At 37.2% G+C, this 288,358-nt stretch overlaps 3 protein-coding genes across 16 annotated transcripts; all 3 read left to right on the top strand.

Annotated features, from left to right (window-relative positions):
- The first annotated feature begins 144,094 nt into the window (after nucleotides 1-144,094).
- Nucleotides 144,095-240,123, top strand: RGS17 (regulator of G protein signaling 17). 7 transcript variants are annotated; one of them, XR_005353690.1, is made up of 7 exons: nucleotides 144,095-144,262; nucleotides 205,149-205,292; nucleotides 209,375-209,474; nucleotides 223,431-223,520; nucleotides 225,611-225,845; nucleotides 231,145-231,279; nucleotides 234,292-240,123. XR_005353690.1 is itself a non-coding variant. In XM_038526369.1 (7 exons), exons 2-6 carry the CDS (start codon nucleotides 205,199-205,201, stop codon nucleotides 231,276-231,278), a joined length of 543 nt encoding a protein of 180 aa, XP_038382297.1. In that variant the 5' UTR covers nucleotides 144,095-144,262; nucleotides 205,149-205,198; the 3' UTR covers nucleotide 231,279; nucleotides 234,292-240,123. The 7 variants fall into 7 exon arrangements, 5 of the variants coding, with proteins under 5 accessions (XP_038382297.1, XP_038382296.1, XP_038382293.1 ...); XR_005353689.1 differs by lacking the exon at nucleotides 234,292-240,123 and adding an exon at nucleotides 233,436-233,570; XM_038526369.1 differs by having other exon boundaries at nucleotides 231,255-231,279.
- A 1,693-nt stretch (nucleotides 240,124-241,816) lies between these two features.
- Nucleotides 241,817-258,693, top strand: MTRF1L (mitochondrial translational release factor 1 like). 7 transcript variants are annotated; one of them, XM_038526362.1, is made up of 9 exons: nucleotides 241,820-242,137; nucleotides 245,726-245,805; nucleotides 248,015-248,198; nucleotides 248,681-248,844; nucleotides 250,577-250,694; nucleotides 252,063-252,199; nucleotides 252,964-253,075; nucleotides 255,584-255,628; nucleotides 258,228-258,693. In XM_038526362.1, exons 1-8 carry the CDS (start codon nucleotides 241,879-241,881, stop codon nucleotides 255,613-255,615), a joined length of 1,086 nt encoding a protein of 361 aa, XP_038382290.1. In that variant the 5' UTR covers nucleotides 241,820-241,878; the 3' UTR covers nucleotides 255,616-255,628; nucleotides 258,228-258,693. The 7 variants fall into 7 exon arrangements, 5 of the variants coding, with proteins under 5 accessions (XP_038382291.1, XP_038382292.1, XP_038382290.1 ...); XM_038526361.1 differs by lacking the exon at nucleotides 258,228-258,693 and having other exon boundaries at nucleotides 255,584-255,919; XR_005353688.1 differs by lacking the exons at nucleotides 252,964-253,075; nucleotides 255,584-255,628; nucleotides 258,228-258,693 and adding an exon at nucleotides 250,832-250,938 and having other exon boundaries at nucleotides 241,817-242,137.
- A 324-nt stretch (nucleotides 258,694-259,017) lies between these two features.
- On the top strand, nucleotides 259,018-270,381 carry FBXO5 (F-box protein 5). Of its 2 annotated transcripts, none has more exons than XM_038526359.1 (5): nucleotides 259,018-259,302; nucleotides 265,168-265,885; nucleotides 267,065-267,155; nucleotides 268,077-268,256; nucleotides 269,520-270,381. In XM_038526359.1, exons 1-5 carry the CDS (start codon nucleotides 259,296-259,298, stop codon nucleotides 269,769-269,771), a joined length of 1,248 nt encoding a protein of 415 aa, XP_038382287.1. In that variant the 5' UTR covers nucleotides 259,018-259,295; the 3' UTR covers nucleotides 269,772-270,381. The 2 variants fall into 2 exon arrangements, with proteins under 2 accessions (XP_038382287.1, XP_038382286.1); XM_038526358.1 differs by lacking the exon at nucleotides 259,018-259,302 and adding an exon at nucleotides 259,453-259,835.
- The last annotated feature ends 17,977 nt before the right edge of the window (nucleotides 270,382-288,358 follow it).

Raw genomic sequence — 288,358 nt, 5'->3', positions numbered from 1 at the left:
TGATTTGTAAATGTCATGGATAGCCTTTGGATTCTTTTATACAATCCTTTAAAATTAATAAAATAAATCCATACATTGGGACTGTTTGATAAGTTATTAATATCTCTTTTAATCTATAGCTTTCCTTTCCATCTATTTTTCCTTGCAATTTATTTCTTCAAAGTAAAAAATATTTGTCCCATACAGTTTCTTACACTTTAGATTGTCTTCATTGTCCCTTAAATTTATCTTATTTTCCTATTTCTTGTTAAGTAGTGGTCGATATAAAGATTTGATCAGATCCAGTTTCATCCTCTTTTTAAAAAAAAAAACAATATATACATAAGTATATGTTATGCGATCAGGATGCAAAGAATAATTCATTGTCCCCTTTTCTGCTAGCAGTCCTTAACGTAGCATTAGTTCAATAGGGTGAAATTCTAATGTCATCCTCTCTTCTCCATTTACTCTCTTCAACAATTCTTTAAAAAGAAACTTTCCCTTTTCTACTATTTTTTGGCCAATTGTAAAAACTTATTTAAAAAATCAAAGTAAATGTTTTATCTTTCTCTTGATTTACCACTGTCCACAACTATGAAATGGTTTTTCTGAATCCCCCAGTGATGACCAGTCCTTTTTTCAAAGAATAATTATAAAATTATTAATGTAAGCATAATGTATGTTTTTGTTATTTGTGTATTCTTTCTCTTGATTTTTTTGTTTATTTTTTATTGGAGTTCGATTTGCCAACATATAGTGTAACACCCAGTGCTCATCCCATCAAGTGCCCCCCTCAGTGCCCATCACCCAGTCACCCCAACCCCCCACCCACCTCCCTTTCCACTACCCCTTGTCCGTTTCCCAGAGTTAGGTGTCTCTCATGTTCTGTCCCCCTCACTGATATTTCCCACTCATTTTCTCTCCTTTCCCCTTTATTCCCTTTCACTATTTTTTATATTCCCTGAGTGAATGAAACCATATAATGTTTGTCCTTCTCCGATGGACTTACTTCACTCAGCATAATACCCTCCAGTTCTATCCACATTGAAACAAATAATGGGTATTTGTCGTTTCTAATGGCTGAGGAATATTCCATTTCATATACAGACCACATCTTCTTTACCCATTCATCTGTCAATGGACACCGAGGCTCCTTCCACAGTTTGGCTATTGTGGACATTGTTGCTATAAACATTGGGGTGCAGGTGCTTCACTGGATCTATATCTTTGGGGTAAATCCCCAGCAGTGCAAAGGCCTGGGTCATAGAGCAGATCTATTTTTAACTCTTTGAGGAATCTCCACACAGTTTTCCAGAGTGGTTGTACCAGTTCACATTCCCATCAACAGTGCAAGAGGGTTCCCTTTTCTCCACATCCTCTCCAACATTTGTGGTTTCCTGTCTTGTTAATTTTCACCATTGTCACAGGTGTGAGGTGGTATCTCATTGTGGTTTCGATTTGTATTTCTCTGATGGCAAGTGATGCGGAACATTTTCTCATATGTTTGTTGGCCATGTCTGTGTCTTCTTTGGTGAAATTTCTGTTCATGTCTTTTGCCCATTTCATGATTGGATTGTTTGTTTCTTTGCTGTTGAGTTTAATAAGTTCTTTATAGATCTTGGATACTAGCCCTTTATCTGATAGGTCATTTGCAAATATCTTCTCCCATTCTGTAGGTTGTCTTTTAGTTTTGTTGACTGTTTCTTTTGCTGTGCAGAAGCTTTTTATCTTGATGAAGTCCCAATAGTTCATTTTTGCTTTTTTTTCCCTTGCCTTCATAGATGTATCTTGGAAGAAGTTGCTATGGCCAAGGTCAAAAAGGCTGTTGCCTATGCTCTCCTCTAGGATGAGATGGATTCTTGTCTCACATTTAGATCTTTCATCCATTTTGAGTTTATCTTTGTGTATGGCATAAGAGAATGGTCTAGTTTCATTCTTCTGTACGTGGCTGTCCAGTTTTCCCAGCACCATTTATTGAAGAGACTGTTCTTTTTCCAGTGGATAGTCTTTCCTGCTTTGTCGAATTTTAGTTGACCATAAAGTTGAGGGCCCATTTCTGGCTTCTCTATTCTGTTCCATTGGTCTCTGTGTCTGTTTTTGTGCCAGTACCACACTGTCTTGGTGATCACAGCTTTGTAGTACAACTTGAAATCTGGCATTGTGATTCCCCCAGCTCTTTTTTTTTTTTCAATATTCCCCTGGCTATTCGGGGTCTTTTCTGATTCCATACAAATCTTAAGATGATTTGTTCCAACTCTCTGAAGAAAGCCCAGAGATTTTGAAATGGATTTTGAAATGGATTGCATTAAACGTGTAAATTGTCCTGGGTAGCATTGACATTTTCACAATATTAATCCTTCCAATCCCTGAGCATGAATTTTTTTTCCATCTCTTTGTGTCTTCCTCAATTGCTTTCAGAAGTGTTCTGTAGTTTTTAGGGTATAGATCCTTTACCTCTTTGGTTAGGCTTATTCCTAGGTATCTTATGCTTTTGAGATTGACTCCTTAATTTCTCTTTCTTCAGTCTCATTGTTAGTGTATAGAAATGCCACTGACTTTTGGGCATTGATTTTGTATCCTGCCACATTGCCAAATTGCTGTATGAGTTCTAGCAATCTTGGGGTGGAGGCTTTTGGGTTTTCTATGTACAGTGTCATGTCATCTGTGAAGAGGGAGAGTTTGACTTCTTCTTTGCCAATTTGAATACCTTTTATTTCTTTTTGTTGTCTGGTTGGTGAGGCTAAGACTTCTAGTACTATGTTGAATAGGAGTGGTGAGAGTGGGCATCCCTGTTCCTAATCTTAGGGGAAAGGCTCCCAGTGTTTCCCCATTGAGAATGATATTTGCTGTGGGCTTTTTGTAGATGGCTTTTAAGATGCTGAGGAATGTTCATCCCATCCCTACACTCTGAAGAGTTTTGATCAGGAAAGGATGCTGTATTTTGTCAAATGCTTTCTCTGCATCTATTGAGAGCATCATATTGTTCTTGTTTGTTTGCTTGTTGACATGATCTATCATGTTGATTGCTTTACAAGTGTTGAACCAGCCTTGCATCCCAGGGATAAATCCCACTTGGCCATGGTGAATAATCTTCTTAATGTACTGTTGGATCGTATTGGCTAGTATCTTGTTAAGAATTTTTGCATCTGTGTTCATCAGGGATATTGGTCTATAATTCTCCTTTTTGGTGGGGTGAGTTTGGAAGTATTCCATCCCTTTCCGTCTTTCAGAACAGCTTTAGTAGTAGGTATTGTTTCTTCTTTAAACGTTTGATAGAATTCCCCTGGGAAGCATCTGGCCCTGGACTTTTGTGTCTTGGGAGGTTTTTGATGACTGCTTCAATTTCCTCCCTGATTATCGGCCTGGTCAGGTTTTCTATTTCTTCCTGTTCCAGGTTTGGTAGTTTGTAGTTTTCCAGAAATGAGTCCATTTATTCTAGATTGCCTAATTTATTGGCATATAGCTGCTAATAATATGTTTTTAAAATTGTTTATATTTCCTTGGTTTTGGTTGATCTCTCCTTTTTCATTCGTGATTTTATTAATTTGAGTCTTTTCTCTTTTGTTTTTAATAAGGCTGGCTAATGGTTTATCTATCTTATTAATTCTTTCAAAGAACCAATTCCTGGTTTTGTTGGTCTGTTCTACAGTTCTTCTGGTCTCTATTTCATTGAGTTCTGCTTGAATCTGTATTAACTCTCTTCTTCTGCTTGGTGTAGATTTTATTTGCTGTTCTTTCTCCTCCAGTTCCTTTAGGTGCGAGGTTAGCTTGTGTATGTGTTGTTGTTTTTTTTTCCAATTTTTTGAGGGATGCTTGTATTGCAATGTATTTCCCTTTTAGGACTGCTTTTGCTGTCTCCCAAGGATTTTGAATGGTTGTATCTTCAAATTAACCCATGTTGGACTAGGATAGGCCTCTTCAAGTTTGCATCCAAGATTTTCTGACCTTTTCTAAGAGGTCTTTGATAGTTTTCTTAGTGTCAGATGTGATAATATGTTCTAGGTTCATCTTATTTATTTCCTGCCTTAAATATTAAGTCAGCCATTTATCAAAAAAGAACTTTCTATTTTATAAAAAATGAAGGCCAAATTCTGGACACTATGGGTATGCACATCTTCTTGGCAAGTTATAATTTCTAGGCCTTTTCAGTGAACAGTGCCGATAAATAGGATTCTTTTGTTTTTTCCAAAAGATAAAACATCTCATATATTCAGCAACGCATCATAGACAACAGAGTACAACTAATTCTCTGATCTAGAAAATCTCAAAAAATAGTAAGCTGCTATAATTAATAAATGACTTTTTAAAAAGTCTTCAGAATACAAATAAATGTTGGAAAATTAATTGCATTTTTTAAAACAATGATAAATTAAATATTGAAATTAATAAAACATAGCCATATGTAATAGCATAAAAATATGACATACTTTTGGATAAATTTAACAATGTTTATGTGAGACTTCTTACTGAAAACCATGAAATATTGATGAGAGAAATAAAGAAGGTATAAATGAATGGAAATATGCACCATGTTCATGGATTGGAAGACTCAATAGTTTTAAAATATCAATTCTCTCCTAACTGATTCATAAATGTAATATAATCCCAATCAAAACCTCAGCTTTTTTTTCATAGAAATTGAAAAATCAATACTCTAATTTGCATAAAAGCATAAACAAATTTGATTAATCAAAACAATTTTGGGAAAAAAGAAGAATCTTAGAAAACTCACACTACTGCATTTGAGGATTTTCTATAAAGCTGAAAAATCAAGAGAGTGTGGTTTCTCTGTAAGCGTAGACAAAATAGAATATCTGATAGGGACATCATCTTAAGGATACCAGAAGAGCTAAAAGAGCACATGGCAGGTCATCTACCATAGAAAATGATCAGGTTTAAGTACGCACAAGTGTCTGTTAAGACTTCCTGGAAGAACCCAAATTTAAGCTGAGATCAGAATACAGCAATTCAAGAGAAGAAGTGGGAGAATGAGGGCATTCCAGGTGGAGGAAACCATATAGGTCACACCCAGCAGTGAAAGAGCACACCTGATTAAACAACAGAACTAAGATCATAAAAACTAGAAGACAGAAGAATGATTTGGTTCAAGGGAAACAATTGGTATGTTGTCACAGAAACAGTAAGAGAAGGGAATCCCTGGGTAGCTCAGCGGTTTAGCACCTGCCTTCGGTGCCGGCTTGATCCTGGAGTCCCGGGATCGAGTCCAACGTGGGGCTCCCTGCGTGGAGCTTGCTTCTCCCTCTGCCTGTGTCTCTGCCTCTCTCTCTCTCTCTCTGTGTGTGTGTGTGTGTGTGTGTGTGTGTCTCATGAATGGATGAATGAAGTCTTAAAAAAAAAGGAAAAGAAAAAAAAATAGAGAAGATGGTGACTTAGATCCCATTGTGATGGTAGGGATGTACCTTGAAATGATAACTTGCTGGATCAACTGGCAGAGAGTTAGAAAAGGGAGAGACTCTCTGTGGAATTCAAAATGACAGTGTCTAATCATCAGTTGGATAAGAGTGTCTATCAGAAAAGAGATTTTGAAGTATAGATTTGAGAATAAGTGTGAGTATAAATGGTCATTGAAGCCACGAGAATGGATGCAATGGCTCCAAAGAAGGAAGAGAATAGAAGGCACACAACAGCAAATCCATTCAGCAAAGCAGAGTTTAAGTTGATATACTCTTCAAAGCAATTTGGCACATACATATTACAATTTAAAATGTACATATCACATAACCTGAAACACCGCTATCCACTTCCACCCCGGTGCAAAAACCTCCTACCTATATAAAGGAGGCACACTGACCTTTTTGTTATAGAGTAATAATAAATCACTATAAGTGTTTCAACAGGGAAATGGAAAAATTGAATAAACAAACTGATTTACACACTATGGAATACCAAACAGCAGTATAAAAAGTGAAGTAGACCTATATGTACAGCCATGGAGAGCTTCCTCAAGACATCTTTAAAAAAAAAAGTTTTATTTATTTGAGAAAGAGAGGGAGCACAAGCAAGGGGAGAGGAAGAGGGAGAAGCAGACACTCCATCAAGTGGGGAGCCTGACAAGGGGATTGGACACCTAATTCACAAGTCATATCCCAAAATCTTTAACTTAATCCCACCTGCAGAGACCCTTTTTCCAACTAAGGTCATATTTACAGGTTCTGGGGGTTAAGATGTGGGGACATATTTTTCTTGGGGGCCACAATTCAAACCTTTACACACTTACTTTTTTTCTTTTGATAAAGACCTACTTTTTCTTATTTTTTATGTCTTAAGATGATATAACTTTAGACATTAAGGGAAACACACGTAGAAATAAAATAGAAAATGCACCAAATGGTGCAGAATTGCTAGGAACGTGCAGTGTTTGAAAAACTCAGTGTCCGAGGATGAGTAAGAAAATGGAAGAAGAGGAAGAATTCTTGAAGAAACAAACTCTTGTCATACATTTTTTATATAGGAAGAGGCTGGTTATGGTGATTGGAAAAGGAAGCCAATTAGAAGGGCCTCATTTATAAAAAATCTTTACATAGTTTATGTTTGCCGTGTATAAACAGAGTCTGTTGGATCTGATCTGATAACCATCTTAAAAATTCAAAAAGCAATGTTGCAATCTTGTGACTTAAAATATCCTTTGTCTTCTAGGCATAAGATAGGGAGTCAAAGAGAAAACTGTGACCAAGTCCTGCTTTTGGTAACGCTACATGGAGCATTATTTCCTTACCACACACTGATTAACCCATGCCAAACGCATTGCAGCAAATAACCCCAAATGACCTTGGAAGCAAGTGTGTACAAGAACGATTGGATTTCAGGAACAAGTTTATTAGTTACATGAAGCAGTCAAGTCTCTGATGGATTCCATCCTGCAGTTTTGGTTTGTTTCATTTTTTCATTTTAAAATAAACTGTGAGACCCTCCTTGGCTAAATTCAGGTATCAGAAGGGCAAGTGGAAAAAGGAGTACAAATCTGTTACCCTGACAGCTGTTTCAAAGGAATTATAGATCAAAACTGCTGTTCCATCAGGTCAATAACAAAATGCTCTCCTTAGGGGTCTGAAAAGGCAAAGGGAAGAAGAAAATCTGTTCTGTTCGGTCTATCTCTAGAAACAAGACACTGAGGGAGGAGAGAATCCAATACACCCCTTCACTCAACCTTTTTTCTGTCCTTAAGGATCTGCTCACTAATCCCACAAGGTGTTCTATGGCACAAAACAACACAATAGGGAAGACACTTTCACAAGTCATCTGCTGAATTTCCTCCAAGAAATTGCAGAAGTCAATGAAAGCTTTTCTCCTTTAACACCTCCTCCTATGTAGTGAATATATATATATTAGAGAGAGAGAGAGAGAGAGAAATATATGTATATTCGAATTATTAGCGCCACCTTCAGCCCAGGGGTGGTCCTGGAGTCCTGGGATCGAGCCCCACATCGGGCTCCCTGCAGGGAGCCTGCTTCTCCCTATGCCTGTGTCTCTGCCTCTCTTTGTGTCTCTCATGAATAAATAAATAAAATCTTTAAAAAAATTTTTTTCCCCTTATTGTTGACATTAACTTTGATCAGTTCATTAAGGTGGTGTCTTTCAAATTTCTCCCTTGTAAAGCCACTATTTTTCTGTTGTAATTAATACGTTTCTTGTGGGAACACACTTTAAGACTGTGCAAATTTCCATTTTCCATGATACCATTGACTTCTCACTTATTATCTACTGATTATTCTTCCTAAAAAATATTACTAGAATTCTTGGCAAATAGTGATTTCCTAATACCGTCATTTCTTGTAGAGTTTTAGTTGGGATCCTTCTGTAGAAAAGAACTTGCCCCTTAAATTATTCCAGTCATTTGTTTGTGTTGGTATAAATGTACTATTTTCTTATATTCAGTGGGTTGTAGTTTTTTGCTATAATTAATTTTTTGGTTGAAGTATAAATTGTCCTGTATTCAAAATGGTCCTCGTGTCTTTTGACATACCCTCATTTTTTGAGATTTCCTTATTTTTTTTAAACAAGCTATTCCAGGTCCATCTTATACTTTTCCTCAGTATATTAAGTTCCTAGAGCTGCTGTAACAAAGTACCATAGGTTCTGTGGCTTAAACGACAGAAATGTATTGTCTCATGCTTCTAGAGGTTAAAACTCCAAAATCAAGGTGTCAGCATGGCAGTTCCTTCTGGGACTTTAAGGGAGAATCTGGTTCCAGGCCTTGATCCTTGGCTGGTAGAGGTCCATCTCCCACTCCTAGCCCATGTCTCTTCACTTCATTTTGCCTCTACACGTCTCTGTATTTTCACATAATATTCTCCCTTTTTATAATGACACCAGTCATATTGCATTATGGCCCACCCTAATGACCTCATTTTAACTAATTACACTGCAATGGCCTTATTTCCAAATAGGGTGACTTTCTGAGGTGGTGGGGGTTGGGACTTCAACATACAAAATTTGAAATGACATAATTCAATTAATTGCACTGTGTGGGCCCTAGAATCAGCGATTTCTCCAAGGACTTCTGGCTCCTTTTATAGGAAATTAGTTTTTAGAAACCAGTATGTATTGCTGGATGGTCCCTCTAATTTGGGGACATTATAGGTACTTGGCTTTCCCTCCACCCCGTGATATGGACATAGCTAAGAAATACATATGCCAACACATCTGCTTCTACTTTCATAGCTACATCTGGACCTAGATATAGATATTAGTGCAATCATATACAAATTGAGTTTACACTGAAACCTATGATTCTAATCCAATGTCACAGAATTTATTATAACCTTCTTTCTTTCCTTAATGTAAAACTCTCTCTAATAGCTAGAAATCCGGGTCTCCTTTTCCATAGAATATTTATTTATTTGCTCAGGCCATAAATATCTGCTTTAGAATTGATAAACTAAGCCACTGTGGAAAACAAGCATTGTGAGTTTTTAGTCCAGCCTGTAAGGAACTCGGAAGCGCTAACACTGAATTGAGAGGATATGGAGTAACTCTCATGTTGGTGAAAGTGAAAAATGGTACAGCACTTTGGAAGACAGTTTGATGATTTCTTACAAAACTAAACATTCTCTATCCATGTGATACAGCTCCAGTAAAGCTTGTGGTATTTACACAAAGGAGTTAAAAATGTTCATACAAGAACCTCACAGAAATGGTCATGGCAATTTTATTCATAACTGTCAAAACATGAAAGTAACCAAAATGACCATCAGCAGGTGAATGGGTAAAAACAAAACAAAACAACAAAAAACTGCAGTACATGCAGAATATGGAATATTATTCAGCACCAAAGAGAAATGAGCTGTGAAACCATGAGAAGACACAGAGGAAACCTAAATGCTTATTACCAAATGGAAAGAGCCAATCTGAAAAGGCTGCATATTGTATGATTCCAACTATGTGATATTTTAGAAAAGAAAAAAAATGGAGATAGTGAAAAAAAGTCAGCAGTGGCCAGGGGTTGGTGGGAAGGGAGTGATGAATAGACAGAGGACCTTTAGGGCATAAAAATCTTCTGTATTCTGCTCAAAGGGGAGTCTGCTTGTGCCACTCCAAAACAAAACCCTCCAGCTTCCCCTGGCCAGGGAAGATGGTCTTTGAGACATTATTCCTCCATCTTCCCAAGTTGATAGCTTCCTAAGTGAAACAACCTTTCCTGCTCCATTCTCACATGGCTCTCAAGTATTGCTTTTTGAGCAGTGAGCAACCAAACCTAAGTTAAGAAATGGTTCTCTGTTCAGTTTCACCTGTTGTCAGCATTTCATCTGCTCTCAACTACTCTAGCATGCACTTCACACCCTAGGAAATGGTGCTCTCCATTGCTGAATACTTTTTCTCTATCCCTACCACAACAAATTCTTATTCATCCTTCAGTGATAAGCTCTGCTCCGAAATCCTGCCAGATTTCCTGAAGTAGACCTAGCACTTTCTTGTAGCATGCTCCTCAAATATATGCCGTGGTCTTCTGGACAAAGATTCACACTATATTATCTCACTAGCTATGAATTTTCCCAGGGCAGAGATCGAGGACTGTTCTCATAATAGGATATCGGTAAGGGTGTTTTGAATCGATCAAAGAACTACATTTTTCAGTAAAGCTTTGCAAAACTTCTTTTATTTTGCTGGGAGCAAGATTAAGGCACTAGCACAGGTCATATAATTGATGTTAAAATCTTGAGGTGTTTTTGAAAATGACAAATGATTCATGCTTTTATCTTAGAAAGTATTCAATTTTGAGAAAGCCACATACTTATATATTTTGAAGTAGCTCTTGATTTTTATAATTTTGCAGGGATTTAGAAGGGGAGATATGTACTCTACATAATTTCAATGGGAACAGATTATCTACAGGTAATTGAGGGGTCTTTGTTCCACAGAAAGGATAAATTGTCACCAAGATCCACAGAATTTGAAGTTATCTTTGTAAAGGCAACAAATCTATGTATATACTTTAGAAATCAGTGATTTCTAGGGCAGCTTAGATTAATGGTAAATGACACAAAAAGAAAAAAAAAAAACTTTCAGGAGAGAAGGAAGCAGGTTTCTGAGTGACAGGGTCGCCTGTGTGAAGGAGTTTTGTGTTTAATGTTTTTGCACCTGTAATATCTTGGTTTTATGAAGGAAAAATAGCATGATTAATCGCTTCTGGTAAGTTCCAAAGTCATACGTTCAAGGGAGGGGATAATGAGGGTCAGGAATATTCCAAAAATAGAAGAGTTCATTTTCCTTATTGCAAGGAAACAGAAAATATTGTTTTTACTAGTGTAAAATATTTAGAGTGTCTGTAGATAAGATTTTAGCTTCTTAATATATAACCGCATGTATATGCCTGATTATGGTACTAGCAAAGGTAATGTAAAGGCTTGTCTTTAAATCACTCCTAGTGACTTCCTTGCATAATAACCATGGTTGCACGGTATTTAAAAAACAAAATTGCTACTAATATAATATTAATAATATATATATTTTTTCTATTGCTACTGTAACAAATTACCACAAGCCTAGAACAGCACAAATTCATTATCTTCCAGTGCTGGAGGTCAAAAGTATGGAATGTTTCCTCACTGAGCCTAAATCAAAACATTGACAGCCACATTCTTTCTAGAAGAAAGAATGCCTCCATGCCTTTCCCACCTCTCAAGGTCACCTGCATTCATTCCTTGGCTCTGGGCCATTGCCTCCCTCTTCAGAGCCTGGACTGCACCATCCTGACCTGTTTCTGGCAACACATCTGGCTTCTCTCCCTCCTCTGCCTCCCTTTACCCATCTTTTAAGTACTGCTTTGACAACATTGGGCCCACAGAGATAATCCAAAATAATCTCTACCTTTCAAGTTCAGCTGCACTCCATCTTCATATTTTATTCTTCTTGCCATATAACATGAACATGTTCATAGGTGATGGGGATTGGGATGTAGACATCTTTGCCAGGGACAGCATTCTGCCTACCATATATTTACACATAGACGTAGCTATTTTTAGGTTTTTTAGAGAAAATTGAGGTAGGAACTATGGTTTTAGGACAAGAAAATAAGAAAGCAAGCAAATATGAGACTCCAATATTAAACATAGGAGGTCATTTGCTCTATAAGTTCATTAATAATAGCAGATCTGCAGTTTTTGCAGTTAGAAAGCATGTAGCTACTATGGCAATAAATAAAATGCAAATCCATTTAACAGCATAACTGAATTCCCTAGTGGCTTTTTTCCTTCACATATTTTATTCAATCATTATTTTAAAATATTATCATGATCCTTTTGGAGAGTCTATAAAGTTGATGACAAAAAGGAGTTACTTGTATTTAAAGTATTGGGAAGTAATACCTTCATTTTTTAAATTGCCACTAATTGCTAAGGCAGAAAATACTAGAAAGCCAACCTTCTAAGGGTGGCCAGTGAATCGAGAATACAATAGACATCATTTAATCCACTGTTTTGATATACTTCAGATAAATGGATGATGTAGCAAGCATGCAGCTTATGTACAGAGATGCCAAAGACCACCTCCATGAGTTCAAATCCCTGCCTCTTTTCTTGCTATTGATCTAGGTCAAGTTACTCAAATTAATTCCATCTTCCTTACTATAAAATACATAAAATATTACTACTACCATAAAGTTAGTGTGAAAATTTAATTAGGGAAAGTTTATAACATATTAGCACATTATCTGGCATTTGACAAGTCCTCAATAAATGGTAGCTATTACTCTTATTACAAAAGCATCCAGAATGGTACTCAGATGTAAACAGCCAATGAGAGAAATCCATGATTTTCAGAGATAAGGTTCCTTTGTCTGGGCAAAGTTTTGAATATCAGTGAGGACATCAAGCCTCTATTATATGCAGAATAAAGGAGTACTGAATCAAACAAATAACTATTTACTGGGAAAAATGAATTCTGGATATAAATGAAAGAAGTATACCAGAAATATACTTTTAGTATCATACTGAAAACCTATGGAATGACAACACAAAATTAAGTCTAATTTTTCTGGCAGGGAAAAAAAAAGACTTAAAAAAAAACTGAATCCCTCTATTATTAAAATAAAAAGAAAAAATATAAGTACACCAGAAAGAGATGTTAGGATATGCATGTTCAAATGAATAATTTTCAAGAAAAAGGATGGTTTTTTAAAACTACATATGTAAATGTAAAATTTTACATTATGTGCCTCATCAGAAAGCTCATAAACTCAATCAAAACTCAGCAAACTGGCCAAGGCAAAGTAGTCTCTGAATGAAAAAGAAATACTTGCTTTATGACACTTTTAGAGAATAACCATGAAAGGCCCATGCAATTTCATCAGAAGTAAAGAAGAGGAATGCCTGGGTGGCTCAGCGGTTGAGCGTCTGCCTTTGGCTCAGGGCATGATCCCAGGGTCCTGGGATTGAGTCCCACATAGAGCTCCTCACAGGGAGCCTGCTTCTCCCTCTGCTTATGTCTCTGCCTCTATCTCTCTCTCTCTCTCTCTCTCTCTCTCTGTGTGTCTCTCATGAGTAAATAAATAAAATCTTAAAAAAAAAAAAGTAAAGAAGAAATTGCAGAGGACATTGCATGCTATGGAAGCTCCAAAGGCCGGTTGGGGGGCGGGGGGAGGATTGTTTTTCTTTCTGTATGAGGCTGGAAATCAGGCCATCAATAAAGGACCTGATTAACATGGCACAAAAGGAAATGACACAAAAACAACCATAATCTAATTATTTGCTTTGGATTTTACTGAGGAAGCTTGTAAGAAAATTCCCATTATGAAATTTTCTCTGAAGGAATGTCACGTTTGAAACAGAATAATTGCTCAGAATGTTGTCAAAGGGGGTTATCTGAAAAACTAAATGCAAATAATTATGAAGATTGCATGGCATATGTGAAAAAGTTTTTAAAGGCAGACAGCAGTGAAATTATGAAATTGAAAAATCAGTACTGTGGCTGTAACTCTTCTACAAGAATTCCAAAAATACCCTAGATATAACGCCTGAGTCCTCTAAATATGGCAAGACTTTAGAACTAAAATGTCATAAGCAGTAAATTCTTAGCCAAGGGACCACTGTAGAAAAAAAAAAAAAAGTATAGAAGAAAATGTTAACAGAGTTTTGCAATGGACCTGAGGCATTTGACAAAGTTCCGGACCACTGGTTTCTTTATCATGAAAGGCAGTTAAAGTCCATTATTCTCCAGCTTTATTTGCTAAGTTAACTTTTACCTGTGAAAAAAGAAACACTTTGGGACAGAAGAGGATGACTTAGAAAGCAGGGATCAGAGCACTCATAATCATATTTAATGTTTTCATAAGCTATATGGAATAAAAGAATAGTTCAACAAACTATGGAGCCAGTTTTATTTTTCAAACAGTTGAGTGCTTATGAAATCCCAGACACAGCAAAAAGTGCTGAGGTCAGAGAAGTGGGTGAGTCATGGTGTTTTCCTTAAGTAATTCACCCTGCCCTGGGAGATATGACCTCAAATTGATGATTGGTGTAAGTGCAAACAATAGGAATGTACAGAAGGAGTTACAGGTGTTCACATCCTCAGGATTTGTGGATCTCACTAGCTCTTTCCAACGGAAACATCCCAAACCTATGAGGACAAGCAGAAAGCCAGAACCCTAGAGACTGTTTAACTTAGCACTGAGTGGCAAATAACATCAACTTTAAAGTAAACAGATGCATGAAAAGCTGGTCTCCAGCCTCCTTAGATGGCATGATTTATACTCGGTCATGGCCTCTAAGAGTCCAAGAATACCACGTCTCCATCTGTACCAAATATACTTAATGTGATGCTTGTCTCTGGAACTTGCGAGAAGTGGAATGATGCATAAAGACCATCGAAGCACTATTTAGAGACTCCACACAGAAAGACTGTTGTAGTGACTTTTACCAGAACATAACAGCATTCCTTCAGACTTCGGAGAGAGAAAGGTTGCTTGTTTCTGCCTTCTTCACAACAACTGCTATACTGCAACTGTAACAGATGGTTTGCAGATTAAACATGATGTTTTGTGTTGAAGCACCAAAGTTTTGGTGAACAAATTCATTAAAGACATCCTAAAGCATTACATAATTCAGTCTGAGACTCACCACTGTCTTCTAAATTCTTCTCCTTCTAGATATATTTAAAATATTTCAAATGTATTATCTCTTTTTCTAGTTACTATAGTCTTTAGTGATTCCTTAAAATTTTTATCCCATACTCATTTCTTGGATAGCAACTGTTTTCTAAGGACAATTTTTAAAATGATATCAAATATGTTTCTGGTAATTTTGTTCCATCCAATCTTTCTTCAAATTCTTTTGATGTATCCCATGAATCACCCTCTACTTGAATAAATTCTACCCCTAATACAGTGACAAATATATTAAAATGTGTTATCATTCCCTTTCACCATTACCATCAATAAAATGAGTTTATTTTATGAACAAATTGAGAAATGACTTAATTATGGTGTCAGTGGGATGCTTTCTTTGCTTTCCCTATAAATGGATCAGTCTCATCAATAGTCACTGAAGGCCCATGACCTGCTTAGAATCTTGCTAGATTCTGGGATAAGATGCCAGTAGCTACCCCAAAACACACCTCTAGCTGAATGTAGGCATCAAAAAAAGCATAGCCGTAAGTTTTATTCTTTAGTTACTTTAAAATAGACAGTAAGTTTTAAGACATTTTGTAGCTTATTTTGCCCCACTGAGTATTTAGTAGTTCCCAATCGTGGTGGCATTTTGTTTACTCTCCTTGCTTCTGGGAAATAGATTTTATACTATTTTATTTTATTTTGCAAAATGGGTTATTTACCATAATAAGCACAAATATACCAATTGGCAGCTAATTTTGAAAGGACAGATAGTAATGGATCCAAAATTAAGTTTGTAGGATAATAATGCATTTTGCAAGCAAAGAAACAAAAAGCAGTTCTTTCTGTAAAGCATTTGTTCTTAATTGCTACAGGTCTCAATACTACTAAAAAAGCTATCAAAGGAAAATCTGCTTATTTCAGGTACTAATTTTTTTAAAGGGTATTCACACTATCAATTAGCAGTTACATTATTTCTCAAATGTTTTTATAATATCTCAAATATTCTGGAATCTGTCCAAATAATATAAACAGACTGACGATTAGTCTATGAGCCCAATGAAGAAATTAAACAAACCTTATTTTTTCTGGCATGGAAAGAACAGTTTTCACTAAAAAGTTTCATTTGGTAAAGCAGCATTCTCTGTTTATGAAAACCACAGGCTCTACATTTTTTGTTGCTTTCTTTGCATTCTGTAAATATATCTACAGCCTGCTACCCTTAGGTAGGATATGAATAGGAAAGTCTATTTATTCAGTCAACTCATATTTTTATCCCATCCTATGCCTATCAGATAATTACCAAGACAATAAAACAAATGACCAAAATTTCCGCATGCATATGGTTTACATTTAGTAGAAGGAAAATATAGGTCTGTCAAAAATGTCAACATCCAAGATGTCAAGTGGGTTGTGAAATACTCCAGTCCAAAACTTCAAAGAGTGGGTCAGGATGGAAATGTGAACTTGGGAATCAACTGCACAAGTATTTAAAGGTTTTAAGATTTAAAGTATTTAAAGCCATGAGGCTGGGTATCATCTTGGGGATTCATGTCATCAGTAAAGCTGTAAGAACCAAAACTGAGCCCAAGGAAGTTCAGATATGTAAAGACTAGGGAATGATGAAGAGTCTAAGAGAAGTAATCAGTGAGATCAGTAGGAAAATACCACTGTAGTGTTCCGAAGGCAGAGAAAACACTCTTTCAAAGAGGTATCCATGATCAGCAGTGTCAAAGTGAGGTGTTGACCAAGAATTAACCATTGAATTTAGGAATACAAAGGTCATTTTGACCCTGACAAGAGAAATTCCAGGGAAGCGATGGTAGAATGAGTAAGAGGAGAATTAGAATGCAGGAACTATAGCAAACCATCTATGTTTACAGTCTAGATATAAAAAGAGCAAAGAAATGGAATACTGGCAGAAGGGAGATGTGGGGTAGGATAGGTGGGTTGTTTGGTTTTGTTTCTTTGTTTTTAAGAGGGAGATAAATTTCATGTGTTCCTATGCCAATGCTGATGATCCAAATGAGAGAGAAAACCTGGTGATATAAGACAAAGAGGTAAATTTTCTTTTCTGATGTCACTGATAAGCCAGGGAGGATGGGATCTTGTTTACATGTAGAGTGTTTACCTTTAGTTAGGAACAAAGCATAATTCATCTAGAATAATAGAAATGAAGACATTGCATGAGCTCAAATGGGTGTCTGTGTGGTTGGAATTGTGTGCTCCCCCCAAAATATGTTGAATCCTTAAGTCACCAGAACCTGTCAATGTAAATTCATTTGGAAATAGGACCTTGGCAGATGTAATTAAGTTCAAATTAATTCATACTGGATTAGAGTGGCCCTCATCCAGTGTCTAGCGGCCTTATAAGAAGATAGAAATTGGAACACAAAGCCATAGCCACACAGGAAAACCACAAGAGACAACAGAGGCAGAAATTGGTGCTAGGGATGCTAGCAACACCAGAAGCTAGAAAGAGGCAAGGACTCTCCTGCAGGAACTTCAGGGACCACATCATCTTACTGACACCTTGATTTTGAACTTTCAGCCTTCAGAATAGTGAGAGAATAAATTCTGGTTGTTTGAAGGCACCGAGTTTGGAGCATTTCCATATGGCAGCCACAGGAAAGTAAAACAGTGGTATACACAATGGTAGTTCTCCTTTGATTGCTTCCTCTCTGAGTCACAAGGCATGATGAACTATTTTTACATTTATCAAAGCTTCTGATATGTTTGTTTTTTACAAATGTCTATAATGTCGAAGTTTTTTTTTAGTTCATTAATAATGGAAACAATAGGAAAGACAAAAGATTTGGGTAAAAGAATGTTTCAGAAACATCATCAAACAGGAAAGAAATGCTTGAATGAGATACTAAATTATATTTTCAAAAATTGGCTACATTTCTACAGAGTAATAAAGCCATAATACCTTTCGAAGTTTTCTCTACCATGCTATAAAACCATAACAATGTTCACATTTCTCTGCCTTAATCTCTACCCCTAATGATGGCAAATCACCAACATCTCTATCCATTGCGTGTTATTCAAAAATTCTGTGCTACACATTTCATTTCCAAAGATCCTCTGAGGAGGTATGATGTCTGAGTTGGAAAATCTGTTTTTACAGGTTAATTTAGAAAATGTCCTAGAATGATATCAAAATTACAAGCAATTGGCCTTCTTGCTTCTTTCAAATCTGGATAATTTGGGATAATTTTTCCTAATTGTGCTGTAACTGAGATTTATATCCAGACTCTATGACATCAGAGTAGATACTATTATTTTATTGACTACTTCAAACACTGATAAGTGTAAACTATAAAACAAACATTCAACAGATTATAAATGAGCTTACTTTCAGGCAGCCTGGGTGGCTCAGCGGTTTAGCACTGCCTTCAGCCCAGGGCATGATCCTGGAGACCTGGGATCAAGCCCCGTGTCAGGCTCCCTGCATGGAGCCTGCTTCTCCCTCTGCCTGTGTCTCTGCCTCTCTTTTTCTCTGTGTCTCTCATGAATAAATAAATAAAATCTTAAAAAAAAATGAGTTCACTTTCATCTGATAATGAACTATAACATACCAATTAAAGGAAACAAAATTATTTTTTAAAGACCAATTAGTTTTCTATGTCTAGAAAAATTTTCTTTTGATTTGGTTACAATATCAGATTTTTACATTTATAGTAGGCTAATCCATTGACCCTGCTACTTAAATTGTCATACATCTTGAATTTTCATAAATTCTCCTTCTGTTTTCTTCTTCCCAATAAGCCTATAATTAGCTTGATGTAAAAATTTCCTCAGAAAGGACTGTGTAGTGACCACATTCCAGAAGAGATCAGTTAATTTACTAGTCACTGACCTCACTGACTTTATATATTGTAACATTTTAAGATATTCTATCATTTCTAGTGCTTCTAATTAATCCCTCTCTTGATGAGAATGATACCCCAACTTGACTATTTAAGTAGGCCAATTATTATACTATTTGAGCAGTTTAAGACTTGATTTATTTAATATACTAATAACTCATAGATATAATAACACCCATATAATAAGCATTTTAGTCCTAGGAATAGAAATGGCTGTATTTATGTTCTACAATTAAGCATGTGTTAATGCTTAATTTTTTATCTTAGATGGGCACCAACTGCCAGTAAGCTGAAAACATCACCTCTTCTAAGTAAGCGCCTGAGACATTCACTATATTGAGTCAAGAAAAACAGTAATTTAAAAGCAACTAGGTCAATAAAAAGTGTCAAAATCTCTTGAACTGCACTGTCATCATGTCTTGGGGGTCTTTTTAAACTCAGTGAAATCAATGAAGAGTATCATAATTTGGGTTTTTTTTAAGATTTTATTTATTTATTTATTTTTGAGAGACAGAGAGAGAAAGAGAGGCAGAGACACAGATAGAGGGAGAAGCAGACTCCACGCAGGGAGTCCGATGTGGGATTCTATCCCTGGTCTCCAGGGTCACGTCCCGGGTCAAAGGTGGCACCAAACCACTGAGCCACCAGGCTGCCCAGTTTGGTTATTTTAAATTTACTTTTTACAATTCAGCATGAGTAGTTTTTAAAATGGATTTCACTTATTTTAATTTTTGGAACAAGCTTTACATTCTACGGTCTTGGCTTGCTGGCTAATCATTTAAAGAATGATTGACTCATCCTAGGTGGACCAGTTTATACATTTGGCAATAAAATATTATTGTTGCTTTTTTGGGTGCTTAAAAACTTATTATTAGACTGTTTATATGCTCTTTATAGACATTAATCAATCATATGAAAAATTTACTTATTCAGACCCTAGAGCTTTGAGGCAGTTCATAATTTGGACTATCATGGAGAAAAATTCATAATAGAATTTTAAACTATAATACTCATCATAATACCTCCTTCAACCCCTGACTAATTCTTACTATGATAGTTATTTGCAGCCATGATTATCTAGATGGCAAAAACAAAAGGATTTTGCTAGTTTAACATATTTTCCATCTAAAGTTAAAAGCAGCTAAAGAATATCACCCAAATATATTGCAAATTATTGGATACAGTTCAACTGTGGGTATTGTGCATCTCTATATTTCAGTTAATAAAACATGGACAAAATACATGTCTTATACACCTATAGAGATTAAGTAATAAAAGTCATTTAATATTTAAATAAATACATTTATTTCTCTGAATAACAAATTCTGAACACTCAATTACTTTTTCTAGCATGGAGAGTCAAACTTATGGGGGTTAGCATTCAACCAGTGGCTTCGTTAGAAAGAAATCCTTCATGGAATATTCCTAGATTCAGAATATTTTAGGTTGCATAGAGCTTTCTCAACACCTCTGAACAAGAACCAGGCAAAATTATGACAACATCGTAGAGGTGAAATTAAGATTTTAGATGAGGATCATCACCATGATGCCATTTTGAAAACTTCTTCACTAATATTAATAAATATATTTTTCTTTCAATATACTCTCTAGTCATCATTAACCTAGATTAAGCATCAAATGCTGCTTTTAAATAATTTGGCAAAATCCTTACTTTTTTCACATTAAATCCTTAATTTTGCTCTACCTGATATAAAGTAATAATTTTTTAGATCAAAGAAAAAACTTTTTGTGGAATAAATATGAGGAAATGTCAATTTTAACACTTCTCATGTTTATAGAACAACTTGGATTTTTATATTACCTTAAATATAAACAAAATAAAATTATAAAAGTGATATATTTGAGATTTCAGTAGAAAGAAAAACAGTGAACATCAAAGGAATATCATTAAATAAATGATAAGTAAATTAGAAAAAGCAAGAAACAAAGTGGAAAATAAAACACTGGATAACAGTAATACATGAATTAATTTAAAAAGATGTAGACAAAAGTTAAAGCACTTATAGAGAAGGTCATAGATATTCAGTTAGATCAACATAAAAAAGTAGGGTTGATTATAAAATTTTATAAGTATATCTTATAAAATATGCAATCCTAAAGAACTCAAAATACGGAACAGAAAATACATTACAAAATATAACAATAAAAATATTTTGCAACAAAAAAGAACTATATCTGCAGACCAAAAGAGGCTTCAAGTTTGAGAAAATGACACAGAAGGATTGACACCCAGGTATCTCCTGATCATTATTAAATTTAAAAGAAAAGGAAAAAAACTCTTCAAGCATCTTTGGAGATGGAAGATGTTTTTACAAGAGAGAGAAAATCAGACAAACTTATGATTTCTTCATAGCAGCATCCAGAATTAAGAGAAAATGAAACAATATCCACTAAGTGTTGAGGTAAAGAAAATTTGACCCATGGTTATATAACTAGTCATTTAATAAAGAGCTGGCAGAAAAAAAAAAAAAAGAACTGGCAGAGAAACATTCCCATATATGAACATTCTCAGGAACTATAGCAAGCATGATTCAAATTTTAATAAATGTGTAATGGAATTGAGACAACTTAAATATATATATATAAACCCTGCTAAATGTATCAATGGGAAACACTGAATTTTTATTTTTTTAAAGTACTCTGTCTCTTTAACTGTGTCAAACATTATTTTTTAAAGACTTTATTTATTTATTCATGAGAGACAGAGAGAGAGGCAGAGACATAGGCAGAGGGAGAAGCAGGCTCTATGCAAGGATCCTGATGTGAGACTCGATCCCGGGACTCTGGGATCATGCCCCCCCTGAGCCAAAGACAGACGCTCAACCTCTGAGCCACCCAGGCATACCCAAATATGTGTTAACAAGCTAAGGTAATTCTTGAAAATATGAAATTAAATAATCATATTATGAAGGTGAAGAAAGCATAAAAATGGAAAAAGGTTGAAAGTGCTTTAATTTCTTCATCTACCTTTTTAGGAAGACAACAGGCAGCTTTAAAGTTGGATAATCAAGAACAGAGCATTGCATATATTACTTTGAGCTATAAATGGGATGACATGAGGGAATTAAGCCTATGAAGAACACAACCCACTCTAAAATGTGAGCCAGAGTAGAAAAGGAAACCGAGAGAAAGACATTATTGAATAATTTTCCCATTTTTTTCCCCAGCAGGAAGGTAGTGGAGCCCATCTACAATAGGTAAAACAATAAAAGTAGTTCAGTATATTAAATAATGACATAAACTCAACCACTAGAAGAACGAAAGCAAATTATAAGCCTTCCAAATGACCTCAGGGAAAACACTCATGAACTACAATACCACAAATTAAACAATTAAAGGCAAGGTTCAGAACAGCACACGGAGTTTTCTAAAAGAAACCACAAGAAGTTATTAGCAGTGGTTTTCTTTGAGAGTATATTGTGGAGAAGGAAAGGGAGGGGAAAGTAGAAAGTCTCACCACTTTTGCTGTGTTTTGCTGAGCCGCTCACATTTTCTGACTGCTTTTTTATCTTCATTAATAAGTTCTATTGCATAGTATATATCAGTCATGAGAAAACAACTAAGATAGGTGTCTCACAAATGTCACAAACCCTTGCATGCATGATACATACATGTTTCTGTACAATCATTAATTATCTTTATGTTCTACAATTGAGTTTATTGATTCTTCATAAGCTCATACAATTTAGCTTATGCTCAATCAAAGAGAGAGCACAGAGAGAGGCAGAGACGTAGACAGAGGCAGAGAGAGAAGCAGGCTCCATGCAGGAAAGCCTGATGCGGGACTCAATCCCAGGTCTCCAGGATCACGCCCTGGGCTGAAGGCAGACACTTAACTGCTGAGCCACCCAGGCGTCCCTATCATTAAATTCTTAAGTCAATACATAATGGATCAGAGATATGTGAACTCACCTTAAAAATAATGCATATCTCTAAGACCTGCAAAACTTGATTGGTACCTAATTAAATGTATTATTTAAAGGAAGTTTGTTCCTTGGCACAGATATGATATAAAAAGAAATATTAGCAAAGCAAAACAATTAGCATTATCCTGACTGCCCAAGAAAGAAATAGTTTTGGCCCCAAAACAAGAGTAACACAGTCCATTTGGCAGCTTATCCTACTTTTGGTAATGAATGCATTAGACTCCCTTAGCCTAATGCCACAAAATACTAAAATGATGTAAATCCACCTAATTCATTTGGATCTCAATTCACCAAGCTTCCTTATAATTATAATTTGGCTTATCACAATGGCTTATCACATTTTCAGGGAAAGAATCTGTTAGTCAGAAAACCTAATTGTACAATCTTTTTTGGCTGTCACAATTTTTATTGTAGGGGCAACTGGGTGACTCAGTTGGTTAAGCGTCTGACTTTGGCTTAGGTAATGATCTCAGGGTCCTGAGATTGAGCCCCATGTCGGACTCCCCGCCCAACAGGGAATCTGGTGGTCCCTCTGCTCCTCCTCTACTCTCTCTCTCTCTCTACTCTCTCTCTCTCTCTCTCAAATAAATAAATAAATAAAATCTTTGAGAAAAATATTTTTATCATAAAGTAATGCATAACTATTTTGGTTCATGCACAGCTTTTGAAATCTTAATTGAAACCATTCTTGCTTGGGTGGCCCGGGTGGTTTAGCGGTTTAGCGCCGCCTTCGGCCCAGGGTGTGATCTTGGAGACCTGGATCGAGTCCCACGTCAGGGTCCCTGCATGGAGCCTGCTTCTCTCTCTGCCTGTGTCTCTGTCTCTGTCTCTCTCTCTCTCTCTCCCCCCCCCCTTTGTGTCATAAATAAATAAATAAATAAATAAATAAATAAATAAATAAATAAAATCTTAAAGAAAAAGAAATCATTCTTGAGAGATGGATCTATTCTAGCTGTAAAATTTTTAAAAACCATACATCTGAAGCTGCAAAATGAAGAAGATGTTGTGTTTTAAGGACGGGAAGCCAAGGATATCGAATCCATCAAAACAAGGATGCCATCCAATAGTAAGAAAGTCTACGAACACACATCTCACTATTTCAGTTGACCACACTTTCCTATCCCTTATTGTGTGCCCACCTCTTTCTAGAAACTCTGTATAGTTAAACTATACAGAAACATAAATATATGTCATAGTTCATAGTAAGGGCAAGTTACCTAGATCAAATTAAAATTTTATAGCAATTAAGAGATAAAAGAAAACTGTAAGGAGAGAAATCTGGAAAATTTTAATAGGACAGTTGGAGCTAACATCTAAACTTGAGGAAGGGGAAATATTTAACTGTATAGAAAAATAAAATTGAAGAAAGTTATTCCAGGCAAAGAAGGAGTCTAGGAACAAAGTGCTAGAAATAAGCACATGATGGATTGTAGGGTTTAGAAGGTCATTTTTCTGTGATGAAAGTTGAAACCAAAGATTACCAAAAAAATTACAGATAATTTTAGTTTTTAAATACTTCTATTTAGCATCATAATATTCACAAAGATTGATCAGTTCATGTTTATTTTTAGTAATCATCAAAGTTACTTATGTGGCTTGTGTAAGATGGTGCCCAACCATTATTATCTATATGTATTTTTATCACATCTCTTTTTGTAACAATCTCAAGGCACATTTATAACAACAATAACGATAACCCACAAATTTAATGATGTTAGCCATATTCCTAATCTAAGGACATGGAGTTGTTTACCCTTCAATAAATGCTGTGTTATTATGTTAAATGTTTGGAAAGGTTCTCAAAAGGCTTAGAACAAAATGACAGTAAGTACTTTCACATTCCATAGGAAAGTGCTAAACCACCTATGCTGGACTTGACAATGAAATGGAGGAAAATTGGTTATGTGACCCTTAAGCCACCTTGAGGAAAGGTTGAGATGAAGCCCATAGAAAAAATTCTTGGGAGAAAACTCTTGGTGTGTGTGTGTGTGTGTGTGTGTGTGTGTGTGTGTGTCTCCTTCACACAGTCTCAAATCTGGTGAGAAAGCTTTCAAGGAGACATTTAGGGAGTCTAACAAAAGTCTCCTAAAATTTAGGGGATACAGAACATTAGTATTTAATTCATGACTCAAGTCAACTCCAGAAAAGAGCACTCAGCAGGAGCTTCTCACTATGATGGGGCAGCAGTGAAAACCTCTCCTTTCTCTCTCTCTCCTCCCTCTCTCTCCCAGACACTAATTGCATCTATATTAGACCACTTGATAATGTCTCACAGGTCACTGAGGCTTTGCTCATTTCTTTTTAGTCATTAATTTCTTATTTCAGTTTGGATAGCCTTAATATTGAGTTCGGAAGTCCAATGATCTTTTATTTTGCAGCCCTTTATCTGCTGTGGATCCCATCCATTAAATGTTTTAAGATGAACTGTATGTTTCATCTCTAAAAATTCTAGTTGGCATATTTTATTATATCTTCTATTTCTCACCTTGTATGTTCACATTTTCCTTCAAATCTTCTATTTCTCAACTTGTATGTTCACATTTTCCTTCAAATCATGAGCACATTTATAATAACACCTTTTCAAAATTCCTTTTTAAGATTTTTAGACCAGGGAAAATACTCTGTATACTATAAGAATGAATACTTGTCATTATATATTTGTCCAAACCTTACATATAACACCAAGAGTGAACCCTAGTGTAAATTGTGAACTTTAGGTGTTTATGATGTGTCAGTACAGGTCCATCAATTGTAACAAGCCTACCACTCTTGTGTAGGATATTGACAATGGGGAGGCTAAGCAGTGTGGGGGAGGGGGTATATATGGGAAATCCCCATACCTTGTTCTCACTTTGCTGTGAACCTGAAACTGCCCTGAAGAAATTCTTTTAAAAATATATTTGAAAATCACATCCCTAATAAACCAGAAAACAAACAAACAAAAAGGTCTTGTCTGATCATTTCGTTTTTTTCTGTCATTACTAGGTCAGCAGCGTTTGATTCCATGAACGATTCCCTTCTAGCACTTTCTTGGCCTCCAGGATCCTAGGTTTCCTTTTGTTTTACTCTGGCGACACACACTCCATTTGAGAGCTCATGTCGTGGTATAGCTTGGAAAATAACATGTCAATGGTTCCCAGATGGTACCCTGGCCTACACATCTCCCCTGAAATACTCCTATCTATTGCCTGTGCCACATCTCCACGTGCACACCTGACATCTCAAACTTAACCTGTTCAAAATTGAACACCTGATCTTTTCCCCAAAATTGTTCTATCTGCTCCACCTCCTCCTGCATTTTACTATCTCTCCTTTAGCCTGGCATATTCTTTTCAAAGATAGCCACATGGTTAACTGCCTCATCTTCTCTGGATCTTCGTTCAAATATTATCTTCTCAGTGAGGTCTACCCTAACCACCTAATGTAAAAATTTGCACCCCAAACCTCCATGTTCAGCATTTACATTGCTCTATTTTTTCCAAAGCACTTACTATGTTTTACTACTTTATACATAGCACTTCACTTGCTCATGATGTTTACTGTTTATAGTCTCACATCCCAGAGAGAATATAAGTTTCAAGAGGGGTAAGGAATTTTCATCTGTTTTGTTGACTGATGAATCTCAAATTTGGCACATAATTGATATTCCATACATATTATTTATATGAATGATATATTTTAGTATATATTATATAGATGAATACATATAGATATATAGCATATATATATATTAGTCTAAGTCAGTAATTTGGCAATTCATAGGCACAAAATTGAGACATCAACTTTATAGTCTATAAACTATGATTTCAATCTATTATTATATTTTTCTGAATATTGCTTATAATTATATATTTTATCTCAAATATGGTTTAAGTTCTTCAAGAGTAAAAATTATGTTTTGGAATTTTAGTCCCTCTAGTATTATTACTGCATCACTTTGTATGTAGTAAGAGTAGACTAAAAATAAGAATAGTATTTTCAGTTTCTATTTTATTCTGGAGACCTGATTTCTAATGCTGGCTATTTTATTTATTTTATTTTATTTTATTTTATTTTATTTTATTTTATTTATTTTAAAGATTTTATTTATTCATGAGAGACAGAGAGAGAGAGAGAGGCAGAGACACAGGCAGAGGGAGAAGCAGGCTCCATGCAGGGAGCCTGATGTGGGACTTGATCCCGGAACTCGAGATCACACTCTGAGTCAAAAGCAGATGCTCAACTGTTGAGCCACCCAGGCATCCCTAATGCTGGCTATTTTAATGTAGTTAGTAATTTTTTTTAAATGCAGTTTGTTCCAAACATCTTAATTTTGTCTATCTTTGAACTTTTTCTTGTTTGCTCTGTTTATTCCCATTTCTCTACTATTCCCAATTCATATTTTTACACCACTTCTATCATAGACAACCATTGTAATGTGTTTCATTTATATAAATGTATTTATGTATCTCTTTCTAAAACACAGGGTGTTGTTTGTGGCATATTTATTTTTATCTTATATAAATTGAGTTGTACTCACACATCTCATTCTATTTTTTTTGGTCACTATACTGTTTTTAAAATCCCTCTGTTGCCATGTACACAGCTAATCTACAAAACAGCCATTCTATGTGTCCCTTGATCTATTATTCTTTATCTAAACAAGGTAAATAATAGTAATTCTTCTGCTTATTTCACCATGTGATAATGAAGTTCCAATATGAAAATTCACATGAAAACACTTGGAAAGCATTAAAAATCTCTCTGCAAATGTAAAGTAATAATATTTTACAGAACATTGCAATAGTAGAGATTACAACAGAAGTTTAAAAGATACAATGCAGAAGATAATATATGTAAGCTTACTGTATTGAAGAAGGGTCTTCATCTTTGCTGGTCCAAGGAGCCATAGAGAGCTGGTTCTGCACTAGAGATTAGTATGACTGAGATATAAACCAGAATGTAAATGCACTGAGTCCACTGGTCTTTCTGATAACCGGAATACTGACATTTATCATCAACTTGCAATAAAGGTGGAATTATCAGAATTCTTTTAAAATAACTCAGAAAAAAAAGGATTTAGATGTTCAGCTAAGTTAAATGGTTGAGGGGCAAGGACCATGACTTATTTTACCCAAGATAAAGCGACATGTATATGATTTTTTTGTAATCTCTTATTCAACTGATTAGGCACCCTTCTGACTTGAACACTACTAATGTATACTGATAAATTATTTTTCTTAGTACTTTTTTTAAAAATACTTGTTCTGAAGAATGACTATTCCTTAACACCACATTTTATTTACATTCTTTATATAACATCTTTAAATAGTTACATTTCATATGTAATATACCAAATGTATATGTATGATTTTATGATTATATATTATAAAAATAATTATAGTAAATAATCTTGGAAACAATACACAGATTAAAAATAAACATTGCACATACCCTCAAAAACCTATACCTCTCTCTTTACTGTATTTCTCTCTCTCGGCATTACAAAGATTATTTCTTGCCTTTTTTAGTTTTAGTTTTACCAAATCTTTGCTTACTACTGTACAATATATTTTAGCTTTTGAATTTCTTATAAATAGAATCATACCTTATATGGCCTTCTTTCTCTCACTTTGAGGCTCGTGAAATTTCCAGTGGCAATACATGTGGCTATAATTCATTTATTTTCATTCTTCCACCGCATTCATATGTATGAATAGACCATAACCTAGTGCATTCTATTATTAATGGAAATTTTGTTGTTCCCAGTTTTTTGCTATTACAAAAAAAGCTGTTGTATACATTATTCATGAGTTTCCTCATACCAACGTGCAAAAGTTTCTAAGCTTTATTCCTAGGCCTTGAATTCTAGGTCATAGTATACGTGCATCCTCAACTTTATGAGATACTGTCAGGCAACTTTCCAAAATGTTTGTACCAATTTATATTTCCACTAGCAATGTGTGAGAATCTCCTTTGTTACCCAGCCTTACTCACTGTGCTTATTATTTATTCATACAATCCACATAATTAGACTACTGCTTCCTCTCACACAATCATATTTTCAATTCTAACTCTCTTAGACTCCAGTGCTTCTGCCGATCCTCTCTCCTGAATTGAAAACTACTCTATTTCCCAAGGTAGCTCTCTCACAATGGTGATCCCCACCTATTATTTGCTGAAAATAGGTACTAGCTTACCCAGTGAGACAGCAAATTACAGCAGGATTTCTTGACCTCATCACAATTAATATTTTGAACCATATAATTCTTTTTGAGAGGATATGTCCTGTGCATTTTGGAATGTATAGTGGCATCTCTAGCCTCTACCCACCAGATGCTAGTAGAAGGTCCCTCTTTCAGTTGTGAAAACCAAAGTTTCTCCAGGTATTTCCAAATGGCTATCTGGGGCATTTGAGAACCTCAGTGGTAGAGCACTACCCATATCCTGACTAGAGAATTTAGGCTAAAATAGTTGTAGCAAAGTCAGTGAGTTGAGGACATCAGTTACACAGAAAGCAAAGGTGCGTTTGAGACACACTTGCACTTCTAGGAACGGAGAGGGACATACTTTCTTTTATGCCTCCTGCTAAGTACAACTGAAAATCCTGGATATTTTATTTAAAACAGTAAGACTTTTTGAAAGATGGAGAAAAAAACAGGTCAGAAATCTCAGGACCCAATAAATGACATAGTTGTGAGTTCCATGGTTGCTTGTTGGTTTGTTTCCAGAGCTGATGGGCCCAACAACATGGAAACACCAACAGTGGGGGGAAGAAACATATCAAAGAAACAATATCTGCTTTCTCTTGCCAAAGGACCAGAAGAGGGACAACTTAGAAAACTTGTAGACAGTAACTACTTTCTTTTAGTCAAGAAACTCAGAAAAATCTGTGCCTCCCCCAACTCATGTAGCAGAAACAAAGAAAGAAGCCTAGACCTCCATTCTTATGAAGCTGTAAGGAAGAACCTCAACATGCCTGCCAGAGCAGTGTCAGTCAAACGAAACCAAGAGAAAGCCAGGACCACTCGCCCTGCTGGCTGGTCACCAGGCTTTCTCCACAGTATCACTACAGAGCAAGGGGCAAACTTGGACTTCTGCCCTCACTCTAAGTAGTAAGGCTCCTCCCTATTAGGATATTGTCAGAGGAAGCCTAATATAAATCAGATCTATCACTATTGCCAGCAGTAACTAGACTACCCTCCCACAGTATCAGTGGAGATCACATAAGATATGGTAACACTCACCCCACCCAGCAGGTGGGACAAGGAGTATCAACAGGTAGGGAATTTGGCAAAATTCCCCCAAACTGGCAGTAATAAGGCAATGCTTGCTGTCCCTTGACAAAGCAGTGTCAGAAAAAGACAATTAAGATGGAAAGTGAAATAAGATCCAGGCTCATAATGTAATACAAATGTGTCCAGATTTCAATTTTCAAAGTCCATCATACCAAGAACCAGAAAATTCCCAAATAGTGAAAAAGGACAATCAATAGATGCTAACAGTGAGATGACAGAGATGTTAAAATCATCTTACAGGGTGGATTTTAAAACCACCCTGATAAAAATGCTTCAATCAGCAATTATAAAAACTCTTTAAACAAATTAATAACAAACAAGTAAGTAAATTTCAGCAAAGGAAATAGAACTATAAAGACTATCAAATCAAATAAAATGGAGATGAAAATCCTCCAAATAGGCAAAACCATATAAACCACATAATCAAAATTAAATCTAGCTTATTTCATAATCACAAGCAAAACTTAACAGGTTATTTCTTACAAATGTCTCTGAAAATCATAAAATAAATTTAAGTCATCTTCCTACAAATGGTGTAAGATAATTACTTTAAAGCAAAACTCTGCCGTCTGGAAATCCTCTTTGTAATAACCAATCCATAAACAGCTTTCTCATTTTCACCTCATAAGCCATCCTATGACATCATGCCTCTTCGATTCGTATCTATTTGTTTTGAATTTGAAAGCTCTCAGATCATGAACTGTTTTTATATGCACAGTGAGCTTTTATTAAATAGTATCTTATGTGTATGGATTTCATTTTTACTGTTTCTGAATTTTTGACAAGAATTACATGAAAATTTTAAAACTTAAAACTGCAGTAACTAAAATAAAAGAGTGAATGGACTCAACTAAGAAGCAGTAGATGATAGAATAACAAAAATTATACAATCTAAACAAAAGGAAAAAATAGGCTCAAAGAAATAAGCAGAGCCTCAGGCACATGTGGGACAATAACAAAAGATCTAACATTTATGTCATTGGAATTCCACATGGAAAGAAGAGGCCAATTCTGAAAAATTAGAGAAATTATGATTGAAACTTCTCAGATTTGGCAAGAGGCATAAGCCTACAGACTCAAGAAGCTAAACAAAGTCTAAACAGGATAAACCCAAAGAAATCCACACTAAGACTCATTGTAATTTTTTTAAATGTTGAAAGCAGTCAGAGAAAAATGACACTTTACCTTTGGAAGCAAAACAATTAGAATGACAGTGGTTTCTCACCAGAAACTATGGGAGATAGAAAAAAGTGACAAATATTTTTCAGGTGCTGAAAGAAAAGAATGAATTTTGAAAGAAAATACCCTTCAGAAATGAAGGGGAGATTAAGACCTTATCAAATGAAGACAATGAAGAGAATTTTTTACCATCTGACTTAATCTAAATAAAGGAAATTATCTAAGCAAAAAGGAAATGATGAAATAAGGAACTTGGGAGCATCCAGAAGAAAGAAAAAGATATGTAAACATATGGATAAAGCAATACTTTCCTTTTCTTTAGTTTTCTAAATTATTTTTGAGCTTGGAAGCAAAAATACTGTCAAGGATTAAGAGAGAAAACATTTAAGACAAGCATCTTATAAAAGGGGAATGATAACGTGATATAATGGAAGGTAAGCTTATTATATGTTACTCAAACTGGGAAAGTGACAACTCTTATAAACTGTGATACGCAACTGATATAATATTGATATTGATATAACTTAGAACATCTAATTATAAAGCTAGACAAATAGATACTAAAGATATCTAAAACACTTTAAATAAATAAAAATGGAGTTCTAAAAAAATTGCATGTAACCATTAGGAAGTTAGGAAAAAACAGAGAAATGAAAAATAGAGAACAGAAACAAAAAATAGAATGGTAGACTTAAGTCTTAGCATATTAATACCTATATCAAACAGAAATGGCCTAAGCACACCAATTAAGAGACAGAGGCTTCCAGAGTAAATCAAGAAGCAAGATCAAACTATATGCTGTCTACAGGAAACTTGCTTCAAATATAAATATATATATTGAGAGGATATATCAAGGGGAGCCCTGGGTAGCTCAGTGGTTGAGCGCCTACCTTCAGCCCAGGGCGTGATCCTGGAGTCCCAGGATAGAGTCCCACATCGGACTCCCTGCATGGAGTCTGTTTATATATATTGTCAGTTGTTTGTATTTTTATCACCTCATGATTGACAGGATTAGAAGTAGGGTGTTAATTTCTCTTAATTCCAGCCTATTTCTGGTTTATCTTTATGCCTAAGATATAGGTTCCCTGACTCTATGAGTCCCAGACTTCTTTGGCAAACCCTGAACACCAACTATGGATCCTTAACTGTTTAACTTTGCAAAATCTCTGGTCAGCTTTTTAACCTCTCAATAGCCTCTTCTGGAACCAGCAAATAATACTGGAATCAAATCAGGAATGTCCAGATACTCATGATGCCCTGATGCCCTTTGAAAATCTCAAAGGAGGGATGCCTGGGTGGCTCAGCGGTTGAGCACCTGCCTTTGGCTCAGGGTGTGATCCTGGAGACCCCGGTTTGAGTCCCGTCGGGTTCCCTGCATGGAGCCTGCTTCTCCCTCTGCCTGTGTCTCTGCCTCTCTCTCTGTGTCTCTCATGAATAAATAAAATCTTTAATAAAAAAAAAAGAAGAAAAGAAAGAACAGAAAAGAAAAAGAAAAGAAAGAAAAGAAAAGAAAAGAAAAGAAAAGAAAAGAAAAGAAAAGGATATATCATGTAATCATTAATCAAAGGATTCAGAGATGGCTGCCCTAACATCAGACCAAGTGAACTTCAGACCAAAACGATGGCAACAACAAACAACAACAAACAAAGAAAACTTCCAAGGAGAGAGGGAGGATTATACAATGAAAAAAAAAGGTCAAACCACTAGCAAGACTCAGCTATTCTATATATTAGGTACCAATAGAGCTGCAAAATATGTGAAGTAAAAACTAAAAAATGTAAAGGAGAAGCAGATAAATCCACAATTATAGTCAAAGACTTCAACAACTAGACAGAAAGTGAGCAAAATATAGAACATACTAGATATAAGAGAAAAGGTAAAATGGCCATCAATAAACAAACTCTAAGGAACATTATAGAATATTCTGCTCATGAGTAACATAATGTACATTATTTTCAAGTGCCCATGGAATTACACATATACATATATCTACTTCGAGATCTACATCTCTAGACTTCATATTCTGACCCATAAAACAAACTTCAAAATTTTACTTATTTTTTAATAATAAATTTCTTTTTATTGGTGTTCAATTTGCCAACATACAGAATAACACCCAGTGCTCATCCCGTCAAGTGCCCCCCTCAGTGCCCGTCACCCATTCACCCCCAGCCCCCGCTCTCCTCCCCTTGCACCACTCCTAGTTCGGTTCCCAGAGTTAGGAGTGTTCATGTTCTGTCCCCCTTTCTAATATTTCCTACCCATTTCTTCTCCCTTCCCTTCTATTCCCTTTCACTATTATTTATATTCCCCAAATGAATGAGACCATATAATGTTTGTCCTTCTCCGATTGACTTACTTCACTCACTTACTTCACTCACCATAATACCCTCCAGTTCCATCCACATTGAAGCAAATGGTGGGTATTTGTCGTTTCTAATGGCTGAGTAATATTCCATTGTATACATAAACCACATCTTCTTTATCCATTCATCTTTCGATGGACACCGAGGCTCCTTCCACAGTTTGGCTATTGTGGACATTGCTGCTAGAAACTTCGGGGTGCAGGTGTCCCGGTGTTTCATTGCATCTGTATCTTTGGGGTAAATCCCCAGCAGTGCAATTGCTGGGTCGTAGGGCAGGTCTATTTTTAACTCTTTGAGGAACCTCCACACAGTTTTCCAGAGTGGCTGCACCAGTTCACATTCCCACCAACAGTGTAAGAGGGTTCCCTTTTCTCCGCATCCTCTCCAACATTTGTGGTTTCCTGCCTTGTTAATTTTCCCCATTCTCACTGGTGTGAGGTGGCATCTCATTGTGGTTTTGATTTGTATTTCCCTGATGGCAAGTGATGCAGAGCATTTTCTCATATGCATGTTGGCCATGTCTATGTCTTCCTCTGTGAGATTTCTCTTCATGTCTTTTGCACATTTCATGATTGGATTGTTTGTTTCTTTGGCTGTTGAGTTTAATAAGTTCTTTATAGATCTTGGAAACTAGCCCTTTATCTGATAGGTCATTTGCAAATGTCTTCTCCCATTGTGTAGGTTGTCTTTGAGTTTTGTTGACTGTATCCTTTGCTGTGCAAAAGCTTCTTATCTTGATGAAGTCCCAATAGCTCATTTTTGCTTTTGTTTCTTTTGCCTTCGTGGATGTATCTTGCAAGAAATTACTGTGGCCGAGTTCAAAAAGGGTGTTGCCTGTGTTCTCCTCTAGAATTTTGATGGAATCCTGTCTCACATTTAGATCTTTCATCCATTTTGAGTTTATCTTTGTGTATGGTGCAAGAGAGTGGGCTAGTTTCATTCTTCTGCATGTGGATGTCCAATTTTCCCAGCACCATTTATTGAAGAGACTGTCTTTCTTCCAATGGATAGTCTTTCCTCCTTTATCGAATATTAGTTGACCATCGAGTTGAGTGAATCCACTTCTGGATTCTCTATTCTGTTCCATTGATCTATGTGTCTCTTTTTGTGCCAGTACCACACTGTCTTGATGACCACAGCTTTGTAGTACAACCTGAAATCTGGCATTGTGATGCCCCCAGCTATGGTTTTCTTTTTTAAAATTCACCTGACTATTCGGGGTCTTCTCTGATTCCAGAGATTCCAAATCTTAAAATAATTTATTCTAACTCTCTGAAGAAAGTCCATAGTATTTTAAAATGGATTGCATTAAACGTGTATATTGCCCTGTGTTACATTGACATTTTCACAATATTAATTCTGCCAATCCATGAGCATGGAATATTTTCCATCTCTTTGTGTCTTCTCAATTTCTTTCAGAAGTGTTCTATAGTTTTTAGTGTATAGATCCTTTACCTCTTTATTTATAGGTTTATTTATAGGTTTATTTATAGGTTTATTCCTAGATATCTTATGCTTTTGGGTGCAATTGTAAATGGGATTGACTCCTTAATTTCTCTTTCTTCAGTCTCATTGTTAGTGTATAGAAATGCCACTGACTTCTGGGCATTGATTTTGTATCCTGCCACGCTACCAAATTGCTGTATGAGTTCTAGCAATCTTGGGGTGGAGTCCTTTGGATTTTCTATGTAGAGTATCATGTCATCGGCGAAGAGGGAGAGTTTGACTTCTTCTTTGCCAATTTGAATGCCTTTAATGTCTTTTTGTTGTCTGATTGCTGAGGCTAGGACTTCCAGTACTATGTTGAATAGCGGTGGTGAGAGTGGACATCCCTGTCTTGTTCCTGATCTTAGGGGAAAGGCTCCGAGTGATTCCCCAATGAGAATGATATTTGCTGTGGGCTTTTCGTAGATGGCTTTTAAGATGTTGAGGAATGTTCCCTCTATCCCTACACTCTGAAAAGTTTTGATCAGGAATGGATGCTGTATTTTGTCAAATGCTTTCTCTGCATCTATTGAGAGGGTCATATGGTTCTTGGTTTTTCTCTTGCTGATATGATGAATCACATTGATTGTTTTACAAGTGTTGAACCAGCCTTGTGTCCCAGGGATAAATCCTACTTGGTCATGGTGAATAATTTTCTTAATGTATTGTTGGATCCTATTGGCTAGTATCTTGTTGAGAATTTTTGCATCCATGTTCATCAGGGATATTGGTCTATAATTTTCCTTTTTGGTGGGATCTTTGTCTGGTTTTGGAATTAAGGTGATGCTGGCCTCATAGAATTTGGAAGTACTCCATCTCTTTCTGTCTTTCCAAACAGCTTTAGTAGAATAGGTATGGTTTCTTCTTTAAATGTTAAGATAGAATTCCCCTGGGAAGCCATCTGGCCCTGGACTTTTGTATCTTGGGAGGTTTTTGATGACTGCTTCAATTTCCTCCCTGGTTATTGGCTTGTTCAGGTTTTCTATTTCTTCCTGTTCCAGTTTCGGTAATTTGTGGCTTTCCAGAAATGCGTTCATTTCTTCTAGATTGTCTAATTTATTGGCGTATAGCTGTTCATAATATGTTTTTAAAATCGTTTGTATTTCCCTGGTGTTGGTAGTGATCTCTCTTTCTCATTCATGATTTTATTAATTTGAGTCTTCTTCTTTTTAATAAGGCTGGCTAATGGTTTATCTATCTTATTCATTCTTTCAAAGAACCAACTCCTGGTTTTGTTGATCTGTTCCACAGTTCTTCTGGTCTCTAATTTCATTGAGTTCTGCTCGAATCTTTATTAACTCTCTTCTTCTGCTGGGTGTAGGATCTATTTGCTGTTTTTTCTCTAGCTCCTTTAGGTGTAAGGTTAGCTTTTGCATTTGAGTTCTTTCCACTTTTTGGATGGATGCTTGTATTGGGTGTATTTCCCCCTTAGGACTGCTTTTGCTGCATCCCAAAGACTTTGAACGGTTGTATCTTCATTCTCATTAGTTTCCATGAATCTTTTTAATTCTTCCTTAATTTCCTGATTGACCCTTTCATCTTTTAGCAAGATGGTACTTAACCTCCATGTGTTTGAAGTCCTTCCAAACTTCTTGTTGTAATTTAGTTCTAATTTCAAGGCATTATGGTCTGAGAATATGCAGGGGACGATCCCAATCTTTTGGTATCGGTTCAGACCCGATTTGTGACCCAGTATGTGGTCTATTCTGGAGAAACTTCCATGTGCACTTGAGAAGAATGTGTATTCAGTTGAGTTTGGATGTAAAGTTCTGTACATATCTGTGAAATCCATCTGGTCCAGTGTATCATTTAAAGCTCTCGTTTCTTTGGAGATGTTGTGTTTAGAAGACCTATCGAGTGTAGAAAGTGCTAGATTGAAGTCACCAAGTATAAGTGTATTATTATCTAAGTATGTCTTAACTTTGGTTATTAATTGATATATTTGGCAGCTCCCACATTCGGGGCATATATATTGAGGATTGTTAAGTCCTCTTGTTGGATAGATCCTTTAAGTATGATATAGTGTCCCTCTTCATCTCTCACTACAGTCTTCGGGGTAAATTTTAGTTTATCTGATGGCTTTAGTTTATAAGGATGGCTATCCCTGCTTTCTTTTGAGGACCATTTGAATAGTAAATGGTTCTCCAACCTTTTATTTTCAGGTTGTAGGTGTCCTTCTGTCTAAAATGAGTCTCTTGTAGACAGCAAATAGATGGGTCCTGCTTTTTTATCCATTCTGACACCCTGAGCCTTTTGATGGGGTCATCAAGGCCATTCACGTTCAGAGTTACTATTGAGAGATATGAGTTTAGTGTCATCATGATATCTATTCAGTCTTTGTTTTTGTGGACTGTTCCACTGAACTTCTTCTTAAAGGGGAATTTTAAGAGTCCCCCTTAAAATTTCTTGCAGAGCTGGTTTGGAGGTCACATATTCTTTTAGTTGCTGCCTGTCTTGGAAGCTCTTTATCTCTCCTTCCATTTTGAATGAGAGCCTTGCTGGATAAAGTATTCTTGGTTGCATGTTCTTCTCATTTAGGACCCTGAATATACCCTGCCAGCCCTTTCTGGCCTGCCAGGTCTCTGTGGAGAGGTCTGCTGTGACCCTAATACTCCTCCCCATAAAAGTCAGGGATTTCTTGTCTCTTGCCGCTTTAAGGATCTTCTCTTTATCTTAGGAATTTGCAAGCTTCACTTTTTAAATGTCGAGGTGTTGAACGGTTTTTATTGATTTTAGGGGGGGATCTCTCTATTTCTTGGATCTGAATGCCTGTTTCCCTTCCCAGTTTAGGAAAGTTTTCAGCTAGGATTTGTTCAAATACATATTCTGGCCCTCTGTCCCTTTCGGCACCCTCGGGAACACCAATTAAACGTAGGTTTTTCTTCCTCAGGCTGTCATTTATTTCCCTTAATCTATCTTCATGGTCTTTTAATTGTTTGTCTCTTTTTTCCTCAGTTTCCCTCTTTGCCATCAACTTGTCTTCTATGTCACTCACTCGTTCTTCCACCTCGTTAACCCTCGTCGTTAGGACTTCTAGTTTGGATTGCATCTCATTCAATTGATTTTTAATTTCTGCCTGATTAGCTCTAAATTCTGCAGTCATGAAGTCTCTTGAGTCCTTTATGCTTTTTTCTAGAGCCACCAGTAGCTGTATACTAGTGCTTCTGAATTGGCTTTCTGACATTGAATTGTAATCCAGAGTTTGTAACTCTGTGGGAGAGAGGACTGTTTCTGATTCTTTCTTTTGAGGTGAGGTTTTCCTTCTAGTCATTTTGCTCAGTGCAGAGTGGCCAAAAGCAAGTTGTATTGGGAAAAGGAGAAAAAGAGAGGAGAGAAAGAAGGAAAGAAAAGAGAAAAAGAAAAAAGATAAAAGGAAGAAAAAAAAGAAGAAAAAGAGAAAAAGAAAGAAAGAAAAAAGAGTGGGGGAATCAAAAAGCAAATCAAAAAGCAAAAAGAAAAACAAAAACAAAACCCTAACAAACAAACAAAAGAAAACAAACAAACAAAAAACAACAATAACAAAAAACAACAACAACAACACGGGGGAGTATCTTCTGATTCTGTGTACTTTAAGTCCCTTGACTTCCCCTGGAACTTGTCCTTCTAGCTGGTCTTCTGGGGAGGGGCCTGTTGTGCTGATTTTCATGTGTTAGCAGTTGGGGGAGCTGCTGTGCCCCTGCCTGGTGCAGGGCTCAGTGGGGGTTGTTTGCCCCGTGAGGCCGCAGGAGGAACAGCCCCAGTGGCGGGGCAGCTCTGGAGCCCTGGAGTCAGCTCCGGCAGGAACTCCGAGCTCTCCGTCTGCAGGGCCTGGAGGCTCCGGGGCGGGGCCGCTGGTCTCAGCTCGGGGCAGGAGCGTCCTCGCTGTCCTGGGCCCTCCCGGCCTCTGCCTGTCCCGGGGGAGGCCGGATCCTGGGCTGTGTCCCGGCGCCCTGTGCTCCGGAGCCTGCGCTGGTGGATTCACGCTCCCGGCCCGCAGCCCCCTCAGTGGAGCCGCCGCCCGAGCCCCCCGAGCTGCTCCGGGTCCCGCCGTGCGCGCTGCAGCCCTTAGGGAGCTCGGCGCACTCTCCTGGGCGCGCATTTGCTCTGTTAGTGTCCCAGGGAGCCCGAGAGCATCCCCGCCCTCCTGGGTCCTGCTCCAACCCCCTGCGAACCCCTTTCCGCCCGGGAAGGTCGGTGCAGCTCCTGCGTCTCCGGGACGGGGCTCTCCTGTCCTGGGGACACTCGCCCCGGCCTCAGCCCGGCTCCTCGCGGGGCCCCTCCCCCTCGGAGGCCTTTTGTTTCTTTATTTCTTTTTCCCCGTCTTCCTACCTCGATAGAAGCGCGAACTCTTCTCACTGTAGCATTCCAGCTGTTCTCTCTTTAAATCTCAGGGCGAATTCGTAGATTTTCAGGATGATTTGAAGGTTATCTAGGTAATTTGGTGGGGACAGGTGACTTGGGGACCCTACTCTTCCACCATCTTGCCCCTCCTCCCAAACTTCAACATTTTAAAATAATTGAAACTATACAGTGTTTTATTTGACAGCAATGGAATCAAACTAGAAATCAATAACATTTAGATAATAAGAAAATCTAACAAGATTTGAAAACTAAATAATACATTTCTAAATCATGGGTCAAAGAAGAGATCTCAAGGGAAATTTTTAAAGTACATTGAACAGAATGAAAATCCAAATGTGACTTATAAAACTTGTAAGGTGCAGCTCATGCTAGGCTTAGGGTAAAAATATTCCAATGTAGTAATACATTGGAAAAGAAGAGAAGTCTCAGGGAAATGATCTAAGCTCCCTCCTCAAGATGGTAGAAAAAGAAGAGCAAAATAAACCCAGAGCAAGCAAAAAGAAGGAAACAGTAGAAGTAAGATTAGAAAAGAATGAAATTAAAATAGAAAAGCAAACATGGTAACCAAAGGGATGCAACTGGAGAATATGTCAAATAAAATGGATTTCATATAATGAAGCCATTATATGGAAGGTGTTTCAAGGTGTTAAAGTTTGCAAATTATTGAAAATTGATAAAGGGCTACATAAAAGGACATTTTAGTGTAGGTGGGTAAAAATCACAAAATATGATTTAATGTCATCATATTACTAAACTTGATGTGTAAATTATGGAAATCTGACTTATTATTTATTTAACACATATTAATTTATAATTTTGAGTCACTCAGTACAAACAAGAAGGAGGCATGATGAATTGAGATGACCTTATGGAATATCTATCATGGTCCCATTGCTGTCATAGACTTTGATGACATTTTCACAGACACAGTTTAAGGGAGCTCATACTTAAAGGTGTTCTATATCAACTGTAGACTTCATTCCGACCCTGCTCTAGGAATTGTGCTTTTGTAGTTTATCAAAAATGAAAACTATAAATAATAATGTAAAATACTGGTAGTATTGAAAACTATGGGGTTTTCAATTTGTATTTGTTACCTGTGTTTCTCATTTTTTTTTTTTTATTTTGTGGCCAAGCTTTCACTAAAGGGCGTCTTCACAAACAATAGGTAACCAAACTTTGATTAAAAGGAATGCAACTGTAAAATTTCTTTATAAGAGATTATTTGAGATACGGCAATATGTTTAGCTTTACTTTTTGCCAGCTCTTAATCAATGTCTATTTGCTTCAGATTCCTTAACAGAGTTAGCAAAATAGTCTCACGATAATTCCAGGTCATCTGGGAGGCCCAGTTCCTTAGGATTCCATCACAAATCTTGGACTGTTTTTCAAATTTTCACTGTCTGTTACATTATTTATCTTTTCTCTGTAATCCTTTCCTTCTAATATCCATCCTTTTATTTTGAGAGAGAGGGAGCATATGCACTAGTTGGGGGCTGGGGTAGGTGGGGTAGATGGAGAAGGAAAGAGAGAGAATCTTAATAAGGCTCCATGTTCAGCATGGAGCACCATGTGGGGCTTGATCTCATGATCCTGAAATCATGACCTGAGCAGATATCAAGCGTCAGTCACTTAACGGACCAAGCCACCCAGGTGTCCCAGTTAACATCCATCCTTATAGTCCATATACTATTCTCAAATCTCTTATCTAAATTAAGAAAAGAATCTTAAAATACTGATTAGATATTTGTCTAGGGTTAGATTGCTTTAGCTTTTTATTTAGAAGTCACCATTTCAAACTCCCTCTTTACAATACCACATGTTGGAGCTCCAGTGGCACAATCAGCACATGGTACTTTTACAATCCCACATACACAATTTTTATTGTCTATTATGATTTTCTCATAACTTATCTTCTAGAGGTTTTAACAACCAAACAACCTCAGATATTTGTTAATGCCTTTCTTGTCCTAACAGCAAACTATAAAGATAAGTATGCATAGATCTATGTTATTCTATGTTCTGATAAAGGTATAAAAATCAAGATATTTTAAATCATGAAGCCATTATATGGAAGAATAATAAGGAGAAATGAAATATAAGATGCTTATTTTGGTACCTTTATAATTGGCCTGAAGTTCTCTCTTAGCCTTATGAGAATAAAACATATTGTTTTGCATTTGTTTTAGCAATATATTGCTGTATTGTAATGAATATATTCATAGTAATATATTCATTAAGCCTACATATGAAACTACTAAATACAGTTTTAAACCTACATATAAAACTACAAAGTATATACACAAACTATTAAAACAATATACAATATAAAAGAACAAGTGATTCAAACAAAAATTGCAATTGTGCAAATTTAATTTGGTATTAAGGCCCATTTACTTTCATATTTCTAGATGTTTTCACAATGATACAAGATGGTGAACTTGAAGCCATTTTGAAAATTTCGGTCTTTTCAAAGCCTTATGATTAGAAACTGCCCCCTCCCCTCAAAAAGAGATAAAATACTGAGAATGCTCTTTTGGCTTTATCAATGGTAGAGGTAAGACATGATTTTCTTGAATATTATCTCCTGAAACTTGGTAAATTTTTAAGTGGTTATACAAAGTTTTCATTTTTGGAAAAAAGAACTGAGAAATAAATTTGAATATCTGTATTCATTATCAATTAGCAATTATGTTGCTTTAATCTTAACAAAAGTAATTGCAGTGTTGCCAGCAATAAGCTTCTCCAGAAACATTGCAGATACATGTATTGCCTCAAAACAACATTTCCTATTTTTAATTAAATAATTTGCCTTATTTTTTTCTGATTATTTATAGAAATACTGAAATACTCCAAGTTTAGATGTTTTTTTTTTTCAGATCGTTGGTGATAAATGTGAATAAATTCATTGTAATAAGTATGGAAGTGATAGGTATTAGTATCCTTTTCAAGGGAAATCTAAAATATATCATCTGTTGTATACAGTTTTCTTTGAGATTCTCAACTATAATATTTCTTTTTTTTTCAACTATCATATTTCTTACAGAATCACCTCATTAAATCCAATGATTTAATTTTGATTTAACAAATTTGTTTTTACATTTTCTCATTTTATCTACTAAAGAGAAAATATAATCATAATACATTTTTGAAGTTTTATAATTTATTTTGTTCTTCAACAAACTTTTTTCTGAGAATGTCCAATACAATACAGTCATTAAGAAATAAAGCTACTTCTGGGTGTTCACATCTTAAAGCTGTTACATACATCATATCCTTGATGGCATCTCCAGTACTGCTATCTAATGATTTTCATTGTCATGAAATCATATGATTGTAGAATTCTAGATACACCCACAGAACAGAGAGCCCAGTTCCACACAGGGCCTGGGCATAGCCCATCAACATTAGTGATTGGTGATCACTGAGATTTTTGATATACCTCCAATGACAGAGCCTCACTTAATGTCAGAAGCAAAAAAAAAATTGATACTATTCAGGACTATATAAAGAAATTTTTGCATAATTTATAACAGAAGTACTCTGCTAAGTGTTTGTTGCCTTGCTAATAAATACATCTGTAGAAAAATTTTAAGGCAATTATGGAATTATGGCTAATTTTAGGATTGCTCCCCATCACACATTTTTCATCCATACCACAGCAACAAACCCTCTCTCTTTCTATTTTAACTCAAGAAGCAGCATGAAATAAAAGTATCTGCTTTTCTTAACTTTTATTTATACTAATATGCAATCTCCAAATCACCATTTTATCACTTTGAAAGGGAAAAAAAATAACATCAGAAAAAATAAGAAAGAGTTCTTACATTTGGATGGGAGTGGTAAAAAATGATTTTCCTCACCCATTGTTTCCCTAAATTATCCCTGAGCTTCCACCTGATGATCTTTTCTTCCTGTCATTTTCCTGATGTTTATGGCCAGTAATTAAACAGATACAGCCAGTTATTTCATTCCTTCCCACTCAGACACCCAAAGACGAATTTTTGCCATTCTAATTCAAAGAGGCAAAAGGGAATGAACTACATTCTTGAGCTCACTTGTGACATCCCCTTTCATGCACAGAAAGAAAATACCCTGTGTTTCATTACCTAAAATCAAATGTCATTACAATGTACCCCTGAGCATCAATCCCTCAGTGTAGCATTATGCGCAGAGCAGGGCTGTGAACACTACCCCACCTCCACTGGCAGGCAGACATGAACTGCAGTGCTTTAGTGCCTTCTGGTGTTGATGCCTAGAAACGCAGTTGGCATAATTTACAACATGTTTATAACATGCAGCACAGACAGCTTTTGCATATTTGCAAGAAATTTTCTATTATGATTGGCAGAGACACCTCCATGGAGAAGCATATTCATTCATTGTTGAAAGAAAACAAAATCTCAGCAATCGCCTTTTAAATTCCGTATCATTTGATTTATATTAGATGTCCTTACTATTTCTCTCAGGAAAAGAGTTGGAACAAAGGCAGTGTACAGCATACTCTCTCTACAAATATACTAGCTAAGTAAATACAGAGAACGCCCCCAATTTCTTTGAGTGGTTTTTTTTTTACATTTCAGTTTTTTTAAAGAAAAATATTAATCATGAACAATAGAGATGAACGTGGCCAGAACTGCTTCACTCATTTTTTAAATTATTTTTCCATGAGTAACTCCTATTTTCACCGATAAGAAAAAGGACTCTTAAAAAAAGGAAAGAAAGAAAGAAAAAGGACTCTTAAAAGATCAGCTTTGAAAATAACATACTAAAATATAAATAACCTGAAAATAGTTTGATCTTTTCACAGAATTCTAACGAACGTTTTTACACTATGACAAGAAAGATTAGGAGAGATGATCAAAAATCAGGTTAACCCTGGAAGTAAGCAGGCTGAACTTCCATGAAAAAGCAGAGTAAACATCCCCTAGGACAGTGAGGATCCATTTAGCAAATGAGTTTTTCCAGTGTGCTCAGAGGAAGCCTTACAAAATCCCTGAAAGATAATCATTTATCCACAATTCTCATGTATCATTAGGACCATCCATACCCTTGTAAAAATTAAAGTCCTACACACAGAAACATACAAATTACAAGCAATAAATTTCCCCTTAAAAATATTGTAAAATATTTAAAACCCTTCCTAATGTAAAAATTATCCAAGTCAACGTGCTGAGAAAGAAAATAAAGCCAGCAGCATTGTCCAGAATCCAGTTGTTAACAAGTTTGAGAAACTTGTTAAGAAACTTGTTAAGAAAAATTTTATATCTCTCAGTATTATATATCTTATTTCACAAGGATAACTTGTCTTTACCATGCACAGTAGGCATGATCATAACAATATAGCCACCATCATACTAGGAGAAGATCACTTCTTAGCTTTCTCTAGTGAACAGTGTGAATTTAAATTGAACTTTTTTTTAATACGAAGGTTATAAAACAAAGCTTCTTGGATTGGAACTTAAAATGTCACATTTGTTTAGCTCTTAATCAAGTAAAACTAAAATAGATTACCAAGTCCTTACTTAAAATAATGTATGGCATACTTACTTTTAAGACGCAACCATTTCCTTAAAGTAATTAAGCCTTAAATTAGGTTCTAATTCAGAATGGCATCTGATTAAATGGGAATAGTTGTACCTAATCATGGCAGAGGGGAGTATGGCCCTTGGATCTATGTGCAGAATACCATCCTGTGCTCAGGGTCCCTGCTTACCCTTTCAATACAGTATCCTTTTCTTTTCTGATCACTGGCATCCTGCTGGTACCTACTCCTGAACCCAATAGCTAATACCTCTACTGTTCTGCTCTTTCAGTGAGTTCAGGGCATAGTGACCTCTTCCTGTCTCAGAATACCATGGATTTGGCTACCTCATCTATTTGGTTCTTGCCTAGGCACCGCGCCTGTGTCTCTGCTCTGAGGTCACATTGCTTTTATCTACAGAAGCCCTATAATAGCTCTGCAATTTCCAAATTCAACTTCTTTTCCTACCCCACTGAAAATTTCTCAAGCCCTCCTAGGTCACAAGGAAGCTTATAATGAATGGGCATGGAAGACCTCTTGCCTGAACAAACTATTTTTACTCTTCAACTACTGGGGTAGCCCTACTGCACATATTGTAGTAATCTCTCCCCATACTCCCAAATGTGACACGAAGTACAGCACTATAGTATCAGCTATATGAATTCTCTCCACCTTTCTATTTTTCCCAAGAAAGGTTTCTACATTCTCTTCCTGAATGATGTAACTTTCCTTACACCATAATCTCTACCTACTCACGGATCAGTCATACACACATACATATTCTTCATTAGGGCTAAAAATACTAGGAAGTACACAAGGAGAAGAATCAGATCACCAAGAAGAGAAAAGCATCCAAAGTTGTTTCTAAAGTTATCTCCATCTCAGTAGAAGTATTACCTTGGCACTCCTACTTACAGTGTTCTACACCCTGAAGGATCTGTAAGGAAGACTAAGCCATCTGTTTTCATTATCTGATTTACTTCATCATTTCCTTTCTTCTTGCAAAAGTATTCATAATCTCACCAGTGAACACGCCTGTAAGGGCTAATGCAAGGCCATCCAAGCAAATACTCTCTAAACATTGGTTTAACCCTGAATTTGTATTTGCAGAAAGAGCCTAATTTATATTAATTAAAATTCTCTCTTTCTTTGTGTTCAAAAAGGATTTATTATATTTAGTATATGTACTGAGTGTACACTGCATTTTTTTACTTATTTGGAATTACAGTTTTACTTCAAAGTCTTCCTATTCATTCATCACCGGGCAACATTAGTCACTCACATTTGCTAAGGGTTGGGATACCTCACTTGGACATACTAAATATCTTTTGTTTTTTGGCATATCAATTTCATAAGCCAGACCATGTCTTGGAGGTATATGTTAAGACATATCTAGGTGATAAAATATGCTGTTCATGTCCATATTACAGTACTACCCCATGCATTATTTCCACTTAGAAGGAAACTAGTGGTAATACAAAAAGCATCAGACATCAAGAGGCTTCTAGGTAGTTGGTCTCATGGTCAAATCTAAGGTATGCTGTTGTTTCTCACACTATCCACCTCCATCTCCACAGCAACTGTGACAGAAGTTAAGAGAAGCAGAGCTTACTCTGCTATTTATGTACAACATAGAGTCTAGTTTGATTGCATCAGGATCACTTTATATTTCACCAGTGATAAATAAGGTCACAGGAAGCCTGGCTTGCCTGGCATGAGAAATTAGTGTATTTCTGTCACATTTTGTGTTCCTTATAGATTGGACCAGTAGCCTTTAATCTATCTCTGGCAAGATGACTCAATTACTTGTCTAAGTTACTTGTGATCCAATTCCCCTCCCATACATACTCCAAACAACTTTCAGACTTATTTTTCTAAAATAAAAACCTGATCATAGTAGTCAGATTGCTAGAGCCTCCAAGATGGAGGTAAGAATGCTTATAATGGTTCAGAAGGCTCCTTCTCTCCTTCTCTAGCTCCTCATTTTCAGTCACCTTGAGTTGGGTCAGTTTTCTGAATCCATTTGTCTATATGGACATACCTTGCTACTCAAGATCAATGGAATTACAGTATCTACTGAATTACCAGAGGGACTGAACTAGAATCTACATTTTAACAGATTCCTTCAATAATTCTTAGGTACATTAAAGTTTGAAAAGCATTGGTCCACATAATGTTAACCACTCAGTCAGAAATGAAATGACTTTCAAATAATCCTTGAAAATTTATGAGTAGACCTCTATGTATCTTAGTTTTTAATTATATCTTAGTTGGATTTGGGTTAAAGGGAAGATCAAAATAGTTTGTGAGGGAAATTGCCACTGGAAAGCAGCCAGTCTAACTTCCACTGGGTGCCTTACTTTCTGATAGAACAAATACCAAATACTGGGGAAAAAATGTGTAACAAGCAAATTTTTATTTTTCATCTTATAATTAGTTGTTTATCTTTGTGGATAAACTGGCATGAAAGCCTCCTAGAAAAAGCAACAGTGAATCCATCTCCTCCCTTTCCAGGAGATCCCTCTGATGGATGGACACAGTGCACACTGTCATCAGTGAACAGGACCATTAAGAGACCACAATGCTCTACTCCAGTTAGCACTGTCATGTTTGGTTACCCTGTGTCACAGCCTGCTATCAGCCTATCAACACCCTGCTTACCTCCTTACCTTGTGGATAGTGTCGTTTGTCAGAGGCAGCCTCCTCCTTCCTGTCCCAATAAACTCTGGCTTGTAGTCGAAGTTAACAAATTGGTGATTCTTCCTGGACTGGGAACCTTGAGTAAGTGTCCTGAGGGCAAAGGCACATAGAAGTCACTGATTACAGCAACAAAATCAGCAGTGCTGATAGCATTGTAGACAGATGGTTTGTGCTCAGAGCATGGCTCTCCTCCTTGCTCACTGCCTCCCTTGCCCATTCCCAAACCTGGCTGCCCAGTGTCTCTTGGCCAGTTCCCTTACAAAAAATCCTCTATTGTTTTGAGTTAGCCAAAAATTGGTCTGAGGGTTGCAACCAAAAAAATTGATAATAAATTCCCCATGATGAAAGTGGTCATCAGGACTAAAGACTTCACCTAACGACTGAGTCTACATGGTCACAGGTAAGAGGCTATTTCTACCCTGGGTGTGACTGAGTCTGTAAGTCTCTGCAACTCTGCCATGAAGAATGGTTTTTTCAATGACAAAGCATGGAAGTCTTGGGGACCATGTGGGGGTAATTGCCTAAGCATTTTTTTTAAAGTTGTTACGAATTTATTATGCATTTAAAAAACTTAATTTAAAAGCCAACAGTGCAATATAAAGATCTTTTATATCTGGTCATAGCAGAACAGGTTCAAAATACATTTTCTTTTTTTTTTTTTAAGATTTTATTTATTTACTCATGAGAGAGACAGAGAGAGAGAGGCAGAGACACAGGTAGAAGCAGGCTCCATGCAGGGAGCCTGCCGCAGGACTAGATCCTGGGTCTCCAGGATCGCGCCCTGGGCCAAAGGCAGCGCTAAACTGCTCAGCCACCCAAGCTGCCCATACATTTTCTTTTAAATGTATTCAGTCAACACACAGTTCTTTGTAAAAGATACACACACACACACATCTATACCTTTGTTATGATACAAGACTTATACTGTTATTCCATCAAAAAATAAAACAAAACCTCTTAGAAATATCTGCAGATATATTTAAAGCACTCTGTGATAGGCGGGTGTTATTTAATGGTACATGTGTTGATGCAGCAAAATATATATAAATCTATAAAGTGTTTCTTTGTCCTTTGTTCCAAAACAGTAGGAAGACATTTGTCATGAAACTGAGCTTCATTAAACCATCATATTTCAGAAAGGAGTTTGATATGTATATTGCCCCCAACCTTTCTTTGTCATGGAAATCTGTCTGAATATGCACTCATGCCTGTAGTTAAAGGGCTGTGACATCCAGGACTCTCTCATTCACAGCAACCGCAATGTATGTGAGGCATTCTCCTTCCAGCTCTGTATTTATCTCTTCCTCCAGCTCAGAAAAGAAAGCAAGACAGTCAACGGGACATGGCAATGGGCAGCATGCAGCCACGTGTTTCCTATAGCAGCATCGTGTGGCACGGCAAAAACCAGGACAGCAGAACCCCAGACAGCTATTTACGGTTCTAAAGATTTTTGTTTTGGAACCTGATTTGTCCATCAAAGTAGTTAAATTGTTCTTAAATTAAGGGGTGGTGGGAAAAGACTCTGAGGGAATGCTGACATTCCTCTACCATGAGCAAGACTACATTATTTCCAAACTAAAAAAAAAGAATTCATACCTGCTAGAATTGTTTCACTTCTGCCTCCTTCCAAAAAATAACTTGAGGAAGATTATTTATATTATTATCTTAGCATGCTACTTATGCAGTTTTTTGTTTGTGATAGTTTTTGACATTTGTCATTGAGCTTAAGACAAATATACACATTCCAGAATTGTTTTAGTTCATGATACTTTTTGAGTGAAATGTGGGTATTAATAACCCAGAAATCTCAAGAAAACATATTATTGAGTTTGATAAGAATAAAGGTCAAGTGTATATGCCTAACCAATTATAATTTGCTATGTATAAAGTCATGAAAACATGTTATAAGTATGCCTAGATAAGTCCAGCACTTTAAAGCAGCTAGGACAAACATTAATTTTTACTTGCACTTCTGTTAATATCTTTATTCCATAAACCTCTATTACTAAAATCAACACTTAAAGAATGAAAGTCAGGTGTTCATATATTTTTGTGCTACCTGCCTAGCATTGGAATATCAAAAAACAAATGAAATCATATTCATTTGTATTCTTTTTCCTTCAATTTATAATTTGTTATAAATTGTCATGTATTAATGCCACTGAAAATTGCTTTTATATAAGTTCTAAAAATTCATCTCCTAAATAAGCTAAGAGTGTAAATAAAATGTCACAGGAAGGCTTTACACATTGGAAAACTAGTTCAACACCCTAGAAGCATTGTCACATGGCATTCTGTCAACAAAACTTGAAAAAATAGATTTTAATAGACATTTAATAGATAAAATATTTGCATTTATTTATATTAGTGTGTGCCATCTAAAAAGTGGGGTTATAGATACAGATTTTTATTTTTAAAACTTTTAAATTTTTTTTGCCTTCTTTTAAAATTATTTGTGGGGCACCTGGGTGGTGCAGTCAGTTAAGCTACCAACTCTTGGTTTCAGCTCGGGTAGTGATCTCATGGTCCTGGGATCGAGCCTCATATCAGGCTCCATGCCTAGCATGGAGTCTGCTTGAGATGCTCTCTCTCTCTCTCCCTCTGCCCCTCGTGGCCCCCATTAATGCACTCTCTCTCTTTCTCTCTCTCTCTCTCTCTCTCTCAAATAAATATTTAAAAAGATAATTTAAGTAATCTGTCCCTCAAACGGGTTTGAAGCCATACACACATAAAAAACTGTGCTTTCAATATTGATTTTCAGTACATTGGTACAATGATCTCGCCTATTGTTTAGTAATTTTGACTTACTTCATGTTTACTTTAGATACATCTTCTACTAATATCTTTTAGTGATTCTTTTCAACCAAACAATAGCAGACATTTAAGAACTAAGAAATGAACATACAATGTATGTACAATGAACATATCCTCACCAAAATATTTGAAGATTAATGAGATTAATTTGGCTATATGTGAATACAGACTTCTTTAGCCATCTGGAGTTTACTTTCATGGGAGAAGTCTGAGATAAGCTAATTGGTATTATTTTTATAATAAACAATTTTGTGTTCTCCTTTCTTGTTTACTCAAAGCCTTTCTGCTTGGTTTGTGGCACCCTTAAATAATCTACTGTTACTTAATAACTTTCTTTAAATTATATAATAACCACAATTGCTTAATAACAGAATGTGTGTGCTTGTTGATCACAACACATCTTCTCAAACCTTGCAATCAGATTGGGCACCTCCAGTATCATTTCTTATCCCACACTGATTTTCACATGGTATGAATGTGCTTTGGACCAAAGCATCCACCAAAAATCTAGGTTCACATAGATATGACATCAAAAAAAGGAATGTTGTGCAATCTAAAAATGGAACCAGGAACTACCTAAAGCAAGGAATTTAAACAGTATTTGAAAGATATCCAGTAGCCCAGTTTCCCTTAAAACTTTTAAATAGCCTAGGGTGAGCCTCGATGGTTCAGTCAGCTAAACTACCCAACTCTTGGTTTCAGCTCAGGTGGTGATCTCAGGGCTCTGGGATTGAGCCTCCTGTGAGGCTCTGTGCTCAGTGAGGAATTTATGTAAAGATTCTCTCTCTCTCTCTCTCTCTTCGCCCCTCCCCCTGCTTGTGTGCTCATGTGCTCTCCCTCTCATAAATAAATAAATAAATAAATAAATAAATAAATAAATAAATATTTAAAAATGTAAAATATCCCCCTGTGCCCTGCCTGAGCTTATAGTGGTGTCCAAGGCATTGCAGCACAAAGTTTAGGAACCACAGGTTTAAAAGACTCTTTCTTTAATCTTGAAATTGGGCCACCTGAGTGGCTCAGTCAGTTCTGCATCTGCTTTGGGCTCAAGTCATAATCCTGGAGCCTGGGGATCGAGCCCCAGATCAGGCTCCCTGCTCAGTGGGGAGCCTGCTTCTCCCTCTGCCCTTCCCCCTGCTCCTGTTTTCTCTCAAATAAATAAATAAAATCTTTAAAAAAATATTTTGTTTGATACTAAATGAGAATGTGGATCTCTTGTCATGAAATCTTTTGGCTAATAAGGAGCCTTTTTTTAACAGTAAACTTTACAGTTTATATGTAGTCTTTAAATATTTTTAAATTTCTTTCTGGCTTGCAGACAGCTGCCTCTTCACCATGTCCTCACACAGCCTTTCCTCTGAGCACACACACTCCTGGTGTCTCCTCCTCTGCTTATAAGGACACCAGTCTTATTAGATCCATTGTGACCTCACTCACCTTCATTTACCTTCTGAAATGCTTTTCTCCACATGGGAGATAGGGCTCCAGCATAAGAATTTGAGAGGACACAATTCCGTCCATAACAAGCTACATCTGTACACTCTAGCTTACTTGCTTACACACAAATACTTGTTCCCCTCACTCACTTCTTGCTTTTTCGATATATATGTGCCTCTTAGCTACTTGTCACCTATGGTTTCATCATCTTGTCCTCTATTTCTTACTTCATGTAGTTTATGTTTTTCTGAATTAAGCTGATAGAGGGTGGGAGGCACCTTTTAAATTGTACAACTAAAATTTTTTCTAAAGAATAACTATCCTCTACTATACTCTTTGCCTTTTATTTTACAGCATCTCTCCTGCACATGCCTTTGGTTGGTTTTACCTCTGCTCTTTCTCTAGTCTATTGACTTATCTTTCAGGAAGTAGAAAACTACAAAGTGTCCATTTCTAGCATTTACTTATAAAAAAAATCAAAGTTCTATGAATGATCCCTAGTTCCCTTCGCTGTGCATCAGGTTGCTCACAGAGTTCTCTCTCTCTGGCTCTCTGGCGAGGGGTCTGGTTGATGGGCACTGACTTTAATGAAAATTGTAGCGCTTTACCATCTTTTATTGAGAGTAAAACTGAAGAACTGAGAAGGGACCTGGTGGTTTCTAGTAGTGGAACATCTGATTATGGTCGTTGGAGCTTATTACTGACGTGAGAAATAGTCCATTTATTTTTCTTTCCAAAAATGTCTGTAATGTACATGCACCTGTCAATACCTCCATTGTATCAGTGGGATCAGAGGCTTCGGCATCTATTCATCAAACAGGTATCAAAAGGAGGCAAATGGGTAATAAATATTTATAACTATGTATCTATAGCCTTGACTCTAGCTTCCTTGCAGGAGAAATGGTTTCTTTTGCTCTGGTATGCAGAAGCTGATTCTCTGCAGTTTAGGTAAACTGTGGTCATAGATGGTTAGCTAATCACAGAACCTGCTAGTGTCTTCAAACCCACAGAGTTCAAGATTGATCAAACAAATATATTCTTCATTTGACGTGAAAAGGATGACTGTCAAATTGGTTCCATGTCAGAATAAAATTTATTAACCCGTAAGTGTTCCCAGACTTCTTTCTCCCTCCACTCTATTGTATGCGGGAGGCTTTCTTACTAGACTAGGCATGTTGGCTTTTGTGAGAAATAATTGGAGGAAGGTTAAGAGGGTGAGAGGAAAGTGTGAGGTGCTCAAAGGTGACAGTTGCAGAAAAATTTAGGAGTGGAGTATATCAGGCGTAGGAGCAGCTTTGGTGTAAGTCAGGTATATGAGAAAGGAAACAAAAGGGATTTTAAGTACTATTGGGGACTGAGTGTTCCCTTTATGCGTCATTTTGGAATTACTCTTGCTTTCCAAGACATTCTTCTTTCAACAGTGGGGTTGAGTCACCCAGGTCATGTTTTCAAGTGTTATATTTAATGGTGGTAATGGGAGTAAAATTGGAGTTTTGAAGCCAAGGTGTTTTACCCAGCTGGATTTCAGATTTAACTCAGCACCTTTGATCTGAGCCACATGTGTAGTAAGTCTCCCTGGATTCTGTAGAGAGGAAGAGAGGGAAAATCTGGACCCAGCATGAACAACAGTGGTTTTTGGACTACCACCAGAAAGTAAGAGGGATCTCGTGGAGACCACACTGAGATTGGAATTTCAATTTGGGGGGAATGCATGGGTTGGTACAGGATGTTCCAGGCAGAAAACCAGATTTGTGCAATGTTATGCCAGTTAACTAAATTGAGAAAATGTTTTAAACTTCTTAGTGAGTACTGACCAGGAACTGTACTGTTAAGTGGACCACCAAATTTCTTATAGAGATGCCAGACCAACAGGAGCTGATGCAAAGGTTTGGCCCAGTTCCACACATTATGACCTTGGGGACATGGCCTTGACTGGGGCCCCCCAGTCTCGACCCCCCTAAGACAAGCCATTTGCAACCAGAAAATTAAAACATTCTTAGGAAATAATTGGCAGAACATAAAAAGAAGGACTTTAACACCAAGTTAAATTGCTATCACAGAGACAGTGAAGAGATGAAAAATCACCATCATATGAAATTTTATAAAGCTTTGTGCTAAAAAATTTCTTTCTGGATTCAGAGCCATCAGGGTGGATGTTTCCATTAGGGCTGGCCCAGAAAAAACAAATTGGGACTGAGACAACAACCACAAAGTATATTAAACACAAAAATAATTGCCAGTGACCCAGGGAACGAGCAATATTCTGGCTTTATGTTCCATGAGGAAGAACCACTACATGCTGTCTGCCAAGGCTTTGTATTAGGGTAAGATTTAATTACATATATCAGGGGCTTCTGGACAACTCAGTAGGTTAAGCATCTGCCTTGGGCTCAAGTCATGATACCGGGGTCCTGGGATTGAGTCCCACAGAGTGCTCACCACAAGCACTCTGCTTCTCCCTCTCCCTCTGCCATTCCCCCCACTTGCGTTCTCTAGCACTCCCTTTCTCTCTCTCTTTCTCTCTCAAATAAATAAAATTTTAAAAAATAATTACACATATCAAAAAAATTTTTTAAAGAATCTAGTATTGGCTTATATAAAACCTAATTTTATTTCTTTCTCATGTAAGGAAGTCTGAAGCTAAGCTAAAATTGGTTGTCCCTTAGTAATTTCAGAACGCAGAGGGAAGGATGGGAAATTGTGTCAGTGCGAGCTCTATGATACTCCCTTTTACTTGACTCTCATACCTGGAAGTTAGTTAAAAGGCTATATCTAGCTGCAAGGAAAAGCAAAACAGGAAGAAAGGGAAAAAGAAGGAAAATACATGATTTGAGGGCACATTTTTACTTCATTATTGAAATTATGTTAACAAAGACGGTGAAAAAGAATATTGGAGTAAAAAAGAAAAGCACAGGTAGTTTCTGCCTAAGGACCATAAAAATAGCATTAAAATCCCAGAAGAATACAACCTATGAAAACATTACACATCAGTATGCAATTCTTGTCTTTACTCAGGTGCTGAGGAGAAAAGGAAGGTGATTCTAAGAAATAAATGAGAGAACAGTCAGCTCAGAGTCCCCTTGAGTCCTGACCCCTCAGTTTAGCAAGGATAATCAGTGGTTACGTCTTTCCTTGTTCTCACGCACACACATACACTTCCACAGGTTTCATTTCATTTTGAGTTATGATAAACAGGATCATACTCCTTGCTTTGCAACTTGCTTCTTTATGCAGGAAAATTACATTTCAAAAGAAAGAGATCTGACTTTATGTTTAATACGTCATATATAATTTTAATGCTTAATGTAATGACTAAAGCATAGATTTCAATATGGCTGCAGATCTAGATTCAAATCTTTGCCAGGTTTCTTTCTTATAATTATGTGTTAATCCTTTAATTTTTTTAACATAGATTCTTAAAAATGTGATCGCTAAACTGCAGAAGTGTCAAGAACTGAGATTTTTACCCTACTTCCAAGTTAACAAAGTAGTCTACCACATTTTCATGAATCTTAACAAATGACATAAGTCTTGTGGGTAAGAGACAAAGGAAATTTATTACTTGTAGTAATAGTAGTATCCTTACGACCAATATTCACACCAGTGTCCTAAGTTCCAATTCCCAAAGAGTGATGGAAAGAGGATCAAGCACCCACAGTGAGGTAGGTTACAAAAGAGGTATATAAACTTAAGGATCTCGAATAGTATATGACAGTCAGTAAATACATCTACTCTTTGCTCCAGAGGAAGACACAACTTCTTATCTTCCCAGGTTCTTTACTGTGCAAGTCATCCTTGAAAAGGTAGTTTAAACACGACACTTAAAGCACAAGGAACAAGGGGTGCCTGGGTGACTCAGTCAACTGAGCGTCTGCCTTCATCCGAGTCTGCTTCTCCCTCTTCCCTTCCCCCGTTTGTTACACTCTCTCTTTCTCTCTCTCTCTCTCACACACACACACACAAATAAATAAGTAACATCTTTTAAATAAATAAATGAGGAACAAGGAACAAAATCAAAACTAAGCAAGTGCGATTACATCAAACTAAAAAGCTTCAGCACACAAAAAAAATAAAAAATAAAAAAATAAAAAATAAAAAGCTTCAGCACAGCTTAAAAACAAACAACAAAACAAAAAGTCAGCAAAGTGAAAAGACAACCTACAGAATGAGAAAAAATATTTGCAAACCATCTATCTCATAAGGAGTTAACATTCAAAATATATGAAGACATTATTTAACTCAATAGCAAAATAATAATAATAATAATAATAGTAATAGTAATAACACAATTTAAAAATGGGCAATGGGCCTGAATAGACAATTCTCCAAAGAAGATAGATGGAAAGCTCATGAAAAAATGGCACTTCCAGGAATATATCCAAGGGAAACAAAAACACTGACATGCTGATACGAAGAGATATCTGCACCTCCCAGTTCACCGCTGCATTATTTATAACAGCAAGGACATGGAAACAACCTAAGTGCCCATTGCTGGTTGAATGGATAAATAAGTGATACACACACACACACACACACACACACACATATAGGAATACTGTTCACCCATAAAAAAAAGGGGGAATGAAATCTTGCCATCTGTGATGACACAGATGGCCCTTGAAGGCATTGTGTTGTTAAGCATAGTAAGTCAGACAGAGAAAGACAAATATTGCATGATCTCCACTTACATGTGAAATCTAAATTTAAAAAGAAGAAAAAGAAAGAAGAAAGAAAAGAAAAGAAAAGAAAAAAAAAAGAAAAGCTCAATGAGAAAGAGCTTACACTTGTTACTAGAGGCAGAGGGAGGGGGAACAAGAGGGCAATTCTAAGATAAATAAGTACTAGGGCCGTACAGTACTACATCATGACTAGCTAACCCTGCTGTATGATATATAAGAAAGCTATTAAGATGGTAAATCCTAGTGTCCCATATCACAAGGAGAAAATATCTTCCTCTTTTTTCTTTCTCTTCTTGTGTATCTAGATGAGAAAGAGGATGTTAGCTGAACTTACTGTGGAAATAATTTCACCATATATGTGCTCTGTGCCTTAAACTTCTATAGTGATGTATGTCAATTATTTTTCCATAAAACTTTGGGGAAGAGATAGTTTGGAACAAGGCAATCAGTGCATCTGCTTTTTAAAAGTACAGATATAAAAGAGACCCTTGGAAAACTGTCTCTCCATAAAAAGGCATGTGTATATTTACCTTTGGTAACTATCATCAAATTACTTTTCAAAAAAACTGGAGACATTTACCTCCCATAATATTTGCAGAAAAACTAATTTCCCCAGATCCCACAAGCATTGATATTTTCAGCCCCTTCAATTTTGGTTGAAAGTTTGAAAATGATATTTAAGAATTACTTTAGTTGTATTTCGTTGACTGCATTTGATTTATGTACATTTTCATGACCTTACTGGATATTTGTATTTTTTCTTTTGTTATTTGCCTATTTATATAATTTACTCACTTTTTACTACAGAGTTGGTTTCATCTTTTCTTTATAAGTTTCTGCTAAAGATAACAAGCCTTTGTGTAACAAATATTTTTTTAAGGTTCTCTTTTTTCTTAACTTTGCTTAGCTAACCTTTGCCATATAAATTTAAAACTTTGAGGTAGTCAAATCTTTTCTTCTTGAATTCTTTTCCTGATCTGACCAAATCTCATACAAATACTCTTAAATTTTTCTTCTAACATTTTTATCATTTTATTTTGTATATGTAAACTTTTCATCTAAGTTGGATTTATTTTTGTATGTGGTAAAAAATTGGAGTCTGTCTTGGATTTCGCTGAAGAATGGCCATTATGTTAGTGTCACCTATTTAATAAGCCATTTTTTTGCAAGTGAAATGAAATACCAACTTTTTCACATCTTAATTTCTTACATATATTTATATTTGCAGCTGTGATTTCTCACATAACATTTATATTTATCACTGGTCTCTGTATTCTATGCCATTGATCTACTTGTTAATTTGCATATAAATATCATACTTTTTTATTATAATAAAATATGTAGTGACAAATGTCTTCCCACCTAGTGGAATGCTGGTAAACAATTAATAACTGATTGACTTCAAAGCCCTGACTTGTAGCGTTTGCTGACTTCCCTGCTATAAACACCCCACCATATCTGACTTACAGCTGTCATTACAAGGTCACTTTTCTTAGAATTGCAATTTTTTAAAATCTAAGTGTCTATTCCTCGAAACTTAGGAATAATTTATCTGTAAAACTGTGTTTGCCATGTGTCATATTTGTCTTGTTTGTCCATATGAGTATGTATTGAATGTTTTCAATTAATAATTTAGTTTCTCTAATGATACAAGACAATTCAGCATTCTGGTAGAAATGTAATTACCCTAAGTTTTTAAATTTCAGCCAATAGAGCTACTCTGATATTCTATATTATTCTTTCAGTATGCACTGCATCTAAACTGTGGCTCTTACATCACTCCTTAAAAAACAACAATAATTATTATTTCTGACTTCTCTCATGGTATTGTGATCAATCTTGCCAAAAACCTGTGAAATGTATTTTTCTTTGAAATATTCTTTTGTCTTTTTGATTCTCAATTGTAACTTTATTATCATTATTTCTTTTGCATTTCTTCTGTCCTTAAGAAGGCTTTTTCTAAAATAAATAGTTAAGACTATAAGTTTCCTTATAAGTACTAGTTTAGCTACATTAGTAAGCTTTGGTACATAATATTTTTGCTTTCATTTAGTTCAAAATATTTTCTAAATGCTGAAATTATTTTTGACCTATGATTGACAGAAGAGTCATGGCAGTTAAAAGAATTTTTTTGTTTAATCCATTCAGTAAACTATAAAACAAATATAAATTTAGATAATAGGTATACAATTTAAAATAAAGTATAAATGATCATGTTAAGAAGTATTTTTTCCCTATTTCAGTAAATTTTAACTCATGTATCTCTGGCTTTCTTATTTTGATCTATTAATATGAAATTTATTCATAGATTTCTTGATATTGCATAGTCTTATCTGTTCTATTACAGATGTATTCATGTAGAATATCCTTCCAATATGTTAGTACATATGCTTACAAAGATACGGGGTTTTTGCATCAATACGTATAGTTAACCTGGACTAAAGTTTTATTCTGTGTTTCCTTTTTGTTAGGCTTTGGTATCAATGTTTTCTAATCTTATATAAAGATTTTGAAATGTTCATTGTTTTTTCCATTTCCTTAAATTTTTTTAAAACATTGCAATCATCCTCTTTACTGCTCTCTTGTAAAAATAATTTTTTCTATAATAAGCTGTCTCTTTATACCTTCTATATACCTTTATATCTTCTGTGGCCAATTTGGTCATTTGTATTGCAAAATGCAATGCTAAATCAACAAATCCATATAGTTTAGCTAGTTCTTACTAATTGATAAATCAAACAGCCAAGTTTAAAAAAGATTTGAAGACCAAAATTATCATTTGAAAGTTTCTAACATAAAGCCTACTATTGCTCAGAGTATGATCACACTAGTGGATGAAAAGACCCTTGTCCACTTTCCTTATCCTCTTACAGTATTTCAGCATCTCCATGAAAAATGGCAAAGGGTAATGTCTGCCTCATGGCTGAAAACAGAACATCAGACAAATGCTTCTGTCTGAGGAGATCCTTGAACTTTCAAGAATATCCCATGTAAGCTGACCTGAGAGGTCACCAACCCCTAAATACAAGTCTACAAACACTATAAGGCTGCACCATTTTGTCCCAACATCCCAGTTTCCCCAGTGCAAACAGCAAAGTGTATAAGAGCTGAGGTTGAGGATGTGGGAATGGATTTGGATTAAGAAAACAGAAAACTCCCATTGCAGACACATCACTTCAAAGAGGGCAGTGCCTTGCCTTTGGTTGGCAACTTATGGCCATTCTTTGGAAGTTGGACTCTGGAAACCACCCACCTCCCCTTATGGTCACATTTCCCCTCTAAGTAGCACTGTTCACTGAGTTGCCTTTTAGAATAAGTCCATGCTATCTCCCTGTCACAGGTCCACATTTGGTCCCCAGACACTCATATCTTTGTGCCATTATCTCTACAAGAACACATGGCTCCATGGCTCCAAATACGGTCCTCACTACTTCACTATCGAGCAGGGCAGCTCCAGCCATAGCCTATCATTTTTACTTTTTGCCTAACAAGAGTCAGTCCCAAGTCCTTAAGCTGCCTCATCTCCAGAAAGAATAAACATCTGAAGTAGTCTATAAAGCAAAACAATTTCAAAAATAACAACATGCTTGGAACTTGAAACATGTTCTTGGAACTGTAGAAGAAAATAAGCAAAAATAGAAAGAAAAATCTAAAAAAGAATAATAATAAAGTAAGACCAACTGTAGCATATGTTAAAATATATAGTGACAATAACAAAATTCTTTTTTTTTTTATTTTTTTTTTCAGGTTTTTGTAATTTTTTTTTATTTTATTTTATTTTATTTTTTTTTATTGGTGTTCAATTTACTAACATACAGAATAACACCCAGTGCCCGTCACCCATTCACTCCCACACCCCGCCCTCCTCCCCTTCTACCACCCCTAGTTCGTTTCCCAGAGTTAGCAGTCTTTACGTTCTGTCTCCCTTTCTGATATTTCCCACACATTTCTTCTCCCTTCCCTTATATTCCCTTTCACTATTATTTATATTCCCCAAATGAATGAGAACATATAATGTTTGTCCTTCTCCGACTGACTTACTTCACTCAGCATAATACCCTCCAGTTCCATCCACGTTGAAGCAAATGGTGGGTATTTGTCATTTCTAATAGCTGAGTAATATTCCATTGTATACATAAACCACATCTTCTTTATCCATTCATCTCTCGTTGGACACCGAGGCTCCTTCCACAGTTTGGCTATCGTGGCCATTGCTGCTATAAACATCGGGGTGCAGGTGTCCCGGCGTTTCATTGCATTTGTATCTTTGGGGTAAATCCCCAACAGTGCAATTGCTGGGTCGTAGGGCAGGTATATTTTTAACTGTTTGAGGAACCTCCACACAGTTTTCCAGAGTGGCTGCACCAGTTCACATTCCCACCAACAGTGCAGGCGGGTTCCCTTTTCTCCGCATCCTCTCCAACATTTGTGGTTTCCTGCCTTGTTAATTTTCCCCATTCTCACTGGTGTGAGGTGGTATCTCATTGTAGTTTTGATTTGTATTTCCCTGATGGCAAGTGATGCAGAGCATTTTCTCATATGCATGTTGGCCATGTCTATGTCTTCCTCTGTGAGATTTCTGTTCATGTCTTTTGCCCATTTCATGATTGGATTGTTTGTTTCTTTGGTGTTGAGTTTAATAAGTTCTTTATAGATCTTGGAAACTAGCCCTTTATCTGACATGTTATTTGCAAATATCTTCTCCCATTCTGTAGGTTGTCTTTGAGTTTTGTTGACTGTATCCTTTGCTGTGCAAAAGCTTCTTATCTTGATGAAGTCCCAATAGTTCATTTTTGCTTTTGTTTCTTTTGCCTTCGTGGATGTATCTTGCAAGAAGTTACTATGGCCGAGTTCAAAAAGGGTGTTGCCTGTGTTCTTCTCTAGGATTTTGATGGAATCTTGTCTCACATTTAGATCTTTCATCCATTTTGAGTTTATCTTTGTGTATGGTGAAAGAGAGTGGTCTAGTTTCATTCTTCTGCATGTGGATGTCCAATTTTCCCAGCACCATTTATTGAAGAGACTGTCTTTCTTCCAGTGGATAGTCTTTCCTCCTTTATCGAATATTAGTTGCCCATAAAGTTCAGGGTCCACTTCTGGATTCTCTATTCTGTTCCATTGATCTATGTGTCTGTTTTTGTGCCAGTACCACACTGTCTTGATGACCACAGCTTTGTAGTACAACCTGAAATCTGGCATTGTGATGCCCCCAGATATGGTTTTCTTTTTTAAAATTCCCCTGGCTATTCGGTGTCTTTTCTGATTCCACACAAATCTTAAAATAATTTGTTCTAACTCTCTGAAGAAAGTCCATGGTATTTTGATAGGGATTGCATTAAACGTGTATATTGCCCTGGGTAACATTGACATTTTCACAATATTAATTCTGCCAATCCATGAGCATGGAATATTTTTCCATCTCTTTGTGTCTTCCTCAATTTCTTTCAGAAGTGTTCTATAGTTTTGAGGGTATAGATCCTTTACATCTTTGGTGAGGTTTATTCCTAGGTATCTTATGCTTTTGGGTGCAATTGTAAATGGGATTGACTCCTTAATTTCTCTTTCTTCAGTCTCATTGTTAGTGTATAGAAATGCCACTGACTTCTGGGCATTGATTTTGTATCCTGCCAGGCTACCGAATTGCTGTATGAGTTCTAGCAATCTTGGTGTGGAGACTTTTGGGTTTTCTATGTAGAGTATCATGTCATCGGCAAAGAGGGAGAGTTTGACTTCTTCTTTGCCAATTTGAATGCCTTTAATGTCTTTTTGTTGTCTGATTGCTGAGGCTAGGACTTCCAGTACTATGTTGAACAGCAGTGGTGAGAGTGGACATCCCTGTCTTGTTCCTGATCTTAGGGGAAAGGCTCCCAGTGCTTCCCCATTGAGAATGATATTTGCTGTGGGCTTTTCATAGATGGCTTTTAAGATGTCGAGGAATGTTCCCTCTATCCCTACACTCTGAAGAGTTTTGATCAGGAATGGATGCTGTATTTTGTCAAATGCTTTCTCTGCATCCAATGAGAGGATCATATGGTTCTTGGTTTTTCTCTTGCTGATATGATGAATCACATTGATTGTTTTACAGGTGTTGAACCAGCCTTGTGTCCCAGGGATAAATCCTACTTGGTCATGGTGAATAATTTTCTTAATGTACTTGTTGGATCCTATTGGCCAGTATCTTGTTGAGAATTTTTGCATCCATGTTCATCAGGGATATTGGTCTGTAATTCTCCTTTTTGGCGGGGTCTTTGTCTGGCTTTGGAATTAAGGTGATGCTGGCTTCATAGAACGAATTTGGAAGTACTCCATCTCTTTCTATCTTTCCAAACAGCTTTAGGAGAATAGGTATGATTTCTTCTTTAAACGTTTGATAAAATTCTCCTGGGAAGCCATCTGGCCCTGGACTCTTGTGTCTTGGGAGGTTTTTGATGACTGCTTCAATTTCCTCCCTGGTTATTGGCCTGTTCAGGTTTTCTATTTCTTCCTGTTCCAGTTTTGGTAGTTTGTGGTTTTCCAGGAATGCGTCCATTTCTTCTAGATTGCCTAATTTATTGGCGTATAGCTGTTCATAATATGTTTTTAAAATCGTTCGTATTTCCTTGGTGTTGGTAGTGATCTCTCCTTTCTCATTCATGATTTTATTAATTTGAGTCTTCTCTCTCTTCTTTTTAATAAGGCTGGCTAATGGTTTATCTATCTTATTAATTCTTTCAAAGAACCAACTCCTGGTTCTGTTGATCTGTTCCACAGTTCTTCTGGTCTCGATTTCGTTGAGTTCTGCTCGAATCTTTATTAACTCCCTTCTTCTCTTGGGTGTAGGATCTATTTGCTGTTTTTTCTCTAGGCTCCTTTATGTGTAAGGTTAGCTTTTGTATTTGAGTTCTTTCCAGTTTTTGAATGGATGCTTGTATTGCGATGTATTTCCCCCTTAGGACTGCTTTTGCTGCATCCCAAAGATTTTGAATGGTTGTATCTTCATTCTCATTAGTTTCCATGAATCTTTTTAATTCTTCCTTAATTTCCTGGTTGACCCTTTTATCTTTTAGCAGGATGGTCCTTAACCTCCATGTGTTTGAGGTCCTTCCAAACTTCTTGTTGTGATTTAGTTCTAATTTCAAGGCATTATGGTCCGAGAATATGCAGGGGACAATCCCAATCTTTTGGTATCGGTTCAGACCCGATTTGTGACCCAATATGTGGTCTATTCTGGAGAAAGTTCCATGTGCGCTTGAGAAGAATGTGTATTCAGTTGAGTTTGGATGTAAAGTTCTGTAGATATCTGTGAAATCCATCTGGTCCAGTGTATCATTTAAAGCTCTCGTTTCTTTGGATATGTTTTGCTTAGAAGACCTATCGAGTATAGAAAGAGCTAGATTGAAGTCACCAAGTATAAGTGTATTATTATCTAAGTATTTCTTCACTTTGGTTAATAATTGATTTATATATTTGGCAGCTCCCACATTCGGAGCATATATATTGAGGATTGTTAAGTCCTCTTGTTGAATAGATCCTTTAAGTATGATATAGTGTCCCTCTTCATCTCTCACTACAGTCTTTGGGGTAAATTTTAGTTTATCTGATAGAAGGATGGCTACCCCTGCTTTCTTTTGAGGACCATTCGAATGGTAAATGGTTCTCCAACCTTTTATTTTCAGGCTGTAGGTGTCCTTCTGTCTAAAATGAGTCTCTTGTAGACAGCAAATAGATGGGTCCTGCTTTTTTATCCAGTCTGAAACCCTGCGCCTTTTGATGGGGTCATTTAGCCCGTTCACATTCAGAGTTACTATTGAGAGATATGAGTTTAGTGTCATCATGATATCTATTCAGTCTTTGTTTTTGTGGACTGTTCCACTGAACTTCTTCTTAAAGGGGAATTTTAAGAGTCCCCCTTAAAATTTCTTGCAGAGCTGGTTTGGAGGTCACATATTCTTTTAGTTGCTGCCTGTCTTGGAAGCTCTTTATCTCTCCTTCCATTTTGAATGAGAGCCTTGCTGGATAAAGTATTCTTGGTTGCATGTTCTTCTCATTTAGGACCCTGAATATATCCTGCCAGCCCTTTCTGGCCTGCCAGGTCTCTGTGGAGAGGTCTGCTGTTACCCTAATACTCCTCCCCATAAAAGTCAGGGATTTCTTGTCTCTTGCTGCTTTAAGGATCTTCTCTTTATCTTTGGAATTTGCAAGCTTCACAATTAAATGTTGAGGTGTTGAACGGTTTTTATTGATTTTAGGGGGGGAATCTCTCTATTTCCTGGATCTGAATGCCTGTTTCCCCTCCCAGATTAGGAAAGTTTTCAGCTAGAATTTGTTCAAATACATATTCTGGCCCTCTGTCCCTTTCGGCGCCCTCGGGAACTCCAATTAAACGTAGGTTTTTCTTCCTCAGGCTGTCGTTTATTTCCCTTAATCTATCTTCATGGTCTTTTAATTGTTTGTCTCTTTTTTCCTCAGTTTCCCTCTTTGCTATCAACTTGTCTTCTAGGTCACTCACTCGTTCTTCCACCTCGTTAACCCTCGTCGTTAGGACTTCTAGTTTGGATTGCATCTCATTCAATTGATTTTTAATTTCTGCCTGATTAGCTCTAAATTCTGCAGTCATGAAGTCTCTTGAGTCCTTTATACTTTTTTCTAGAGCCACCAGTAGCTGTATAATAGTGCTTCTGAATTGGCTTTCTGACATTGAATTGTAATCCAGATTTTGTAACTCTGTGGGAGAGAGGACTGTTTCTGATTCTTTCTTTTGAGGTGAGGTTTTCCTTCTAGTCATTTTGCTCAGTGCAGAGTGGCCAAAAGCAAGTTGTATTGGGAAAAAGAGAAAAAGAGAGGAGAGAAAGAAGGAAAGAAAAGAGAAAGAGAAAAAAAAAAAGGGAAGAAAAAGAGAAAGAAAAAGAAAGGAGGAAAAAAAGGGATGGGGGAAGGAAACAAATCAAAAAGCAAAAAAAAAACAAACAAACAAAAAAAAAACAAAACAAAAAAAGAACCACGGGGGAGTATCTTCTGATTCTGTGTACTTTAAGTCCCTTGGCTTCTCCTGGAAGTTGTCAGTCTAGCTGGTCTTCTGGGGGAGGGGCCTGTTGTGCTGATTTTCAGGTGTTAGCACTTGGGGGAGCTGCTGTGCCCCTGCCTGGTGCAGGGCTCAGTGGGGGTTGTTTACCCCGTGAGGCCGCAGGAGGAACAGCCCCAGTGGCGGGGCCAGCTCTGGAAACCTGGATTCAGCTCCGGCAGGAACTCCGTCTGCAGGGCCTGGAGGCTCCGGGGCGGGGCCGCTGATCTGCTCAGCTGGGGCAGGAGCGTCCTCGCTGTCCTGGGCCCTCCCGGCCTCTGCCTGTCCCGGGGGGAGGCGGGATCCTGGGCTGTGTCCGGGCTCCCTGTGCTCCGGAGCCTGCGCTGGTGGATTCGCGCTCCCGGGCCGCGCAACCCCCTCCGCGGAGCCGCCGCCCAAGTCCCTCCGAGCTGCTCCTGGAACCGCGCAGCCCCCTCCGCACGGAGCCTCTTCCTCTGCCCGAGCCCCTCCGAGCTGCTCCGGGTCCCGCCGTGCGCGCTGCAGCCCTTAGGGAGCTCGGCGCACTCTCCTGGGTGCGCAGTTGCTGTTACTGTCCCCGGGAGCCCGAGGGCATCCCCGCCCTCCTGGGTCCTGCTCCACCTCCCTGCGAGCCCCTTTCCCCCGGGAAGGTCGGTGCAGCTCCTGCGTCCTCCGGGACGGGGCTCTCCTGTCCTGGGGACACTCGCCCCGGCCTCAGCCCGGCTCCTCGCGGGGCCCCTCCCCCTTGGAGGCCTTTGTTCCTTTCTTTCTTTTTCCCCGTCTTCCTACCTTGATAGATGCGCGAACTCTTCTCACTGTAGCATTCCAGCTGGTCTCTCTTTAAATCTCAGGCCGAATTCATAGATTTTCAGGATAATTTGAAGGTTTTCTAGGTAGTTTGGTGGAGACAGGTGATTTGGAGACCCTACTCTTCCGCCATCTTGCTCCTCCCTCCACAAAATTCTTAATACCACCTATCAATGGGGTCAGAAGGGCTGGGGCAATGCTACAAGCCTCACCAAGTGTGAAGGAGAACCCACAGGAAGAAGGCACAGGTGTTCACAGTCTCTCCCTACCCCATGGAGACACACTGGGACTGGGCACAGGTTGACTTTCTCATGGAACCCAGCAGTGGGACTCTGCCACACTGCTGCTCTCCGTCATCATAGGGTTCATGTAGAAACCATCTGCCCAGACAGCTGCATGTTAATACCAGAAGCACGTGAAGATCTTGTAGGAGGTTGAAACCATACTGACCCTTCTCCCTGGGAGGATAGGAAGCCATGGATCCTAACTAGAGTGATGCAATGCAGAGAGAGCTACCAGGGAGAGTCAAGGACAGTCCTCTCTCAGCAACTAGGCAGAAGCAAAACATAATAAGATCCAAATGAGTATGAGAATTTAGTAAATGGTAAAAATAAGGTATCAAATAATGGAGGAAAGACAGATTACTCAAAACACAGTATTGAGATCATGAGATCCAACTTGAAGTGAATTCCAAATGTATGAAAGATTTAAAGATTTTTTTAAATAATAAAACCATGGCAAAAAATACATATATACTCATATATATGCATGTATATTACATTTTCCAAGTGCAATGAGAACATGCCATGCACACTGCTCTGCATTCTGCTTGTTTTCATTTAGTTACACACATAACATTTATACAAACACATACATACATATATATGCATAAATATATACTATCTCTCTGAAAAAATAAGCAATTGACAACAGTGACAGCATCTGGAGATAAGTAATGATTGAGTATGACAGAGAGACATAAAAAAATAAGTAAACTCTTAAGAAAATTTTTAAAAATTCAAGTTAATTAAATTTTACAGAAATATATGCATAAGCTAAACTATTGCTTCTCTCCAAATTCGCATGTTGGAGTCCTTACTTCCAGTACCTCAAAATGGGACTATATTTGGAGATAGATTCTTTAAGGAGATAATTAAGTTAAAATGAGGTCGTTAGGGGATGGGATAGAAGGGCAAAGGGTATTAAAGACGTGATGAGCCGTGGGTGTTGTATGTACATGATGAATCACTGAATTCTACTCCAAAAACCAATATTGCACTGTATGTTAACTAAGTAAAATTTAAATTAAAAAATAAATAAATAAAGGTCATTAGTTTGAACCCTAATCCAGTATGACTAATGTCCCTATAAGAAGAGATTAGGATCAGCCATGTGTAGAGGGAAGAACATGTGAAGAACTAGGGAGAAGATGACCATCTACAAGCCAAGGATAAAGGTCTGAAAGAAACGAACCCTGCTAACACTTTGATCCCAAACTTCCAGGCTTTAGGATCGTGAAAAAATACATTTCTGTTGCTTGGACCACCCAGTCTGTGGTACTTTTTTATGGTAGTCCTAGAAAACTAATACATATTATATGTTACCATATGTATAATATATTATATATAACATATATGCATATATGTATATTTAAACATATATGCACATATGTAAATATGTAGTAATGCAAAATTGAAAGCAAGATTTAATTGGATTTTATTAATTTTGTCTACAGTAATAACTTTAAATGAATGTTTTCTTTACTATAAGATTTATGTTAATCCACTTGAGTCCTAGAATTCTTTATTTTTTAAATAAAACTCAGGTTATTGTCATTATTTTTTTCCGTACACAAATGCTGAGTTTTAAAGGTCAATTGCCCTTAATTACTTGGGCAAAAGAGATAAATATATATATATATTTATAAAACAGCCTCTTCAGGTCATTCACAAAATTATTGGTGGTCTCATTGTATTTCTTATAGAAAGTGCTTTTTATAAATTACCCTCAGAATTCTAAAGTGGAACAGCAGTTACCATTCATTTTCACTTCTTTGATTAGAACTAAAGCGAGAACCAAACAGCTAGTTTCTGAAGCTCAGGAGCACCTGTTATCTGAGGATAACCTCCCAAATGCAGGATTGTTGAGGGAAAATAGCAGACAGTTCTAATGGGGGATAGAAACCTGGAGTGATTTACTAAATGTAAAAAAAGCGGGTCTGAGTTTACTTAAAAATGCTTTATTTCTGCTTTTATTTTTCACCCCTGGCTCAGACTCACAATTTAAAATAAGCAACATATGCTGTCAATTTTATAATTTACAGTGAAAATGAACCAAGGAGGAATACACAGCAAACCAATACATTCAGATTGGAAATATTTGATTTTTGGATAGCCGAACAGGAAAATAATTTCAAAGGGAATGATGGCAGGAGCCACAGGTTCTTTGATGTTTGCCTCTTTCCCCGCGGAGCACTATCCTTTTCCAGACTCGGCCTGTTTGCAGAAGCAGCTGTGCTCATCACTAAACACCAGATTCCTTCCTTTATTTTCTCCACTTTGAATCTGCAAAATATTTAAACTTTTTCCAAGTAATGTTGGACATGATAATTTAATGGATGTCAATTTTAAAGGAAGGGATTCTCCTTCTGCTGTAGCTCAGAGCTCCACTCACCATCCCACAGCAACAGCAATAAGTGAGGTGATTTGTGTTTTCACTTTCGTGATGCAGAAGCTGATAATGAATTTAACCGATTAGGTGCCTAATCCCTTCCCTTTAGAAGTTTGCAACCTCTGGTAGAACCTCTTATTCCACTGACAAAGAACAACAGAATGAGGACATAATACCAGAAGACCAAATACCTGTTCATGTCATAGACCTTTTTTGGGACATGAAGGGAAACAAGTCATGGTCACACAGAGATTCACAGAGGGACTAGAGGCTGCAGAATAAGGGACAGGTAGCATTGGCACACTCACTGCCTGGATTTCCAACTGATCTGGGAAGATTCTTCAATGAGAGTAAAATTTCAGAAGCTCTTGAAATGACGGAATCAAGCTGTGTTTTTCCAGAGCAGGTAATTTCTCAAACATTCTAGAACCTAGTTGTATTCTACACTTGACTCAAGAGCATGACGCAGACTGTGTGCTTGGCCTGTATCTATCCTTTTTCTGGGGGTGGTCTATGCAGGTAATAGAGATAAAGGGAAAACTTCAGAAACTAGAAAGTGAAGTTTAATCATCAGGATGTATTAGTTGTACAATGAGTAGCCAGGTATTGATTTAAATAAATAGTGACATCATTTCTAATGTATTATTAGAACCACTTTCCCACCATTCATCTGTTACATAAATAACTCAAAAGTCAGGTGTATGCACGGTACTATTCTAGATCCCCTTCCAAATGCATTTTGGTTTTTTTTTTTTCAAACTTCAAATTTTTGTAAGATTGTATTTATTTGAGACAGAGAGAGAGGAGTGAGCGACAGACGGGGAGAGAGAGGGACAAGCGAACTTCATGCAGAGCCGGATGGGCAGGCTCAATCTCAGAACCCTGAGATCATGACCTGAGCTGAAACCAAGAGTTGGACACTTAACCAATGGAGCCACCCAGACACCCCTGAATATTTTTTAATGCAAAGATTTTTGCCTATTTTACCTTCAATGGGTAAAAAGTGGCAACATAGCTAGAAATATTGTGGAATATGAATGAACCAAATAATACCAGTGTGGTCCATCCAGAGCCACTCTGTCTGATATAGTAGCTCCTAGCTACACATCACTTTCTAAGTTAGTTGAAATTAAGTAAAATTTAAAATTCATTTCCTCAGTCACAGTGGCCACATTTCAAGTGCTTAATAGCAACCAATGGCTAGCAGCTTTCATACTTGGTGGTGCCATCGGTGAACAAATATTCCGTTACTGCAGAAAGTTATAGTGGATGCTGCTGAGCTAGACACATTTGAAAGTTGTAGCTGAGAGGATTATTGGGTGGTTGTTCCCTCCAGGGCATCTTGAGTTTCCACTCAAAAAAGAGAGTAATTGTTGCTTTTTGTCTGTTATTATATATCCACGAAGGAGAGCTTTAAATGGCTTGGAATCATTAACTTATCTAACTATCCCATACTCTGTAAAAATTATTCCAAAAGGAACAAAACAGATGTTTTGTTGGAGAGAAGAGGCTTAAACTTCAGTGGCAGTGCTGGAAGCGGTAGGAGAGGAGGTAAGTTACTGACTTAGGTAATCTCCTGCCATACAAACAAAAAGGCAAATGAGAAGGTAGAGTGAAGGGAAAAGTTCTTTTGTAGAACTCTACGTACGAAGTCCAAGGTGAAACTATCTTCCTATAGAACAAGTGAAAGTCTAGCCACAGGCACACTTCGATCATCTTCCATTCATTCAGACAGGCACTTAAGAGGGCTCAGAACACATTCATTTTGATTTCCATTAGTAAAAGACATAACAGAAGGAAAAGAAGGTTAAGAAACAAAATGTCCATTTGACATTTCTGGCTAAGTTGCTTAATAAATGTTTTTCATGCATAGAAAACGTAAAAGCCCCCATTTTAAGAGGTCACTTCAGACATCTTTGCTACCATCATTAGGGTATGTTTAGAGAGAAAGGAGCAGTAGCCTCCTTTTTAAAAGCACCAGCTTTACTAATTATCTTAAATAATTTGTTTTTATGTTATTTCACGTCACCCAAATTTTTCCTTCCACTCCAACTTTGCCACTTTGGCTTTTCTTCACCTAGCAATTAAAGTCCTTCAGGGAAGCCAAATTATAAGTAGAGCAGCTGCTGGGAGCTGAGATAGAGGCAGGAATTTGTGAAGTGGTTTCCTTAGCAATGGGAATGATTCGAATGTTTTCAGAGCTAATCTGTTCCCTTCTCCTGTCTCTCTCTACTTCCTTTACCATCCTCATAGCCTCATTCACAAACCTATTTTTCCTCTGGCCTCATGCACATTTTTGTTATTTACCTTAGGACATATTTAAATTTATTATTGTTTTCATATACACCCTTTAAAATCCTGAGTGTTGTATTTACCATTATTTAACAGTGCTACTTACCAAGTGTAGGGAGGCTGAACAGTGGCCCCAAAGATATCAGATCCTATTCCCTGGGACCTGTAAATGATGGCACTATGGAAAAGTGGACTTCACAGATGTGATTAGGTTGAGGGTGGTGAGATGGAGAAGCTATCTTGGATTTCCCCGGGTGAGCCCTGAATACCATCACACCTGCCTATAAAAGAGGCATAGGAAGGGGCACTTGGATGGCTCAGCCAGTCAAGCGTCTGGCTCTTGATTTTGGCTCAGGTCATGATCTCAGGGTTGTGGGATCAAGCCCATCCATTGGGTTCCATGCTGGGCATGGAGTCTGCTTGAGATTCTCTCTCTCCCTCTCTCTCTGCCCCTCCCCTACCCCCTCTCCCCCCAAAAAAAGGTATAGGAAGATGACATACACACACACACACCTCTATGAAGATGGAAACAGATTACAGTGATGCAGCCAAAGCTAAGGAATGCCAGAAGCCACCAGAAGTTGGTAGAGACAAGAAAGGATCCTCTCCTAGAGGCTCTGAAGGGAGTATAATCCTGCTGACACCTTGATTTCAGATTCTGAGTTCTAAAACTGTGAAAGAATAACTTTCTGTTGTTTTAAGCACCAAGTCCATGAGAACTGGTTATAACCTCCCCCAGGAAACTAATACACCAAGGACAATTAAAAAGTAAAAATATCCTTATTTTTCAAACAGGCATAAAATTTACATTTTATTATATGCTAGAAGTCCAAAGACAAGAGCATGAGCACACCATAACTAATTAGAATCTTTTTTTGATTACTACCTACAGACACTGTCAGAAAGGTGGATTGCTCATTCTTAAAGCTAGAAATAATCCCACACACTTGCTCTAAAAGGCAATGATGGCTCCAACAATATCATTAACATATTTCCTCTAGAGCAACTATTGAAGCGAGTGGCTACTTCCAAGGCAGGAATAGAAGAATATTGACAAAGAAGGAAGCCACTTCGTCCTTCAACTCTGTTTTGCGGATAAGCAATCCTATCTAGGGCAAGAAAATAAAAAGACAGCCCCACTCCTGCCCTTGGTGGAGGAGCCTGGAGCCAGCTGGGTTGCCTGTGACAGAGGGAGCAGCTGTGCAGGGTGGTTCTCCCAGATGCCAACTGGTAATATGCAACGACAGCATGCAGGTGCCTCTCTAGGCTTGTGAGTTGTCAAGTGTTTATTAAGCCTTTGGGATTGGGGATAAATTAGCCTGCCTAAAAAGATTGAAAAGAAAATTTGGATTTCCCAGAAATGTATTCTGTTCTGTAAACAGAAAGACTTGGATACAAAAAGTTCTGTAAATGATGCCGTAGCAGAGGCCCCTTGAGGAAAATGCAAAATAGAGTTTCCTTCCTTAGTGCAATTTTGTTCTACTTGAGTGAGTGCCTTGAAGAGATGGCCTAGTGCTGGCTGGTGTTTCAAATGTATTTCCTACCCTCCTAGTTTAAGGACTCGGAAAAAGTTGTAGGCTGTCCATGTAGAGTGCAAAAGTCTGGCCCCTCGCAGATATCACTTGGTTGTATCACTTGTGAGAGAAGACATGAAAATCAAAGGGGCAATAAAAAGAGAAAAGGCCTGGAGGCTTTCCAAGTCATCTGAATGATGTCTTACCATAATCTTATAGGAGTCCAGCACTTGCATCTGGAGATACACAGCAGAAGAAAAATGAAATAATGTGTATGTAGTAATTGTTATGCAATGAGTACTGTGCTAGTTGCCTTACATCTGTTTTTCATGTAATCCCTTACAAAAACCCTATAAGATGTAATTCTCCCACAGTCTATAAGATTTACCTGTCTCTATAGAGACAGAGATTAAATAATTTTACTCAGATCATTCAGACAGGAAGTGAAGAAATCAAATTTTGAACCCAATTCTGTGTGACTCCAAAAGGTACATTCCATCATTACACCTCACCAAGATCCCTACGAGAACTCAATGAACCCTGAAAAGTCCATCAGATTGATGGTGCTTCTATTTCTTCCATCAGTGAGAACAGAAAAACCAGAAATGGCCACAGTCTTCAAAATGGGAGAGATGAGAGACAATCTTTATGAGACTTGGAAAGCAGCTGGAATGTTTCAGGATGGGACAGACTTACACTTACTGTTAGGACAAAATAAGCTAAAAAATTCCCCAACTCTTTTTTTCCCCCAGCTCCACATATGTCTATACCACTCGTTTATTAGGAAAGAAGCATATATTCTAGAAGGAAACTTTTCTTTGTTGGAGTGATGCCTTCATTGATTAAGGTAAGAAGCCTTTTTAATGAAAATCAAGCCCAGAAAGAAAAAATGTATATTTACAGACTAAGATCAGCTTATCATCTTTGCAGGAAACTTATATTAGCAGAAAGAATATGCTTCCCTCACATAAATTGGATTTGGTAGTCTTTGAAAGAAAATGAACTCTTGTGTTGACAAAGTGTGCTGCCTGTATGTATTTTAGGAAGAAATATTGCCACTGAATAACGGAAAGTGGAAAATCAGAGAGAGGAGGCATCCATTGATTTATACCTTTCTCTCTTTCCAAGAGAATAGAACTCAAGGCTACCTGTGAATCAGTCAAACACCAAGCCTAGAAAGACCCTATTATATCTAACCCAAAATGGTAGCAAAAAGAGGGGCCCACCATACTGATTTCATTTCAAAGAAGATAATTCCCTTTAGGAATAACAAGATACTGGTGGTTATGAAGAAAACAAAGAGTATTTTGAACTTAAGTCATCTTAGTTTCTATGGACCACAACTCCACCCCAACCAGAGCCATGTGAGTTTCAGGTTGAAATTTAGTTTCTAACTGAGAAACAGGTAAAAGGGGAAGAATCCTTAAGTACCCACTCCTTTGGAGGTCAAACTACGGATATTAAATACTCTTAGGTGGAGAAGAATCCTAGGAAAGAGGGAAATTATCTACATGATGGCATTTAAGGACTTCTGGATTGGCTGAGACTGGCTAGAACTTCTATTAAGGTTGTTAAGATAGGACTGAAGGGACATTGATGAGTGTATTGGGCATTGTTGGTTGGTTATCTGCATTCATTTCATGCCTCCTCCATTGGCAGCCACGATATGGTTTAAATAGTTTTAGACCCCAGTCCAAGTTTTAAGACTAAGAATTGACATATTTTTCATGGCATGCTTTGCTGTGAATGCTAAAAGAGAAATACAAAGTTTAATTAAGAGAGTTGAGTATTAAGGAAGGGTTTTTTAATTTAAAAGAAACAAAGCATGTTCCTTATCAAACAATTTAGAAATACAGAGATGTGAAGAAAAATAATCTTAATAAAAATAAATATTTTATTTAATAAAATAATTTTATTTATTTATTCATGAGAGACACACAGAGAGAGGCAGAGACAGGCAGAGAGAGAAGCAGGCTCCTGTGGGGAGCCCTATGTGGAACTCGATCCCAGGACCCCGGGATCATGACCAGAGCCAAAGATAGGCACTCAGCCACTCAGCCACCCAGGCGCCGCGATGTTTATATATTGATGTTAATGACCCAGTGTGTAGGAAGAAATTAATGATGAAGAAAAGAAACATTTGTAGGGACAAGTCTGTATGTTCTTTAATGGAATGATTATCAGCTCTTGAAGAGATGGGCAATCACTCTCTGGACAAGAAAGAAGGTGGGAACCATAGCAGGTGGTTTGGCAGATATGGTGGAGAAAGAATGTGGAGACTATTCTGATGGTCTCTATTTTTTCAGGAAAATAATCAGGTAAGAATGAGAAAGTAGATATTAAAGAGTTAAAGAATGAGGAATAAATGTTTCATAGTTGAAAATTGACTGTATAACAATTATCCATATGTATATACATTAAAATATGGATAAAACTGATAGAATTTCAATGAGAGTTTAACAACTCCACAGTCCTTTTCAAGAGGTATTGGCACACCACTCTCAGAGGTGTGAGCAACCAGACAAAAGTTGTGAAAAGTACGGAAGATTTGAGCAACACAATTAATAACTAATAATCAATATCTATTAATCCAATAGAAAGAGAGCTTCCTATGCCATCACTCCCCCTTAAAAAAAAAACTACTTCAAATCATCTACATGCAAGATTGCTAATAATGTTTCAACAAGGCCCAATAATGATCACCATACAGGTTGTTCTCTGACTCATCCTAAGAAAATTAGAAGGCAACAATAAGCCTCTTCCTACTCCAAAAACATTTCAAACTAAAAAACAAACAAAAAACTCCTAAATAATTTGTGGGTTAAAGAGAAAATACCAATATACAATAGAAAATATTTGCAACTGAACAATGAAAGTGGTACATATTAAAAAACCAGGGGATGTAGCAAAAAGCAAAGCATGTTCCTTATAAAACAATTTAGAAATACAGAGAGATGTGAAGAAAAATAATCTTAATCCTGCCACCCAGAAATAATCCGTTATCATTTGCTGTATACGTTTCCAGGCTTTCCCTGTCCTTGTTAGCCTATTGGTGAGTCTCATCTGCAGGCTGAATGGAGAAAGGGCTTCAGAGCATCCTTCAAAACAAAGATCAGTTTTTTCCTAAGGAGTTTTATAGAGTAAAAGATTTTTCATTTCATATCTTAGTCAAACATAATCTTTTTCATTATACTACTGTATCATTTACTTTTATTTATTTTCCCACTGTAAATTCATGCTTGCAAAGAAGGCTCTCTGTAGTTCCAAAATCTTTGCTTCATCTCCGTTTAATATGGTTTCAGAAGGGAGCTTCTAATTTTATTGGCTCACCTGTTTATTTTTAACATCATCAACCAGTTACCACTTATGAGATAATCAATCTTTCCCCCAAAGACCTAAAGTTGTGTCTTTTCTAACCTATTAATCCATGTTTAAAATAGCCGTTGCTGTATGAGAAAACACACCAAACTTAGTGACCTTCAACACTAAGAAATTATTATTCCTTACAAGTGTTCAGGTCAGCTAGCTTACTCTCTGGTTGCGGCTGAGCTCAGCCATGCCTCCCAGTTAGCTTGAGTAGTAGGAGACCAGGATCACAGATGAGCACTCTCATGGATTCTGAGGTGGGGAGGCTATAGAACGGTCTAGCATGACCTTGTTGGGACGTTTGCGCTGCCTTCCAGTTGTCCCTGACATGCATGTGTCTCTCACATCATTCATGCTGACCGAAGCATGTGTTCATCGTAATTACAGAGAAGCAGGAAAGAATAAGAACAGTGACTCAAGAGGGCAAGTCCTCATGTGTAAGAGCCTCCTCAGCTTAATAGTGTATCACATTGACTAACTTCCCACTGGCCACCGAGACCCACGGCTGCGCCAAGAATCAGGTACCAAAATATGGTGCAAAATACAATGTGAATTCAGGAAGGCCATTGATATGAGCTATTCATGAAATCAGTCTGCCACGACCTACGTCCAGTTATGAAAGTTCAATAAGCAGCTTAATATAGAGTAGACAAAATTCAACTTCCTACAAACTTTTAAAAGATTCTATTTCTGGGAAATCTATCAAATAAATTTTATTGTGAAAACTATCTCTTCTTTCATTCTACCTTTTTACTGTTTAATGTTGTCTACAGTTGACTCTTGAACAACATGGGTTTGAACTGAATGCGTTCACTTATATGTAGATATTTTTCCAGTAAATACAGTACAATATTTTCTCTGCCTTATGTTTTTTCTTAACATTTTCTTTAGCTTTCTTTATTATAAGGATACAGTATATGGCATATATAATATATAAACTATGTGTTAGTGGATGGTTTATGTTATCAATAAGACTTTCTGTCAACAGTAGTCTATTAGTAGAGTTTTGGACGAGTTAAAATTCATACAATGGATTTTTGACTGTGCAAGTGTAGGTGGGCTGGTGTCCTTAACTCCCACGTTGTTAGAGAGTCAGTTGTATTTTTCACTTGTATATTTCTTTTTCAATCAAATATTTTTTGGTTTGGCTATTTTGTACTTTCATCTATTTTATCATGCTTTCTGAAACTAATAATACTCATTCTCATCTTTTCTATTCTTGTTTTGTTTCCTGGTCTAAGTCAATGTGCTGTAATTTGTAAAACATTTCTTGTTCCAAAATTGAATGCAAATGCTTTTAGTTATTCTACATTAAATATAAGGCTATCCGGGATCTCTGGGTGGTTCAGCGGTTTGGCGCCTGCCTTTGGCCCAGGGCGCGATCCTGGAGACCCGGGATCGAATCCCACATCGGGCTCCCTGCATGGAGCCTGCTTCTCCCTCTGCCTGTGTCTCTGCCTCTCTCTCTCTCTCTCTCTCTCTCTCTATGTCTATCATGAATAAATAAATTGTTAATAAATAAATATAAGGCTATCCATCAATTTAAGACAGCTATTTCTTATACTGTGGAAAATTTCTCAGTCTATATAATAACATTTTTTGCTCATTCAGAATGCAGTTGTACTTAATATAGCTTAGTTTATCAAGATGATCGAAAACTTTTCCCTTGGATATAAGTGTGATGAACTATGTCAATAAGCTTTGTAGTGTGGAATTACTGAAAAAAAATCCATTAGAAGTGTTGAATTATTCTTACAGTGCCTGATTTACTAACATGTAATATTATTCATGTTATATTCATGTGGTTCATTTGTAATATGGCATGTGTTTGGGGAAAACTGCAGAAATTTTAGCATTAAATTGAATTGGGAAGATTTCTACTTCCCTGAAGAGTTAAATAGTTTCTATAGTTTCTGTTTCTTTTTTTTTAAAGATTTTTTTAAATTTTTATTTATTCATGAGAGACACAGAAAGAGAGGCAGAGACATAGACAGAGGGAGAAATAGGCTCCCTTCCGGGAGCCTATTGCAGGACTCCATCCCAGGACCCCAGGATCATGCCCTGAGCCAAAGGCAGACATTAAACCACTGAGCCACTGAGGTGCCCCAGTGGCTCTGTTTCTGGTGAGATCTGGAGTATCTCACCTATCAAATTTTTTCAGCTTGCTTTTAATAATCAGAAACCCAATTTAAACTAGATTAAATATAAACATATAAACAAGCAAATTGTGTTGGCTTGTAGAACTGACAAGTTCCATGTTGGCTTCAGGCTCTGCTGGCTTCTGGTGCTCAAATGTTGTCTGGAAGACTCTACACCATTTTCCATGCCTCAGCTCTACTTTCTCTTGTGATTTCTTTGTTTTTCGATAGATTTAACTCATGTACTATAAAATATGGTCTATATTTTGATCTTACAACCATAAAGGAAAAATGACCCTCTCTAACTTCATGTGTATACATGTAGTAACAGTGGCTGATCTTGTTTGAATGACACACCAATCACCTGGACGATCACTGTGGCAAAGGAAGTGGGGCATGTTATTGGTCAGACTCAAGTCATGACCAACAGAGGTAGACAGAGCTGTTAGTACATTTTGAAATTTACTAATTTATTAAGTGATCCGCTGCACTGTCCTCTTGATGAAATATTTTAGTTACCCCTTATATCTCTATTTTACTAATCATTTTTGGTGTCCTAGGCCATTAAGTATTTTTAGAGGAAAAAAACAAACAAATATATTTAGAGGAAAACAAACCATGTGAAACTAATATAGGAAATTTTAAGATTACAATATAGTAAACACTTGAAAGGATCATCAGACATATTTTTAAATCTAACAATTATTAATGTTCTTATTACTTTCTGTATTCAAATTTAAAATGTAAAACTTTTAAATTGTATTTTCATTTTCTGCCTACATATATGGAATATGTTAGCACTGAGTTTATCCTAAATATAAACTTCTTCACTTGCCTATCCTTGATCAGAATTCCCTGTTGACTATTCATTTTTGAATACAGAAATTGTTTTTTAGCATAAACTGAATGTTGGAAGAAGCCCAAGAGAAATTAGCTCCATGGTCATTTAATTAATTTTAATTGGTCAGGGATTTAGAATTAATTGCTAGGACTTTTAATCACTTTTGAATTTTCATATTTCAGGGCTTTTTCCCACAATTATATGGTAATTAGCCCAGGTTCTTAAAATGTGTTTTCTTCACCAGAATTGTTTTCTTGTGCTCATGCTGCTTGCCTGGTTAACTCCCTCTTATCTCTCAGGGCCTTGCTTAGACACCACAGTACAAAAGACCTTCAACTGCTGACCTAGCTTACATCTCCTGGATATATGTTGTCCTTGACAGTACAATTTTTCTTTTAGTATGTATCTGTGTTTATGATTTTATATCAATTAGGAATCAGTCTGGAGACAGAGATTTTATCAGTTTTTTCCTTTCACCTCTTTATCATTGACAGCTAAACAGTAGTAGGTACATAACAAATGTTCAATGACTATTTACTGAATTGGTTTTAAAAACTGATTTAGGGACGCCTGGATGGCTCAGCGGTTAAGCATCAGCCTTTGGCTCAAGGCGTGATCCTGGAGTCCCAGGATCAAGTCCCACATCGGGCTCCCTGCATGGATCCTGCTTCTCCCTCTGCCTATGTCTCTGCCTCTCTCTCTTTGTTACTCTCATGAATACATAAATAAAATGTTTTTTAAAAAAAAACTGATTTAAACATTCAATGACTGTCTCTATCCACTAAGTTCAGTGCGGACAGCACAGCGTCTGTCCTGCCACTACCATATTCTCAGTTTCACATATAGGATCTGGCACAGAATAGGCATCATTGCACATTTGCTTAACAAAGGTTGGGAAACATCAGCAAAATGAATTCAGTCCTAAGATGGTGCACTGCAGAAGGTCTCATGGGGGTGGTGGGTACAGAGGACAACAGCTACTCTGTGGCCCGCCCTGAGGGCAAAAAGAGACAAAGAAAGACCACATCAGATTAGTAGGTGGCAGTTTTAACCAGCAAGAGAACATACATTATGAGGTTTGTCTCGGTTAGCCGTGGGATGACTAGATCTTCATACCTGCCCACCAGAATCTTAAAATGTATATAGAGGCTTCAACAAGGTTAAATCACATACCCAGTCCAGATGGTCTCAACAACACATTACTCTCTCAAGGCTGCATCCTTGAAACAAATTCTGGTGTAGGAATAGTGAGTAGGATGTACATTCCAAGGACAGAGGAGGAGGTGAGGAGTCTCCAACTGCCTGGGTCCAGCTTACAGGTCAACCAGTGGTCACATCCTCTTGATGACGCCCTCCAACAACATTAAGCTCTGTCTCTTCGTGAAAGAATATCAAAAGCAAGTAAACAACATCCCCTGATGTTTCCCTAGAGAGCATCAAGAAGCATTATGGACTCTGTCAAACTAATCATCACATGCAGATTTGATCCAAATATTTACTTGTTCAACTGATTTTAGTCTTCTTTAGCTAACTTCCATAACCAAACTCCTAATGGTGAAGTGTCCATCTAAAGGACCTTTGTTAAATGCCCAAAAACTATTTATGTTAACTCTTAGTGAACTCTTGCCGAATACTCCAGATATAGGGATTAATATCATTCCCATTGAATTTCCTTAGAGTTGTAGTATGCTCTCCTACTTTACAGTCAAATGACTCTTTGCCAACCCTTCCCTTATTCAGAAGGAATCATTTGAAAGGACAGAAATTCTTTGCTCACAGGATTTATGGCATCTTAATATAGATGAACCAGGTTTACTGAAATCCCATGACCTATGCAAATCAAAGGCCATGTAAATCTAGAATCCAGAAATTGAAAAGTAAATGCCTTCATTGGCCGTGACTCTTACAACACTTTGAAACAACTCCATTAATAATAATTTTTTCTTGAAATACTGCAAGAAAGAAACACAAATTCATGAACTTCTTTATGGCTAAAAATCACTTACTTACAAGAAACTTGGATTACAGATATCCCTTCATATCTCATTGTCGAGGTCTAATTCAGTCACCCTGAAGCATCATTTTGGCACATATGATAGCAATTTTGCCACACCCATATTTATATAGTTGAGTCATATGGCACAAGAAAACAGATCATCAATCACACCCTGACCCCTACTCCCACCAAGAATCTGGACTATCATTCCTCACCACAACCCAGTAATATATTCCATAGACTGAACTGAATACACAGGTCTACAACCAAGCCAATATTGCCTTTCCCATTCTACAACTATTTATTGCTACCAGCACATTGCCTAAAACATTGGATTTTAAAATACAAAGTGTTTTTAAAACCAAGAAAATAGGCTATTCTACAAATGCATTATTTATTACAATAGTTTTAATTCTTTTAAATAAAAATATTTTATACCAGAAGTAATCCCAATTTACTATTGAAAAATTAGAAAATAGAGATAGGCAGGTTTATTTTTTTTTTTAGATAGGCAAATTTTTTAAAATCCCACTATTCTTCAACCCAGAGATAACTAGTATTATCATTTGAGGGCATATTATGATAGACATTTTTCTATTTATGAAAATACAGATATTTTTCTTTTAGAAAAATGGCATTATGCACATTTTCTATCCTACTTTCTTATTTAGTAGTATATCAGGAACATACATTTCGGGGCACCTGGGTGGCTCAGTGGTTAAGCCTCTGCCTTCGATTCAGGTCATGATCCCAGGGTCCGTCCAGCATCAGGCTCCCTTGCTCAAAGGAGAGTCTGCTTTTCCTTCTCCCTCTGCCTCTCTTTCCACTCGTGCTTGCTCTCTCTCTCTCTCTCATAAATAAATAAAATATTTTTTAAAAAGCAACACACATCTCAGGTTATGGACATATTACAAGTTGAATTGAGTTCTTTAAAAAATGATGAAGTTCTAACCCCTACTTCGTCTGAATGTGACCTTGGGGTTTGGAAACAGAGTTCTTGTAGATGTAACTGATTAGAATGAAGGCATGTTGGAGTAGAGTGTGTCGTTAACCTGATGTGACTGTGTCCTTAAAAAAAGATGGCTGTGTGAAGACAGACACACCAGGAGAACATCGTGTGATGATGAAAGCAGAGATGAGACACAAATCAAGGAACACCAGTGATTTCTGACAAACCACTAGAAGCTAGGAAGAGGCATAGAAGGATTCCCCTACTGATTTGTCAGAGAGCACAGACCTGCCAACACCTTGATTTCAAACTTTTAGCCTCCAAAACTGTGAAAGGATAAACTCCTATTGTTTTAAGCCTCCTAAGTATAAACCATTACAACAATCCTAGATAATAAGTACTAGAAGGAGAAGTTTAAAACAGTAATGATATTAAATAGTGCCACAAAATGGATGTGTGCATGTAAATACATACACAATAGTTCTTCAACTCATCAAAAGGATTCGCTGAAAATGTGTAAACCCAAAGAGTAGCATGAGAACTTCACTTAGGCCTAAGCCTTAGCATAATAAATATTAGAGTAAATGACATGGACTATTGTGTGAAGTTCTTACACAAGGAAAAAATGTTTCAAAAATAATAAAGTTATGCATCCGTGAGGATCCATTCAGGACACAGCCATCTCACTAGGAATTGGAACAGGGGAAATATATTGTCTAACTAGTCAAAAGGTGGTTACTAAAGTGTACAGGGTAGCAGCTACAGGATGGTTAGTCCCTGAGGGCTGAGGGAGAAGGGAATGAGGAAGGAACCAGGCAGGAATTTAGGAGGGCTGCAGGCTGAATTTCAGACCTGTGGAGTGGATGGAGTGGTTGCTACATGCTGGTTGCCACTGTGATGAAGAAGTTTGATGAGAGCACTCATGGTGAAATAGTGAAACCACCAAAATGTTTTGTCTTTGTGGTGATCAAGAAACTTGCTGGAGGATGCTGCCACTGGACTGCAAATGCAGTTCATGGTCATAAACAAGTTTGCTAGGTGGTGTCTTCAGTTAAAGGCAAAAGGCATTCAGCTATAGTACATGCTTCTGTGCCCACTTCACACTGGTCTCCTCTGTGCCCCAAGGAAAACAGAACATGGAAGCAGAGAGTCTCTTCCTACTCTCTCTGCCTGACAGTGTCCCTCAGCATCTTCTCAGGGAAGCCTAATAATATCAAGCCAGCTGGCAAAGGGTACATATAATCTGCAGGGGCTAATTCCATCATCACAAAACAGGGCAAACAAGGATTAGTATGAAGCTGAGAAGCAATGAATGAATAACTGGCACAGTCCACCCCTTTGGCCACTCAGTAATCATACACATACCTCAACGCACCTTTGAGTCTCCATACAAGAACAACAACACAACTCCATTTCTACCTAACAAGATGGAAATTTCTTTCATACTAGTAAGGAAGCTCTCATTCTTTCCCCAAAATGGAAAGACACAGTCTCAACAGCTGCTGTATCCACCACTGGCTATATTAATCATTCCACATACTTAGTTATAGTCCCATTAAATATCCTATTACCTAAAGACTAAATTGCAAAGCTCAAATCTAATAAAATTCTTTAAAATAACACCACAAAGGAGACAGAGAAGTAAAAATAGACAATACGTATACACATAGACATAGCAATAGACATATAAACATGAACAAGCAAGGAGAAAATATGCATTGCTATACAGTCTTTTTTTTTTCAAAGAAGAAATGTTTATTACTGTAGTAATAGCAGCGGCCAGATATCAACATTTTTGTACAAGTTTCTGGAGCCCCAGTTCTGTAGAGCAACTTTTCCATGTCAGTGCTCTGAAAATCTTGCATATGGTTCGTAAAAGCCATGTAGGCAAGACGCAACTGCAGACAGACCCATTTCTTGGTGGGAAGCTTCGTGATCATCTCAGAACATGGAAGGATAGGCAGTGTTTCTTTCTGTAATGGCCCCAAGGCAGTAGTTGACAGCTATCAGGTCCTTATTTCGTTCCCCATTCTGTTTTCATTTTGCCCTAAGTCAATCCTAAGCTCCTCTAAGTTCCTTACCTGGAAGAGTAACCAAAAATTTCATTCCTAAAGGATCTGAGTCTCAATCATCCTTTCTTGCTTTGGTTGTTGTTGTTTTCCATTAACTTTATTAATGGATGGGATGAAGAGGAACCCCAGAAGCTTCCTTGATTTCTAGATACCATCCTTTTTGCCTCTACTGTATGGCAATAACTTAATTTCCCCCTGGTAATTGGAATTAATCACTTTGAACATTTGAGTATCCATCCCCCTCATTTTTCCTGTTGCTTCACTGACCTGAGGAGCCTATGATGATGGCAGTCTCATCTTCCAATTCAGTTGAACCATTGTTTTGTCACCTAGTGGAACTTTGCTATGTATTTATAAAATATATAAAATATGAGATATATAAATTTTAAAATAGATAAGATTATACGTATTCAGGGGTGTCTGGGTCTCTCAGTTGGTCTAAGCGTCTGACTCAATTTCGGCTCAGGTCATGATCTCAGGTCCTGGGATGGAGCCCCTTGTCAGGCTCCATGCTCAATAGGGAGTCTGCTTGAAGATTTCCCTTCCTCTCCCTCTTCCCCTAAAATAATCAATAAATGTTTTTTTAAAAAAGATTGTATGTATTCAATATATATGCTATATTGATTTGTGTCGCCCTCAATCATATGTTAAAATCTAATCCTCAATGTAATAATATTTAGAGGTGGAGCCTTTGGTAGGTAATTAAATCACAACAGTAGAGCTCTCATGAATGAGATTAGTGCCCTTACATAAAAGAGACCCCAGAGAGCTCTCTCACTCCTTCCACTATGTGAGGACACAACAAGAAAATGGCCATTTTTGAACTAGGAAGACACCAAATCTACCAGCGCCTTGATCTTGGACTTGAGAAATAAATGTTTATTGTTTAAATCATCCAGTCTATGGTATTTTTACCTTACCTTGACCTGACTAAGATAATATGTAATCCACATATTGTCAATGTAATATGTATATTCATGTACTGGTCAATATAATATATGTTATATAGCTACTCCACTTCTATGTCTTGATTCGCTGACTCGTGTCCTGACTTTGGGAGAAAACATCACATGTTCTCCAATTTAAACAACACATTGTGTCCTATAAGATAAAAGCTTCTTCTTTCAAAGCTGTGTTCCTCTAAACCATACTGTAACTGAGACCTCAATTAGCCATTCCATTGTTGAAGTAGACCATCCGCTTCTACATGATAGGGTATGTCATCAAACCAGTTAATTTCATTAGTGTGAACCAACTATTTTATTTCCTTTGCTACAAAATGAGTTCTTTGATCAGAAACAATGCTATGTGGGATATCATAACTATAGATAAGGCATTTTGTGAGTCTACAGAACATGGTGCTAACAGTAGAATTACAGGCAGGGAAGACAAATTCATATTAAGAAAACAGGTCTTATTCAGTGAAGATGACTCTATGCCTCACCATGGTGGAAATAGTTTGCTGTACCAATCAGCCACCATGTTGCTGGCTGGTCCCCCCAAGCATTAGTGCCACACTGGGGACTTAGTGTTGCTCTCTGTTTTGGAAGGTCAGATACTAAGCAGAAGCAGTAACAGACTATCTTTTTATCAAGGGCAGCTCAAGCTGTAGAGTTCAGAGAGAACCTCAGTCCCTGTCGCCATCATGAGCACTCTGTTCCAGAGCCACAGAACAAGCACTGAGAGGGGTGGGGAAGAAGCTGACTGGATCTACCTAATCATCCCTTTATCCATCTGATTACTGAAATTTTTATGGATAGCTTCCTCCAAAATTGTTTGTAATATCAGGATTCCTATACCTCAATTCTAGAATGTTACCTTCAATAGTACCTTTGGACCATCTTTGTGCCCTTTTATCTTTTCAAGTGTTTCTATTTTCCAAGTGCAGGTCTCTTTGGTATGTGTGACTAGAGAATAGCTCTTTATAATTTTATTGTTGATGTCCAACTTAAAACTCTATCTCTTCATTGTGGAAAAAAATAAATGCATGACACATTCTTTGTTACATTATTAGGCATTTCCTGTGCCTGTACCCCTTAAGTATCTTTTTAATTGTGTTAGGTTGAAAGTTATGTGGATTATGTACATATACACCACTATTCTCATCTTTATCCCAATTCCACTTTCTCCCTGCCTTTCAAGATTTATATTCTAATTGAGTTTTCCAGTCACATGTTTTAAAATGATATTCCCTTAACTTTAAAACTTGTGCCAGCAATACACTCCTCTTAATCAAACACTTCCCTAATCTTAGTCTGGCCTGGAGTTAAAGTAGCATTTCTAGTATTTCCCAAAGTTTAATATGAGTAATTACCCAAAGATCTTGCTAAAATGAAGAATCTGACTTGGTAGGTGTGAGATGGGACTGGAGACTGCATTTCTAACAATTTCCAAGGTTATGTGCATAGAGCACTAATCCATGGGACCATTTTTTAAAAAACAAAGGAATAAATACACAAAAGCAACTATTGTACTGAAGCCTGCTCTCACCAGATCATAGGAGCCTACTGTTATATTTTGAGGAATTTTACAAACCAATTATTAACATAGCCATTGTTAAGTTATGTAAACTTTCAATTAAATGAATTATACTAAAACAAAAGAAAAAATATCTAAAATTCAACACTTCCTCATTAGTTTCCTATATTTTATTTTTGTCCAAGCTCTTAAGGTTATTCCTATCTATTATGACTGTATAATGAAAAACTGTAAGTGATGTCCAACTGCACATCTCTTTCCGATGCTACTTTCGGTACCATCACATAGGTCACTTGAAATGTTCATGGTGGTAGTATTTATAAAATGGGAATTTGCAAACACTACAAACCAATTCCTCCCCTCAACCACCCCTCACTTTTTTTTTTTTTTCAAAAAAGCGTTAAACATTGCTAGTGTACCACTGGTTCATTATGGGATTTGGGTCCCTTTATCTAAGGTATTACCCAAAGCATAGACTGGTTAGACTCAGTGCTCTATAACTGCACTCAAATCCCAGACTTGAAAGAGAGAAAAATAGATACACTACTTTACTTCTTTCATAACTAAAAAGAACTCTACTCTTAGCATTGAAACATACACTGACTCTAAAGAGAGCAAAAGGATGCATTTAGGGGTCAAATGAAATTTAAAATGATAAACGTGTTCAACCTGATTGCTAAAAGCAATCTAAGAGCAGCTTAGAACTCAAATACTTTGATGATTATATTGCGTTTGTATTACACCTTAGAGAGAATATTTATATTTGTTATTTGTGAGAATGTCCGTGTCAGATTATAGGAAGTCAAAGGGTTCTTGAAATATTTCTTTGAAATTTTTGGCTCTTTCACTATACAAAGAAAAGGATTTTTTTAGTTTAAAGAGTCCGTCTGAAGTAAAATCTTGTCACTACATGAATTAGAATGGATGTAGGTTTTAGGAATCTATAGTAATACTCAAAAACACTTTGGAGCAAACTGAAATCCCTCCTAGAATGAGACTTTCCACACTTGCTGGCTTTATATACACTTTAATTGGACACTTACTTAAATATCTGCCCTCCCAAGGAATTATTCAGCTTCCAATTCTTTTTTGTTCTTTTTTTTAAAAAGATTTTTATTTATTTATTCATTCAGAGAGAGCGAAGAGAGAGGCAGAGACACAGGCAGAGGGAGAAGCAGGCTCCCCCAGGAAGCCCGATGTGGGACTCGAACCTGGGTCTCCAGGATCACACCCTGGGCTGAAGGCAGAAGCTCAACCGCTGAGCCACCCAGACGTCCCCAGCTTCCAATTCTGTCTTACGATATTTTCAGCCTTGGTATATGAAGGAAAATCTGGGTGGACACTGATACCTGGTAAGTTTTAAGTGTGTAAAATTTATTCTTCATTCTCTAAACGATTCACTCATTTAAACTCAGTTAAAACATTTCCCCACTCCATTAGTCTCCATTGACCACAAAAGATAGAAGGATACTCTCTCCTACCTTAGGTCTGAATTCTAAAGTTTATTTCCTATTTGAGGAAGAAAATCAAACAGAGCACTATCTGGACAAGACTGTTTGAAAATGTCCAGCATGCAAGCCTCTGAAGGAGTTAAGTAAGAAGCATTCTAAATTGGGGAAGGGGATGGAATGTTTTATGAGACTTTAACAGGAGGAAGGAGATTTGTCGAAGCTCAGCTGGTTCCGGAAATGGGAAGAGAGGGATTTTTCACATAGATTAGCAGCCATTGTATGAACAGCCTGGATTTTATCTAAAGGATGAAGAGGAAGAGTTTGGAACTATGTCATGTTTGACAGTGGGTGGAACAGCTGCCAGGGACAAGTGTGCATGAAGGCCACAGAGAACACCCTCGGGTTTTATCACTTCCTTGACATTTTCAATGCACCTTACAGTTAGGACAATGATAAAAACTATCTTCAACTCTGGAGAATTAGAAGAAATGCTACTAATAATTACTCCAGGATAATAGACGTGAACCATATGGTCATCGTACATTTAGCCATTTTCACCATTTTTATTTATTTATTCTGCTCAATTAGATTTTTTCCTTTTTTTTCTAATCCAAGTGTAGTTGACACAGAACATGACATTAGTTTCAGGTGTACAACATAGTGATTTGACAAATCTGTACATTATATTATGCTTATCCCACGTGTAGCTGCCATCTGTCACCACACAGCATGATTACAATATCATTGACTGTATTCCCTATGCTGTACCTTTCATCCCCGTGACTTACTCATGCCTTTACTGGAAGTCTATATCCCCATTCCCTTTTACTTTTTTCTCCCATCCCCCTACACACTCCCCTCTGACAACCATCAGTTTGTTCTCTGTATTTAAGGATCTGTTATTTTAAATGTACACCCATCACAACACAGTACCAAAGAGGCTTTTAAAAAATCACTTGGTTAAAAAAAAAAAAATCACTTGGTTGACCATAGTAAAAGAATAAATACAAGACTGACTCCTCAGAGGATTCACTAACTATAGCTCCAAAGTCCCTTCAGGTGGTTTTAAAGTAGTTCATGCTTATTACTCCCTGCCCTAGGCATAACTACCATATGCACCCTGAGTCCCAATGATAGCACAGTTAACCAGTTTCTATAATACACACTAACTTGTTATTTTCCCACTTTTAGAATTCCAAAGGAGAAAAAAAATAACACCATTTCTTTGTAGAAAGGAGAAATTGCATTTTGTATATAAGAAAACTAATAAAATGTACTGACTATAAACATTTTAGTTAGTGGAAATTCATGGCAGTTTCTATCAGAACATTCCTCAACTCAAGCATGCTGGGATTTTAAATATGTATCTGTTGTATTTTTTTAAGATTTAGTCTATTTATTTGAGAGAGAGAGTACGTGGCGGAGGGATGTTGAGTGGGGAGCAGATGGAGAGAGAGAAGCAGACAGAAAGGGAGAAGCAGGAGCTCAATGTGCTCAGTCAAGCACTTAACCCACTGAGCATGCCCAGACGTCCATATCCACAGTATTTTTAAAGTGTTATAAATTTATTCCAAATCCTGTATTTATTAAAGAAGTGTATATCAAAGGTTTTCTATAAATTATTTGGAAATATATCAATGGCTATGAAACATAAAAGAATATAAAACAAGATCAGATCAAATTTCCTGAGCACATGAACATTCAAGTTGTCTAGCTAAAAAGATACACAATTAAAACACACATTCAAAGTGTTTCTTATTATTGGATAATTTTGTGAACCACTTACTACTCTTTCTGTAAATTTCCATCTCTCTAATCAAACTGGAATAAATCCATACAATTCAACAAATATTTAATAAGCATTATATATATGTTAAAAATAACTTGCTAGCTAAGCATTTTGTGTTTTTAATATTAATAAAGTAGGATACCTAGGGGTTTCCTGGGTGACTCAGTCAGTCAAGTGCCTGCCTTTGGCTCAGGTTATGATCTCCAGGTCCTGGGATCAATCCCTGCATCAGGCTCTCTGCTCAGCAGGGAATCTTCTTCTCCTTCTCCCTATATGCTTATTCTCCCATATGCATAATCTCTCAAATAAATAAAAATAAAAAATTTTTTAAAAATATAAAACAATAAAATAGGATACCTATAATTGAGGGGCTTATAGTCCAAGAGATTAAAAAAATGTTAACAAAAAATTTAATATATTTCTTTTACGTGTGTCAAAATAGAAGGATAGATAATTCTAGCTGATGAATCAGAACTAAAACTTTGGATTAAACAAAGATTCACATAATCCAAGCTAAAGAGAAAAAAATCCCAAATTATTTTCCTTTCAACAGTGGATATTTTAAAATCTCATTTTATTATAAAATTAATTTATGAATATAGTTAATTTTGAAAATATGTAAGACAACAAAATAATTGGCACCTAGGTGGCCCAGTTGGTTAAGTGTCTGTCTTCAGCTCAGGTCAAGACCTCAGGGTCCTGGGATCCAACCCCCAGTCAGGCTCCCTGCCCTGCATAAAGTCTTTGCTCCCTCTCTGCCCCTCTACTCCACTCGTGCTCTAAATAAATAAAATCTTTAAAAAAACAAAACAAAAAAAACAGTAAGATGAAAATCACTAATAAGTCTACCATCCCAAACTATCATTGTTATTTTTTCCTTTTATTCTCCCTTTATTTCCACAAATACACTTTAAAAATAAAATTTGGGTAAAGAAGATTTATTAATTTGTTCTTTTTTCTTTAATATTATATCACAGGAATTTCCTGCCATTACATATATTTCAGAAATATAAACTTTAATGGCTGCAAAGTATTCCACTCAAAGATTTGTCTTTAGTAAAATACAGTAGGAAAAAAACTTTTCTTCTAACATAAATACATCTGTGCCAAACTCTCATAACACATTGTTGTGTGAATAAATACTTTTCCCCCTAGAATAAATTCCCAGAAGTGAAATTACCGAATCAAAGGAAATGAATATTTTAAGGCTTTTGATAGAAGTTAACAAATTGCTTTCAAAAAGATTGCTAATTTATATGCCAGTCAACAAGGTATGAGAATTTTCAATTACCTGTGAACTCAAAGATGTCATTATTATTTTTAAAACAAAATGACAAAAACAAAGACCATTTGTCAATTTAGTAGGTGAAAAACAGGGTTATTTTATTTTGCATCTCTTTGATCTCTAATTGCGTTAAACTTTTTCACATTTATTTGCTGCTTCCATTTCTCTTATTCTTTGCCTCATTTTATGATTTACTCATTTCCCCTCTTGAGTGGTACAATAATTTTTATCATTTTTAAGAGTTTAATATTAAAAACTTCCATCATTTGTCTGTCATAAACATGGCAAATATTTCCCCAGATTTGCTATTACCTTTTAATTATATTGTTGATTTGTCTATTTCTATAAACATGTAGAGGGTGGAATTTTTGAGCCTTAAAAATTTAAATTCCCTTTAAAGTTTTTGTCTTTGCAACAAGCTGAGAGGCACTGCCCCCTGCAAGATTACATAATCATTGACTAAAATTTTATTTTAGTCCTTTACACTTCTATTTTTACATTAAAGTCTTTAATTTTTCTCTGTTCTGCTTAATACTTTCCAGCCATTTAATGCTTTTTTACCTGGAATTCTACATATATGATTCCAATATTATAAATCCTCCATTTGCCTAATAAAACTGCCTATTCTTTTATTTGAACTGCTTTTACATGTTTTTATATGACACTCTTAATAAATTTGATTTTTCTTTTACCTCACCCAAGAGCTCCATTTTTAATTTTTTTTTTTTTTTTTATTTATGATAGTCACAGAGAGAGAGAGAGAGGCAGAGACACAGGCAGAGGGAGAAGCAGGCTCCATGCACCGGGAGCCCGACGTGGGATTCGATCCCGGGTCTCCAAGATCGCGCCCTGGGCCAAAGGCAGGCGCTAAACCGCTGCGCCACCCAGGGATCCCCAAGAGCTCCATTTTTAAATTAAAAACTTACCTTCTGAATTGTATATGTTTTTCAGATGTTTTTCTTTATCTTTATGACTTTAAAAATTGCCACAAAATATCTAGAGGGGTGTCGTTTAATGGTGCTGTTTATAAAGACTTATGTATCTCAAACAGCACGTTCAATCTTTGTTCTCAGCTCAATTAGAGTTCCTAGGTTTGGTCTGGCTTCTATGATACTATTTTATGTTCTTGCTGTTTCCTTTGTTTTCTTTACTATGTGGACTTTTCTAAAAGTTTTATTTTACTTATATAATCTGCAGTGTTTCAGAAGATACTAAATTCCATTCTACTAGTGCAAACCTTTAAAGATTTCAAGTTTTTCTTATTTAATATACTGGTCTTTTATAATATATCTGAGGTATTACACAGCAATTGTTATGTGATTTTTTAATATTACATATTGTAAATGCCTTCATTTTAATTTTTAATAGATTTTATTTATTTGAGAGAGAGAGAAAGAGAGCATGAGCAAGGGGAAGGGCAGAGGGAGAGGGGGAAGCTAGCCCCCCACCCCCACCCCAGCCCAACCTAGGGCTGGATCCCAGGACCCTGAGATCAATCATGACCTGAGTTGAAGGCAGAGGCTTAACTGACTGACCCAGGCGCCCCCATTTTTATTTTTGTATAGAAAATATTTTTACTTCATTCCATTTCCATATTCCTCCTCATTTCACTTAGTATTACAATTTATTTATTTTTATCTTCTTTATTTCCTCAGTCTGTCACTCAGCTTCAGGTTTATTTCATGTCTGTCAACTGATGTGTTATGAACTGATTTTTTTTTCAAAAATATCATAGAGATGTCATTTTAAAGAATCATTTTGTATTTGAATATGTTTTTATCTCCCTTTATAAGCCAAATTGGCTGATTATACGATTATTACATCAAATTAAAACCTTGCAAAATATGCTCCATATCTTTGGCACTTAGTGTTGCATCAGACATTTTGATAGATTATCTCTTTTTTTCTGAACGGATGTTTCTAAAGGACTTGTGGTACTGGAGGGAGTTGCCCGATTTATTTTGTCGTTGTTTCCTTTCTGCAGCCCCAGGATATGTTGTGGTGTGAACATGTCCTCAGTGCCACTGCCTGAAATGTGGTAAGCCTTTCAATGTGGTAAGCCTTTCAATGTGGTAAGCCTTTCAAGCCACATGCAAGGTGGTTTTAACTGGTTAAAGTTTCGATGATTGTCCTACTAATTTTTGATATTTTTCTTCTTTTTTTTTTAAAGATTTATTTATTTATTTATTCATGAGAGAGGCAGAGCTACAGGCAGAGGGAGAAGCAGGCTCCCTGCAAGGAGCCCGATGTGGGACTCAATACCAGGACGCCGGGATCATGACCTGAGCCAAAGGCAGACGCTCAACCACTGAGCCACCCAGGTGCCCTAATTTTTGATATTTTTTATTCAGCAATAAGGTCACTTCTTTCATTTCCATCTTTTTGTCATCTATCCCTGCATTCTCAAAGCACTTCTGAATTTTATCCTCCAAATTTCTAATCCTGTTCTCCCCTATTTTAGCTCTGACCCTTGCTCAATTCAGGGTGAATTATTATTCGACAATTTTACTTCGAATCTTTGTCTCAAGTATCTCTTTCATCATATCCCATGGAACTGTAATGACTGCCCAGTCTCTCTTTAGGACTTGCTGATTCTATTTGGTTGGAATGATGTCTTTTTGCATTTTAATAAGATTTTTTTTCATTCTCCATGAGGTTTCTTTCCTTTTTTTTTCTTTTTAAAAATTTTTTTGAGGTTTTCTTTTCAATGATTTAATGCTAACTTCCAGATTTATCTCTCCCTCTGTGTTTTCATGATGATACTCCTTCCCTTTTTCCTGCACTATAACTCCATATGATTGTATTCCTGTTTTCATCCTTGAATGAGGCAAAACATCTGGAAATGAGGTGTTCTTCAGCAGACCTCTTGTATGATCTGTCCATGATACTACTAGTCTTATGTAGCCGATGTTTCAATTATCTTATCAGTTTATACCTAAAGAGTAAATTACTGTGCAGAATCCAAATATCCGCTCCCTTGTGGTAATTTATCTGGTACAGTTTTGCTTCACTGGGATTGATTCATTTCTCTCATGCATTGTCTAGTTTCTCTGAGTTAAGAAAGTCCACACCCAGAACCCACTGTTGCTAAGGTTCTTTCAGGGTGCCTCCTGTGTCTTCCTTTCTCCTCTTTGTCTTATTGGTTGTTGTGTTAGTTTTTTATGTTGTTGTTTCAGTTTTCACATTTGTCTGTCTTCTCAGGTATTGGTAAGAGATTGAGATATGCTATATTTGGAGCTGCAAGGTAGAGATCATTTAAAGCTTAAATATAAACTCTCAAAACCCTTAACCTCTGATTCTTCTGGCAGCATATCATACTATATTTATTTCTCCAGTCCATTGTTCTAGACTGAATTGTGTCTCCCCCCAAAACTGGTGTGTTGAAGTCCTATCCTCCAGTATCCAGGATGTGACTTTATTTGGAGATAAGATCATTAAAGAGGTAACTAAGTTAAAATGGGGTCATTAGGATGGGCCCTAATCCAATATGACTGGAGTCCATATGAAAAGAGGAAATTTGGTTACAGATGGCACAGAGTGAAGACCGGGGAGAAGATGGCCATCTACAAGCCAAAGAGAAAGGCCTCAGAAGAAACCAACCCTTTCAAGACTTAGATCTCAGACTTCTAGATTCCAGGGCTATGGGGTAATACATGTCTGTGTTTTAACCCTCCTAGCCTGTGACACTTTGTTATGGTAGCCTTACCCAATTAATATCTCCACACCAACAGATGACTATTTTACCCACTCTCTTCATTCTTCAAGCCTCCTTATCCTCTCCTATGTTCTCACTTTCAGCTGATGACTCTGTTTCTTAGTTCATTGAGAAAATATAAGCAATGAGAAAAGAACATCCACAAACACTACCATTCCAACCCACAGGCATATATGGCACATACATGGAACAAATATAAAACATATAAAACATCTAAGACCTTTGCATTGGATATTCCTACTGTTCTTCCCCAACATGTCTGCATGGCTAACTTACTCCTCTCTTTCAAATGATTGTTCAGATAATGCTATTTTTCTATGAGTTCTACCCTGACCAAATTATTTGAAATTACAATACACTTTCCAACTCTAAACTCATCCTTACTCTGATTAATTCTTTTCATAGCACCTACTAATAATCTATATGATTTATGAATTTGTTACATGTTATTTGTTGTCTGTCCCTACCAGAAGACAAGCTCCAAGTATAGAGGAAAACATGAGTTTTTATTTCTAATGTATATCAAACACCTAGATCAGTGTCTGGACACAATAAGCACCAAATAAATATTTATAAATTATTTAATAAGCTGGATATCTTCAAACAATTATAACTAGCCTCAACTCAACTCCCCTGTATTATTTGTGGTATACTTACAAAATTGAAAAAAAAAAAAAAGAGTTGAAATGGTAACCTATGACATCTACTGAAGAGGTACACAGGTACACCACTGTTCTGGGTACACCAGTTGACTATCAGTGTCTTAGGACAATAAGTAATGGATCTGGTATTTATAAAGGTACTACCCTTCGTTACACAGAAGTGCCCTTGTATGCTGCCTTATGCCTAGGAGAAAGTAGAGTACTAAGTATCTATAAGAATATCAAGCTACCATCTCCCTATGTAAATTCCTATGCTTGGTGAACCTTTATTGGTTTACTGGCTTTTCCCACAAAGTTCCCCACTCTGCCAAATTCCCTCAGGTATTATAGCTCCCTTAAAATGGCTCAGACTTCTCATTTATGAGGCACTGTTACTCAGAGGTCAGGGGTATGGGATTTGGAGCCAAGTAGCCTGAGTCTGAGTCCTCACTCTACTCTTAGTTCATATGGCTTGTCTTACCTGCAGCTTCCTCATCTGTAAAATGGATCAAATGACAGTGCATATCAGAAGGACTCTATGAGGACTAAAATAGCTACTGCAAGCAAACTATTTAATAGCGTCTTTTCAAAGATTAAGCAATCAAAAAATGTTATCTATTATTGTTGCTGTTTTTGTTAACTGGCCCTGGCATCCATCTGATACCAAGATTGAATTTTTTAGAAAGTCTTGCAGTGAAGCAATGTTCACTCTGTTCCCTTTAATTCCCACACTAGAATTTAATTTTCTCTATTTCTTTAGCTATCACCACTTGGGCTGCAGAATGCAGACATATTTGTAGGTAAAACTAATTTTTATGCACTGCTGAATTTTCTTGCTCCCTATGCTATGCAGCTATGGATTCAGGCTTATCATGGTTCTCCTGTGATAAATTGTCTAGCTACCTGGAACTCAGTCTCCCCAGGAGAAAGTTTGCCTGCCCTCTGAGCTCTCATAACTCTAGGACCCCAACAATCTGAATCTGTACTCAACTTTGACCTATTAGATTTTCATCATTTTATCTCTAATATAAATGCTTGTGAACTTGTAGCATGTTACCAAAATTCCCTGAATTGTATAAATTCTCTGCCACTTAGACACAAATCATGATTACATATAGGATTACTATTGTCATAGAAACTAGTTTTCTCAATATATCAAAGTTTGACAGCTTTATTTTATAAGACTTTACTGACTCCCCCTATTATGTGTCAGTCCTGAACAAAACTATCTTATTTCTCGTGTCAGCATTCTACAGCATAATAAGGAAACATATCTTAAATAACCAATTCCCAACATTGACAAAGTAATATACGTGATGGCCTCAGAGAGATATAACACAGTAGGCTATTAGTTTCATTGTGTTTAAGTATAGATATCATTATATCCTAAGAATACTTAGTTGTTTTAACAAGCATTTCAGTGAAATCTGTTAAATGGCTTCTTTGTAGTCACAGAAAATTGCATGAAAGAACAAACCTATAACTTTTCTTCAGAATTTCTGATGAGAAATTCTTGACATGGTTAACATTAGATCAATCCATTTTACATGAGTACATGTGTCTATATCTATTCTTTAATTGGAAAGAAAGAAACTTTATGAACAATGGCTCAATGCTGGAGCTCAACAGGAGACCCATTTTGATGTAGTCCCACAATTTACTAGAAAAAAAATCTACTTTTTACCCTAGATTTATGAGTATTTGATCCAGAAACAATTCAGTATGTTTGAGAGTATCCTTCCAGTACCTTTGGGTTTTTGCCCAGTTTCAATCAAAGCAACATTTTTATTATCAGGTGATTTCTTTCTGTCCCTTTGATGTAGCTTTAACTTGTTAAATGCATGCTCAATTCACTCTTTTTTATCAAACTGTTTTCAGGTTGATTTCTAAAGGTAGAGAGTATTTTTAGGCTCTACACTAGCTCTTCCACTTACCTTATCAAATCTCATAATTACAAGCAGACGTTCAGGTAATGATCAGGAGGGAAAGGGAGACTGCAAGTGTTGATCAAAATTCAACACATTTATTCTGAAATCTGACCAGAGTGAATAATGACCACATTTCTATTTTCTCAGTTGGAAATGAGATGAACTTTATGTGCCCCACCAAAACTCCTTGGTACCATTAAAATATCAAAAATTAACCATAGCTTCTCTTTGTAGAATTTGAGAACCTACATTATTTGTACCTGAATATCGCTGAGAATATTATGTTACTGAATTATTTTTTAAAGATTTTTATTTATTTTAGCAACAAAGAGTACATGTTTGCAGTGGAGAGGAGCAGAGAGAGAGGGGGAGAGAAAGAATCTCAAGCAGACTCCCCATTGAGTGCAGAGCCAGACACTGGCTGGATCTCACAACCCTGAGATCATGACCTGAGTGAAATCAAGTCAGATGCTTAACCTACTGAGCTACTTAGGTGCCTGTGAGTTGATTTTTAATTGGTGCTTAACACTGACCATACATTAGAGTACATTAATACATTAGAGTATTCTAATGTATTTATTTCATTTATGCCAACATTTGTGTTTTAAAAATCTCATAAATTACTTAATTGTAATTGGCATAGATGAGAACATTAATCATGGCAAAACTGTTGACTTACCTTGATTTTCTTGGGCTCTAGGTAAATTTTGGGGAAACCTACTGCCTTTTTAGTTACTGGGACCTACATTAGATCTTAATATCTCCATGAACAGAAACTAAGTCTAAATTTCCCCCCTTTCTCAGTATAAGTATCCCAACAGTCATTCAATAAATACTTGTAGAGTTAATAAGTGGATGATTAAGTAAATTAACAAATCAACTCTCAAGGAATGATTTTCAGTTTTGTTTTGTTTTTAAGATTTTATTTATTTGTGAGAGACACACAGAGAGAGGCACAGACACAGGCAGAGGGAAAAGCAGGCCCCATGCAGGGAGCCCTACATCCGGGGTCTCCAGGATCACACCCAAATGTGGCGCTAAACTGCTGAGCCACGGGGCTGCCCTGATTTTCAGTTTTTGACCCAAACCTTCACATTAAGGGGAATCATGAAATCTGTGGTTAGCTTATTCAATAATGCCTACATTCCTGAACCTTCATCTGTTTTGCACCTAAGAGTCCTTCCCTATTTCTGCTTTTTTTTTTTTTTTTAGAAAAATATTTGATCTTATTTTAAACCTTTTTGCTGCTGAAACCTGGCTCCCTGCTGTCTCCTCCTCACCTTGTAAACTCAGGTGGTAGCCTGGTCTCTATTCTCAACTCATGGTCACATGACTTGTCTCTGAGACCTATCCATATTTCAAAATTAGCCAGGAGGGAAACAGGAGAATCTGAGTTTTAAAGATTTCCAGTGAAATATTTTCTTCATGGCTTACTTTGACGTTTTGAATTTATTTGGGGTTTTCTCACTTATTCTTTTTCCTCCACAGACAAAAACTATAAAGCAAACACAGCCTCCTATGTGCCCATGGGAAATACTAGAATTTACTATAGAATCCAAATGTCCCCGTTACTCAGATCTTCCAGAAATTTGCAGGGATTCACTTGACAGAGAAAACTGATGCCTCACTTACATCAGGTTAGGATCTTGCTCTATGTCCTTGATGAATAATATTAAAAATGTAAGTAGCTTCATGCATATTTCAAAGCGCTATAAATATAGCAACCTAATTTCTTTTCTTTTTAATTTGAGGAGAGTTTGTGAGATCTTTCCAAAGAGGTGCCAAAAAAGTCATTGTTGGTTTCCTGATTCAGACCTAACTTCCCTGTTTATCTCCACCCCTTCCAATACCCCCAGTGAAATGATAATACATAAATAAACCCACTACATCAGAGAAAATGGTCTATCCAAAGAGAAGAGATTTTTAACAAATTTCCAAAAGACAGAAACAGAATGGAAACCTGTTGACAGATTAAAAACAGCACTGCAAAATATGCAGAGGAGGATGACAGCAAAGGAGGGAACTTATCTCTCAAGTCGTATTTCAGAGAGCTTCCAGACTCAAGATTGGCCAGGACAAAAAGGAGAAAGGAGTAGAATATGGAAATATCTTCAGAAATTACGTCTTTTTTCTTTTTCAGTTATATCTAGGTAGAATTGACAAAACTGTAAGATATTTAGTATTCAGTGTGATGATCTGATACACATATTTACATTGTAAAAGGATCCTTCCATGGAGTTAATTGACACAACCATCATTTCAATATTTACTGTTTGTGTATATGTCATCAACTATAGTCACTCTGCTACATTTGCTCCTCAGACCTTAGTCATTTTGTAACTGAGAATTTGTACCCCTTTACTAACCTTTTCCTATTTTTCCTGCTACCCCCATCCAGCAACCACTTTTCTATTTTATTTCTATAAAAGAGGAATATCTTAAGCAACTTCCTTCTTTTCCTACTCCTAGGAAGGACAGATTTTACACTAGCAAACACATAAGAACTTTAAATAAATTTACCAAACTACTATGGAAATACACGGTTGACAGGGTGGCTTCTGGAACTCCAGAAGAAAGCCTTCTCATTCTGCCATTCTGTTGGGGACACCATTCTAAAAACTAGCTTCTCTCCTTCTCATCCTCAAGTTAGTAAGTGTGGTTGATAAGCTCTTTCCATACAGAGAGCACAGAGTAATATTTCCTACTCAGTGAAAAATCAAGTAGAAAAATGCCTTACACACACAACAAGAGAGAAACACAGACCAGTTTCCTTCAAATTTAACCAAGTTCTCAATTCGTAACATGGACAAACAACTCAAGATCGCCAGACATGTGTAAGAAAACAAGAGATTAAAGAAATCCTCTAAAGGAACAAACAGAATAGACTCACCAGTACATTTTAAACTTTTTTGAGTCAACCTATGTACACATATGAAATCTTTCTTGTGGTTGCAGAACACAATATGCATGTTATGACCTTAAAAATGTAGAAATAAAGGTGCAGCAGACACAAAGTGGGAGGGGTGAAAACTATAGACAAAGACAAAGGTAGAGGTTTCAACAGCAGCATCTTCCAGGGTGATAGAGGCTGTCAAAAGAAAATGCTTACATTGGCTGGAGTAAGAAAGAACACATTCCTTTAATGCATAAATGTAGCTAGCAGAAGAATGATATCAAAAATTACAATGAAAGGATAGGAAAAGAGAAGTAGAGTGTCAACTAAATCCTATTCTTTTAAATCTAGTAGTTATATTAATAATTCAAGTAATATAAGTAATCACAGAACAAATAAATACAGAAACCATTTATATTCATTTCCTGTGGCAAATGACACTGAGCATGTTGACAGTTTACAGAGGACTATTGTTTTTCATTATAAGCCTTTCTGTTCTGTTTCATTTTTTATCTTGTACATAAATTAATTTTAAAAATCAAAGCTGAAGATGAGTGCAAAAGAGAATTATTTTCTCTGCTTTCAAAGGTCAAGAGGTCATAACTTACTGAATTAGTTCAGCTATCATTGGATTGGCTAAGTGGCCTTTAACCACACAAAAAGGTTAGATATATCTACCCAGAAATGCCTCAGCAGAATCTCACAGGTGTTGTCACAGAGTAGTTAATGTGAGACCCAAGGTGGAAGGTCACCGTCTTTGGCATCCAGGCATTGAGAAAGCCCAGATACACACCTCACTGCCTCTGCTCTTGTCTCTACGCTCGTCTCCCCAAAACCTCCTTTGATCTTCCTCATTTCTCATTTTTTTTTTGATCGAAGACTGTGGCATCCTTCATTCCTGACTTTATACTCAACTGTGGCTTGCGTCTCTGGCTTAGTAATTCAGTTTTAATTTCTACTTACTCTCTGAATTTATGATTTGGTTTGGCATCTTGAGTCCCAAACTGCTTTGATACCCAACCATCATTATCCAAGCCCACAGGCCAAATCATTTCTCCAAGATATTGTACAAGCCTGAAGAAATTATAATGTCACTCTCTGAGGTTCATGAGTTGACACAATAACTTTGGTAGTTCAGATTAAAGAAATATCACAGAATCAGGGACCTGGGCAACTAAATTCATAACATCATCATTCTCTGAAGGGTATATCAATAGTTTGCCTCGGTTTATGCTGGTTTCTATAACAATTTTCTCTAGAACATCCTGTTAATTATTTAAATCATAGCTTATTTTTATCATTTAACAAAGTCAGTACCATAAAGTGTCATCATTTATACTTCACCACTTAATCTTAATTGCATACATTATAATGTAGTTTGAAATTTGTTTTACTTTGAGCTTTGTACAACTGTGGGTACTCCAAATGAACAATGACAGACATTGAGATCATAATATGAGGCAGAGTACTTCAATGGGAATCTTCAAAATATAGTGTCATTAAATATTTCAGTATTCAATTGGTAATTGCCTATAGTGCTCAAAAAAGTTTTTAAACCTTCCTCTTAAATATCAACAAACCCATATAAAAATTTATTAAACAAATGTATTGATTATTTAATAGAAGACTTAATGAAACCATAGGTGAGGATGCTCTAGAACTCCTTCTCTATTATTCACTAGCTTCCAGAACCTGAGCAAGATTCATAATCCTTCTGAACCTTTTTCCTAAACATCCAAATGGGGACATGCTAGTCAGAGCTTTGGTCTACAAACAACAACAACAACAAATTCAGACTAACTTACACAGAACAAGAATGTATTCGAAGGGTATTGGATTGCTCAAAATCCAAAGAGTAGCCCATTTCAGGCTTATAAAATGATCAATAATTAGGGGAGGTGAAATAATGTACATGAACATTCTGCTCAAGACACCACTGGAAATGGCACCACAAACATTCCAGAATCATTTTAGACAAATTCCCTGCATCACTGAATCCCTCACCAGGCAGAAATATCTAATCAACCCAGCCTCTCCATCTACCTTGGGAATCCTGAAAATAAAAATATTAGCTAATATTTTTATAGCACCTATTTCATGACTGGTACTACTCTGAACCCCACAGATGTAATAATGCATGTAGTCCTCACAACAAATACATGAGTTTCTTCTTTTTTATCAATTAACTAATAAGGTTTTTCATTTTTGTCAGCCAGCTAATGAGTTACATATGATAAGTATTCCCTATTTCACAAATTAGGAAATTGAGGCACAGAGATGTTAAGTAACATGACAAGATCACACAGCTGGTGAGTGGTAATGCTAGAATTTAAACCTCTTTACAGTAATTTGTGTGTCCTCGGTGGTGATTAATATGTCAACCCCACAAATCATCAGAAGCCTGAAACATAATGTATGTTCAGTAATTATGTGATAATCATGTAATAGTGTGATTGTATGGTAATTCTTCTCGTCTTAATGAAACAGGAATTACTAAGGACGAAATATTTTATAATGGCTTGCTAAAGTATATTTGCTTTTGAAGTACATGCTGGCTTTCTGGATTGAATGGGTATAGTCCTCTTGAGTAGAAGACACATTGGTATCTGAAGATCAAAACTGCACAGATAATGGGAAAAAACACTGACAATAAAGTCAAGATGAGCACCTTACCATAGGGCTTCCCATCCATTACACATCATGACATTCAGAGAAAATGATAAGTATTTGTACAGCACAGTTCTGTGTGTGCCCTACACAGCAGGATATTTGCAGCTGGAGCTTCCCGGTATCCCACCTGGTCTCTCCCTAGAATAGGAGTGGGTATCTCAGAACACCAATAATCCATTCGCAGCACATCAGTATGAATGATGAGCACTGCCTATCTACCAGAGAATGTTCTTGAGTATCAATAATTAATATTTGAGATTATGTTTTAATAAAATATTTTCCTTTTAAAAATTACTACAAAAGATTACTAACCAAACTTAAGCTTCTATTTACCTCATTTGCACAGACTTTCAAATTTATGCAAGTTGTAATCAGCTAAAACTACTAATAGAGTTTAAAAAGGGTTGGAGGACTGCTTAGTTACTGCTGATGCATTGGGGTGTTGATCTCTGTGGACAGGTGTCTACCTCTGCCTTCTGGAAAACATCTTTATACATATGGAAGGGCACAGCATTTCCAGGAATGCAGCACAGCAAATACTGATTTACATAGAATAGTCCTCTCTCTTCTCCTCACCCCTTTATCCGTACATACTAATGTATTTCTAGTCCCCCAAATGTGACTTACTTCCTTCATCTCTAGCCTTTGCATGTGATATTCACACGACAGAAAATGCCCTTCCTTCCTTGTCCCCCATCCTTTTACCCAGTTAGCAATCACCTTTCAGCAAGACTCCCTAGGACTGCTAGGGATCTTTCTTTTTCAACTCCTATCATCACCCCCATTGCGGCACTCTTCACTCCATAGCATATTAGACCACTCCATGGTCTATTTTCTTGGAGGCCATCCTGTAAGAAAAAGTAAGACTAGGGTCTTGTTCGTGGCTCCCTATACCCCTAGCTTAATATGTAGCACCAAATGCTGATGCTTTGTCCTTCTTCCTAAGTGGTTCATTGTTAATTTCGTATCAATCTATATCACCCTGTATTCAATGAATTAGCTATTTTCACTGGGTAATTTCCTTTGACATTAGTACCACCAATAGAGAATAAGCAAGTGGGTAACACTGCATGGCTTACTCTTCCCTTACATTTTGCCCAAAGTTCACCTTCCCAGTGAGACCTTCTGTAAATACCGTATTTAAAATTGCACCCTCCACAAGAACATTCCTTACTTTTCTCCGTTCTACTTACTATTGCCCGAAACACCATTTGTCTTATTTATTAATATGCTTCTTATTCATTTATGACTATTGGAATACAAATCCTACAAGGGAAGTAATTGTTGTGTCTTGTACATTGTTGTGTCCCAGCAATGCCTGGTCCATAGTAGATGCTCAGTAAATATTTATGGACTTCCATGTCACATGGAATTGTTTTTTCTATTTGTTTTGTTTTATTTCTTATTATTTTATTGCCATGTGTATAGTAGGAAAGTGGGTATTACAATTAGTTCCCTATATTCAACAAATGAGACATTACAGACAATGTAGTTAATTGGTCTAAGGTCACTTAATGAATGTAGTTGTCCCAACATAAATCCAGAACTCTTGGAAATAACATTGCTTACTTATTTTTTTCCTGTGATCCCCTTTCTTCCTTAAACATCTCATTTCTCCACCAAAATTATAACAAAATAAATTGAACACAGCTTATTTCCATGGGCATCCAATAGATTTCATGAGTTGGATGACAGTCATCTTAGATTGAGATTAATTATTCCATCCAGCCCTCATCATCTCACTTGTTCATGTCTGCACAACTTTGTTTAAGAAACACTGCACCTGGGTGCCTGGGTGACTCAGCAGGTTAAGCATCTGCCTTCAGCTCAGATCATGATCCCAGGGTCCTAGGATCAAGCCCCACATTGTTGGGCTCTGTGCTCAGTGAGGAAGTCTGCTTCTCCCTCTCCCTCTACCCCTCCCCCCTGCTCATGCTCTCTCTCTTTCCCTCAAATTAATAAATAAAATCTGAAAGAAAGCAAGCAAGAAAGACCACACCAGGAGCTCCTGGGTAGCTCAGTTGTTAAACAATCAACTCTTGATTTCGGCTCGGGTCACGAGATCAAGACCCACATCAGGCTCAGCATTGGGCTTCACACTGAGCTCAGCCTCCACACCGAGCCCAGAGTCCTCTTGTTCCTGTCTTTCACCTTCTACCCCCTCACCATTGCTTCCCCCCTCCACCGCCATGTATGTGTGTGTATGTGTGTGTGTGCACCCTCTCTCTTCCTCTCTCTCTAAAAGAAAGGAAGGAAGCAAACAAGTAAGCAGGCACACCAGAGTGTGCCATCTTTCCACACTATACGGAACGGGTTTGGAATCCCAGTCTACACACAATCATTGTGCAATTTTTAGAAAAAATCATCCAACCCCCTTGAGTCTCAGATCCCTCTTATATGAAATGGAATAATGGTAACAGTAACAATAATAATAATACCTATGTCCTAAGACTATTGTACAGGGTAGAGATAATGCAAGTCAGGGATTTAGCACAGAGCCTGGTATACACTAAGTGCTCACTAAGTGGTAGCTCTTGCAATGATTGTTATCGCTATTATTTTGGGGGGTGGAGTGAATGAGAAAAAAAGTCTTGATGTTGGTTTCTATTTAAAAGCTCATTTTGGGGGCACTTGGGTGGCTCAGGGGTTGAGCATCTGCCTTTGGCTCAGGTCATGATCTCGGGGTCCTGGGAGATCACCCACACTGAGTTCCCCACAGGGAGTCTGTTTCTCCTTCTGCCTATGTCTCTGCCTCTCTCTGTGTATCTCATGAATAAATAAAATCTTTAAAAAGAATAGAAGTTCAGGGGTCCCTGGGTGGCGCAGCAGTTTAGCGCCTGCCTTTAGCCCAGAGCGTGATCCTGGAGTCCTGGGATCAAGTCCCACATCAGGCTCCTTGCATGGAGCCTGCTTCTCCCTCTACCTGTGTCTCTGCCTGTCTCTTTCTGTGTGTCTCTCATGAATAAATAAATAAAATCTTTAAAAAAAAAAAAAGAATAGAAGCTCATTCTTAATCACTTGGAAACAGAATAATTTGTCCCCACTTATTTTGTGTGAATTGGGAAAATGTACTCTCTAGAAGAATTTTTAATGTTTTGTGACCCAACAATAATGTTGAAGGTAGAGAGCAGGAGAATTTCACTTCTATGTTAGGTTCTATGATGTGATCACCCAAGGGCAGTAAAGAAGGATTGTAACAATTCATGTCTTCCTTTGTCACCTGAGTAACCAAAACTACCTAGAAAACTGTCACACCTGAGCACCTGGCTCTACTGAGACTGACATGTTCCACCCATATCTCCCTGATGGATGTTTTAGGACTCTATAATGGTGGCTCACTCCCATAACTGAATACAGTAAGTGGAGGCCAAGAAAACTAAGCCATCAATTTTAAGAGGATAAACTGCTCCTGCATCCTAATGAGACTATCGCATGCCAAAATCAAATCATTTCATAACAATGTAAAATATCACAAAGACAAAAACAAGCCTGATAGCTTCAAAAATAAACCTCTGCCATTAGTTTGGGTATTTTGAGCAAAACATGTAATTGACCTCTTTCAGAAGCTTCTCCTCACAAAAAACTGAAAACCACTGGAGCAAGCACCTATTTTCTAATCTTGAGAACTCTATTACACTAAGGGAGAGAGAAGATAGATATATAATATGGAGTCAGCCATGTCTGAGGAGTCCTAAAATCACTTGAACATGCAGAATAAAGTGCAGTGTGCTGTGAAGCAAAGTGACCTACTTTATTAGAGCCTTGAATGACTCAAGCAGAAGACTGATGAAATTACAGTAAGTTATTTCTTTACCAAAGTAAGAGAAGATTATTCATAATGCACCAAACAACAACACCCTCTAGACAGTCCAGATTTTTGAGACAAAGTTTCTGTACTTGGCTACCGTTGGAGCACTTTGCATTTACATTTGAGCACCTGAGTAAGTTCGGGTCTCCTGATGGATCACAGGTGTGGTTACTCTGCAGTGGGGCTCCAGAGTCAGTGCTGGGAGTCAGCCATCTGGGGGGCCTCTGGGAGGAAAACTCAGCCTCCACTCATTAGTGCTGAGAGGGAACCTTGCACTTGGTATGAGAGAATATGTGAATAAACAGCATTGATTTTGTATGTTGCTGCCATTATCATTCATTGTTACACCTTTTCTTACATTTTTAACAGGTGCTTTTGGCTATTTGACTCTGATTTTTAAAAAATCATTAATTTAGGAGAAAAAGGTGTTCTAGCAATGATCAAAATTTCTCAGGTGTCAGAACATTCTCCATTCTGGATTACTGCTATAGAAATCCGATTCTTATGCCCCAAGTTCACCATCAGGGTCCCCAATCTTTTACTTTTTATTTTTATTTTTTTTTAAGATTTTATTTTTTATTTATTCATGAGAGACACACAGAGAGAGGCAGAGACACAGGCAGAGGGAGAAGCAGGCTCCATGCAGGGAGCCCAACGTGGGACTCAGTCCTGGGTCTCCAGGATCACGCCCTGGGCAGAAGGCAGGCGCTAAACCGCTGAGCCATCCGGGCTGCCCAGGGTCCCCAATCTTGTTCAGCATCTCCTTTGCTGTAGCCACAACCTCTGCATCTCCCTCCCATCATCGCCGCCATGGGATCTCTCCCTCCTGGATGAACCATTAGGCCTTAATGTTGTCATCTGGGGGATCCCTGGGTGGCTCAGCGGTTTAGCACCTGCCTTTGGCCCAGGGCATGATCCTGGAGACACAGGATCGAGTCCCACGTCAGGCTCCCTGTGTGGAGCCTGCTTCTCCCTCTGCCTGTGTCTCTGCCTCTCTCTGTGTGTCTCTCATGAATAAATAAATAAATAAAATCTTAAAAAAAAAAAAAAGCACTTTAAATATTCTCAACAACACCTGAGCCAGGCACAATGCTGCTCCTACCAGGGCCCTGTCCTGAGGTAGGTGTGAAGACCTCCTCTCCACTGTATGCATCTTAGCATCCCAGAAAAGCTAGATTTATGATCCACCCTCATTTTACAAGGCACACAGTTCTCTTCCCCACCCCACCCCCACTTCTACTTTGTGAGCACTGTATTCAAAAGCAAATAATCAAGTTGAAATTGCTTGTTGTTAAATGAAGTTTATGCGCTTCCAGATCTGTAGGAACCAGTGGACACATTGACAGGTTACTTGGGTTTCTAGGACAAAACATATCACATTTGATAGAGAAAGACAGGTAGACAATGATAGCACATTGTCTACCTGTACCAGATGACATGATGACTGCAATTTGCAAACTTCACTAGAAATCATTCTAATTTCTGTGTGTTTCTATAGATGTTTGTGTTCACATGCCTCCTCTACATGTGTGATTATGAGCATATATTACATATATGTGTATATGTGTGTACTATACTCTCCTCCCCATCAATTTTTTTTAAAGATTTTATTTATTTATTCATAGAGACACGAGAGAGAGGCAGAAACACAGGCAGAGGGAGAAGCAGGCTCCATGCAGAGAGCCTGATGTGGGACTCAATCAATCCAGGGTCCCCAGGATCACGCCCTGGGCTGCAAGCGGCGCTAAACCGCAGCACCACTGGGGCTACCCCTTCCCCCATCAATTCTCCCTAGCAATTCCAACCATACTCATGGCTTCCATTATCATCTACAACAGGTGACTTCCAGGTGTGTATCTCCAGCCCAGACATCTCCTCTGAGTTCTGGGCTTGTCTATTTGATATCTTCTCAAGCTGAACACGCATCATTTTATCATCTTGGTTCCTCTTTCTGTGAGGCAAGGTGGGGTGAAAGGGAGTTGTCCTTTCTGTGTGTGTTTTTTTTCTCTCTCACCACCACACGCTGAGCAGTATAAAACAGAAATCTGAGTCATCAGTTTCCTTTCCTTCTCCTTCATCCTGAATGTCTAATCCATCACCAAGCCCTGTGTATTTTATCCTGTATTTTTCTGGCCCAGAATATCATCTATACCTCCTTTCACACCATAATCCAAGCCAAAAAGGAGTACAAGTATGCTGTTTCCCTTTGCAATAGAGCAAAGCAGGAACTAAGTTAGAAATATAAAGTAAAGCCTACTTTACATTCTAAAGGCACCAGAAAGCATATGGGGTCCAGACACCTCCACTGGGGCTTATTAAGTATTCAAAACTGCTGGAGCCCCCAAGCATGATCCTATTGTCTCCCTCCAGTCTATAAAAGCAGATATATGGCCATGAAGGAAGAGGATTCAGGAGAATAGTAGAAGTTATGATTAGAGGAGATTTCTGCAGTTTAGGGAACTACAGATCATCCTCCATCCCCAGAACCATCACTTTGCCCAGAAAATCAGGTGAAGAGACCAAAGAATGGGTTTTCATTAGCTTCTTTTTTTCTGGTAGACTTGTTTATCTGTTGCTTATGACTACTTGAGTGAAGAGGAAAAAAACTGGGAAGAGATGTCACTTCAGAGATGCAACCACATTTGTTTTGAATTCCAACATTTGTTTGAGTAAGGATGAGTAAGTGTCCCATGGGCCCAGTAAACAACATGGAAGTTACTTGGATGTGAGTCATCCAGCCAACACCTGATACAGTGGGGAATAGCAGCAGGGCGAGGAAGAGCCAGCAGCCAGAAGGTATGGATGGGACATGGGAAGTGGGGTAAGGGCAGCCAAGCAGCCAAGCATGAGGAGGCCCTCCAAATGCCATGGAGAGAACCCATGTGGTGCCACCAAGGACAGTGGCAGTTAGAAATTTGCCACAAAAGGAATGTCTTCAGCCCACTGGAATATACAGAGAAACAATAATGGTCAAGAGAGAAGGTCATGGCCATCAGCTAAAAGAAAGGTATTAAAAAAAAAATAAAATAAAATAAAAGAAAGGTATTTGATTCCTTTTTTCTTATCTTCTCCCTAGATCTCAATATGTCAAAGAAGAAGGGACAACAGAAAGGAGAGAGTGAAAGCACAGGCCATACCCTGTCATCACTGAACATTCTTCAGGCCAAAGCCTGGATGATGCTGGGAGAAAGTGGAGAGAGTCTGAAAGTGACATAAGTTGGAGGTTTGACATGGGCCTGTCATGAACTGGACCCAATGATGGAAAGTGTCCAACAGATATGGGTCTGTTCAGATGTCACCAAAGGATGGCAAAACAAGATCTGACAGAGTGTATTTGAAGGGAGTAAGAGGAGAAAATAAAACTTCTACAGTTCACATTTGTGCTTAATGAAGCATAGACCTTCCATCAACTAGATGTAAAAGCTACCAATATCTTTCAACTAGACCACTATATTAAATCACTGACAGTGGCAACATCTGCTCTGGTCTCTCTCAAATGTGATTTTGTAAAAAAAAAAAAAAAAAAAAAAAGAAGTGTATCCAACCATGTCACCCTCCCCTATCTAATTAAGACCTTTCCATTTAGGATCTATTATTTTAAAGACCAAAACAAAAATACTTTAACTTGAACTAGGAAGACTTGCAATAGGTGGATCCCACCTAAAACCCCAACATCATGCTGTTCCAGACTCTCTTCTGTAGCTATTTACTTCAGCTTTCTTTCAATTCCTCCTACTTGCCATGCTCCTTCATGCCACAGGACATTTACACTTGTTCATCTCTTTGAATCTGTCCCACATTTTGCCCAGTTAACTCAAATTCTTCCTATAGATTTCAGGTCAAACATTATCTTCTCAAAGCATCCTTTCTTGTCCCTGCTAGCTAGGTTACATCCCATGATTCAAATTCTCCTTTTAGTGTGGATAACCCCTTCTGGTATTTATTTGTCAGAGGTGCACTTTTATACCAGTATGTGTGGTTATCTGAATGACTGTTTCTGTGCTCTTTATCCTCTCCAACTCCCAATATTATGTTCTGTAATGGCAAAAACCATGTCTGTTAATACTAGTTTTTGTATCTCCACTGTCTCACACAGTATGGACACAGTAGTATAAAATAAGTCAATGTTTGATGAATTAATGAATTATAGAATTTATGTATTATGGTCATAAAAATAATAGCTACTTAATTTAAAATCTGGAAATTCAGTAGTAGCTTTTTTCTTAGTTAATCTGGACTGATGTTTTTAAAATGTTAGTGGTCATCATTATTTTGGCCAATTGGTCAGAAGCCATGACAACTTGAAAAGTTGACAATGAAACCCAAAATGCAAACAAGATCTCAGGTGTTGAGCCTATGATCCATGTGTACCAGGTCATCAAGATGCTGCTTCCTGAGCATCCTCAGGTTAGAATCAGGAAACCCTTGAATAAATCAACTGGGGAACAAAAAGAACAGAAGATAAAACTACACAGACCCACTGACAGAGTCTACCTTCCAATATTAATTGAAAGGGAAAGTATACTAACGAAAGCACTACAGAGGGGATATATGGTAAATCCCCAATAATACTAGAAAATTACTAGAAAATTACTCTAATAATTATATATGCAAAATATTTTTATTTGCCAATAAAGTATGATCATATGCAAAATTCAGCTGCAAATTCTTTCATGTTTAAGTTTTTTATGTATTACTAATTTTCAGAATTCTGACCAGGCTAATGTTTTTACACTTTTAATAGTAGACTTGCCAAAGGTTCAATTTTTCTTACATTTTTATTTCTATTTTTCCTTATATTTTTAAGGAATTAATAGTACACCATTTTACTAGAATTCAGAGACAGTATTAAATCAGCTTAATACATTCATATTTCACTCTGGACGTAGTTGAATTTTATAGACATACAGCAGCCAACCTTCCCAGCATCAGACAACACATGGAAAATTACTTAGATTTCTCTAAAATCATTGGTTAATAGAAACTGTCATGGCTCAGTAGTACTTTGTGTTTCTGATACTGAAGTAATGTCAATCCTAGAATGGTTATTCTTAGTGTGAAATTGGCTGCTTACTTCTGGGAATACCATTTGAAAAATAACCGTATGTTTTTAAGGTTATTCTTAGAGTGATTAAATAATTTCCAAATGGCTGCTCCAGGCTGGAGAATTTTCTTTCTAGAAAAAAAACTTCACTACTTTTCAACCCCAGAATGTCATCTTCAATCTACAAAATGGATCATAAACTAAAACATTAAAGGGAAAACGAAACCTTATATGTGCATCAAAGTTTCAGTCTGTGCCAAATAGTGACAAGCCTTAAAAAGAAATGAAGAAAAAAAAAATCCAGGACTCTCTGGAATATAAGTGCTATAATCCTTTACTAGAAACTCTTTGATTTAAATGGGATCTGAACACTGTAAGCCCATGAGTGCCATTTAATTAAAAACATATTTAAGGTAAGAGTTTCTAAAAGACATATTTACACAGTCCTTTATTTTACTTAATCCAAAAAGAACCCATGTAATCTTAATCATCAAAAAAAGTAAAAAACAAAAACAAATAAATAAATATTAATCATCACTGTGAAACTACGGCTTAGATATGGTAGCGATAGTTTTTTTTTTTTTTGAGACAGACAAGATTAGTTTAAGTGAAAATGCCTGTTGTTTTTCCTTTTTTTTTTTTTTGAATTTCTGGGGTAATCAATATCCAAAAAGACTATTCCATGTTATTATTCATAATTTTCTTATCTCATAACTATCAGTATCATTTGTAAGAGGAAAAGTATGTTCTGTGGTTATTACTGTATAAATTCATAATATTAATGCAAGCGGGGGAAAAAAACCTTGATAAAAATGACATTTTTTACAAGTAAATCTGTGAATTAATCCAAACAATATAGGGGTGGGATAGAACTCAGAGGATGGACGAGAGGGTAGATAAGTGGTTGAGACCCCTGCCCTTTGTGTAAGAATGTGATGTTCATGACTCATTGTCAGGAAGCCATGCTCTTTAAATTTCAATAACGGTGATGAGTTTATCCTGAGTCATCCACGCTCTTGCCCAGATGTTTCTGTGACTAAGTGCTTAATTTTCAACAAGTGCATGCCAGCAAAACAAACATATAGCACAAGATATTTATATTAATTTATAATGTTTATAAAAATCAATAATGTATTAAATTGCTATAATTTCTAAACCAACTCCTATAAATATGCAGATTTGCTGCACAAAATGATCCAGGCCACTAATATTTTTCACCATTAATCACTGAAGACTCTCCAGCCACCTAGCCAGCACACCAAGTCACCAGCAGTCTTAAAAGACAATTTCATATTACCAGCCTCTAGGGTTGTTTTACTGCTATTCCCGATCTATTCACAGCCATACAGGTTTTTTTTCCCCTTCATTCCACAAAGTAGGAAGCAAAAAGGATTTTTCAACTCTTCTGTGCACTTAGAGGAAGTATGGAGGTCTGACTTTGACTTAGGTCATGATCCCAGGGTCCTGGGTCTGGCTCCCTACTCAGTGGGAAGTCTGCTTGTCCCTCTCCTTCTGCCTCCTCCCCTCTCCCTGCTTGTGCACTCTCTATATATAAATAAATAAAATCTTTATTTAAAAAAAAAAAACAGAAAATCATAAAGAAGAGAAATATATTTACAGTGTTGCACTGTTATTTATTGGGGAAAAAAAAGAAGCTACACATAACTGGACCTGCTAAGTTCAAACCCACGTTGTTCAAGGTTCAACTCTATTAGGCAAGGTTAGGCCACATATTTTTTTTGTTACAGCCAAAAGAGGCTGCCTCTTTTCTGAAAAGCACACTAGGGAAAGCTTCAAGTTTTCGATCTTTCTACAGATCTCACAATTAGTAGAAGAAATCTATGGAAATTCTAGAAGGAGAAAAGTTAAGTCTTTGGAGTTATTACATGAAATCCTTCCAAAATTCAAGATCTTCCTCTTGGCCTGCTCTACTTACATTGATTGTCCAATAAGTAGAGATCATATAAGATAGAAATCAAGATAAGTTCAGCATAGTTGATACTAGTTGTGGCTTGATAGTAACCTGCATGTCCACCTGATTTTTCCATGTAATAATACCTTAGGACCAGGAAGTTTAATTGTGGAAGGAAAGTGGTTCTGTTTAGAATAGTAGACACATCATAGTTAGGTAACTCCTATCCCTCCATTACTTTCCTATTTTATTAAGTAAAATGCATAAAGAAGATAAGCCAGTACAGAGATTTATAAAATTATTTTTAAACAGAGGGCATTATCACATTTGCATTTTGAGCAATCCTTTCTGGGACAATATTAAGTGTGGTTTCAAGTGGGAAGAGCACAAAATCAATTAGAAAGCTATTTCATGAAGGCAGGCGATTAGGAGCCTAAGACTAGAGGTCCAGCTGTTTCATTTGTGCCTCAACCCACCACCACTCCTTAGTCTTGCATCACTCTTGGTGAAAATTGAAATGACAGCCAAACAATCAATGGAGCTGACATAATCCAAACTGAGTGGTTAGAATCAACCCTCCTGAAATAGAATAAGGTGATGGGCAGAAGGAAAAGCAGCCCAAAGCAATATTGTAGGGGGAAAAAGACCGAGGTACTGAAGCTTGGACCTTAGCAGTGAGCACTTTTTATCAGGACTTTGGGAATATCCTAACTTCAGCTGTTGGTGGAGAAGCACTCAAGAAAGGAAGATTGGAAAGAATAGAAGGTAGAAAGCAATAGAAAAAGCAAGCAGTGATGTGGGCTGAACAATTCATTACCAGTGACTGCAAACTGGATTAACTTATGTACTGTTCATTGGGAAGCTAAGTAAAAAATGATTCTAGATACAAATGTGGGATGGGAAGACTAACATTCTTCCACTTGGTTCCATTAGTTTATTTGAAAGAGTGAACACTCTCAGACCATCAAACCCACTCCTGTTCAAAGGGAAATCCAAAACCACAACCAATCATAAAGATAATTTATTTCTGTATTATCATCCATTTAAAATTATCTGTTTTATTACTTATTCTGATTATGCAGATAATTTGGAAGAAACTTTTCTTTCAACTCTTTCCTGCTTTTATATTTCATTAATTTTTAAGTACTCACCAATCATTGGACATTTAAGATCTCATTACAAAAGAAATATTCTAGTGTTTAAAGTTACTAAAACAAGACTTCATTGGTGTTAAATGTTCACTATCGGTTTTTTTTTTTCTATGTTGTGAGAATTATTTGGAAGAGGCAGGAATCAAGAACATGAGCACAGCTTTGGAGATACACAATTTAGTCTCACGTTTAGACTATCTTTAGCTGGAATCCAGTTAAACATTTCAAAGGAACGTTTGTGCTATATGTGAGAATAGCAGAGCTTTGAAAGCATTAGCACACATAAAGGAGAATAGCACCTTTACAGAAATTAAATCTCAACTGAGGTCAAGCCTTAGTTTTCAGCCCTACGTTCTCATGTTGTTTTCTTCTTTAAAAATTAACATTTACAAAAGTATTCTAAACATAAAAATAGCCAATTTATTTTTAAACCTTTTATTGGAGTAAAAGATAGCATAATGTTTGCCACATTAACTATTTTTAAATATACAATTCAGTGGCATTAAATTCACAATGGTGCATAACCATCCTCATTGTTTCCAAAGCTTTTCTGTCGCTCCAAATAGTACCCATTAAACAATCATTCCTATTCCTCCCTCCTCCAACCCCTGCTAACCTCTACTCTAGGTATTTCACTGGAAATACCCAGTCTTTCCATCTCTAGATATTTCACTGGAGCAGAACCATACAATATTTTGTCATTTTGTGTCTGGTTTATTTCACTTAGTACAACGTTTCCAAGATTCATCCATGTGGTAGAATGTATCCAAATTTCATCCATTTTTATGACTGAATAATATTCCACCTTATGTGTGTACCATATTTCATTTTTCCATTCATCTGTTGATAGACACTTGGCTTGCTTCCACCTTCTGTCTTTTGCGAGTAATGCTACAAAGAATATTGTCCTACAAATATCTGAGCCCCTGTTTTTAACTCTTTGGGGTATACACATGCAAGTGAAATTGCTGGGTCGTTTGATAATTCTTTCTTTATGCATTTAATCATGAGAGATGCAGAGACAGAGGCATAGAGATAAGCAGGTTCCCCCTCTAGGGAGCCTGATGCAGGACTCGATCCCAGGACCCCGGGAACAATCACATCTTAAGCCAAAGGCAGACGCTTAACTGCTAAGCCATCCAGGCATCCCTTTTTTAAATTATTTATTTATTTATTATTATTTTTTTAAGATAGAAAGATTGATTAGAGAAAGAGAGAGCAGGGAGATGGGATCAGAGGGAGAAGGACAAGCATACTCTGTGCTGAACATGAGCCCAATGCAAGGCTTGATTTCAGGACCCTGAGATCAAGACCTGAGCCAAAATCAAAAATCCTGAACCAAAATCAAGAGGCAGGCACTTAATTGTCTGAGCCATCCAGGCACCCCCATTTGACAATTCTATATTTAGCTTTCTGAAGAACCATCAAATGTTCCACAGTGACTGTACCATTTTATATTCCCATTAATGGTGTATGTGGGTTCCAATTTCTTTATATTCTTACCAATATTTGCTATTTTATTTTTTATTATTATTATCATTTAGCCATCCTAGTTGGTGTGAGGTTTCATTATGATTTTGATTCGCATTTCCCTAATGACTAATTGCAATTTATTTGTAAAAACCAAATTAAGTAAAATAGTTAATATTAATGTTTCTAAATGTCCATTTCTGGTCTTTTATTTTCTAAGGTGATCTTTAAATCTTTATATCCTTAGATCGATACTTTCAAATGTGTTTTATAGGAAAGAATAAACTTATTTGCATTTTTTTCATTTGTAATATACTCTAGAGCCAGATTCAGCAATGTTTGGATGAAATATACGGTTTTCATTTTAAGTGTGCAATAATTCATGGAATATTTCAAACCAAGTTGATAGCAGCAGAAAATACATTCAATGTCCAGATATTACTAATCTCTTTAATAAAAGTTTCATATTCACCTGATTTAAATAATATATAACACTCTTCTAGTTCTATGAGAGACTCTTAAAAAGATTAGATGAAAAAAAAAAGATTAGATGAAGGACTTTCTCTTTGTATTGTTTTCTTGATCAAAGTACATGTCTGCATTGCTTCTTGGCCTTTTGGCTAAGATCAAGTGTAAAGTACAGGTCTGGGCAGCCCCGGTGGCTCAGTGGTTTAGCGCCGCCTGCAGCCCACGGTGTGATCCTGGAGACCCAGGATCAAGTCCCATGTCAGACTCCCTGCATGGAGCCTGCTTCTCACTCTGCCTGTGTCTCTGCCTCTCTCTCTCTCTGTGTCTCTCATGAATAAATAAATAAAATCTTAAAAGAAAGATAAAGTACATGTCTGCTTATTAAAAATGTAGCTTTGTTTTAAAATACCTTAAGAGTGTCATCTGGTCCACATGACTTTGTAAGATACAAATAAAAATATTTGTCTATCTTAATACTTAGTTCTCTCAAATTCATGCCTATCTTCATATTCTTATTTTATTTTTCTCAAAGTATAAAAACTGGGATTTATTTTTTAAGAGCTTATTAAGAGATTCATTTTTAAGAGTTGGGCATGACAGGGCAAGAATTATCATAGTTTAAACATAAGTGAAGTGTTCTAAAAATATGTATATTGCTTAGTAATTAATCTATAATTCAGACATCCAGTGATTTTAAAATATTAAATTTTGTATACGGTTTAGACATGCAGATGACCCATTCCTAATATTAAGATAAAGCTTCTTCCAAACAATCTTTTTTATTTTAATAATTTATTCTCCATAAAAGTATATATTAATTTGCTGTTTCCTAATTTCCTAACTCATACCAGTATGGAAAGAAAAATAACTTATGGGAAAATACACTCTAAATTACATTCAATAGTTCGATGACTATTAAAACAAATATTCCTCATTTCTTAATAGCATTCCATTAAAGGTTCTAAAAATAATGTATGGAGTTGCAGAATCACTGTGCAACTAATGTAACATTTTGTGTCAGCCATACTTCAGTTTTAAAAATGTTCTAAAATAAGGAGTAATGGAAGATTTTCCTTTTTTTTTTTTCTCTCTTCTTCAAATGAGAGTCACTTAGACAAAGGATTGCCAATTTATCTTTAAGTTTCTTGTCTTATCTGTTTCCAACAGCCACACTCACCAACAAACCTCTCCCACTCAGAAGCATTGAAATAGACAGGCCAAAGTTGTGGAAAGGATGTATGTCTGTGATATGGAAACGGGAGTGGGTTGCTTCATTTCTGTCTCCTTCTGGAGGATTAAACTGATACTAATCCTGCAAAATATACAGAGAAAATCTCCTTTGCCAAAACACACACTCACACACAAGTCATTTGAGTAATAGGGGGAGGGATGCTTGAGCAGCTCTAACTTTCAAAAGGGGGAGACTGACTTCTAATTGGTAACAGAAGAGTTTAAAACATAACCAATTATCAATAGGTTGTAAACATTCATTGCCCAGGAGATCCTAATAATGTCCTCTACTAACAATTCTTCAAGTAATAGTGGGAAGTAATCGACAGAACATTCACCGAAAAACAAAGAAAATAGGCAGAAATAGCCGACCTAAAAATTAAAATAAAGGCAAGCATAGCGCTCTTGGGTCAACTAGACTTATTGCTACAAATGAGAAGGAAAGATATCTTGACACTTCATAAACTTTGGAGTCCCTAGATAACATGTGTGGTCTTACTAACGACGGTGAAAATGAACAGCCACAAAAAACGTAAACATCAGTAATGTTTGCCTAAAACAAATGGTTAAGTTGTATCTGAATCTGAGGGACTTTATCCACAAAATGGGGTGATGGAGCACAATCTACAATGACCTCCTGGGTTCTGTTAGAGTGCACCTAACCATGCCCAGGAGAACGGGAACACCCAATAGACCCGTAATTGACACTAAGGAAAGGGTGTTATCAGTCAGGAAGTTCCATCTCAATTCTTTTTGTTAAGTGTGACCACAAGCCCTGCAGAGCAAAAGCAAGAACCTCTCAAGTGAGAGCTTTTCATCATTTACTCCCTCTCAGTTGCAAGGAGGAAAGCATTTAAGTGATAAAGGGATTCTGCTCCACAGCTAAATGTGGTATCTGAGAAATCCTAAGAAATATGTGGGTACACACACACACACACACACACACACACACACACACATCCTTCAAAAGCATATCTGAGAGCAAGTGGCTGTGATAAGAAGTCTACTGACTACTAAAATCCAAAGCATTCTCTGCAAAGAGGAGTGCTTGGATTTTTTGATCAACAATAGTACATCTCCTGGAGTTCTCATTGGCCATAAATAAAGGAAATCAAAATAATGCTGTTTCTAAGTGTCCATCATACACAAATACTTCTATCATCTCCTGATAAGTGGGTATAGATATTTTGAACAGGAATATGTCTAAATGTATTGTTGGGTTTTATTTTTAGATACAACATGTATGGTAATGAATATGCTAAACTGTATCTTTCATTATATCCTATTTTATTTTATTATTTGCTATTTCATACAAATAACCTCTGGAGCTGATATTCAAAGTTTTATTTTCATCCATCTTCTCCAGCTTCCAGGAAAGAACTCCCCCTTACGTATGTAAACTTCCTATGATCATTCCATGTAACTTGAGCTTCCCCACAGCATGACAGATCCAGGGTGGTCAAATTTCTCACAAGCCTGCTTAGGGTTTCAACTACAAAAAGTGGAGTCTGTCAGGCCTTTAAGAGGCTAAGCTCAGAGAGCCTAGGTGGCTTAGTAGTTGAGCATCTGCCTTTGGCTCAGAGCATGATCCTGGGATCCTGGGACTGAGTCCGGCATTGGGCTCCCACAGGGAGCCTGCTTTTCCCTCTGCCTGTGTCTCTCTCTCTCTGCGTCTCCCATGAATAATTAAAATCTTTTTTAAAAATTAAAAATAAATTTAAAAGAAAAGATTGAGCTCAGAGTTGGCTGTGTATCACTTCTGTCATATGTTATCAATCAAGCAAATGAATAAGCTGTTCCATATTCAAGGGTAAAGGATTAGAATACTTTTCAATAAGGACAGTACAAAATAAGCAGCCATTTAACCTATGACAATCAATGGACTCAACAGTGCTCAAATTATCTGTGACTGAACAAATGGCTGTAAGAATCTTGGGGGAGGCCTTAAATGCAAAAATCACAGTAGAAGCTGGGGAAGAAACCATGCCTGTCCTAACAAGTAACTTTTCTCTTTTTGAGAACAGTTTTGGGCTTGCTATTAAGTTCTGATAGGGATTGGCCTTAGAGAAAGGGACACCAACTAATTAAGTGACCTGAGCAGAATATTATCAAGTGGATCATCCAATCCACCAACTAGAGACATGCCCAACAGACATGCCAAGGGGAAGGGGTACATATTTTCTCAGGCTTTGGTAGGTCTTTACTACACAGTAACATCAAGCGGATATTCACATTCCAGGATGCCTGTTCCTGCTGCACATCACTTAGTCCTCAGCAAACACCTGAGCCTTATTCGGAATTCCCTCTGACTGGATGACTGAGAAGGAAAAATGTTAAGCCTGGTTTACAGATGCTTCTTCATGATATCCACAGAAAATTGGATTATCATGGCTCTCTGTTTTCCATTTAACGTGGTCCTGAAGGACAGTGGGAATGAAAATTCCTTCAAGTAGGAAGAGTGTCAAACTACTATATTCATTGTTGTGTTGTCTCAGGTATGTGATTCTTACTATTAAGGGGAGATAGGAGTGCTGATGTATGGTTGGAGACAAGGAGGAGAATGCATATTATTTAGGGAATCCTACTGGATCCCTAGTAGTTCACCCACATGTGATTGTACAAGAGAAGGACATAATTCAGCAGCCTAGTACAGGCAGGATCATCAAGAGTTCAAAATTCCCAGGAATAAATTTCAAGTCACCTGTCAACTAAAGAAACTGTTCAGTGAAGGTATTGGTCAAAAGCAAAGGAAATGTGAAATGAGTAGTTAAGAAAGAAATTATTCTATATCATATATGACTTTGTGACATTTATAAATGATGACTACAACATCACCTACATTTTTGCATCGTGCTGCTATATTCTTATTTGTATATGACTCTGGGTTTTTTTCCCACTCTCTATTCTTACCAATGATATTATACAGGATGTGTGGGTAATGATGGTAATGATATTTTAGTGCAGAGATTACAGGATATCAAGATGCTGCTGAAAAAAAAAAAGATGCTGCTGAGTTATGAACCAATAGAAGAATGAACATAAACCAGAAATTAATGCAGAATCTGATGAGACTTTGTGCAATTGCTTTCAGAAAGAAGGTTGTTTTTGTTGATGTAGGAATGGATCCATTATGTTAGGCAGTAGCATTTTGAAGGCTATGCTTGCCTTTATTTTAACTGACTGAGCCACCCAAGTGCCCCTACTTTTGCATCTATTGAAAATGTTCATTTTTTCCTTTTGGTATGTTAATACACAAATTTCACTTCCAGACACTGCAGTACTGGGAGATGAGCTCAAGAAGGGTGGGGAGGAGCTGGAATTGGTGTTGAGTGAGCCGATGTACATTCTCTACCTGGTTTGCCCCTTTGGTTTTTCAACATTCACCTCTTCCCATCTTCCAGTACTTAAAGTTCCAAATAACCTCACAGTGACTTCAAAATATTTCATCTCAGGTCATGATCTCAGGGTTCTGGGATGGAGCCCCCCTTGCATTGCATCTGGCTCTGCACTTCAGAGGGGAATCTGCTTCTCCTCTTCCTGCTCACACACGCTCTCTCTCTCTCTCTCCCTAAAATAAACAAAATAAAATCTTTTTTAAAAAGTAGATGCAAAAGTAACACTCCATGGGTACCTGGGTGGCTCAGTCAGTTAAGCAGTGGACTCCTGGTTTCAGCTCAGTTTGTGATCTCAGGGTTTTGGGATCCCACCCCACGACCAGCTCCATGCTCAGTAGGGAGTCTGCTTGAGGATTCTTCTCTCCTCCCCCCTCTGCTCCTCTCTCTGCTCTCTCTTGTCCATGCTGTCTCTCTCTCTCTCTAAAATAAATAAATCTTTAAAAAAAACCAAAGTAACATTCTTTAAAATCAACTCATATTCATGATTGTTTCAAAGCTCATAACCAATAGAAGTTAACTTCCTAACCTGATAAAAGAATTTGCCAGCCTTGGCAGCAAAAGTTGCCTCATATTAAAATATATATACATTTCTACCATTACTTACAATATTCCAAACTAACACAATAAAACAGAAGAATAAATGAAATATTAACGTGAAATAAAATAGGAAAATGTGTCATTGTTTGCAGGTAGTGAGTGCATTTGTGTACCAAAAATTAAAAAATAGTAATGAAAACAATTATAATACTAACATTTATTAAGCCCTTACTGTATCAGGAACTTTTCTAAACTTATTTACAGAAAGTAACTGAATAAAGAAATTATTAGCAAAAATTATAATCTCTACCAAAAACCAAATATTTTGGATAAAATATAATTTTTAACAGTCCAGCAAGTAATTAGATACATGCATATACAACATACACAATAAAATAATGGTCCTGTAAATATTGGAACCTAAAAAGAAAATATGAAATAAAAAAGCCTAGTCCCAATAGAAATAAGTGTGTACAAGTAGCCTAGAAATAACCAAATTAACAATGAATAAAACCTATAGGGACAAAATTTGAAAATATTATCTAAAGGCATAAAATACAAATAGATAAGCAAATGTAAAACAGGGGATTCAATATGGTATATAGTTCATGTCTATCTAAATTTATCTGTAAATCAATGTAATTCAACTCAATGTAGCAAGATTTCTGCTAAAAATTGACAAACTGGTATCAAAGTGCATATTTAAAATAAGCATATGAAAATAGAAAATAAGAAATTAAAGAATAAACAACAAAATGAGGAATTGTGGGTTATTTTGAAGTTATGGCAACTAAATATTTTATTGCACAGAGAAAGACAAATATATCAGTGGAAATAAAATTGGAAACAATGAAAACAAACAAACAAACAAGTAAACCTGCACTGAAAGGAAAGCTTCCTCTGTGACAGGAATGGCATCATGAATTAGGTCAGATAGGAAAATAAAATATGATCCCAAGATGAATTTAAATAAGCAAGGATAAAAAACAAGGTAAGTAGTTTAAAACTCTTTGAAATAAATGTAGAATATCTTTAGCACGTCAAGACAAGAAGAAATTTGTTAAGCAAGATATAGGCTGCTCAAATCATAAAGAAAAATATACTGCAAAATTAATACATCACAAATGACAAAAGTAACTATAAGCAAGTTTAAAAAGCAGGCTTTGGACAATGGAGATATTTGAAACATATATAACATACAAAAAATTATTTATCAAAGTGTATCAAGAATTCCTACACATAGTACAGTGAGCAAATAATAAAGTATTCAAGCAGGAATTCAGTGAAAGGAAAATCACGTAAGCAGCAAATTAATTTTCCAGTTGATTTGCATGTAGGTGGGATCTGTGTAACTGAGTTTTGGCAAATAGGATGCCAACAGAAGCAATGAATGGTACTTTCAATTTGGGGGGGAAACTAAATAGAAATGGAGAAGGAGGAGGAAGAAGAAGAGGTGGAAGAAGAGGAAAAGTAGAGAGAGAAAGGAGAAGCAACAGCACCTGTCACCACCTGCATGGTCCTTCAGCTCCCTTTATCCTCCTCTGACAAAAGTGAAGATAAAGTACTCCTGTGGCAGAGCTACAGGATGAAGGAAGTCAGCTTGCTGCCATCTTATTCCTTATGCAGGAAATTGAGTTCATGGCTTACTATTGCAGCACAGCCTAACCCTAACCTAACGTGACACTCAATCACTCAGTCTGATGTAGCCACAATTTCTACATCCCAGTTAAGGACAACTATTTCCCTCCAAATGTTCTACCTCCTTTTCTTCCTTGACATCCAACCTCCAATCCATCAGTGAATCTTACAGCTCTGCCTTCAGAAAACATCCAGAATTGAACTTTGATAATCATCATCCAAGTGATCTTCATCTATCACTTAGGTTACTTCAGTGGTGAAGCAATTACTCTCCCTGCTTCCTTATCATTCTCCTATAGTCTAATCTCAACACAGTAACTATAGTGATTCTCTTGAAATGCATGTCAGGATTTCTGTAACACCATGTCAGCAATGCAGTTGCTTTAAACCTCCCAAACATCTCCAGAAAACCAGATAGAAAAACCAGTACAGGGGCTTCTGAGTGGCTTGGTTGGGCAACAGACTTCTGATGATGTCAGTTCAGGCCATGTTCTTGGGGTCCTGGGATCAAGCTCTGTGCTCAGCAGGGAGTGTGCTTCTCTGTCTCCTTCTCCCTCTGCCTTCCCTGGCTCATGCTTGCAGGCAGGCACTCTCTCTCTTTCTCAAATACATATATACATACATACATACATACATACATACATACATACATACATAAAATATTTGAAAAAAAAATAGAGAAAGAGGCAGACAGTAGAAGGGAGGATTTTTGAGGGGCTCACAGAAAGGAACCCTAAGAAATATGAAGTACTTTGGAAGACAAGGCTTATGAACCTCAGGGACAAGAAGTAGAAATTCTTTCTATGCTAGACAAAGTTTTGAGAAACAAACAAATGGCTAACAGAGAGAGAGTACATATTTAATCTTTCCTGGTAAAAACCAAAAAAGAAATTCTTAGACTGTGATTCATAGAAAGCCACCCGAATCTGCATTTCTCCTAATATCCCAGGAAATCTCACCTTATTTTGTTCCTTATGCAAACATAAGAAACGACAACAGAAAACTCTTTCTAATGTCACACGAAATCATTACAATGGAAAGATAAATGAGACCTTAATAAATAAGACAAACAGTAAGAACTCACTAGAAAAATGAGGTCACAGTAGATGAAAACTGCAATGTAATATTTCAGTATTAGACAACAATTAAAGCTTTGATAAAAACAGCACGAGAAATAGAAAATCTCAGAAGAAATTTTTTATGGTTTTTCGTAATTTTTTTTATTGGAGTTCAATTTGCCAATATATAGCATAACACCCAATGCTCATCCCGCCAAGTACCCCCCTCAGTGCCCATCACCCAGTCACCCCAACCCCCCACCCATTTCCTCTTCAACTACTCCTTGTTCATTTCCCAGAGTTAGGTGTCTCTCATGTTTTGTCACCCTCACTGATATTAAGTATCAATAAAAAATTAGGAAAAAATAAAATAATATGTTGTAAAATAACGCTAAATTAGAAAAGCATGAGAGTAAAGAAATACTAAAAAAGACACAGTAGGGGAAATAGGAACAAGAAAGAAGAAAATTGAGGGGAAATCATACAGAAATAAAGAAAATGATTTTTAAAAATCCAGGATTTGAAAAATGTGTGTGTAGTAGGCAGAATAATGCCCTCCACCAAAGATGTTTACATCCTAATCCCAGGAACCTGTAAAAATATTGCCTTGCATAGTAAAAGAACCCTGCTGTTGTGATTAAGTTAGAGATGTTGAAATGGGGAAATTATCCTGGATTACTCAGATGGATACATTACAATCATAAGAGTATTTATGGGACTGAAGCAGGAGTGTCAAAGTCAGAGAATACGTGACATCAGAAGCAGAAGTCACAGTGATGGGAGCCCATGAGCCATAGAATGCAAGAAGCTTTGAGAGGCTGGAAAAGATGGAAATAGACTCTTTATAGCTTCCAGATGGAACAGAAACCAGCTAGTCTCAACTTCTGACATCCAGAACTCTAAAATTATAAATTTGTGTGGTTTTAACTCACAAAATTTGTGATAATTTATTGTAGCGACCATAGGAAATGGGTATAGGAAATGTGATAGACATTGAAGACAGAAAATAAGAAAACCACATATATAATTGAAGTCTTCAAAGAGGAAAACCAAAGTAATGGAAAAAACAAATATTTAAAACCATGATTGGAAAATATTTCCTGAAATAGAATAGTAAAGAACAGAGCACACTGTGTACCTGAGAAAATTGACCAGAAATGATCAACTTCAGGCCATACTGTAAGCCAAAATTACTGTTTTTTTTTTATAAAGGAGGGGATCCCTTTAGTTTCCAAACAATAAGTCAAAATCACTTATAAGAGAACAACTCTCAAATTAATATGAGAACTCTCCAAAGCAACTTCTATGTTAGAAAAAGAATGTAGCAACTTAAAAAAAAAAAAAAAGATTTTAAAGGAAAGAAAATGTGAGACAAGAATTTTATGTTATAGCCAAACCTGTCTTCAACATAAAAGCCAAAGGCAAACAGCTATAAATATGGAAGATCTCAAGGAATATCATTCCTATAATCACTTCATGATGAATCTACAAAAGAATGAGGTTCAAACACAAAATATTTGTAGAAAGTTTAGCAAATATTTAACTTGATAGAACTAAGACTGAAACACAGGAATAAGGGTAAAAAAATAGAGTTTTTACATGTTTAATCATTAACATTAACAAAAATTACAACTTAGAAATATCATAGATAATGAAATAAGCCCACAGATTACCACAGATGACTTAATTAGAGGCAAAAGAATATTATCTGAAGCTAATAAGTTAAGTAATAGAAGCTGAAGTATATGTAAGACTTGAAATATACATAAGACTTAACAGTATATTTTAGGATAATTAAGGCAGTAGAAGTTTAAGTAATTTGGAGAATAGAGATTAACACCAAAATAATGCTCAAGATTAAACTTGGAAGGTCAAGGCAAAGCAGAAACTAACTTTAGTCTTAGATACAAACAGAATCTAAAAAGAGAGATGATTAAGAGTAATATAAAAATAGTATAGGGCAGCCCCAGTGGCGCAGCGGTTTAGCGCCGCCTGCAGCCCAGGGCGTGATCCTGGAGACCCTGAATGGAGTCCCACGTCGGGCTCTCTGCATGGGGCCTGCTTCTCCCTCTGCTTGTGTCTCTGCCTCTCATTCTCTCTCTGTGTCTCTCTGAATAAATAAATATATAAATCTTAAAAAAAATAAATAAATAAAAATAGTATAAATAAAACTACAAAATTTGAATCACAACTTCCTATATCCTGAAAGAATTATCAACAGAAAAGCTTTAAAAAGGACACTTATTTTTAGTTGAAATATTAAGCCATATAGAAAATATATTATAAAACAAGATAACAAACTGAAACCAACAATATCAATGATTAAGTAAATGTAAATGAGCTTAAATCACTTATTAAAACATTCAGATTACTTACACAGCAAAACCCAATACTTTGTCATACCTAAAACAAAGGGTTTTGGTAAAGTTAAAAATTTAAGAATAAGCAAAGATATGCAAGGCAATGCAAAAATAATGTTGTGAACAATATCTTGAGGTAGAAGGAATGAAGTAAAAAAAAATAATAAACAAGTCAAATAAAGGTCATTTTATAATGCTAAAAGCTACATTCAAAAAAGTGCATAACGGGATCCCTGGGTGGCGCAGCGGTTTGGTGCCTGCCTTTGGCCCAGGGCACGATCCTGGAGATCTCGGATCGAATCCCACATTGGGCTCCCGGTGCATGGAGCCTGCTTCTCCCTCTGCCTGTGTCTCTGTGCCTCTCTCTCTGTGACTATCACAAATAAATAAAAATAAAATAAAGATTTTAAAAAAAAAAAAAGTGCATAACACTGATATCTACCTACCAAAAAAACAAGAGAGTCAAATTTTTCAAATTGCAGCAGAAGTAACCACTGTTCTTGAAATTCATAAAAATAGAACCACATGAGACTGGCTTCTTTCACTTGATAAAATGTTTTTAGAGTTTTATCCATGTTGTTGCATGCATTGATATCTTGTAGTCATTTTATTAATTATTTTATTTTTAGTGCTTTAGTCTATGAACATACCACTTATTCACTCTTCTATTGAGGAAATATTTTTTCCAATTTGTGATTATTATGCATAATTCTGCTATGGCATTCATGAACCTTCCTGCAAATAGGTTTTCATTTCCCTTGGGTAAATATCCAATATGGAATTATTGAGTCTTGGGGATAAGTATGTTTTGCTTTATAAAGAATTGAGTTTTCCAAACTGGTTGTACCATTTTATACACCAGCAATGTATGTGAGTCCCTTTGACTCAAAATCCTTTTCAAAATCTGACAATTTCAGAATTTTTCATTTTACCTTTTCTTGTGGTCATATGCTGATTTACATTCGTTAGCAGTTATAAACTGCATTGTGGTTTCAATTTACATTTCCCAGATGACTAATGACATTCATACATTTTTGTGTGCTTATTGACTACTTATAATATTTCTTTATAAAGATTCTGTTCAAATAATTTATCCATTTTAATCAGGTTGTTTTTCTTATAGATTTTTGGGAGTTTTTGATATAGATTCTAGATAGACATATATGTCAGATATATGCATTTGAATATTTTCTTCCCAACTATGACTTGAATTTTCATTTTTGTACTGTGACTTTTGATAAAAAGAAGTCTTGATGATGTGCAATTTATCATTTCTGGTTTCATACAAAAGATTACTAAGTTTTGTAGATCCATAAAACTAGCAACCGTGTAATTTTAGCTTTTAGGATTATCTATTTCATATAATTTTTTAAAATATGGACTGACGTTGATAGTCAAGCTTCTTTTCTTTTTCAATATGAATATCTGGCATAGTACATTTTACACTATTCCTCTCCCCCACTGAATTGCATTGGCAATTCTACTGAAATTTATTTAACTGTAAAAATGTAGATCTGTTTCTGGATTCTTCATTCCATGTCATTGACTAATTTTTTTTTAAAGATTGTATTTATTTATTTACTTATTTATTTATTTAGGAATGAGTGAATGAGAAAGAAGAAGCAAGGGGAGGGGCAGAAGGAGAAGCAGACTCCCCACTGAGCAGGGAGACTGATGTGAGGCTGGATCAGGGACTCCAGGATCATGAGCTAAGCCCAAGGCAGAAGCTTAATGGACTGAGCCATCCAAGTGCCCCTGACTGACTATTCTTAAGCAAATAGTATGTCTTCATTATTGTATCTTTATACTAAGTTTTAAGTCAGGTGTTATAGAGATACTTGTGTGGCTCAGTGTTTGAGCATCTGCCTTTGGCTCAGGTCACAATCCAGGGGTCCTGGGATCAAGTCCTGCATCAGGTGGTCTGGAGGGAGCCTGCTTCTCCCTCTGCCTATGTCTCTGTCTCTCATGAATAAGGAAATAAAATCTTTAAAAGAAAAAAATCAGGCATTGTAAATCTTGGAACTCTTCTTTTTCAAGATTGGTTTGTGTATTCTCAGTCCTTTGTATTTTTATATGAAATTTATAAAAATTGCATTCAAAATACAATACAAGTACTTTTCCAAAAATGATTTTGCATCCTCATACCTTGCCAAATACACTTATTAATTCTAGTTGATTTTTAATTTTTTTCCTCTAAATTTACTATGTACAGAATCCTGTCATCAACAAATAAACATAAACATTGTTTCCTCTTTCCAAACCTCATGGCTTTCATTTTTCAGTGCCTTTCATTTTTTTAATCACTTATTGCACTAAGTAGAACCTCCAGTGGAATATTAAATAAAACTGGCAGGAGTGAATTTCCTTGTTTTGTTTCTGATCTTCAGGGAAAGCATTTAATATTTCATCATTACATATAATTCACTGTGTTTGTCAGGCTCTCCTCATCACATTGAGGAAGTACTTAATTGTTTCCTGTTTGCTAAGAGTTTTTTATCATGAATGGGTGTTACATTTTGCGAAATACTTTCTTTGCAACTTATTTAGATGATTATTTGTTTTACTCTTCTTTATTCTGATAATATAGTGAGTTATGTTTATTTTTCTAATGTTAAAGCAAACTTGCATTCCTGAAATAGACCCAGTATTTATGATGTGCACAATCCTTTTATGTATTGATAGATTGGATATATCAATTACATTGTTAAGAACTTTGTTTATATTTAAATGAGTGCTATTGGTATATAATTGCCTTTTTTAAAGATTTTATTTATTTATTCATGAGAGACACAGAGAAAGAGGCAAGGATACAGACAGGGAGAACAGGCTCCTCGCAGGGAGCCCAATGTGGGACTCATCCACAGACCAGGGATCACGCCCTGAGCCTAAGACAGACACAACTGCTGAGCCACCCAGGCATCCCTATGATTGTCTTTTTAAATATAATTTTCCTTTTGGGTCAAAAGAAGGGTTATTCTAGACTCATAAAATTAGTCAGAAAGTGTTGTCTTCCTCTATTTTCTGATGGTACTCATATAAATTTGGAATTATTTCTTTTTTTTAGCATTTATAAAAGTCACCAATGAGCCACCTCGGGCAGAGTTTTTCTTGTAGGAAATATTTTAATTACAAATTAAATTCCTTTATATAATATAGGAAGATTCAGATTTTCTGTTTCTCCTTATGCATGATTATTTTCTGTCTTTCAATGATTTTGACCATTTCATCAAAGCTATCAAATTTACTGGAAAACATCATTCATAATATTCCTTCATTATCTTTTTAATTGCTGTGGGAACTGAAATGGTACCTATCAATTTTCCCTATCAATTTTTGTTATTATATTTCCTCTCATTTTTCATTGTTAAAGACTTAGTAGTAGAGGTTTATTGATATTATTGATGAATTCAAAATACTTGCTCTTGCCTTTGTAGGTATTCTTTGTTTTCTCTTTCCTAGATTTCCTCTCTAAACTTTATTATTTCTTTTCTTCTTACTTTTGGTTCATTTTTCTTTCTTTTCTTTTCTTTTCTTTTTTTTTTTTTTTTTTTAGCTTTTTAAGGTAGAAACTTATTGCATTGATTTGACATTACATTTTTTTCTTAATAATTTTCTTAATCTGACAATTCTTCCTGACTGTAACTACTAATTTTGTGGAAAGAAAGAGAAGGAAAGCTAGGCTTAAAATGCAGAATGAACCCATGCAACTTGACATTCTCACAAGGCCTGGAACCTTGGGCCTTGCAGCTCAACAGCACGGCCCAAATGACACTGGACTAGGGCAAAATCAGTGAGATTCACATGGTGGTGGAGGGATTGGGCTAAAAGGAGATAGATAATCTCAATGTTATTAAAGTTGGTTATCCCCTCATTTTAGCTGCCAGACATAGGAAATAGCTCTCACTGTCTGGAAAAGTACTATCCAAAAAAGGTATAACTTCATCTCCACTATTATTTTATATACTTCTGATATGAAATTAAGCATTACAAAAGGTACAAAGATTCAAGGAAAAAGGACCTGCAATATCAAGATACTGTATCTAGCAGATGAGGAGGACTTTGAAAATACTAATGCATATAAATTATAGCAAAAGGTAAAGAATGGGTAAACATGGTAAATCTCAACAAATAAATGGAAACCACAAAAATAAAGATACACTAGAAATTCTGGAGCTGAAAAATACACCACCTGAAATCAAAAGTACATTAGATAGGCTTAATAGCCCAATGAACACTGCAGAAAAAAAGTGCAGTGAATTTACACACAGGTTGACTGATGCAAATTATCAAAAAATAATGAGGGAGGAAATAAAAGAATCAAAGAAACTGAATAGAAAATGTAAGCAATGTTAACTAATTTTACAAACACGAAATTGAGTTTCCAGGAGACGTGGGGAAAAATGAGAGGAAGAAAAGTTGAAGAAATAGTAGAAACTAATCTATTGTGGGGTACCTGAGTGACTCAGTTGGATAAGCATCTGACTCTTGGTTTCAGCTTGGTCATGATCTTAGGGTCATGAGATTGAGCATAAAGGTGGGCTCCCAGAGAGCTGAGCTGAATGGAGCCCACATGAGATTCACTCTCTCCTCTGCCCCTCCTACCCCCTCACCCCCATCCCTGCTCCCTCTAAAAAAATTAATATTTTGTGACTTATACAACTTCCTTCTGTTCTGATAGTTATTTCCTCCTTGTTATTCCTTATTTTGAGTGTTTGCACTTTATTCACCTTTATTTATTAATTGTACTGATGGTTTATTGATTTTATCAGCTTTTCAAAAAATCTGTTTTACTTTATTATTTATTCTGGTTCAATTCGTTCTGCTTACATTTTAGTAATTTCTTCCTCTGCTTGTCTTCAGATTATCTTGTTTTATTCCCCTAACTTTTGGGAGGAAATAATTATCATAATTGCTTTTAGTCTTTCTCAGCTTTAAGAACCCAACAAATTCCAAGCATGTAAATAAAAGAAATCTACAGAGGGAATAAAGACAAAAAGAGGAGCTTAAGAGAACTCAGAGAGAAAAGATAGATAATATAAAAGTAAAATGATTAATAGAGTGACAGTGGCTTCTCAGGAGCAAATATGGAAAATGAAATATGTGAAATGCCTTTAATTTCACATCTAAATATAACTAAAGAAATATGTGCTCACACAAATCACAGGAAATATTTCTAAGAATATTCATATCAGCAATGTTCTTAATAGCTCAAAATTTGAAACTATTGAAATGTCTATTAACATTAGAACAGATATACAAATGGTATATTTATTCATTATATCATGGTATGGCATATTCATAAAATAGAATACTGTGTAGTAATGAAAATAAATACAGCTCATGCATCAACATGGATGAACCCAAAATCGAATATAAGTAAAAAAAAGTAAGTCACAGAAAAAAATACCTATTAATTCTGTTTATGTAAAGTGTGTAAACAAGCAAAACTTAGAAAATATGTTTTAGCAATATATATATGTGGTAGGTAAAATAATGCTCCCTCACAAGATGTTAACCTCATATATAATCCTCAGACCCTGTGAATATGTTACCTTACGTGGTAAACACACACAAACACACACACACCTTTGAAATTGTGTTTAAGGACCTTGAGATGGGAAGATTATCCAGGTGGGTCCAATCTGATTACATGGAGCCTTAAAGGCAGAGAATCCCTTCCAGCTGTAACTGAAGGGAAACTAAGTAACAAAGTCACTTAAAGGAAGATGAAGTGTGATTTAAAAAGGTCAGAAAAATGCAACATCGTTGGCTTTAAAGGCGGAACATCAAGAGCCAAGGAATGTGAGTCGTCTCTGGAAACTAGAAAAGTGAGAGATGGGTTCTCTCCTAGAGCATCTAGAAAGGAATGCAGCCCTGTCAACACCTTGATTTTATAGCCTGGCGAGACCCACATCAGATTCCAAACCCACAAAATTATAAGATAATTCACTTATATTGTTTTAAGCTGCAAGATTGTGATAATTTGTTATATCAGTAATAGAAAATAAATATAATATACATATACTAAAATTATATGTTTTTAATGTATAAAAATGAATTAACACAAAATCCAGAGTCCAAATATACTCATAATTCTGAGGTACTGGGAAATGTTTTAATTCTCAAAATGATAAATACATGGTGGTTGTTTTTTAGTGTTTATTAAACTTTATCATGAGTAATGTATTTTATACATAAAATATTTTTAAGACAAAAGCAATAAACTAGGCATGTTTGCCACAAAAGGAGCGTCTCCTTCAGTGCTCTGAATAGGCATCTGCTTGGGTTGTAGATTTACTTATCAGTGCCATGACTGGATGGATGGATGAATGGATGGCAGAGCAGAGAGGTATGGTGGCAGTGTGGTCTCTTGCATTTTCTACCCCCTAGAATAGCAAGGTTGTGTGAATTTCTCATGAAATTCACACATGTGTGGACATCATGAAACCTAACCTGTTTTTGAGTCAACTTGCTGGAGTCCCAGCCAAGAGGACTGCCCACTTGGTGAGAAGACTTTAGCAACAAAAGTCCATGGGGAGACTGCCAGTGACAGAAACCAGTGTGACCACAGTGCTGGAACAGCAAGCAGCTGGATCCCAGGTATAAGGGGCTGAACAATGGAAGCCCTTGCACAGCCCTCCTAAGAACTCATGCGTGTGCTCACAGCCAGCCAGCATATGGACACATGCCATATAAATGAAAACGCCAGTAGTCCATTAGTGTCTGTTTCCAAAGCACAAACAGCCAACAAGGAGAGAACTGTGGCCAAAACCAGTTAAATAAAGACATGTTTGCCCTTTTCTCTACATCTCTCGTCCCTGACTCCCTCCGACCCAGTGGAGCTGAAGGCCTGGCTAGAGGAGGTGGGGGAGGGAGTAACAGAGCAGAGTGTGCCCAAACTTCGTTCCAAGTCCCTTGTGCCAAGAGCCTATCCTGCAATGGAAATAAAAAGAGTTTTGAAAAAAAATAAATTAAAATTTTAAACTGGGCTGGAGTGAGCTTAATAATGGAAAGTGACCAGATAATTATGGAATCTGCCCAAAATATCATCAAGGAATGGGAAAAAGGGATTTGACACAGAAAGGTTTAAAACTGTAACTGTAAAATGGAAACTATGCAACAATATTCTGTCAAATTGATACTGCTAAAAAAAGTTACATTGACATGGAAAGGTCACATGACCCTGTCAAGCAGTGAAGTGTAATGTTCAAGTTCAAAGATAGCGGGGATTGTAGCCCCTACATCAAGTGTCATAGCTCAGCCAGTCTTTAACCTGAGATAATTTAAGCTTTTTGTGAATCTACAAAATGTAAAATAAATCCAAAAATGAGAAAGTATCTTGGTTTGCTCAATTTAAAAAAGGATAGTAGTACCTATTTTATAGGGTTGTTGTATGGATAAATCAAATTATAGGCACAAAGTGAACAGGGTACTTGACACAGGGTAAGTGCTCAATGGATGTGAACTTTAATGACTGGGTGAGAGTCCCAGAGATTTTCTGGAGCTGGTGAGTCCTGGGCTACAGAATGAATAATCATTAGGGGACGGGTCCACTGAGGGGTGTTGGTAATAGGGAACGATGGGGACATTCCAGGCAGTGAAACAGCATAAGCAAAGAAACAAAGCAAGAAACAGAAGCACTGTGGTGTTGCAGGGGTAGGGGAGGGTGGGACAAACATTTTGGTGCGGCTGGAGCAGACCCTGTTGGTCAGGGAGAGAAGTCTGAGAAAGGAAGGTAAGGAAAGCCTCGAGTGCCCTACATCATAGCATTCTGTGCTCTGCATCCCAGAGAAAGGTCCAAACTCTTTCATTATTATACATATAAGGTCCTTTTTGATCTAGCTCCTGCCCACCTTTCAAAATTCAAAAGCTCACGCGGTGCATAGACAGAGAGATAGATGACTCCAACATATGACCTGAGGTTTTTTGAATACATTAAGGGTCTCCCATCTCAGCACACTGCTCACACTCTCCTGAATGCTGGAAACGCTCTAATTCTAACTTCATGTGATGAATTCCTCCTTTCAAATTTAATTTAATAGGCACTACCACCACCACTGGGAAACCTTGTCATTCTTTTTTTTTTTTTTTTTTTAAATATTTATTGGGCACTTTTTCCTACATGGCACTGTGTATGATGCTGGGGCTACAGTGTGAGCAAGCAAAGTACCTGCCCGCAAGAGGCAAGTCTTATGAGGGAGATGATCCAATACATAGGCAATTCCTAAAGAACGTTATGACTCAAATCTGTACAGGGCACTCTGAGAGCCCTGGACTCCTGACCCAGGCCCCTGGGATCAGAGAAGTTCCCCCTCATGACAACAATTCTTCTGTATTCCTGTCGCACCCACTTAGACTGCCAGGGAGGAAGGAGGAGGAAGAAGAAAATGAAGATGTGCTAAAACATTATGCTTTGGTATGTGTCAGCAGCAATGATAAAGCACTTTAGATGAATATCTTATGTAATTCTCACAACAACCCTATAAGGCATCTAGTTATTATTCCCATTTCAAAGACGAAGAAACTGAAGTAAAGAGGTAAATTAACTTGCCAGTGTCACTCAGCTACTGAGTGGGAGAGCTGAAACTCTAGCCTTGATCAGATTAATTCCAATTCCATGCTGTAAAACACTGTACCATGCTTTTTGTGTAGCCGTAAAATGTCTCAATTTTTAAAAGATGATTAGAGATTGAGAGCAATTATCACAATTCACTGTAAATATTGTTTACATGTCTGTCTCCCTCATTAGCCCATGTCCTTCTAGATTCTAGGAGCTTCTCTAGGACATAGAGAATAGAGCCTACACATTATTCACCTTTCATCTACAGTCTCAGATAGATGACTCAAAATTAGCACTCAGTAAATGTTCATTTGAATGCATTAATGCAGGTATGAATGAGTGAATCCTTAAATGAATGAATTATCTTAAGAACTGGAAAGAACTGAACACACGGAAAAAGCCACAGAGCTCTAGGGGATGATGACAGCAGGTAACAGGCAAAGGTCCAGGCTGGCAGGGCAAGTTGTTAGCATTAGAGAGGTCCAACCCAAGGCAACAGGCAGATGTCCTGGCATCCAGGCAGAGCTCTGTGGCAGTGGATTTGGCAACAGGAAACAGATGGAAAACCAGACAGGCAGGTGGTTGGCATCGAGGATTTGGGAAGCAGGTATCAGGTGGTAAGGTACTAGAGCAGAACCTCATTGCACTTAAGTATCTGAGTAAAGAGCGACATTCCTATCCCAGATGACAGAAGTGGGCATTCAGAGGCCAAAGGGACACAGCAAAAGACAAGATCTGAAGCACAGGTTCAGGATTCAAAGTCAGAGCTGCACCAGCATAAGAGACTGATAGATGCCTCTGCACTGCCCCTTTCTGGAATCCCTCTTGTTTTTTGGACCAAGAGGTCCTGCCAAGACTGTTGGTTAAGTCTGTTTATATTAATTTATTGGTCTCAGCTGTGGGGATAGGAGGGCTCTGGAAACAGGAAGTCAAACACATCGTTATTAAAGGAACGTTTCTGTGATCAGGCCAAAACCAGTGGAGTCATCCTTGATTTCTTAGATTCTTTTATACCACACATCCAAACAGTCAGCAAATCCTGTAAACTCGACTTTGAAAATGTATTGAGTGTTTGCCTTCTGCTTGATACTCCCAGAGCTGTGATTCCAGCCCTTACCTCCACCATTCCTCCTCCAGCTTGACTGTAATATCAGCCCAAGAGCATTCCTGGCTTCTGGTCCATCCCCTTCCCCTATATCCTCAGCCTAGGAGTCAGAGAGATGCGCTTCTCATTTTGCTCCAGTTCTTACCTGGTTGTTGTCTTTTTCTTATTGATCTTTAGCAGCTCTTTATAAGGTTATGTTATATACACAATGCATGTAATCTTCTTGAAGGCTGTAGCTTCTTGCATAGACACTCCATTAGAAACCTTCCAATGGCTTTCTAATTCACCCAGTGAACATGCCAACATGCTGAGCTACAAAGCAGTGCAGGATTACCTTCTTTTCTCTCTCTCACATCATCTCTTACAACTCCCTCCATTTGTCCACTGCTGTCCCGGGACTATGATTGACATACTCTCACCTAAGGGCCTTTGCAGTAGCTCTTTCCTCTGCTGGAATATTCTGTCTCCAGAAAGCCACTAACTTAATCTCTTGTTTCCTTCACATATTTATCTGAGAGAGAGACAGCATGAGGAGGGGCCAGGGCAGAGGGAGAGTGACAAGCAGATTCCCCACTGAGTGGGGAGCCCAACACAGGGCTCAACCCCCACATCTTGACTCAAATATACCTTCTTGGTGAGGCCTTCTTTCCTTCCACATGTATATTTTCAGAACCCTTTGCAACTCATAAGCACACATACTCTCCCCTTTTCCTGACTTAGTTTTTTCCCTTAGATCTTAAAATCATCTAATTTACTATATATTTTATGTATTTACCTTGATTTTTGTCTCCATCACTATAATATAGGTCCCAAATGGGTAGCGATTTTTTTTCGTTTTCTTTCTTGCTGGATCTCCAGTACCAGGAACAGTACCTGCCACGTAGCCACATAATAGATGTCCAGTATATGTTGCCCAAATGAATGGTAAAAAAATAGAAGTTAGATACACTTATGTTTGAGGAAGATTCTGTTTATGACTTTATGACTAACTAGAACTAAAACTAAAGTTAACTTTATTTAAATTTTAGATCACAGAATCAATAAAATTGAGATTGATACCAAATATATGTGTGCATGAGTGTAAATAATGTGTGTGTGTGTGTGTGTGAAAGAGAATCTTCTCATGTGTTTAGTAGCCATTCTGACTTTTTGTAATCAAGGAGCCTTTCATATGGCAGTATATTTATCAAATCCCAAGAAAGAAATTTATAGATCAATTTCTATTACCCCAACTTATTTACCAAGTGAAGTCATTGTTCTCAGAATACCAATTTTGGAGAAAAAAGTAACAGTTTGAGAGCTTCTCAAGAACTATTGTCCTGAATATATACAATTCCCCTTTTTCAAAATCATTTGACTCCCTATTAACTAAAATAGTGATTTTAAATACTAGACAAATGTACCAACAGCATATCAGACATTGTTAATAATCACAATCATCTTTCATGTTTAATATCAGATTTGGCTTCAGAATCCTGTGCAACACAGTAGTAGCAAGTGATTAGACTTGGTATGGAGGTGAAATCAATTTGCAATACTAGAGACTTTACTCCCCACCCCCACCTCTGGATGTCACCTCAGCCTACATTTAAAATTCAGTAACTTTATTAAATCACTAAGCCATACTAATCAAGTTTTCCCATGCATATCCTGTTATTCTGAACCAATACAAAATCATGATACCACATTGTGATTTCCAACCCAAATGCCCCTCCATGCATCTCAACATATGCAAATAATTCCCATTCTTTGCAGGGCTCCCCAAGGGCCACAGTCAGCTCTAAGCGATGAGCTGAGAGTGATCTCTAGACTCTACACTACTCACTACTGTGTTCCTTATGACTCACCTTGCAATCTTCCCAGAGGCCTGCACAATGCTTTGCATACTGAAGGTGCTGAATAATTTCTAAATGGCTGCAACTTAGAACTTAACAAGCAACTTCCTATTTGAATATTATATTTTAAATCCCTCCTTCCTTGAATTCTTATTACAAATCTGCAAGGCCATTCAAAACTAGCTCCATGGAATACAAAGAAAGTTCCCAGTGTGTACTTCAATGGGCCACTTTGATCATTCGCAATTTCTATGCTTTACAGTTGAGAGTTCTGATTATAAAACATGCAATTTCCTTTTTCATCATTCTCTGCCCTACCTCCTGGAAAGAAAAAATAATACCACATTATCTCAAGTGTTCTCATTGATTTCTTCTGGTTACTTCATGTATGTAGAGCCTATCTCACTTTGATTATAAACTCATGTCAAGGATAGGAACATTATTTTCCATGGTATTTCTATTTCCCACGATGATGCCAGGACAGACACTCCCTAATTGCTCTTTGAGTGAGTGGGTGACTGAATTAATGGACAGATGAGACTGGATGGGCAATCATTCACAGTATTAAGTAAATTCCACTAAAATTCAAATGTGAAGACTTAGGTGAGACTACGAAAGATTTTCATATACTACTTTAACATTGTCACACTGTGAAACTAGTTCACAGGAAATCAAGAAACCACAAAGCCTTTAGCAAAGCTTTGACAATGTGAATATAGATTTTCTGATTTGCAACTTAAGTATGTTGCAATATGAGACTCAAAAATTAGTTACCTGGGCTCTTGTAGGTCATGTACACAGTACACACATACATGAAGACATTCATTAATTTTATGCATCTCTGAATTTGCATCGATCAAAACATAGTAAAGATGTGAGAAACTACTGCAAAATCAACCTTCCCCACCTTCCTTCCATCAAACACTGGAGGAAGTTCTGACAAAGCCAAAGCCTGCTCTACAATCCAGCTACTACCACTTAGAATCTTCCCAAAATCTCAAGATAATATAACGTAGACCACTAAACTCTGAAATCTTTCTCCATTCACAAAGAATCTGACTGTAATAATTGAATATCATCATGTTTTCTAGTTGAGATAAATATGTTGCTATTTTCCATGGAGAAGCAGAGTACTGTTGTTCAACACCATATAAGAGATCTGTTGAACCAAAGAGAACGTGAATATGCGGGGCCCATCAAATGAGCACTTTTATAAAGTACTTGGGTGACCGAGACTCAAGTTTATTTTGTCAAACCACTGCAGGAATTTATGATGTACAAAATTGAGCATTAACTGATAAAAATCACATGAAGGTTTTTATATCTGTTTCCATGGACTTCATCCAATTATGTTGAGGTATAAAGCACTAATGCCATTCTAACAGAGTAATATTAAGCCTTTTAAGTTTGATGCTGATAAGTTAAAGAAACGTTAATAACTCATGATTTATAAAAATGTACATGTAAAATGTGAAACTCTAATTATATCTCACTTTATACATCTGGGAATCAGACTGTTTCCATCTAAAAAGTTTTCTGAGAAGAATGTGTCTCTAAGGCTTGATTGAAACCAATTGAAGAAACATGGTAAGCTCTGTTTACCAAAACTAAAGAAAAAAGCATGTCTAAGCAGTCACATTTTAACTGTCTTTCTGGCTCTACTCTGATGAAGTTTGCCTAGACAGAACAGTCAGGGTTTCCTAGATTGAAGCAAATCTCTTCCTTTTCCCTCTGCTTTTCAAAGGTAAAACCATTGCTTTTAAATAAATGAACATGTTGGAAAAGAGAGAATGAAATGTAAAGATGCCACATAATTTCTTCCTGAAATAACCATCCAATGTTACCAAACTCACTGAGGTAGATTTCAGGTGTCCTAAAGATGAAAAAGACCCCTAATTATGAGTAAATGTACTGTAAACATTTGATGCTCTGTCCTTTTCCAATATTTTCTGTCTGCAAATATCTTACTTGCAGATCTCCTGTCTGCCTTACTATGAAGTCATTATACCAAAATCTGCTGCTGTATCCAGATTCTACTTGAAAAATGCATTCGTAATGGTATGGAAATGATCATGATCAAACACTTCTTTTCATAGTTACCACACAGCTGCTTGATAACGATAAGCCCAAGGAGCTCTTAAATTCTGTACAAAGAGAAGGCATCTCCATGGCTGAAATGAACCGAAATCCATTTCTGACTCATATATAATAATTTTATATAACATTTACAGTTTTTGCAAAAAATTTGAAGACTTAATACCAGGCATATGGCAGACATTAATAAAGTTTATTGAATGGATTTTTTCACCGAGTCATTGTTTAATGCATTGCTGTTGCAAATATTTCCTGAGACCCAGATGTACACATAGATTGCAAGTGATCAAACTCTATGAGGTGAAGGTCATTAAAGCTGTGGTTACTTGCACCCATCTCTTCAACACTCAGAGTGTAGGCAACATATCCAGTTCCTACAACACTGTCATTGAGCATTCTAATTAATAATGTGTAAAGGATTTCACCACAAATTATACCTAGAAAGTCACCAAGAAGTTGCATTTGACTTCAGCAAGTAAATTATGGACAGAATATCCAAGTTGTTACAGGTGCAAAATGTTGCCCAGACAGCCATTATTATATTTTAGAGAAGCCCATGGAAGTAAAAGATCTCTTTTCTTGTTGATGATGCTTGTCATAAAGTTGGTTCTAAGAACAGGACTCTGGCATCTAGTTTAAATGTGTGACATTGCAAGGAGCCATCTTTGATAGAGTGGGCAGCGGAAACAATGCAGTCTATCTGCGGTCTTCTGGGAAACAACAGATTCTGATAGGCAGCAATGAGGATCCAAGAAGAAGCACCAGAAAAAAGAAATGAGGAATGCTTTTGCTAAGTGTGTTATTTATTCACTCAATCATGAATTCATCCGCTAAATCCTGAGTATACACAGTGTGCCAAATCTTGTTCTGAGCACTAGAGATAAAACAGTGAAAAGTGCAGGCAAAACTCTTGAGATACTTTATTCTAGAGGAGGAGAAGGAGATAATAAACAAGTAAACAGGGACGCCTGGGTGGCTCAGCGGTTGAGCGTCTGCCTTTGGCTCAGGGCCTGATCCCGGATTCCCAGGATCGAGTCCCACATTGGGCTCCTTGCATGGAGTCTGCTTCTCCTCCCTCTGCCTGTGTCTCTGCCTCTCTTTCTGTGTCTCTCGTGAATAAATAAATAAAATCTTTATACAAAAATAAACAAGTAAACAAATACAAGCCAACTCAGATAGTGAAAAGTATTTGAAAGAAAACAAAGCAAGAGAACCCAAGAGAGAAGAACTCTGGGGAAGATTACATTGAGTGGTTAGGTAAAGCCTGAGTTGGTGATACATTAACAGAGACCTTTAGGATATCAAGGAACCTACTCCAAAGATCTGGGGGCAGAGGACTAAGGGGAGAAAGGACAGCAAGTACTATAAGTCAGACTTATTCAAGAAAGTAAAAGAAATAGGTACACACCACATAGCTATGGTCTACAGGAGCATGGTGTAAGAGAAGTAATCTAGGACAAGGTTACATAGAACCTTCTTGGCAGTGGTAAGGATTAGAGGTCGTATTTAAAGTACAGTGAAAACTCATTCGAGATTTTTAAGCAGCAGCATGACATGATGTGACTATGTTTTTAAATTTCTTTTTTTAATTGGCTCCATGCTCAGTAAGGAGCCCAACGCAGGGCTTGAACTCATGACCCCTGAGATGGAGACCCGAGCTGAAATCAAGAGTCTGACATCTAACAACTGAGCCACCTAGGCGCCTCAATTGATGTGATTATGTTTTTAAAAGATCACTCAGATGTTGTTTAGAGAATGTGTTGTTTTGGGGTTGTGGAAGAGAGACTAACTGCTGCCTTTTGTAGGTAGTTCCTGTGAGAGATGATAGAAGCTTGGACTATGGTTATCACAATGCAGAGGGAGAGATGTGGATGAACTGGGGATATGTGTTGGAGGTTGAGACAAGGTGACTTGCTAATTAATTAGATGTGAGGTAAAAAAAAAAAAGAGAGAGAGAGAGAGACAAAACAAAGATAGCTTCTAAATTTTGACTACAGTAACTGAGTGGAACAATTTGAAAAGGAACAGGTTTGGAGGGGGTGGATATCTAGAGTTCTGCTTCTGAGATGTCTGTGAAACATAAGAATAGCCTCTACCTTGTAGAGAAAATAAGAAACATATGTATGTAAAACATTTAGATCGGAACCTAACACACAGTAATGGTTCAATAAATATTTACTAGTATAATTATTCCTCAAATGGAGCCATAAAAGTAGTTGAAACACCATAAAAGCATTCTATCAGACCAGGACCAAAGATATAAGTCTGGGAGTGATACAGGGTTTGGGGCTACCCAAACCATAAAACTTTTTTTTTTTCAATTTTAGTTTTGAAAAAAACCCACTTTTTAAAAAAATTTATTTTTTTTACATCATGGACCAATACTACTGCAAAAATCCAACAAAAATTCATTGCAAATAAAAGAAGACTTCCAAAGCACAACTGACTACTGTGCTTGGATGCCAAGGCATGCCATGAAAGTTTCTAAATGTTACTCTCCATTTCTGTACTTTTCTCTCATTAGAGACTAGTAAGGAACAATTCACAGACATCAATGCTGGTCCAGGAGATACACTTTGAAGTGCACTAGTACTTAAAGCCATGATGTGGCCAGAGAAAGGAGGCCTGGAGCAAACCCGAAGACGTATATTTAACCCACTTAGATAGAGGGGGGCGGGGGAGGCCAGGAGGGTGTTCTTCAGTAAGGGAGCCTGAAATAAGAATAACACCGTTTGAATGCAGGGGCGCATACAAGCCATGGGAAATCATATGTATTTACGAATAAACAGTTTTAAGTAGGTATAAGAAAAAAAAGCCTAATCATTCCAGCCAGGAACTCACTCCTCTTCCCACAGATGTCACATCTGAGGAGAGACACCCGCTTCCCTAATTCGCCCTCACAAACACTTCAAATTTAATCATCGGAGATGCAATCTAGCGCTCACGATGCATTAAGCATCCGAAAGCTTCTTCACTACCAAGCTGGGTTCCGCTTGCGAATGGAACAATTATCAGACCCGAGAGCTACCGAGCTGTCCCCGAAGGATGCTCCAGGCCCCTAGCATCAACGCCTCCGTGAGTTAATTCGCGACTCCTGCCTTGTCATCGGCTCCTCTCACTCCAAACTCGGGCGGCCGCGGTCCAGACCCCTGGGACAGAACATATGCCCCCCCCCCCCCCATCCAGACCAGATCTGAAATCATTCTTACGGGGAAAAGGGTCAGATTTTTGGATGAGGACGTCAGTAAAGAACTCTTCACAGGGTGGACTCCTTTGGTGCGCAAAACTTGCTTAACTCCACTCTTTCTGGAAGCCCCGCGCGGGGACTGCTTCCCTGGGACCCCGCTGCCGCAGCTCCCCCCCCCGCCCCCCGCTTAAAGCCCAGCGCCGGTTTCCAGCGGGCTCCAGGAGCGCACGAGAAAACACCGCGCGCGGGCTGCGGGCGAACGTGGGGGAAGGAGCCCAGGCGCCGGAGCCTCCCCGCGCAAGAGGCTCCCAGCGCCGCGAGGCTCCCGCCGAGCCCCCCGAGCCCCCCGAGCCCCCCGCCCCGAGGGCGCCCCGCCGAGGCAAGCGCGCGGGAGCCGGGCCGCCGGGGGGGGGGGGGCGGGGGCGGGGGCGGGGCCGTGACTCACGCGGCCGCGCGCGGGGAGGAGAAGCGGCCCCGCGGGCCGAGCCGGGCGAGGGGCTGCGCCCGCCCGCGGGGCGCATGCGCGCTGCCGAGCGGCTCCCGCTCCCTCCCCGCCCACCCTCCCTCCTCCCCTTCCCCTCTCCCCTCCATCCTCGCCTCGCTCCCTCTCTCCTCGCCCGCTGGGTGCTGAAGTTGGGCGGATGGCAGCGAACCGGCTCCGCTAGAGGACCGAGCAGCCCAGCCTCGCGCCCCCGGACCCCTCGGTGCGCTGCCCACACCTCCAGGCCACGGGGTAAGATGCCGCCTCTGGACCCGAGCGGTGCTAAGTGAATGACATCAAAATGTCTGCTTGGCTCCGACGGATGAATTTTTAAAAGGTGGTGGCTGGGGGCGGCGAAGGAGAGAGGGGGCGGAGAGTGCCCCGCCGGAGCCCCGGCGCGGTGGCTGCGGGCGCGGCGGGAGGGAGGGAGCGGGGGCCGCGCCGCCGCTCCGGGAAGTTGGATCCCGCGTCGCTGCCGCCGCCGCCGCCGCCGCCGCCGCCGCCGCGCGGGCCGCCCTCCGCCCTCCGCCCTCCGCCCTCCAGCTGCGGCCGCCCCGGGGAGCCCGCGGTCGGGTGCGCGGCGGCGAGGCCGGGGGCGGCGGGGACCCCGCGGGGGCGCGCGGTCCGGCCGGGTTTCCGCGGTGGTTTGTTAGAAAACCGCATGTGACATTAACGGTGCCCCACCGACCGATCACCTCGGGGTGCTGGGGTTTGTTGTTTTCTTTTTCTTTCTTCCTTTACCTTTGGGTAAATGCACCCACCAGGTGGGGAAGGTGGAAGCCGAAGGGATTGCAGAAATGCATACCTAGAGCGTCGGTGAGCTGAGTGTGCGCGCGCGCGCGTGTGTGCGTGTGTGTGTGCAGGGCGTGGGGGTCTCTTTTGTTCCTCCCCTCCCGTTAGTCGTAGGAAGGGGAGTTCTAGTGTGCTTGGCTTCGGGGGGACCCGGAGGAGGAGCGCCCACCCGCCCCCTTAGGCGCTGCCCTGGTGGGTGTATCCGAGACGTCCCCTGCCGGGGCTGAGGACTCTTTTCATCGCCGGTGGAAGCACAGTTTAAAGGCTGCCCCCTCGCCAGCCTCCTTCCTCCTCGCCTCGCCTCGCCTCGCCTCGCCTGGTGCTGCGGCACAGTCTGGCTGCAGACGCGCCGTCGTTTCCTCTGCTCCCTACCTCCCTGTCTCGGTGAAAAATGTCGGAGGACTTGAGGATGGCGGAGGGACAGCGCTGGCCTCGGGAGCCGCGGGCGGGGAGATGCTCCTCGCGACCCCGAGGCCGTGGGCAGCGCGTCCCGGGCAGCCCCGCGCCGGCCTCGGGAGGCGCTGGGTCCGGCGGGCGGCGAGGGGGTCGCGGGGCCGGGAAGGTGCCCGCCGCGGGGACCCGCCCTGCGCCCTCCGCCTCCAGCCCCAGCCCGAGCCCGAGCCCGAGCCCGAGCCCGAGCCCGAGCCCGGGACCGCTCACCTGGGACACTCCTGGTCTCTCGGGGAAGACTGCCCTGGCTCCTGGCATAGTTTCCCTAACCTCCCTGACTCTTCAATAAATGCCTCCCTCTTTGAAAGAGTCTCTGGCAGGTTTGTCTAGAGAACTTTGCTAGCTTCCCATAGTTTTTTTTTTTTTTTTTTTTTTTTTCCCCCTTTCTTTCTTTTTTAGATTATTTTACAGGGAGATTATTTCTATCATGGGAAGGCGATCATCAATCACAGAGAGGAATCTTATAGTTTGGTTCCCACTTAGAATAAACATTTCTGAGACTGGATGTCATCTGCATTTCCGGCGTTCATCCATACCGGTTTTCCGGGTAATGAATCCTCCTGAAACCATTTAATTGGAGAAATGAGAAACAGTTTGGGTTTTTTTTTTTTTACTGTTGTAGTGGGAAATAAGGTTTTCCTCCTGGTCGCATAGCTCCTAGGAACTATGTGTGTTAAGTAATTTTGAAAACTGAAACGCTTTAAATTGTATTTGTTTCTAGAGTCTTTGGGAGTTAATAGTAGCAGGTATCCACGATATATGCATTAGAGCACTAATATCAAATGCAAAGGTGATTTGTGCTCATTAGTTTAAATGAATGAGAGCAGTTTGACCTCCTCCAGTTAAGTTGCTGTTATTAAGCCATTTCTTATGTTACCATGAACTAAAACAGTAATTAGCACACTCATGGGAGAGTAGATTTACTCAGTATTTTTATGATCTTAAAAAACTATATTTAGAGAAACCATAGGAGGGTAGTTTATGATTTTTGGAGATGATAAAACAAGTATTTATTATGAGAAGATTGGATGGTATCATTTATTAAATAGGATGAATCTCCATGGCAGTGACACCTGATCTCAGAACTATGGGCAGTCATCCACCCTCCTAAATTTGAAGTCTGAAAGACTAAGAAAACCACCTAATTTACAAACAACATAAGGTATCTGTTGTACCAATTTGGACCTTTTTTTGCTCTGGTTTCTCAATGATTCCTTGGTGTTTAGTCCCCAGGGAAGGGAATTAACAAGGAGAGTTAATTTGTTGTCCCTGTTCAATTCTAAGGCATGCCAGTTTTTCCTTCTCAAATAGGTATCTCTTTGCTTTTAGGGATCTCCCTACAGGGTCCAAATTTATCTGAACTCAATGTTGAAAGTCTAAATTACTGTCATCCATATGGACTTCTGATCCTTTTTCTTAATAATAATATTCCTTAGGGGCATCTGGGTGGCTCAGTGGTTGAACATCTGCCTTTGCTCAGGTCATGATTCTGGGGTCCTGGGATCAAGTCCCTACAAGGGAGCCTGCTTCTCTCTCTGCCTATGTCTCTGGCTCTCTCTCTGGGTCTTTCGTGAATAAATAAATAAAATCTTCAAAAAACCACAACATAACATTTCCTATAACTAGGACCTGGGGCTTTGTAGACAAGAAGAAATATATATTTATTTATAATATATGTATCCTAACTTATTTCATCTTCTTATAAATGCCAAATAAAAGTAAATGATCTAAATCTAAATTGATAAAAAAATTTCGTTGACTCATAAGCTAAAATGTAAGAAAGCATTTTACTTGTTAATCTATAGTTGTAGAGACAATGGCCTTTGCTATAGAAGTTTGCTGAAAGACATGGGCTTTTCTGGAGAAGTGGAAGGTGGGCATATGGACAAAGAGGTATGGAGCCAAGAGAGATATAAATCTATCCAACTCCATTTCTGCTAAGAACTCTTTATCTGAGAGTCCAGGTCTGCTTACTTAAAAATCAAATTACTGTACCACCCAGAAAGGCAAATGTATAGCCTGTGGAGGAGAATAATACTATGTGATATTTAAAAGCATTTTCGTTCATCTGACTAGTACAATTAAAGTATGAATGCATTATAGAGGCTTCAAATTGTAGGACATTTACTGGGGGATGTCCTGGATCCTCAGGAGTATTTTAAGTTTTTATGGAAAGCTTAAAAAAATTCCTTACGTGTATGTAGCCAGGACTTTCAGTGTTAGACTGACAGTCTTATATTCCCTTTCTCTTTCCCTCTCCACTTGTCCCTCAAAGACTTTGCTAATATCCAAAGAAAGTCATTTAGACTGGTTCTCCTGCTTTTGTGCCAGCACCTAGCACAGTATCTGGCAAAAGGCAGGTGTTAAATAAATCTTTCTTAAATGAATGAATGTTGCAGAATTGATATGGCTCATGAAAGCCTTTGGCATTACATTTATTAAAAGGAGTGCTCATGCTCATTACCAGGTACACTAGTTTGAGATCCTAAAGATCCTGTTCATGGTCCTAGGTTTTTGAAGGAAGCAATTTTTAGAATTGTCACTTTGTGAATATGCAATTTTTAATATAACATTTATATTCTTAGTTTTTTTTCAAATTATAATGGTACTATATGCTTATTTTAGATCCCCTAGTACACATAAAAATATATGAGATAGAAAATTAAAATTATGTGGGCAGACATGGATGTGATGAATAGGAACTTTGGGTCAAGCTGACCTTAGCTTATGTCCTGGCTTTTCCATGTAAGAGCTTTGTCACTATGGTTAAGTTACTTACCTGTTCTGAGTCTCAGTTTCCTCAGATATTCAACAGGGGTAAAGGCCCACCGCCTAAGATGTTTGTAAGCATAAATGTAATACAATGTATATAATGTGCTGAACATGTGCCTGGCATGTACCTGAGAGCTTATAATTTTTCCCAATGCCTAAAGAATTGCCATTGAAGTTACAGTGCAGTTTACCAGGATGCATAATGTGTACTATTTTTTAAAAAATTAGAATCGTATTGTAGAACCTCATACTTGCTTTTTAAAAAATTAACCTTTCTTTGATATTTCCCAAGATATATTTAAAAATTGATATTTTTAATACAATTTAGTAATTGGAAAATAATTCAATGTGTGGATGTCTTAATTTATGTAGTCATTGTTTTATTTTTAGATTTTTATGTTCTTTCCCACATTTTACTATTTTAAGTGATATACATCCTTAGGCCTGGCTTTTGTCTACCTATCTGTTTAGCAATTTTTTGTGTGTAGGCTTGATGTTTAGCAGAGCCTCTAGTTCTTACCCACGTAATAATCATCCTTTGAAAAATCTTTCCTAACTTGATAGGTGAAAATGGTATTTTTTGTTACTAATAATGCTGATAACTTTTTTTTGACATGTCCTTTATTTAAAATTTTTTTTTGGTCTTTAGGGATGGCTTGTTCAAGTCTTTTGCACATTTTTCTATTGGTATTCTGCTATATTTTTCTTATTTATTTAAGTGCTAATGTTAATTTTTAAAAATAGCAGGAGTAAACAAAGAAAGGAAATGCTTAGTGACAAAGAGTGCATGTGGCAGAGGCTACAGAGATCATTGTGGCTGAACCAGATTCCAGCTCAGCTGGAGTGGAGCAAACATCACCAAAGTCTGGAGATGGATCAGCCATGGATTAGGGCTGCTGTGGTGTCCATAACGTACTGCCACCTGCCTTTGTACCTGGGCTTTCCAAAGTGTCATGTCCCTTTTAGAAGCCTAGAGTCACTAAATAGTTAGGGTCTGCTGTTTTTCTGTTCAGGTACTCTGCGCACACAGTCATACCTTACTACATGATTAGATCCTGGATTTTCATGGATTATATATTTTTGTTAGTTGCCTAAACCGTAGGAGAACTTTTGGGTTTTCCTGAGATAAAGGAAATTTAAAAAGAAATATAAAAGTAGGTGGAGGTCCTCCGCAGGGCATTCATTGAAATTTCTCATCAGAATGCAATCAACTAAATTGAATTATAAAACCGTATCAGATCAGAATCTTATCTCAGATTTTCAGCTGGAGGTAAAATTTAAATATTTAAAAAGTGAGAATCTAATCTAGTCTCTTTTTTTTTTTTTTTTTTAATCTAGTCTCTTAATTAGTTCTGTATCTATAGTGTTTCACATGATTCAGCATTCTTATAAGCTCCTGGTTTTGACTTTTTAAATTCTATAACTTTTGACACATTTGGTTTCCAAAGCTTGAGTATTTAGTTGGAAAAATCTGCAAAGTCCCTTAGTTAAGAAACTACTTAGGGTAAACTGTTGTATGACCTCTGGTTCCAGTTTATCAAATATAGTAAAACCTCAGTAATTTAGCATCAGTGAACTTGGAATTTATAATGAATGGGAGGCCCTACTAGGACAAGCAGGAAGTTGTGGTGGAACAGGAAATCTTGTTTCAAAGAGAACTGGATTTGATTCTTGCTCTACTCTTTACTAGATGTGCAGACTTTTTCATTAAATTGTATAAATGATTCATACTTGAAATTCTAGCTTGAGTAATAAACATCTAAAATCTCTCTGAATTTCTTAAACTTTGTGTTTGAGTTTTTTTTTAATCTGTGTCAATAAATGTAATTTTATTATAGACAATGAATGTGGTTCACAAAGCAAATATTTACTTCCTTGTATTAGGTCACAGGCTTTTCGTAGTACTGCTGATTGTCTATTGAAATACAAAGGTTATAATTCAAGAGCCGTGACATTACAATAAAACAGACACAACCCAAGGGAAATTATGACATAAATGAAATGAGCAGGTAAGTGTTTATTTCATTTCTTCAATTATCTCAGGTCTTCCCAGTGGTATAGTGAGTTAAATCCAGGGAAAACCCTTTTGTTAAAATTGATAACACTGTCTCTATTTACTTCTAGTCTCAGTGAAAGGCAGGGGCTTGTTTTTGGTGTAGCATGAAAGACTATCTAATCTAGAGATTTTATGAGTCAGTTTTAGTTCTAGGAAGACAAACCCATGTCTCCACCCTGTTTCTCTCACTTCTTCCACTTATTCAAGCTTCAGTTAATCAAAATCAACAAATATTTGAAAGTCTGCTATATGAAAAGTGGTAATCTGTGATTTAATTTAGAGGATGTGAAAAAGTATGTGGAAAATCACCCTTAGAAGAAAGAGACTTTTATATTTTATTTTATTTTTTTACTATAATTTTTTTTATTGGAGTTCAGTTTGCCAACATAAAGCATAACACCCAGTGCTCATCCCATCAAGTGCCCCCCTCAGTGCCCATTACCCCACCCCCCGCCCACCTCCCTTTCCACAACCCCTTGTTCGTTTCCCAGAGTTAGGAGTCTCTCCTAACTTATTAAACTCAACAGCAAAGAAACAAACAATCCAATCATGAAATGGGCAAAAGACATGAACAGAAATCTCACAGAGGAAGACATAGACATGGCCAACATGCATATGAGAAAATGCTCCGCATCACTTGCCATCAGGGAAATACAAATCAGAACCACAATGAGATACCACCTCACACCAGTGAGAAAGGAGAAAATTAACAAGGCAGGAAAACAACACATGTTGGAGAGGATGTGGAGAAAGGGGAACCCTCTTGCACTGTTGGTGGGAATGTGAACTGGTGCAGCCACTCTGGAAAACTGTGTGGAAAGAGACTTTTTTAAACCAGAGAATGTAATTTTGTAGAATGAGCCCAGATTTGGGATTCAAATAACTGGAGTTGTAGCTTTAAGCTTGCTGAGCCTTGTATTATCATCTATAAAATTGAAGACCTGATGCTGTATACCCCAAAATGTGGAAGGATTAAATGAAATTATGTCTGCAAAAATGCTTCAAATACTGGCAATCACTATGCAAGTGTTAGATACTGCACTAGAGTTAAATAATTTAAATTAATCCAAGAAGCATCATGTAAATGGTAAGTCGTTGAAGGGATTTTAATTTCTGGCCAGTATTTGTCTTCACTTATGGGTCTTTATTAATGTTGAAGTTGTCCTCTGTTTGCTGGCTTATCTTTTCCTGACCAGCTTGTTTAACCAACCAGTTAAATAAACATCCATTCATTCATAAATACTCTTGAGCACCTACTACGCATCAGGTTCTATGATAAGATTTTTGGATGCAAAAATTAATTAAACATGGCCCCATTCTACAAGGACTTCACATATAAAATTCTTCAATTAGTATTTTGCTTCTATCTAGTGAGCATTGATCATTCTTGTTTGCAAGTCATAACTAAATACAAGGTGGAAGTAATGAGTAAGAATCTCCTTAGGATTCAGCAGTTTTAGGCGGATTGACCTCAAAGTGTAGACGTCTCTACCCCAAATGAAAGCAACTAAGGAGAGACTTAGATAAGGAGAAGGGAAAGCAGGAAGTGGCTCTCATTGGTGGATGATTTAACAGCCACCTCCACACCCAGACAACAAAAGACTAGAGGCTTAATGCTTTTTGTGAATCCACCTCGACTCCTGTTTCTCACTCATTAAAATAAAAAAAAAGTCTACATACATTTATACTATGCCCTTTCTGCCTCACTTGAAAAAATTTACCCTGCATGATCATTAAAATATAATTTAAGGTATATTAAAATGTTGGGGGAAGGGTGAGCGAAGGAAATCAGAGAGTGATATCCTTACTCTTCCTTAGGATTCACACTTTCTGTGCAATAAAAATATAAAATTTTCTCCTGATACTACTCTAATTTCTTCTTTGATAACAATCTTTTTGTAATGTAGCAAATTGATCAGAAATCCAGAATACTCTTTTCAGATTAAGGAAAATAATTACATTTGATTTTGGAGAAAGGAAACCATCTTCAACATCTACTTGTTGAAATCATTAGGGTAATTTCTTAACCTAGCAACTAGTTGTATCCTGTTCTAGGAAGACTTGATATTATTTATAAAATCAGGGGAAAGACTTCAAATCCTCCCTAGAAAAATGTGAACAGTTAATTTACCTATACATAATAATGAAAGACATTGACATTATGAATGAATGAACTTGAAGATAAGCTACACCCTCATTTCAGCCACTAAATTTAACTTGCTTGTCATTAAACCTGTAGCTAGGCTGTTAATAAGTAACCATATGTGATAATTTGAGTTTTGAACCTATTTCTTTCTCAATTTATTTCTACTCAGCACTACCATACCATGCAGCGTTTTCCTGTGCCCTATGAGTTTAATATGATCAAGACTTACATAAAAACAAAAGAAAAACCAATTATCTTTTATGGGGGCATTAAGGCATAGACATGCAATACAGCAATACAATGACCTGGATAACTTACAGACTTATGACTAACTGAATGCTGTATTTTGGAGCATTAAATACGCTAATGTAAATTAGAGTATTGAATATTCCATTCTGAAGTGGAGTATTATCTTTACCTACTGTGTGGGTGAAACTTGACATTTGACTTAACCGTTTTCTCTCTTTGTATTATTAGTATAATTGGTAATATAAGTATTATTCTAGGTAAATCGAAAAGAAAAGAGTAGCAATTCTTTTTGTATATCTAGCATTTTATAGAAAACAGGTGTTATTTTATATAATTTTTAGGATCGTTCCATAATTTTTGCCTGAGATTTAAAATGTATCAAGAACTAAAATATTAAATCTGTCAGGAGAAGAAATGAAAACAGCAGTCTTTTTGTTTTAGTTTCTTCTGGTGGTCAGGAATAAACTGGCCTGATTTTCATATCTCTGCTAGTTTATGATAAATAATATTGTCCATTTTGATTCAAGCTATTGGAGCCCATGTTTTCTTAATTTGCTCATGTCCAGTAATCTGGGTTTTTGCTGTTGAAGAAATATTTTAGACTAAATTATCTTTAGTAAATCCAATGCCTAATGACCCACCTATATTTACACAAATGCTGGATTTAGTTGAAGGATGTATTTATTTATCATTTTTAATGCTAAAAACAAAGAATCCTTATACATTGGTACTGTCTTCAAAGTTTAATATTTTGAAAAGGGAATTTTATATGACAGTGTTGGAGTGTATGTGTGTGTTTCCCCTTTTTGTTCATTGGTTGATAGCAAGAAACAACTGACCTGATGCCTGTGTAATCATAGCCAAGTGTTTAGGAGGAAAAGACACATATCTTAGAATACAAGGGCAAAAACCAATGAGATAAGAAGGAAAGTCAAGTACAAGGAAGACAGGGCTCAGCAAACAAAACTATTAGCTAAAAACTCATTATTTCTTAAAGTATAATATCATTCAATACATTATTATATAATCCTGCTATATTATATAACCACTTCCAATTTCGTGAATTCATGTGACCTAATCTTAAGAAGGTAATTTTTTTTCATTAATTCAATAATTTCATTCACTGAACATCTGAGTAATGCAAGTGGTGTCTTATGATGTAGAATTTCATTAAATAAATGTTAATTCCAGGAAGGAAAAAATGTGAAGCACTTTTCTTGACCTGATGTAGGTTATGTTGAATAGTTAAGCATTCTTGTAGGCAATACCAAAATTCACTTCCATCTATTAAAAATCTCCAAATTTTTCTTTTTAAATGTAACTACTTCTAAGTCCATTTTACATAAAATCAGTATTTTCATGATATAAAGAGACCTTTATTTACATTTTGATTTAAAATACCAGCAATGAAAAATAAATAAATAAAATAAAATAAAATAAAATAAAATAAAATAAAATACCAACAATGAATAAATGCACATGCTAAGATTTGTTTTATTGAGCAGTGGGCAGTGCTGTGGCTTAATGGCTAAACTATTAAGATTTTGGGCAGGGGTGGAGGGAGTGACAAGTGTACTTGGAGAAGATTATTTGCTCATTTTATTGAGATTATTTTTAAGGGAATGTGGATTTATGACTTAGTAGGCTCACTGAAAGTAGTTACTCAGTGATGCTGTTAGTTAGAACCAAAATCAACTTTGGCATTTAATGTCCTGGCCTCTGACCCCTAGCCCTGGGAGTTCTAGCCTGGTTAGATCTCAGGGAAGAAGGAAGAGTTCATGTGCTTGAGGGTAGAGCCCACAATTGAAAAATGAAATCAGAGGCAGGCAGAAATAATGATCTTTTGTTGCAACTGTAAATATGGCCTCTGTGGGTCTGATTTTCCAAGTGTTTGCATTAGCTCGCCAAGTTTTCTTTAGGTTCAGCTAGTCATCAATTTCACCTTTTTTATTTCCTAGCTCTTTATTTGTAATTAACGAAACGAATTAGAGCCCTACTCTGTAGCCTATAATAGGAAAATTAAATAAGCCATAGCTAAGATGTAAGGAGCCTAAAGACCAGTTGAAGAAAGAAATATGTATGTAAATTGCTATTGTTTTTCTATTCTAGGAGAGAAACAAAGTGCTGTGAGGACTCAGGCACTTTAGATTAATTTTTGATGGCTAGACCCAGGATCTGGCAAAACTGTCATAGAGTTTGTGACATTTCCTCAAGTTATTGAAAGATAGAATTTTGACAGGCAAACAAAGGTCTTCCAGGCTCAAAGATAATGTAAATAAAGGTACGGAACTAGGAACATTCGAAAAATACTTTATGGCACAGTTTTCCGGTATATAGTGCATGTAAGAAATCACAGGTCATTAAGGCCAGAAAGAAGACAGGTCCTGGTGGGCATGGAGATTGGTGTGAGAAGCCAGGCACAGAGTGCCACAGCACTGTGCAGGTAAGAGCTGTCTTCATCAGATCTATGCTACAGAGAGGATCTAGAGGGAAATAGGAACACAAATTTAGCTGTCCAGGTAGGAGAAGCTGAGCCTGGACTGGGAAAGAGAAAGGTCCAACCTGAGGCAGTGGGAAGATGACATTGTGAGAACATATTCAACTCTGAGCCTCAGGACTCAGTCACTGATGAGATTTAGAAGATGTAAAAGGAACCTCAAAGCCAGCCTGGAGGACTTGAGCCTGTGTGTCTGGGTAATACAGGTGTCTCTGAGATGTGAAGAAAACCTGATGAAGAGGATAGGAAGGAAATAAGCTGAGTTCAGTTTGAGAGTTTGATGTATGTATCAGAGTTCTAGCAGATATTGACTGAGCAGGCTGTTGGTTAAAAGCCTAGTTGATTCTGTAGGAAGCAACAGGTCTGCCCTTAGGCTATGTCAACCTAGGCAAACAGTGTCTAGAATGAAGCTGGTGACAGTTCTGTTATGCATATTCATACCACAGCTGGATTGTTATTTTGAATTTCTTTCCTTCTGGACACCATGGTTGAAGGTTTGCAACACAGAAATTAACAAAATCCAGTAGATCATGGAAGAAGTGATCCAAGGAATTTGTACCTCCTGAACCTGGAATAGAGTGGTTCCCCTAGAGAATACGTGTATTTCACCATTTGGAGAAGAGTCATGTGAATAAGTAGATTAATTAAAAATTGCCCCAGTGATATAATGAGAATAATAAAACCACATGGAAGAGTCGTAAAGAGACAATATGTGGAGTGGCCCTGGCACATGTTTGGTATTCAGTGTGTCCTAGCTCTTAATGTTACTCTTAGGAATGGCATTAGGGGTACCTGGGATGCTCAGTCAGCTAAGCATCTGACTCTTGATTTCGGCTCAGGCCATGGTCTCATCAACCTGACATTGAACTCTACTTTGAACTCTGTGCTCAGTGGGGAATCTGCTTGAGATTCTGTCCCTCTGCTCCCTCCCCCCACCCCACCCCTCAAATAAACAAATTAATATATTAAAAAAAAGAATTGCATTAGAACTGATGGGCATGTGTCATAGAAATAGATTTTGCCATCCTATTGGAAATAACTTTTTAACAGTCAAAACCGGCTAGTTAGATGGGTTGCTTTGAAAGGCAAAGTGAGTTTGCTATCAAATGCTTGGTGGACACACACTTGGCAAAGATGTTTTAGAGGAGATTTAAGGAATGGGCCAGTAAAAGAACTGCAGGGCTTCATTCTGACTGAGGTTCAAATGGTTCCAGGGAATTTGGAATGTGAACTCAGGAGAGATGCCGGGGCTAGAAGTACAGTTTGAAAATCTTTTACTTAGAAGTGACAGTAGTAGATGATTGCCAAGAAAAAAAGGGTAGAGAGCAGTGAAAGCTTGGAATAGAATCCTAACGTATATCTGCATTGAATGCGCATGAGGGCAAAGAAGGAAACTAAGATCAGTGCACACATGCATGCATGCACAAACACACACACACATTCATACATAAGATGGGTCAGAATGGAAAAAAAAGTATTAAGAGGAGAATGAAGACACTGTAGTATGCCATGAAACCAAGGAAGTGGAGTTGGTTTTAACCAACTCTATTTATATTTATAGTAATCTTCCCCAAAAGATTGGGAAAGGGAGACAGGTTTATGAAGGAAGAGCAGCGGAGTCATGTTGAGTAGCAGGGAGGGTAAGCCTAGGACCAAGGCAGCACGTGAGATTTTGCAATGAGGAAGTTGCTTGTGATTGTCCAGAAGGCACTTGTGATTAATGATTTATACATCATCTATTTCTGAAAGGTCTGAAGCAGCTTAAATAAAAGCACTTTCACATAGGGCAATGAAAGTGAAACAAAATAGAGATAAGAGGGCACAAAGAGAAATAAATGGGGGGAGGGGTGCACATACCATAAAACATAGACAAGACTGCTCTTAAAACAGGAGCAGTAGGCTTTACTTGGGAGGTTCCAGTAGCCAAAACGAAAGGGTTGCAGGACAGGTTACCTATAACTCATTGTTTATTTTTTTATTTTTATTTTTTTTAAATTTTTATTTATTTATGATAGTCACAGAGAGAGAGAGAGAGGCAGAGACACAGGCAGAGGGAGAAGCAGGCTCCATGCACCGGGAGCCCGACGTGGGATTCGATCCCGGGTCTTCAGGATCGCGCCCTGGGCCAAAGGCAGGCGCCAAACCGCTGCGCCACCCAGGGATCCCATAACTCATTGTTTAATGAAAGAAAATAGTTTTTCAGAAGTTGTTTTATTTCCTGGCACTAAATTGCATGCAGAGTATATCCCACTGATTCTTTTTTTTTAAGGTTTTATTTATTTATTCATGAGAGACACACAGAGAGAGGCAGAGACATAGGCTGAGGGAGCCTGATGCGGGACTGGATCCCAGGATCCCCCCCTGAGCAGAAGGTAGATGCTCAACCACTGAGCCACCCAGGTGTCCCCCTTCCCCCACCATTGATTCTTAAATAAGGTAAAGTGACATATTAGACAATGAGGGCAACAGTGTTTCTGCTTGAAGATACAGGCTTGCTTTGAATTTTCTTTCAAAAATTTTTAAAACCATGCAAGATCAAGTATGTGGTATTAAGTCTGTGAAAGACTAGCTGGGCATCTGAATACTCCTGACTCTGAAAAATCAGCATTTAGGACAGCATTAAAGAGGAAGGTATCTGGGCATCCCTGGGTGGCTCTGGTTTAGCACCTGCCTTTGGCCCAGGGTGTGATCCTGGGATCCTGGGATCCAGTCCCACATCAGGCTCCCTGCATGAAGCCTGCTTCTCCCTCTGCCAGTGTCTCTGCCTCTCTCTCTTTCTCTGTGTGTCTCATGAATAAAAAAATAAATAAAATCTTAAAAAAAAAAAGAAAGAGGAAGGTATGCTAGATGGGAGAGAGCAGAGTGGGACTGGGAGGGAGGGAGGGAAAGAAGCACCTTACAACCTCCTGTCCTCTGCATTTGCCACTCCCTCTGCCTAAACTCCCTATTCTTTTCATCATTCAAGTTCCAGTTCAGATGTCACCTCTTCAAAGAGATCTTTTCTGGACTCCCTGCCTAATGTTGTTCCTCTCTAACAGGAATCTGCTTTGTTTAATTCATAGCGTTTACTGCTCTCTTAAATTATTATTAGTCTCCTTTTTCCCATACAGCAGAATGTAAACTAGTACACTGAGCGATGCCAAGAACAGAATAGGTGCTCAGTATGTTGAAGGCATGAATGTTTTGTGGATGGGGAAGAGCCCAGTTCCATGCTCTCGCTAAACGGAGCTATTGCTGGGAAGGGTAAGCGCTCCCTAAAATGGTAGCTGAGAAGAGAAGGATGATTGTGATAATGACATATTTTGTACTGGGAATTTTAAGATCACTGAGGTTTGAAAGAAGAGCACAGATTCTCTGTACATTTTCCTTTCTACTCACAAGGAGCCAGGGCACTAATACGAACAGTAAGTTCGTGAATATTCATTGATCAGGTTTCTAAGGGACGAAGAGCATCAATAGGGCCCACCACTGTGGCAAAATTATCATTTCTCGCTTTTTGGATAAGATTATTTAATATCACCCATTTACATCTTGAAAAGTATCTTTCAGAAGTATCTTATGCTATTTTAGCACAAATAATGTGGTGTAAGACTCTTTCTCAGAGCAATTAGCTATTAGGTACAATTCCTTTAGGATAGCTCCTGACAATAAAACCCCTATTGGTGTCAATGGGTATGCGCACCTATGGGTGAGGAAGGCACAGCATGTGTATGGTAGAAAAGAATGCATCAAAATTGCCTCAGGTGTAAATCAAGTCACTGACATACAAATAGAAAAGCAGATGTGCCAGGTGAGGGAAGACCCTTAGAGGGAGAGGAAATAGGAAGCAGCTTTTTTTTTTTTTTTTAAAGATTTTATTTATCTATTTGACAGAGACAGAGCCATCACAAATGGGGGAGCAGCAGGAAGAGGGAGAAGCCGACTCCCCTCGGGGCAGGAAGCCTGAGGTAGATTCGATCCCAGGACCCTGGGATCATGACCTGAGCCAAGGCAGACCCTTAACCGCTTGAGCCACGCAGGTGCCCCAGGAAGCAGCTCTTGAGGTTGTTTGAAAGAAGTATGGAGGGGACTGAGTGGTAGGGGACTGAGGAGAGGTAACAGCAGCCTTAGGTGGGGAGCAGAGCCAAGGAAGACTTTCTTTAAACATTTATTTTAGGTGTAGGGAGGACAGAGTTTGTTGGCAGTGAGAAGCAAAATTATCAATGGAGAAGTTTCAGGGAAAATACCATAGACTTCTCTGGAGCACTCGTTTTATTCATTCTTGAAAATTTTTAAATGTTTCTGTATCAAAACATAAGCAAATATATAATATTTGTTTTTTCTTTCATTCATTCATTTATTCAAGGTCAGCCTGGTGCTTGGAAAAAATTTTGATTATTTAGCCCTATTTTGAGCTTTGCCTCCAGACTCCAGGGTGAAGTTAGCAGTTCCAAGGTAGTGGAATTTCCCCAAGGTTATAGGCAGGCAAGGGATTTTAGAACCACAGAGTATAATAAGCTCAAAAGGCACCTTGAAACTATCTGAGTCCACAGAAATAATGGGTTCTTTTTTCCCCTCATCTCCTCATCACTAATATTTTAACTCATAGCCAGAAGAAAGATGTCAGAGGACAACTATTACAAATTGGGTTTTCTCTAATGGGTTTACTGGAGGCATCCAAAATGACAAACGGTGTTTGCAGCTTAGAAGATAGAATAAAAATTTTCAATCTAATTTTCCTTGTATGCTGAATGAGAAGTTTTAATCATAATATTAACTGTATTACCTAGTCCATTGATGAAATGTTTGGTTAAGACAAGTAAACAAAGAGTTTCCTAATTATAATTTGTTAAATCATTCCACATAGGGATGTCCGATCTAGAAAGTGTTGCCTTTGTGTAATGAGCAAAAGTAAGTTATCATAGTCTCAACTGAGTAAGAATGCAAGTTTAAAAAATAGAAATTAGTGTAAAAAAGAAAAATCTGATACCTCACAAACTCCTTGGGAAGGCAGTCTTTTGAATACAAAATGAAATAAGGAAGATTTTCTTTTATTCAAAGGCAGAATAGTGAACTGTCATTCAAAAATAGGGAAATAGGAGACTGAAGCTTGAATAATAAAAATGAAAGAAAGCCATGTTTAACTGCAAACCTTTCAAACTACAGAGCAGAAACTATATCCGAACCCATGATATTTTGTTGTGTGTTTCTAACTCTGCACTGCATTTGGCTTTTATAGGAATAATCTGGGAACATGGAATGAGTGATTTTGGGGAAAAGTTGTAAGAAAAATGGATCATGAATGATGGAGAGACAGAATTTTTGTGCATTGCTCATCTGGTAAAGTTTCTTTCTTTCCTTTTTAAGTTTCTTTTTTAACAAACACTTATTGAGCATTAACTGTGTTCCAGGCACTATTTTGGGAGATTCAGATTTATTAGAGAACAAAGTACACAAAAATGCCTGCCTCATGAGCCGCATATGTGTGATCTTTGATTTTTTTTTTTAATAGACTCATAGAGGGAATCATTTGGAAAGCACTTGTGATCTTTTTTAAAGCAGAGCTATAAAAATATATGTATATTATTTATATTCTCTGTATATTCCATACACACACACACACACACACACACAGACACACACACACATATATTCTTTATATATATGTTCTTTCACTGGTATTATTAGGTGCAAATAAGTGACACTAAATGGGAGTATACCAAAGACACAGTGGCTATATCAGATTGGAATATAATGGGAATTTTCTAGACCTTGATTCTTTCAAAAGTTGACTTGTTATCAGTTCATTTCAAACTAACATACTGTACTACTACAAACGTATTCATTGCAAGTCAGAAAATACTCGAACGAGAGGTCAGAGGAAGGAGACAGCATTCTCCTGCCTTCTCTCCTTCAAGAAAATCTATGACTGATAGCATCCAAAGTTCTGGGCATAAGGGGGAGTGAGCTCATTTTTCTTAGGCTACAAATCTGACTTCCCTCCAGGATTTTCCCAGGAATGAGCTGCCTGTTTTATCTTCATCCCTTAGCTGTTTCTTGCATTTGCCTGCCAAACTTGCTTCCTGGTGTTCTATGCTCGGAGGTACATTTCAGAGAATTTAAAGCATAATTAACTGGAGTTGAAGAATTCTGAGGTACATCAGAAAATGTAGATCACATTTAACAGAGGTAGAAACCAAAAGGAATGAGTTCCTGAAATGCCTTATTTAGGCAGTAAGATAGGAATGCGGTTTTATTGTGTCTAAGCTCTTGGAAAAATTATGTATGGAAGCTGTATAATGTGCAGAGCCAGCATGGGAGTGAAATGAATAAAAATGGATAAAACTGTAAAAGAGAAGAGGCAGAGGCAGTTTAAAATTACAAGGAAGGATGTGGTACTTTTTTTTTTCTTCCTTTGGACAGGTGTTTAGCAGATTGCCCTATAACTGACATGTACTCAAAGCTTCCAATTATATTATAGGAGAAGCAAGCAATATTTCCTGGAAGAACTCATTTCGAGCAATCTGAGTGCCCCTTTTACCTATGATTTGTCTCAGTTCATAATGACATATACAGAATCACAGGATGGCTTTGTTTTCAAGGATGGCACTGAAGCAAGAAATGATAAATTATCAAGAGTTGTTAGGGGTTTGATTGTTGCCAAGGGGAAATGAAGGAAAGAAATCTGAATGTGTTCCTGGAAAAATAAGTAAGTCTAGCTAATGCCCTGGTTGCTATTTTATTTGTGTTTCAATGACAGACTTGAGAAGACGTTACAAGTATTCCATCACCACTTGCAATAATTTAAGGCTCAACAGAGCAAGTGATATTTTCACAGCTCGGGCTTTTAAAATACTACTTTTTAAAGTTATGTGATGTTTGGATAAAATTAAAATGTGATTATCCTAGTGCCTGATGATAGGAAGGATAGTATAGACTGTAGATAGCTTATTTTGTGCTTGTAATTGTCTTATGCAAATAATATGAAAAACTCATTGTAGAATTTATTTGGTTTAACTTCAAGGAACAATTAAAGGCTTCATGGTGAAATGAAATCAGCTTAAGTAAAGTGTTACACTTGTCCTTGACACTTCAAATATAACTATAATATTAGGTGTTGGGAGAAAACATGGTACCCATGGCTGTGAATACAGAATTGTCAGAATGTCCATTTAATCTTGAGATGGGATTCAGGAGATCAACGTTCTAGCTATAGCTACAAAGGGGCTATACAAAGGGGCTCAGTGAGCTCATGAATCCTAGCATGACAAAAACTTGTAATATTCATGGAGGAGCACATCAGTATCATCAGAATATTTCTGGAGGCTTCCATTTGTCATCTAGGATTGCTGATTCATAGTAGACCTCAGTGTCTCACTCAATAGTGAGTTCTCTCCCCCAAAAGGAAGATTTTAGATGAAGACTCCATGTCCTGTGAGGACCAATCTCTTTTTCTCCTTTCTTCTACCACTCTCCTTACTCGCAAAGACCAGCATACTTACCCTGCAGAAAATGGTTTCTATGCTGCCACTTTTATGCCTTTGCTCAGACTCCTTTCTGCCTGGAATGCTGTACATGTTTCCCTTCACTTTTCTAAATCCTGACCATCTTTTATGGTCTAAGCTAAAGTCCTGAGACCTTCACAAATCCTTATCTGGCCACCTCAGTGACCTGTCCCTTCACTAAAACTGCCTGCATCACAACAGTGACATTTGTATTCTTGTCTTCCCCATGAGCAAAACTGTTTCCTTCCCATATTCTTATCAGAGGGTGGCATCTACATAGTCACTTGTGCTAGAACACCAGGAGTTGACCTTGAACTCACACTCACACTGCTCCTAACTAATCTATCCCTTACCTAGGCTTATTTTACTTCTCGAGTACTTCTTACCTCTGTCCTGTTTCTCCATTTCTTTTCTCCCCATTCACCATCATCATCTTGCCTGGACTATTGCAGTAGCCTCCTGCCTGCATTTTCACATCATCCCATCTGTTCTGCACACTGGTGTCAGAATGACCAACATATGACTTCTGTTGCTACTTTACACTCAGAAAGCATGCCATGTCTCCCCTTCACCTACAGACAAAATCCAAATAGTCTGCATGGCCCTCTGCATGATTCTTCCCTTCCTGGTTTTCTCCAGTTGCTATTACTTCTCAGGCACCTTATGCCCCAGTCACACTGAATGAATGAATGGGTGGATGGATGGACAAATGAATGAATCTTTAAAAAGTAAGCCGTGCTATTATAAGCCTCCTTGTTGTTGCTCACACTGTTGCCTCTGAATGAAATGTTTTACCTGCTTTTATCCACTTAGAAAACTTCACCCTACCTATTGCTTTTATTTTATTTTATTTTATTTTATTTTATTTTATTTTATTTTATTTTATTTTATTTTTAAGATTTTATTTATTTAGTAGAGACAGAGAGAGAGGAAAGAGGCAGAGACACAGGCAGAGGGAGAAGCAGGCCCTGTGCGGGGAACCCCATGTGGGGAACCCGATGTGGGACTCGATCCCAGGTCTCCAGGATCACGCCCCCAGCTGAAGGTGGCGCTAAACCGCTGGCGCCATCCGGGCTGCCCACCTATTGCTTTTAATAAGACTATCTCTGGCTACCCCTGGCATAATTCCATGCTTGCTCTTCCACAAGGGAACACTTGGCACAGACTTGAATGGACTCATAGCTAAGTTATAAGCTTATTGAAAGTGGGGACTAATTTTTGCTGGGGCTGGGATGGGGGAGGTGAAAGAACTTTTCTCTAAAGACCCACCATAGGGCAGCCCGGGTGGCTCAGCGGTTTAGTGCCGCCTTCAGCCCAGGGCCTGATCCTGGAGACCCCAGATGGAGTCCCACATCAGGCTCCCTGCATGAAGCCTGCTTCTCCCTCTGCCTGTGTCTCTGCCTCTCTCTCTCTCTCTCTCTCTCTCTCTCTGTCTTTCATGAATAAATAAATAAAATCTTTAAAAACAAACTAAAAAACCCCCACCTCTTAAAAAAAAAAAAAAGACCCACCATAGATTTATTAGCTGTCCATAAAGCTGAAGTCTTACCTGTCAACACTTTCTGGAATAGGCAATGGTATATAGTATAAGGTGGATATAGAGTCACATCTGTTCACTAGGTGACCCAAGATTAAATTGGACTCTGTGAAGTAGACTACTTGGGATGCCTCAGACAGATTCATTGAAGTTGACCAGATTCCAAATTCCTTGAGGCTTCTCTGCCTGAGGTTATTATTTTGCAACTTGAGTAGAAAGAACCCAGAATCCTTAAAATGCCCTTTAGGCCCCATGTGATATGTCCACAGCCTCCTCTCCTTCAGACCTTCATATCCCTCTAAAGTCATCATTTCCACTCCTCCCTTGCTACTATGCCCCAGCCATACAGCCTCTTGGCAGTTCATGCAATGGGCCAGAACATTCCTAATTCAAATCCTTTGTTCCTCCTGCCTAGAATGGTCTTCCCACAGATATCCATGTGGCTCACTTCCTTATCTCCTTTATCTTTGTTTAGATATCACCTTTTCAGGGACACATTCTTTGGCCACTATCTAAATTGCAAGCCCCCTCCCCCTTGCTTCTCTCCACCTTGTTTCTCTCTATAGTACTTAGAAGTCCTGTGTGATTTTTATGTCTTATTAATTTCTGTATTCCAGGTACTAAAACAGCCTAGCTCAAAGTAGCCATTCAATAAATATTTGTTGAATAAACCAACAAATCCATCTGACATGTACAATAGCTCTTCTTGTGTATTTCTCTGAATAATCTTTATGTCCATGAACTAATTTCAGGTCCAGTAGTTGGTTAATGTCTGATCTTAGTCAAACATGTTCTGGCTTAAGAGTCATTTATCTTAGGTTTCTCTCTTGGCTCTGCCACTTACTAATTATGTGACCTTGAGCGAGTCATTCCATCTTTCTGGGTCTGGTTTTTCTCATTTATAAAACAGGGCTAATGATACCTAGTGAATTACCAGGAGTATGACAAATACTTCAACAAGCAAACATGTTGGTTGGTAACTATTTTTATTTATTATCTGTGCAAGGAACTGAAGAGCCAACATGGCATAATGAATAGTCAAACAGATGTAGATCTGATGTCTGTCTCTACCGCCTGTTAGCTCTGTAATCCTGAGAAAATTTACCTCCTTTCCTTAAATAAAGAAGTTATTTTATCTCTGAATTGATTGAAATACCAAATGAAATAATATACCATGTTTCCACAATTCTATATACAGGTGTGTCTTTTTTTTCATACGTTAACATTTTCAGAACTCGATATGTACTTGTGCTTTACAATCAGTGAGGTCTTAGGTTTGGTGAAATGTGGCATCTACTTCAAAAGTATTATATGTTAAACAGGATGGTAATTATAGTTTAGAATCTCTCAGGTCACTCTGACAGTTTTAAAATGTTTGTCTCTCTTCCCTTATTGGGAAAAAGTGACTCTCAGTGAATAATGATAAAGAAGCACATTTTATCTTAAAATTGTTGAATAGCCATTATTTTGCAGGTTGCCTTTAAAATTTGCTACTTTTTTTTTTTCTGATTTCATCCAAAAGAAAAGAAACTGTATATTTATCTAAAGCATCAACCACAAAGTAAGTTGCTCAGCTTATTTCCTTGTAATAAGAGGAGGGCCCTTTGTTTTTCTGGGTCCCTCTCCCTGTGTCTTCACCTCGAGTTTGGTTTATACTTTCTCTTCCCTTTGGTTTGGTCATGGAGAACAAGAATAGAAGAATATCCTGGCAACCTCAGCAACCGTACTTTAACATAATACGGTTGCTAGGAGAAGAGGGTAGTAGCCGCACTTGAGAGGACACGTGGCTCTGCCGGCCTGGAGAGCCAGTGGGCCGGAGCAGGCCTTCTCCCCGCCCTGTCTTCTGCAGGAAGGCATGGAAATAGAACTCTCCTGCCATGCCCTCTGTCAACGGGTGATACTATTTTATGGCCTATTTTAAATAAAATATAAACACAAAGGGAATAAAGAAGTTCCTACTAGTAAAGATGTCATCGTAAAGAAATGTCGTATCTCCAGCTATCAGTCCTAAAACAATCTCCTGTTGCTCGGAGAACTACTAACTCGGTGTTAGAATCCACCATAGGTCATTGCTCAACTGTTGTATCCTCCTGTATGTTTTGTGGTTTGTTGGAGCACCCTGGTTTTTAGTTAACAGACCTGGGGGAAGAGTGACTGACAAGGACTATGTCTGTATCTGCAAGAAATTCTCCACACATTAGCCATACTCATTGCTCACCAGATTATCACCAGTCTGAGATGGCTGTATACTTGAATAATGATTTGCGGTGAGAAAGCTCATTGCACAGTTCATTTTACTCATTCGACAATTATGGCAGGGATTTTACCAAGTGCCAGTTACTGAGTATCAGGGCAGCAGCCAAAAATAAATATATATTTTTAAAGATTTTATTTATTTATTTGCGAGAGGCACAGAGAGAGAGGCAGAGATATAGGCAGAGGAAGAAGCAGACTCCCTGCGGGGAGCCCCATGTGGGACTTGATCCCAAGACTCCGGGATCATGCCCTGAGCTCAACAGCTGAGCCACCCAGGCATCCCCAAAAATAAATATTTTAAGAGAGAATGCATAAAGCAAGACCCGTGCACAATGAAAACAGAATGCCTAATGTTTGCATTGTACTTTTCCTTTATTTGAGGAAGGCACCAAAACGTTTTGGGCTTAGCCCTTATTAGCATTTGAAAGAAAGTAATATTCAGACAAATAAACATTTTTGGATCTATCCACATAGGCCAGCCCTTACTTGGCAACTGTGATTAGATTCTTCCACAAACATAGGGGACTGGAGGGAACTCGGAGTGACCACCACTGGCTATGACATTGTGTTATAGCCACGGGAGTGAGATAGGCCCACAAAAGTCAGTGAACTACCCCTGGATAATTTTAAGACAACTCAGATAGAGATCTGTCCTACCGATTTTCATTATCTACTTGCTGGGTTCTGGACAGAGTCTGACTCCAGTATACATCTATTACATTCTGTAGCTGCCGTTTCGTAGACGAAGGAATGTGTGATTCAATTAATCATGTTCCAAGTACTGTATCATTCACCTACCCTCGTTTTTTCCTTCTCTGAAGAACTGATTAACCAGATTGACACGTAAGAAATTCTTCGAACTCGTGAGCGTATGCCAACCAGTTGTTTGATTCTTTTTTCCCCTTTGATCTGAATATTAAGAAATGAGAATGTTAACTTCTGTTTGGGTATGCTTCAATCCAAAATAAAAATGGAAATAGGTTACATACAGAGTGATGTGGCTATGACTTCAGTATGGAACTTAGAAACATTTTTTTCTTTGGGAAAGACTAATGATTTATATCCAAAAAAGAGTTCTAGTACAACAAATTATTATTCTACTCCTTCTTAGTCCAAATCACATTCCTGGGAATGTAACAACTCTAGAACTAGTCTTTCTGTATGTTCATGTCTATTTATGTACATATGGATATATTATATTCATGATTTTACTTTGACCCCTAAAGAAAAATCAGAGACAAACTATGTCTCTGGCAGGCTACGTTTTCTATCCTCCCTACTGGTGTCCCATCTGACTCTCCCAGCATCATCTGGTGTCTGCTGTTAGGACTTCTAGAAGGAGTGAGGTGATAAGGCTTATCACTTCCCTTAATAGAGGGCTGTGAAGGAGCAAAAATGCCTTTGAAGTACAAAGACAGGTTGCTGCATCTGATGGGATGCCAGGCAATGAATCTGATATCTTGCTGGTAGATACTACTGCATAACCACCTAATGCTTGCTAGTAGAATAAGTAGTAGTAGGATGGGTGTGAGCTCTGCAGTCCATCAGACCAGGTTCAAATCATTAATTCCAGTGCTTAGAGCATAGGTAGTTGCTTAAATTATTTAAATCGGAGGTTAATGGAAGCGGAGACTACTGGACAGAATTATAAAGAATAAATTAGGTAAGATATTTTTTAAAGATTAATGTGTTTATTCATGAGACACAGAGAGAGGCAGAGACACAGGCAGAGGGAGAAGCAGGCTTCCTGTGGGGAGCTCAATGCAAGACTCGATCCCAGCACCCCAAGATCACAACCTGAGCCTAAGGCAGACACTCAACTGCTGAGCCACCCAGGTGCCTCTAAATTAGGTAACTTAAAATATCTAGCAATAATGTCTAATATTTATGAGTACTTAAACTGTTATTCCCACACTTCAGCAGTCTTTTAACACTTGGGGACCTAAACTCCATTAAGTAACTGTCCTTCATCCCCTTGATGTCCTCTTACTCCTGGATACAAAAATTCATGTAAAAACTTGTCTCTGGATTGCTGTTTTCTAAATGCTACTGGGCACATGATAGTTGTTCGGTAAATGTTAGGATTAAAGAAGAAGAAAGGAATGTAATGAACATTTAAATCTACAGGTCATTTTTCCTTGCTTTTTGTTCTTAAGAAATATTTTACCATTTTCTCATGCAGTCAAAATACATATTTTATCAAGAGCCACAAAATAACGGCTGATTAGTTCACTGCTTTTTCCATTATGTGTCAAGAACAAATAAGTCAAAGTGCTGGTTAAGCTATTACATTTCATTCTTAAGTTACAATCCAACAAGACACTGAGTCGAAACAGTCACACAACAAACAGGTTCTGGATCCTTCTGCTATCACCAATGTTATTTTTAGAGGAAGAGGCCCTGTGATAAAGAAGTGCAGTCTCTACCTTTGGCCATGTTTTTCAGATGCCTTCTACCATCTTCCTGAAACTCTTCAAGAAAAGTTCGTTTATCTGAAATTAAACATGAAAGTTGGAGATTTTTTAGTTTTAAATGAAGCATTCAACCTGAAGACATGGAGGCCAATACTGTGACTCTTTTGTTCATCCAATTTGGCAGCTCAAGTTTTCTAATGGGACGTTTTCCTTCTAGAAAAACAAAATACGGAATCCCTGGGTGGCGCAGCGGTTTGGCGCCTGCCTTTGGCCCAGGGAGCGATCCTGGAAACCCGGGATCGAATCCCACGTCGGGCTCCCGGTGCATGGAGCCTGCTTCTCCCTCTGCCTGTGTCTCTGCCTCTCTCTCTCTCTCTCTGTGACTATCATAAATAAATAAAAATTAAAAAAAAAAGAAAGAAAAACAAAATACCTTACATTTTAGAGGTCAATGTGGACTATTACTTATGTGACAATGGCCATAATGGCCATAGAACTATAATGTAATAATCTGTAAGCTGAAAGAGACTTGAGATCGTCATCTAGTTTGATTCTCCTGTTAGGGAGAAGGCAGAGGAAACCCAGTGAGATTAAAAGGCTGACTTACTGTGTTAAGGAAGTGAACCCAGATTGACACTCACGATCTCTGTTTTGCAGCCACTCTTGCTTACTGAGTGTTTAAGTGCAGAGCAAACACTTTGCCGGCCTTTTATGTGCATCACAGAATCCTCACGATAAGGTAGTGAGTTAAGTCTTGTCATTCCTTTTTTTTTTCAAGTGGAGACAGCCCAGAGAGGCTGACTAACATTTCTATATTGCACAGCAGATAAGAGTCAGAGCCTGTCTTCAGACTCACTGAATGCACTTTTCCCCAACACTTTTTGTCCTTTTCTACCCTATGCTTTTGCATATGATGTCTCTCCTACCTGATGGACTTGTTAGCCCTCTTCCCTCATTTTTTTTTTTTTTAAGATTTTATTTATGAGAGAGAGAAAGAGTGAGGGGAAGAACAGAGGGAGGGACTAATAGACTCTACACTGAGCACCAAGCCAATGCAGGGCTCAATCCCAGAACCCTGAAATGACCTTAACTGAAATTAGGAGCCTGCCACTTAACCAGCTGAGCCACCCAAGGTGCACCCTACTTCCCCCATTCTTAACACCCAGCTGAAATGTCATGACTTGAGAAGCCACTCCAGTCCTCTCCTCTGGATTCCAGTAATACTTTGTTCATATCTCCATCAAAGCCCTTATACTGTGGCATTCTGAATCCTGTATTTGTGTTTTTCTTCCCACAAGACCATTAACTGCCTGAAGACTCTACTCTGTCTTATTTTTCCCTTAAATTTCTTGGATTTAGCATTCACCCAGGACATAGAAGCGTTAGCTGGATGACTGTATTATAAGACAAACTCTGTGTTTTCGAGAACTGAAGCTGATGCATTCAAATTGTCAACTGAAAACAGTTTGGATGCTAAGTATTATTTGTAGTTATTTGCAAAACCAAGCTACAAATATTTCTTATAGACTAAATAATCAAGTGCCTTCACATATGGAGAGTTATGCATCCTACTTTTACGATTCAGCCAAAATGAATAATATATAATTAGATCATTTTTTCATAATCTGCCAAAAATTGGAGAAATGGATTCTGTTAACCAATTTGAGATCCTTCCTCTTAAAATACTTATTTGAGAATCATTTGGAGTAGTTTTAGGAATTGAATTCAGTATTTATATAGACTAGCATATATAATTCAAAACCCTGCTATACTACAGATTCAATTATTAAATGGATAGATTTTCCTAGAGTAAATACATCCGGTATTCAATTTCAAAATAGTTCATTAAATTGTAGCATTTTACCGAACACAAAGTAGAAATATTTAAAATCATGAACAATACTACTTCAGAAATACTTCTATTTTTTTCATGTTGTATTCTTTTTGCTGCTTCTGTTTTTTAATATCTATCACATGGTGGCCAAGATACACATTCTTAAATTACTTAAATAGATTCTCTTTAATATCAAAGTACTTGTTATGAAACAATGATTTTCTCCCTCTGCTACTCAGAATCCTTGAGTGATCTGCCAACGACTGAACCTGATATTTGAAAATATTACGTATATGCCCTTAGAGAATAAGTCTCTTAAATTTGTATTTTCCCCAAATATTCTCTCCCCACCCCCCACCCCCAAAAAATATGAGGATTACTAGTAGCCAGAATCACAGAGGCAGAAAGTAGGATAGTGGTTGTCAAGGGCTGGGGGGGAAAGGAAGAATGGAGAGTTACTCTTTTATGGGTGTAGAATTGCAAGTCTACAAGGCGAAAATTGTTCTAGAGATGGATGGTGGAGAAGGGTAGCACATTCTGAATGTATTTGATACTACTAGGGGATCCCTGGGTGGCTCAGCAGTTTAGCGCCTGCCTTTGGCCCAGGGCATGATCCTGGAGTCCTGGGATCGAGTCCCGTGTCAGGATCCCTGCATGGAGCCTACTTCTCTCTCTGCTTGTGTCTTCTGCCTCTCTCTCTATGTGTCTCTCATGAATAAATAAATAAAAATCTTAAAAAAAGTATTTGATACTATTGAACTGTACACCTAAAAATGGCTTAGATCGTAAATTTTATGTTTGTATATTTTGCCACAATAAAATTTTAGAAAAGAAAAGTTATAATAGTCATCTCAGTCTTTTTACCCTGGAAAAAAGTGCAAATGAGAAATAAGAGTTGGCCAGTGATATTTTACCAAAATTTTGTCAGAATTCCATTGAAAAGAATTTGAGTACATGGTGCTCTGATTTGAACACTGACATCATGAACTCAATATATTTATTGAATAATTGATCCAGCTTTCTGCTTAGATCTTCAGTGATAGTTTAATAAAAAATCATGCTGTTAACTTCATTATTTTCACACCCTTTGACAGGCATATTAGTGCAAGCACAGGAATTCATACATAAAAATAAATAGTATATTCATAATGGATTAATAAAAATAATATGCATATTCTAGAAATATGTGATGACTGTTTCAGAAATTCCCACAAAAACATAGCAAACAAATATTAAACTCCTAATGGACATGCTTGAGATTTTGCATTATTATTAAAATTGTTTTTGGAGATAAATGTTTATCTTATTTAATTTATGAAGATTATGTTAGCCACAACATTATATGTGAATGTTGTAACTATAGAACCTACTTGTTGAATGTGGTAATTATTTTTTAATTTAAATTCAATTAACCAACATATAGTATATCATTAGTTTCAGATGTAGCGTTCAGTAATTTATCAGTTGCATATAATACCCAGTGTTCATCATATCACCTGCCCTCCTTAATGTGGTAATATTTTAAAAAGATTATTTATGAGAGAGAGCACGCACTCAGTGGGCATAGGGGTGGAGGGTGGAAAGAAATAGAGAAGGAGGGAGAAGGACAAGCAGACTCCACGCTGAGTGCAGAGTCCAATGTGGGGCTTGATCTCATGACCCTGACATCATGACCTGATCTGAAACCAAGAGTTGGACACTTAACTGACTGAGCCACCCAGGTGCTCCTGAATGTGGTTATCATAAAAAAGATTTAAAATTCTTTTAAAAATTTTATTTTTTTAAAGATTTTATTTATTTATCCATGAGAGATAGAGAGAGGGGAAGGCAGAGACGAAGGCAGAGGGAGAAGCAGCCTCCATGAAGGAGCCCGATATGGGACTCTATCCCAGACCCTGGGATCATGCCCTGAATCAAAGGCAGATACTCAACCGCTGAGCCTCCCAGGCATCCCTTAAAAAAGTTTTAGATTGAAAATCCTGATTCAAAAATGTTTTTTAGAAATTTAACTTACAACAAAACTGGATATTCTATTTGAAAAAAAGGTATAAAATCCCCCCACTAGGGCAGCCCCGGTGGCGCAGTGGTTTAGCACCGCCTGCAGCCCAGGGCGTGATCCTGGAGACCCTGGATTGAGTCCCGTGTCGGGCTCTCTGCATGGAGCCTGCTTCTCCCTCTGCCTGTGTGTCTGCCTCTCTCTCTCTCTGTGTCTCTATGAATAAATAAATAAATAATCTTTAAAAAAAAAATAAAATCCCCCCACTGGGGATGGATGAGGAAGGGAAAAGAAAGAAAAGGGACTGGAAAATTAAATTCTGAGATTTTTGCCCTTCTCCCATTGATTACTTGTGCAACTTCCAATTTATTCAATACATTGAAAACAATTCTAAGAGCTACAAGAGAAACAGTTACTAAGTGGAAGCTCATCTATTTCCTAGTGACACAGAACCATACTTCCTAAAGTTGTTCAATGCTCTGAATTTTCTGTATTTGACTTTCAAATAATAAGTGTCATGATGAAAACATAGAAATTAGATGGAGAGAAGCAGAGGACTAGAAGTTGTTCTCAAATAAAGGAGATTTTATTTCCTCCAGTCACCAATTTTAAATGCTTGAATCACTTGAATATTATAGTTTACCTACAGAATCATGGATGTCTGTAACATAGTGTAGAAGAGTACATACAGAAAAACCTCATCCTTGATGATACCAGGTAGAAATAATCATATGTATAAATAATACACTTCTATACATATTACAGTATTTGGGCTTGAAGACAACCCGGGAGGTATTAGAGGACTTTATCCTTATTTCACAGATACAGAAAGAAAGACTCAATGAATTTAAGGCACTTGTTAAAGGTGACCCAGTGATTTAATATAGGTAGGGCTGAAGCCCAAGTCTTCTGGCTACAAGACCAGTGATCTTCTTACTAGATTACTTTGAGTTTCTCTCCAGAAAGCTAAATGGAAATTTGTTGTATATTTATCCCCTTGTCTACTAAACCAAGATTGTGTTGAGTTGGTACCCTTCTGGGCCTCTCTCTGTTCTCCTTTTCTCTGTGCACTCTGTAAAGTATGTGTACCATTTATCTTATCCTTTAATTACCTTACTCAGATGTGTTGCAGTATCCCTACCACTTGTCCCCTTGTTTACTCCTCATCCTTGAAAAAAGGCAAGGAATGGTCATAATCAGGAGTTGGGTCCCTTGCATAGTAGATAAGATTTTGTGGAAGATAACGTGAACTTTCTCCTTGTGGAAAAAGAAAGATGAACCAAACCAATCCTAAAGTCCATGTACTTCACTGACTTAAAAAAATGATCACCATTTTGGGTACCAGTGAAAGACATCCCTGGAGAACAGTGAGTTTCAGAGATTCAGAAAGAAACAGGTCATATGACCCTAATAATCTAAAATGGAGTTCATCTGCTTGTAAATAGCAGGAATGGAGTTCATCTGCCTGTAAATAGCAGGAATGTGCCATGAAAAATATCCATGTTGGACAACACCAGCCTAAAATCTGGAATCAAATGACACATCGCATGTAAAATATTTTTTTAATTAAAAAAATGTTTCAAGTACATAGTAAGACTAATTACTATTGGTAATAACATTTCCTAACATCTTCCTATTTCTTGGTTTCCTCGTTATCTGTAGTCCTTGGTAGGACTCTCTCTCTCCTATAGGAAAGTGAAAATTTAGTATTCTAGAGCTCTGATGCCAGGAGTTAGTTCATGTTCCCCCTTTTACTGGTTTTCAAATGAAAGCAAATCATAGAAGGAAATTGAAACCATAACTGCTTCTGTAACACTTTGTTCCTCAGGGGGTACTTGGTCTAAAAGGAATGCACAACAGCAAAACACATTTAAGGTACAAGTTATATGAGTCATCAGATGCTGTTTGTATAATTCCAAAACATTCATAAGCTAAATTGTACTGGGATAATTTGTGAGCAATGTTCTGACCTCTAGCATTTCTAAGTCTCACTTGACTTTGTAGCTTAGAGGTATTTTTTAAAAGTGGACTGTGTCACTTTAATTCTGTGATTCCCAAGCCCATTCTGCTCCAAGCCATGTATAATTGTACATTCTTTATTTGAAAGGCAAAGTGAATAAAGATGGAGTTGGAGGTGGGTGAAGACAAGAAAATACTCTATGACAAAACAACCAAATTAATGGATATTCATTTTATTTATTTATTTATTTATTTATTTATTTATTTATTTATTTATTTATTTATTTTGGATATTCATTTTTAGAATATGATACCAAAGTATTGTGGTGTCTTAGATCTTAAAACTGATAATGATAACAACTTTAGCATTAAAACCAATCAGCAAGAATACTTTTGACCGTCTGAAAGAAATGAAGACCTCTAAGACTTCAACTACTGCCATGAAAATCATGAAGTTAAAGTTGCACCACAATATTTACTTATTTTTTTTTTAGAGCGTGCACACACACGTGCAGTAGGGCAGGGGCAGAGGAAGTAGGAGACTCTTAAGCAGGCTCCATGACCAGTCCAGAGCCCACAGCACAGCTGATCTCATGACCTGAGCCAAAATCAAGAATTGGATGCTTAACTGACTGAACCACCCAGGCACCCCATGCGTCTCAATATTTAGATTGATCAGCAACACCGCATTTTGTACAGGCAAAGAAGATTTATCTGAAGTGGACAGTCATACACCTTGGAAAATTCTAACATAGCACTTCTCTAGATGGGTTAAAAGATGAATTATGTCTACATTTTTAAAAGAATACAAAAAAGTTCATTGATCTCTTGGAAATTTCTTAATGATTGGCTCAAATTAAAATTTTCTTGTAGTAGTAAATATCAGTCTTAAGATATTTCCAGCTGCATCTAGACATCGTATTTCCATCACCTTCCCTAATGCACTTTTTCTTGTTCATGTAAGGAGCTCATGGTTTGATCTAAATATGCGTTTGCCAAATACTGATTGAAAATTGATACTCATTTTTTAATTCCCCCAAAGTTTACAGAATATTATTCAATGGAAGCAATATTTTGAACTCAAGTATTTGTACTAGAATATGCTTAAATTATGGATTTTAAGTATTGTATCTTTGCATAATACATACCTATGGGAACATTAGCTCAACCATTAATGATGATATTTCCTTAAAAATATTCAAGGGTTTACACTTGATGAAATTATATGAGACAGTTATCAAAAATTATCATATTTTTCAAGGATGAAATTCTGTATCTCAATACACCAATGAAAGTCATTGTACAGTCAGTTGTACTTTTAGACAATTGTATCCCTAGGCAGCCTCAACTTTTGAATATCATTTTCCAGTGAGATTAGTTAGTAGGAATCTATTCCAGATCCTTTTTATAAAGCAAACTTCTTTTTCTTTGTAACTTTCTGACCTATAGAATTAGGTAATTAGAAATACTAACATTTCTTTAAAATACTTAAAAATGTTTAAATTGTTTAGTCTTCATAAATATTTTTATCCTTGTCTAAATCTTGTATTTATTACTATACAGACTGTTGTTAAATGGTGTTGTAGACATTAGCAACTAGGGAGTGAAGTGTATATTTTTACCTCTTTCTGTTGTAGAAGTAAATACCCTTAATGATGAAGTTATTATCAGCATCCCTATTTTTTCTTTTTCATAAATTGACAATTTTTCTTTAATCTAAATTTATTTCTCTAACACAGTAGAGCAAATAACATTTGTGAAAAGGAAAATTTAACCTGGAAATAATAAGTGATTATTTTGAAAGCTTCATATACTCTTCAGTCCTTAAGTTAATCAAAGTAGGTCAACAGTAAGATGGTACTGCCAAGAGAATCTTAAAGATTATGTGGACTATATGTTGATGCCTGGAAAAGATTTATTAACACTTTATGTTTTATCTGGAAGAAAGGTTTCATTACACATTTAATAGACTAAGCCTACATATTTTAACCAGCATGATATAAAAATTAAAAATAATGTAATTATAATTTATATACTTATATTACATGTATAAAATACTAAAATCTTTTTTTCTTTAGCAGACTGTAAAATGAGTGGCTAGTGAAAGAAGATCCAAGTTTAAATAGATCATCAGTGTGGATAATTGCCTTGAAAAAAAGATGGTGTAATCATCTGTATCAATTTTAGAATCACACTTTTTTGTATACATTGACCCAAATTTTCTTAATATCACTTTTTTACACAAAAGTACCATACTTCTTTAATGTTGATGGCAGAAGCAGCATTCACCAAATGACTGGACCACTTCCAAACTGTTCCTTTCAACCACTTAATCACCAACATTACAGTTAGTTTAGAACCATGGTTTTCAGTTTTATTAAAAATGGAGTTTCTCTTTTTAGATGAAATATTATTTAGGATTCAATTTCAAGAATATAAATGTTTTTACTAATTGGATTCAGTTGGCAAGATAAGCACGTAAATCTATTTCTGCCTTCCCAAGTCCCTTAAGAAAGAAATATATGTATATATAAATATAAATACAAGTATGTGTTTTATGATACATCCTTAACAACAATGAGGGGGAAACAAAGGAGGGGGAAAGAGAATACTATTGGCTTAATGTCTCATTTTGAGGCATTCCTGAAAGAAACAAAACAAGAGGAAACCAGAGTCCAAAAATGAGAAAACTCTTTTTATAGGTGGGAACAGTTCTAGAGCTTCTGCAAACACATAGTCAAAATACGTAGGGCAGGATGTGTTTCTGGGAAAATCATTAGATGAGCAATTGAAACTACATGTGGAACAACTGAATTGTTTTTCATTCTTGTTCCCCTTATAATAATCTGTGGGCAGCTGCAGTGTTTACCCCAGGCTAAAGCAGCAAAGATGTCTCAAAAAAACCTGGTACTATCCCAGATGGCTTGTAATCTGAAATATAAATGGGTAAACCATGTACTCCAAAGATAAGCTACCTGGATGCACCTCATGCCCAGTATGGCATACTCTGCACCCCACAGTCAACAGAAGCATCTGCAGATGGGCAAACAGATGGGAATCTCACATACCAAGACGAGTAGACAGTCAAGGAAGACCAAGAAAGACAAGTATCATGAAAGATACAATAATGCCAGCAAATTGAGAGACTGACATCTGAGAGAACAAAACAGAAACTTTAAAATAAGAATGATGTCTTTAGAGTGTGTATAAAACATAAAACATCTCATTCATAAAATAAAAATAAATTTATGAAAAGGAAACAATTAGACATTGGAAATAAAAATACATGTATTTGTCAACAGGGATAATAGGTCAGGTTTAATGCATATGAAATATTTAATGACTATAATAAAATCTGGGTTCAGTTTTATATTGTATTCAGCACCTAGACTAGTTATTTACTGTTACATAAAATTTGTCACCCCAAGACTTAGTAAGTAGTGAAACTCATCAGTTTATGTGAGTCAGGAATCTGGGCACAGTTTATCTGGGTGCTTCTAGCATAAATTCTCTCATGAGGCTGCTAAGAAGGCATCACCTGGGGGCTTCAGTGATCTTGAGGCTCAGCTGAGGAAAAGTCTTCCAAACTCAGTCACATGGGTGTTCCAGAAGCCTGCTAGTCCTCTTGGGCTGTTGGCTGCACACATCAGTTCCTTACCATATGGGATCTGCCACAAAATGGCAGAGTGAGGGATGAGACAGAGGTCCAAGACAAGCCACAGTCTTTTTATAACCTAACCTCAGAAACGATATCTCATCACTTTTGCCATATTCTGTTCCTTAACAGTGAGTCAGTAAGTCCAACCCATAGTCCAGAAGAGAGAATTATAATCTGGTGGCTAAAGGGAGGCAGGGATCATTGGGAGCCATTTCAGGTTTCTCAAAAGTGTCCTCCCATGACATCAGTAGCTCAAAGCTCAGACTCTCCTCTAAATCAGATCCAGGTGCCATGCCGCTTAGGCATAGTTTCCTTAAGTAGAGCTTGCTGAGCACTCCACCTGTAAGATGAAGAGACAGGTACCTGTCTCTCGTATATCCAACATCCAATGTCGGGACAGGCAAAGAAGAACGACTGTAGACATTTCTCTTCAAAACTGTGAGGGCAGCCCTGGTGGCTTAGCGGTTTAGCGCTGCCTTCAGCCCAGGGTGTGATCCTGGAGACCTGGAATCGAGTCCTGCATCGGGCTCCCTGCATGGAGCCTGCTTCTCCCTCTGCTTCTCCCTCAACCTCTCTCTCTCTCTCTGTGTGTCTCAAATAAATAAAAAATCTTTAAAAAAAACAAACAAACTGGGAGGGCTGGGATGCCTGAATGGCTCAGTGGTTTAGTGTCTGCTTTCTGCTCAGGGTGAGGACCCAGGATCAAGTCCCACATTGGGCACCTTGCACGGAGCCTGCTTCTCCCTCTGCTTGTATCTCTGCCTCTCTCTGTGTCTCTCATGAATAAATAAATAAAATCTTAAAACAAAAAAAACTGGGAGGGCAGAGATGGAAATTCAAAAAAAAAATTACTCTTCCATAAAAATTCTGTAAAATGTTGGAAGTTCTTGATTAGATCTCAAGGGCTAGGACTAACACTTCATGCTGCTCAGCTCTGCATCTGAGGCATCTTTCCTTTTCTTTGAAAGGTAGCATGTGTTTGCAACTGAGTAGTATGTGCATATGTTTGCATTATGAAAGACCAGAGGATATGTGTATTTGTGGACACACACACACATGCAAATAGTTAAAAGTTGTTTCTAGGTTATGGAATATTTTTCATTATTGTGAATATCTTTGTTTCCTAAATTTTCTGCAATAAACATCTTCAACCTTTGTAAAAAACACACAAAATTTTTTTCTTAAGAATGGGGGAAAATACACGTAATTCAATACCCAAAGGTAATGTAATGAATGAATTTTTACTATCAGATCACAAGACACAAAATGTATAAATTACATTGCCAGTTTATTAATTCATATTATGAAATATTACTGCTAGCATTGCTCCCCTATAGCATTAATTATGTGAAAAGTCAAAATGAGAAGATTACTTGGTGAATACTGAATCCAAGCAAGAGATGAAATGAGTAACTAGTATCTTCACAATGTAAGTTGATCAGTGTTTCCACTGTGGTACAAATGGTTATACGGAGTCAGCCTGTTCAACGATACATGGCCTTGATCTGAGCTGGTTTTGCCTTCCAAATCTGCATCTGCCATGTAAAGAGATCATCTTCTGTTCTCACAATTTTCCTCAGAATACAGTTCAGTAGCTTAGATTTCAGTATTTTAAAATACAATTGTATTATGTCTCCCAAACCACTTTATCTCAGCATTGACCAAGAAATTGGGGAGGCCATTCTCATAAATGATGAACACTTTTATATCTGAATTCTCACTACTTTTACCCTCAGAGTTCTGTTACTTCTTTGATACTTTCATGTATTAAGAATATTTTGGTTGCACTTCCTAAATTACTTTTTAAAAGTTTAGTGTCTCCAACATTGGTAGATTTTTCTTCCTCTAGAAATCTACCTACCGCCTAAGTAATAGTGCCTACCTCTCAATTAAATGATTTAATATATTTAGTGTGTTTAGAATATTGCCTGCTGGCATTAACCATGGTAATAATAATGCTTAAGCATTCCAAACTATCCTGGAAGGGACATTGTAAGAGTTTGCATTTCCTTCAGGGCAGCTCTAAATATATTATCCATCACAGTGAATGTGGCATTGCTTCTTCCTCCAGAGATCCTTAAAAACAGGATTCATAATTTCAGTATAATTGATGTACTGGGTGATTTTTAGAAAGTGAGAAATGAAATCAATGACCACTGGTGTTCCTTTTTACCTGGTGATCCAATGGTTATTTTTCTTATGCTTAGAATTAACTTTCAGATAGCCTGGTAGTTACAGAATATATTTTTAAAAGCACTAAACCCAAATTTGTCATTAGTTCTGAAAATCAATTCTCATTAAATATGATGAATCACGGCATCATGTTATCGTATATACATGTGTATATAAAATGACTATATATAGTCATTTTCTCCTTTTGGGGAGTGGGGGTGGGGAGCAACAGGATACAATTGCCATGGTGCATTTTGTGGTTCAATCCATAAAAATTCTTGAAGCAATTATTTTAGTGTAGTGGTCAGGAATGACTAAAGACTGTGAGTTAGCAGGGACGTAATTATCCTTCAGGGGCTGAATGAAGGTTGTTTCTCTTAGACGAAAACAGGAGAACATGGATCCCAAAGAACTCTCCTGACTTATCAAACAGTAAAATTGAGAGGCTAAGGTGTGCCTGGGGGGGCTCCATCAGTTAAGTGTCTGCCTTAGGCTCAGGTCATGATCCTGGGATCCTGGGATTGAGCCCAGCATCAGGCTCCTTGCTAAGCAGGAGCTTACTTCTCCCTCTCCTTCTGCCCCTCCTGCTGCTTGTGCTCTCTCTCTCATTCGTAAATAAATAAATAAATAAACAAACAAACAAATAAATAAATAAAATTGATCAGGTTAAAAGGACATCCCATCTCCTTTACCCTGCATCTTCATATGTGAATCCCTTGAAATAAAATCATGTAAGCCTGCACAGTAAACATATGCTTATACGTGCAGATTGGGTATGTGCTTTTTGTTCCAAAAGGTCAATGTCTTAGGCACTTACTTGATTTTGTTAAGGAAGAAAATGTAAGAATAATGCATAAACGTGGCTATGAAACACCCAATGTATTATTTACAAATGCCATTGCTAGCTACAGAGGGAACCAGACATTTTGTGAGTGATTTTTCTTTCAATTAGAGCTGTACTACTCAAAGCATAATCTGTGGACTGATGCTGGTATGTGAGCTGATAGCCAGTGATCAGTCACAGAATATAAATCAGTGCATTGTTTTCCTTATTCTTCTGCAAGCCCCTGATCTCAGTGTAGACCAGTAATACACACTTTAGACTAGAATTTTGAGAAGCACTGAGCCAGAGTATTGTAGTTCCAATCAGTTCTGCTAGCCTGCTGTCCATGTTTTGGCCTCAGGGTCTGGTCTTGACCTTGCTGCTCATCTGCTCTATGACCCTGGTGAGATTTACTCAGCTCTTTTGCATCTTGGTTTTCTCCTCTGTACAAAGGATGTGGCATGGATAATCCCTAAGCTCCTTTGCAGAGCTATAATTCAAGTCGATGCAATGATTGAGTTTAGGTATAGAGAAAAGGCTAGGTTAAATTATGGCAATTAAAAATTATCCTATTAAAATGATGCCTGTGAATACTGTGTAAGAAACATGATTATGATAAATAAAACCAACAGTATGCCCTATGCCATCTATCAACTATGTAAAAATACATACATAAAAAAGACTGGGCATAAATTAAACACACACAGACACAGAGAATTATGAAAAGCATTGTGAAATCTGAAGCCTATGCATTGACTTTTTCTTTCTAAAAAGAAATTAAATTTTTATAACATGGTTATATTCCCCACAAATATAAATGAAGAAGCATACAAAAGTATTCAGTTAAATATAATGCACCTAAGATTTTGAGTCTTTTTCTATATGCTTTAATGAATGTCACTGCTGTGTTCCACTATTTGGAATATCCTATGGCATTTTTCAGTTCCTTCTTCCTATACCAGGTAAGAGTCTTCCAGAGCAAATATTTATATACTTCTAGTTACTCTGGAGTCAAAGAAGCTGCTCAATCGACAGTACCTGCATAACCTATTACATTAAAGGAGGCACAGCTTCTAGCTGAACTAAGGCAGGCTCCACCTGTCCTTTATGTTACCTTCCAGCCTTCTCAGACACCTTAAATCACTTCCATCTTTAAAAATAAAAATTTCCTCCCTTGACTCTACATCCTACCATTTCTAGCTGTTCTCTACCATTCCTCTCCCCTCACAACCAAACTTTGGAAAGAGATGTTGAAGCTAGTTGTCCCCCCTGCCTTACCTCTCCTCTGTACCACACCCCTTCCAGTCAATCTGAGGTCCTTGACCATCTATATGACCACTTTCTGATTGTCACTGACCACCTGTGTACTTAAATCCAATTAGATACAGAATCTACACTTCAATAAAACAAATTTGCTAAGGGCTTTTAAGTAACTCACAGATTTTTTTTTTTTTTAAGATTTTATTTATTCATGAGAGACACACACACACAGAGAGGCAGGCTCCATGCAAGAAGCCCTATGTGGGACTCCACCCCAAGTCTCCAGGATCAGGCCCTGGGCTGAAGGCAGTGCTAAACCACTGAGGCACCCGGCTGCCCAGCTCACAGATTTCTGAGAGGGTCAATGAGAGGCTCTATAGCTAAATGTCCAGGAGCAAGGCCCAGCTGGGCCATCTGTAGAGAACATAACCATTGCTGTCTCTGTTGAGCATTGATAAAGCTCCAGGCTGGTACTCCTGTCCTTGTACAGCCAAACCCTTCTACCACCTTACATGCCAGAAGACCAGTTCTCTGCAATGCGGCCATCTCTTCCCTCTAGAAATAAACATATCAGTCATTCATCTGATTTCCAAGGAGTTATTCATCACTGCATTCTCACAACCCAAGGTCATACCCCATACCTGAATGTTCTACATCAATACTTTCAACATTCCTCTTTCATGATAATGAGGTTTACAATGATAATTCTCAGTATTTGTGTGTGTGTGTGTGTGTGTGTGTGTCTTTAAAAATTACCCCTTAATCTGGAAAGCTACATTACAGTTTATAATATGGTCATTTCAAGAAAAACAGGTCAAGAAAAGCATGTCATTTTATAGTCTGCAGCATTAACAAATTCAAACAATTTTAACTTAAGACCTGACAATTTTAGCTTAAAAATCTTAAGGTTTTTCTTTGTTAAAATGTGGCTCTTTGGGTTTACATTTAATTTTAGCTGCTCTTAGGTTTCAATTCCAAGATCTAGCCCTGGAGTAATATTTACTGGTTTTGTTTCTTATTTGTTTCTCCTTCTCTCCTCCCCCATCAGTATAGTCCAAGAATTAATGAATCGTTTCCCTCAAAGATTAGTACTAATGACCCTATTTCCATAAAAACAGACTCACCACTTGGCCAGCTTTTTCTTCTGCAAGCTTGCCTGTAGGAATGATCCATTAGTTAAAATTTTAAAAGAAACTAGAAGATGTTTGTCTCCCAGAAATCTGATTGTGACATAGGCCTTCACCTGTTTCAGCACTTAAAAAAAAAGACATTTTAAAAAAATTTGTGATGAAAGCTATTAACTACTCTTTATGCCCTAAAAACTGATGAAGAAAACTAGCTTTCTTAGCTTCATGAGATATTCATTGATTCATTGTCAGTAAGACAAAATGTTTACTCACCATCGGAATTCAGATAAAATATCTAATTAGAGATACAGTCTTATCTTGGAGGAAATGGAGACTGGAATTTGTAGGAAAGAGCCTAGAGAGGAGGGAAGTTTTCTGATAAAAAACTGCAGAAATCTGTGTAGGGTCTTGAGTTTTTGCTGGGTACTAGGCCACGAATGCATAAGGTAAAATTTTACAAAATCAAGCAAAAAGGAGGCAAGAGTAGCAAGAAACAGCTCCCAGGGCTTACAGTTTGGTCGGAGGGCACTTAAGCTCCAACTGGCCAGAGGAGATGGATAGTCCACAGTAATCCCCTGGTGTGCATCTAGTGGGGACTGTGGTGGAGTCAGGCCTTAGTAGGAGAGCTGAACTACACTTGGAGACATGGCTCTTCAAGATCCACACTAGCAAAGCTTGCATTGAAGGGGCCTTCAGCAGATCATGCTTATCTACAAGTAGTTTACTGACCTGCCAAAACAAAGTCCAACTACCATTAAGAGAAGAAAAAAATTTCTTTAAATTTGTGAGTGGATTATGCAAATATTTGGGCCTAATTTTGGGGGGAAGTTTTAAAGTCATGAATTCTCTGCTTTCATAATTGTAGGAACATTTAGATTTTCCGTTTCTTGTTCTTATGTCTTTCAAGGAATTAGTCCTTTCGATCTAAGCTGTCCATTATTGGCATAAAGTTGTTAATAGAATTCCCTTATTTTTTAAATATCTATTGGATCTGTCATATCACTTTTTTTCATTCTTGATATTGGTAATTTGTCTTCTCTCTTTCTTCGTTGACTTCAATTATTTCAGTTAATCAACCCACACATTCAGAGACATTTTGTTCATTTCCAATCTTTTATTACTGCAAATTATGATTTAATGTATAACCATGTGCATGTGCTGTGTCATATTTATGGAGATGAATCTTTGTAGAGATTGACATGGTAGAGTTTTGGGATTGAGTTTTTGGATTTAGATTAGCTATATTAAAGGACAAACACATATGTACTTTTGTTAAATATTGCCAAATTGCCCTCTATAATGGTTGAACAATTTTGTTTTCCCTGCAGTAGTATATGGAAAGTAGTTCTTTCTCTACAGCTTTTCCGACAGGATATGTTGTCAAGCTTTTGATTCATAAATCTGATATTTGAATAGTGGTATATCAAAGTAATATGATTTGTATTTATGTTTTCTTACATTAAAATGCAATTACATCTTTTTAGTATAGGACCATCTATATACATTTTTTGTCCCCTTTTCATTAGGCTTCTGGTCTTTTCTTCTGTTTAAAAGAGCTTTTTATATCAGCAGATTGTAACCATGCCTAGAGCAAATACTCTTTGATAATCTTCACAACTCTCAGTATTTGTACTCTGCATTTCCGATTGCCATAGTTGCTTCTTCTACCCTCTAAGCTACAAATTTAAAACAAAAATTTCTTCCATTTCAGCATTTGTCTATTGATGCTTATAGTGGTGTGTTTTTGTTTTGTTTTGTTTTGTTTCTTGCCATGCAAAGTCTTTTTATTTTTTCTAAAATTTGATCATGGTTTGCAAGATTTTCCCTTTTCCCATATTATAAAGAAATTCACCCATATTGTCTTGTAATATATGTATATTTTCAATGTTTGCATCTATGTCTGGAATATATTTAGAGTATATTCTGGTATTTGGTTGGAAGATTCCGTGAACATTATTTCTTTCTAAATAACTATTCATTTCTTATAATACCATTTAAAAGAACCCTTTTCACTTTTATTCTGTACTAAATTTCCATTTTTTGGTCTGTAAATAGTAGTATCAATATTGAACTGAGTTTACCTGTGAATGACAAAGAAGAATGGAGTTTTGCAAAATAAGGAATCAAATTATTTTTGGTTTATTTAAGACTAGGTTCCCTAATTTGAACTATGTAAATAGTTGTTTGGGTTTTCTTTAACTATGCAAATAATTTTTAAATATAGCACAGAATAAAATGTATGAATTCATTTATTTATATTGTTACTTATTTGCCATTTTGTAAATTCATGCTGTTAAAATCATCAGCCCAGTTTTGCTCTCTTTTCATCAGCACCCAAGGGCAGGGCAGCTCACAGTTTCATGCTGAATTGCACTAGCACGAGAGTAGAAGATGGCCCCTGCTTCCTCAAGCTTCTTCCCTCTTAATAGTGTACTTAAAAAGCAAACTCAAAGAATGGGCTTTAGTTCCTTTCCCGAACTGAAGTTTCCATATGAAAGTCAAACAATCAATCATCTAATAAACAATCTGTCTTTGATACCAACCATGAACTGCTGTGCATACAAAAATCCTTTTTAAAATATTCACCAACCCAATTACTGGTGAGACTATAGACTACTGACAACATCCAATTTACTAAGGCTAAGGAAGAATTCCTAAAAACTGTATCCTGTTTGTAACATCTAAATACCTAGCAACTGGGAGGGCAGTCTTTTTCCTGCCAGTTATAGAACTAAGGAAACATTTTTTTTCCATTTTACTCCATAGCCATTTCAGTATGTTAACTAGAGAGTTCCAAATGTTTCTGACATCCATTCTGCTTTGACAGGGACTTCGGTAGTAAGGAAGCTGTTGAGAATGAATAGTGTTCTAAATAGCCGATTTTATGTGATGAGTTAAAACAAGGGATGCAGAGCCAAACAAAATGAAAGGGACAGATTATTAGGAAGAATACTACTCAGGTGGAATCGATTTTGTCTGCCTGTTAAAACTCAGAAACACTGACTTGAGATCAACAAAACACTGCTGATTTCTGGTTGGGCCAACTTTTGTGTAAATGAACAGCCAGCAGTCAATTGTTACCCAACAAGCCACAGAAAACACTATCAGCTTTGGAAATGGAAGATTGTGTAAATTTGTATTACAAATAGGGATAGCTTTTTTCTTACGGATAGTAAGGTTCATGTCCTCAAGAATATTTTTAGATATTGAAAAAAAATTCCTTTTTATATTTCAAGAGTGACAAGAAACACTCTTGTTAATAATCTTAAAATATATCTGAATTCTAATTCATCTCTTGAGGTAGGTTTGAGTCTCATTTCTTAGTTTTGGTCTGGATGTCGTACTTAGCAGCATTCATTAAAATCATTGAACCGAACCCCTTTCATCAGTCAGTGAGTACATAGGACCCACATGAATGTGGACCAACAGAGCAACTCTTAATGGTGGACAGCCAAAATTTGTCTCCCTAGAATACTCTCTCTGTAGCCTCCTATGTCCTAAGGGACGAATCAGTATGGCCTACATTGAAGAGTTTGGCCAATATGGACCTCTTCCAAGAGGTCAAAGGGAAGGCAGAAGTTGGGATATTTACTTCCAGCATGGTCACCTGCTGCCTGCTTCTCTTAGTCAACCTCAGACCACAGCTTTGGTCAGAAGGCGTCTCCCCACGTAACCCTTTCTGTCCCTCTCCTCATAACTATTTTCTCTCCTTGTATCTGTATGACTAGGAGCCATAACATCACCTATATTACTTATACCTGTCCCCTGTTTTCCAGAGTACTGCCTTGTCCCTTGGGATTTCCCTTTTTTGCCCCCACACCCTTTTGTGAACAGCCCATCATAAAAGACTCTTTAAACCTGACTGTCCCCCAGTTATCTCCTGGGACCCTGACTGCTTAAACCCTCTTTGAAAATTTCACAGAATATCCTCAAAGTATTGCAGGCATGTTTGTGGCACCTCAAGATAAGTCTGGAAGAGTAGCAGATGCTAATAACATTTTCCCAAGTGGAGCATGCCTGTTTGGATAAAGCCAGGAACTGCCTCTTCTGGATAGGGCTTGAAGAGGAAGAGAAACAGAAGAGAGGGCTGAGCAGAATTGATGGTTTCACAGGAGAGGAGTGATACCATTCCTTATGGTAGTTGTAATGAAATGACATGTATGTTGTCTTCTAAAATATTTTAGAAGCCCCTTGGGAAATGTATTTGTAGTGAAGGGGGATGCCCTTTTATTGCAAACCAACCTACAAACTCCCACTGCACTCTGACTTAATGAAAACTGATGGGCCATTAAGATGAAAAACAAGACACTATCTTTAGACTGATATGAGCTATATATAATAGGAACTTAATGTATGCATGTTCATTGATTTTCTGGATTTGTAAACCTTCAATTGCAAATCACAATCTTTTTAATTTTGGATCGAATTTTTCACAGTTCATATAAAATCGAAACCAAGTATTATACATTTATTTGTATAAAGAATAAGTATTTCCAACAGGTATTTTAAACAAATGCTGACTTTTATAGGCTTCTTCACTGAATAAAATAATTTAACTCTGATGATTTCAAGCTACTTTGGAAAAAAACGGAAGTGCAGACAATCACAAAATATTGGCAGTGCATCATAGATTGACTGAGCTATCCAGCCTTTCTGGAGCATCTGGAATATATCTATTGCCTGACAAAGAGATTTACCTGAGGGCTGTTACTTCAGGTTATGATCACTTCTCAGATCCTATCAGAGCTTTGCCCTAGAAATTTGTGCTAGAGCATGTTGCATAGGTATTATTAACAAAGAAAGAAGGATCATAGGCTTTGGAAATAGGCAGTCTTAAGTTTAAACCTGTACTGGGCATTAGCTCGATACCACGGACTAATCTGTCTGGTTTCAGTTTTCATGTATATAAAATGGCAATATCTACCTCACTGGTTTGTTTTGAGGGCTGCGTGAGAATGTATGTAAAAACTGCTCAAAAAAAAAAAAAAATCTGAGTGTGTAATGGCACAGCCACTTTGGAAGACACTTTGGCAGCTTCTGACAAAACTAAACATATTCTTAACATATGATTCAGCAATCACACTCCTTCATATCTACCCAAAGAAATTGAATACTTATATAGACATAAAAACCTGCACATGATGTTTATAGTAGCTTTATTCATAATTGCCGAAACTTGGAAGCAACTGAGATGTCTTTCAGTAGATGAATGAAGAAACTGTCATACATCCAGACAATGGAATATTATTAAGCTCTAAGAAAAAATGAGCTATCAAGCCATGAAAAGCCATGGAGGAACTTTAAATGTGTATCACTAAGTGAAAGATGCCAATCTGAAATGGCTACATATTGTATGCTTTGCACTATAAAACATTCTGCAAGAGGCAAAACTATGGGGACAATGAAAAGATGAGTGGTTGCCAGAGGTGGGCAATGACAGGGGAGACGACTAGGCAAAGCACAAAGGATTTTTATGGTAATGAGCATTCTCTTACGGTATTTCAGTGACGGATATACGTCATTACCCATTTGTCCAAATCCATAGAGTGTTCAACATTAAGAGTGAGCCCTAAGGTAAACAGTGGATTTCAGGTGCTTATGATTTGTCAGTATAATATACGTCATTCTAGTGAATGATGATAACGGGGAAGATATATGTGTGTAGTGGGGGAATATATGGGAAATCTCTCTCAAATCTCCCTCTCAATTCTGTTGTAAACCTAATACTGCTCTCAAAAAAATACTCTAAATTTTTTTAAAAATAGTTATCTGCATCTCACTTCCATTAAATTATATGATCCATTTCTCCATAACTCAGCAACATAATGTCAGAAGCCCTATTTCATGAGGCTGACTTTTGCTGAGATCTGTAACTGCAGTATGTTTTATTTTTTTAGTATTTTAATGGCTTGTGAATTATGTGGAATAGAGCAATGTAGTAGCATTTTTTCCAGCCGCATGTGAATTGTTTATACATTTTCACATTCCTAAGTGTGACAATATTTCTGTTCCTCTATGACAAATCATTACTGTCAGCATTAACTGAGCAACTAATGACAGTAGGGCACTGCCTTTGATACTAAACATACATGTTAATAATTTAACAGTACACTTATCTTCAAAACATTTCATATAGAAAGGACAAAAGCATGCAAATCAGTGTAATTACCACAGTGTAATTACCAAATTGAGAGCTACTGTGCGCCCGGCACTGTGCTTATTACAAGGATCTTTTCATTTAATCTCAAACATTTTGATGAATTATTAGGTAATATTATTATCCTGATTTCATAGTTGCATGACCTAAAGCTCAAAACGGTTAGGTAACTTGCTCACGGAGTAAGAGATAGAGCTTTAATTTAAACTTTCAACTATTGTAATAGAATACATCCTCCCTAACAATACTAGTTCTGATACCGGGTGCAGACAGTTAAGTGTTAGAACATTGCTACTCGATGTGTGATTGCATGTGATTCCTGTGCTGATTTGCAAAACATTTGTTATTGGTCCATAACAAAGTAAATACTGAAATTGAGAGTAAGCTTTTAGAAATGTTTAGAGCAAATTTGACAAAGTAATTTTTATGTCTATTAAATCTAATAGTGGGGATCCCTGGGTGGCTCAGCGGTTTGGCACCTGCCTTTGGCCCAGGGCGCGATCCTGGAGTCCCGGGATCGAGTCCCGCATCGGGCTCCTGGTGTGGAGCCTGCTTCTCATTCCTCCTGTGTCTCTGCCTCTCTCTCTCTCTGTCTATCATAAATAAATAAATAAATAAATAAATAAATAAATAAATAAATAAATCTTTAAAAAAAAATCTAATAGTAAAAACTAATCAGTGCTCTGTATTGAATCTTTTATTATTTATTTTTATTGTGTTTGGCCAAAGTATTGCTCCATGGCTGATTGGAAATTTAAAAACAAAAAACAAAACAGGGACACCTGGCTAGCTCAGTTGGTAGAGCCTGCAACTCTTGGTCTTGGGGTTGTCAGTTCAAGCCCCACGTGGGTCCTCAAATTTAATAGGAAGGAAGGAAAGAGAGAAGGGAGGGAAGTGGAGAAGAAGAAGGAAGTAAGTAACCACTGATAATATTGTAAAGAACAAAACAGAACAAAAAAACACCCTAGTCCTTCACTACCAATAGTGTGAGATTCACTCTTCAAATCCAGAAGATTAGTGGGATGGGAAAGGGTTGGAAGTAAAGTAGGAATTATGACAGTGTTATGACAATGTAAAGAGCTAATGATAATTGAGTACTTACTTTGTGCCCATGACTGTGCTTCTCCCTCTCTGTCCACACATACACACACATACCGTATAAACTACACGTATGCCATACACATGTATATATGTACATACGGGTGTATATATATAGACTATATATAGTGTATATATATAGTATCACTTATACATATATACATATATTTCTTTGTATGAAGTTATCATTTAATATCTTTACAACAGCCCTAAAACTTTGAAGTAGATATCTACCGTGTCCATTTTACCTGATTATGTTCTGGATATTACTGCTAATATCTGCTGCTTTCCTCAGCGTTATTCTTTACTAAAAACCAAACCAATGGAGATGCTCTCATTATCAGTGCTCTTTTGTGACTATCTGAGGCTGGAGAATAACTGTGCTTCCCCACTGGCCCCCCCCCCCCCCAATAAAACCTGTCCCTTCTTTTCTCTTTTCTATATTTCAGAGGGTACTTGGTGGGAGGTTGGGAATAGCTGTGTCAGGGGCTTTGGGAGAGCCTTTATTCCCTCATCATACTTAGCTGTTCTAGTAACTGCTGCCCACTCTTCTTGGAATGAGTAAAAATGTTTTGCTGTGTGAGTAAAGAGTGCTGACTGAATTGATTTCATCACTTGTGTATTTCCTGGAGTTTGGTGAATTTATTAAAGCAAAAACAACAACAACAACAGCAACCACCAAGAAACTTGAGGTGAGGTGAGATGAATTTTCTAACAGGACCAGTGTGCTGAAAATGCATATGTTAAAGGCAGAGTGAAGGGAAGTAACTGTGTTGATTAAATAGACCTAATAATGTGCTACAGGGAAAAGGTGACCATAAATCCTCTTCCACGAATTTTTACCTTGAATAGAGCACAGGTGAGCTTTTGAAAAAGTTTCCTGGTTACTGAATTGTATCTTTAACTGTTCTCTTTTTATAGATGTCTATTAGTGTAACACAATATACATAGAATGTAGCTTTGGAAAGAATAGATAGTACATTATCTCATTTGCTGACTGTATCTGAGAAAGTGGCAGAGTTAAGCTGTTCTTCAATATAGAAACTATTAGGAAGTGCAGGAGAGAATCAGAGGTAACATTGGTTTGGTTGGAGAAAAAGATTTGAATAGTATATAGGCATATTATGTTAAACACAAACATAAATGGGATATATTTTGTGTTTTAGTTCTCTTCTGGTGATGCTTCCACATAGTATTAATCCCTTTATTCCCATTTAATGTGTTTATATAGACATTGCTCTGTATTGAATTTCCATAGCAATTATCCTTGTTTGTGTAACAATCTTAAATAATTATGGGAACAATTACTATTAGGAGAAACAGTCTCTGGCATACCCTTTTCAAACGTGGTTTTATTATCTCTACTGATTTTTTTTTCTGTTTATAGTTTGTCTTTTTTTTTTTTCTTATGTTAACTTGCTTTTTTTTTTTTTAAGATTTTATTTATCTGAGAGACAGAGATCACAGGAGCAGGGGAGGAACAGAGGGAGAAAGAGAAGCAGACTCTCCACTGAGCAGTGAGCCTGATGCAGGGAACGATCCCAGGATCCTGAGATCATGAACTGAGTCAAAGTCAGATGCTCAACCAACTGAGCCACCCAGGGACCCCTTAACTTCTTATCTTTTTTATGTGAATTGAAATAATAAGCATGTCTCCTCTCTGAAAAGCACTTCAGTGATTCCCAAACTGAGTATGTCACATAAATGAAAGTGCTGTCAGTACTTCCCTAAGTAAACACATGATGACTCCATATTAATCAATGGTATTTTCTAGAATGGCACAATGAAAGTAATAGCCATGCTAAGGATTCTTATTGTCACCATGCAGTGCTTATGGCAAAGATTTAGTCCCATTTCTAAAACATTCACCCTAAGCTAATGCTGCTGTTTTCAACTAAAGCAAAGCCTGAATAAGTCAGGTAAAAAGTGGATTTTTTTAAAAGCCCTACTTCATCTGTATTGGATTTTCGATTTTCTGTTATTGCTAAGTAATTGAGTGACTGCCCTTTCATATTAACTGAGCAAATCTGGCTTCTGTTGGGGAGCCTGTCCACTCACCTATGCTGGAAAGACACCTCTTTGTTTTGCTTCTCTCCTTTAACACATGTTGACTGAGCTCACTGGTTCTCAAGCTTATTCATATGTGATGAATTTTCCTGGAAAATACGGTGCTTTTCACCACTATCCTGTTGATGATACTAACATTGAAATCACTGATCTTTAAATTTTTGTGTAAAAATAAATACTGGCTTATATTAGTTTCCAAAATACATAAACAGTAGTAGGTATCAACATTTTAGGAAGAAAAAAGATGGGATAAAACTTATGAGAGACATTTCTCCTCATTAATTTTTTTCCTCTGACCAAAATAGATGATTGTATATGGAGTGGAATACTTGTTCCATTTCACAAAATTTCAGTTCTTGGTGGGAGCTTAATTGAGACACATAATTACTCTTTCATGTGTATCAAAATTACCAAGATGACTGGCCCAGCCTCTGCCCTCAAAGAGCTCATACTCTTGTAGGAAAAACTCACAAATGGCAAAACTCTAAAACAGTATGAAATTGCAGATGAAAGAAGGTCAAGCAGTGCTAGGTACTTTCCCATAGGCTGGTTTGTCAGAGCCTGCCAGGAAAAAGCACCTCTGTGAGGTGCTAGTGATACCAAAAAACAGTGAAGGTCTTTAGGATGTCAGAATCCAGTAATGAAACAGTCTTGCCCACTAATTACAACTCAGAGTGGTAGGTGCACCGTACGTGTCAGCACTGAGAGGGAAGCACTTATTTCTGCCCAAATGGGTAGAAGACAGAGGGAATGATAAGTGAGATGAGCATTGAAAGGGTATTATTTCAGCAAGCTCTTTTTGATTTTTCATCCCACTTTGTGGTTTAACTAGAAGATGCTGTGTCTTTCTGACTTACAGATATATCTCCTCTACACAGCAATCACAGTGCCTCAAGTTCACAACTTAGCACGGCCTGAAACCATGCTTCTCAGGCCTTAGTAGTTATACAGATCATCAGGGAATCTTGTTAAAATGTAGAATCAGATCCAATAAGTCTGAAGTGGGGCTTGAGATCCTCAATTCTAACAACCTCCCAGGGGATGGGATGCTGCTGATCCATGGACCACACTGTGAATGGCAAAGGCCAAGGTTTTAACTCGATATAAGAACCTTAGCAATTACCAAGTCACTCACTCAGTCACCCTTCAGTTACATTTAAAGCCCCATCTTAAAATTTTGAAGAAAAATCTTCATGTAAATATGAAGACAGAAGTTGTCTAGGAGTATAATAACAAGTATTGTGGGCAGCCCGGGTGGGTCAGCGGTTTAGTGCTGCCTTCAGCCCAGGGCGTGATCCTGGAAACCGGGGATCCAGTCCCGTTGGGCTCCCTGCATGGAGCCTGCTTCTCCCTCTGCCTGTGTCTCTGCCTCTCTCTCTTGAATAAATAAATAAAATCTTAAAAAAAAAAAAAAAAGAACAAGTATTGTGATTCTGATTACAGATTAGTGAGTGCTGTTCACTTGACACACTGCTAAGGTCAATGGTCATGCTTTCCCCTCCTTACAACCACTGAGTGAAGTAAATACTATTTCCTCATTTTACAAACAATGGCAGAGTTTAAGTAACTTTACTCACTGCCACCTGGCCAGGACAAGGCAAGCTGTATATATCACCTAGGAAAAGAAACCCATGGACATACTCACTGATGGAGTCAGACCTAACCACCCAAAGTATTGACCAGAATTCTATTCTTAGGAGTTTTCACTCTGAGTGAACAGGGATTACTTCTTGAATTCTTGGTAGTTTTAATGTAATCCTAAAATGATGTTTTTGAAAACAGCATACACAAAAAAATAGCCTCCCAGGCCCCCCCAAAAAGCAAAAACTAGTTAGGATACAGCTCTTTTTGTTTTTTCATATCTTTTTATTTATTTATTTTTAAAGATTTTACTTATTTATTTGACTGAGAGAGCACACAGCAGTCAGAGGTAGAGGGAGAAGCAGGCTCCATGTTGAGTAAGGAGCCCGATGCAGGGCTTGATCTCAGGCCCCCCGGGATTGTGACCTGAGCCAAAGGCAGATGCTTAACAGACTGAGCCACCCAGGCACCCCAGGATACAAATCTTTTTAGATAAACATGTCATGATATGGGAAATGACACTGAAGGCTTGCTCTGTCACACAGACAAATGCTGGCTTAGCTGAAGCAGAGTAGTTATCAGAAATTTTAAATTGAGGAGTGAGTTGTTTTCCTTCCCAGAGAAAATACATCACAACCAGGAATAAATATCTGTACATAGTGAATTGCTTCCTTGTCCACCCCAGTGCTGAAGAAGGCCTTACAAATTTGGCTTATTTAGCAAATACCTTTTTGGGGCTAAACACTGAATCAACAACTATATGGCAAAACTGAATGCTTTCACTAAACATGAGAAGATGGCTGCAATTATAATGAAGTTTGATTGTTGGATAAGGAGTTGATTGTGGGTACTGTGAGTCACTTGAGACTCAGTGCATTTACATGTGATAAAAATTACAGTGTTAGTGGTAAAATGAAAAACCAAACTATTAGTCTTCTTTCTTCACTGAGTAAGTCTTTGTGTAGATCCCTGAGATAGGAAGATTCTACCCAATGGGTACAAAAATTTGACCACCCACCCTATGAGAAATGGTCTCTCAGCAAGAAGATAGTGATGGAAATCTTCAACATCTGTAGCCTGAAAACAGTGTACCATATCAGCTTTCTGGCAACATTAGGAACAGCTCTCTCCAGTACTATCTTGAGAGAGCTGTCACTTATTGAGTGCTTACTATATGTATGAAGATTTGTTCTGAGTATTTTACATATTCAATCCATTTGATGACCTGTACAGTAATAACGGTGTACTGATGTGTTCTATTATTATCAATCCCAAAGGGACACTTTGGGAAAGGATAAAGAGCACTGTTCAAACTTGACAGCATTTCTTAGAGCTGTAGGAATTATAGGTAAAAAATTTGAAATCTCTGCCTTGGGAAAGTAGATTTTTTAAAAAGTAATCTGAGGAATCTGCATACTCACCATCAAAATAGTCAATATTTATGTGCATCTACTAATGATAAAAATTACTGCTAGATTCCAGGAAGGCCAACATATTTGAGGTATCTATCTATCTATCTATCTATCTATCTATTTATCTATCTCCTTCCTCTTAAGAGTTTTATGATTTTATTGGGAAACAATATATAAACAAAAAAGGTGAATAGTATTAGTCTCAAGAACTGACAATAGGCTCTCTAAGAATGTAGAAATTGATAAAAACAGGGGTTCTCTTCCTCCTGATTGTATTTTGAAGAGAGTAGTTAGCTTGGGCAGCTCATTTCAAGAGTAGTAACTCTAGAACTAAGATATTCTCTCAATCTGGGGTGCCTTCGTGGCTCAGTCGGATAAGCATCCAACTCTTAGCTCAGCTCAGGTCTTGATCTCAGGGTCTTGAGCTCAAGCCCTGTGTCGGTGTCCATGCTGCACATGGAGCCTACTTAAAAAAAAAAAAAGGGGGCGGGGAAAAAAAAAAAAAAAGATATTTTCTCAGTCTAACCATCCATGTAAAATTGAGGCCTCTGTACATCAGCCTCAACCTTTTTCAAACAGTTGTCCAGCCTCTATTTGAATGCTCAAGAATACTTGGCTTGATACCAACCTCACGGGTAAATGAAGGTCTCATCTGAGTATCAGACAGACTTTCCATATATGGAAACAAGAGACTTAATTGCTTCTATTCGTCAATCCATCTCCTAACATTGGGATCTTACAAAGCAGATCTATATACTCTCCTACACGACATCACTTCAAATATTAGAAGAGTATGATTCGGATTGTCTGTCTTCTTCATTAGCGCAAACACCTTTGTTCTAAAAGTAGTATTCTTATGAGACATTTTTGAGTGTTTTTTTTTTTCTCCTCCTTCTAGTCTTCTGAACATATTGCAATTTCTTTCTTAACTTCTGGCCAGAATTAAACATAACCATTCGACCAGCCCAGATAAGACCCATCATCAGCTTTAGAAAACCTGTTTTAGAAAGCATGCTTCCATTACTGCATTCTAAGTTTTCATTACCTATTTTATTTACATCGTACTATTGATTAATACTGAATTTATTGTCCAGTTAATCACCTAGAATTTTTCATGTGTTCCTTGTAAGCCATGCTTTCTCTCATCCTCATCTTATGAAGTTTTTTTTAGATCCAAGCTCATATCCTTATATTTATCTTTTAAATTTCATCTTGTTTTATTTTGTTCATTACTCAAACTGTAAAGATTTTTATTTGAGATATAATTGACATATAACATTGTGTAAGTGTAAAGTGTACAAGTGTTGGTTTGATACATTTATATATTGCGATATGATTACCACTGTAGCATTAGCTCATACCTTCACCATGTCACATAATTATCATTTCTTCTACGTGGTGAGAAGATTTAAGGTCTAGTAACTTAGCAACTTTGAAGTATATAATACGGTATTGTTAATAATTAGATCAGTGCAACTGATGTTGAACTTACTTACAACTGATGTAGAACTTACTCATGTTCTAACTGTAATTTTGCATCCTTTGACCAGCATCTCTCCAGTTCTTCCACCTTCAGTCCCTGAACTACCATTCTACTCTGTTTCTACAAGTTCAGCTTTTTTAGATCCCACATATAAATAGCAGCATACAATATTTGTTTTTCTGTCTGCCTAGACATGTTGTTACAAATGGCAATATTTCCTTCTTTCTCATGGATGAATAATATTCCATTTTACACATATATATATAATATATGCATAGAATTCATACAGAATATAGATGAGTAGAATATTATATTCCATCTATATTATATTCCATCTATATTATATTCCATCTATAATATAGATTCCATCTATATTATAGATGCACACACACATTTTCTTTATCTATCATCCATTGACAAATATTTAGGTTGGTTTCCATATCTTGGGTAGCATGAATAATGCAACTACAATGAACATGAGAGTTCAGGTATCTTTTCTATATCCTTTTTTATTTGCTTTGGTCATATATCCAGAAGTGGGATTGCTGGATCAGATGGTAATTCTAGTTTTAATTTTTTGAAGAACCTCTATACTGTTTTCCATAGCGGCTAAATCAATTTGTATTCCCACCAACAGTGCATGACTTCCCTTTTCTCCACATCCTCAACAATACTTATTTTTTGACTTTTTGTTAATAGACAATGTAACAGGTATGAAGTGATATCTCCTTGTGGTTTAGATTTGCGTTTCCGTGGTAACTAGTAATGTTGAGCATCTTTATATGTAAGTGCTGGACATTTGAATGTCATCTTTGGAAAAATGCCTATTCAGTTTCTCTGCTCATTTTTTTTTACTGTTTTGTTAATTTTTTTATTGAGTTACATGAGGTCTTTATATATCTTGGAAATTAACCCCTTTATGAGATACATGGTTTGCAAATACTTTGTCTCATTCTGTAGGTTGCCTTTTCATTTTGGTGATTATTTCTGTTGCCATGCAAAAGCTTTTATATATTTGGAGGTAGTCCCACTTGTTGATTTTTACTTCTGTTGTGTAAAGATGGTTTTGATCATTGTATGTGATCCTGCACAAGGGAAAAAAAGCAATGTGGAGTAAAACTGTGACCAGGTGGAAATGAGATTAAAAAAAAGAGAGAGAGAAAGAAAGAAATGAGATCAGATGTCCTTCTTGCTTCTTGGAAGATACAACTAATGCCCAACAACAACAAAAAAGACCTCCCTCATCACTACCTCAGATTTATGGGTTTACCTCGCTAGTAAATTTGCCTAAGCTTTGAGGGGGGGAAGTGATAATGCTAAGGATTAATCTTTATTCCATAACAGCTTTCCCAGCACCTCACTATAAAAACTAAATGAAATGTTTTCCAAGGTGGCCAGTATGAGAGGAGCAGTCTGGGAGACCACTCACTACACGTGCTCCCAGCCTTGCTATGTCCCTGGGTCATGGGCCCTTCAGGGCCACACAGCTCAGAGTATGAAGTCCCAATTTCGTGCACAAGTATGTACTTCTCTGTAAGGGAGAAACCAATTTCCCCACCTCATTCTCCTTTATCCTGTGAAATTAAACAGTTTCTTGACAGTCTATTTCCCTAGGGAGTTTGAATGGAAGAAAAGAGAATTGGCCTCCACATTATCGAAAGTGTTTGAGTTTTAGCCCTTGGTTATGCACTCTTTTGTAAAATTTTTTTTCTTTTTTCCTTTATGACATTAAAAAAAATTTGTTTTGCTTAAAATTAGAATCCATTAACTCTACAGAAGAAAACTATAACAGTTACACAGATTTTCCCTTCTGTATTTACAGATAAACTCCAGTGACTTTTCTTAAGCACCATTGTTTAGAAGGACACACAGGAAGTAGATGCAAGTAAGGTTTCCGGGATGTGAATAGGCCGCTGTTCCCTATGCCCATTCACCCAGAGAGAGTGCTGTCACTAAGTAGCTCTCTAGAAAATTTTTCTTCCCCACTGTGTGTCACTAAGTAGCTCTCTAGAAAGTTTTTCTTCCCCACCTTGTGTATAATTCTTTGAACAGTGCAGCTATGTAGCAAAATATGACAACAGACTGTTTTTCTTATATATAGTTATATGCCAGGCAGCACAGGAGAAAGTTAGACTCCAAACACAGTTGATAATAATACTGAATATAAATATGGAACTGCTGATATTCCAGGATACATACAGATCAATCAGAGAAATAGAAGCAACCTGCTCCAAATGGTATGGGTACTTACAGAGGAAAAATCAGTGAGTAGTAATTTTTTTTTTTTTTTTGCCAGAAGGAAAATGCTTATGACACAACACACACAATTACCTCAGAAAAGCACAAAGAAGGCATTAGCCTGTGATTTTTTCCTAATGAGCCAAAGGACTTAGGAAACTGAAAAGTCCTACAAATCTAACAATTATTTGAACTCCTCTTCAGCGTTTTATACCATGACATTGCACCCAACAGGGCATTTCTCTATAAATTTTCCAAAATTGGGTATTTAACAGTGACAAAATGAAGGTATTTAATTCTCAAGAAGGTGATTAAATCTTCCTGCAAACTGGTGGGATAAGATATAGATAAGGACCTCTGTCTGGTAAAAAGCTGTATTGTATTTATGTGTGTGGGGGGTGGGGGTGCGGGGTGTTTCTCAAGACAAAAAATTAAATACAGAAAGTACAAAAGATAATAAAACAAATACTCCTGGGTGCAGTTCTCCAATTAAACAAATATTAATAATTTGTTATTGCTTCAGGTCTTTGTAAAAGAAATTATCAGATAAAGTTAAAAATCCCTTCTTTTCCAATCACATTTCCATCATTATACCCCAGTAGTCATGGATCTAGTTCATGTTTTATTACTTTACTATATATATTATCCAGAAGTAAATAAAAGGTATTGTTTTGTATACTTACAAAATTACATTAATAATACAAGCTGTTTTTTTAAAAATATTTTGCAGCTATTTTTCCATTCAATGTTATTTTACAATCTCCCTGTTGAATCCTGTAGATCTAAGTTATTCATCTTAAGTGTTGTTTTATAGAGCATCCTATAACGAGATCCCCATTTTTATTCATTCTTGAAAGGATGAAAATACAGATTGTCCCATTTAAGGAATTAAAAATATTGTATTTAATATCTTCATATACATATGTCAAAGCTTCTCCAATGTATAAACATGAGAGTGGAATTTGTTAGCTACTTTGTTATGTAGCCAGTATTATTCTTCAAAATGATTGTTTGAGAGCTTTTTGTTTACCCACATCCTCTCTCAAAATTGGTGCCCTGTGACTTTTTAACTGTGGGGAAATTAGCTATGGAATAATTGTTTTATTTGAATTTCCCTGATTACTAGTTCTGAGTATATATTAATCTAATTTGGGGCATTTGTATTTTCCTCCTCTGTAAATTGCCTGCACATCTCCTTTGCCCATTTTTCTATTAGGTTATTTGTATTTTTCAGTTGTGATGTGTTACTTATATTTTACAGGTAATAATCCTTTGTATCCTCTAGTCTGGTTCTTATTTTTCACTTTATGTGATCCTTATTTGTTCAAAGGTTTTTGATAAACTAGACTATATCAAAAATAATATTTTCCTTTCTGGCTTGGGCTCATAAATCCTTTTCCCACCCTGAAACTATAAAAGCATTTTTCTATATTTTCTTGTCAGAGTTTTGTAATTGTTTGTAACATCCAACCCTAATTCATCTGAAGTTTATTTGTGTGCATGTGTTATAACTTAAGAGATGTAATTATCATATAGAAATCTAATGTATCAACACTATGTACTGAATTTTTTTTCTGAATGATAACGGAGGCGTCCTCTAACTGAAGCATGATTGCATATGTGCCTGACTCTGTGTCTCAACTCTATACAAATTCCATAGTACTGATCTATTTATGTATTCCCATGCCAATGACATGTTGTCAAAATTATTTTATGTCATTGATAAACTATCCCCCTTGTTCTTGTTTTCAGAAATATCTTGGTTAATTTCTGCCCTTTATTCTTCAATGTAAATTTTATTTTATTTTTTCTTTTTTTAAGATTATTTATTTATTTATTTATTCATGAGAGTTCCATGTAAATTTTAGAATCCCTTTGTTGAGTTCTATGAGATTCAATTAGAATTTTTATTACACTCATATTGAATTTATGGGATAATATGGGACAGTTAACATTTTGAAGATATTTCATTTCCTCACTTGAGAAAATAACTTTCTCTATCCAGGTATATCCTATATTTTTTGATAAAGTTTTGTAATATTTTCATAAAGTTCTCAAACAACTTGTGTTAGAAATATTGTCAGTTGCTTTTTCATTTTTTGTAATTCATTTGAATGATGCCTTTCTTTCTTGGATATATTCTAATTAGTTTTTGGTAGTATATTAGAAATATGTTGATTTTTGAAGCTTGACTTGGTATCCTTCTTGAACTATCTCTAATATCTTTATTGAATCTCTTGGAATTTCTTTGTAGACAACCATATCACTATAAATATTAAAATTTGTGTTTTCCTTTCCAATCCTTATTTACTTTTTCTTATTTGATTGCAATGGCTAGGAAATTAATAATATTCAGTGTTAGGTGTGATAGTTGACTGTCTTTTTCTTATCATTAATGAAATTGCTTATAAAATTCACCAATCAACACACATTTTTGTGTTATCTGCTATGTACCAGGCATTATTACAACAATGAACAAAATAACAAAACTCTTTACTTTCATGGAACTTATTTTCTAGTTGATTAGACAAGGGTGAATAGGTCACGCTTGAGAAGGGAGGTGTGTTTTTAAATAAGGTAGCAAGGAAGGTTCCACTGAGAATGTAACATAGGAGTAAGGCCTTTGTCAGTGCAAAGGCCCTGACACATGATTGTACCAGGCATGGTTGAGGAAAAGCAAGGAAGCCATTGTGGTTAAACAGAGTAAGTGAGGAGGAGAGAAAAGGAGATGCATTCAGAGAAATGAATGATGAAGGACCAGACATTGGCTTTGACTCCGAATAAGATGGGAAGCCTCTGGAAGATTTAGAGCGGATTTGGGTGGAAGAATCTTTGCTGAAATCATCTACTTATGCTTGTGCACTTTGGCTGCTGTGTTGAGACAAGAACGGCATGGAATAGAGAGAAGTAGTGAATGAGTAGTAGAATGAGATGAGGAGTAGTGAAAAACAGAAGGGAGTGGAAGGGAACAGTTAATAGGGCTTGCATTTACCGATTTACTGTGAGGGTCTGAATGAAAGAGAGGAGTCCAGGATGATTCCACAGGTTTTCGTTTTTGTTTTTTTCTTCTTTGGTCTGAGTAAATAGGTAAGGCTTTTCATTTTCTGAAAGTGGAAGAATTGTGGGAGGAACAGGTTGGTGGAGGAAGAAAGAGCGTCAGATTGAAACGTGTCTGCGATGGCAAGTTGAGAAAGTCAAGGGGAGACATCAGGTAGGTAGTTGGATCTATGAATCCTGAATTCAGGAAAATCATTTTTACTGGACTTCTAAATTTGAGATTCTGAACAGGCAATAGATAGGTCCAGTAAAAGTCTAATGAGTTCATAAAAAAAATGACAGAGGAGAGTTGTAGGGAGAGAGTATGAGATGGGAGAGATGAAGGAAAAAACAAAATAGACTGTGATGTGACTCACAGTCTAGAAAGCAAACTGGTGAGTGTGGTACCCAGGAAGGCAGGAGAAGAAAGCATTTCAAAGAGGATGGAGTGATCACTGTGTCACAGGTACTGATTGGCTTGGAGATTTTGATAAAAGGACTCTTAGATTGAACAATCTGGGGACATTGTGATGCATATAAAAACAGTGTTAGTGGAGGGAAGGACAACCCTTCTATTTCCCTAATTTATGTCATCTTAAATTTATTCCTAGACTTAGTAAACAGAGAAACATGAGATCTTACTTTAGCTAGTCATTAAGTTCAATATCATACTTTATCAATTTCAGTGCTTTGATATTTGTCTCTGACTTTGTTTTCTTCTGACTGAAGTAGGTTTTATACCTGATAACCTTTTAACTAGAAATGCTACAAGAACATACAAGCATTTGCCCATGAAAAAAATTTTTTAAAGATTTTATTTATTTATGAGAGACACACAGAGAGAGGCAGAGACATAGGCAGAGGGAGAGACAGGCTCCCCACAGGGAGCCTGATGTGGGACTCAGTCCTGGGATTGGGGATCACACCCTGAGCCAAAGACAGATGCTCAACGGCTGAGCCACCCAGGTGCCCTGAAAAATTTTTTGACTATATCCCTTACATGATGAACATAGAATGTTTTTAATACATATTTTATTCTCCAATTTAGAAAAATTAGTGCTTGAAGACATAATTTTTGAAGCATGAGCTCACAATACCAAAATAATCAAAGTACATTATGGTTTTAATAAGTATTGCTGTCAGTTACACATGACATTGTATGTATGTGATTTACATACATGGCATATTTATGAAAAACATCATGTAGTAGAATTCATTTCTTTTTCTATTAAGTCATGCTATATTTGATATTCTTTTACTCAAATAAAGCTTTATTTTTTTATCCTCAACAAAGTCCTAGGTCAGGATGGGTCAGGTAAAATAGGTGACAACTCATTTGGCCACCTTTGTAAGGTCACAGGTATCAGCACATCCTGTACCTCAATATTTTTCTCATTTGCCATGATATGTATATCCCACCAAAGTAATTTCCCTGGATTTGGTGACTTTTTATCTTTCCACATTTCCCTACTGAATGAAAACAGATCTGAGGTGGTGGAGGGAAGGGAGGTGTTGTCTTTGCGACTGGGACATGTAACAGAGAAAAAGGCACTTTGCCAATATATGATCAGGCTCCAGCCCCTGGAGGGAAAAGTCAAACATACCAAGAAGAAGATGCAGTGCCTTGAAAGAAGCTAAGAGAACACCAAAACACACTTGATCTTCCTCACAATGTTACATAGTTAGAAACTTTGCAACCTGCTTTGTAAAACTCAGTGAACCTGACTGTAAACACCAGTGGAGAAACAAGTTATGTACCCCTGCTACAGTCATTTAAAAGTGTTCACCAAGGAAAGTGGATGAAATCATTCTTGAGTAAAGAAAGAAGTTAAACATAAATCTTCCAACCTTGTCTTATTTACCTTACCAACTGATTTTGATTATGTGGCAATGTTGGGGGGGGGTTTGTTTTTTGTTTTTTTTTAAGATTTAATTATTTATTCATAACAGACACACAGAGAGAGGCAGAGGCAGAAGGAGAAGCAGGCTCCCCGTGGGGAGCCCGATGGGGCACTGGATCCCAGGACCCAGGGATCACTACCTGAACCAAAGGCAGGTGCTCAACTGCTGAGCTACCCAGGGTAGCTACCCACGGCTACCCGTGCCGTTCCTGCACGGCAACGTTGTTATGATAATTTTACGTAGCAGATAGTGGTGGAAGTTTGTCCCTGAAGTTTGTAAGATAGTCTCCTAAAATTTTTAAAGATTTTATTTATTTATTTGACAGAGAGAGAGAGCGAGCGTGCGCGCGAGAGCGAGCAACAGAGCATACAAGCTGGGGGAGTGGCAGGCGGGGGGGGGGGGGCGGTGAAGCAGGCTCCCTGCTTAGCAGGGATGAGGGCTAGATCCCTGGGTCCTGGGATCATGACCTGAGCTGAAGGAGATACTCAACCAACTGAGCCACCCATCACCCCATAAAAAAAAAATTTTTTTGAGAATTTTTAATTTGACTGCTAAAGTTATTTGTTTTTTTTTTCTTTCTCTTAATTTATCTCCCATCCCAATTAAATTACGTTCCCTTCAGCCTAAGCAATGTATCTTTCTTTTAGTTTTTTCATACCTTTTGTTTTCTCTCTTCTTTCAGCCAGTTGGGTACGAAAGTAGCTGAAATGCGAAAAAGACAGCAGTCACAAAATGAAGGAACACCTGCTGTGTCCCAAGCGCCTGGAAACCAGAGGCCCAACAACACGTGTTGCTTCTGCTGGTGCTGTTGCTGCAGCTGCTCCTGGTATGTGGCACTCTCTGTAGGATAGCACCCCTGAGCTAGCTGGGGGCTGACTACAGTGAATTTGCATGTTCATTCTTGGGATCTCCTTTTCCTCCTTCACAAGTAGGAATTATTGGAGACCATCATTGGAAATAGAATATTTCCCCAGAAACTACATTTAAATTGAGAGTAAGGTAAACAATGAAAACTTATTTGATATCCTGTTTTTCTCTATCCACACATCTTAAAGAGATGGTAAAAATAAGATTATGGTTATATACTTATTTAAACATACACAATATTCTCCAGGGTTCCAGAAGGTACAGGGACATTAAGATAATATCTAGCAGTACTGTACATCGCATTCAATGTTGTGTTTTAGTTATATGCTGTTTCACAGGATATTGATCATTCAGTTACAGAGCCACAAAACTGTGAGTCAGGGTGGCACTCTCAGCCACAGACACCTGAAAAAGGACAGAGAAAGAAGTACCACAGACCCATATCCACAAATCTAAAAGGCCAGGGCTATGATGGGCATAAAGTCAGTCAACTAGTTTCTGAACTTACAGCTGGCAAACATGCTTTCCTTTGTGATTTTATCACTGACACGTTCTGTAACATCATACACAGTTTTAAACTCTGCTATTTGGTTTCCTCATTGGCAAAATGATGAAGTTAGACAAGCTGATTCCCAAGGTCCTGTGTAGTACTAAATGTCCATGATGCAGGCACCTCAGAAAACCTGCTCCAGTTCCAAATTCCCCAAGTGCCTTCCAGTAAGAAAATCAATGACTCACAGTCCTAAGATTTATATGGATGAGATTCTCCAGAGGGATGCAGGACTTAATGAAAATTTTCCGTAGAACCATAAGTTTTGGGATCCTTTAAGATCCAATTCACAGGGACACCTCTGGGCCTCCTGGGCCTGGGTGGCTCAGTGGTTGAGCATCTGCTTTTGGCACAGGCGGTGACCCCGGGGTCCTGGGATCGAGTCCTACATTGAGCTCCCCGCAGGGAGCCTGCTTCTCCCTCTGCCTGTGTCTCTGCTTCTCTCTCTGTGTCTCTCATGAATAAATAAATAAAATGGTTTAAAAAAAAATCCAATTCACAAGTGGATCTTCTGAATTAGTTAGTGGTCTTCTGGATCTCCCTGACTTATGTCAAAACTCTGAAGAAAGGCCCAAAGGCTTGAATCATCTTCTTGTATATGATCTCTACAGTTATTGGTATTATTTGGTGGCATAATATTCTATCACTGTGGCCAAAATAGATGAAACGTGCTACGCTTTAGTGGTAGTGTTGGTGTTGAACAAGCTCTATCCCTTCTAGGAACCTTCATTTCCAAAAAACCATCAGACATTTTAGTAACTTGGAAGGTTTAGTTTTTATAAATATCAAAACTGCTTCCCAGATGATGATTCTTTGTTAAGGAAAGTCATAAGTGACTCCTTTTCTTTCATTTTTAAGCCTTCACTATTTCAGGTGGAGGAAATAGAGTTTTAGAAGAAGGAAATATTTCAATAAAATTGTGAATATTTTTTCCTTTATCACTCCTAAAGAGATCATTTAACTTTGGTCTGAATCCATGAAGTAAAGCGTAATGCCTTAATATGGTGGTTTGGAAGTCAGACTGCCTGACTCATGCTCGCTATCTGTTTGACTTTCAACAGGTTATTTTAATGTCCTCAAATTCCTCATATATCAAATTACAGTCATAAGAATCCCTACTTCATCAGGTTGTTGTACATTAAATGAAATAAAACACAGGCTGAAAACAGTGCCTGACACATTGTATGCATCTAAGAGATAGCTCACTGGGGGCACCTGGGTGACACAGTCAGTTAAGCGTCCTACTCTTGGTTTTGGTTCAGGTCATGATCTCAGGGTCATGAGATTGAGCCCTGCATCAGGCTCTGCACTCAGTATGGAGTCTGCTTGGGATTCTCTCTCCCTCTGTACCTTCCCACCTCTGCCTTCGTGCTCTCTCTCTTTCTTTCGCTCTCATTCTCTCTCTTGCATTAATTAGCTCACTGGATAGAACACTTCATATTGGAGAAAATAAAATCTCCTTAAAGAGGAGCTCGCTTGAAATAATGTATATGTATTTTTTAAAGATCTACTTATGAATATAATATAAAAACTAATCTTCAAAAGGAAAGCTAGTTTATTTTAGATTCTATAAGAGACATCCCAAATATATTGTTACATAGTGTTGGAGATTATGTTTCTATTTCTCATTTGTACTATGGCTATGTTCCAGGAATCAGTATATGATTTTATTTACCTGCCAAAATTTATTTCTGAATTGCTTCAGGATTATAACATCAAAACAGATAAGGAGTATGGAAGTTGTGTTGCGCTATATTCATTTGCTTGTCAAACACCTATTTGGCGACATTTCCTTTTTTTTCCCTCTCCTGCATATATTTAGTGAGACTTGCTTTTATTAATCTTAAAGAACACACTAACAAAACATTCAGTATGAGCTCATGAGCATGAGATTGTCACAGAAAACGGACTATGGATGGAAAACAAAACAGCTTTTGGAAGCTGCATGAACTCTCCACACCTCTGAGTTGATGCCTATTTGAGCTTAAAACATTTGGTGCACTGGATGAGGGCTCTGAGTTCTAGACTTAAGTGTCCTTGTCGAGAACTGTGTTTTTTAGCAATGAGTCATGGGTGCCTGAGTCTAAGCCATAAAGCACACAGTCTATAAATGTATAAACTCTTCCATATATGATAAATCAGAGGTAATTTCTAATGTAAACAACTTGAAAAAAATGAGAATAAAATCGTCTTGAACTATGGATTCTAATTGTGACAGTGTTATCTCATTGCAAATGAGAATCTCCTTAATAAATGCATTTTGAAAATATCATTTTTCTATTTTGGGTTTAAGAAAAAATATTTAAAGCCTTATTAGAGTGGGAAAACAAAAGAAATAAATGTTCTTCAAATTTTCCAGGCTAGGTCAGAGGAGCAGAATAGAAAGAAACACTAAAAAATGTTAAACTTAGGGACCAAAATAAAGTTAGAAATCAAAATAGGAAGTAACTATCATTTGTAAAAAGGAGCAGTTGTCACGTAGCTGATTTCTCCTCCTTTTAAGGAAATAAAATGCTAGGAAAGTAAATTTCTATATCGAGTAATAAATACAAAACCTCACCCTGGCCTTCAATGTTATGGATCTTTTCAACATCATAGTGTTTCCCTCAAATTTGCATTTATCTTTCATAGTTCAGCATCAGCTCCTCTCCCATATTTAAACTTAACTGTGTCGTAATAAAATGACCACTGTGCTTTTGGGGGTGGGGGATGATATAGAGATTAAGTACAAAACTGCTGAATATTTCCACGGTTTCCTTCCAAAGTCTAAAAAGCTGAGACTTAATCTGTAATGACTTGTTAAGCCAATCTGTTCTCTGTTCCTTTCAAGGAAACACTTCTGTCTTCAGATCAGTCTACTTCTCTTTTCTCCCCACAGCCTTACATTTCAAGGGGAGAAAACAAGGGAATGTGGTTTAGAGCATGTTAGTTGTTGTAACATGAATGAATCACGGAGGTCTGAGTTTTGGCCACAATATAAACCCTGTATAAACTTACAAGTCCTTCTATATGTGGGACTATGCTTAGTACTGACCAGAAGGAAAGAGGATTTTGTCAAGACCACTTGTCTAAAAGTTCAAGGCTGCCACTATGAAAACTTAATATTCCTTTTATGTCTGGATTCATACAGAGGTAATTAACCCTCTTCCCTTTTCTTGATGAGAAAGAAGTCTTTGAAAGTTGTGGGCTCTCCACCAAACTGCCATCTCTAGGACAGTAGAGGGCAGTGAGGCCCCTGCCACACAATGCACTGTAGATGGCACACTGTGTGCCATCTCAAAGTAGAAACTGCTGTGGGCTCCTGAAAGCAAAGTGCCTCAAGAAGGAAATGGAAAGTAGAGCCTTCAAAATTTATGTCTATTTCCAAATTGTCCCATGAGCTCTCTCCTAACATCAGAGGTTATGTTAAAATGTTTTTCAAAGAAATCTTTAGGTGCTAATCCATCCCTTTTTTGATTTCTTGTTTTCCTGGTTGTGTCCTATCAAGCAAGACAGATTTCCATGGTCAACCATGAAAAATCAGAACTCAAGAGACATCAGCTCTCATCTCTCCAGAATGGTCCTATTGACTTCTTATGCCGTGTGGTGGAGGTGAGGGGATGACTCCAGGGGGGTCTGGGGCTGGGATCTGCAGCCCTGGGCTCTCTGCTTCTAGTTTCCAAAGGAATGGCTCTGTCTAGCTATTTTACATATTAGACTTAGGTATAAGCTTTTTTTTTTTTTTTTTTAAAGATTATTTGAGAGAGAGGGTAGGGGAAGAGCAGAGGGAGAGGGAGAGACTGTCTTAAGCAGACTCCACATGGAGCCCAACACGGGGCTGGATCTCACGACCCTGAGATCACTACCTGAGCCAAACCCAAAAGTTGGACACTTAACCGACTGCACTACTCAGGCACGCCATGCTTTTGGCTGGAAGAAAAAATGGCCTTGTTAGAAAATGATGTCTGGAAAATGCTGTGTCTGATGTTCCAAATAAGGAAACTGAAGCTTGCCTACCTTCAAGAAGCTCATTAGTGACAGAAGTGAAACTAAAATGCAAGTCTCTTAATATCCAGTCCATTGTTCTGTCCACTTGAAGATGACACTTCCAAACTTTTCATTTCCAGGTTTGATATGAACCATTTCCAAAGCTTCTTAGTTTTCAGATTGAATTAATAGTCTCATACACCACTGTTAACAAGATTTGGCCCACTGCATTGGATATTCTTCATTCTCCTCAGGAGAAGTTGTCCCACCACAACTGAAATTAGCCCTGTGGAAAGCTAAAATTCATTCTCTCCCTTTTAGATACATGACTTCGCAGAATTCCTAGACCATGGGATAGATCTAAGTAAACATTAAACACTTCATAAACATGCTTTTGGCTGCCCCTCCCTCTATTCTTAACAAGTACCCCAGTTTCTGAATTCAAAACAGGGCAAAAATCATGTCCTATTTTATCCTCTGATGCTGTCACATTTTAGCTGTGTGCCATGAAAATAATACAATACATGCTTCAAAAGCCAAAGATTATTTTTCAAAAGAAAAAACAAAATACGCATCTGCTCCATGGTGAGGAAACCATCCCCTGGAAATAAATCTGCTAACACATGCAAGGTGAATCATTTCATCTGAGGCTACAGTGATAAACACTGTACCTGTCCTACTCAGAGACCTGATTCATCTCACATGGGAGCGTAAGTTATGTGCCTTAGGCTGCCGAAGTACTCCATCATCATAAGTATCACTTACAAACAGTTCTACAGTTTTGAAACTCATCTCACCATGGCATAGGTGAATTTCCTCAAAAGTTTCTGTGACTTGCATAAACCTAAAACTCGCACAATCAAAAGCCATCTACTAAAACAAACCCTAGTTTCCCACACCATATCCACAAAATCAAAAAGTGGACATTAGGACCATGGACCTTCTTTACAATTTATTGAATTTATTGAATGCCTACTATTGCCTGATATAGTTGTACTTCATTGGCTTTCACTATATTTTCCCTGCCTCTACATAGACAGAGAATAAATTCTCAATAAGCCGTTGAATCCAGAGCGGTCACCCTCTAGAAAGCTTGGTATTCAAACTGTCTCTGCCAAGTCTGTGTTATGTATGACCAGAGTGCTATCTATTGGAAACTGCAAGAATTAGAATGCCTTGATCCTTTTCCATTGAAGGCATGCCATTGATACTCTTTTTGACTCTGTGTTTACTGTGAAGGTTTTTGAGTATCACGTGGCAGTGTTTAGATCATCAATGGAAAGATGTATGTGTATAAAACAGAATAATGTATGAAAATGTTATGCCCAGTCTCATTTAGAAAAATAGAAAGAGTGAGCCAGAGAAGGGCTGGAAAAAGAAAATTAAATTAATTCAAGTCAGAAGGAGGCAAGGGGCAGCTTAGAAGGAAAGGTAGCTCACAGCCAGCTGGTTTGGTGAGGAAACCATGAAAGTGTCCTGCTGGCTGCTGGGGATACCGAGGGTATGATTCCCCTGAGTGGAGAGTCAGAAAGAGAGTCTGGTATGAGGAACCTGGTAAGGAATCACAAAGCTATAAGAGGATATGGAGAAGAAGAAAAGGGGAAAGTCAGATGCCCTAAGCCTCACAGAATGTGGAAGAGGAATGCCAGCCCCCACCTTGCCCTGAGGGGATTGTGGGAGGAGCTGCCTGAGAGAGGCACTGCCAACAGAGAGCTGGGTGCCAGGTAGGGGCCAGAGCAGGAACATGGGCTACAGAAGGCTGAGAACACAGAAGCATGTTTGACGTGGAATGGGAGTTCCAAAGAAATGAGGAGTATCCTCACAGTGGGAGAGAGAGGAGCCTCGCTCTAGCAAAGAAGCCCAGAGGCTGATACAAAATATACTGTAGGTATAGTGGTTGGAAGTACACTCTAGAACAGGGCCCTGCACAGGCATGTGAATTGGCCCAGGTGCCCCAGTTGACTTGAAGTCACTTCTGGGTCAGGATCACGAGCAGCTCTCTAATCTGCTGACTCACGGTATGTGGTAATGTGGTGAGGGCCACCTGGGTCTGGATGGGCCAGGATGTGGCAGATGTTTAAGATGACCTTGGCATTGGGCTGGTGCTGTTCATACCCATCGCCATGCCTCCCTCTGCCCTGAACAAAGCTGAACACATGAAGGGCCAGTTTGACTGCCCACCTCACCCTACTGGTTTTCATACTAGTGATTCTCCTGTTTAACATCTGTTTTTGTTTTTTGGGGTTAATACCTTTAAAATTTACTATGTGGATTTAATAGTTGAATTCATAAAAGTTCATAGTGGTCAATTGGTACTGAACATTTCTGTAAACATATACTAAAGTTACTTTAAAGTAAAATAAATTGACATAACATATTATTTGGCACATAGTAGATGTTTAATACTAAGGCGTTAAATGAATGACTGAATTTGGATTTTCTATTTGAGTCTGCTTTATAAAATATGAAAATTTGTGTCACAAAAAAACATTTTAAAAAATAACAAGCAGGGATCCCTGGGTGGCGCAGCGGTTTGGCACCTGCCTTTGGCTCAGGGCGCGATCCTGGAGACCCGGGATCGAATCCCACGTCGGGCTCCCTACATGGAGCCTGCTTCTCCCTCTGCCTGTGTCTCTGCCTCTCTGTCTCTCTCTGTGTGACTATCATGAATAAATAAATAAAATCTTAAAAAAAAAAATAACAAGCATATCTCTGAGGCCTTTGTATAATTATGTGGCAAGTGATGCTGATTAGGCAGCACCAGATTTCTTATGCATCATCTTCCTTCATTCTCCTTCGGACTCCTGCATGTGTGTATGTTAGCACTGATAGTAGTAGGATACTGGTAGCACTAGTTGTAATTAGTAGTAGAGAGGGGCAGGGGTTCTGGGAAAGAGCACTAAAATCTCTTTACTATTACTAGGATATAAAGTCAAAATAGAACAAAATAGAAGGTTGAAGAGATAGGTAGTTGACAAGCAATAAATACCTTTAGTGCCCTATTAAGGAGTCAGGACTTCATACTGTTTTGGATAGAAGTGACTGAAAAGTATTAAGCAAAGAAGGAGACAAAGTCCATTGTCTGTTTTAAGTATATCCTTCTGGAGGCAGTGGAAAGTATGTGAGAGGACAAGACAAAAAACAAGGGGAGTATCAGGAGATTTTCTAACAGCTTTTGTGAGAGACGTTGGGGTCCCAAATAAAAAGATGATAAAAGGAATGGAGAGGTGATCAATTCAAGAGACATTGGCTCTGCTACCAACAGTTTGCACTAGAGAAAGGGGAGGGGAGTATAACTCTACATTGCTTGCCCCTGTGGCTGGGCTGATGGCTGGGCTGGTGGCCCCATCACATGGGAGGACGCTGGAGTTGGAGGGTTGTATAGGGCAGGACAGGTGGTGAGCTGGACTTGCTCTGCTTAAGGCACCCAGGAGTTAGCTGTGGAATGATGATGTGAGCTAAGGATGGACACCTCAGGAAATTCCAACCTTGAAAGAGAAAGCAGTGGAAGTGCTGCATACATGGAATGCCGAGAAGGGACAATCTGAGGGTAACACAAAAGAAGGCAATGACTGATGGTGCCAGTACCTAGTACACCAGGGAGGCCTAGCATGATGAGAATCATAGAATGTCTTGTCACCTGCCCAGCTGGAAGCTTCTCAGTTGAGCTCTGTGAGAATCAAGCTTCTCTTCAAAGTGCACAAAGAGGGGGCACCTGAGTAGCACAGTGGGTTGGGCATCTGACTCTTGGTTTCAGCTCAGGTTGTGGTCTCAGGGTCATGAGATCAAGCCCCACATCAGGCTCCATGCTCAGTGCAGAGTCTGCTTGGGATTCCCTCTCCCTCTGCCCCTCCCATCAAAGTAAATAAATAAATCTTTTTTAAAAAAAGTGCACAAGGAGGTAGAATTTAGAGAGAGAACTGCTGACGGAGGAAACCATGAGTGCACCCCTCTTCAAAGGCTGTGAGGTACGCTGATCTCAGGTGGAGGTTCAATCTGAGGAAAGCAGGAACTCCCTTCTTGACTTAAAGCAAAATTATTCACTTTCTAAAACATTAAATTCAGCTCTTTCATATCCAGGTCAAATTCATTAACTCTCTGGATAATATTTAAGAACTTCCCCTCTAGCCTCCCCAAGTCAATAATAAAACCAAGCATATGACATTTTTGCTACCCCTACCCAATCTACAAAATGTTGTAGTAGTTACATCTGATTGAAATAAGTATTAATTCTTTATTCCCCCCCCTCATTAAAACTTTATTATTTCTTTTAGGCCTGGCTCAGTTTTTTCATGGTCTAGGCACAACAGACCAATATATTAAAATAAGCCTATTTTAGGACTTCACTTGGGAATTACCTGTTCCTTGTCAGATACAACAATAAAATCCACTTCTTCTATATATGAAGTTTAGTATATAAGTCTGCTTAATTGGGTTGTAGAAATATTGTAATTTCCAAGGCTATAAATTTTGTATCTTTGTATCAGATGTCAATATACTATGTATCAGTGTTCATCTGGGACTGTGGGTTCCTAAGTAGAAAGCAAATTTCTGCCCTTGCTAATTTTTCTATAAAGCAACATAGATTATTTAAAAATACAGGACCATTTTAATCAACTAATTCCATAAATAATAGAATAATGATTCCACGTGTTTTATTCTAAACAGATGTCATTTTGCCCCATTTAAAGACTATACAAATTTTAACACATCTTCCTCATCTGAAGCCTACTTACAAGAGGTAGCACAGGGAAGGGAAGAAACAGCAATGCTGGAACAAGGCCTGAATGTGTCCTTGTTCTATGACATACAACTGTGAAACGTTTGGCCAGTGACTTCATCTTTCTGAGCTTCAGTTTCCTCATCTGTAAGATGTAATTAATAACATACATAAGTCAGTGAGTGTAGGTTTCAGTATGGTCTAGGGGTCTCCTAAATAATCCTTTATTTATTTTTTTAAGATTTTACTTATTCGGGATCCCTGGTTTGGCGCCTGTCTTTGGCCCAGGGCGCGATCCTGGAGACCCGGGATTGAATCCCACGTCGGGCTCCCGGTGCATGGAGCCTGCTTCTCCATCTGCCTGTGTCTCTGCTTCTCTCTCTCTCTCTCTCTCTGTGACTATCATAAAAAAAAAAAAAAAAAAAAGATTTTACTTATTCATTCATGAGAGAGAGAGAGAGAGAGAGAGAGAGAGAGGCAGGCAGAGACATAGGCAGAGGGAGAAGCAGATTCCTCACAGGAAGCCTGATGGGGGACTCAATCTCAGGACCCCGGGATCACACCCTGAGCCAAAGGCAGATGCTCAACTGCTAAGCCACCCAGGTGCTCCTGAGTCATTTTTACTGATAGGTATTACTTCTGCCCTGTCCCTATCCCCCCACAAGTCTCAAGCTGAGAAGAAATTACTAGATTTTGTAGGGTTTGACCACTGTGTGCTTAGCGTGTTCTAGTCACATGTTATCAGTGAAGGTAACAGAGCCTGTTCCTGCATTCTCTATCCCTGGCCCTTTCTCCCCAGCCGATACATTCACCAGGACAGGTACAACTCAGCATTCCTAGAGCATGTGACACACAGCCATAGGATTCCCAGAGGGCTATATGTTCCTTGTATCCTGGGCCTGAATTTCCCCACAGATCAGGATTATTGCTTTCAGTCATCTTTGTTCTCAAGGAAGCTTCCTCCTTCATCCCATACATATTCACACACATAGTAACTAGAACAAAGCAGGCAAGGAATGCATGGAGGGATGGAGACGTGACTCTGCCAGCTGTCAGATGCTTTTCTGAGTATCAACCGCTAGAATTCTCTTTCACTCTGCTTTGGATGACAGGCACACAAGTTACCTAAAACCAGGCACTAAACTCCAACTTAACTGATGCATTTAAAGACTTAGACTACTACATGCCATTTTAAACACAGTGTCTACTAACCAAATAGAAGTCCATTTGGCCTTTTCACATCCAAGATATTTGCTTTCCCACAAAAGCATCAACTAACTTAATTATGGCTTACAGGAAAAATTACAGTGGGTTAAAAGATTAGAGCTTAAAATAGGATTTCAATCAACCTGAGAACTGAAATAGATTCTGATGATGGGCATGTATTATATAAAGTACATCTAAATATTCAGTCCTGTACTTCTTTAATTTTAAGGGGTGGGGGGAAGAAACCTTGTTCGTTAAAAAATAAAAAAAAATAAAATAAATAAAAAATAAAAAAAAATAAAAAATAATTTAAAAAAATAAAAAAATAAAAAAGAAACCTTGTTTGTGCCAAATAAAAAACTTCGGTTATTTAACTAAAAATAAGCTTTACATAATGGATCCAGATTTTAACTATGTAATAACTTGTCAGCAGTTGGCATCCTAAATAAAATTGATGTGTCAATGAACCTAAAATACATGATGTGGAGTTTGAAATAAAAATGCAATACTAATGGAAAAAGGGAATTTTTGAAACCCATCTTTTTAAACACAAGCATGTATAGAGGGATTATTAGCAAAGAGAGAAAGGATGAATAAAGAAATTTGTCTTCAGCTTCCATGCATCAAAAAAAGACATAATTACTTACATATAACCCAAACTGGAATGAAAATCGTTTGGAAATCTATTCTCACAATGGCTCTTTTCAAGAATTGCCAATAAAAATTTCTTGTCTGTTGCTAGATAGAAACCTTGCCAAATTAATTTATCTTAAGAACATGTGACTTAAGTTCCATACTACCCCAGCAAGAGACAATAGAGTTTCAATCAACTTACTGGAAAGAGTAACAATAGGGGCACCTGGGTGGCTCAATGGTTGAGCATCAGCCTTTGGCTTAAGTCCTGATCCCAGGGTCCTGGGAGCCCTGCATTGGGCTCCCCGCAGAGAGCCTGCTTCTCCCTCTGCCTATGTCTCTGCCTCCATCTCTGTGTCTCTCATGAATAAATAAAATCTTAAAAAAAAAAAGGAAAGGGTAAAGGGTAAATATAATGTTAATAGGATTATGCCTGCCTTTTTTTTTTTTTTTTTTTAAGTATTCTGAATTAAATGACTCGGGGCTGGGGGCTATCCAGAACATTTTCTAAATACTAAAAGGAAAAATTGGTGCAGTTATGTGCACCTCCTGAGATTAAACATATCCCCTTCGAGTTTGATTATTTTACTCACAGAAAAACTGAATGACTCTCCTCCAGTTCCTTAGAAAGATATAATTATCAAAACTCCACATGTAGAAGAATATTTTTCCAAATAAGGGTAATTACTCCCAGAAACTTTTTCAGTTTTTTTATTCAAATTTGATTAAAAATTATATTTATAAAGGCAACACAGCCATCTAGTGGACATATTTTTAACAGCAGATTATTTTATTTTGGAGAAGTTTATTAAATAAAAACTTAAGCCAAATAAAATACTTGTTTTATGACACGATTCTGTTTCACATATGATTATTATACGTGGTTACAAAAGGAAGAATATTTACGAGGCAGTGTTTTTACTTTTTTAGTGTTTTTACTTTTTTGGGACAAGTATTGTATAACATTTCCAGATACAAATTTCTAGCTACCATTTCCATCCCCACATACCCCATTCAAAACCAAGCTGTTTCATCAAAACGTATACATAAAACTGATGAGGCTGAAGTCAGAGGTTTCACTATGGCTGATTCATATATGTGAGAAATTGTGGATGGCATATGGTTACTGGCCCACCTTCTGGTGCCTTTTCCATTTTCTTTTCTAAGCAACACATTAATGCCATTTTCCTTTCTACATTTCCTTCTGCTGAAAGTTATTCTGCTGATGGGAGCAACTTGTACTCCGAGGAGGCTCTTTGCCGGAGCAACACCTGATCTGCAGTCATGACCAGCATCTCCTCTTCTCTTCCTCATCTAGGCTTCCCTGTCAAAACCCTCTGTAACAGCTCCTTCTTGGTCATCTCAAATTCCAGGGAGGAAATTGAGAAATTGCTTCTTGGCACTATCTACTGTATATTTAGCCCTCTGGGCTGTAACTCCTTTAGCCTGATAGCCGTGGGACAATGCCAAGAGAGGAGGCATTTGTACTCAGTCAACCAGTTTATCTTAAAGATTTTCCCCTTCCAGACATCTAAGAGCAATCAATCTGGGGCACCTGGGTGACTCAGTGGTTGAGCATCTGCCTTTGGCTCGGTCGTGATCCCAGGGTCCTGGGATCAAGTCCTGCATCGGCTTCCCCACAGGGAGCCTGCTTCTCCCTCTGCCTGTGTCTCTGCCTCTCTTTCTGTGTCTCTCATGAATAAATAAGAGCTTTATAAATAAATAAATAAATAAATAAATAAATAAATAAATAAATAAATACATAAATAAATACATAAATAAATAAATAAAAGCAGTTAATCTCTGTAAATAACTAAAAAGGTAAAAATACTACAATTAATTCTTTTATATAAAGAGAAGTGGCATTGAATCATGAAGATGAACAGGAGACCAGAAATCAGAAGATGAGAGTTCAAGGCCAGCCCTGAAGTGTTGTAGTTGTGGGGATGGTGTAAATCAAACTCGGGGACTGCTTCCTCTGAAATAAAGTGGGAATGATGAATAACAACTTCCCTCCTTACCTTACAGGATTGTTGTGAGGAAGTAGTAGTAAGGTAATGTATAAGAAAGTGTTTACTTACAATAATGGCAGAGCGTAAGGCTTTTATTTCCTCACGGTGAAATTAAAAGGTCTTTAATAAACCTGGAATTGTCATTTTAATATGAGATTCATTTGCCCTTATATTTGATTAAGCATGTGCAATAATTTGCCTCTTTGTCTCAAGTTTTTGGTTTTTGCTTTACAACTGTGTGTATAGTGGATCTTAACATTATCCCCATTATGAGTGGAGGAAAATAAAGCATGGAAAGCTAAAGTCATTATAAAGGTATATTTTACATTTGGAGAGCACCTTGTTGTTTTCTTGGCCCATTACATAACACACCTCACTGCCTATTCTCATTTATTGCTCCCACCCTGAAACATCTGATCTGCCCATTTTGACCTACATTCATATCATGGCTTTTTACAACTCTTGAGCCTCTTACATGTGACATCCCCTCTCTGCTTGGAATTCCCTTTGTCCTGGTCTCCATCTTAAACACCTGTTCTTTGTTCAGCTCAGTTTAATCATTACCTCCTCTGCGAAGCCTCCTCAAGTCTTTCATGCAAATGCATAGACACTCCAACTACCTAAGAAACACTATATGCACACCACTATTTTAGCTCTCATTGAGTGCTGTGTGATTATTTACTTGTCAGAGCTTTTCAGTTTCAGAGGCTGTCATACTCATCTTGAATTCCATCCCAGGCTACATTGCATGAACCAGGTGTCTCATACATATTTATAAATTGTTGTTGACTCCTAAATAAAGCGGTAGTATTATTTTATCATGGTATTTTCACTGAGAAAAACAAAAATGAAAGATTTAAAGAATAACCTACCAGTTCTTTTTCAGAGCCTGAAGGATGTTGATTCCATTTTTGCACTGGAAAATTTGAGGTAGAAGCTATTAAATAAAAAAAGAAAAACTGATCTACTGTGAGAATTTTAAGATATTGAATAGTATCTGTCTTTACCAATGACAGTGAATCTTTCTCCAGCCTTGAAGTCATAGAATTAAGTTCAAGCATCATATGAATTCTTAAGTTGAGGTTTTGTATAAAAATATGTGGTTTTGTGATCGGCCTCTATCCTAGAGTTACCATAGCTACTGTAAAGTTTTCATCTTATTGACAACTATTTCAAGGGCTCTCCCTAAGAATTAGTTGTTTTTCCTACAAAAGTAGACTGTTTTCTAAAATAGGCCCTACACACATTCATGATAATGAATCAGTAGGTAAGCTCTGCAACAAGCAGCAGGTAATGTTTACCCACCCCACTAGCCTGACTCCCCTGTAAACAAACCAACAATTCACCCCTAAACAAAGAAGGCAGATTTCCTTATTTTCTGAAATGTACCAAATGTATTTCTCCCTTCTCAAAGTTGCCACTCTAGAAGATTTCTAATGGAATTTTAAATGCTTATTTTAATATACTTAGCCTAGATTATTGGCACTGTCTTCTATAAAATACTTAAGCTTTGATCAAGACTCCTACAGTGAGCATTGTACATGCATTCTCTTTATAGCTTTAGTTGTTTAAAAAGCAGAATTGTTGGTTAAGAATGTTGTAAACAGGGACGGCTGGGTGGCTCAGCGGTTGAGTGTCTGCCTTTGGCTCAGGGCGTGATCCCAGATCTTGGGATCCAGTCCCACATCTGGCTCCCTGCATGGAGCCTGCTTCTCCCTCTGCCTGTGTCTCTGTCTCTCTCTCTGTGTCTCTCATGAATAAACAAATAAAATCTTTAAAAAAAAAATGTTGTAAACATTGTAAAAGTGAAAAAAAAACATATTTCCACCCGACCCCCTCATAACTGTTAAACTTGATTTACTTCTAAAGCTTTTCTCAAGCACATGAGTAGATCCATCATCTATCTATACTGATCTATCAGTGTGTATGTGTACTTATCTAGAGCAAATATTTCCTGTCATTTATTACCTTAAAAAAAAAGCTCCACTATATTACTTAGAGCAAAACCAAGTGAAACTGGGGACAGACATTTATCATTTCTAAGACATGGTTGGCAAACAGTCTAGTACCAACTCCTTTATCATTTTATCCATTTTTCTTCATCTTAAAGTGGCATTATCAGTGGTTCTTGATCATTGGAACTCTGAAACCAATTTTTTAAGAATAGTAGTAAAGGAAAGTTAATTAAAAGAATGCTTGACAATTGCTGAAAGTCAGTTTCTTTCTACAGGGCAGTGTTGTATCCGATATTAGATCAAGAAATGGAGCAGTGAACAGTTAGCAGTTATTGAATATCCATCATAAGCAGTTTTGGTACAAATGTGTGTCCATATTTTACCATCTGTAGAAATGAAAGATATAAACACAACCCAATATTTCATGATGATCACTCTAATATGGTGGCATTTGAGATGTTTGTAAATATCACAGAAACAGATCTAAGAGCCAGAATTCCTGTTCAGAAACTTGTGAATCATGCATGTGGATCCCAGATTTGTTACTCTACAGCAAAGACGCAATGGAGAACAAATTTTTTATTTTTATTTTTTTATTTTTATTTTTTTGAGAACAAATTTTTTAAATAAGATGTTGCATAAAGTGAAGTACAGCTGCATTTGCATGGCATACTCTGTGGGACACTGTGGAAATGTAACAGAAATACATTCTCAAGGAGGTTATTATTTAATCAGTGAAACCAGGCTCATTTTCTGGCCTTTTTATGGTATTTTACTATGTGCGTGCACATATGCACATACAAGCTCAGTAAAGCTTGGCAGGATAAGTATTAATTTCCTATTTCAATATGATCTTTCCAGAATTTACAAAAATGCTGCATATTTTATATACTTTGGCATCATGAATTTCTCCCAGGAAATTTCACAGGATATTGTTCCTAGTGTATTCCTACCTCCTCCCACCCACTTTCCCATAGTTACTAGAAATACATCAACTTCCAGAGAAGCACTCCTACTCAGAGGTACTTTGAGAAGTTAATGGATCTTCTCACCTCCCTGACCTAAGTGTGTTGCCACATTGAGGGCTAAGTGTTCTAGATTACATCAAGTGCAGACACATTCAGTCTCCACATGCAGAGACATAAACAACTATGCTGCTCTCTCTCTCTGAATCCCACCTCACAGTTTTCCCCCTTCCCCACACTGAAGGCTCTGAGTATTGGTTATAAACCTGGACCTGCTGCTTGATTATAAGCTGCTTCTCTGCTGAACACTAGTCAGTTTGCTGGGTGTTTAAGTAACAATCAGCTTCCCAGAATCCTTTTAGCCACACCACCTTTGCAATTCCCATTGAGTTCTCTTTTATCCGGGTAGTCTACTTTTCCCAAGTAGATTTTCCTATCTAGTCTCTTTCAGTTGCAGATTGGCCCCTCTTCCTTTGATTCTTCCCTTTGCAACATTCTCTCTTTCCTTCCTCTTGCCTATGAGAATGAAAGAATGGATTAATATTTGAGTGCCTGAGTGGCTCAGTTAAGCGTCCAACTCTTGGTTTTGGCTCAGGTCATGATATCATGAGTTGTGAGATCAAGTCCTGCATTGAGCTCCACACTCAGCTTGGAATCTGCTTGAGGATTCTCTCCCTCTGCCCTTCCCCCCATTCACGTGCACATGCACACACTGTCTGAAATAAATCTTAAAAAAATTGAATTAATGAGACGATGTCTCCACTTCATTGCCGAACTTCTCAAATTAACAATGATTTGCTGGAATCCTCATCCCACTAGCCCCCTTCTTTCCACCACAACCATATTTAGTGCCCCTTTTATTCATTCACACAAGTAGTATATTGCCTCGACGCCTATCAGAGAGCATAATTTTTAACGTGTACTCAATAAAGAGTACAGAGTTGTGTGATAGAATGGGATTCAAATTACAACCGTACAACATATTTAGTGTCCAATGTTGGGCCAACCTACTAGACATCTCTGTGGCTCTGTTTGCTCATCTATAAAATGGGCACAATAAAAGGGACAGCGCCTGGCACATAATAGGCACTAGGAAATAATAGTTTCCATTTCCCCTCATTGAATAAATGAATGTCCAACAAGTGAAAGGCATGTTATCTGAACTTTTTGTCTCTGACCGGCTCCCATGAAGCTTCAGGGCTTTTAGAAAGAGGGATCAGTTTGCTAATTGCTATTCAGTAGCTCAAATTGAGTCATCCCAATACCGTTTCACAGTATTGCCCATAACCTCCCTCATTATGTCTCGTTTACATCTGGAACCTTGAGTGTTCCACCCTATAGTGCTGCTCAGCAGCAGTTTTCCTGAATCGGACAATTTGTGTTCTGGGTTACTAAAGCAGAACTAAAATCCTGCAGAATTTTAAAATTTACATTCTAGAGACACAGAGACCCCTCTGACCAATGCTCCTACCCATACCCTCACAGTGGCTGGCCTGCCCCTCTCAAGACATGAACAACTGACTAAACGGGAGGGAAGGACAATGACAAAGTCAAATATAAATCCAGTAGTTCGAACTTGAGTGGATGGAGGATTGATGGTATCCAGGACAGAACACCTAGGATGCAGAAAATGATGATGTGAATTGAGCAAATTTTGTTTTAGATTCTGAAACATTTTATCTTCTTAGCTATTAGTGGGGGAAAATAAATAGAAAACAGTGAATGGAACTAACCAAAAGTCAAAATGACATTACTCCAGAGAGTAACAATGATGTTGTATATCAAATATTAAAGCATATAATTGTGTATCTTGGGAGATCTTAAGTAATTCAAATTATGTAAGGATGAAGACAGAACGTATAACAGTACCCATTTTTGAGATTATTTACTTCATTATTTTGCTAAATAATTATTTTCATTTAATTAACATAGGCTTCCCCATTTAAAAATGGCATCACTCTTTGTGTACTTTATATATTCTCACATAGTTAAGAATAAAATTCTTCTATGAAATAGTTTCTGCCATTTTTTTTCTTTTCTTTAAATATTGGTTTTCCCTAGACACAATAAAGTATTATACTACCTTGCAGCCTCACTGTTAGGAATGAAGAAAGAGGGGAAAATGCAGGAAGACCCACACATACCACAAAAATGGAGAGTATCCAAGTCCTAGAGGAATGGTAAGTGTGTTTTACCTTGTACTTGTGTCCTGTATTTGTACACCATTTACATCTACTCCATGCTCAAGTATCTCGTGTCCTGGTACCCCTCAAGATGGTCTTGTGAAATGAATGTATTCTCAGTCTGGGAGATCTTATTTTGTGATGGCAACTGCTTTTCATCAGTTTTTCTATTAACTGTGTTCAGCTATCAGCTAAAACACTGCCTGAATTTATCTTTCTCTTTTAAAAAGGAATTAATGTTAAAATGAATTAGCCCCCGATTGTCCTAATTCTTCTCTTTTCCATGAATATTTTTTCTGCATTTTGCTGTTTATCAGAGTCTAAAATACACACAAAAAGATACATAATTACCAAAGTTGGTCAGAAAGGGCACTCAGCTAGTCCCTCTTCCATTTTCCATCAGAACAGACTCTAATCAAGTATTTTCTCCAAAATGAAAATCAACTTCTCATTGTAATATCTATAGAACAAAATTAAAATACAAGTAGATTACTTGTATAATTATAGGTACTTTCTTTTTCTGCTTCCTATGAAAAAATCTTAATGTTGGTGCTTCATGGTAATTTTTCCATCTTAAAATTTTTTAAATGAATGAGGAAGTTCAGATATTTTGGAATAGTAACATCTATTTAAAATGCTTAGTCAAAAAATAAAAAATAAAATACAAATATTTCTTTCACCAAGTGTATTTCAGGTTGGAAAATTATTTCTTTTCCTTTTTTAAAATGTTTTTATTTAAATTCCATTTAACATACAGCATAGCATTAATTTTAGGTGTACAATACAGTGATTCGACACTTTCATATATCACCCAGTGCTCACCACAAAAAGTGTACTCCTTAACCCCCATCACCTAGTCCCATTTCCCCACCCACCTCCCTTCTGGTGATCATTAGTTTGTTCTCTAGAGATAAGAGTCTTGTTTCTTGGTTTGCCTCTCTTTCTCCTTTGTTAATTTTTATTGCTTATTAAATTCCATATAGAAGTGAAATCATATGGTGTTTCTCTGACTTATTTCACTTAGCATAATACCCTCTAATTCCATCCAATGTCATTGCTGAGTAATACTCCATTTGTGTTTGTGTGTGTGTGATTTATATATATAAATCATATTTTCCTTATTCATTCATTACTTTTTTCCCATAATTTGGCTATTGTAGATATGCCATTAATATTGGGGTGCATGTATCCCTTTGAATTAGTATTTTTGTATTATTTGGATAAACACCTACTTGTGTAATTGCTGGATCACAGGGTAGTTCTACTTTTAACTTTGAGGAGGTTGGAAAATTCTTAAATAAACCAATGGACAGGAAAGGAAGATCAGGACCAATTTACTGTGAGAATCTCCAAGCTTCTCTTTTCCGTGTCTTTGATGTATAAGCAAAGGGAGTAATAACTGGTGCTTTCTGCATGAACATAGTCACTGAAAATTTGAATATAAAGATCTAGAAAGTCCTCAGTGTCATTATAAAGGCCCTGCGATTTTTAAATCTCATATGCCATTCATGTGTAATACTTCATTCATAATATTCAAATATAGTAATGCTAGAGCCTAGGAAAATATGTAACAAGTACACACAATGTATTTATATTTCAGATCTAGTGACAAATGAAAAAGTAGCTATCAGAGAAGACAAGGGAATGTGTACCTTATAGCTTTAAACAGTAAAATCTACATCAAAAAATAGAAATAAATGCATAAATATACATCAGATGCAAACAAAAAAATGCAGTTTGCCTTTCAAATTAATGCATAGGCTGTCTTTGTCAATTTGCAATACATTAAGGTCTGAACATTTCCAGGCTTCGTTACAAATTTGAGATAACCATGTGCATAGTGTACATAGCCCCTTGCTATTTGAATGCTTTGCTCTGTAACACACATTTGGGCCAAAATGAATTTTTCTTATTACCCAGAAATAACTAAGCCTCGTCCTGACACTTGCCAGATCTGGCCAAAGTAATGGGCAGTGGCCACTAGATGGCAGCAAGTAAATAGCCGTTTCTATCTTTTCTCCCCTACCTGGACTAAGAATTTTTAGGTCCAAGTTGCCTTTGATTATGGCCCAATTCTGTCTTTGCAGTCAAAATCCTACTTCAGATGAAGTCTTGTCCTGGTCTCAAAATTTTGACAAGATGATGAAGGCCCCAGCAGGAAGAAACCTTTTCAGAGAGTTTCTCCGAACAGAATACAGTGAAGAGAACCTACTTTTCTGGCTTGCTTGTGAAGACTTAAAGAAAGAGCAGAACAAAAAAGTCATTGAAGAAAAGGCCAGAATGATCTATGAAGATTACATTTCTATACTATCACCAAAAGAGGTAAAAATCTGGAAAATATTAATGTGGGCTTCCTAAGACCAAGGGTGAATCCAAAGGGACTTCTGTCTACATTGGGTAATGCATGGGGCTCTGTGGAGAGGCTAGAAGCCTTCCCTAGATAGATAAGTGAGATTTTACTTCGAGAATCTACCTGAACATAGGTTTGAAGGCTAGGTTTCTGCATGCTTTGATCATTTATCTCTTGCTGAATTGTGTGGTAGGCTATTTGCTTTTCAGAACATTACAAAGCCTGTTAAGTATAATTTGGTGAATACAGTGACTCACCCTAAAGTGGACAAGAAGAATTCCTGTGGGGCAGTGTTTCTCAAAGTGTGGTCCCAGATCGCCTGTGTGAGAATTACCTGGAGTGTTTGTTTAACAAGCACATCCTTGAGGCCTACCTAGGACTTCCGAATCTGAATTTTTGGAAATAGAGCCCAGGAATCTGGACTTTTAACAAGCTTTCCATGTGTATTACTAGTTTGAAAACCTCTGTAACAGGAGGTTTAAAAAAAAAAAATGCTTCCCATGTTTGTTGATGCTTATGATATTTTTTATAGAACTGAAGAATGGGCCTTTATGAGCCATTACTATTTTAGGGGAAAGATGGATAATAACAATTTTATTTATTCATTCATTCATTTATTCATTCCAATTATCCTGTTATTCAAAGTGTGCTCTATTTTTGCCATTGCCGAAATGTACCTAATAAATAAGGAACATTTCAAGCAACCAAATTAACACTTTTCCATTAACTTAAAAAATTTTTTTTGATCCTGAGAAATGCTCCAGCTGCCAGAGTTAAAAGCAATTGATGAGGGAGGAATTAGTTGTGTAGCTAGGCCTCTGGAGTGCTGAATGACAGAGCTCCAGACATGCTTTAAAGCATTGGAATTTAGAGGTTCTTGAATCCTTCCGTTCTCCATACCACCCTCTTTTTATCTTTTCTGTTTCTGCACATTTAACATCCTGACCTGCTACCTTCTGCTCCACACTCCTCTTCTGTGTGTGCAGACATTTATAGTTCTCTAGAAATAGGCTGTGCTCACTGGTGCCTCATTCAATCAGGGATGTGGCCCCAATAACTGCCTTATACTCCTCACTTTGCAATCTGTAAAATGAATCCATGTCTACTTTAGCAATCTCTATGTTTGGAAGGCTATATAAACTATTTCACTTCTAATGAGGTATATCTAATTAAGCTTTAAAAATTTTGTTAAGTAATAATTACTATTGGCATTCCAGACTACTCCAGTAGTACTGTCTCTACAAAATGAAAAACCTGGAATTGGATACACAAAGATTGTTTTATTTTTTATTCCCCTCATTAATATAGAAAAAGTATTCATAGCCTCAATGCATTTATTACTGACGCCACTTTGTGGTTCTAACATCAGAAATACATTCTTCAGGTTTGTAGACTATCTGGAACCTGAGCATCTAACCAATTCTACCTGGATTTTATTAGCATATAAATTTCAGTAGTCACCCTTCAAATTTTGTTTTCCGACACTGGAGAAAATACATGTCACATGAAGACAGCCCTGCCTATATAGTACTAAGAACACTGAACCAATCATTCAAGTGCATGGGATACTGGTTCTGGCTCTGCTTCAACCTGATTGTGTGGCCTGGGATAAATTAGTTCACTTCTCTAATTTGTTAGTCAATTTGTTTACAAAAATAAAGATAAAAAGGGAAACAAAGAATAGTAAACCAATCCAGAATGATAGTGGTAAGGCTCCTGTGCTACTTAGTGCATTCTCTCCACCAAGTGACATGGCTAATCAGTCATGGTTCTCACTGCTATTCCCAGAATTAACCTGAGAATTTCTTTCAACACAATATTCAAAGCAGCCTCTACGAACTAATTGGAGTTGGGACCCATTTCCCGTTTGGGGCCAATCTGGCCTTTCTACCTCTGAAACTCTATTGTTCCTACTTATTCAGAATATTTTTAAACATGAATATTTGAATCATTTATAAAAATAATGTCTAATTAACTAAAAATTGTCATGGATTCCATCTTTTTTTTTTTTATGGATTCCATTCTTAACTAGAACCTCATCTTTCTTCCCTAGACTCTTGTTTTATCTTAATTTGACTGAGTTATCATGCTCCTCTTGGCTAAACACAGAGAAAGCCTACATTCTTGAAATTATTTATATAGAGAGAACTTATTTTCTTCATGAAGCAAGTGTGCTTGAAATTACATTTCATTATTTGAAGAGCATGTTTTAGGCATTTTTAATAATTTGAGCATTATGTTATAAAATAGATGTTTGTAATCAGGAGACAATATAACTTCCATTTCTTGGTATAGCGTACATTTCAAGAGGGAAGGGGCCAAATTTGGAATTAAAAAAACAACTAGAAACAAAGAATAGCATTTTTTCAAAAGTAAATTTTATATGTGATGTTCTCAAAGAGAAAATGGGGGTAGTAAAGAGGAATTTAAGATTAATAGTAATCTTGTTGCAAATAGCAGATACTGATGGCAGCTTATATTTGTTAAATATTGAAAGGATAAACCCAGCAAAATAAACAACTTTTTACTAATAAAAAGTCCATTTGGGGTTACTGGCTCAGTTGGTAGAGCATGCAATGCTTGAACTAAGTTTGAGCCCCATGTTGGGTTGTAAAGATTATTTTAAAAATAAAGTCTCAAAAAAAACTATTAAAAGCCATTACCTACTATAAACAGGATTGATCTATTGAATGAATAAATAATTATGAATCTTGCAACAAATGTAAGACATAAGTGAAGAAAACTGTGTTCAGTTTCCTGCAAATCTCTTTAGTGATGGCATTGTCCTTATCACTGTACTTCCTTATCATTGTTCATTGCTGGCATTGTCCTAATCCAGCCTACTACGACTTACCATCCTTATGACACTAAGCAACTCACTTTAGTGCTCTCTAGCCTCAGCCTCATTTTGTAGAATGGCATAGAAAAAGTTCAAAAACTCATTAAGTCTCTCACTTTCAGGCTCTTTCCCATGGTGATTTGATTAGTAGTAGGAGTCGTTTGCTTCTTCTGATTTCATTCTGAATTTTCAAGTTGCTATCTGGGAGGAAAAAAAAAAACAGTAAACCTATCTAAATTCCAAAATTATCTAAAAATAATGTGTATGTGATAGACATGCAGATTCTGTGTGTGCAAGTATGTGCCTCTCCAAGCAAAATTATGTGAATTTAGCAGTTTCAATGATTTAAATTAGTTTTTCTAAACAAGACTCATTTGACTGTATTCTCCTGGATTCATTTCTTTATGCATGCATATGATCATTCAAAAAATATTTGACTGTTTCCTATGAGCCAGATACTGGCTTAGATGCTGGGAATATGTTGATGAACAAGAAAAACACTGGCCAATCTTTTACAGAGCTTACATTCTGGGAAGACAGAAATCATGTCATAAGCAAGTAACTAAAAATTGTGATAAACATGAAAGGGGGTGGAGGTCAAGGGTGTTTACAATAGGGGTCGTTAGGTAGGGTCACTCTGAGAAGGCAAAATTCAAGTTGATAGAAAGTTTTGAAGACAGTGTGCTTGATCAAAAAGGTGTCATGAAACTTAAGGTTAATTATTATCATTAATAGCACTTTTGGGCTTAAACTCTGTTATTGACAAAATGGTTTCACATATATTATTACAATATAAGTCTCACAAGAATCCTTTAGCCACTAAGACAGAGGGCACCATTTTATAGCAAAGGAAATGAATGGATTCTCAGAGGTGAAACAACTGCTTTAGGACAACAGAACTATATCTGAAAGAGAGAACACAGCCCAAGGTCTTCTGATTCCAAATGCGATGCCCTTACAACTGTAATATGTTGACTGGTAAGCCCATTGCCTTGTAATTTCTTCAAGAAACTTCTATAGATTTCTATAAACCCATTCTTAGAGCTTGAGACAAAAAGAAATAGCAATCATAACTATATGCCTGAACTGTCTCTCAGGCAGGCAAGAGAAACATTTGAGCCCTACCAGGAATATATTTGCTGCACTTTATCCTACCAGTGATCTTTGTTCCAAGAGATAAATTCCAATAGTCTTATTTGCAATTTATAACTATTTTCAGTAGAAAATAATCAACACAAAGTAATAGGACTAAAAGTCATATTTATACACAAATTTATACACATGGTATAAATTTGTTAAAACTGATGGGAGAATCAGATATTCTTTATAAAACATCATGAGAAAACTAAATTTAGTTAAAAAGAACATCTCCAGTGCAGAAGCTGTCATTGGTAAAATTTAATATGAACTTATAAAGGGAAAAAAATCAGAATTTTACTTCAAAAAGAATCCTAAATAAAGCAACTTCGATAAAATTAAAAATAAAATGGAAAAATGGAGGAAAAAACATAATCACGATATCTAAAGAATTGTTTAAGGAATTAATCTGATTAATTTTAGGAGGGTTTCCACAAGGGAAAAAGACTTCCATTGAAAATTCATCATTTTCAGTAAAATTCTGCCCCAAATATCCACAAAGTCAAGATTTCCATTGCATCTTGATGGATAGAACAGAAATGCAGGGTCAAATGTAGTGTGCAACCTCTGGCAATGTTCACCTATTTCAATGTTTTCCTCTACTGGGTAGGAAATGTAACAAGATGAAGCAGGTGTATCACTCAGTTTGAGCCAGGTTTTCCCAAGCCACACTAGCAAGAATTCCGTCTTAATCCCCTCCACACCACCTCCACCTTTGTTGAACCTTCAGCAATCATGGCATTTTCCTCCCAACTAGTTTGTGAAGTTGCTGGTGGATATTTGTATGTTTACAAGTCACTTGCTTTTCTTCTTCCCTGGTCTCCTGCTCCCTGTGTGACTGAATGCTTCCAAGTCCCTGAAGTCTATCACAAAGTCATATGAAACTCTTAAACTTCACTTGCCACCTCTCCAACACAGCCTCTGTTTCCAGCACTGCTACAACTGCTGGGTGAATGCTGCCCAATCCGTAAGAGCTGTCTGGTGCCCCATCCCACAGGAGTACTTCTTTTTTTTTAAATGCTGTGACTGCTGCATTGTATCCTCTCTTCCCCTACCTAGATGTGTTTATGAGGACTGTGTACTACCAGTATTCCCATTGCCCAATGGTAGGTCTTGTCTTGTGCTTCTCAACTTTCTCTTCCCTTAGGAGGAGTTATTTATGGGAAACTTCTTTGTCCCTTAAGCCTTGGACCTCAGATTAGATGGGATTATGAGCCATCTGGTTGTGCTTGAATCCAATGATGACTATGGCTCAGGCCCATACTGGGATCCACCCCCACTAATTTGTATTATAGATGTTCCACAATCTGAAGCACAAAGATGCCACCAGATGAAATTATAGATTATTATACCTGTGGGGTTTATCCTTGTTATTTGACCTCTCTACACTTCTTTTGACTGACAGCCTTTCCAAACAAGCAGATATTAAGGTAAATATTTTATGTTTTAAATAGAAATCACAAATGAGTTTTTGTTACAGGTTACTAAATGTTGGATGGTATTACTTTCTCTATGATCTTCCACCTCTGTTTTTAATTTGCAAAAAGTAAAATTATACAATGAGGACTCAAGACATTTAATAATTCAAGGTATTTTATTTCTGTCTCCAGGTAACTAATATGGTTCTAGCTACAAACAATTATACTATATTTAATTATGCTGTTATTTAAGAAATAAATGATTTTCTTTCTTTATTGCTAATGTAACATTTCCTCCTCCATTGAAACAAAAAATTTTCAAGTGTGAAAGTAAGAGCAAAAACATCTACAAAAAGTTTAATGTATTTGGTAAGATGAAATCTTACCAAATAACACCACTTGTCAGTATAAAATTGGCTTAAACTCCAGTGTCAAAATATTCCTGTTGAGTAGAGAGATAAACAATATTTTTAAATAAAAAGCTTAGAAAAAAAAAAAAAAGCTTAGAAAAAAATTCTGTATTTTTTAAATTATTTTGTACTTGATGATGACCTCAAATGGCAGTAACACAGAATAAAACCTAAATGATCCATTTCTGGTACTTTTTTTTTTTAAGAATTCCTTTAAGACAATATGTAGTTCAGCCAAGAGACTTTTAATTTTTTCTGTAATTTTTTCTGTAATGTTGGTCTAGCTAAGCCACAGAAATTTAGTCTGGATCACTATCTCCCTCCCATAGCAACCATCTCTGGGGTGTAGCAATCAAACCAATGGAATAGGGATCACAGAGCTCAAGAATCTAGCAACATCTGATGGAATATGAGCCACTTCAGTCATTAGGACTTAGACCCCAGGCTTAATCCAAACAGCAGGTGGGAAAAGAAGCCGGAACCAAAAAGGCTTTCGTGAAATACTTATGACAAAACGTTTACCTATAAATATGAAAGGTTTGTATAGTCTTGGGTACCTCATGAGACAGATAATATGGATCACAATGCTCTAGTCCATGTTCAACAGTGAGGAATGAGACCGATCAGGACAAGTTGGGGATGGCTGGCCTCTTAGGATTTGCTAGCATGTCACTTCAGAGCAGAGCTTACTTCTGTTGCCCAAGCATTCCTTTATTACTACTTATTTTTCCTACCAGTTCCCTTTCCAGAAGTCCTACCAGCTCCAACAGGATCAGCATTTAGTGAGGGAAAACAAAACAAAAAGCTATCATTTGCAGAATTTTACTTATTTACGCTTTTTAAATAATACTGTACTGATTACTTGTATGGGTATTCTGAATTCCTACTTACATTTCTCCTTTCAAAGACTCCACTTCAAGCAACTGTTCTACTTACTCTTTAATACACAGAAGACATGGAGAATGCCTGCTGTGGTTTTGCTCTTCTGTACCATTTTACATTCCTGGTTTCTTACTTTGATGCTGTAGGATTTGCTGGGATATAAAACCATCAGGAGGGGGTGCCTGGGTGGCTCAGTCGGTTAAGTGTCTGCCTTCAGCTCAGGTCATGATCCCAGGGTCCTGGGATCGAGCCCCGCATCGGGCTCCCTGCTCAGCGGGGAGCCTGCTTCTCCCTCTCCCTCTGCTCCTCCCACCCACTCATGCTGTCTCATGCATTCTTTCTCAAATAAATGGATAAAAAAATAATAATAAAAAAAAACCATCAGGAATCAGCACTCAGTATCATGCTAATTTTTGCCAAAGAACTACTCTCTGCTAGATTTTTACCTTATCCCATCAAGAGAGTCACCTCAGCAGTCACATAAAAGGATAAAAAGTTGTATTCTGGCTAGGGATTTTCTGGTGCCTCAATGAACAGAAATGGATCAAAACCCCCTGAGTTGAATGCATAGACAAGAAAAATCCAAATGAGCCAGGATATCTGTGAACTGAATTTTTGGTTTTAAAGACAAGTTGTTTTTTGTTTCTTTTAATTTAACTTTTGAAGAAGAAAAGTATGCAAGGTTATGTAGCCTTGGAAAAGGTAACCTCAAAAAAAAAAAAAAAAGAAAAGAAAAGAAAAGGTAACCTCAAGATTTTAGGCAGTTGAATTTAACTCTTTGAAGTTTCTTTGAAATGTCACAAACCAGTATTTACTTAATTGAGATCTTTTGGAAAAAAAATGTTATTTAATGTATCTGCTCTTATTTCTTTTTAGGTGAGTCTCGATTCTCGAGTTAGAGAGGTGATCAATAGAAATCTGTTGGATCCTAATCCTCACATGTATGAAGATGCCCAACTTCAGATATATACCTTAATGCACAGAGATTCTTTCCCAAGGTTTTTGAACTCTCAAATTTATAAGTCCTTTGTTGAAAGTACTGCCAGCTCTACTTCTGAATCTTAATTTTCACTAAAAAAAAAAAAAAAAAAAAAAAATCATTTTGGAGGGCTGGGATGGGAAATACAAGTAGTTAAATAACACCAGAAACTGAGTTCCTGGAGAACTCCAGTTTAGCATTCCTCAGGCTACTGTGAAAATACAACCATATGGTCTTTGTCTCCATTTTTATCAAGGTGATCCTGGTTAAGTTTGGAGAAAATACCACATAAAAACAACGAATTGCCAAATTAAGTTTGTTTTATTCAACACTCATTCTACTTGCAAGCAAACTGTATTTGTAGTCCTATGAACAGTCTCCTAGTGTATCCCCAGAGACTGCATGTGCAAAGTAAAACTGCTTCATTTGCCACGTAGCTGTTGTAATATTTAATCCAATGGCATAACTTATATCTGTATTTAAGGACTTTTGTGCAATATGGTCTTATAGAAATAATTGCCAAAAAAATTGGCTGTGGTTTGCATTTTTAAATATAATCTAAGACAGAGAAAGCCAATTTTTAAGTTGTAACAATGGTATTCAACATGCTATATACTGTGTTCAGTACACTCATTTTGAAGCCAATATTTCTGTACATGGAAAAAGAGCTATTTATCTCTGTTTGTTGGGAAATCCTAATGGGGGAATTTCCTCTGGTTGTTCACTGCCAAAACTGTGGCATTTTCTTTACAGAATAGTTTGCCTATGTAAACAACAAATAAGAAGAAGAAAAGAGAAAAAAAGCACAAAACAATTTGAAGATATTCTATCTCAATGACAAATCAAAGAGTGATAATTGTTTTTAATTGTAATAGAAGAAAATCTATGTATATATCAGATGTCCAATACTGTAATTAACTTATTAAAGACTGGCTCTCCAGTTCTAAAACGGTTGTGTAAAGTATGTACTTTAGCAAGAAAAAAATTACTAAGCTCGATAACTTAGTTTTGGGATATTAAAAAAAAATAGGATTTAATAAAGGAATGCCTACATGTAGCATATAAAACATTTTGATGAATAGCATCTGTCCTGTGGCATATTTTCCTTGAAAGCAAAATCTAATGAAAAGCTAAGTTTTTAACCAAGTGAAGTTTTGTAAGGGTTATGAAGAAGATAATCCTCTACTTCAGACCTTAACTGTTTTCATAGTATCTTCAGAATGACTTATTTTAAAAATGTTAAAACCAAACTATTAATACTCATCCATAACTGAAAGGCAGTACAGTGCTCAAATCTTTAGCTGCCATATTATTTTTTATAAGTACTGGTAAATCTTTAAGACAGAATACTTGCCTGACATTGGCATGTACTTTTGACACTCAAGAAAACAGTATCCTATCATGCACACACAAAAGTCAGTGTCATATTTATATCAAGGTGTTACATTTGAATATTAATATCCCCTGGAGGCTATTTTTTTAACTTAATAAATATAGTATTGAGTCACCTAAAGTGAAAGTTTTAAAAATATTTATATCCACTGAGAATACTGGCCTTATATTAAGGATGATATTAAAATGTAGGTTTTTGTCATTTTTTAACTACCTCTCATTTTTTAATTTATTATACATTTTTAAAAGAAACAAGTTTGGGGTTTTCTTTTTAAAATTTATTTTACTTGAAAGGTTGGCATCGTAAGTTTCTTTTTCCATAAAACTTAAGACATTTCAAGAATTGTTTTTTTAAGTGAATTTGATTTTCTAATTTATATAGAATTCAGGAGATATGGTTAAAAGGGCTATTATCTATTCCCTATGCAAATATTTTAACTGTTGCAGTGTTTGACAAAATGGGATTAAAAAAAGTTTGCAGAGTAGAAAACAAAATGTTCTGTTTACACTGGCGTTGCTGACTATCCTACCATATTCAGCACTTTTAAATACATTATTTATGAAAATGTAGTTAGAATACAAGATAGAAAATATTTATAATAATTTCTTTTAACAAATGCCTGTTTTTGTCTGAAAGTGTTAGTGTGTTAAGACATACTTTATCCATGTCAATTAGATATTTACTATTTGAGTAGTTTTCAGTAATATGTTGAAAAAAAGATAGCTATGAAGATGTTTACAAAAGTCCTATTTTTTTCCAAAAGAGTGAAGAAAAACCTAAAAGAATCATCACTTCTATTGTGAAGTTCTATTGTTCCTAAATTATTTAATTTCTTCTTGATTAGAATTGAGTTTATCATGCTTCTATGATGTATACACATATATGTTGTAATATTATACTTGTTGCTATGTTTGAGGCACAATAAATTGGTGCACATGAATAGAAAATATGTAATATACTATGATACACTGCATGCATCAATCTTTTTAAATGTCGACTTTATATTCTTGTTGTTACTATAAATGATGGTGACCTGCTAGCCATAAGTTATCTTTATAAGATACTTTGGACTATTAGATGAATTGTCTGTTTGACAATACCTTTAATATTTTACCAAATGTAAAAGATAAGGGCCCTTATAAAGAGTCCTAATCTCTAACCTGGGCATTTGTAGAATACAGACTTTGAAGTTAGTATATCCTTTCGAAACCTGGTTTGGAAGTTGGGCTGAGAATGATTCTAGAGCAGATTTACACATTGGATGTTGGTAACCATGTTATGGAAGCACTTCTGCGCTAAATTCCTATTTGGGGGGGAGGGGAGGTTTCTCATTTAATTTCAAAATTAAATTGTTTAAAGTTTCTATCTAAGAGTATGTCTGTATATTTGCAACTCTACCAATTTTTAAAGTATAGTATAACTCTTTCTGTTTTAATTACAGAGCTGTAATAAACACACAAAATGCCCTCAACTGGTGTCTATGCTACCATTCCAAGAGCACAATATTTGTTATGGTAGAATTTGATTTTTCCTAGTGAATATATTCCTCCCTGGGGACAAATTAGCACTTTAGAAGGGTACATTTTGTGTTTTAGATTGTCAGGATATCTTTGTGTACTGTTAGAATCAGCTAATGCACACAGAAAGAGATTAATGCTCTTTCTATAGTGCCTAAATTCAGAGTGTCTATCATTGAAAGAGAAGTAGAGGGTATAGATTATATATAAATATATATAACAAATTGGAGAGCCAGATTTCTTCAGAGATGGATCTTGTACATAGATCACACTAATAATGGATGGATGACACTTCTTCTTCTTTACGCTAAATAATTGTTATTATGTTACTCAATGGTAATATTGATGTTCCAACAGTGTTATAGGGCAGCTCTAAGCACAATGGGTGCACTGGCATATGAACAACAATAGCAAAACACAATTTTGATATCAACGTTATGGAGTGTAAAAATCAAGACCGTAATGTGTTTTTTTTTTTGGTTTTTTTTGTTTTTTTTTTTAAGACCTTAAAATATGTACATAGGATGACCAGCTCTGATATTTGGTCATGGTGCATGGGGTGTTTACTAGTGTCCTTTAATGCTGCCTAAGTTCTTACTTACAGAATGAAATGCATATCATATATTTACCTAATAGTTCAGTTTTGCAAAAGGACTATAGAAATAGGTAAATAATGTTTATATATTAGGGGCAAAAATACAATTTCACCCCATTAAGCTGACTTAAGATAATACCTGATTCTTAGTTTTGAACGTATCCATTTTTTTCTATACACTTTTAACATATTGAAAAAAAATGTCATATCGTAATTTGTTACAAGTTACATTCGCAAAAAATACAATCTATCAGATGCTTTGAGGAATAAATAAAGAAGGAAGAAATGTTAAATACAATCAGAAAACAGGAAAATAAGAACTCTTTCAATAGCCACCTAAAATTTCTTAGGCCTAAAATGCCTATAGATAGAACCCTAACAAACATGAATTTTAAAAACTTTGGAAACAATGGCAAATTATTTCGAAAGGTGGTAAGGATAGTTCTGGAAAATTCTCTTTCCTGTGTATTTATATTAACAGCATATGACCCTAATTTTCAAAATATATTATGCAAACATTTATATTTGCATGCTCTTGTCAGTTCTTTTTAAATTTCTGACCAATATAAAATGCTTGTTCTCCTGAGAAAACAGTATTAAATCTGTAAAAGTTTTAGTTATTCCTCACTTGTTACTACTGCAAATATTTATCAATAAAACTGATACCAAAAACATGGCTGCTGATCTTCCCTGTAACATTCTTATAGTATCTTTGAAACACATGATAGTGCGCAGACTGAGATTGTCGTTCCCAAATACCAGGCTTTACTTATAAATTTGAAATCAGGTTACCTTTCTGTCTCATGTGACTTTGGGCAAACATTATATTGAACCTCTCTGAGCTTGTTTCCTCATCTTCAAGTAGGGATACTCCATTTACAAGGTGGCCATGAGAATTAAAAGAGGTCAACATGGAAAGCATAAAGTGTGACATATATTTATTATTATCAAAATTCTCCAGTTCAATAATTATTCTCACTTCAAAAATATAGGAATTAAATGCCACCTTAATGCACTTTTCTCTTCTTTTGGAAGTATACTTTGAAAATGATTTAATTATTCAAACAAATACAACCATGCTTATTTCAAGACGGAGGACCATATGAATCTGTTACTGCTTTGTTCATTAATATGATTCAAATTCAGTCTGCAGTTCATGAACATCACACTGGACCTACAACCAAGAAGTAGATTTTTTTCAATGACACACATACATGGATATAAATATATAGATGTGTGTATGCAAATGTGTATATAATATTGTAGGCTTAAAATAAATGCTTAAATAAGATAAATAAAAAATAAATCATTTGAAAATTTTATTTCCAAAGGAAATAAAAAACATTCCCAAGGATAGGAAGAATATAAACATCAAGTAATTTGGCAAATAAATATGTGGAAGTAAAGCTAAAACTAAGTTATGAGAGACTATTAGAAAACATTGATATTGGCATGGAATAGAAAGCATTCTGGTATGATTTTTAAAACAATTTTACCATGAAAATATGAAATTAAAAGAAAAAAAGTGGTTGTGTGTTCATAAAATTTTTCATTAAACCTTTTATTTTAGAATAGTTTTAGATTCACAGAAAAGTTGCAAAGATAATACAGAGAGGTTCCATATACTGCACACCCATTGTGACACTTGTCACAACTAATGAACCAATATTGATGCATTAAGTCCACACTTTATTCAGATTTCCTCAGCTTTTAATGTCTTTTTTCTGTTCAAGGATTTCATTCAAGATACATACAACATTTAGTCATCCTGTCTTAAGTTCCTCTGAGCTGCAACAGTTTCTCAAATTTTTTTTTGTTTTGTTTTTGATGACCCTGACAGTATTGAAGAATACTGGTCTAGTACTTTGTAAAATGTCCCTTAATTGGAATTTGATGTTTTTCCCACGATTAGACAGGTGTTACCAGTTTCTGGAAGACCACAGAAGTAAAGTGCTATTTATATCAAAGGTACATACCATCATCATGACTTACCACTGTTACTATTGACCTTGACCATCTGGTTGAGGTAGTGTTTATTAGGTTTCACCACTGTAAAGCAATACATTATTAAGAGATCAAATTAGAGGTAAAGATACTGGACATTAACACTGAGCTAAAAAAATTCTAAGCAGAATCCTCAGCACTGCTATTAGGTTCCATTAAATGACTGCTAACATATACCATGAAGAAAATACAATAAACTAGAAATTGAAATGGGAAAATAAAACTCCAAAACTATAGCTTAAATATTCACTTAATGGAGGTGAAAGTGAATTTTCTGCCTTGAACTATCTTTACTTTATCCTCTACATCCCTTGGATAGTAAAGATTTTATTTTAATTGTCAGAAGAGGTAATTTAAATCTATTATTTTTTGCTGAGTGCTTTTCCATATTGTCCTCAACAGAACAATGAACACTGATTATTGAAATAATGTGAAAGACTTGATTTTTTTCCCCCTTGCTCTAACCTATTTGTCATATATACAACTTCTTGCATATGATTTTAGGGTGTTTGCTAAATATAAAAATAATTTCAATGTGTTTAGTTTTGTAAAATTTATCATATCGAATGTGTACAATTTTTTACTACCATGTTCATTGTACTTAATCTATATATCCATATTTTGTAGTCTGCTAATATTAGTGGACCATAAAGGAGTTGTGAATGCATGAATGCAACTTGAGACACATGCTTGGTTATTTGGCACTGTCAGAATACTGTAGGTACTTATAAATTGAATAGATAATCTAGATTATATTTCCTCCAATTTAAGTTGTTTTGGGTTTTTATTTCCCCGCCCTTGAATCTATGTTATCTTTTTACCTCTGTACAAATAATAGACTTTCTGAAAATGCTAGAATCTTCAATATGTAATACTCAAATTTGAGCATGACAGTAATGTAAGGAAATTCAGAAGTCTCAAACTATTTTTTTTTTTGAGTTTTCAAAGTAAATCAAACTACAGTTGTTTTCATTTGACTATATTGTGGAAACCTATGGATATTATTGTAAGATGCACATGCATTACACTTTTTTAAAATGTTTTGAATTAATAAAGAATTCACCATTGTATCTGTAGAGCAAGTTACTGTTTCCTCATTGGTGTAACAGAGTAAAAAGTACACTTATTTATATTACTTAAATTGCTTATGCATCTTAGGGAATATAATTTCTGGCTGGATTCTTTACAGTGTTCCATAAAGTTATCGCTTCTCACACTTTTTCACCTTTATAAATAATAAAGTATATTCTTGAAATAACTTGTTCTGAGAACTCAGCTGAGAGAGATTAATCGTGTTGAGTTCAAATGACTCCCGCCATTTCTATGGTTTAAAAAAAAAAATTCAAAGTGGAGTTTAGATTTGGGAAATAACTGATTCCAATAAAGTTAAAAAATGGCCTGCTCAGTCCTGTTCTACACTCGGATCAGAATTAAAATAAAATGGGTTTCAACCACTATCTCAAACAATTTTATTAAGTAATGTGGCTTGAATACACAAAGTGAAACCAATAATTGAGGTAATTACTTGGAGCTTTTAAGTAGCAATACCTATTTTCTGCTCTATATAATTTGGAGTCATCTCATTCCTCCACTTTGCATTTGTCTGTAGACCTAAGGAATGAATTGAGACAATGCAAGCTCACTTTACAAGAATTTTACTTCACCTTAATAGTTTTGATTAGACGACTTAGGGATGACCTAACCTTGTAAAAGGCTCCCGTATATACCACTTGATTAAAAAAAAAAACAAACCAACAACAAACAAAACCCCACGAGTTTACAGTATTTCAGCTCTCTCAACAGTGAAAACATTTAGAACATCCTGCGCAAAGCAGTTAGGTAGTGGGAGTTCCCAGGCTGAGTCAGCCTTTGCATCCCCAGGACTGTCTTGGTTTTATTTATTCCTTTATATCCGTCCCTCGGGTGGCTCTGAAAAGCTCTTTTGAAAGGTGCAGAGCATTATACAAACAAACCACAGTATCCCAGGCACCAATCCGCTAGCTCAAGGTTTTTGGAGAGAGATGGAGGAGGTTGGGCTACCGAAGGCGGGACTCTGAGGCTCGCTGCGCTGTGGTTTACTGGTTACCGATTGAGGAATCACTCAATCCCTTTCCAAGGTAGCTAACGGTAACTAGGAGTGAGGATGGATGGGCAGCAGACTCGCTGAGGAAGGAAGGAAGTTTGAAAGCGAGTAAATGACGTGGCACCTAAGGGGGCAGGAAAGCGGATCTGGGGAAATCACTCTCCTGGCGCTAGTCCCGCCCTCATTAACACGAGCCTTACCCACCGTCGAAAAGAGGCACGAGCAGAGAAAAAGGAAGAGCCGTAGCCGCACGTACACACGGCGATGCCCAGCCTACAGCTCGCTCTCGGAGACGAAAAGCGCGGCTGGCGCTGGAGGACTTCCGGGGCTGTGTCCTCAGCTCCCCTCCCTCCCCTGCCGAGTCCTCACTCGGGGCTCGGGAACTACAGCCTCGACGTCAGAAAACCGCGTGGCAGGCTGCAGCCTCCGCCTTCCAGGACAGCACAGCGCCCGAGGAGACTCAGAGAGGCGTTTCCGACCCGGCTTCTAAAGAGGCCGACGGTCCCGGGACCCACTCCCACCACTTCCCGCCCCGCCCCCTTCCGGCCTCTGCGAATCCCGCGGTATTTAAATGCCGGCCGGGAAGTTCCCACCCAAGCTTTCGGGAGGCCCTTTAAAACTGGCGCGCGCGCCGGGCGGGGGCGGGGCCCGCCCAGTTCTCGCCGGCTTCCAAACTCCGCGAGGTGTCGCGAGACTCGCTGTCCGAAACTTCCGGCTTTGGTAGACGTCCCAGGTTGCCCCCTTAGCGATGCGGTCCCGGTTTCTATGGAGTGCTGTGCGTCCTCTGTGGGCCCGCCGGCTGGTCAGCCCCGCCCGCCGGCACCTAAACTGCGGGAGCCTGCCGCTGGAGGAGCTGTTCGCCCGAGGCGGGCCCTTGCGGACCTTCCTGGAGCGCCAGGCAGGCTCCGGAGCCCGGCTGCAGGTCAGGGGGGCTGAGCTGCTGGCGGCGGCCCAACTGCTGAGCGAGAAGGAGCGGGAGCTACAGGAGACCGAGCAGTTGCTACGCGGTGAGGGCCGGGCCCAGGGGGACGGGCAAGTTCTGGGCTCTTCGTTGGTCTTTCCCGCTAAGCCGCTGGTCAGGTGTTCACACCTCCCGAGTTAGTTCTTTACTCATTTGGAATTCTTTTTTTTTGGTTTAGATCGGAGGTGGAGGCGTCACTGTGTGCGTTCTCACCTCATCGTCGCCTGTGTGAACCCTGTGCTCACTGGACACAATGTTCCGCCCCCTTGTACAGGATTTCAGTGTATTGATAGCCTACTGTCAGCAGATCTTCAGCTCACCAAGGACACACAGGGGACTGTCCCCAAATAAGGGCTTGAGACCAGTGTTTCTTAGAGTTGTGGTAAAGGGGCCATCTGCGATATTCAAGAGAGGTGCACGCTAAAACCAGACTTTGGACTCAGAGTCGGAGACCTAAAAAGATGCGCTTTTAACGGGTTTCCTAAAGTGATCGGTGTGCATTCGACTACTAATGGGTCCTAAGTTTCTGCATTTCTACAAACTCCCGGGGACCGCGCTTTGGCTAGTATGGCTCTAGAGAGGGTCACAGTCTCTTCGGGGAGAGAAAATTAGTACTAGAGCCGCAAAATGAGACGAGATATCCGAATAGACACCTGGGGGGAGCAAGGAGAACTTGTTGGGAAGGCCTCGTGCAGGGATAAAGGGCCACGCTACAGGATATTAATAATAGTTTATTTAACCGCTATTGATCTTTTACCACACTCTGGCCTTTGCGTAACTGTTTTCACGTATTAACTCATCCAGTTCACACATCAAACTATGAAGTAGGTACTATTAGCCTCATGGGCCAGGAGAGGAACATGAGAAATCGAGGTAAAATAACTACTCAGGCCAAACAGCTTTCGAGGAATGTGGAGTTTAGACTGGGCTGACTCCAAATCTTTAATCACTGTACTCTTTGTTAACCAAGGAAGAGGAGAGGTTATCAGGAGTGGCAGGTTGAGACATTTTCTAAGGAGAGTAGGGGGAGAGATGTGAATACTAATTTTAGAAAGTTGATTTGGGGACGCCTAGGTGGCTCAGCCGTTTAGCGCGCTGCCTTCAGCCCAGGGTGTGATCCTGGAGTCCCGGAATCGAGTCCCACGTCGGGCTCCCTGCGTGGAGCCTGCTTCTCCCTCTGCTTGTGTCTCTGCCCCCCCCCCCCCCCATGAATAAATAAATAATCTTTTAAAAATTTAAAAAGTTGATTTTATCCTGTTGGCAGAAGAGAGCCAGTGGAAGCTTTTAGATGGGGGAGTGAATGATAGAAATGGCTTTCTTGCTAGGAAAGCTTGATTTGTGGTAGTTTCAAAGTCAAGCTGTAACGAGATTGCAGATGCCATGGAAAACAGAACATCAATGCGGTAGTTTAGGTGAGAGAGAGTCTAAATGAAGTTACTTAAGAGAAAAGGTGGATGCCCAGAAAGGGCGGGGGGGGGGGGGGGGGATTAATTACGCATATTGGGAAAAATACTTTTGGGGAAAAATTAAATTGGTTTCATAGCTTAGACCAAGCTTAAAATCAAGTGGATTTAAGGGTTAAAACTAAGCCTGAATAATCAGCATATACTTGACAAAGTAAAGCTTGGGAGCAGATGAGAATGCTCAGGAAGAATTTGTAGAGACAGAAATAGGACACTAACAAAAGCAGAAATACATAGTATTTGAGGAGCAGGCAGAGGAGGAAGCTATAAAAGATCAAAAAAAACAGGCAGAACTTTGGGACCTTGAACAAGAGAAATGAAGCAGTAAAGACCAATTAGAATTTCAAGTAGGGAATTGTTGATACCCTAGAAAGGGCTCACCTTTTCAACTCAGGCTGAAGTAAGCCTGTAGATTTGGCAATTTTGTCATGGGTGATTTTAATAAAAATGGTATTATTATGAAATCAGATATAACAGCTGGAGAAGTAAATGAGAATTAACAAGAGAAATAATAGACATGGCATTTAATCTCCAGGAGTTTGAGCAGGAAAAGAGGGGGTGACAAGTGGCTACTTGAAGGGCTGGAAGAGACAAAGACCCTCTTATAGTGGGGAAAACATAAATATACTAGTAGGCAGAGGAGAAGGCAGGCATGTGATAGTGGCCTGTCAACATGTTGATTAATAATATTGAATGAAAAAACTAGTGTAGTTCCATGGCCTAGGAGTAACTCCTCAGTCCAAACTCTAAAGCCATTAGCCACAAATGGCTAATGAGCACCTGTAACATAGCTAGTTTGAGTTGAGATGTGCTGTGAGGGTAAAAACAGATTTCAAAGACCTAATATACAAAATAATTTTTAATATTTTTAAAGTACATGTTGAAATGATATTTTGGTTATACTGGGTTAAATGAAATGTAGTATTAAAATTAAATTACTGTGACTTTAGTTCCAGTCTCCTTAGCCTTACAGAAGAACTGCATTTCAGAACTGAAAGGCACCTTAGAGGTCATCCAGCCCAGTCCTTCATTTTTCTCAAGATAATGGAGATTCAGAGAGGTTGGATATGTTGCCCTAAGAGAACCTTTAGTGGTTGAACTACGACTAGAATTCATTTTTCCTTTTTCTACTTCAACACGTTTGCCATTTCAGCAAATTTCTTTCATGCCAAATTCGTGCCAGAATAATTTCCTGCCTTCCCACCAACACTTCCCATCATTGCTTATCTCATGGTTTGTGTTGTCCTTACCTCTCCTTTTTCTGCCCTTCCCCAAAATAAACAAAAAACAATCTTTAGTGTGCTATCATTTTAATATTTAACCACCTAGTGTTTTAGGTTGTTATTCTTTGTTTTTCTCCCTAAGAAAAATAGAAAGAAACTAAAATTATCTAAAACTCTGCCTTGAGGGCAGGTCTTACATATTAGTTCCCAGCATAGTTGGTTCCTCATAAATGAACAAACATATAAACTGATACTTTGTAAAGGTCCAATCTCAACAAAGAGAGCTATTTGTAAGAGCTAAAAAAATTTCCCTTCTCTCCTTTTTGTAGGTTGCATGTTGTCCATAGGGTAGAGGGATGAGACGGCATATTTTATAGGGTAAAAATGAAAACTCAAAAGATGAAATAAGCGAGTAAAGCGAGTTGGGGGAGTACTTCATGCAGACATTCTGTGAATATTAGGAGGATCTAAATGTTTGGGTGAATATTTATATTAATGAAATATAATGTGTTTGTTAAAGAGATAATAAGTAACTTTCAGTTTTTAATTCAATTGTAGTTTAACTGATGGAGCTTTCTGTTCCTCTTCTGTTCTAACTACTGGATGTATTTGTTTTTATATAGTCTAAGTTGGAAAACTAAAAGCATATTTGTTAATATGAATATTTCATGGAGGGAGAGTTATAGAATAGTTTAATAGCTTCTTTATTTTTCTTGTAAATTCTTTTTTATTTTCTACTTCTGTCATCAGAAAAAGGTTTGTTTAAAGTTACACGCTAATAAACACTAATGTATAAAATGCTACTTTTAATTAATGGCAGTTATTAAAAAGACAAGAAAGACATTTTATTTTTCCCTTTAGCTACAGTAATAATAAAATGATCTTGAATTATGTTGGCAATTTGACATTAAGGAAACCTAACCTACTGTTTTATTTTCACATTCTCAGATGAAAATGAAGATTTAAGGAAACTTGCAGAGAATGAAATAACCTCATGTCAAAAAGAAATAACTCAGTTGAAGCACCAGGTATGGTATCTGTGCAAAGAATAAAGCACTTGTGCTATTACTTTTAATGAATTTTATTAGAAGTTTATAAAAACAACTCAAGAACTAACTAGCTTGTTAGTATTTAGAATTATAGGGTTTTTTAAAGCAGGAAAAAGCATACTCCATGTGACCCTTTTTTTCATACTAAAAGGATTGGAGAGCTGTGGGGGGCGGGAAGTGACTGTTATATTGATAAGATTTTTCAGAGAAGTAGTGAAATAAACATCAGTATTGTTTTCCCACTCTTTAGGTATTTTAAGAGAGGTGAGAGTGGGGTAGATGATGGATAGAAGAGGTTATGGAGTAGTAGTAGATTGTAAGCTCCTTGGCAGCAAGAATATTTCTGTACCTTTTATCCCTGACACTATTAGAGTTCAAGACCTAGAGTAGGCCTTTGGGCTTTTAGAACTGAATTATAAGGCTTTGGTTTTACATCTAGGAGAATATATAGGCATTAGATGAAAAGTAATCATTATATTAAATTAGAACCACTCTTTGTTCATTCTGGAAACCAGAGCTTAAAGATTTATAATAGTTATCTCTGAGGATATAAGTAAAAGGACATGGTATGTGAGTAAGGGGCCAGAAAAGGGGGTGCTTAAAGATTCTGTCTTTTATCTAGTCAGATATGGACTCATCAAAAGTTAATATCCTTACCAACCATTCCAGAGGGAAGGTTCTACTATGAAGTGAAAAGTCTCATGTAATTTAACTTCTACCCATTTTCTAATTTTTTTGTGAAATAGAAGCACATATGTATTAAAGGTTTCTATTCATTGAATAGTGTTAATTAACAAACACGTAAATTCAATCATTTACTCAAGATTTGAATGATCATGTTATAGCCAGAGATATAGAAAGGTAGTATCAACCATAAATCCCAACCAACATGAAGTATGATATTTCAAAATTCAGGCAGACCTGGGTTCAAGTTCTAGTTCTTCCACTTTCTAGTTGTATGTTTCAGGGCAGCTAGATCAAATAACTAAACTAAGCTTAAACTGAGTTTTCACATCTTAAGTAGATCCATTAATACTACTTGCCAAGACTGATTTAAGAATTAAAGTATATAAAGTGCTTAGCGTAGTGCCTGTCATAATTTAAGGGACCAATAAATATTGGTAACTTTTCTTATTTAATTTACCTAATCTAAGAAGCTTTTATTCCGTGTCCCTTAATTAGTACACACTGAAAGGAAGGAGGACTGATCTAGGCAGCAGGATTTGAGTTTTTATGCCTCTCTGCCAACAAACACTTTTCCCTTTAGCAAGTCATTTAGTCTCCGCCTCATTTTCCTTGACATGTAAAATGAGGGAAGAGGGCCAGATCATCTATCATTTCTTAGGGCTTTTTCAGTTCCAGGATTATAAATTTATCTTCCAAATTAAAGAAACTTAAAAAGATACAATTTGAGTTTATTTTTTTTTCTTTTCTTTACTGCCATACTAGGCTATAGATTTCAAGAGGATACAGTTAGAATCTTCTAAAGAGAAGATTTACATGAGGGACGCCTGGGTGGCTCAGCGGTTAAGCGTGTGCCTTCAGCCCAGGGTGTGATCCTGGAGACCCAGGATCGAGTCCCACATCGGGCTTCCTGCATGGAGCCTGCTTCTCCCTCTGCCTGTGTCTCTGCCTCTCTCTGTGTGTCTCTCGTGAATAAATAAATAAAATCTTTAAAAAAAAAAAAAAAAAGTTTACATGAACACCAAAAGAAACAAACCCAAACTGTAAGTTTCAGCTGAACCTTATAGCATTTATAATTGAAACACTAATATTTTATAGAAGTTGTGCATTACTATATGGTTCTCATTAGCAAGACAGTTGAAGAGCAATTGGAAATATTTGTTTAGGGAAACTTTAGGTAAATTAAATATTTAAAATCCTGCATCGAACAAAATAAAATAAAATAAAATTCTGCATCTAGAGGGTCTCTGGGTGGCTCAGCAGTTGACCGCCTGCCTTCAGCCCAGGGCTTGATCCTGGAGTCCCGGAATCGAGTCCCACGTCAGGCTCCCTGCGTGGAGCCTGCTTCTCCCTCTGCATGTGTCTCTGCCTCTCTCTGTGTCTCTCATGAATAAATAAATAAATAAAATATTTTTAAAAATCCTGCATCTAATCATTTAGTTATTTTTTGTTAAGTTTTAAATAATTCCTAATTCTAGGAGGGGTGATATTTTTGTATTTACAGATTATCTTACTTTTGGTTCCCTCAGAAGAAACAGATAAGAATGATTTGATCCTGGAGGTAACTGCAGGAGTTGGGGGTCAGGAGGCAATGTTGTTTACTTCAGAGATGTTTGATATGTATCAGCAATATGCTGCTTTTAAAAGATGGCATTTTGAAACCCTGGAATATTTTCCAAGTGAAATAGGTAAACTGTTTAATTTGTTTTGGGAAAAGTACAGATTTAATTTATCCATATGTGTCCTAGCATAAGGGTGGAAAGACCATGACTAAACTTTAGAATTTATCGGTAAGGAAGCTTACCTGATCTTATGCTCATCATTTACTCAGTAATTTTGAATGCAAACATACCAATTTTGAAGTGACCAATGTTAGTCATTCACTACTCACGACTAAATGATTAATGGTTTTTAAAAGTGGTCTTTTAGACATGTTATTGAAGCAGTTGATTAATACCATAAATACTTTGTGTAGTGATTATTAGTAATAAAGGTATTAAGTATTAAAACACTGAATATCATGGACTTGCTAAAGTTTTCAATACCTTTTACATTCTGTATGCTTATATTGTTTTGTAGTTCTTTTAAATATATTGCAAGGTGGTAGAAGTGATGGTCAATTGTTCATATATCGCAAGAATAATACTTCTGTTCTTCTAATATTTTCAAGGTGGCCTTAGACATGCATCTGCTAGCATTGGGGGTTTAGAAGCCTATAAACACATGAAATTTGAAGGAGGTGTGCACAGAGTACAAAGAGTGCCAAAGACAGAGAAGCAAGGCCGCATCCATACTAGCACCATGACTGTAGCAATCTTACCCCAACCGACTGAGGTAAGGCATGTCTCCTCTCCTTGGAATCCTGGGCCCAGCACAGTGCCTTGCTCCCTGATCACTTTATTGAACTGATATTCAATATTAAAGTCCTTTTCTTATCATTTGGCCTTCATCACATATTTTAGGTTTTGTGAAGAATCTGTTACCTTCGTCCAAAAAGTATGATTTCACAATAGATGTAACAAAGGACCTAATGTAATGTAATGTAAAAAAAGACCTAATGTTGCATTATTTGTTTTTCTCCACACTAAACTTAAAGTAGTTATTCTGAGATCATCTCTATAGGAGAATCTACCTACTTTAAATAGAGTTTAATACTAATTACTTTTCACAATGATTTTTGCTTTGTCTTGACTTTCCAAGAGTGTTAATATCAAGAATGCTGTTTTAACAAGAGTAACTACTTAACATTAAAATGGGAATATATTGTTACAATGTTCATAATGAGTATACTTCATTCTCATAAACAAATTCTTAGTCTATATAATGTTTGTAAAAAAAAAAAAAGAATTGTTTGCTTTCATTCCTTCTGCTGAAGGTGACAGGAAATATAGGACTTGTTTTTCAGGATGAAGCATGAATGATTCGTGAAGAAGGAAGTTTAATTGAGGGTTTCTATTAATTTTGGAGAAAGGTGCTATTTGACTCTAAGTTCCATTTTTTAGATCTAATTTTTGTGTGAACCCTAGAGGAAGAACAGAACAGTTAAGGAAGAATGTGAAGTAGAATAAATGGCAGGAGCCACACTAGATACCAGTCACTGTTGTTTAAGCATCTTGGAGACAGAAGTAGTTTACAGAAAAAGATGGGGTGAAGTCTGTACCTAATGCTTCTAATGCTTCTAGCAACTGTATGATGGAGCCACATGGAGACAGGATACATGTAGGGCCTGTGAATGGTAGAAGTCCTGCTTCCAGGGTTGTAGATGTGTCACAGAGTGGTCCACAGCTGTTCATGAGACAGCTTTTTAAATCTAGTGCTTCAGGGATCCCTGGGTGGCGCAGTGGTTTGGCGCCTGCCTTTGGCCCAGGGCGTGATCCTGGAGACCCGGGATCGAATCCCACGTCGGGCTCCCGGTGCATGGAGCCTGCTTCTCCCTCTGCCTGTGTCTCTGCCTCATTCTCTCTCTCTCTCTGTGACTATCACAAATAAATAAAAATTAAAAAATAATAATAATAAAATAAATAAATCTAGTGCTTCAGATGGGACGAGCATTACACTGGTGTCACATCCTAGTGTATGTATGACTTCTTGGCTTTGCTCTGTGCCGTTTCCATGTGCCTCTCCTCTGTCTCCAGATATATTTAACTCCTTTATTTAAAATGAAACAATAAGCCTACCCTTAGTTCCTAAGATAGCATTGTTTTTTTTCCTGTGTTAAATCCTTTTTAAACTCAGAAATAATCCACAAAAGCTCACCTAAGTTCCTATATTCACATTTCTGATATTAACAAAGTTCTTCTGTCGTGAGGTAAGGAGGATAATTTACAGAGAAGTCTAGTTTTTGAGGATTTGGAGGGTTTCCGTTTTTTATTATATTTTGATCCAGTACTCTTCCAAAAATGAGACTTTTTACCCTTCCATCTACTTTATATTCTTAAAATTAAACCTTTTTAATCTTATCTTATATTCTATATGTGACATGTATGTATAAATGGATAGTTCTTGCCTTTGAATAGCTCATATACATGTGATATTTTTAAATCCCAGTATTTCCTCTTGTGTATAGATTAATCTGGTGATTAACCCAAAAGATTTAAGAATTGACACTAAACGAGCCAGTGGAGCTGGAGGACAGCATGTAAATACCACGGACAGTGCTGTCCGGATAGTTCATCTTCCAACAGGTACGCACTTAGGCCTTCAACATAAAACTTTGAAGAAAGAAATCAAATTCTGAATAACTTGACTAATTTTCCACTGTAATAGATCTTCAACTACCAGATATACACTCCTAAGGATTATTATTAAATACTTTATTTAGAATCCTTAGATGAATCTGCGGGATAATTGCAAAGCCAGGAAGATGGAGGGATCTAAGCCCAGAGAATTTCCATACTGGTGACCATGAAGAAAAGATAGTCCTTCCAGGTAGCTTCCTAAAGTTTATATTTAGTAAATATCACTATTAAAAGAAAATCCGGGGCGCCAGGCTGGCTCAGTCAGTAGAGCATGTGACTCTTGATCTCAGGGTTCTGAGTTCAAGCCCCATGTTGGTATGGAGCCAACTCAAAATTAAAAAAGAAAATAATAAGAAAATCCAAAATCCTCAGAATGAAGTCATTATCATGGGTTCTTCTTTGTCAGAAAATGCTCTAAATCACTAGTTTTTAGCCTTCTTTGAAGGGAGGGGGACATGGACTCCTCAGTTTCTCAAGAAAATGAAAGCTTGGACTTGCTACCCAGAAACATGCTCACAGGTGAAGTGCTGCACTTAACTTCCAGGGCTGCTGCTTCATTAAGTCCACCCATAAATGTCCAGCAGTTCTGATTATAGATAGGCAGTGGAGCTACATCTAGATATTTTTTATGTCTTCAATATACTATCAGGTAGAACTAAACATACTTTACAGTCATTACTGCAGTGATTTACATGTGATAAAGAGCATATAGATAGCAAACCTCAGTCACCTAGAAAGATTATAAAAATCTCTTACTGTGACCAATCTCAAATACGCATGGATCGGCATATGGATGGTAGGAGTTTTTGGTTTTCCTTTTTTTTTTTTTTTTCTTAAATATTAGGAAAGCCTCAAGTTAAACTCTAAGATGATGTCTATGTAATACATAGTATATAAACAGGAATAGGAAAAAAAATGGATGAAAGTCCTCATAAAAATATGGATAGTGACTATCTCTGGTAGTAGGATTACCTTTTTAAATTTTTGTTTCTGTGATGAGTAATTACTACTTTAAAAAAATCATGGTGGCCAGCTAAGGGTATGGGAAAACAATCCAAATTGAATGATTAGATGCATATTGTTCAGTATGCCTTCAGTATGAATATATTTTGCACTATAGCATATCAAGCCTAAGTGTTCATTTTTCTCAGAACTCTATAAAAGTTATTTGTTTATAGTTTTCCCTTTTTTATTAGAGTTCTATTTTTTTCTCCTCATAAAGGAAGAAGAAAAAGAAGGAAAAAGAATATTCCTTGATAATAAATGAAGAAGATTTTCCTATTAAAACTCTTTAATTCTCATAACACTATTCAGGTGTTGTTTCTGAATGCCAACAAGAGAGATCTCAACTGAAAAATAGAGAGATGGCTATGAAAAAGCTACGTGCAAAACTGTACAGCATGTATCTAGAAGAAGAAACAAGTAAAAGATACAGTGCTAGAAAGATTCAGGTAAAGAATATAAAAAAATGCTCTAAAGTATAAAATATTTTTAGATAACCCAGTTCTTATATATGTTAAAATTGTTTCAATATATTTGTTAAAATAAGGAAACAATTCAAGTAGCTGAACTGAAGGTTATAATTGTTTTATAGTAATCTTAAATTTCTGCCCTGGTTTCTATATTCAGGGGCTTGTTTTTCTCAGACTTTTAATCAAAGTTACTAAAAAAGGATATATAGAATCCTCATTTTTTAATTCTTTGAAAATTCTGGAAGAAAGTTGGAAAGCAAACAACTTACTTTCTTCGTGTTTGGTATTTAATTTTGTAACTACAGCACCCTTGATTAGTTCCTTTTTATGGGAATTCATCGCTGTCAATACTTCCAGTGACAAATATAAATGTATATATTTAGCTACCATTTGAATACCATCCCTATGCTAGGCTGAATGTGTACATCATCACGGTGTAGTAGGTATTATTTGGCTGTTTTTTATAGATAGGAAACTAAAGTTTAAAGTTGAAATAAATGCATGAAGCCATAGAGCACTGAAATGGCAAAAAGATCAAATGCTACATACAACTCTGTTGGCCTTTAAAGCCCCAGTATTCTTTATTTATTAATGCTTCCATGTTATTTGAGGATTCAAAATGTTTAAAACTTGGTTCTTACATTGTGTGTCAAATTATAAATCAAGAGCTTAATCTCCAGATAAGTTAAATTTGTAGGTTTAGTTGCTCTGAATCTAACTGTATCTCATATCTTTTTATATAGGTTGGAACTAAAGGAAGGTCAGAGAAAATAAGAACATACAATTTTCCACAGAATCGGGTCACAGATCACAGAATAAACAAGTCACTTCATGATCTTGAAACTTTTATGCAAGGGGAGTATTTACTGGATGAACTTGTACAGTCCTTGAAGGACTATGCTGACTATGAATCTTTAGTAGAAATTATTTCCAAAAAAGTTTAAATTAATTATTAAAGACTTGTATAGCAAATCATACTGTGTGTAAATAATAGTAATCTCTTAAAAAACAGGAGTTAACTCAGTTGGAAGTAGTGTATGTACTTTTAAGGCATAATTTATATAAATCTCAGTATATTAGTAAAAAATATACAACAGTACAATCATTACTCTGGTTATATATTTTGGACTCTTCCTATGAGAAGTACACATACAAAAACTGTATTTTATGTAAAATGTTTAACAAATGATCACAAATTTGGTTTAACTTATGAAAAACTTCAAACATAAAATAATAGTAACATGATAATAAATGTTATATTAATCAAAGTCTGGTTAAGAGACAGAAAGCATACCATGAATTTGAACAGGAATTCCTAGTTAATATCAGCTCTTTTGTGAGAAGACGGACTCCAGAGAATTGAGTCCTATAAGGGAAGGAAGCGTGAGAAAGCCCGCCTGAGGCTGCACAGCAGTAAAAGACTGTGGTGCGGATGGAGGGCCAGAGTGAGTACTGAAGTCCTTACTGTACTTGATATAAAGAAACAGGAGGACCCCCCTCCCCCGCCATTCTTCACCGATGTGTGTGATCCTTCACTGCAAGAAAGAGTAGTAAAGTCACCTTGTTTAACTAGGGAAGGGAATGGGAGAAGGGGAGGGGAAAGGAAGGAAGAAAATGCAGGAAAAGTCCCTTATCCCATAAAGTAGTGAGAGAAAAGCTGGAAATGCTGCTCTCAATGACTCAAGTTTTTGAAAACATGAGAGATACTAAAGACTACAATTATGAGAAGAGCTCTACCTGGTAGATAATGAATAAACATCGAATTTATAATAGTTACAACGAGGCAGGATTTCCAGAGAAATAAAATGATTTAATTAAGGTTCTATGACTGAAGTGTTAAAAAATTATGAAACAGTTCACTCCTCCAATTCCATGCCTTTCTCTATTTGTTGGTATCTACAGTAATCTGAATCCTTGTAAGCATATATACTACATAAATTTTTTATTTTTTATTTATGATAGTCATACAGAGAGAGAGAGAGAGAGGCAGAGACATAGGCACAGGGAGAAGAAGCAGGCTCCATGCACCGGGAGCCTGACGTGGCATTCAATCCCGGGTCTCCAGGATCGCGCCCTGGGCCAAAGGCAGGTGCCAAACCGCTGCGCCACCCAGGGATCCCTATACTACATAAATTTATACTGTTGTGGGGTAATGTGTTTTTTCCCTTAAGTCAACTTGTATTAGCCAAATTTCCTTTAGGGCCCTAGCTTGTGCTAACTTTCAGAGTAATTTTATCTTGCTAATTTATTCTTAGAATTTTAAAGCTGGCCAGAGGTTATCAAATACATCAGAGAATTTTGAGAAAAATCACTCTCTGCTTATGAAAGCCCCTTTACCTTCACAAGAACGTTTGATGAAATGGCTTCCAGTGACCCATCCAGCTCAAGAGAGAAAGACCTCATTAGGCCATATTCTGTTCCACCCATGCAAGCCTGCATCTGCCAGTTTGTTTCTTTTGCACATTACTAAATATTACAACATACTATTACGTAATTTATCTTACTCTTCTCATAGGTAATAGAGAAGCTGGATTGAGATTATGAGGGGTCTTGAATGTTGGATTTCATTCTGTAAACAAGAGGAAGATATTAAAAGTTATTACCCCCCCCCCACTCCCTTACTCCTGGCCCTATGGGAAAAGGTGTGAGGTGGAAAAGAGCTTTTGATCAATTTTTAAACTTCCTGTCCATTAGAACATCACAGCTGGTTAGAAATCATCAGAAGACCTAGGTAGTTCTAACAACATAAGATACGTATCAGTAGGTGTATTATGAACAGATACCAGGGTAATTGGGTGATTGTCAGATTCTGGTCTGTGAACTGACATTAGATTCCACTTCACTCACAAATCTATATCAGTTACTCCTAGATTAATGGATATAATTTTTGGTACCTAGGGAAAGGTAAGGGTAGAGCAACACAGTCTTGGCACAAAGCTACTGGAACCCCAAGTCTAACATTGTAAGAGCCTTGGGATTTGCAGCTGTCTGCACAAACAGTGCATCTATTCAGTTATCTTCATTATAAGCCATGCATTGTTGCTCCTGTCTGCCCTTGCTTGTGCTGCCCTCCCTACCTAGAACAGACTCTTGGCTTAGCTCAACAGACAGACTTCAAAGTCCAACCTAAGGGGCACCGTAGCCGCTAGGCAAAATTAACTGCTCTTCATTGGTATGCACAATACTATACCAGGATGACAACATTTATAGCAAGGTAATAACCTTATTGGTTCACTCCTATCTCAAGATTGTGTTTAATAAGGAAACGGGAAAGAGTGAGTCGGAATAGAATAAGCATGTTGCCAGACTTCTCACATTGTCTCATTAATGGACAAAATGTTTTCTTAATTCTTGTTTCCCCAGGACCTAACAATATGCTACAAAACCTATTCTAAAGGCTCTCTAAAGGTGAGATTCTAAAAGGCAATTATAACTAAGTATTTTGTCTACAAATCTGATGTATTGTTCAGAAAAAAACAAGAGTTTAATTTCGAAGTGGCCTACAACAGCAGTTAATCAAAATTCATTCAGCTGGAAAAGCAATTTCGAAGATGCATAAACAGACAATCACTGTGTTTAAAATTTAACTTGTCATATTCCTCTAACCCATTTCTCAATGTGTAATTTCCATTTCTTTAATGGCACTACTATTCTCTCAAATCTAAAATGTAGTCCTCTAAAAAGAAAATTTGTCTTTGATTCCTTTTCCTCACATGCAGTTTATTGCTAAATACTCTTATCCTCATTGATTCTATTACCACTACTGTTGTCCAGCATTACTTCACCCCTGGACTACTTTTATGATCCCCGACTTCTCCTGGCATCCTCTCTATCTACTTTATAATTCAGGTTACACATATGTAACCGCCAGATTCATTTTCCTAAAAACCAAGATTCTGATCTTGTCATTCTTTTGCTCAACAACTTAATACGTTCCTACTGCTTTCCAAATAAAACTCCAACTCTTTAAGTGTGCGTACAATACAGCCATATCCAATATCATTTCATAGCAGTCCATTTTACTCCCCACTCCCATTACGTTACATCAAATTAACTTTTTTCTGATAATTGAGTTGAATTTAGGCTTTCCGCCATTCTGTTCCTGGTACCATGCTACCCTCTTCCCCAGTCCCTCAAAAGACATCCTCAACAGCACTGGTTTTCATCTATGGGCAGTCTTGCCTCTAGGGGACATTTGGCAATGTTTGGAGACAACAGGAGTTAGTCTAAGGATGCACAGTTCCTCCAATGCCCAGGGTAGTCCCCCACAACAACATATTATCTGACCCAAAATGTCAACAGTGCTGAGGTTGAGAAACCCTGTCTAACAGATTACTTCCTTATCCTAGCATATAAAAGTAACTCCTCTGTTCTCTAAAAATTCCCAATGTAATGAGATGTATTTGACTTATCCAGTGTTGCATTATTGCTAAATCTTATACTCCTTTTTCTCCTCCCGTCTATGCTCATGATGCTTTTATTCAAAAATTATTTACTGAGCATCTGTCTATAAGGTGGCAGTCCCAAATTGTAAGCACAAGGGCAGGTGCCATGTCCCAATTACTTCGAGATAATCCATGATGTCTTGCATGCTGTAGGTCTGCAATAAGAATCCACTGCAAGAGGGCAACTCTCTGTGCTTCATTTTGCACCAAAAAAACTCAATAATCCCAATACTGATGAGCAGGAGGAAAGAAATACATGCATCTGTTGATGTCTAGTAAAATTCAAAATGGCCCAAAGTTTCTCAACAAAAATGAAATTAACAGGTGGTCATGAATCCACTGCACAAGTTGTCAGTTAAAAATATTTCATAATCATCAATTAAAACGCTAACACTTAAAATCAGCATTAAATAGGCTGAAAAGACTTTCATAAACTATTCTGTGCAATAAAATATGCTTAGCTATGTATATTACCTTATACTGCCAAAGTAATTTTAATTTTTCCAATAATATATTTTAGCCTTTTCCTGAAAAAATAACTGCTGGGGAATGCCTCTTAAGCCAATATAGTCCATATGCTCAGTTAATTTAAAGAAAACCCTTCCTCCCCTCAAATATCATACATTTGTCTACATCTGAAAATAAAAAGGGAATAAAGATGATCTCCAAGGTCAAATGGGGAAGTAATGTGAAAATGTACTATAAACAGTTTTGCCTCCAGCAAATACTGTCATTCCTCAATATAACACAGAGGAAGGTACACGGATTTATACAGCGGAATGGGATTGGAATTTTTGCTTAGTAGCTGTAGTTTTGTGAGAATAAACTTACACTTCTAAGCACAATCAAATGAAAATAATGCCAAAGATTATTGTGAGACTTAAAGCCTTCAGTTGCAAAACACCTAGAAGACAAAAAGCTAATAGTTTTAACATTCATTCAACAAATTACTCCCTAGGTGAAATCCCTCCAACTACCACTGCAATCAAAAGAAACTCTAAACTCCACGTATAAACATACAGAAATCCCACAGGATCTGGCTTCTACCTCTCCTACCTAGTTTCCCACTCTTGCACTTGCTCAACGCGCTGTAGACATCCATATAGCCCTGGAACAAGCCAAGCACTTGCCCTCTCTGCCCTCTGCTAACTACGCAGACCTCTACACTGCCCACTCAATAGTCAGATCTTGGTTCAAAGCTCCCAAACCCTCCTGATGACCCAACGTCATTAGTCAATGCATCTACCGCCCACTCTCTATCCCATTATCTTGTCTTATATTGCTCTTTCCTGCACGAAAATTGTGAACCGTTCATTTCTTTCCCGTCGGTATGTGAACTCTTTGCAGGACAGAACTTTTATCTTTTCAACCTTCTATCTCCTGGACCTAGCTCCAAGGCCAGGATAAGGCAAGCGAGTAGAACGCCATCACTCGGGTGCAAAGTTTACGAGGATGCCCAAATTTCAGTAATCCAGAAAAATACTAATTTAAATCAACATTCTAAAAGATGAAAAATTATGCGAAACACCACGATAAACTCATGAATCACAATTTTGCAACAGAAACCGGATCCACCCGGCACTTGCGGAGCTCATCCGGATCCCAGCCCTGCCTCATCAGGACTTGCCACCAATTTAACTCAGCGCTTACCGTGAGTCAACTATTAGCTCTCAATAATCCTGCAGATTATCAGCAAGGGAGAGCCGCTGAAAACAAAGATTCTTGGAACTTAAACCTCCTGGCTTCATTGGGCTGTTGCCAAAAAGCTGAATGCAAGGAATGTACTGTCACCACGTGAAGGCACGTGCAGACTGAAATATTCAGTATGACTAATCACACGGTGCCAGCTCTCATCAAAGACTAGGAGTTCTCCGACCCAGGCCCCCGCCATTCCCTTGGCTTGAAGCCTCCGGCCCTAGGGTGTGGGGATCGGGATTCCCACGGCAGGACGTTTCATAAATGTATTTATCTCGCAGCAGGTCTTTCTCTTGCGCTGGGCCCCTGAAGTAAATAAACAAAAAAAAACCTTGTTGAGCGTAGATACAGATTTAATAAAGTTAACGTCCGTACAAAGCGGTGGTGGCTGGAGAACTGGAGCTGAAATACAAGTAAGTACGTTTACAAGAAAGAAGTGACTGTCCCGCCATCCCAACCCGCCCCGCCGCGGGAAAGCGCGGCCCCACGTCTGCAGCGGCCGCCGCCGCCCCCGCAGGACCCGCCGCGCGCGCCGGAAGCCTCGCGCAGCCCCCGCCACGGGGAGAAACGCTGGGGCCCGCAGCGCGCAGGCGCCACCCCGCCAACTCCGCAGCCACCGCCCGCCACCAGCGCCTGCGCAGACGCAGAGGGCAGAGGGAGGGGCGAATCTGAGAGGGAGCGAGGAGCGCGCCTAAATCCTAGAGAGGCGGGCTAAGCCGGGCTGGGGGGCGGGCTTGTCTTCCGGAAAGTCTGGATTCCCGGACGACCGGAGTCGCCGCTCCCCAGACACCCACTCGTGTGCTGATCGAAGAAACTCGGCTACTCTTTGTACCCACTGGAGATCTTCAGACAGAAGCCGGAGCTGCCCTCAGGATGAAACTAGGACTGGCAGGAGACCCGTTCCCAGGACGGAAGGAAGCTTGGCGGGTTCACGCATGCGTGGTAGGCCACCTCCACGTGCGGCCGGGCCGCGGCCTCCCCGCGCTCGGAGGCCCCCCCCAGGCCCGCCCCCCAGGCCCGCCCCTGGCCCGCCCCTGGCCCGCCCCTGGCCCGCCCCTGGCCCGCCCCTGGCCTCAGCATCTTTCCGGACGCGCGGAGCCTGGGAGAAGGAGGGAGCTTGGACCTCAGGGCTCGGCCCCGCCTCGGCAGCCTCCGATTGGGCGTGGATGAGGACGTCCCCTCCCACCGCCTTCCGATTGGAGCGCGCGTGCAAGCAACGCACCCCATTGGGCCGTACGGATTTGGGCACCAAATTCAAAGATTTTAAAATACCAGCTGGCGCCTTTTAGGAGCTAAGCCCTGTGAGGCGGCCGGCCGGGTCCTCTGCTGTGTAGTTGTCTCCGCACCTGAGGCCGACCCCACTTCCACTGGCATGAGCCAGCGCCCCTGCCGCTGCTCCCCACGGCTCCCCTCCGGTTCCTGCCGCTGCAGCTACAGCGCCCTGACAGCCGCCGGGCGCCCTCGCCCCTCCGACAGTGAGTGAGGAGTGGGTGCGGGGGGCACGCGTTACCCGAACGGGGTGCGAGGGTGGAGGGCGGCTGCGACCGAACCGACCCCCCTCCGGGGTCCGGGCGTGCGACCCACGCGGGGCCGGGCCGGGCCGGGCCGGGCGGGACCCGGCGGCGGGCGGGCGGGCGGGCGGGCGGCGGCGGCGGCTCCGGCTCCGGGGGCCGGGGGAGGGAAGGCCAGGAGCGCTGAGGCGGGGTGGCGGGCGCGGGTCCCATCTCCCACGCCGAGCCCGCGCGCCAGCCCCGGCGGAGGTGTAGGTCCCGGCCTTTCGGGGCGCCCTCTTGCCCTTGCAGGATCTACCTATCCTTGTCCCCACCCCGCTTGAAGAGGCGCCAAAGGCCCCCTCCCCTCCCCCACCCCGGGGCCTGGGCTCTGACAGGGCTCGCGAGCCGCGGGGCCCCGGGGCCCGGCCAGGTGCCTGCGCCCCACTCCCTCGCGCCTTGTCCGTGTTCGCCCCGCACCCTCAGGTCCGCAGGCCATTTGCCCGGGTTTTCGCTGCCTCACTCTTGCTGGCGGGCGCGGGAGATCCTGCTGGCTTATCTCCCGCCTCCTCCACACGGCCCGCGCCCTGAGGGGCCACCTCCCCGACCCCTCAGGGTTTCCATGGTCTTACCCCTACCCACTCCCGCCAAATGGAGGGACCCCCTTGTCGGGCCAAGCTGTACTAGGATGTTCAAACAAAAACATTCTTTTATTCCTCCATTTCTCCCTTGGCCCAGTACTCCTTGAGAAGGCCTGGGGTCAAGGGGGGGGGGGGTGGTAAAGCACTTTTTAATACAAAACCGTGCATTTGCCCTTCTGTAGCTGATTTTCTGAGAACTGAAGAATTGGTTATTCTTTTTTCCTGTGCTTCTGAAGAACTAGATCGTCCTTTATTCCCAAACTCGGATAGAGTGGAAGGCACTCAAACGGTTATTTTCATCCTCTTTGTTGCTATCTGAAAAGAGATCCAAATGCATTTATTTTGCCTCAGAAATACCTTTTTTTTTTCCTTCAAACTAGCAATTCGAGTGTGTGATATTTGGGAATCAATGAAAGATGCCCCTTTGATTAGAAAAGGAGTCTAGAAGAGTTGAGGAAAAAAGTTTTTTAACAGGTTAAGTCTATTTCCAGAAGCTCCTCATGAAGCTCTGAAGCTTGATGGCTTTAAGAAGCAGTGTTTTATTTAATTACATTCGTCTAGTATTACCATCTTGCTCCTCAGAATACTTGCTATCTCCATGAATTTTATTCTCTGTTTACAATTTGAGAAAATAAGATTAAAAGCTTATTGCATCCGAGCAGTTTTGAAGACAAGCTTTCTAAAATTTTCTCTTAGAGATTATGGTTGATTGGCAGTTTATGGCTGCAAGCCTGGGGGAGGGGGTGTCTCAAACTCTTAAGGAATAGCCACGCCTAACGTTGGGCACATGGTGATTATCTTGGAGGTATTGCAGATTGTAGAACTTAATCATTAAACGTTGGGATAGTTGTAAAAATTTTTAGGCATTGTAGCTTATTTAGCTGTGGTATTTTAATATGGAATGTCGGCCCTGACTTGGAAAGTTAGATGGAAGGTCAGTTGTTCAGTTGACCATAATACCACCTTTTCGTGATTGGATGGTGGGTTGGTAAATGAGGTTCAGAAAATGCACTATGTTGAATCTTCACCAACAACATAAGGTAGATACTAGTATCTACATTTTAGAAAAAGTGAAAGGAACTAATTGAATATTTTATGTCACAAAGCTGTGAAAAAGCTAATATTTTTACTTGGAGTTGGGTCTGATTCCTAGAAAAGGCATATGATACTTTAAATATATATATATGTTTTATATATATATATATATTTAGAAGTATATACCGTGTAGAATGTATTTTACTACTTCTGAAATGTTCGTGATTTGCAATGAAAGGATTTGGTTTAAAAATGTGATAAAAATACCGTATGTGTGATGGGACTGCCATGCATTTAGTTCAGTTTTGTTTTTAACCCCATTTTATAGATGAGAAAATGGAGGCTTTAAAAGTTTACTGCTTTAGTTTTCCCTGATTCAGCAAGTAACACTTTATACCTTATATACTCAAGACTTAAACCCCAGGATATTTTTTTTTACTCCACCTTTCTTCATTCACATCCAAAGCATCAGCAAGTTCTGTTGACTCTCCTTAAATAGATCTTAGACCCACCCAGTTATCTTCATTTCCACTGCAGTCATCCCAATATCAGTTTACCCAATTCTCTGGACGCCTGTGATAATACACTGCTAACTAGCCTTTCTCTTTCCACTTGTACCTTCCTACAGTCCGTTCTCTACAGCTGCCAATGATCTTTTGAAAATGTAAACCGGATATCTCAACTCCCGAACCCTTCAAGGCTCTTTATTACACAATGAATAAATCCAATCTACCCTAAGAGTCTACAGACCATTCTGCCTCTCCAACTTTGAAGTATATAACATAATTTTACATTTTAAAGCTAAATCCACCATCATCCAGATTTTGGAACCAATAAAAGGAACCAGAGTTCCTTGAAGAAATAAGTGATTCCAGGGCTGGAATAGGAAAAATACAAGATGAGCCTGGAGCATCTTGTCATGCCAGAAAATAAGAAATGCTCCAAAAATAAAACAATGGATATATTATAAGTGGACATGAACTTAGTGAAAGCTGAAACGATGTCAGCAACAACATAAGTAATGCAGTATTGGGTTATAACCCAAAGTCCATGAGCCTATACTTTTATCTCACTTACAAGTGAGGCAGTGGAATGAGCACTGATTTATAGTCAGGAAGAGTAATCTGACTCTTAACTGCCAAAATGTGGGCGAGCTACTTCATTCAGTGTCGTCATTTGTAAAAATAAAGTAATATCTGTCTCCCTACATCGGAAGGTAATGAGGACCAAGTGTCTGAAAACAAATTGGAATTGTAAACTTCTAAGCAATTATAAGATGTTTGAACCATCATTAAGTCTAAATTTTAAAGAGCTGTTCATATTCAGAGTGGTATTGAATGAAAGGGTTCTACAGCATAGTTTCTGAGTAACTGGGTTCTAAAGATGAGCAGAGAAAGAATGCCTTTGAAAAGAATTAACAGTTTCTAAAGTACAGTTTCGAGCCTCTTCCCTTTAGGCAGCCAAATAAAGATGTGTCTTTGTAGGTGGCTTCAACTTCTTTATTCTCAAAATGTGACCATATGTGAATTGTACATAATTCTTGAGAGGCAAAAAATCAAAACAGTCATTTGGATTTTTTTAATGTGGGTGGAAGGGAACCACTCAGAAAAATGTGTTCTAGAGTTATGTTTAATGTTGGTGTTAGAAAATACGTGTTTATTTGCTTTTTATGACCTTGAACTTAGTTTGAAACTAGTTTTTAGGACTAGTCCAAGGTTTAGTGTAGTCCTGGAGTATCTACTATGTCTTTCAATGTGTTCAAGAGACTTGCCTACCTACAGGTAACTCTCTTTTAGTACTTAAAGGTTTTGTTCTAAATAAAAACTATAAAATTAACATAGAGTACCAATATTTAGTATAGACTAAACAGACTGGTACATACACTGACAGGATAAATTAACTACCTATGATTGGCTTGCAGAGGGAATAGTAGGTCTGAAATGCATTTGAGGTATATACTATTCATATACTCTGCCTTCAATAATACTAAGTGATTTTCTTGAACCCATTTACTATATTCCTTCCCAGAATTGTGCTTTTGCTCAAGTTAACCTTCAAATGAATGTTTTTTCCAGCCTCGATTGCCTGACAAAATCCTAGTAATTCTTTAAAACAGTGGTTCTCAACTGAGGAATGGTGATTTTGACACCGCTGCCTCCCCCAGCCCAACATTTGTCAATGACTGGTGACTAGAAACGTTTTTTTATTGTGCTATAGGGAGTGGGGCTGCTAATGTCATCAAATGGATAGATGAACTTCTAAACATCCTAAAGTGATGCTGAACATCCTAAAGTGCACAGGCTAGCCCCCAACAACAATTATCCAATCTAAAATGTTAGTAAGGCAGAGATTGAGAAACATGGCTATAAAGATATTTTTAAATGCTGCCTGTTCAGTAATAGCTGATTTCTTAGGCTGTGGGGGTGGTAATATAACCCTAAATAGGTGTTTGGGTTTTTTGAAGCTTAATTTTGAATTCTCTGAAATGTAAATTCTAATGAATGATATCCAGAAATAATTGCATGGTTTGTTAGTAGTATCATTATTTGTTTTTCCCTTTTATGCTACTTATCATAGATAGCAAGTATATTATCTTCAGTTATTTAAAACAACTGAACAGTAATGCACACCTGCTGCCCAACCACCCTCTTCTATCTTGTCTTAATGCTGATTATAGTGTTGTTCTATTTTTACCACATCGTCTCATTGGTAGCTGAACTATTCTTCTGGCTTTTTGGTTAATTAGTCATGAGAAATCTTCCTTCAGTAATTGAAGATTTCAGAGTTTCTATTTCTAGCACATATTAGGCAAGATAAGGGAGATGTTCCTGTGCTTGAGTTCACTATCCAGCAGGGTAGACAAACACCTTAAATATTTATCAGACTCACATATACCTCTGATCCAAATTAAACTTAAGAGATGAGACTTGTGGGAATTCAGGTAGATTTTAACTTGTAGGTGTTTAAATGTATTGACTTTCAGTTCTTTTTCTAAGCTTATCAAAAATTTTTTTTTTTTTTTTTTGAGATCTTATTTATTTATTCATGAGAGAGGCAGACTTGGGCAGAGCGAAAAGCAGGCTCCCTTGCAGGGAGCTGGATGTGGGACTTGATCTTGGGATCATGTCCTGAGCCAAAGATCAGCACTTCAACCACTGAGCCACCCAGGCATCCCTACTTATAATTTCTTGATTAATTATTGTAAGGCTTATAATAATTTGTAATGTCTAAGTCTTATACAAATATTTATTACCTCAAGGATTTCTGACTTCAGACCCCACCTGATGTATTATTTCCTTATTTGTTCCATAAGTACATATATTTATTAAATAGTCCCTTTTTCCAGTATTTTTTACTCAATCAGCTACACTCTAGAAGTCAAATGTTACAATTATACTCTAAAAGCAATCTTTTTAAGTACCCTTTTAAGAGTAAGATGTATGTGCTTATTACTAAAAGATTTAAATACTATTCATTCATGGTCACATCTTAGTAAATAAACTTGGATAATTTCCCAGCTACGTAGGCAATACATAGTGCTAAGAGATTGCAAAGTAATTCTACCTCTCTGTATCCCAATCTAAGAAGTAGAGATGTGTGAAGATTTTGTCATTAAGTAAATTTTTTTTGTTGTTTTACAGGTTGTAAAGAAGAAAATTCCACTCTTTCTGTCAAAATGAAATGTGATTTTAACTATGACCATATTCATTCTGGACTTAAATTGTTAAAGCCTGATGACAGTGGAAGACTAAGTTCCTATACTCCTGCATATTTGGAAGGTTCTTATAAAGACTGCATTAAAGACTATGTAAGGTTATCAGAAATTGGGTCACCAATTGTGAGCCCCAGGATTGTAGAACTTGAAACTGAAAATGAAAACAAGCCCTTTTATAACAAGGAAAATCAACATGTACAACAAATCCTTAATAGTTCAAATGAGATAGAAGAACTAGAGACCAGTGGACCTTATGAAGACAGTGGCTATTCTTCATTTTCCAAGCAAAGTGGCTTCAGTGAACATGAAGAGAGTAGCCTTCTGTTGGAAAATTTCAGTGACAGTCCACAGTCTTGCTTACAGATGCAAAGCCCAGACCAATATCCCAGCAAGAACTTGCTGCCAGCTTTTCATCTTGCAAAAATGGTTTGTTCAACATTAAAAAAGAATGCCAAACGGAATCCTAAAATAGACTGGGAGAAACTAAAGGAATTTATATCTAGTGAAAAATTCAAACTACCAAATTTAATTGGCAGGAAAATGGGCTTGGAATGTGTAGATATTCTCAGTGAACTCTTTCGAAGAGGACTCCGACATCTCTTAGCAAATATTTTAACACAGCTCAATGATATGGACTTAATCAAGTAAGTATGATTACCTTGAGTATTAGTAAATGCACTGAACATTTTTGCTAGATGGCTTAGCACAACCAGCTCATACAAAGACGTAATAGAATAGTCTTGCATTGTTTAATTGAGGTAATGACTGCCTGATGTCTGGTATTTGACCACTTCGATGCCACTGAGGTGAAAGAAACTTTTTAAAGTAAGCATTTAATCCAGTTATTTCACATTTCATATTTATACTATTAGGAAGCTATTTTTGTTAAATTAGGATTTTTGTTCCTTTTGGTTTGAAAAGTTATAGTATGTAAGCTATATCATACATGCTTAATTATTAAACAGTAGCCTCATTCTGGCATATAGAATCAGTAGGCTTTATGACTTCTACCATACTTTATGAAACAGTTGCTGATGTTTTAGGCCATTTTTAATGTAGGGCTCTCTTTGGTTTGACAGTGATGAAAATATGGAAACTCACAAATGGATCTGATTATAACTCTTAGACACCTCATACTACCCTTCCTCATTCCACCAAAGATCAGTTAGGATGAGGTGACAGATTTAAGATAATTATACAGACTATTGGGTTAGATACCACTCAATCAGATTCATTTTGAGCTTTTTGAAAAATTTTTTAGAGAAAGCAAGTGTTACTCTTCACACTGGTCTTTATGAAATAGAGCTAAAGCAAAACAGGTTAGTGTAGATTTTTATTGTTGGCTTCGTGGAGGATTATTGATACATTTTTTTCGCTAACAAAATGGATTCTTGAAGTTGATGTCTACTGATAGCATTGTGTCCTACAAGACTTTGAAATTTGCATACAAATTTTTTTGATATTGAATGGTTCACATGTGTCACATATACAATGGGGGCGACTACTTACTTGATACTTGCAGATATTTGGAAAAAATGAAGTACAAAGCAATGGTTCTTAAGCCTGGATGCACTTAGAATGACTTCATAGGGAACTTTTAAAAACAACCCTGGCCCTCATTTTAAGCCAGTTAAACTCAAATGACTAGGCATGGGATATCCTTAAATCTTAAGCATCCCAGGCAATTCTAATATGTAACCAGGTTTGAGAAGCACTGCTAATAGAAATGTTTCTTGCACTGTTAATGTTTCTGAAGCATATTCATTCCTCTTAGCTCTTTGTGATGCTTTAATTGTTTCCTTCATAATCTTTTACTTTTCCAGTGTGTCTAGAGTGAGCACAACTTGGAAGAAGATTCTAGAAGATGATAAGAGGGCATTGCAGTTGTACAATAAAGCAATACAAAGAGTTACTGTAAGTCTTTGGAGTTGATATTTTCATTTTAAAATATAACACCTAGTGCTCTTTACTTTTACAAATAGGGAAAAATAGGACAAAAACTGGAAATCCTTTAAATTCACAAAGCACTTCTGCTTTTCATGACAACTGTTTAAACAAAATTCAAAGATAAAGGGAAAAGAATACCACCTAAGTAATTTATTTCTTGGGTTTTTCCTGGAAATGGAATGTCCGGAAGTACAAAAGGGAAAATTGGTCAGTTCTTTAATAATGAGAGTTGAGCATATAGTTAATCTTCATTGACATCTATGTTTTTTCAGTTAAATTATCAAAATATTGATTCTTAATGCAGAAGGGAATTCATTTCCCTTCCAAAATACTTGGTAATTTTGAAGATGTTTCTGAGAGTATCAATACGTGTTTGAAGTTTCAAGCCTAGCAGTTGTCAGACATGGGTCTAAATTTTGGTCCTGCTACTTATTTTCTGTATAACTTTAGTCAAATATTGGTTAAATTCTCCAAGTTCAGTTTCTTTATTTTGATAAGGTGGTATTAATGGAAAGTTTTCTAATCTAAAAGGTGGTTTTGAATCCATCCATGACACTGCTATGACACTTAAACATGACTATTGCCATTTACTGGTGGTGAAAAGAATGACTTTGTTTTGGCATTAGTACATGTACTAAACACTATGTAGACTAAGTATTTAAAGTGCTTTCTCATAATGTCTGGTTTGCAATTTCTGTCAGTATTATCTATGTGAATTGTGTGTAGCTGTATTTAAAGCATTTGTGGGTAAATTGGATGTACAGAGAAATCTTTTACATTCTCATTTGCCTCTTTTTTACATGTACAAACAATAAAAATGCCTGATTGTGGAGAATAAAGGTGAATTTTTTTTTAAGTGCTATTAAAGTTTTCTTTTTTTTTTTTTAGGAAAAGAGCATTAAGTTTTCACCACATGCTTCAACAAGAGAATATGTTATGTTCAGAACCGCATTAGCTTCTGTTCAAAAATCAGCAGCCCAGACTTACCCTAAAAAAGGTGCTCAAACCAAGTTATCCAATCCAGGTGATCAGAAAGATTCTTACAGTCGACATAATGAATTCTCTGAGGTAACTTTTTGTTTGTTAATAAATTACAAGATACTGAGCATTAAAGTGATTTATTTAAGACTATAGGAAATTATTAATGTAGATTTTATCTTCTGTCCCTTTCATTCTACTCTCAAAAATGTTGGCCACCAAGAAACCATTTGTAATTCAAGTAATCAAACTAGGAAAGTATATAAAGTACATCTTTCTGTGTAGAAAATAGATACCGTTTGACATTATGACAGTTCAGTGATGTTAAGATCTAATTTGGAAATACTAAGAAAACCTTGATTTTAAAATTTCTTATACCAAACTGTTCAATATACATTTTACAATTGCTGCCTTTGGTATCTGAGGAACAGAACTAAACAACACAAAGGCCAACTCTCAGAAATTGAAGCCTTCCTATTGTATCTTCAAATCATTGGGTAATGTGTATTAGAAGTTCTACTTAACACATGGATAATTTCTCAAGCTTAATTTTAAAAAACTGATCTTATCTAAGAATACATATTTGAAGTAAAATGTTGACTGCTGACTGCCTTCATGTTGGTCAGTAAGTATAAGTGACGTATAGTGAGGTTTAATTTTCTTAAGTGTTCAGGTCACCTGGGTGGCTCAGTGGTTGAGCATCTATCTGCCTTTGGCTCGGGGCGTAATCCTGGGGTCCTGGGATTGAGTCCTGCATCAGGCTCCTCACGGGGAGCCTACTTTTCCCTTGGCCTTTGTCTCTGCCTCTGTGTCTCTCGTGAATAAATAAATAAGAACTTTTTAAAAAGTCTTAACTGTTCATGTAGTGACTAATATATGACTTCAAAAAACATTGAGCATCTGCTGTTAGGAAATTTGTGGATAAGAAAAATATGGCACCTTTCATAGCTTTCCAATCTAAAATGGACAATGGCTACATAAAAATAAATTCCATACAATGTGGTAGGTACTTCTTAAAAAGAGAGAACTAGAGGTGAAAGAGCAGCCAACTCCAGAGTGACACTAGGAAGACTTCACAGTAAAGATGGCATTTAAATAAGGCATTGATGTGTAAATAGCATTCATGAAATAGAACATATTTAAAAGTAGCATTAGGAAATGGCCACTAGACCAGTTAAGTGATATTATGTCATTCATTGAACACTGAGCTACTTAAGAGCAGGAGTTGTCTTATGTGTGACATGAGTCCTTTCTTCATGTATTGGTGAAGGTTCAGAGGTACCCTTCTTATTTTTTCTAACTAAATTACATTTAGTCTCACTAAAATTTGTTTATGGATTTTCTTCTTTCTAGGTTGCCAAGACTTTGAAAGAGAATGAAAGCCTTAAAGCCTGTATTCGCTGTAACTCACCAGCAAAATATGATTGCTATTTACAGCGGGCGATCTGTAAACGAGAAGGCTGTGGGTTTGATTATTGTACAAGGTGCCTATGTAATTATCATGCCACCAAAGAATGTTCAAATGGCAAACCCCTAAAAACCAATTATAAAACCGGTCCTCTGCCTGGTACTAAGAAAAGCAAGAAGAATTTACGACGATTGTGATGTCTTGTTAATAAATCAATTGTACCTGATCATGAAGGTTAGTTAGGAAATGTTAGGTTTTAATTTAAAAATGTATTGTGATTTCCAGTTTTGTGTTGAAATCAATGTAGTACAGAATTTATGCCCTGGTGAGTAAAGAGAATATATAGCCTCTTAAAGTATTTTACAATTTAATGTGAAAAAGTTAAAAATTCTCAGCATGAATCAGAAAATTTAAATTTTAAGAAAAAAGGAAAACTAATTCGTTATCTGATATTTGTGATACAGGGATAAATTAAATTGATTTAATTTTTATGGTAAAGGAAGGCCATGTAATTTTACCTAGATAGTCTTAAATATATCTTGTTTAACACCTAATTAGCCTTTGAGACATTTTATTCTCCTTACCAAATTAGTATTTATCAAAATAACTTCTGGAGCCTATTTAAATGTTTTGTCATCTCTCTTTAACCTCTTTTTCAGTGTGTCTCTATTTCCCAAAATGTACCCCTTGTGAAATCTTGTTTTTTTTTTTTTTCTTTTTGTAATGTCTATATTTTAATATTTTTGTACATATGTAAAAATTGTATTTTTTATGTCAAAGTAAGAAAATAAAGATCACTTGAATATATATACATGTAAATGTAAATTTTGTACCTGTTATGAATAAAATTATTACAAGCTTAATCAGTAATGTGAACTTTTTACTTTGATAAAATTCTTAATCTTAGAAACTGCTAAATTAGGAAACTGTAGGAGACTGCATTTGTATATGTGAAGACAGAGTTGGCTCCACTTGTGTCTGCTCATCTGGGAAACTAGTGACATTCCCAGTTCCATTCTGATCCCAGTATCCTCCCCACTTCCAATATTTTAGTAGTGGAATTGGGTCTTGAAATAAGTATCTCAGGATGATTCAATGCAAGACCAAGTAATACTTTGAAAATTACTAATATGTTAATTCAATTATTACTAAACCAATTAAAACTATGAGTTAAATGGCCACATAAAGATACTAGGAAGGTTAAAAATATATAAAATAGAATGCTATCTTTGCATTCAGAACATCTGTGCTGATAAGAGTCCAAGATAAGTGTACATACATTTTTATTCCTTAATTCTAAACTTGAGTATGTTTTGGTTTTAGTTAGGATTATGGAGAAATTTAAAAAATTTGAACTCAGGCAAAAATCCTAAAAGGTTTAAGAGTGGGCCTCATCCTCAATAGAACTTCAAAGACTCAAGGCTTTTGCCCTTCATCTCAGCAGAAGCCTAAAATAGAAGAATTGTCTTAAATGGATATATGGGTGTGTCTTGTCCAATTAAAATGCCCATAAATTAACAGGGACATAAGCAACTATTGAGGTAAAATTGACAAAACAGTCAACATTCAAAGTATAATTTGGCATTTTAATGTATATACATGGGTGAAGCCATCACTACAATTAAGGTAATGAATATTGTAAGTATCCCAAAATTTCCTGTCCATTTGTAATCCCTATCAGTCCCCAGGTGATCTCATTGATCTGTCACTGTTGATTAGCTTGCCTTTTCTAGAATTTATAGGAATTTATATAAATGGATTAGTGATGTTAAGAGTACATAAAGCATGTACTCTGACTAATCTCACCATTTTGAGATATGTCCATTTTGTGTGTACGAGTATCTCCTTTTTTTAGCAGTATCTTGGATATACCTTTGTTCATACATTGACCTAACATTTGCCTCACACCCCCACCCTGTTTTTTGCTATAACAAATGAAGATGCTGTAAATCGTATACAAGTCTTTATAAGTAAGATAAGTGGTATGCTTTCATTTCTCTTGAGTAAAAAGTAGTAGAATGCTTGGGTTATATAGGTAAGTGTGTGTTTAAGAAAGTACCAAAATGCTTTCCAAAGTTGCTATACATTTTACATTCACCAGCAGTGATAGTTGTATTTACTTCATGTTCTCAACAACACTTTAGTCAGTCTAAGTAACTTGAGTCATTCTAATAGTTGTGTAGTAGTATATCACTATTAATTTACATCTCCCTAATAACTAATTATGTTTAACATCTTTTCATGTTATTTGCTTTCCATAAATTATCTTTGGTGAAGTATATAGTCAAAGGATTTGAGTTATTTTGTTGTCGTTTTATTATGGTTATTTGAAAGTCTATATTCTGGGTAGCAGTGTTGTATCAGGGTGTGACTTTCTTAACTGTGTCTTGGAGTTTTTATTTTTGATGGAGTCCAAATTATCCAATTATGTGTCTTTTATGTATCATGTTTTTGGTGTTATATCTAAAATGTACCTAACCTAAAAGCATATAGATCTTTTTCCTATACTTCTAGAAGTTTTATAGTTTTCAATTTCACATTTAGGTCTATGATGTAGTTAAGTTTTGAATATAGGTATGGGCCAAAATAAGTATCCCCCTGTTCCAGCACCATTTGTTGACAGGACTACCCTATCTCTATTGAAATGCCTTTGCATTTTGGTAAAAATCATTTTTGAACAATTTCAGGACTCTGTTTAATTGATCTATTTGTCTCTGGAGCTTCAAATCCACACTAACTTGATAACTAGCTTTAAAATAAGTCTTGAAATCATGAGTGACATTATGCTTTTTCTTTTCTTTCAGAAAAGTTTATTTTTTAAGATATCTATCCTAGGTCCTTTGTATGTCTACATATATTTTATAACCTTGCCAGTTTCTACAAAAACATGATAGAATTTTGATTGGGATTGTAATGAATCTCTTAATCTTATTAGAGAGTTGACATCTTGAGTTTTTCAACCCTTGAACATAGCTCTATTATTAATGTCTTTAAAATTTTCTCTTAATGTTTTATCTTTATTTATTTATTTATTTATTTTTAAAGATTTTATTTATTTATTCATGAGAGACACAGAGAGAGAGAGGCAGAGGGAGAAGCAGGCTCCATGCAAGGAACCTTAATGTGGGACTCAATCCCGGGACTCCAGGATCACGCCCTGGGCTGAAGGCTTGCGCTAAACTGCTGAGCCACCCCGGCTGCCCAACAATGTTTTATCTTTTAATTGTACATGTCTTACACATCTTCTGTCAGATATATACCTATAAAGTCATTTATATTTTAAGTGGCATTTTTAATTTCAATTGTTAACTGTTACTATATTGAAATGTAGTTGGTCAATCTTGTGTCCTACAACCTTCTAAACTCAGTTATAATTGAGAGTCCCATCTGATTTTCAATGTAGATGATTTTGTCTTCTGGATATACAGTTTTATTTCTTCCATTGCAGTCTATGTGTCTTTTCTTTCTTTTTCTTGCCATATGCTGGCTAAGACCTCCAGTAAAATGTTCAATAGAAATAAAAAAAGAAGGGGCGCTTGGGTGACTCAGTGGTTGAATGTCTGCCTTCAGCTCAGGGCGTGATCCCGGGGTCCTGGTATGGAGTCCGCATTGGGGCTCCACAGGGAGCCTGCCTCTCCCTCTGCCTGTGTCTTTGCCTCTCTCTGCCTCTCATGAATGAATAAAGAAAATCTTAAAAAGTAAAAATAAAAAAAGAGACATCCTCATCTTGTTCAGATGTTAGGGGGAAAGCATTCAGAGTGATGTTAGTTGTTGGGTTTTTTATAGATCCTCCTTATCAAATTGAGGAAGCTTCTTTCTATTCCTAGTTTGTTGAAAGTTTTTATGAAGACTGGATGTTGGGTTTGTCAAATGTTTTTCCTCCATTGATTGATATATTCATATAGTTATTCTCTTTGAATTTTTTAATATGAATTATTGATTTCATGTGTTAAAGCAACTCTGCATTCCTGCGATTAACTCCACTTGTTCATGATGTGTTATCCTTTTTGGGTATTTTGCTACATAATAAGAATTTTTGCATTATATTCATGAGGGATATTGAGCTGTAGTTTTTTTTTTTTTACAATGTCTTTGGGACATATTCTCTGCTTTTCAATTTTCTGAACATTTGTGTAGAATTGATAATTTTTCTTTTACTCTTTGTTAGAATTCTCCAAGGAAGCTGTCTGAATCTGGAAGTAGTTTTGTTTTTGTTTTTGTTTTTGTTTTTGTTTTTGTTTTTGTTTTTGTAGAAAGGCTTAAATACTTTTTTCAGTAAGTTATTCAATATATCCATTTCTTCCTGGATGAGCTTTAGTAATGTATGCCTTTCCTATTAATTTCAGTTACTGAATTTATTGGAATAAATTGGTCACAATATTACCATATTATCCTTTTACTATTTGTAAAATTGGTAGTGATATATACATTTATCTCATTGCTGACAGTTGCTTGTGTCTTGTTCCTTCTACTGATAAGTCTGGTAAGAGGTTTATCACGTAGATTGATCTTTCCAAATAATTAGTTATTTCATAAGTTTTCTTTCTCTTTTCCATATTTTTGTTGTTATTGTTCATTTGTTTTTGTTTACTTTCTTCTGTTTGGTCTTCTTTTGCTAGGTTCTTAAGGTGCCAGCTGAGGTCATTGATACGATCTTTTCTTTTATAGGTGGTTAGTGCTATAAATTTCCCTCCAAGTTTTGTCTGAGCAGCATATCACAAATTCTGGTATTTTAATTTTGTTTATTTACAAACGCTTTATAATTTTCTTTCTGGTATGTATTTTGATCCACAGATTATTTAAAGTATGCTATTTGGTTTCTCAGTATTTCAGAATTTTCCAGATATCTTTCTTTTATTGATTTCTGATTCATTGTTGTCCAAGAAGGTATGTCATGTGACTTGAATCTTTATTGACAAATATTTTATGGCCTAGAATATGATCTTTCTAGGTAAATGTATCATGTCTACTTGAAAGAATGATAAATTTTGCTGTTCTTATAAATGTTAATTGATTAGGTCAACTTGGCTAATAGTATTTCATATTTTATATATTCTTTCTGATTTCTATCTACTTGTACTATTATTAAGAGATGAGTATTGAAATCTCCAACCTTAATTATGGATTCGTCTATTTTTGAAAATTATCAGTTTTTGCTTTATGTATTTTGCAGCTTTGTTATCAGCTACATAAACATATAAGATTGTTATGCCTTTTTGGTAAAATGCTCCCTTTGTCATTTTAAAATGACTTTTTAAATTCTTGGTAATATCTTTGCTATGGAATCTACATTGACTAATATTAAAATAGGCACTCCAGCTTTTTGTTGTTGTTTTTTTTTTTTTTTTTTAATTTTTTTTATTTATTTATGATAGGCACACAGTGAGAGAGAGAGGCAGAGACACAGGCAGAGGGAGAAGCAGGCTCCATGCACCGGGAGCCCGATGTGGGATTCGATCCCGGGTCTCCAGGATCGCGCCCTGGGCCAAAGGCAGGCGCCAAACCGCTGCGCCACCCAGGGATCCCCTTTGTTGTTGTTTTAATTAATGTTGGCATAGTATGTCCCTTCCATCCACTTTTAACATATTTTTTATCTTTGTATTTAAATGTGCTTCTTCTGGGCATCATATAGTTGAGTTTTTTTTTTTTTAAACTCAATAATCTCTGCCTTTTAATTGGGATAATTAGGCTATTTTCATTTAATATGATTATTGATATGGTTAAGTTAGATTTTACCATCTTGATATTTATTTTCTATTTGTCTCATCTATTTCCATTTTTCTCTGTATCTGCTCTTTTTGGATTCAGTATTTTATGATTTCATTTTATCCCGATTTGTTATTTAATTAGCTATAACTATTTTGTTTGATAGTCCACTATAAGGCTATACCACAGTTTGTTTATTCACTACTTGATAGACATTGGGTTGTTTCTGCTTTTTGGCTATTATGAATAATGTTTTTATGAACATTTATATACAAGTTTTTGTCTGAACAGTTTTTTTTATTACCTTGGGTTTACCTAGGAATGGAATTGCTGAGTCACATGGTAATTCTATGTCTAATTTTTTTATTTTTATTTTTTTTTATTTTAATTTTTTTTAAATTTTTATTTATTTATGATAGTCACAGAGAGAGAGAGAGAGAGGCAGAGACACAGGCAGAGGGAGAAGCAGGCTCCATGCACCGGGAGCCTGACGTGGGATTCGATCCCGGGTCTCCAGGATCGTGCCCTGGGCCAAAGGCAGGCGCTAAACCACTGCGCCACCCAGGGATCCCTGTCTAATTTTTTTAAAGAGCTATTTTTCACCGCAGCTGCTTTACTGTAAATTCCCACCAGCAATACATGATTGCAGTATATAATTCCTTTAAAATCTGGATTATTTCTATTTATTTTTCTTGTCTAAATGCCATGGGTAGAATCTCCAGTACATAATCTGGGTGATTTCTATTTATTTTTCTTGTCTAATTGCCTGGCTAGAACCTCTAGTACAGTGTTATATAAAAATAACAAGAGTGGGCCTCTTTGATTTTTTCCTAAACTTAAGATATTCCTTTGCCTGTGCCACCATTCTGTATTGGATATTTGGGAGACAGATAAATTGTCCCTTTAGTTCACAGATCCTTAGATTGAAAAAAACTGTACTTGAAGAATTGTATTTCAGGAATATACCTTAAGGAGCCTCATCTACAACCAAGACCAGATTAAGGTAATGAGATTCTGGATTTTCAGCTGAAGCCATAATAGACTTTTGAGAGTTTGAGGAGAGGAAAAGTTAACTCATGTGAGAAGGATATGAATTGTTGGGGACCAGAAGGCAGACAATGGTAGCCATGAAAATGCCCCCACAGTGATTTTAACTTCTTGATATTTGCACCTTTGATTTGCTGTACTGTATCAGGTTTGGTCTACGTGACTAATAGAAAACAGCAGAAGAGATGGCTTGTCACTTCTAAGACTAGCTTATAGAAGACATTGCGATTTTTACCTTCTTTTGGGGAAGGTCAATTGTGAGCAGCTTCTGCAAAGCCCCACATCATGGGACACCTAAGTCTTTGAAAAGTCCCAAGTGAAGAATTGAGGCTTCCTGCCAATTGTTAAGGCTGAGTCTTCTTGAAAGCAAATCCTGTAGTTCCAATCAAGCCTTCAGGACAACTATAGTCCCTGCCAATGTGCTGAATGCAACCTGAATCATGCAACTAAACTGCTCCCAGGTTCTTGACCCCTCCCCACCAAAACTGTGAGGCAATAAATGTTTAGTGTTTTAAGCTTGTAACTTTGGGGGTGATTTGTTACGCAGTCACAGATAACTAATGCAAAGTGGCCAAATCTTTCTAGGAGCATTGGAAAAAAGAAATAAAAAGAAGTCTTTGATTACATTCAGAGGGTACCTTAATCAGCTGACCTTGGTCAAATGTGGTCTGATCTAGATCTGATCAGTGGGAGCCACCATTTAGTGGCCAGTGCTGCTTCCCTGAGGCCTTTATTCTAATGAAGAAAGTTCAGGTTTCCCAGTGCTGTAGCAATTGTTCTTTTGTCCCTTAAGAACACTTATATTTCAATGTTTCTGTTAAAATCTCAATGTTTGTATGCATCCCGTCTTTTGCGAATATTCTCAGTGTCAGCCATAGATTTCCCTGAAGCAAATACTAGCATATTAGCACTAAATCCTAGTTTGCTTTTAGCCAAGGTTCATGTTGAAGTGATTTCACATCCAAAGCTTAGCATTTCCAAGTCTTCTAGCTGGGAAGTTTGTCATGTCCAGTTCATACATCTTGAGGACCTGCCAAAAAGACTACATATGAAATAAAACAATGATAGTTCCTTAGTACCATTAAGTAGTTTCTTAAACTCATAATCTTATCCAGATCATTTGGCATTGTTCCCTTTTCCCCAAATTCTGCTCAGCAAGGTAAACAACACAATACCACAAGATGGTGCTCTTATAACACCATACTTTTGAGTTTGCTCATTCATGAGAAGTTTAATATAAAAATGGATGAAACAATATTGCTGTTCCTCTGTGCAGTTTGTGTTGTCATATTATAAAATAAAGTCTATAACAGAGTGTTAAACTAGGGTAGGTAGATATAAACTATTCACTCTTGGGTCTCGAGTATCAAGAACAGGTCTCGCTTATCTTCAACATTCTTATCCATTACTGATATTCAAAGTCTAGGTCTGTACTGTTCAGTGCAGTAGCAGCATGTGGCTACTGAAACTTGAAATGTGGCTCATCCAAATCCAAATTGAGATTTACTCTAAATGCAAAATATGCACCAGATATACTTGATATGAGGAAAAGCAAAATCTCTAACAATTTTTATTTTGACTACTTGTTGAAATAAATAATAATATATTGGATATACTGGGTTAAATAAAATTCTATGAAAATTAATTTCTAGTGTAACATCTAGAAAATTTTAAATTATATATGTGGCTCTCATTACATTTCTATTGGACTATGTTGGTCTAAGATCATATAACAAATTAGGTATCAGATGAGTTTTTTTCTGGCTTCATAACCTAAATGGGTCACAGTATAAAACCCTAATACCCAGATCTACTATACCCAGATCTACTATGCATTCTAAAAATAAGTCAAGTTCTAGGTATGAAGATGAGAGGGCATTGCTAGAAAATGAAAGAACAGAGGTCTAAATCGACTTGGATCATTTTTTTCAGAAATCCTACTACTTAAGGTTTTGCAGTAAGTTGCTCCTCATCTGACGTTTGCCCCATCTTTACTCCTAAATTGACAGGTAACTGCTATTATTAGATCTTGGTATCCCATCACTCAGAAAATGCTAAATACATATTTGTGGAATGTATGAAGGCAGGAACTGTATGGATTCAAGAATGCTGACTTCTCTGGGAGTCAGTGGAGTGCCATTGAACTTTAACAGAACCTGCTGTGACCCTTTCCCAAAAGCGTGTTTGCTCACTTTCCTCAAGAAGAAGCTTTTCCTTTCTTTCTGAGCTTTGAGAGAACTTAGAATTGAAGGTTTGTAAAATACTATTTTGTTAATGCCCTCTTTGCTTTTGTTATTAAGGTTTATTTTTTGGTCCAATACTCTTTTACATATCAGACATAGATAGGAATGAAGAATTCAAGAGTCTAGCTGCACCTTGTCATTTAGTTTCAAAAGGATTATAGAATAGATGGTGAAAAGAAGTTACTGTCATTCAGGTAAAAGTGAAGAGGAAGGAACCATCCCTTTTCTTCTTTAAGCGCTGATGGGTAAACATTCATTGCATTTTGTTAATATAGATCTTGCATGTTGCTGATATGTAGGCGAGAACTCCACCCATAAACCGAAGAGGCCACATTGCCATATATTAGATAAACATAAACTTTTATTTGTCCAAAGCACCTGTAGGATAGCTGTGTCCCAAAATGGAAAGAACAGTAACAGACAGTTTTGGTTTGGAATCCTAAATTTCCACTTAGTATTAACGTTGGGCAAGTTTTTAATGTCTACGAGCTTTAGTTTTCATGTTTTTGGGAAGGCAATAACACTTACCTGATCTAAACATAATGATTAAAAAAAAGAAAAAAAATAAACATAATGATTACATTAAAGAATATAGGTAAAGACTTGATGTAATAACTGGCACATAATAACTGTAGCTATTGTAATTTTTTTATTTTGGCCAAAGTATTAATACAAATAGCTGGATGTTTATGATTTCTAAAAAAAAAAAAAAAAAAAGGAAGTCCTTCCTAAATAATACTATAATTTTGATAAGGTGAGAATAATCTCATGTTAAATGTTCCATAACCTATATTTTTTACTCTTAAGAATTTAGAAGCTGTTTTTTTATCATCAGTAGGTAAGCGGAGAAAGTCCTTTTATTACTAGAAAGTAATTTTGTTAAAGCATAGATTAAATAAAAGTTTGTATGACTTCAAATCTCATGGAAGTTTACCATTATTCATTTATCTGTTTATTAAAAACATTTATTGAGTACCTTCTTTGTGCAAGGCAGTATGGTGGGTAATGTCAAATGCAGTCTTTTTAACCAGGGTTCCAGGAGAGAATTGAGCTTTAATGACCTAAGACATCTATTTTATACATTAAATTAACATTTCTCCTAGGCATTTAGAACAGCACTAGTTATGAAACTTCCTTGTGGAAATTGAGAAAATAATCACTCAAGTAATTCATATTCTGTGACTCTGGTATGAAATCCAGCTGAGAAAGTCTAGAGGGTAAGGAGAAAGAAAAAAAAAAAACCTAAATTAGCCATAATTGAAACAAAATTAAACAAATACAAAGTAAGCAAAATACAGTAAGAGAATGGAAGGAAAACTACTTCTAACAAGAGGATCAGAACAAAGGAAATATTGAAAAACTCTTCGGAGATGATAAGAATCACCTTTTTTCTTGTTCCCGCCCCTTCCTCCTTTTTTTTGTTTCCAAATATGCAGTATATTTTACTATGCCCTGTGATTAATTCAGAAAAGAACTAGTCAAGGAGCTTGTGTGATTTCTGGAGCAGTGGTAAGCTCTGTAGGAGAGTTACACTAGAAAACCACTCTGTGAATTCCAAGTGGGAATGCTGATGGCCTCAGAATTCCCTTTTCTACTGTGAAGAAAAGAAATTCTCATCACTCATTTTCTTCACACAATAGGAAAAATGGTATCTATTTCATGACAGGAGTTAGGAAAAATCCACTGGAAATTGTTTTTTAAAGACTTCAGAATTATGTGGCAGAAGAGAATGAAATGATATTACAGATTGTGACAACCCAAAGAAGTACGTGTATTGTTGACCTAACTTCAGGACACATTTATTTTTAAGGAATACTACTAGTTTTTAAATGTAAATTTACTTTTTAAAAACATTAAAAAAAATTTCGATTAAAAATATTTCAGTATTTTTAAGCACAAATTTTTTCTTTCCAGAGGAGGAGTTAAAAGTATGCTAAATGAGGGGTTAATGGATTATACAAAGATAAAAAGGTCGATAACAGTAAAGCCAGTGGGTCAGCCTATGGAAGGATCGATTTTCTATTTTTAGAGCATATTGGATCATATTCTTTCTCTCTAGATAAGTTAATATGCACATGAAGTTTCAGATTCTCAGAATATGGATGCACTAGGGGCACCTAGGTGGCTCCATTGGTTGGGTGGCTCAGTTGGTTGGGGGCCCAACTGTTGATTTCGGCTCAGGTCACGATAGAGTCCTGCATCAGGCTCTGTCCTGAGCATGGAGCGTGTTAAGATTCTATCTATCCTTTTCCCTCTGCCCCTCCCCGTTGCACTTGTTCTCTGTCTCTTTCAAAAAGAAAAAAGGAAAGAAAGAAAGAAACATAAAAGTAGTATGGGTACCCAATTACTCATTTAATGCTGTCACCATCTTCCTGAGAAATCCCAAAAGGACCAGAGAGCATGGTTGTGGGCAATGTTTTCTCACCATTCCAGGGAACGCTAGGAATTAATAGAGTCTTTCTGAGTACCTCCTGGCCTCCAGGGAACAAAGTGCTTATCACTGCTGGGACTGAGGAGAAGAGAAAGGAATAAGAGGGCAACACTTCCCACCCTCCTCTGCTACCTGAGCACAGGCAAAGCATCAGTATCCGACTTCATATAAAATGCCAGGTGGTTGCCATATTGCACTAGTTGGCTTAATGTTTAAGGTCTATTGGCTTTAATCACTTGAGTGTATAGTCTGGTAAACAAAGAAATAATGTCTTATTCTGCACCTGCATTTGCTGAAAGGATGAAGGGTACAGGGTACAGAGGCAGCCTATAAGTACCTTAGGAGAGCATGACCCAAGAATTCATGAATCCTGAAAATTCTAGCAGTATGAAGAAGGAAATGTCACATTTCCTGTTAGTAATTCATTCCTGCACAATAGTGTGCAACAGCTTCATGTTTATGCTTTGTGACATGTTGATAAATACTTGCTTAACTGAAATTATTTCTAGTACAACTTCTAAATTTGTTATTTATCTCCTGAAATTTTGCCTTATAATTTTTTGGCACAGTTGTCACTCTAGAGACTTTGCTGTGTGTAGACTGTGTGCCAGGGATCTGCGTCATGTTCATTGTTCAGAGTCTCGCTCAGAATTCTTATGTCTTGTTCCTGGAAGATTTTCCTGCCACTTTCATAAGCCTATAAACTTTCCAAGGGCTGAGAATGTCCATGAATTTGTAGTTTTCTCATTCTGCTTCACTATCCCTCCTTTTCTTTCCTTTCTTTGGTTTTCCACCAGAGGGCATAATAACCCTATCTAATACACAGTTTGGCATCAAACCCTTTTAATGCACGAACTGAAACTTTTTAAATTAGTTTAAAATGATTCTAATTTCATTACCCTAAGGCATTGTGGTGAAGAGCAGTGGTCTCTGCAACCAAACTCTCTGAGTCCAGATCCCAGCTCTGCTATTTACAAGCTCCACAGCCTTGGAAATGGCTTCATTTCCTTTCTAAACATCAGGGTTCTCTTCCTTGTAAATAGATTTAACAGCCTGCCTCCTAGGCTTTGGTGAGGATTACAGGAGTATAGACACCTATGTAGAGCACTTAGAACCCTGCTTGGCTTATGGTTAAGTACTATGTAAATGAGAGCTCTCTGAAAGTGTATGAAAATGGCAGTTCTACTTATCTAGCAGTTACTTGGAGAGCATCAAAGAGTTGACAACTACTAAATAAAGCAAATTATTGCCATTTTTGAGTGTTTTGTGTGTCCCCTACTTTAATGCATTATTTCTACTCAACGGACATATGAAGAAGTCTATGCTCATCTGTTCATTGATCCATCCCAAGAGCCAGAAGAGTGCCTGCACATTGGAGGTGTTCAATAGATATGTTTTAAATGAATGTAAGCTATTTTTATTAACCCATGTTCACAGGTAAGAAACAAGATCAAGGGAGTTGGTACACATCTCCCAGGATCACACAAGTAAGTGGAATATGTTGTATATAAACCCAAATTCTATCCAAAGTCAAATATCTTTCCATGGAGTTTTCTTACTTTAAGAAAAGTTGAGAGAGAATTCAATGGTTGAGGAAAGTGAACTTTGACTCTCCTAACTAAACGGCTGGGCCATGTTTTTACACTGTTAGAATGGAGAATGGAAGACATTCCTTTTAGTAACACTTCATGAGGATTGTTTCCTCCAGAATTTAAATGGTGCTTACCAAAAAGTCAACTTAATGATAAGTTACTTATTCTCAAGCAAGTCTAGCAAATATTCCTTTTTCCTGAGTCATTTTGCAACTGAGTTTCCATAACTGAAATGGCACATGGAAAACATAAAGGAAAAAGAACTTCAAAAGCCAACTTACCCTTAAATTTACTTAAATTTTTGTTCTTTTTATTGAGATATAATTGCCATATGACATTATATTAGTTCCAGGTGTGCAACACGATTTAATATTCGTATATATTGCAAAATGATCACCAGAGTAAGTCTAGTTAACATCTGTCACCATACAGTTACAATTTTTTTTTCTTGTGATGAGAACTTTTAAGATTTACCTCTTAGCAACTTCTTAATATACAACATAGTATTATTAACTATAGTTACCATGCTGTGCATTATATCCCCATGACTTATTTTATAACTGGAAGTTTGTACCTTTTGACCAACTTCACCTATTTTGCTCACCCCCTACCCTCCACCTCCAGCAATGACCAATCTATTTTCTGTATCTATGGGCTTGTTTCTTGTTTTTGTTTTTCATGTGTTTTTTTGTTTGTTTCTTTTGTTTAGATTCCACATAGATCATATAAATTTGTCCTTCTCTCTCTGGCTTATTCACTTAGCATAATGCCTTCAAGTTTCATCCATGTTGTGGCAAATGGCAAGATTTCTTTCTTTTTGTGGTTGAATGATATTCTGTTTTATATATGTATTCTATTATATATATATAATTTATTTGTGTTTCTCTATTTATTTTTTATATTTCTTTATAAAGATATATATTTATTGATGAACACTTTAGTTGCTCCCATGCCTTGGCTATCGTAAGCAATGCTGCAATAAATTTGCAAATGCTGAATTTACACTTAAATTTACTTGTTAGATGGGCAGGCTGGGTGGCTCAGTGGTTTAGCGCCACCTTCAGCCCAGGGTGTGGTCCTGGAGACCCGGGATGGAGTCCCACATCAGGCTCTCTGCATGGAGCCTGCTTCTCCCTCTGCCTCTCTCTCTCTCTCTGTCTCTCTGGGTGTGTGTGTGTGACTCTCATTAATAAATAAATAAAATCTTTAAAAAAAATTTACTTGATGGAGGGCACAGTGACTAGCCCACAGTTCAGGCTCAGTCTGTATTTGTTGAGTGCCTATGTGAAAGAGGAAACAGAAAAAACTATGTCTAAGTATTCTAGTCCCTTGGTATGCCATGTGTGGTCTGCTGGCCAGCAGCACCCAGAAACTGGTTAGAAATCTGAAGTCTTCGCTCAGACCTACTGAATCAGAATCACTATTTTAATAAGATCCCCAGATAATTATATGCACATTAAGTTTTGAGTTTCTAGCCAATATAATTAATTGTGGGAAACAAATGATTGATTCCTGTTTACTAATCAATTAATCACATTTTATTAAATATGCTTCAAAAAAGCAAGGAACTGGAAGAAAATTTATACCAGGCACTGTAAAACTCCAAAATATTTTTTGAAGTGCGGAGCGAGAACCCTATGTGAATGTGTCAGAAAATGGAAACTACAGACATTTATTTTTCCTTTTTTGGGGATGTGCCCATCACACCAATTTAGGATAGGTTTCTCCAATTTTACAAAATGATTTCTTATGTGTATTACTTGTATGAAAGGTTTGATTTCCCTTTATTTATGGGTTTATATAGCCTGAAGCCACTTTATTGTCAATATTACGCTTCATTACATGAATAAATCATCAAAATGTGTTTCTTAAATCCAAGGTAGAGATGGATAGCCAAGCTTAAATTCATGGAACTGTCATTCTTTTTTTTTTTTTTTTGGAACTGTCATTCTTTGTAACAGATATGTCATGGTAGATTATAAAACTTTTCTGCCTATGAACAGGCAAAGAAATCTGCAGTGATATTTATAGATTTCAGTTATATATAAATATAAAATCATCTCTGCCTAATATACTATATAATATACATATTATATACATTATGCATGTATTACAGATACTATTTTGGTGATATTTAACATATATAATGTATTTTATAATGAACATCACTAAATGGACAATTTATAACATTTGTAATGTCATACCTTTTCAAATGTTGCAGGCACAATAAAAATTTGTTATAGTAAAAGTAGGTATTTGTCTTTGTAAATACTTAAAACAATTATAACATAGTAACAGCTCTGAAATACTAGAGTTTTTTCTTTTTTGGTATTTAACCATGTGAATAGTCCAGTACTATTAAGAATTGTTAATAAACTGGGAATAGGAATAGTAATAAAGCATGATTAACAAATTCTTTCATTAGAAGCACCTGGCTCTTGGTTTTGGCTCAGGTCATAATCTCAGGGCCCTGGGATCAAGCCCTAAGTTGGGCTCCACACTCAGTACAGAGTATGCTTGTGATTTTCTCTCTCCCTCTCTTTCTGTCACTCCCCCTGCTCTCTCTCTCTAAAATGGAAATAGATAAATCTTTAAAAAAAATTCTTTTGTTAAATTACCTACACATGTATTTCTCATTTGCTGAACTGAAGTCTTTCTTTTTAAGAAATTGACTTGATTACTGTCTTTGGGTAAGTCACTCATGCCTCTGTAACCTGAAATGAATTCATCTGTAATATAGAAGGTTTTGATTAGATTATATCTGAAATTACCATGAGTTCCAAACCCAAATAGTAGTGTGTTTTTTTCCCTTTAAATCTCTGTGAATTTGCACAGAATCGTAGATTTTACAACTCTAGTGTTCTGTCCTTACTCCAAAATCTAATTGAATAAAGCACCAGCATTTGTTAGCTCATCATTTGTTTGAGGACTCTTTCCCTTATATCAAAAGAAAAGAGAAGGAAACAGAGCAACAGCTGCTACAGTGTATTCACCTGGAAAATGCTGTTTTAATCTTCTATTTTATATTTACTTCCATAAAGCAAAGGCTTTATTCTGCAGAAAAGAGTTCTTGTACTCATTTATGAAGACAGCTGTGCCCACTTGCTCAGCCAGATGTTGAGTCCATAGAAACTAAAAGAGATCATTGGTAGTGTTGTAGTGATTATTGAAGCTGTTTTGGAGATGTAGTCAAATTGAAGAATTTCCTCAATAGCAGTGGAAAATATTTATGAAGCAAAGTTTCTTTTACATAAATGTTTAACATATTCCTGTTTTATTTTAGTTGAAAATGGTTTCAGTGTATTATGGAATTCATAGTCAAGGGCCTAATCTTACTGTTGAGTATCTGTAAGAAAAGGGAACATGGAATATAAGAAAAGACATACTTTGATGTTATTTTTGCTAGTGAAATATATTCCATGGGAATTTGATCTCTGAGGACTGATAAGCAAAGTCTTTTGAAGGGTTTTGTAGTGACAATGTTTTTGTGATATTCAAATCAATACCAGAATAGAATGAAAATTTTCAATAAGAGTAAGATCTCTTTAAGAGCTTCTTAATTGGACTCCCTGCTTCCACTTCCATCAAATTTCTACCAAGTATAAAAGTGATATTTATAAAAAGCAAATCAGATTATGTGCTATATTCTCCCAAAGAACAAAAAATCTTAGAAAAAAAGTGATCCCATCCTCAAAGAGATTTCAATTCTTGCATAGCCTTAGGAGGGACTCTGTAGTTGGGGCCAGTTTCATGGCTGTTGACCTGTATGGTCATGGAGGGCTCAGCACTCACTAAGTCCAGAATGTCTTAATGCTCTGTTCTCACTTTCTTAAAATCCTTAATAATTTTACCTTTGTTTTTTTTTTTAACACTCAAAGCAAGCTTTTTATTGCCATTTTGCCACTATTTCTTACATGCAATAATGAAAAAAAGGCGGATAAATTTCACTTTCTTCCACTACTTTTTGATACACATCTGATACCTCTATCAGCTCTGATTCCAGTCCTATGTAAGTTGATCAGAAAATCATACTTAAATCAGAGAAGGAGATAGCATTGCCCTACTGCTAACTCCTATGGTTAACTAGCTTTACACATAAGTGGGGAATTGTCTTTTTGTCAAATACACTATAAACTCTTTTAGCTATAATTCATAAAACAGTGCATTGAGATTGGCATGATCGTACACTAAATGCAGAATCAGCTTGGTAGTCCTCTTTTCATTGTCAAATAAGAAATTGTGAAGATAAATGAACCCTGGGAATTTCAAGATCTGGAATGTGATGCCAGCTGGTGCATGGAAGAAATGAATTCAATCAGGCTACCTGATGTTTCCTGCTGCTGCCTGGAGCAGAGCAGTCTGCAAGGTTGTAAGAAGGCCCAATTTGTCCTTGTCTCTCTCATGGTTTAAGTGCCAGTAAAAAAAAAATAAATAAATAAATCAAAATAAAATCTCTTTAACTCTGTTTAAAGAAAGAAAAAATATATAAACTAAAGGAAACTTTATAGCAAGCCTAATATATTGGATTTTGGAGATCAAGGTAGAACTTTGACAACTGATTTTAGCAATTATGGTTTAACAAATAGGAAGATTGTTACTGTACAATGGGCAGTTTCTAAAAATAGAGATATAGCTTTTAAACTGACCTTGTGCTTTTTAACTCTGTGGTTTTTCTCTTTTTTTTTTAATAAAATAATTTTTATTGGTGTTCAATTTACCAACATACAGAATAACACCCAGTGCTCATCCCGTCAAGTGTCCCCCTCAGTGCCCGTCACCCACTCACCCCCACCCCCCGCCCTCCTTTGAACTTACTTTTTGTAAATGAAATCTAATGGGACAACTCTGCCTTCTTATTTCTTTAAACAGGTTAAAAAATATCTTCAATGCCTTTTTTAGTTGTTTTCAGTGGGCAAGAATATTTGAATTACTAGTTTACCATTTCCTGCTGGATAGATATCTGAGCTCAGATTTGGTTTCAGTAATGTTTATATATTTGTTCTAATTTATTTTTTGAATCAATTTTATTAATATGTATTTCATTTGGTTTAAAGTTCATTGTTATAAAAGGAGTCATGATTTGCCCTTCTAATTTTTTATGCTTTATCTACAGTTATTTTTTCTTTCTCAGTCTTGATATAATTTATTTCAGAATTCCTTTTGTCTTTATGAATCCTGTTGGAAAAAAAAATGAATCACCAATTTAAAATAATCAGCTTTTAACTTTTGGGGTGATTTTTCTTTGATTTCTATCTTAATTTTTGCTCTTCCTTGCAGTTTCCTTCCTTTTATGTTTTTCCATCTCTCTCCATGTCTCTTATGATTAACTTAAAAAAATCTCAAAGGATAAAGTGTTTGTTCCCAATATGAAAGTTGCATTATCTTGATATTTAGTTATATTCGAACATTGTAAAATTTTGTATGTGCAAGGATAGAATCCAGATATTGAGATTTATTTAGATCTGATTCTATATTCTTGAATGAAATAAATCAATTTCAATCTTTCTTTTTTTAACATACACAAAGAGGGCAATATATGTCCTTTTCAATATCTTATACATTGTAGGCCAAAAGTTTTAATATGTATTATTTTCATTGTTGTTTCATTCTAAGTATTTTCTTATTCTCATTATTATTTATTTTTAGACCTCATAAATTATTTGCCAATAAACATATTAACATTTCTTTTTTAAGTTTTTTTTTATAAATTTATTTTTTATTGGTATTCAATTTGCCAACATATAGAATAACACCCAGCGCTCATC

The sequence above is a fragment of the Canis lupus genome, chromosome 1 (genome assembly GCF_011100685.1).
Source record: "Canis lupus familiaris isolate Mischka breed German Shepherd chromosome 1, alternate assembly UU_Cfam_GSD_1.0, whole genome shotgun sequence".
NCBI lineage: Eukaryota > Metazoa > Chordata > Mammalia > Carnivora > Canidae > Canis > Canis lupus.
This window is presented reverse-complemented; position numbering and strand designations above follow the sequence as displayed.

Excerpts from the sequence above, each read along its gene's own strand:
- RGS17 (XM_038526365.1), top strand. The coding sequence starts at position 205,199 with ATGAAGGAACACCTGCTGTGTCCCAAGCGCCTGGAAACCAGAGGCCCA. Across the intron at positions 223,521-225,610 it reads ATCCAAGTCCTAGAGGAATG|TCAAAATCCTACTTCAGATG; the intron begins GTAAGTGTGTTT and ends CTGTCTTTGCAG. Across the intron at positions 225,846-233,435 it reads CTATACTATCACCAAAAGAG|GTGAGTCTCGATTCTCGAGT; the intron begins GTAAAAATCTGG and ends ATTTCTTTTTAG.
- MTRF1L (XM_038526360.1), top strand. The coding sequence starts at position 241,879 with ATGCGGTCCCGGTTTCTATGGAGTGCTGTGCGTCCTCTGTGGGCCCGC. Across the intron at positions 245,806-248,014 it reads TAACTCAGTTGAAGCACCAG|ATTATCTTACTTTTGGTTCC; the intron begins GTATGGTATCTG and ends TTGTATTTACAG. Across the intron at positions 248,199-248,680 it reads ATATTTTCCAAGTGAAATAG|GTGGCCTTAGACATGCATCT; the intron begins GTAAACTGTTTA and ends AATATTTTCAAG.
- FBXO5 (XM_038526358.1), top strand. The coding sequence starts at position 259,733 with ATGAGCCAGCGCCCCTGCCGCTGCTCCCCACGGCTCCCCTCCGGTTCC. Across the intron at positions 259,836-265,167 it reads GCGCCCTCGCCCCTCCGACA|GTTGTAAAGAAGAAAATTCC; the intron begins GTGAGTGAGGAG and ends GTTGTTTTACAG. Across the intron at positions 268,257-269,519 it reads GACATAATGAATTCTCTGAG|GTTGCCAAGACTTTGAAAGA; the intron begins GTAACTTTTTGT and ends TCTTCTTTCTAG.